Genomic DNA, 225,966 nt, shown 5'->3' with positions numbered 1-225,966 from the left:
ATTTATCGAACGATGTTCACCTGTTAACTGCTCCCTATGTAATCAGCAATCTTACAACAGATTGTTGCAAGTATATCGTCCTTAATGATCTCCTTCAAAAGCAAAAATCATTCAAATTATGATAGCCTTTCTCCTCTCGATAAACTGAATCTCTCGTTGGCCCGAGTGAAAAATGACTCTTGGAATATCTTCTCTTTACGATAAACTGAATCTCTCGTTGGCCTGAACAGTGACTCTTGGAATATAAGTAGGAAAATATGACTTACAATATTTTGCTGCTTCAGCTTCTGTCAGATACACTAACTCCACAAAAACTCACTAACATTCAACACTACTGCTTGCTACTTCTTTGGAACCACCAGAGAACAATCACTGTTCCTCTTACAGACTTGGAAAATCAACTGATTCTATCTTTTCTCTCTCCTCAATCTCGCTAAACTTTTTCCTACATATTTATCCAACCTTTTTCAATCTTCGCCAATCAAAACTCGTCACAATTCCCCCATTTTTTCATTTCGATAACAAACAAATTTTTACCTATAATTATAAAATTTCCTAAAACTTATTTACAAATAATATTTTCTATAATTCTTAAAACTAACAAAAACCACTTTCTAAAATCTCTTCTATTTGTCTCTAATCACTGCATTAATGTATTTTGGAAAACCCCGTTCAATTGTCTTTTTGTTTTCACTTAAAATTATGCGGGTCACTCAAGTATAACAAAGAAATAATTTATGCAAAGCTTATATTTTGTTTAGTACAGGTAATTCAAGAAATTAATAACTCTCCTTCTTCGAAATGTTTGTTGGATATTATCCTACTTATCTGAATTATTTTAATGTTATTGAATTTTGAAATATTTTTAAACAAACCAATATTTTTCTCGATTTTACATATCATAACAATATATATATATATATATATATATATATATATATATATATATATATATATATATATATATGTATATCATATATATATATATATATATATATATATATATATATGTTTATATATGTATATATATATATATATATATATATATATATATATTTATATGTATATCATATATATATATATATATATATATATATATATATGAATAAATGTCATTTCTGAATTACTAATAGAGTACTCATCAAAATTTACCAGAAAGTTGTTTGAAGGTAAAAACCAAAATTGTATACTAAATACTTTAAGATAAACTGAAAGTTGGAAAATTACAATAAATCAGTTGCTGAGGCATCATTGGAATAGAGAATGGTTATCTAAATATAATAGTTAGAAGTAAATAGTGCTTAATTGATTTATATCACATTTCTAAAAACAGTCTTTTAGTATAGTTAGACTCTGTAGCTAAAACTCTGACCGATTCATAATTCATTTTATGATGTTCTTTGTTGACATGTTCCGTAAGAGCAGATCTTTCAGGATATAATCTGCTATCACACCGGTGACTAATTAAACGATTACCTAAAGGTTTGGTTTGAAAGGGTGAGGTTTGTCCTACATATACTAAATTACAGTTGTTACATGGAATTTGGTAGACAACGTTGGAACAATCCTTAATGTCATTCTTATCTTTAACTTTAGAAAATATAGATCTTGAAGTTAATGAGATTTTAAAGGCTATTTTTAAGTTGGTGATATTTGTTGAAAGAAGGATCACTGATAGCTATAATTGTAGCCTTCATTTACTTCAGCTAATTGATTTTTATTGAATGACGATGATATGACCAATAGTTAAGAAAACGTCCAGAACTATGAGGTTTTCTATGATAGTCGATTATCAGGGAGTTGTTATGGGTTCTGATGAAATGGGTATCAAGAAAGGGGACTGAGCATAGATCATCCTCATATTCGATTGTGAACTGTAGTAGAGGGTCATAACTGTTAAATACCTGTAGAATAATAGTCAGGACTAAATAATTCTGTTTTTAGCAGCATTGCGAAGCATTTCATAGCTGTGGATTCCTGTCCATTGTCGAATATTGCCCAGCCATGACATTTTTTTACGTCCCAGACCTCTCCTACCCTCTATCTTCCCTTCGAGTATCAGTTGCTGAAAAGTATATCTTTCTCCTCGTAATATGTGTCCCAAGTATGCATTCTTTTTAGTTTTTACATAACTAAAAAGTTCCCTATCCTTTAAGTCCGCTCTTCTGAGTACTTCCTCATTTCTGGCCCTGTCCGTCCATGATATTCTAAGCATTCGACGCAGGCACCACATTTCAAACAATTCAAGTTTGTTAATGGAACTGGCCTTTAACGTCCATGCTTCCATTCCGTACAAGAGAACAGGCCACACGTAACACTTAAGCATCTTGTATCGGAGGTTGAGGTCAGAAGCCTTAAAAAAGCATTTCTGGCTTGTTCAACTATGCTCTTTATTTCATTCTCGGGGTCCCAACCCTCGTTCAGCAAACAACCCAAGTATTTAAATTGACTGACCTGATCATTGTTTTTGTCTTCTTAATATTTATTTTCAAACCCCGAGCTTCACTTGCAAGACTTAGATCATTTAAAAGGCATTGAAGATCTTCGATGTTATCTGTTTATCTGAATGTTTGCATACTAAAGATCGCTTCTCTCGTGTCAAGTCCATTTTTGAAACCAAACTGACGCCGAAGTGACTCTGAAGAAGAGGTTTGGGCAGAAAGAAGAAATCCTGGCTGAGAAACTTGAGAGAATGGTTTCAAATACCAGAAGCTGCGAACATAATACATGCGGCACAAAACAGAGAAACCTATCGTTTGATGGTCGCCAACCTTCGGTAGAAGATGGCACATAAAAAAGAAGAAACTGACTCCATCCACTGACCTCTTTACATTTTTTAAACAATCTAGTGTGCAGTATTCTCAGAAAAAGTTTCAAAAAGTGACTCATTGGGCTTATTAGTCGGTGGTCCTTGCAGAAGTTCGCACGTGGTGTTTTTGGTAGAGCGATAAATGTAGAGCGAAGCCAATCTTTTGGAATCCATCACATAACAGGCCAAAATGGGAGAAATAGTACCTTCCATAGGAGTTCCTTGTGTTTGTCTAAACAGTATTATTGAAAGTGAAATAGAATTGTTTTCAATAACTATTAAAGCTGCATCTAGATGTACATTAGTGAACAATGAGACTACATCTAGACTGACAATAACATAGCCTTCAGGTAACTGATAGTTATTAAAGTTGTTAAATCGAATGAATTTTTAACGTAGTATTCATTAGAGCCATATACATTGGTCAAAATCTCAGTCAAAAAAGATTCTATTAAATTAGTAGGAGCACCAATACATGCAACAATGGGACGCACTGACAGCTGTGGTTTATGAATCTTAGGTAAAGCGTAAAATTTGGATATAAGTCCTTTATAACAGGTTAATTTTTTCTTTGTAACATCATCTTTTGTCCTGAACTGCATAATTCCTTGATGAGGTTATTACATTTGGTTTGAATAGTATTTTTTGGATCTATGTGTAATCTCTCATATACATTATCAGAATTAAGCAATTCGAGACATCGTTCTAAATATCTTTGCTTTTCTAGAACTACAGTTACATTACATTTGTCTGAAGGCATGACAATAATGTTAGTGTTTTCACTAAGAAACTTACGAGTTTTATGTAACATAGTTCTGAAAAAATTAAAGTTATTTTTGTTGTTGTTTTATGTAAATAGTCAGTTATGATGTACGTAGATTTAGCTATGAGTATGTCTCTCTTCTGTGCATCAGAAGATAACTCCTATGGGAGGTACTATCCCTCCCATTTTGGCCTGTTATGTGATGGATCATTTACTGGATATGATGATCCTAGAATTGTCCTATATTCCTTTTGTAAAAAAGTATGTGGATCACTTAATCCTTGCTATTCCTAGTAATGTTTCCGCAGAAATTCTACAGGTATTTAACAGATATGACCCTCTACTACAGTTCACAATCGAACATGAGGATGATCTATGCTCAGTCTCCTTTCTTGATACCCGGTTCATCATTACCCATAACAACTTCCTGATAATCGACTGGCATAGAAAACCTCATAGTTCTGGACGTTTTCTTAACTATTGGTCATATCATCGTCATTCAATAAAAATCAATTTGCTGAAGCAAATGAAGGCTAGAATTATAGCTATCAGTGATCCTTCTTTCGATCAGAAGAACCTGAGAATCCTTTATAACCTTTTTATCGACAATTCGTACCCAACACCTAGTCACCAAGATATTATTCAGTTTGACCCCTAACATAGTACGCCAAAATGATGAGTTGCAAATTACTGTCACAAGCGGAGAACCAAATGCCAATTGCTTATATACTTCTTTAATATATGTTAAAGACATAACACCCAGACTGGCAAGATTGTTCAAAGATAAAATATCACCAACCTAAAAATAACCTTTAAAATCTTAATAAGTAACTTCAAGATCTATATTTTCTAAAGTTAAAGATATGAATGACATTAAGGATTGTTTCAACGTTGTCTACCAAATTCCATGTAACAACTGTAATTTAGTATATGTAGGACAAACCTCACGCAGTTTAGGTAATCGTTTAATTAGTCACCGGAGTGATAGATTATATCCTGAAAGATCTGCTCTTACGGAACATGTCAACAAAGAACATCATAAAATGAATTATGAATCGGTCAGAGTTTTAGCTACAGAGTCCAACTATACTAAAAGACTGTTCTTAGAAATGGCATTCATTTCTCAGAATTCCAATGCAATGAACAAAAGGAGTGATATAAATCAATTAAGCACTATTTACTCCTACCTAGTATATTTAGATAACCATTCTCTATTCCAATGATGCCTCAGCAACTGATTTATTGTAATTTTCCAACTTTCAGTCTATCTTAAAGTATTTAGTATAAAATTTTGGTTTTTTAACTTCAAACAACTTTCTGCTAAATTTTGATGTGTAGTCTATTAGTAACAGTACTTCATAAGAAAAAAAAAAATAAAAGAAGAAGTGGTGTCATTTGCAATGTTCAGAAATGACATTTACTCTTAACCTCGTAAGTCAAAAATCACAGTTGGCTGGGGACACTTGGCTTTTAAACTGTTTTTTATTTGTCTTTTTCTTATGTGTCAGTTTATAAAACAATTTGTGAATTGTTATATATATATATATATATATATATATATATATATATATATAAACTTTACGTTTGGTAAGTTTCTATATATTTAAGGGATCACAATTTCACTGGACAAACTATAAGAAATAGGGTGATGAAAACAAGTAAAATAAGCATGGTTTGATAAGATAATAAGCATAGAGTAGTTTTAGTTTTTACTAGAGGTTTTAGGTTTTCTACGTTTAATTCTTATAGTAAGACATTCCATATATGTAGCATATTAATGATTCTTATAATGACTTGAGAAAGTTCTCAATTTTTTGCATATTTTAGAAACCTATTATATTTGTGCCTTATTTTAACATATATGAACTTACCAACATCCTTCGAATCTACTAAAAAAAAAACAAAAGTATTTTGAGCAAATGCGTTTTTAATTCCATATTATTATTTCTCAAATCGCAAATATGTCAAAATTTAGTTAAAAGCATTGATGCAACGAGAAGATATCAAAGGGAAGAGAATATAGAATATTGTTACGCCAACCTTGCTTTGCCCCTGATCAAACCTTCGTGACGTCCGACGATTCAAGCTACAGCGACACCAAAAAAAATTCCATGGGGCTGGCTTCAGAACAATGAAACAGGAGAATTATATAAAAGAGAAATTAGAATCTAGATAAGTTAGTCGAAACTAAAAATTTTTATGATTAAGTAGATAAAAATTATAAATTAATTGTGTTTTAGTGTTAATGTTAGAAGACAATAAACAGAAAGAAAAATAAATAAAATTAAGGATTACATTGGTGTAAGAAGTGGGATATTTAAATAAATTGTGTAAAAAATGGCTATGAGATTTAGTTAGTTTAAAAGTAACCAATTTACGAGGTAAACTGGAAGATAAAGAATTAGATTATGTTGGGAAAAGGCTGCATTAATCCAACGGCTGAAGGACGCTCTGAAAGAAAGGAGTCTTCATTCCAAAACGGATATATTTGATGACAAAAATGCTGCTGTGATTTCGTCAATCACTTGGTAAAAAACAAAGTTTCTGGTGATATCACATCGTTAGAAAGCAAAGTTTCTTGTGATATTTCAAAAGTTTTCTTGCGTGGTTCAAAAGTTTCTTCTGATGTTTCTAAAGTTTCTGCTGATATTTTCCATATTTCTATTGACATTATTTCTTTAGAAAATATAGTTTCAACTATATTTCTTCTGGGGAAAACAAAGTTTCTATAAACATCTCTTTAGAAATCTCGAAAGCCACCTCTAAGTTTTCTTCTCTTGCCGATAAAATATCTTCTTTGAAAAACAAAGTTTCGTCTTTTGAAAAAAAGATAAAATAGATCGAAAAGAGTTCCTCTTTTGAACATAAACTGAAAGACACTAAAAAGAAAATGAAAAAAAAAACAGGGACAGCAGACTGAGGAATTCGATCAATTAGAGTAGGGACAACAGGCGACGAGACGAAATGTAAGTTGGAGCCAACATTTGAAGGGAGTGAAGCTTCTGTTCGTGTTATAGTTCTAACTTTCGACGGAAAATCGTCGTGGAATATCTACATGAATCAGCTGCAAGAGCTAATGGATGATCAGAAAAAGAAAAGGCTGTAAACCTGGCTATTAGTCATCAAGGAAATGCTTGGATGTGCTTCAAACCATAGCCGTAGAGGAAGCAGATGATTTTGAACAACTTAAGATGAAACTAAACATGCGATATGGTCACGAACAATTGGAGCATGTCTATCAGTCACAGCACGAAAATCGAAGACAAAAGTGAGATAAGGCTCTTCAAGAATATGTGGTAGATATTACAAGGTAAGTGCAGTATATTTATACAATAGCTCATACATGATGGAAAAGTTGGTTGTTCAAACAAGAAAAGTATATGTTCGCGTTATTACGTGGTATATCCGCGCAATAAAAATATTACAAAATATTGTCTATATAATTAAAATATTTTTTTAATTGCAATAAATAGATATTTTACTTACCCTCGGGATAATAAAGTAGACTTCCAATCTTAACATAACCTGTCTCAGGTATCCGAAGTTCACAATGTATTAATGATCCAATAATCAGGGACTTCCTATTAACAGTGGCTGTTATATAGGTAGAAAAACGACCAGAAGTGTGCCTATCAACATCCCAGTGCACAACGGGTAAATTCTTCCTACAAAATAATTACTACAATTTCTTTGTCATAATAAAAATGATAATCTCAATTAACCTGGAAACTTTTAATAACCTGGAAAGCTTTAAACAAGATTCGACAAAGTTCTTATATAAAATTAGAATAGCTCAGAAAATAAAAAATATAGAAACAAAGGACTTAGACCCTGAAAGTCTGTATGAGGTAATTAAAAAATATATTCATGAAGCGGCAAATGAAGCACTGGGAAAAGTTGAAAATCGGAAAAAAGGAAAACCTGAATGGTTGTCAACGGAACTAGAAGAGAAAGTTCTCAAGAAAAAACAAGCATATCACATATGGCTTCAATCCAAAGATACTCAAGATAGAGAAATATACGCTAAATGGAATAGAGAAGTTAAAAAAGACGTGGATAAGGCGAAAAATATAAACTGGGAGGCTAAGTGTGATGAACTGGACATATTTATGGGTGGAACAAAAGTGGCACAAGCTTGGAAAACATTAAAGCAGTTTAGGAAAAATGAAAAAAATGAAGACAACATTTCTCTCATAAAGTTAAATAAATGGGAAGAATATTATACGAAACTGCTGAAAGAGGATAGAGTAGAGTACAGATGGGAAAAGATAAGGGAATTAATAGACAACAGAGACGAAAGACGGGAAATCCCTATAATAACATTATCTGAATTGACGGAAACCTTAAAAGAGGTTAAAAACGGAAAAGCCGCAGGGCCTGGAGACATTCCCATAGAGCTGGTTAAATATGGGCCGACTGCACTTTTAGAATTAATAGTAGACCTTTTCAATAAATGTATGTGTGGAGACCAGGAAATTCCTAAAGATTGGAATAAATCTTATATAAGCTCCATATATAAGAGAGGGAATAAAAGAGACTGTTCCAATTATAGAGGTATTAGTGTGACGAGCTCTGTGGGCCGGTTGTACGGCAGAATATTAAAGAAGAGGGTTGAAAGACAGATACAAGATATTGAAGAACAAAGCGGCATTCGTACTGGGAGATCCTGCCTTGATAATATATTTATCCTACGACAAATAATTGAAAAGCGTGTCGAAAGAATTAGAGAGACCCATTTGGTATTTATAGACCTTGAGAAAGTATATGATAGTGTCCCGTTAAAGAAAATGTTTGAGGTCCTCGAAAGGTCCGGATTGGATTCGACGTATATCCGAGCGATATATAAATTGTACGACAATCCAGTTAGTTGTGTAAAAATTGGAACCAGAACCTCAAATGAATTTAAAGTCACTAAAGGCCTAAAACAAGGATGCTGTTTGTCACCGACACTCTTTAAAATATACGTCCAAGAAGCATTGAGGAATTGGAGAAATAAATGTAGATTTATGGGCATCGAAGTGGGACAAGAAACTCTGTATACATTTTTGTTTGCAGATGATCAGGTGGTGGTTGCAACCGATGAGGAAGATATAAATTATATGAATCGAAAATTATTTGAAGAATATGCCAAATGGGGGCTTACTGTAAACATAAGCAAAACAGAATATTTAAAAATTGGAGGAAATACCACAGATCTGAGGCTTGAAAACGCAGTCATAAAAGGCTGCAACCAGTATAAATATCTAGGAAGCATCATATCAGCAGATGGCAGAGTTAAGATAGATGTACAAAACCGAATAACCCAAGGGAAAAAATGCATCCGAATACTGAATTCATTACTGTGGTCTAATAAAATAAAGATGCATACCAAACTTCGCGTATACAGAGCAATTGTAGAACCAATTACCACATATGGTGCCGAATGTTGGACGATGACAAAGAATGAACGAGATAAAGTAGACGTTGTGGAAATGGATTATCTTAGAAGGTCATGTCGAGTATCGAGAATGGAAAGAATCAGGAATGAGAAAATACGAAACCGTACAGGAATTAGAGATACTCTTTCAGATAGAATACAAGGAAGACAATTACAATGGTATGGTCACGTGATGAGAATGGAGGAGGAGCGGTGGCTAAAGAAAGCCTTAATGTATGTTCCGCCAGAAAGAAGGAAAAGGGGAAGGCCACCAAATTCCTGGAGAAGAGAAATTACAAAAACAATGCAATCTAGAGGCTTAGAAGAGGGAGATTGGAGAGATAGGCAAAGATGGAGGCTGAAATGCGGGAAACGGCAATCACCGTAGGACCCCCGTTATATGATGATGATGATAATCTAAATTAGTTATCAATTATTCACAAACAGAGAACACAGTAAAATATTACTAATTAAGAGCCCATTCGATGCTAAAATATAGTAGTATACGGACGTATTTTTCGATACTCTGCAATACTTGTTTTTATAAGTCAGCTAACTATTTAACAACTTAAGTCCAGTCGTCAGAGAGTTGACCCCTAAAAATCATACGAACAAGCTGAATTTTGCAGAGAAAAAAATGTTTCAAATAAAAAATGTAGCTGAGATAATAGCATTTTTGCGTAGAATGAACCGTTCTCTTAGAAACAATGCTTGAAGCGACCATCGATTTTGCATGTCAGTTAAACACGCGAAATCAATGGTCAATAAAATTTGTATCAGCTGGACGGTAAAAATTCGATATATTTCGATCCAAATGTCCTATCGACAAAAATCGAGATGCGTTTTAAAGGCAAAGAGTGCATTTTTCGTATGCTGTATCTTGTCCATAATAAGCTCAGTTTTTATAAAGGTGTTAAATAAATTAACGTAGTGCGATTTTTGTTATTTTTTACGATTCTTGTTGATTAATTAAATTAATCACTTTAATTGACCAGTTGTAGTAAACTTCACATTTTTAGAGATCAATATTTAAAACCTATGACATGAAATTTCAATTTTGAGGTGTGGTAACAAATATTAGGCATTTAAAATATGAATAAAAAATGCAGAATTTAATGTTTTACATTACAAACGATCACACGTCAGTCTTCTTAAAATACATTTAAGAAGACTGTTTTGGATGTAGAATATTGCAGTAGTTGTGTTCTTTTGAAAATTGTACTAGTGTAAATAAAAAAAAGTTTTAAATGTTTTAGATCAATTGTTGTGTGAAAGTTTAAATCCAACGTTTTTAAGCATATTTCAAATGCCTCACATTTGTTGTTAAAACTCAAAACTAAAATTTCATGCTATAGCTTTAAAAGGTTAGGCTTTAGTAATCAAAACTTTGTAGTGGTCAGTCAATGAAAGGGATATATTGTATTAATCACGTGAGAATTATAAAAAATGACAAAAATCACGCCACGTTTATTTATTTAACACCTGTATAAAATCTGTTTTTTTTTATTCAATAAAATTTAATGTCTATTTGCGGCAAAATACAAAAACTGCATACAGAAGCTAAAGTCTTTACCTTTAATACGCATCTTGATATTTGTCGATAGGTCACTTGAATCAAAAGATAACGAATTTTTACCTGACACAAATTTTATTGAACATTGATTTCGCGCGCGTAACCAACATGCAAATTCGACGGTCGCGTCAAGCGTTGTTTCTAAGAGAACGGTTTGTTTTACACAAAAAATGCTTATAAACATTTTTGTTTAAAATTATCTCAGCTACATTTTTTATTTGAAACATTTTTTCTACGGTGTACAGATTCTGCGTAAATCGATTTTTTTGCGTTTTTACCCCCCTGCGAGGAGGGTTTTAGGGGGAAGCCTGGGAGTAAAAGTGGTAAACTTTTTTGCATCTTTTTTGGGGTCCCAAAATTAATATTCTCGACAAAATTTAGCTTGTTCGTATGATTTTTAGAGATTCAGTGTCATTTTCGTCTCTGACGACTGGAGTATTAAAATTAGATAAAAATTAAAAATGAAAATGTTTTAAAGTGAAATGGTCTAGGAGCAAGTGGTATCTATAATTTTGATTTGCAAATATATATAAATGCAGTAATTCTATAAAATATATCCTAATCAAGCAGTTATCCAATCAAACCAACTAATTAGTCACAATCTAACCATTTCTATGGCAATAATAAGTCCAGCAGTGCAGATATATCATAATCAAACGATAACAATCCAACTGCATTCAAATCATTCAGAACCAATTAATAATCATCAAATTCTATCAACTAAAAACAAACCCATAAGCAACAAATAATATTAAATATACTCTTCCAATACATACGCATCAACCAGTGATGATGACCTCATGGATAATGACATACCTACAATTTTATTAAAGAACATCCCTGACAAGCCATTATTAAAAAAGAGAAAACGTAGCAAAGAAACAACAAATAAAGATAAGGTCCAAACTTCAATCAATCTCTTCCAATAAAAATAAAAACTAAAGACCCTTAACCACCTCCAATTTTTATATATGAAGTCACTAACTTCGATTGATAATCTCGCCCAAATAATAGAAGAAGGAACCTACCATCCAAAGGCGCTATCTGAAAATACAGTTAAAATTAACCCTAGCTCACTAAAAGTACATAGAAAACTAGTTAGACATCTACGTGTTTCATCACCATACTTAACAATTAAAAAAAAGAGCATATTGTGTAACAACACGAAGTCTTTACCACTTTGTTCTAGTAGAGAGAATTAAAGTCGAATTTGAGAAAAAAGATCAAAAGGTGTAAAATATTATGAATAATAAACAGAGATTGTCTAAAGAACCTTTGGATCTATTTTAGTAGATATTAAACCAACTGAAAGCAACAAAAAATGAGTATTTGAGCTGAAACACCTAAACAAATAATATCATAATCCAGTGTACCCACTGTTAAGATTACTAACACTCCAAAAACTACTGTTATCAAGGTGCTCACGCTGGAACAGCAACCTATTGGCCACTTTGCAGTTGAACCTTATGCATGCTACAGATAAAATAAAATAAAACTAAGCCTTCGACCGGTAACAGTAGTGGTGATCTACTCTTCACCAAGAAATACAGAATATCTTCTTTCACTTGGGTCATAATTTATAGTTGTAGGTGATTGGTCTAAAAGGGAGCTTGGTGTTAAGACTTACCATCACTAAAGAGCGAAATTTTCTTAGAGTTGTGTAATTACCTGATTTGTTATGATAATATCCAGCATCTACTGTGAAATTGAATCAAATCTCGATTTGTCGCCAGATTACAGCCACGTCATAATTACATACATTAAGTTCCAGCCTTATATGGAACAACATTTATTTGGGAGTCAATCTGCACAATCATTACATATGTAATGCTATAGGTAAGACATAGCAGAAAGAGAAACAGAATTAATAACAACTTACTAACAATTAATAAACAACATTTGACCTGTAATAGGAGTATGGTAAATGAAGGATTGAATCAATATTTTGATGAAAATGTATATTTTTATTTTCATATATGTATGAAAGAAGTTGAATGCAAAAATTTTTTTACACATACTCTGCAGCAAAATTCATTGTTTATTTTGTTATTAATATAAAAATACAATACAATACAAATTAAAATGCAATATTCATAAGTATTTAAAAATGACAATAATATACATAACTTTTCTACTTACGCATGTGTTTAATTTACCATGTAATAATATTAATAAAGAAGTCCTCCCCGACTGGGAATCGAACCCCCGTCTCCCGCGTGACAGGCTGGGATACTGACTACTATACTACCGAGGACATGACACAAACTTATTTCAAAATTGACAGTTCTGGGCCATACAGTGATTTATTGAGATTATCATTTTGAAATACAAAAGACTAATATAATTATGAACATTTAATAAATAATACAAAACATATCACATAAATAATAATATTAATAAATATTTTATTATATATATAATATTATATGTATATATATATATATATATATATATATAATATATATATATATATATATATATATATATATATATATATATATATATATATATATATAATAATAATAAATATATATACAAAAGGAACATTTTTATATTCGAGAGAGGAAGAGAGAGAAAATATATCTTCTGTCTCTCTCTTACTCATTATCTTACATATGTAATGATTTCACAGATTCACTCCCATACAAATTTCCAAGGTGGAGCGCGCGTATAGAAGTATAACTTCAATAATTCAAAACGCAGCCTGGCAAGCTACTCCTAATATATTAAATGAACCAAGGTCCTAAAATGTACCACTATGAATAAAGGAACTTTTACAAGAAAATATAGGAGCCGCGTATAATGATAAAGAACTTATTAGATAAAACAGTATTAAACAGGTTAACTCACAAACTTCACACTACTGAAAAAGTAGAGAAATGAAACATTTAAATAATACATTAAAAATTTATCTCCAGGTGATCACTTAATCTGGAATTCCACCAACAACTTTAAAAGACCAGTAGTGGATGTCTCGCCACTAATAAACCCTGTCAATAGCTATACTCGGTCAGCTGATGAAAAAGGAAAAGTCTTTGCTAAACACTTAATAAATTAAATCGAAACGCAACCGTTTTTGTATATTTATCGTCCTTACTCGACGCAATGAGTACAAGAATAATGGTAATTTATATGGGTAAATTGTTGATGCATAGTGGAATATAAATATTCCCAGCATCGCTCTTAATGGCTTGATTAAGCGTGAGTATACAATTTACTTTAATTGCTATCGACACATTTAACTTCATCTTCCTATACTAGAGGTCGCTAGTAGCATACTCTGGTAATTATTTTTTCTATAATTGCCAGAGTAGTCGTTGGTGCGTTTTGATTTGGTTTGAGTCCTCTTACAAACTCTCTCTGATGACAAGTAGATCCAGAAACACGTGTTAGGGAGTGGTAAGAGACTCAAATTAAATCGAAATGCAACCGTCTTCGTATACTTAATAAATGCTAATAATAAAATCCAAATCATACACAATATAAGCTCATTCATGCACATAGTAATAATTTTTTAGTAAGAATCGAAACCCATCTAATGATAATAATTACCTCGTATATTTATCGCTGAAACTCTTAAACAATTGTAGACTTGGTTTTGGGTACACTTCCGATGCTAAGCAGGTAAAGTTTACAACATCATCATCACATCCACTTTTGAAAACATCCAAGTATTTCTCTGGAACTAGAATAAAAATTTAGAAAACGAATTTGTAATTGTGTCTTTTTTGCGAGATTTCAAAAATTAAATGAGCGTAACAATAGTGATTTTGGAGTGTAAAAATATCGTGACTTAAAATCACTGTAAACTCTGTAAAAAACCACATAGAAAACTTTTTAAAAACAAAAACGAAGGCCTTTTTTATACTTTTCAAATAATGCTTTTATTTTTACTTTTAAATTGCAGTCTACATGGTGAGTTTTAAGTATGGAACTCCTCAATTATCTCGTAACCGGCTTGCACGATTTTTATAGATTTTGGTGTGTAAGAAAGAGTCCTGTGATTACAACTGAAGAAAAAAATAAAGCCACTACCCGAAATTAGGGTAATTATGTATTTTTATAAATAAATGAAAAAATATCGGAACTTAAAAAAAGGACCTAAAAACCTTTTTAAAAAACCAAAAGGAAGGTCTTTTTGTACTTTTAAAATAACGCTTTTATTTTCTCTTCATTTTTATTCTACAGACGAATTTGAACCCTTTCCAGCCCAAATTAATTTTTTTTCAATACATTTTGTTGAAAAAAATGTATGCTATAGTAAACGATACAGGAAAAAATAATTGTTGATAACTTTTGTAAAAATTTTGCATCATAGAGTCTTCAAACTAAAAAAAAATGATCCCATTTGGAATTATCTGGCGTTGGTGGTACCTGAATTATCAATTTATAACACTTGATATAGTGGTCTGGTAAAAAATTGACTAAATAGGAAATACGTTTATTATTGCACTTATACTACTAACAGAAACTATAAAACAATTTTTATTATTTTTTAAACATAAAAAAACATTGCACTTTTTTTAAAACATTTTATTATAGAGTAAGACTTTATACATAATTTGCACCTTATGCGATTTTGATCATGTAGTGGCCAGTGCCCTACGCCATCAAATCGAACATCTTGCACTGGTGCAGGATGCATTGTCTCTTATTTGGTGTATTCTCTTGAAAAGGACGTCTTCGTTTTCACGTGTCAGACTTTCCAGCTTTCAGTAACTCATGTCCAACTTAAGATTTGAATTTGAGAAGGATGATGTGTTTCACTTGTTTTTGTTTGCAGTGTCTTCGGTACAGCAACCAGGAGTTGACAATACATGTATCAATAAGATTAAATATTATTCTCAAATAGAATCTTTTTGGTTTGATTTTGATTCTATATAGTTCCACAAGCGTGTCATTCAAATCTACACCCCACATCGAAATATTATATTCTTTGGCAATTGCTGGCCGTTCGATTTCTACATAGGTTTTGCTCTTGTTGCACCATGTCTTTACTTTATCAAGAGGATATTTTCCTATATAGTTCGATGCTAATATGACGGACTTATTGTCATACCATTTTAGAACAGTAATATTTTTTTTGCTGTCTATTTTTTCATCAGAGGATCCACGACTTTTGCCATTATAACTTTGTCTTCTGAAAAAAGACAGCCTGCCAGCCACCCACTTCTTACAGTTCCTGCAGCAAGGAAGCCCCGTTCTTTCAGACTAATAAGTAAATTATAAGATGTAAACCAATTATCCGTGAACATCTTGAAATTCATGTGGTTTGGCATATTTCTGACCAACTTCAGTACTATTTTCCCACTAATTTCAAGACCTGATTCATCTTGGACTGTTCCTTTTCCCACATATATCTCAAAATCGTATAGAATGCCGCTGCGTCCTGGTCTTGCAAAAACTTTTATGCGTCATTTATGAGGTTTAGTTTTTATATATTGCTTTAGATTACTATGCCCTTTGAACATTACTACTACTATGTCCAAAACGATTACGTGACATGATATCAGCTATCGTATTATGTCGCGTTTCTTCTGCCTAATACATTCTATACGAAGGAACACGAACAAGTCCACTCAATACATGTGTGCCTAAGAACTGCTTTATCTCTGCTGTATTTGTATCAATACTTTTACTGTCTTTTTGCATAGAATACAAGTTTGTGTGTTCAGCAAAATTTTGAATAATATAATTGTTTTTTACACAAAACATTTTAAAATATTGGAAAGGCGTATAAATATTTTCATCAACCGAAAAATCACCACTCTATTCGCTGTTTACATCAATTAAATTGTTGTCTGTCCAAGTTTGTTTTTCTATGTTTTTTTTTTCTTGGCATGACTTGTCCGTGGCTCTTCTGTAATTTCTTCAACAGTAACTTCCATACTCTCTGTAACTTGAGTATTCAAGCTATCTTCAATAATATTTTCCAATAATTCTTCTACCGCGGAGCGCGGTAACTTTGTGGATTGAGTAGCTCAGAAGCCGCGTTCATGCCCACAGCCGGTGTCAAGCCCGGATAAAAGAGGAGGGTTAAGGAGACAGGTTAGCATCCTAACCACTGTAAAAGAAAACAAGGCTCAGAGAACCGATATAATGCCTCGGAACCAGACGGAACCTCAGATGACGAACCACCAAAGAAAAGGAAAATGAGAAGGCAAAATAAGACAACAATCAGATTAGCAACATGGAACATTACTTATTTCAACAATAAAGACCAAAAGATAATAGAAGAACTGATAAATAAAAACATAGACATTTGTGCAATCCCAGAAACCAAGAAGAAAGGTAAAGGCCAAAGAGATTATAACCAATATTTTCTAGCTTACAGTGGAGTGAAGGAAGAAGAACGAGCACAAGCAGGCGTAGGTATACTTGTCCATAAAAAAACCAAAGACAACATAAATAACTGTCGTTATATTTTCGAAAGAATAATACATATGAACATCACAATGGACTCCCAAAAATTAAATGTCATATCTATCTATAGCTCCGAGGACTGCAAACCTAAGGAGGAACGAGAGGCATTCTACGAACAATTGCAAACCATCCTGGATAAAATACTTCAATGAACAGCCCTTAATTCTTATGGATGACTTTAATGCACGAATCGGAATGAAATAGTTCCAGAAGTAAAACAAAGATTTAATGAAAACCATGCCAACGCAAATGGAGAACTTATGGCTAATTTCTGTGCCTTTAACGAACTGAGAATCAATAATACATTTTTCGAACATAAGCTTCAGTATAAATAGACATTTGAAAACTCCATAAATCTATGATTATTTTTATAGTCACTAATAGAAAAATCCACCCAAAAGCAAATTCTAGATATCCGAAATTTAAACTCATCAGACGCAGGGAGCGAATACAAACTAGTACTAGCAAAGATAAGAATGAAAATAACACCAAAACATTTTCTGCAGGAAATCACCGAGGAAAAATTAAATGTAGAATCACTGTGGAACAACTCTAGAAGAGAAATGTACCAAAGGTGGCTAGCACAGAAGATACAGCTAAAACAAATAGACGACATCGAAGATATAAACGCGAGCTGGGAGAAAATTAAAAACAACATTGAAGAAGCAGCAACAGAAGCTCTATGAAAATGCAAAGTCATACTGAACAAAAGAAACAACAATAATACACCATGGTTCAGAAAAGAAATAAAAGAGAAATGTAAAGAAAAACGAGACGCCTACATGAAGTACAAAACATCAAATACCCCAGAATCCCGAGACACCTATAGAAGAATACGAAATGAAACAAAGCAGTTGGTAAAAAGAACAAAAAATAAACACTGGGAACAGTTTACAAAAAGGATGGAAAGCGACTTCTACGGTACACAAAAACAAATATGGAGATTCATAAGAAACCAACGGAAAGAAATGGCAGAATTAAAAGAATACAATAACATACATACATAATTAAGACACAAAATAGAAATCAGTTTTCAGGAAGTAGAGATAGCCATGGATTCACTCAAAAATAGAAAGTCACCATAATCAGAAGGAATAACCAACGAGCTTCTAAAACACGGAGGAGAAAGTATAACCCTAGAGATGACAAAACTTATAATAAAACTAATATTGCACTGCAAGATACCAGATGCATGGAGAAACAGCATAATGATACCAATGTTCAAAAAAGGAGATAAAGAAGACCCCAACAATTATAGAGGTATAAATCTACTGAACACCGCACTTAAGCTTACCACAAAAGTCCTAACCAACAAAATCAATAAACTAACAACTTTATCAAATGAACAAGAAGGCTTCAGATCCGGAAGATCCAGAATATCTATGTTTTATAGACCTGACAAAGGCTTTCGATCGCATCCAAGTCGAAGACGTCTTACACCTACTGTATAAAAGAAACATATAAATATACATATACAACAAAATATAAATATACAACATATACATATAAAAGAAACAACATACCAATCAATATTATACAAACCATCGAAAACATCTACTTCCATAATCGAATACAGGCAAAGGTAAATGGAAAACTAACACAGTGTATACCAGTACAAAGCGGAGTCAGGCATGGTGACTCGTTAAGCCCACTTCTCTTTAATAAAATAATGGACGAAATAATACACGAAGTACGTAAAGGTCATGGCTACAGAATGGGAAACAAAGAAATCCAAATATTATGTTATGCAGACGACGCCGCATTAATCGCCGAGACAGAAGACGAACTACAAAGATTAACAGACACCTTCAATACAACAGCCAAGAAATACAATATGATAATATCAGCAGAAAAAACCAAATGTATGACAACATCTAAATACCCACTACGTTGTAAAATCGAAATTGATGGGAAGATAATAAAGCAGGAGGCAAGGTTTAGATATCTGGGAATATATATAACTAGTTACGGAGATGTTAAAGAAGAATTAAGACAACAAAGCTTAAAAGCAAGTAAAGCGGCGGGATCTCTTAATGACACAATCTGGAAGAACAAACACCTAAGACAAGACACAAAAACAAGGATCTATAAAGCAGCAATTAAACCTATATTAACGTACACGGCAGAGACAAGACCTGACATATCTAAAGCGAGACGACTAGAAGAAACAACAGAGATGAAAATACTCCGATGAATATCAGGGAAAAGTCTATTGGATAGGGACAGAAGCGAAAACATAAAAAGAGCATGCAATATAGAAGACATACATGGATGGGTGAAAAAACGGAAACAGAAGTGGAACGAACACATTAGTAGAATGACAGAGGATAGGATAGTACGAATAGCACGAGGTAAGTCACGAAATGGACGAAGAAGTATTGGCAGACCAAGAAAAAGATGGTGCGACAATTTAAACAATTTAGGAGGCTAATATTGAAGAAGAAACAGGCTTTAAAGGAAGAAGGAGAAGCAGAAGAAAAAGAAGAAGAAGAAGAAGAAGAAGGAGCAAAACAATTGTTGGTTGCTATTTATTTAATAATTGAAATGTCTTTATTATAATATGTTTCTTAGGACCTAGTGATGTTAAGAAGTCTATAGATATAACATTGAATAGTTGCCATCTTATGTTAGAAAGGATAATTAGATCATTAAGGTATCATATAATTAGGTTACTAATGTTGTTTTCTAACCCTTAGGTAAACTTAATGTTATATGGTATAGACAACATGTTATATGGTTCTGACGATGGGTCTCCTATAAAAGCTAAAATATCATCCACATATATGTACCTTAAGATTATTATTTGTAGTTGGGAATGTACAAAAGTATTTTCGAGAGAATCGAGAACCATATCTACAAGTAGGAGAGATAGTGGATTTCTCATTGCTACACCTTCTGGTTATATATAAATTTTATTTTTAAAGATAAAGAATTCCATTGTTCCTTTTTTTTCATTCAAAGAAGGCCAGCACTGCGTTGCGTGAAAGTAAAATTTCAACAAAACTGAAAAGTAAATTCTATAAGACCACCATTATATCAGCAATGATGTACAGCATCAATCGTTAATCGTTAAAAAGAACAATTAATACTTGTTGCATAAATACTAATCTCTGGATAAATATAGTGGAAAAAAAGAATAGGCGCCCTCGAAAACGACAAATGAGCAAATTGCATCCCTCTCTCCCGAGTTCAGTGTGTATTACCAAAATTACCAAACAACACGGCCGGCTGGGTATAAGTCAGTATCATAGATATATAAATAACTGCTAGTCAGTATGCTAGTTGCCTCGAAACGAACGAATACCGGTTTTATCGTGCGTTTAGTCGTTGTGTTTCGAGTGAAAGGGCACATAACTTTGGCGTTAAGTTTATGTTATAACAACTTGTGTTTTAATTAAAACAGTTTTGCTGTCAGGATCGCGATTACGAAGCTACATTATGCTAAACCATGGTGTGGATAGGTAGATGTAGAAACGAACCGTGGCCTCCAAGGTCGTCAGACATTAAACCTATGGATTTTTCCATTTGGGGCATGCTAAAGAACAGAGTTTTGCGACAAGATCGAAAACGTCGAAGATCTCAAACATTTGTTAATAATCGAGTTGGATATCATTAATTAAAATCTTGCAGTGCTTTCGCGAATAATTAATTTGATCGAAAACGTTATTTAAATTTATTGAGATGAATGGTGAACATTTTGAACACTTATTGTAAATACATATTTTTTTTACAACTGTGTCAGCTGACTTATGCCCACTCCGTTATATCGTACCAGTTATGCAAAAAATGAAAGGGAATATGTTAAGATCAATAATAATCAATAACAATAACAAAAACACAGAGTTTCAAATTCGTGAAGAATCACTTAGTATCAAATTTGTTTTGAGTAAAATGAAAGAAAATAAAAGGGTCAAAGAAGACATGGGTACTTATGACAAGAAAAATATTTATGCAGAAATGTAATTATATCGATCTTTTATAGGAATAAAGGCAGAGAGAGAGAGAGAGTGATGTTGACATATGTATATTTACCCATAGTTTATATTTTTTACATGTTAACTCACCAAAGACACGCATAGTTTTGATGAAGAAATCTTCGTCAGTGAATGTTGAAACAAAACATTTATACTCTCCAGCAATGTCGTCTGTAGGATTAAAAATTTTCATCGCTCGATACACACTTTTGGGATCATCGGTTGCTGTATAATCCAAATCCACTCTGTCTTTTAATTTTCCAAAGCTTTGGGGTAATTGAGGAGGAATCCATTGGTAGACGAGATCATCGTTTAAGTACCATTTGACAACTAGTTCTGTATCGTCAGGTCTTAGAGAATAGTTGCAGTCCATGATGACAGAAACATTCGAATCATTCTTTACAGCTACAGGTACATTAACATAGTTAATTTGAACACAAAAGGTTATATCCAAACCTAAAACATAAGATAAAAATAAATTAGAAAGAAAATACGTAAATAAGTTGAAAATCTGACATTTTAAAGCTCACACACGCTTATCAGTATTACATTTAATCAAGTTTTCTTTTTTATAACGGTACTAGTCATATATTCTTTATGTAAATATCTTATATTAGAAAAAACAAAAAATCCCCAGGGATTGATGGCATACCAGCCGACTCTAAAAGCAATGGGAGAGATTAGCGTAGATGTAATACTGGATATGTGCAACATAATATGGATCACAGCTGAATGGCCTGATAAGTGGTGCGAATCAACCTTTTATTATTTATCCCTATCCATAAAAAAGGATCACTAACCATATGCAGCAATTACAGAACTATTGCTCGTATTGCTCATGCAACAGATAATCAATAAAGAACTTTCTACTCCCAGAGATCGCCGAAGAACAATGCGGAATCGTACCAGAAAAAAGAACGCAGGAGCAGATACTGACCACCAGACAGACAATAGAAAAAGCAAGAGAACACAACATACTAATGCTGCTCTCTTTCGTAGATTATGGAAAGGATTTCGATTCAGTAAAAAGGGATTCCCTGGAGTATAATGGAAAATAAGAGAGTACCTAACCACCTAGTCAACCTAATAAAAAAATGGTATGATAAAAACTTAGCTTAAGTTAAAATACTCGAAATATATTCAGATGTCTTCAAAATAAAGAAAGGAACTAGATAGAACTGCATACTATCACCATTATTGTACAACATATATTCTGAATATATAATGAGAAAAGTACTAGACGAATGGAATAGAGGAATCACTACAAGAGGCTGAAAAATTAGCAACCTGCGATATGCAGACGACACTTATAAGTCGAAGTAATTATCATCACTGAACGCCTTAACCGGATAAGCGAAGAATTCGGACTTCAGATCAACACCGGAAAATCAAAAATAATGATCGTAGACAGAGCAAATAATAATCTATCGCACATACACCAAGTAGCAAATTTCGAAGTGATAGACAAATTTATATACTTGGGCTCCCTGATAACCAACAATGTCGATTGCTCCTCAGAAATCAAGCTTAGACTAGTAAAGGCCCAAACTGAAACAGCTAAACTGATTAAACTATAGAAAGACCGAATAATAACAAGGAATACAATATAATACAATAACAAATTGGTTAATGCCCTCACTTTTCCGATTGCTGGATATGCAGATGAAACCTGGACTCTTCAAAAAATTGATAGTAATAAGATTATAACGTTCGAAGTATGGGTCTATAAAAGAATTCTATGCGTGTCCTGGACAAAACATAGGATCAACCTGTCAATTAGGGAAGAGCTTCATATAAAAGACAGGCTATTAAAAAAAGTAAAAGGAGTATACCTAATTTACTTCGGCCACATAGCTAGAAGAACGGGGACGGCGGAAGTATGGGTAGCAGAAGGAAAGGTAGAAGGCCGTAGACCAAAAGGAAGGTCTCCAACACCATGGGTAGACCAACTGAAGACTCTGGTGGGAAAATTCCTACATGAAGCCGTCCATATAACACAGGATCGCAGCCAATGGAGGCAGCAATCCAATAATATTTAAAGTGTCACCACGCCTTGACAAGGGATCTATGAATGAGGAGGAGAATAAGTAACGAATATAGTAAAATAATCAGTTTGTAGGTTTTGGTAGTTCTGCTTTAAACTATAGTGTAGCGGCTATTTTTTTCTGGTAAATAAATATGTAATTAAAAATGTTTATTTTTTACTTAGATATATACTGATAAAGCAGGACATATCTTATGTGTTAAAATGAATTTGAATCATTTTTTTTTTATTTACATTTATCTTTAATTTAATTTTAACGTAATTTTTAACACTCAGCCAAAAATTCAAGCAGGTCCCTGCTCTTTTTTTATTTAGTTCATAAATACAAAACCTCAAAATGTTTTTGAAAGCATAGCTTTCCTTCCCCGGGATACGGACGTAATGCATTTATGCACAGAGGTGTGAATAAATAAAAACAAAAGAAACGCCAAATAAAATAAAATAAAATAAAATAAAATAAAATAAAATAAAATAAAATAAAATAAAATAAAATAAAATAAAATAAAATAAAATAAAATAAAATAAAATAAAATAAAATAAAATAAAATAAAATAAAATAAAATAAAATAAAATAAAATAAAATAAAATAAAATAAAATAAAATAAAATAAAATAAAATAAAATAAAATAAAATAAAATAAAATAAAATAAAATAAAATAAAATAAAATAAAATAAAATAAAATAAAATAAAACAAAATAAAATAAAATAAAATAAAATAAAATAAAATAAAATAAAATAAAATAAAATAAAATAAAATAAAATAAAATAAAATAAAATAAAATAAAATAAAATAAAATAAAATAAAATAAAATAAAATAAAATAAAATAAAATAAAATAAAATAAAATAAAATAAAATAAAATAAAATAAAATAAAATAAAATAAAATAAAATAAAATAAAATAAAATAAAATAAAATAAAATAATATAAAAAAAATAATCAAATCAAAACGAATCGAATCGCATCATAACGAATCAAATCAAACCGAATCGAATCGATATCGAATCCAATGAAATTGAAGTCGAATCGAAACGATTGGAATCGAATTAGATCGAAACGAATCGATTAGAGTCAAATAGAATCAATTGGAATCAAATCAATTGAAATCGAATGGGATGAATCTAATCGAATCGATTGAAATCGAATCGATTGGAATCAAATCGAATCGATTAAAATTTAATAACAAAACACATAAACGCTTTCAATAATAGAAAAACAGATTCTACGTACGAACCTCACCTTCTAGACCATAATCATTCTTTTAATGACCAATTTTAAATTCTTCACATTCAAAATAAAGTCCTTAAGCTATCATTATTAGAATCTATGGAAATCAAAAAATTAAAAATACAGATATAATTCTGAATGGATAAACAATTCTCCTCTTCTCAACTTATTCAGTTGAAGAAAAGGTTAAGCGCATACCAAAAATAGATTAAGAAAAGCACTCTGCTGAAACAGCTAAATTATAATAAATTTTGTGGAAGTGTTGAAAATAAAAGTTTTCAGTGTTTTATTGTTATAAAAGTACCTTAAAAATGGTTTTGGATCGAATATCTAGCTGGAAAATCAAGTGATATATAGCCAAAAACGAAAAAAATTTTAAGGGAAAAATCAATCAACTACTATCAAGGAAATTGTGAACCATATAAACTAATTGTGGAAATTGCCATGCAAGATGAGTCGACTTTACAAAAAAATATAGTAGCAAAATATTGTATTAGTTATTTTGACTGCCAGAGCTAAAGCTGAGCAAGGAATTGTCCCCTCTTTGGTATATTCATCTTAAATCTTCGAAGTAGGCAATCCAAGAAGTGCAAAGTTTATGGTGTTTAATATTTTTTCACTGTGACACAACGTCGGCACTTTATAATATAGGTAAAAAGACATTTTTTTAATTTATAGAAGAAAGACCGGATTTAAGAAAACAGGCACATATATTTTACAGGAGTACCTCCGAAACAGAAAATTCTGGAAACCGGTAGGTATAGCTCAAGCATTTTATACCGGACTGGTAAGGATATACAAGTAAAAAGATGCTAAACATTTTAGACTTGCATTTATTTTTTAAACAAATGCGATGTGAGTTATTCATTAAGGCAAACACTAGATAAATGCCACCAAATTATTATCCCGTGTTTCTACCGTGATTGCTTTAAATGAGCATATTAAAAGATACTCAAAGATGATCAGATTCACATTTGGCCATAGTTGATGCAACCGTTGGGGCGAACAAAACCATTGATTCAACTGTTGTGGGTGGACTACACTTGAAAGATCGTTGCAGCCCATCACAGTGCTTAATGAGCTGAAATAAATCAAAAAGGGTTAACAAATTATAAATAGCATCTTACAGTATTCTATAACCTTAATTCAAACCCTATAAATATTTTTTAACTCAATAAATACTCTAAGTTATAATTTTTGCAATAGGGGTAGTTTTTACCTCTAAAGAATATGCACATATCGCATAGGGTAGATTTTGAAATTAAGGGTAAATTGTTAATGGAAATCGAAGGTTACACCATAGTTTTGCCGTAGTATACTGGACTATAAAAAGTACCGAAAAAAATGCCACTGCAACGTGACATTGTGACATATTAGGTAAGGGCAAACAAAATTGACAGTTAAAATTGTCAAATTGATATTTTATAGTGTCTTGTTATCAAAATTTTAATTTTTAAGAGAAATAAAAAAATGGAAGACGATACTTGTGAACATCACCCAAGGTATCTTAATCAAATAAAATCTAAGATCCAGCCAGGAGATGAAAAATTAACTACTAGTACTTTAATAAGAGATGAATTAGAGTATGCATCTAATTATAGAGCTGTCCAAAAGAAAATACCAAGGAAAGAGGTGTATCCAAAGAATCGTCCCTTTGAACTACCTTTTGAATTATGCCGTTTAAGACAATTGCAAAAAAGAAAGAAAAAGAAAAGTAAGTGAAAATTATAAAATTATTGTGATACTCTTTTATATTTAAATATGTAAATCATGTAATATATTGTAATACGTTCGTATACAATGTAATAGACATATTTGATGCAAGTAACCGTTAAAGAGACACAATTTTAAAGTTTGATGTCGATTGTAGTTTCGACAGATTATTTTATTCTACGTAACAGTACAGCTTCAGATCTGCCTTCTTACAAGTATATCCTAAAAGCGTCATAATCAGCTTTGGAGAGGCGATGTCTCCTTGCCGTACTTCTCGCTGTGTAATCAAAATACAAGCTTCATTTGTCAAATCCTTTTTTTTTATAAAGTAGCTCTCTGTTTACATGAAACAGTAAATAGACAAAACTGCAAGTATTGGATTCTCCCCCTAAGATCTGCAGATCTTACACCACTTGATTTTTTCCTATGGTACTAAAAATAAAAATTTAACATTGATCGACCACAAAATTTACAGGATTTAAAAACCATAATTAGACTGAAAATTCTCGAAAATTGGAAACTCCAGAAATGATCCATAACGTTCAAGAAGATTGTCCTCCTCAGTTCAATTACTGCTAAGAGACAGTTGGTAGGCATTTTGAACATTTAAGCCAAAAACAAATTTTAATTAGTCAAATAAACATTTTTTTCTGTTTTCTATTAGCAGTAAAATATATTTTATATCAAATAAATACATATATTATTCAAAAATTAAATATTTATTTTTTGAATAATATATGAATAATATATTTTGGACCAACCCCATGCAGCGATGGTTCGTGGAGAATTAAAATGAACCACGAGCTGGATGAACTAATGCAGAGCGCAGATATTGTCAGATTTGTAAAGTCACAAAGAATAAACTGATGATATTTTGCAACGAATCGCATAACTGACAGGTATCTTAAGATGGAGGTTTGAAGTGAAGATTAAAATTTGATGAGAAAACATGATAGTACATTTTTTCTTTGACTGGTTCTGAACTTTCCCGTTCGCATTTCTCTTGGTAAAGTTGATACATCATTCTAATATTTAAATCTCGATTTAAATATTTTCTATCTGGAGCATCACAAAGTGTACAATGGCTCTTATATTAAGAAAATGACTTGATATGTTTCTTGACTTTGGTGACATCAATTTTATTGTTTGGTTCTTTGTGATCTCGTTTGTCTATGCAAGAAGCTGGCCTCGTATTACATGACAGTTTATAGATACGTTCCTCACTCACTTAAAAGGTATCTTTAAAAAATTTCTTACACACCCGAATCGACATGACTACAGCAGTTAAGTAATACTTTATTGATTTTAATCTTGGTGCTCTTGATTCATTTCTGACGCGATGTTTTTGAACAGAGCTATTATAAATCAGTCCACGATGATAAATGTTCTGCTTTTTATTGTCAGCTAACTTATAAAATAAGTCAAAAATGAGTTGTTGTTCTTAGAGTGTTATATTGAAAAAACAAAGTCGTCTACATTTACAATCAACATTTTTAAACTATTTGCCAGGCATATTCTACCGGTTTCTGTTCACATAAGCTTTTCCACTATACCGTCGAACTGCGTTAACTGTCCGTGTCCATTCTGTTGGATTTCTTTTGCGCTTTCTCCCTTTTTTCGGTGATTCTACCATAACGCCCCCTTTATTTTCAATCACATTAATATCTACCTTAAGATCATCTGTAGGTAAATTGGAAACATCTGAAACAAATTTCAGTGGTCAAAGTGTGTAAGTCAAAAAAATTTTGTTTCTATGAATATGATGTAATTTCAGTCACAATAATATGTTTTGTGTTAACCTTTAGTTATAATGACCATAACATTTAATCTATTGTTAACAGAAAAACAGAAAAAGCATAAAACATATTTTCGTAAGAATTTCCGAGTTTTTAGGTTAAGAGTTACTTAAATCAGATGAATTTCCACTGTTAGGCACGTATTCTGATTCACTATCCGAGTAAGGATCATTTTCTTCTAGTTCTAATAGTAAATCAACTGTATTTTTATTCGTTATAACCGATAAAAGGGTGAAATAAAATTCAAATCACACTGTGACACGCCAAGATGACTTACACTAAATGACTTCCAAACATTTTTCAGTTTATTTCTGACGCTAAATAAAACACTGCCATCTGTTGGTTTTCCTGTTAAGTATTGCCTTAGGTGTTTTGTCTGTCTTCTTCTTCTGGTTCCTATCCTTCGGATGTTGGAAATCATATTGGCAATCATGACGTTGCTCGCTGCGGCTCGAAACAGCTCCGTTGAGGTTTTCTTAAACCATGTTCTTAAATTCCGCAGCCATGATATTCTCCTTCTACCGGGTTCTTGCTTACCTTTGACTTTACCTTGCAATATAGACTGCAGGGAGTAACGTTGCTGATTTCTCATAACGTGTTCCAGATATTGCAATTTTATGCGTTTGATCGTAAACACAATATCTGGTTCCTTCTTCATTTTTTCTAGAACTTCCTTGTTCGTGATCCTTGCTGTCCATGATATTCTCAGCATTCTTCTATAAAGCCACATCTCAAATGCTTCAAGTTTTTTAATAGTGGTGTCTGTAAGCGTCCATGCCTCCGCCCCGTACAACAACACAGAGAAAACATAGCATCTCAAATGTCTCATTTTTGTATCTAGGGATATGTTGTGACTTTTGAAGATGGCGCTCATTTTGTTAAAGACCGTTCTTGCCTTTCCTATGCGGCACTTTATTTCCTGTACATTGCTCCACTGTTCGTTTATAATAGTTCCCAGGTAGCAATACTGTTTTACTCGCTCTATCTGCGTCCCATTAATGTATAGATGAGTCCCATTTATATTCTCCTTGCTGATAATCATTTGTTTCGTTTTGTGGGTATTAATCTTTAGTCCGTACTGTTGACTGTACTCGTTTATTCTGTCCATTAGCCTCTGAAGTCCCTCTAAACTATCTGCTATAACCATGGTGTCGTCGGCATATCTAACATTGTTTACTCTTTCACCATTTAGAAGGATGCCTTCGTCTATTCCCTAAAGAGCCTCGTTAAAAATTTTCTCTGAGTACATATTAAATATCAACGGCGATAGGATACATCCCTGTCTAACTCCACGTAGTATTTTTATGTGATCTGTTTCTTCTCCGTTAATTTTCATGTATGCGGTCTGATTCCAGTAGAGTTCTAAAATTATTCTGAGGTTTTTGTCATCCAGGTCTGCTTCTTTTAAAATGTTTATCATCTTTTGATGTTGAACTCTGTCAAATGCCTTTTCATAGTCGATCAAGCACGCGTATACGTCGCAGTTAACGTCCCTGCATCTTTGAATCAGTACCTGTACTCCGAAAAGTGCCTCTTTGGTACCCACTGCGTTAATCAAGCAGAACTGTCTGTCGGATATTTGTTCCTGTGTTTTGTCTGTAGAAAGTTTTAACTGTTAGAATAACTGAATTTATATATATATATATATATATATATATATATATATATATATATATATATATATATATATATAGATATATATATATGTATATATATATATATATAGATATATATATATATATATATATATATATATATATATGTATATATATATATATATGTATATATATATATATTATATATTTATATATATATATATATATATATATATATATATATATATATATATATATATATATATATCTACTTATATACCCTACTATTATAACCCTACTTTTTATGTACAGGTGACCATGTGGAGATGCTTACTAAAAAACCTACAATGCTAGAAAGAAGTATAATGAGCCAGGATGAATATATGAGATGGTTGGCAATGCCGAATATTAGAAAAAAATTATCTGATACTAAACAAAAAAAAGTGAAAAGATGTCAAATGTCGCCTTGTCCACCACGATGTGTTCAGCTGTCTGCACCTCCGAAGCGAAGAGTTTTGTCTACTTGGATTGAATACCAAAATAAACTTCCAGCTGAAGTATTACTAAGGTTTCAGCAAATGTTGCACACTGATCAGAATCTGAAACTAAGGGATGCTGACTATTATTATAAAAAAATAGATAAAAGAAAAAGACGATTGGCTAAAAGAAAAAAACGTTTACGTCTCAAACGAAAACTAAATAAAGAGAGGGGCAAATATGCGTGGATTGATGAAAATATTTTCGAGACAACTAGAGCCATTCTGGAGTACCTTAGACAAGAACCGCTGTATTCATTAAATTATAAACAACTGTTATTATCAGATCAAATTTTAAATATATTAGACGAGAAAAATGTATTATCCAAACCATCAAGAACAAGCAAAAATACTTATCAGAAATCTTTTATTGAGGTTTGTATTATACTATAATATAGAGTTTTATGTGGTGTGATATGTAATTTTACATCCATGTGTACCAACATAACTTTTAATTTCTGAAATTTTTTTGCATTTGATTTATAGTGAAGTTAATTTTGCTGTGTTGTTAATACGAAATAGGCACTCTTTTGTTCTTTTTCTGTATTTACCCGAGATCTATATTTTATCTTTAAAGAAGCCACCACTGAAAATCCAAAGTCATAGTGGTAGGATGTTTAATATGGTAATAGAATGCGAAATGCCCTTGTTTTTTGTACAGAACACCATTATCTACTCCTGTCAAAAATTAAAAGAGTGATTTATTACTAAATTGTCTTTTGGTTTCACCACTTGTTGTAAAGTGTATGGAGGTTTCGTATCGGCAGTTGAGAGCCATCCGGAAATATTATGGAATGAATCTTTAACTCCTAACTTGTTTGGAGTTAAAGTTTGTCGGCAGCTAGAAAATACTTTTTAAAATTCTTTGCCAACATGGCTAAATAATTTTCAATGATTACAAAAACAATTTTATATTGTTTTTCAGCCTTGTAATTTCAGCACAATCATCCACATTTGCAAACATTGTTTTCTTTTGTTTTAAATTTTTGCTCCAAAATGCTATTATGTATAAAAAGCATTAACTTTATTACTCTCATCTTATATATAATACTCGACTTCAGCTAGGACATACTCGACTTACCCACGGGCAGATAATTGGTCACGTTAATACCACTTTATGTGACACCTGTAATGTTCCGTTCACTGTTAAGCATGTCCTTGTAGAGTGTCCAAGATAGCACTTGCAGAGACAGACTAATCTCATCGGATCAATAAATAAAATCTAAGGAGAAAAATGTAAAATTGAACATTTGGTAAAATTCCTTAAAGACATTAATATTCTTAACAAAATTTAATTTTTGTAAGTATAAGCATCTCCTGTATATGAATTATATGTCGCTAATAACCTCAGGGGTTGATGCTACTATATTTTCATCATAAATAAAGTATTTGATCTTTGGAGTTTAACTTTCAAGTTATCTAATTTCCCGAATATGTCAACCAAGTAGTTCAATTTCATCAAAAATAAACCATCGCAAAACTTTCGGCTTCCGGTCTGTTTTCGTCTTCTAGGCAAATGACGATTTCTTTTCTTATTTCATAAAAACCTTGTAAAAATTTCCCACGTGATAATCATTTTGTCTTGAAATAATGTTCATACTAATAATGTTGAATGTACTGCGCCCATGTTTTTACAACGAGCGGAAAAGATTCTTGATCTGAGGGGTCCCATTTTTGTATAATTACAACGGATATAACCGTAACTAATACATTATTCAGACCAGAATTCATTCCTTTGGAGGCCAGACCTTCTCTTTGGATTATGCAATGTGTCCAGAAGTACTGTGGCCTTTTTTCTTTTATAAATGCTTGTATATTTTAAAATCTTCTGGATATTGAACGAGCACTATTGGTGTTTATACCAACGCAATTTTTTCATACTCTCGTTCATAAAACCATTTAAGATAGCAAATAATACAACTGCTGTTCCTTTGAATTCTACAGGTTTGCAGAAAAATAAATGTTTATACTACTGACATATCATCACGAAATCGAACATAGGCAATGAACTCGACAGGCAACAGTGTCATTCGAAGGACAATTATTTTGCAAAAATATCTGCATAGTTTCTATAATTCTAATTGGTTCTGGTAAAATAAGCTCTTCACCAATGGTGTGAGGCTTTTTTTCCCTCGTTATTTTATATAAAACTGTATAAGAGACAATTAAAACTTTTTCATTCTTAAAAAGATTTTAAAACATGATTTTTGATTTTCATATGATTTTGATTTGATTCGAAAAATTGTCTGGATTTGTTGGCATACATACTCACTATGAAGCGTTTTCAAATATCGTTTAAGTTTATTGAGTTTCATGCTGTCTGCCGCCAATATTTCTGAGCAAATTATACACAGGGGCCTTCCTTCTTCATTTACTTCAGTACTGGTAAACTTAAAATTTAAATATTATTGAGAATATTTCGTGATTTTATTTTTAAAATCACGCTTATCTGTGAATTTATTTATGTTTTTATATCATAGAATGTTTAAGTGCACTTAAAAATGTATCCATAATTATATACAAATCTGTAAACGTAAATATTTAACACGATGAATTGTAATTAACACGGAAACATACATAATATACACATTTGCGATAGACTATACCAGACTAGTATTAGCCTGGCTGAAATTAAAAACTGGCGTTATCGCAAGCACGCAAGCAAGTTAGTTGAACCCAGCCTAAGTGACTTGCACATTCTTCTGAATGACATTTGAGTGTTACAATTCATTGTATAATATAGATATAGAACAGATAGTATCTCCACACTCTAATATATTGCAGTTTGCAGATGATGTTGTGTTGTATACCTCTCATACTATCCTTGACATTTGTAGACGTCAACTCAAATCTACACTAGATTGTGTAAAAAGTTATTACCATTCTCTAGGTTTATCAATATCAACTACAAAGACTGAAATTTGTTTTTTTTCCAAAAAACGCCAAACTCCCCAAGGTAACTTTAAATTAGGAAAAATAGAATTTCCAATCAAAAATTGTGTAAAATATCTAGGCACATATTTGGATCGTAAACTGTTATGGAAGGATCAAATTCATTCTATTATAAAAAAATCGGAAAACTCCATGAATATCCTTAGAGCATTTTGTAAAACCAATTGGGGAGCTGACCCGAATATTGCATTGCTATTTTATCGCTCAACGATTCGACCAATTTTCGATTATAGTTGTCATTTATATGGGTGTGCGCCAACAAAACATCTTAATAAAATTGAAACCCAGAAGAATAAATGTTTGAGGCTATGTCTTGGTTACTTAAAATCTACTCCTATTAGTATTATTGAAATTGAAGCTAAAGAGCCACCCCTTACACTACGCAGACAGTTTTGTACAGATAAGTTTTTAGCTAGAGCTATATCAAAAAACTCCCGCTATTTAAAAAATATTCGTTACTTGAATATATTAGACTTAAACCATAAATATTGGCGTAACAAAAAAACTCCCATATACGTTGAAAGTTATCGGAAACTAACAATATTTGAAGAACAATTGTATCAAAATAAAATACCACCAATTTATACACAACCTCCTAAGACTCTCTTCTCTAGGATAATAGAAACATATTATATGGATTCAAATCTTCCAGGAAGTATGATCAATAAAATAATTAAAGATAAGTGGCCTGCATTTCAATATATTTTTACTGACGGCTCTAAAATTCAAAATAAAACGGGTTGTGCAATATATCACTGGAATTCTGATTACAAAGAATCATGTCGATTGCCCAATGAAGCTTCAATATATACTGCCGAACTATCAGCTTTATTTCTTGCGTTAAAATATATAGCCTCTAATGGTATGAATAATTATATCATTCTGACTGATTGTAGAAGCATTATGGACAAACTCACTTCTATCAAAACCACAAAAAACCTAAACCATATTGAAATAGAAATAAAGAAGTTACATTATGATATTATTTCCGCAGGTAGCTCGATTATTATTTGTTGGGTAAAAGGACACTCTGGAATATTAGGAAATGAAGAAGTCGACAAATTAGCTAAATCTGCAGCTTTAACCAAACATAATATAAACAACATACTTCTTCCAGTAGCAGACATAGATAATATCAGTAGAAACAACTGCAAACAAAGATGGCAACGTTTATACAACCAAAGTACAACTGGAATAAACTTTAGAGCTTGCCAACCACTAATACCCAATGAGAGATGGTTCAAATATGAGACAAATAGGTTATTTATAAAAACAATAAACAGAATAAGATCAAACCACGCACTCACTCCTGCATACAATTACAGCATAGGTATTACTGATAACCCCTATTGCTCCTGTGGTAAAGTGGGAGATCTGCAGCACTTTATATTGGAGTGTGGACAGTACAAACAAAGTATCAAAATGATGTATGAAAAACTAATTGAGCTAAATTGTTCATTGCCTGTCAATTTAAATACAATTATTTTTTCAAATAATAAACAGATATTAAAATGTATCTACGAATACATACCATCCTGTAAATTTAAATTATAACTAGTTTTAGGTATTCAAATCAAAACTTGTAAATATGTCAAAAATTGAATGTGTATACCAACATGTTACTTCCTGTAAATTTATATTATAAATAGGCTTAGGTAATAAAATCAAAAATTGTAATTACCACAAATAGTCTGGCTAATTGGCTATGCCAAAGCCATTATACAATAAAAAAAAAAAAAAATTCATTGGGGCGAGGAGGATCGATTCATGTACACAGGAACCATTCCACCGCACCTCAGTGCTTCAGACCATCCCTTTCCTATAGCACTGGTCGTGGGGAAGTTCTAAGTACAAGAAATTTAGCACGATGTTTTCTCTAGTGACTCATCTTAGATCTGAAATTACTTGCTAAGGCATCCGGTTCAAGGTCCGAGTGACTCTGCGCCGAGTGTCTCGGCGAGTTACTTGGCGATCGAGGATGTGGGCTGTTCTTGCCCGGTTTTTGCGTTTTGTTAGTCTTTATTCTGCTTCTTTCTGATGTTCTTCTCGAACATCGGGAAAAACCAGAACTAATCTAACTTAACAATGCAAGTGTGACCTTGCCAAAAGTAGTCAAAACAATGGTTTTTCCAAAAACCAAAACTATTTAACGCGGAGTCAAACCCGGAAGACCACAGAAATTATATATAATGTATATATATATATATATATATATATATATATATATATATATATATACTCCAGTCGAAAACTCCTACTCTACTTCCTTAGTTAATAAATACCTTTTCTTGAGAAGTTTTGGTTCCACGATAAAGTGACCAATTAAGGTTAACTTCAAATAACACTGTTGATAATAAAGTTCTCTGCAGACTACAACACATGACCTCTTTGACTTGAATATCTCCATATTCCTCTTTACTATATGTCCTTCAAGTTACAGAGAAACTTACACCCTTAAGTACTAACGCCCCGTCTCCCAGACGGCATCGCCTGATAGTACTGATGCTTGAACTAGCTACTATTTAATGCTTATATATATATATATATATATATATATATATATATATATATATATATATATATATATATATATATATATATATATATATATATATTCTTTTTCTTCTTCTTCAAGTGTCCTCTCCGCTACGGAGTTTGGCAATCATCATTGCTATTCGTATCTTTGAAGCTGTTACTCTAAATAATTGGTTAGATATGCACTGGAACCAGTCTCTTAAATTGCGCAGCCAAGATATGCGTCGTCTCCCCACGCTTCGTTTGCCCTGAATCTTTCCTTGGATAATTAACTAGAGCAATCGGTACTTTTTCCCTCTCATCACATGACCAAAATATTCCAACTTTCTTCTCTTGATGGTGATCAACAAGGCAATCTGACGACCAGAAATAATATTTTCTGCAAGCTTGCTTGGTTTACTGAAGAAATAAACAACATTCGGCTGTAAGAATAGGTTCTTATATATATATATATATATATATATATATATATATATATATATATATATATATACATATATATATATATATATATATATATATATATATATATATATGTACATACATATACAGGAAAAAATTCTGACGGTACTGGACTTACAGAGGAACAGAAAAGATATAGTAAGCCGACACAGGCTGTTATGCGCTTAACCACTCCTCTCTATGGGACCAACAGATCTATAACCTTTGACAACTAGTTTACATCTATAGAGCTGATAGAGGTATTGAGAAGTAAAGATCTAACTTGCATTGGAACTCTCCGCAAGAATCGTAAAGAAATTCCTCCTATCTTCTTACCCACTAGACGACGAGAAGTGGGAACGGCAATTTACGGTTTTACAAAACACATTACTTTACTTTCAGACACAACACATAAAAATAAAGCCGTAATTTTTGGTTTGATCATCTCATCACGCAGCCACTGAGAATACAGACACTAAAAAACCACACATAATATGACTTCTATGAGAATGATTCTCTCTCCCGATGCCAATTATTATGTAGCTTCGCCGTTTTTTAAAAAAATTTTAAAAATTTTAAACTGTTTGTGGATAGGCCACAAATTTGACGAAATGCCCCTGAAGACGCTCTAGGAAGCGAAAATACTTAGGCAAGATTTAATTGATAAACTGTGCTCGATATCTGCCTTTCATTTGATCAAAGTTTAATTAATTTTTCGTTAACGCTAACTTCCGCTTTTATATTATTGAGCGTGTTTTTGAATATTTACATTTAATTTGAATCCTTATACATTTGCTTCAAACAATCAATTTGCATTACAGTAAAATCTTTTCCATTTCTCTATTTTTGGCGATATTGCAAGCTTTCATTGATTTGTATGTTTAATAATGTTATGTCATGTTTGGTAATGTCAAGGCAGTACGTAGTTTGTTTGCCTTCTAATAAAATTGCAGCTATTCATTCCAAATGAAGCCAATGCTAGGGCCACTTTGGCGGGTTAAAATTGCACTGACTGTTTAATCGCATAGAACGTAAAAAAATTTAAAAAAAATTGAATTCTCGGTGTGAGAACATTTTGTCTATCTTAACGGCGTTTACCCTTTCCTGGCTTGAAAATCAAACAACTGGGTTTAATATGACAGAAAGATTGTTATATACAGCAGTCAAGAAAATGCTAATTAATATAATGGTTGCCAACATATGAAACGGATAGGTACTCTGAGAAAAAGCTTTCTTATTCGTTATAACGATACATGATTTAAATTACAATATCCTTAAGATCTGCGACACAATCTGAAATTTGTATCTTAGAAAGAGACAAACTTCAGACTATTTTTTTTTGTATTTTAGTGAATATATGTTTTAGACTAGCGATAAATTAGCTGTATGGATGGACACTCTAACAAAATTCGTTGATGTGCAAGCAGTCGAAAGTGCCGAAGATATTCCACCTATTACAATATCTACTTTAATGCCAGAAGAGGAAGAAGAAGAAATAGAAGAAGAAGTAGAGGAGGCGGAAGAAGGAGAAGAAGAGTTTGTATCTGAAGAAGAGGAAGAATATGAAGAAAGTGTAAAAGTTGAATACGAAGATGGTAGGGAAATAGAAAAGGAATATGAACAGGAAGAAATAATGGAAGAAAGAGAACATATCAGTGAAATAGAACCAGAAGATGGAGCGGAAGGAATGATTTACGAGAAAGAGGAAGGATTTGAGGAAGGTAAGAAAAACAGGATAAAAGCTGTAGAACCGATTTTAGTCTTACTATTAAACTAATTATTATTTGTTTAATCTCCATCATGTATTTAGTTAGCGTGAACTATTTATATGGCCATACATATTTTTACATTCGCTGTATGTTATCTATTAAAAAAAATCATTTAAACTTATAAAGGTGAATTAACAATGCATCCTCTATCGATATTAAAAATCTTAATTGAAACGTTCTGCCTTCTTTTAGTTTGAAAAAATTTCAGACAACCTTGTTGTAATGTCTATGTTCACTGCTTTTCAATTATTATCAGTTTAAGTTTCATTCTCCCCAAAAAACTGCATGGGGTAATTGCGGGGTGGATTGAATAGCTCTGCGATTACCACAGCCAGTCCCAAGCCCGGATAAAACGTGGAGGATGATTGGCAAGATTAGTAACATATCAATAGTAGAAATAAATACAGCTCAAAGAAACAGTGTACAGCCTCGGAACCAGATTGATACTATGAAGATGACCACGTCAAGAAATAAGGACGAGCGAAAAATATCCAAAACCCAGATGAGAATTACTACATGGAATATCCTGTCGCTCAACTCAAGGGACCAAGAAATAACCCAAGTGCTGAAAGATAAACAAATAGACATTTGCGCTCTAAAGGAAACAAAAAAAAAAGAAAAAAGACAATCAAAATTAGGTGATTACATACTAATCTACAGTAGAGTAGCACAAGAAAACAGCGCCAAAGAAGGTGTAGCCTTGGAAGGAAGACCTGAACATTACCGGGGTATACGGCCCAGAAAATAACAAGTTTCAAATAACAAGGGAAACGTTTTATAACTAATTACAATAAGTAGTAGATCAAGTCATAGGGAAGATGATAATATCGGGGGATTTTTACGTTTGAATAGGCAATCAAGTAATACCCGGAATTAAGTAAAAATATAAGGGGAAATGTTAAAATCGAAAAAAAAATGGAGAACTGATGATAAACTTCTGCACGAATAATGAAATTAGAATAAACAACACATGTATATCCATAAAGAATAACACAAATATACATTAAATAACACCTGTGGACAAAGGCATATGATAGATTATGTTATAACCAACAGAGATATAAATCCATCAAAAATAATCGACCTAAAATGCCTCAACTTAGATGTAGGTAGCGACCATAATCTAGTATTATATAAAATAAGAATTATCATGAAATATATATAATATAATAACGGATTTATTACGGCTGTCGCCGCTTCTCCGCCCCCAATTTCCATCTTTTTCTGTCATATGCAGTTGCCTCTTCTAAGTCTCTTGCCGCCATTGCTTCATCAATATCGTTGCGCCAACTTCTCCGTGGTCGTCTTCTCTTTCTTCTTTCAGGAGGGATCCATTCCAGTACTCTCCTAGGCCATCTGTACTCTGGCATTCTTTTAACATGTCCGAACCAGATTAATTGTTTTCTTTCTATGTCATCATTGATATTTCTCTCCATTTTCATTTCGTTTCTTATTTGTTCGTTTCTAACTCTCTCCAGTTTCGATCTACCGCAGCTTCGTCTCAGATAATCCATTTCTGTCGTCAAAAGTTTGTTTCTATTAGCTTTGGTGACGTCCCATACTTCCGAACCGTAAAGTGTAATACTTTGGACTATACTACCGTAAATGTGTTTTTTGGTTTCTCGTCGAATTGTTTTTTACCAGAGAAGAGAGTTTAAGGCACGGGTCGCTGCTCTGCCCTTGTTTATTCTTTCCCTGATTTCGTCTGCGCTATTTCCCTTCTTGTTGAAAATGACCCCCAAATATTTGCAGGATTGCACGCCTTTGATTTTGTCGTCTTCCAAGACTAGGTCACATATTTCATCTGTTCCCACTGAGAGATATTCACATTTTGTCATATTCATGTTTAGACCTGCCACCTCATATTCTTCTTGCAGTTTTCTTACCATATAGCTAAGATCGTAGCTGTCTTCGGCAATTGTCATGAAATACTTTACACCCAAAAAAGCGGCGCCAACACAAACAAAAATCAGAATCAAAGGACTAAATACGGAATTCACGGAATATTTATACAGAAAAAGAATATCCGAGAAGATTGCTGGGAATGAAATATTAGAAAACAATAACATCGAAGAAAGCTGGGAAAATCTCAAAAATAACATAATTAACGCACCAACAGACTCACTTGGAGAGAAAAAAGTAGCGAACACTAACATACCAAAAAATTAAAGCCCATGGTATACATAGGAAGTAAAGACAAACTGTCAAGAAAAGAAGAAAGCCTTTTTACAATACAGAACACAACAAACACAACAGGTATACAACCACTATAAACGAATCAGAAATAAAACGAATACTTTAGTTCGACAAATAAAAAGGGAACACTGGTTGAGCTTCTCGAAACAGATGGAATCTAATTTCTAGGGAACACGAAAAAAAAAAAGATGGAGAATGATCAGAGGACAAAGGAATACTTTGCATCTCTGTTTGCTAAAGGTGACGATAGTGAATCACCAACACCAGAAGTGACGACAAACGAAGAAATAGATATTAAGGAGAAAGAGGTATATAAAAGAAAAGCAACAAGATTTTAACATGTTAATTTCCCCAAAAAAAGACAAAATACAAGGTTATAACTGCAAATTTACTTAAATATAAATTGGAGCTGGAAGGTCAGAATAAAACAAGTGATGGAGTTTAAATATTTAGCCATCACATTATCTACATAGCTACGAAAAGCTCGAAACAGAAGTGGAATATCAAGTAAATAGAGCAGACAGAGCCGCAGGTTGCCTGAATAAAGGAATATTGAGAAATAAAAATATCGGGAAAGAAATGAAAGACAGAATTTACAAAACAGTCATCAGATTATTAAAGGCATACGCGGCAGAAACACAACATGACACAGACAGGATAAAAAGGATGCTAGAAACAGCAGAGATAAAAACACTTGAAAAATTGATGGCAAAACAACACTTTGAGACAGAGCTAGAAATACATACAAATAAACGACGAATAAAAAATACAAATATACGACGTAGACGCAAAGTGAAGAACATCAAGAAATAGAAGAGTAGAATGAAACGATCATGTAAGCCGAATGACAAAAAATAGAGTTGTAAAGACAGCAAGAGACGGTTCCTGAATAGGAAGACGTTCAGTAGGAAGACCACGAAAACGATGCAATGACAAGTTACTAGAGGCACATTGAAAAACAAAGAAGATGAAGAAGAACAAGATTAAACTGCAGTTAATTTATTACTATTAGAAATTACACTTGTTTTTTAGTCCTACATTTCCCAAACTCTGTCACTCGCTGGAATATTGTATGAGGTTGAAAAATGAGGAGGTAGATCAAGCAACCTAACAGCTGAAAGGTCGCTAACTATACCTATGGACGGTGGCGTGAAGCCTGTTTGTTCCACTATTGTTTCTGTATAAGATGAATATACTAGTGATCAATATTCTGAGACTATAGTGTTTAAGTTAGTTATCGATCTTATTGAATTGACTTTTCAAATTCTATATAGCAGATTTGCTGCATATATTATTTACCTTTAAAAATTCTCATTAATTTGCTTATTTATATACTTTTAATAGTTTTGTACTTTTTAATTTGCACAGAAATTAAAAAGCTGCAATTATTTACACTACCTTTATTGTAGGAATGACTGAAGTGGATGAAAAAATAGATCTTCAAGAATTTGGCGAAGAGGGAGATGCTGATTTCGACGATAAAAAGGAAGGGGGAATCATCCCACCGACAGAAGAAGAAAAGCTATTAGAGGAAGAGGCACAATTAGGTCCGCTAGATACCGGCGAAGAATATGGCGAAGAATACATAGGCAAATTACCCGATGGGCAGGAAAAAGGTAAATATGAAAATAAATATAGTTTTTAGAGATAATAGTTGCGATTTTCGTTAGTAAGTGTACAAGACAAGCAATATGTAATATTCACAATGTTGCTCTTTCCCTATCATTTAATTGAGCTAAGTTAGTCTATTTTTAGAGCGAAGAAGAAAATTTGTATCGTAAATAATAATAACAAGCAAAATATTTTTATTCAGACTTAAGCCATAGGGATCTTATTCTCTATAAAGGAAAAATTTACTCATTCACCTACCTACAGTACCAAAAAGATTGAGCTCTGAGCGAACTATTTCTGTGATATCGAGTCTGAGCTAACCTGAACATTAGTAGTAGTGAGAATAAAAGCTATCATCTGAGTACTTTATATTCTACATTGTCTCTTTATTTGTATACCAAAATTTCTATATTCTCGAGCTTCTCGTTATTTATCACGAAGATTATTATTTTAGGTGTCGTCACATAAATCAGCATTATTTGTTCTATTAGTTTATTAACTGGTATGAAATCTAATCTATATTAATTTAAAAGGGAAATTTCCTGTGGTTTGCTGTATACCATAGTTTTAAAAAACTTATTATGGAGTAAATACTTTTGTAAAATGGTATAAACTTAATTAAAAATTTTAAAAATTATGCAAAATGTATTTATAAATTTTCAGAACGTTTATAATTCATGGATCATCATCAGTGAAAACACTAGAAATAAGTATTGTTTTAGTAGTGTTAGTAATATTTTTTCGCTAATTCATTTGAAAGTACGCGCCTTTCTTTTTCTGTTCTTTCAAGTAATCTGACTAAGAGAGCAGTCAGTAAGCCGTAACCTTTCTCCCTCTCCTTCTTTCGGACTCAGCGGAGGCGATAGCATATTTTGAAAGCAGCTCCCACCTGGTAGACAAACAAGGAAGTGCAATTACGTCACGCAAAACCGGCATAATAACAAGATGGGTCTTGAAGATTTTATGTTACTCATTTATCGCTCCGTTAAATAGTTTTAATTTAGTGTTATATTTTTGTGTAGTGTTTATAGTTAATAAAGATATTCTTAATACCGAAAACCAGCATCTAATTATAGCAAGAAGTGTGGTCGCCCAAACTTCGACAGCTCTCTTTGGAGAAAGGGGTCGAATATCTATAAAAGCCGAACACCAGCTACAACCGTTAAACACCCTGCTTTCCCAAGTAAAACTACTTAAAAATGAGTGTCGTGGAGTGGAGTGAATCCACTAAGTGGCAACAACCAACTGATGACAGAAGTAAGATAAATATTTGCCTTCAAGCGATGACGTCATTTAATCAACTGCAATATCGATTGAGGATAATATACTGTTGATAGTGTGCGAGTTTTGTAGAAATGACCGAAAGAATGGGGATTCTAATAGAATTCAAAAGAGTATTAATGGTTGTATATGTGTATGTAGACTATGGTACCTAGGTGAAGTAAAGTATGTGAAGTTTTGAAAAAGAGAAAAAGGTGTATCAATTTTATGAGAATGCAATTATTTAAATTGTCGTCTTGAAGTAAAAGGATGTAATATATGAAAAGGGGGAAGGAACATACGCATTAGTACCAAGAATGTTGGTTAAATATTACTTTAGGTACTTTAGATAAAATTCTCTTCAAACTAAATGCATGTAAAATAGTAAAGTTATGATCAGGAAGTAAAAGAGATGCAAGTTTACATGTGTGAGCAACATAATGGAGTCCACATAGATAAGCGTGGCTGTATGTTTCGAAAAAAGCAGTACCTAATTGTTTTACAGAATTTAGACATAGTTTAAAAACTATAAATTAAAATTGATTTAAGGATGAAGAACAAAATGAGATGTTATGTTGAAGAGTAAGTCTTGGCCTAATGGATACACTGTGTGTACACACATGTGATTTTCTCAACTTAATAAGTTGCTGTCAACAAGTCCTCAAAAACACTTCGTCTAAGGACTAGCAACCCCAGTGAAGTCTTACGTTACTATGTAGCTAATCCCGTTTATAATTTAAACACCCTAGTTTTTTAACATTAAAAATGTAATTTAAAATTAATTCAACTATATTTAAAGGGCTTTTACCCATTTATTTAGTAACTTCAAATATGTAAATCCAGATAGCACTGATGATGGAATAGTTATTTCGAAAACGTTCTGTGATGTAGTCCGATAGGGTTTTTATATTACCATACCTTTTATAAAGGATTTTTTTAATAAAAATTTTGTGATTTATGGTATACAACCAACTACAAAATTCAGTTTCCTTATGGATAACAAAATTAAAGTGACAGAAGAAGTCAAATTATTTTACTAGTGTCAAACAATTATAGCTATGTTGCTACTGTTATAGTGTTATTATTGACACAGAAATTAAAGTTATCCTTGATTCAGAATATTTGATTTTTCAACTGAAGAATATGCTAATATTCATTTAGTCATGCATTTACTAATTACAAAAAATGGTGACACCGATAGATACTCGGACCTTACCGACAAGTATAATGACAATATTTTTGACGATATTTGTCGAAATTAACTATAATCCTAAAATTAGCCTAAATAGGCTTGCTGCAATGTATATTAAAAATGTCCAATATTCAATTTACATTTTTTTTAAAAGCTCATGCGATTTTAGATCATGATTTCCCTGCCTGTATTGATTACGCAAACTGTAGCGGAAAAGAAAGAATCTGGATTCTAGTTTTTGTTTCATAGTTTATTTTGCGATAAAGCGATCTTTACAAAAGATTGAATTTTTAACTCGCGCAATGCTCATTATTATGCATATATTGGTGACAATCCTTGTAGAATAAAGGAGGCAAAACTTCAATAAACAATCATTATAAATCAAAAGATGGATAAAGGAAATTATTTTTGAAGTATGTAAACAATATTAATTCCTAGCTGAGCGCTTTCGGCTTACAAAGCCATCTTCAGAGCTATGGTCAAATATTTAAAGTATCACTACTAGGAGAGATCATTTGGTAACAAAATTACAGAAAAAGATGGTTCTATTTATTTTTTCTATTTCTAAAAATCACAAACAGGATTGTACACTGAACTCTAGAAAAAACACATTGAAAAATGTGTTATGGTACGGGTGTCAGAACCCCGCCATTTATTGGAGTTAAAGCAGCAGATTCTATCTGCTGGTCTAATAAATGGTCGGGTTTTGACACCCGTACCATAACCAAATTTTTTAATGTGTTTTCTGTGAAGTCTTTTCGTGTTTTTCAATAATAAAGAAGAAAATGATAAAGAAATGTAATTTTGTTACCAAATAATTTCTTCTAGTAATGATACTTAAATATTTGACCATAGCTCTGAAGGTGGCTTTGTAAGCCAAAAGCGCTCAGCTAGGAATTAAAATTGTTTACAGACTTCAAAAATACTTTCCTTTTTCCATCTTTTGATTTGTCATAAGTGTGGACAAAAACATATCAGTCTTTTCATTAACTATTATAAATGTCTGGATCGGTGTAATCGGTAATCAGTTACTAGTTCTGTTTAATTCTTCTTTTTCTTCTTTTGGCATCATAACCCTAGATAAATGTTTGTCAGTCTGGCTATGTCGTTTTATCCAGACCTCTCTTGTACCCTTCTACTCCATTGTCTTACATTTATAGTTTTCAGGTTTTCTTCCAATCATCCCACCATCTCGTTCTAAGTCTTCCTTTTTTAGCCTTCCTTTCGGCTTCCATTGAAACATTTTGTTTGTTGGTTTTATATCTTCTTGTCTCTGGACATATCCCAATCATGGATATCTCCAAAGACATGTCTTTAACTTTTTTACAAATCACTCAATATATCGTACTCTTCATTCAATTTATTAATCTCGTAGTTTCCTCTAATTCAGTGCTTTTTCTCATTATCTTTTTCTCGAATATCTTTAGTTGCTCTTCATATTTTTTATCATTACCAAAACTTTACATCCATATATTGTATACTGCGGTTCTAAGTAATGTTCTGTAAATAGTCATTTAGGTTATACTCGCAATACGTGCATTAATTTCCTGCTTACACAATTCTTTTGATTGATTTTTGTACCCAAATATGTAAAGGCCCATCCATAATTTCAAAGATAAAGTTGTCTATTGCCAGGTGCCTATTGATTTTTATTGTTCAATCACAAATTAACCCCTTAATTTGTAATCTCACATTATTCTTAACTTCTTAATCTATTATAGTTTCACTGTGTATAATTCAAACATTGTGAAAATGATATCGAGTAATATTTTAATAATTAAAGTCCATTCACCTGTTAATGAATTGTCGAATAACATATTTTTTCTAATTGAACTTCCTAAGTATTGCAATGATGGCCTAGATTAAATTGTAATGTAAGATAATAGTGCAAAGTTGGTATGGTATGATAGGAAGCAATAACCTCTGTGCTGAGGTATGAATTATTTGTGAGATTATTAATTGGGGATTTGAGCTCATGTAAGCGCAATCTGCTACAGTCAATCATAAGTAGTTACCTAACGAACATCATATTATGTAATTACCAGTGGCTGTCAATAAATCAACACTTTACTCCACAACTTCAACCTTTTATTATACCTATCATCGTCGTTAGACAAGAAGCGGACAAAGGGGCATTTAAAAACCGATTCGAACCTCAAATCTACGTTCGAAACTTTCCATTTATTTTCAAATGTCCTATAGACTGTCATAAACTTGGTTTATTGTTTCACTTTTTTTAAGCGCACTGAACATACATATTAGTCGTCGCTTGCTTCATCATCTGCATATCAAGTATCGATTTATCTGAGAGAGTACATTAGTTTTTCTGATGACCGCCTCAAGAACTAAGTTGAAGAGCATTGTTGATAGTGCGTCTACCTGTCCCACTCCCACGTTGATGTCAAATAGGGAAGTCAGTTACCTATCTCCTCTTACTACGGCTTTTGACCAATGCAACGTCAAATATTGTTTTATCTGATTTCCTGCATTGCCGATAATTTCCATGGCAATGCCGTCTCCATATTTTCCAAGGTATTCTGCCAAAATAATCATAGATCCTGAGTTTATGATGGTTCGCACATTCCAGGTTCCAAATATTAATACAATGACTATGTCCATTTTTCTTTGTTGAGTTCGTCGTTATGAAATCGGTCCGGTTATTTCGTTAGCCATTCTATTCATAACAATTGAGTTTTACAAAGGAGGATTGTTAGCCTTTCGCTCAACCCCCTATTTTCTATGTATGGTTTGGTTACTCAATCTTCAGAGGGGTTGCCCAGGTTACCGGTATGTACCAACTTTAAAGTGAAAATAAGAATTGAGTAGGAGAGGCTAAGTGGTGTCAACAGGATGCGGTAATATATATTGCGCTTCACTACCCCTTTACACATGTTGAATTACCTCGCTGTTTAAGGACAGGATTACCTTAATTTTCTAGAAAATGTTTAACATGATTTAATTGACTTTGCACGGTGGCTGTCTTTATGGAAATCTATGGATTGGAAGAGGTGGTCGAATCAATGGGCCAAATTTTAACCCTTGTTATTTTTGTATTTAGTGTTACTTAAAATAGTAAATTATGCTGTTCCACTAAAAACTCCAACTTTGGTAAAAATTAAAGCCGCATGTACGAAATCAGGAATAACCATGCATTTTTTGCAAGAATAAGACAGTTTTTACAGAAGGAAGTAGATTTATGCATGGAAACAGACTGTTCTGCAGTTGTTGTTAATTCCTTTTTTTTTCCTAAGTTTTCTTTTTATAAATCGTTAATAATAGACTGTTGTTTTGTTTTATAGGAAGTAAATATAATTTTATTAAGTTTATAATATTCAAAATCAGGTCAGATACGCTGATGATGCCGTCCCAACGCACAGTGAACTACTAAATATAATAATCGGACGTTTCTAAAACTAAAATTCTAGTATTTTTAAAAATATCAACAAAGATATATTTGTATGCCAAGGGACAAATAAAAGAACAGGTAACTTCCATAAAATATTTGGGAGCAGCCAGTGTAACCCAAACAAAAAAGAAATCTTATCAAGAATCGAATAAGCGATAACACTTATGAACATGAAAACATTCTTTACGAGAAGAGACCTTAGTTTAGAGCTCAGAATCCGAGTGATCAGATGTTACGTTTTCTGTGCTTTGCTGTATGGCTGTGAAAGTTGGGCAATTGGCTCTGAAACAGAAACAGCATATATGCCTTTGAGATGTATATATACAGACGGATACTGAGAATTCCATGGCTACACAAAGTAATTAATGGGGCATGAGTAAACAAAAATAATTATTAGACATAATCAAAGAGCAAAATACAATACTTGTCTCATGTGCTGAGAGGTGAAAGATATAAAATATAAAGCCATATATTTTTTATGTTTATATAATCGACATTAATACTAGTGTTGCCCAAATGCAAGAACAAGACGAGACTTAGACAGTCTTGGTCTTGGTCTTGGTCTTGGTATTGCACTCCCGGTCTTGGTCTTGGTCTTGGTCTTGCAGCAAGAGTCTTGCAAGTATTGCAGTTACCCTATTGCCTATTGCTATTTATTAAACGTTACTTTAGATCTTAGAACAACGTAACAGAGTAAGTACATTTTAAGCTTGAATTAACATGGCCATAATAAAGACTAACCAAATTCATAAATGTCTTAAACAACTGACACCTGGTGGGGTTTGAAGGCACGATCTAAGCTATCCGTGCCTATGTTCTAACTAACTCAGCTATCTACCAGGCCCCACGGAAGTCAATCTGTTTCTTAATAAATGTTTGCATTTACTAAGCTTACATGTGCTAAAACATGGTTGAAATACAACTAAAGTAAATAAATGACATAAACATGCCTGTATTTTAAAGAACATTATCTGCCTAGAAAGGGATTGATGGACATGATGGGCAAAAAATCCACATACATGTATTAAGGGCACAGATTTTTTAGGTGATAAGATAACAAACTATAATCCACTTATTAAAGCAAAATAAATGTTTTTACCAATCTTATCTCTACTTTTATATAAAAAAACTAACTTGAAAAAATTAAGAATAGTAAAAAAACAGTGGTAATCAAAAGAAATTATTTTAAATTAAGGAGATCCTACTCAACACGTTCAGCTCCGTCGCTTTTTTGAAGAGAAAACAGTGGGCCACTAAGATGTATTCATGTAAACTAAGTATTTTAAAGTACCCTTTAAAAAGTCATTTATAATAAATATGGGTACAAAAAAAAATTAATTTGGTCACAAGGGCAGAAAATGTCTTGGTTAAATTTAAAAAAAATAATAATCTGATTGAGAAAAAATATAATTATGAACCTAGATAACTAACATAAGTAATTATTAAATAGCAACAACATCAAGAAAACAAACTAATTACCTAATTTTCAATTTATTCATGAAAACGTCTAAAACAATAGTCTAAACAATCCTGGATGTTCAGGTCACTCCGCACAATAAAACAATCAGTCCTTTCTTTCGTTTTTAGTTTGCCAGCAATATTTTCCCCGTCGTTACATTATCTGCTATTAATTTGTCTCGTTGCTTTTAAATGTTAGCCGTAGCCGCGTTCTTTCAGCAAATTTTGTTTAACCCAATGATCTCATCGCACACTCAGCATACACAATTTATAGTCCTAGGCCGATAAGATTTGTTTATTTAGATTCCTCCAGACTAAATTATAATGAGAAAAAAATTGAATTATTATCAATACGATATTACTGTCGGCGGCGCAATGCAAGATTATTTTTATGATTAGAGGGCGGCTATTCTCAAAATATGGACAATTAATTTCAGAGCGAAGAAGTCGTCTGTTGGAAAAGAATGTACAAAATATTTTATTTTTACATTGTAATTATGATCTCTGAGCACGTGTCAAATGTGTTTTTTTAACGAATATTTTGATTCGGTAGGTATGTATGTTTATGGTATTGTTTGTAAGCGCATAAGTCCAGTTTTTCAAATTTTTATTACATATTTTTTTGCGTCTCATAGAGTCTTTAAGCATATACCCGAACTACTATACTCGCTAAAACCACACTCAGTACTAACTGCAAGACGCAAGAGTCTCGCAGGCTTAGTCTTGTTCTTGCTTAAGTCTTGCACGGTCAGTCTTGGTCTTGGTCTTGCTAAAATTAGGCAGTCTTGGTCTTGGTCTTGGTCTTGCAAAAACGCAAGAACAAGACCAAGACTGCAAGACCAAGACCGATTTTGGGCAACACTAATTAATACTAACTTTTTATTTATATTATTTCATGATAAACAGAGATGGATTTGGATTTGTTACGAGCGTTGATACAAATATACGAAGAACGAAGTCCTTCAGATTACTTGAGAAGCCAGGTAAACAATACAAATTTTCATAATTAATTTTACTCTTTGTTTGTACATACTATTATACTATTATATTTACTACTTGTGGTAACATAATAACAGTGAACGCATCGCGAAACCATACTGTTAATTATTTCCCAGGATATTGCTATGGCGAAGAGAACAAAAATCACGGTCTAGTCTTGTGCAGCACTTTGGTGGGTGCTAAGAATCTCACAGTGTTCAAAATAGCAAAACCCACCATTAAGATAGGCACAGGAGAGCTTTATACTACCGGTAAATTTAAAAATATTATCCGAACGCTTAAAATTATCAGTTAATGGTGTAAGCGAATTACGATAGCTTGGTTCAGAAACAACAGACACAAACATGGTACGTTGTATGTCGGACAATTTTCAATTAAAGGTGACTAATCTACAAATTGAACTAAACGATAGCGGCAACAATGTAAAATGTCAGTCAAATGTCAATGAATAAAACCATTCCGAAAGCTAGACAAAAAGTCATAAGAGTGTTTCATTAACATCCCGGCCAATTTTCTGACTGCAACCCTAATAAACTTTGTTGTTAGTATATATATATAGTATATATAATCTTAGAAAGAATGGGAATGAGAGAAATTTCATATTTTAGTTTATTCGTTATACATTAAATATGTGCATAGGCGTAGTGTGCTCTATTTCTTGGGAATATATTTATTAAATAGACTTTATTATTAACTTTAAAATAGTTTTGAGGTAAGTAAAGTAAATTTGAGGCAAATTTATTCTTTATATAGTATTAACCCATTAACGGCCGCTCAATATACAAAGAGAAATTTAACAATTAATTTATTAGACTGGAATAAAAACGCATAAGTTAAGATTAATTTATAACCAAAAAGATTTTTTCACATTTTCAAGGAAAACAGTACAATTTTTAGTAAAAGAACATATTATATCTTAAATGTAAATTAAATTTTAAGGTGAAAATTTTCGAAACATTCGGGGTGTAGTTACATTCTACACCTTTTACATAAATAAATAGTATTACTTTTGCGTATCCTACATTCTTGCACTATCTTCTCTTTTTGTAATGTGACCAATATTGTCGAATCTGTCTATTATCCTCATCCTTTTACCAATGCATATCAACTTGAAGCAGAGCGTGAACGAGATAATATACATACGCTAATAATTTTTTTTTAAATCTATGTTATTCATGTCAAAATCGTGACGGTTATTCTGCGATGTATAAATATTTGTAAAATATAGAATGCTCTCAATTACTTTGTTATTAAAAAAGAGTGAAAAAACTTCAATATATGACTTGCCTCCATGGTTGGCTTTTATATAGTCTAAATATCAATCAGACTGCTGTTGAATTACTACTGAGCACGAAGGAATATCTGTTGTTACAACTTGAGACAAATTTGGATTTACTATTTTTGCCTGGTTTTTTCTTTGCACGTTTTATCTGTGGTTTAGAGGAATATCATAATCAGAATCGTCAGAATTCCCAATCACTTGTATTTCATATGTACCTGCAATATCCGATTTTATTGATTCTTTACAAATTATATTATCATCAATGTCTTCTACATCAGAAACTTTCTAATCTAATCTCGGCGGCAAATAAACCACATTAATTAAGTCAGCATTTTTACAATCTCAGTCTTCTTCTAACAAAGCTATTAACTCTTTAGTAGTTAGTGCCATCTTCATTTCATATTTCGAGAATTTACTGAAATAAACAAATGCACTACTATATACACGTATTCACATAATAATAGTTTAGCTTACTTCATTTTAATTTATATAAACTTCATACTATATTTTTATATTTATATAAACAAATAAACACAAGGAAACTTTAAATTAAGAAAAACAAATACAACGTTTACAGCACACAGCAATTCTATAAATAGAGAATGATGTCTAATGACGAGATTGTATGTTAAAATTTCAGATTGTTTAGTCTAATGAAAAAAATAAGTATTTTCCAAAGTTTTCTGTTTTTTGAAGTTCTGTATTAGGTACTCTCTAATAAGAATAAAATTTTACTTTAATTTGTTAGACAACTATAAGATACCTGTCAAAAGACACATGATAATTTAATAATTATATTAGTCTTAGATTTATTTTTACGTAATTACTTATGTGTTTAAATAAATAATTAAATCAGTTCAAATCAAGTTAAAACGAAACAAATATAACGTTTATAGCAGACAGCAATTCTATAAATAGAAAATGAAGTGCAATGACGAGATCGTATGTTAAAATTTCAAATTGTTTCATCTAATGAAAAAATAAGTATTTTGCAAAGATTTTTGATTTTTGAAGTACTGCATTAGGTACTCTATAATAACAATAATATTTTACTTTATTTTGTTAGAGAACTATAAGATACCTCTTAAAAGACACATGATAATTTAATAATTATATCAGGCTTAGATTTAATTTTTAGGTAATTACTTATGTGTTTAAATAAATAATTAAAAAATTTTTTGGTACGCCTCTGCAAAATTGTTAAGTGCAATATGATTTCGTTGAAAAGTTATCGTTAAGGGCTTCGTTAAGTGCGATGTTGCCAAGTAATCACCTTCAATTAAAAATTGTTTTAGATAGTGGGAATGATAACGGCGACCCACAATATAGAACCTGAGTAGGAATTTTTCGTAACATCGGAATTAGATAAATATGTCTGCAAATCTGTAAATAAATGACAAAATAATGCACGTACAGCTGCGCACCACTTCATTTAATATTAACCTAATACAGGTATATGCCTCTATTGCAGAAATAAAATATGACAATTAAATAGAAATTCAGTATAATGCGCTTAGTGCAACATTAAAAAGTTTAAAATCCAACGAATTCACACATATAAATGAAGGAAATTGGTAAAGAGCGTAGAATAGATTTTGTAGAAAAATATGGCCTGAGAGACAACAATAAATGAGGGCTGAGACTCTTTAATTTTTACCAGGAACACAGTATGGCAGTAACAAACACATACTATATGCTACTTCCTTGCAAGCTGTATGCTTGGAAAACCACTGGAGATAATTCAATACGTATAAGAAATCAGAAAGATAATATACTTATCAACGAAAGATTTAGGAACTTCATCAGTAGAGTTATGACGTACCCTGGAGCAGATATTGGTTCTGATTACAACCCTTTCCTCGGCGATGCAAGAATCAGGCTAAAACGAATAGAGAAAAACATCAGCAAAAGAATTTTACTATTTCAGATGTCAACAAACGTGAAATCGAAAATGTTGAGAAAACATGGAAATTATTTCATGTAAACATATGACCAAGATACTAGAGGAACATAGTGTAAATAATAGATTCAAAAAACAACAATGAACGACAGAAGAAATACTAGAGGTTATGGAACAAAGAAAACAATACAAGCATAAGTAAGATGAATACAGAAGAAATCAAAGAGAAATAAAACAAAAAATACGAGCGGCTAAAGATAAGTGAAAAACGGATCGATGTTAAGAAATGAAATAACTAAAAAAAGAAACATGTTCAATACACACAAGTAAATCCTCAAAGTGGCTGGCATGTATAATAAGAAAATCACTAATACTCTGGTAGATAATGCAGAAAAATTTATTATTAATAAATGAGGAATACTTGAAAAATGAAGTAACTATATAACTGGATTGTTCAAAATCTTATTGTTGTCCTTCCTACACTTATCTTGCCCTGGATTTTCCCTTGTGTAATTAATTGAAGTATGTTGTATCTTTCATTACGCATAACATGCCCCAGGTATTGCAGCTTTCGTGTCTTGATGGTTTCCAATATTTTCATTCTTTTGTTGACTCTTCTCATGACTTCGTTGTTTGTTACATGCCCCGTCCATATCTTCAGGATTCTTCTATACACCCACAGTTTAAATGCTTCCAACTTTTAGTAGTCGACGCGTTAAGTGTCCATGCTTCTATCCAGTAAAGCAGAGTCGAAAAAATATAGCACCTTGCCAGACTAACTCCCAAGTCTAATTTCAGTTCTCTTGCACAAAGTGCCTTTCTTATTTTATTGAAGTTTGTTCGTACTTTCTCCATTCGAACTTTGATTTCGTTGGAGTAATCGTTTGTGTGATTAATTATTGTGCCAAGATAATTGTAGTTTTCAACTTGTTCTAAAGTTTTACCGTTAAATGTCAGGCTTTCATAATTATTTTGGGTTTTTGATATCCTCATAAATTTAGTTTTCTTGATGTTTATTAATAATCCATATTCTTCTCCATACTCAACTATCTTGTTCATTAGCTTTTGGAGGTCTTGGAGGTTGTCTACTATTATGATAGTATCGTCCGCATATCTAATGGTGTTAATTGGTGTTCCATTGACTTTTATTCCTACTGATTCTCTCTCAAGAGCTATTTTCATAATTTCTTCAGAGTATGCATTGTATAGTAGTGGTGACAATACACACCCCTGTCGCACTCCTCTTTTAATTTCGAACTCTTCTGATGTGTGTTCATTAATGCGTATGTGTGCCTTCTGTTTATAATATAGATTTGTTATAATTCGAAGGTCATTGCATTGTAATTGTTTTGCTTTGAGGACGTCCATTAGCTCTTTGTGGTAGACTTTATCGAAAGCTTTGTTGTAATCTATGAAACAGACGTACATATCTTGGTGCACATCCAAGCATCTCTGGATTAGAACGTTGAATGCAAAAAGAGCTTCACAGGTACCTATCCCTCTACAAATTGGGTTTCGTCAATATTCATATCAAGTATTTGTGTAAATGCGTTTATGGACTATCTTTAAAAACATTTTAAGTGTGTGAGACATCAGGGTTATGGTGCAGTGGTCGGTGTATTCTCTAGAATTTTTTTTTGGGAGACAAATAAATGTTGAGGTCAACCATTCATTGAATGGTTACTGATAAATTTCATTAAAGACCTTCAAGAGAACATCCATGTAGTAATTTTCTATTATTTTAAGGATATCAATAGGCAGTTGCTCTGGCCCCGTTTTTTTTTTTCGTTTCTGGTGTTATTTAGTGCATACAATATTTCTTTCTTTGTAATTTCTATACTTGTTTCTCTGTCCTCGGAAGATATGTCTTGTAGGTTTCCTCTTTCGACGTCGAAGAGCTCTTCCATATATTCTTTCCATCGTTTTAGCGTTTCGTCAGTCGTTATCATAGTATTTTCATTTTTATCTAAAAGAGTTGTGTTGTGGTTTCTTTTTGCAGCCCTACCATTTCTTTAACCTTTTTATGTAGGTTGAATAGGTCGTATTTGTTCTTAAGATCTTCTATCTCTTTGCATTGTTCCTCATAGTAAGTTTGTTTTGCCTCTCTTATCATTTTTCTGATTTCATTGTTAATGATTATGTAATTGTGACTGCCTTTGTTCTTAGCTTGTCTTCTTTGGTCCATCCTGGCGAGTATTTCGTCGGTCATCCAGTTGTCTCTTTTTCTTTCTCCAAACATATAAAGCAATTTAAATCAAGGACCCGAAATTTTAAAATCTGAAGTTCTTCAAAGAATATAATCAGCCGAAACCCAGAGAGCAACTGGACCAGACAACAGCAAAGCTAAACTCTTTAAAATGATACAAGAGTACCACATGAGTGCTCTAATTAAGCTTTTTAATGACTTGTATACTTTTATTGAAATACTTGAGTAATGGCTAAGTTTGTCTGTTTTTATAGCAAATTGCAAAGAAGCAGTAAAAGCGGCAAAAAAATGTGACGAATACAGGTTAATTAGTCCAATGAGTCACACATTGAACATTTTTCTTCTTTATTCTGTTGTCGCTGTTATTTTTTATTTGTTTTAAAATATAATCTGTTACATACAAAAAAGTAACACTAAGCATTTTTGTTAAACGAACGTTTAACTAAGCTTAACTAACTAAAACTAAGTCTAGACGCCTATTTTCTAATTGGTAAGTCAAGAGGAGTTCTAATGTTTAATCTATTTAGGTGTGTGTACTTGTCCAATAAATTTACTGCTAACTCGTTGGGGTATTTTTCCATTCGTTTAAAATATTTGTTGTCACTGCTATCACTATTTAAATATTTAACTCTCCCTCTGTCTCACCCCACCACTAACGCCTTGCTGCATTGCTTAATGCCAGCCTAGCAGCCTTCGAAGATGGATCTTTCAGTTTTAGACGAAATTGTCGAAAAAGTTGAACGAATATGGCTTAAAAATCAGAGGTTTACCAATAACAACCTTGCTTTGCATATTCCTGAGACTTACCACACCACAATTTATGTTCAGTGGTGTGAGGCTTCTCCATAATAACGTTCGACCTCACGTCTTACATCAAACTGAACAACTGCTAAGAGATTTTGGCTTTATTGTTGAACTCATCCCTCTGCAGTCCAGACCTAGCATCAAGTGATTATCATTTATTCCCACAATTAAAGGAACACTTGGGTGTCTTACGCTTCAGTACCGATGATAAAGTCAAGGAAGAGATTACTCGATTCCTCAATAAATTGGCGGTAGAATTTTATAACATGGGGATAGAACAGTTGGAGCATCGTCTGCAAAATAGTTTGGATAGAAACGGCAATTATGTAGAATAATAGAGTAAGTTTTAAGTTTTAAAATGATGTAAAACATTCGAAACAAAAATAAAGCTGTCTATTTTTAAAATTCTTGGGAACCTTATTTTGTATTATATAGATTAGATTATAATTATGTCTACTTGCGTTCTCGTCACTGAACGACTTCCCACTATGTTATTTTACAAAAATTTAACATTTAAACAAACCATAGAGTATATAAACTAGAAATTATATAATATTTTTCATTTAAATCGTACCTACTGTATTTTAGGTAGAACATTTCCCAGGTTATACTTACGCAGAAATTCTTAAAAAAATGAAAGCTATAACACTGGAAAAGGAAGGTCCGAAAAAATCAAAACTTGAAGAAGCTATGATTCAATGGCTTAGAGATGTTGCTCCGGATGAGGTCAATGAGCGGACTCTAAAAGCCATACATGAATATGCCTGTGCTCTATTAGACGAACTCAAAAAACGAGGATTTAGTGGTAAGTTTGTGCTTAGTTTTTGATAGTAAATATTAACCATGAAATAATTTAAGCAGTTTATAATTATATTAAATCTTTAGTTACGTGAGAACATGATATTATTAAGTACCAAATTCGGAGGGTAAAATGGCTATTGGAGAAAGGTTCTTCTTCTTAGGGTGCCTGTCCGTTCCGAACGTTGGCGATCATTCTGGTTAGGATGACTTTGTTGGTTGCTATACGAAATAGCTGTGTTGAGGTCTTTCTATACCAATGCTCTCAAGTTAGCAAGCCAGGATATTCTTCTTTGTCCTGAGCCCTTTTTCCTTCAATTTTACCTTGCAAAATGCATTGAAGTAGCTCGTATCTGTCTTGATTTCTCATTATATGTCCCAAGTAGTGCAGCTTACGGCCCTTCACGATGTTGACCAAATCCGCAGTTGTGTTTATCCTCCGAAGTACTTCTCAATTGGAAAAAGGTACAAGATTTATTTATTGCATCCAACAATATATAGTCAGACAAAACTAACATAAATTTAAAGCAAAGAATTGCAATTGGTCTAGGGGAACGTAATGAACGCGGAGACCGTTTGATTGAATTTGCAACTGAAGAACAGCTCGTAGTGACAAACACCTTTTATGATCTTCCTCCAAGACGACTATATACGTGGAAATCTCCCCAGGATACTCCAGATCACACAGTACGAAATCAAATAGACTATATTCTTATTAACAAACGATTTAGAAACTCTATAACATCTGTTAAAGCGTACCCGGGATCCGACATAAATTCGGACCACAATCCACTTATCGCCAAAATGAAACTTAGTTTAAAGAAAGTTCAAAGACCAAAAATTATGAAGTACGATATTAACCAACTGAAAAATAAAACAGTAAAGGAAAAGGTACAAAAACGCCTAAAAGAAAAAACGTGGGCTCGTACAGAAAAACCATGGGCCCGTACAGAAACAGATAACACAGATGTAGAACTAGAAAATTTGCACAAAGTAAGTCAAGAAATAACAGAAAAATACTTAAAACCTGAAAGAACAAATAAAAAGGAATGGATGACGGAGGAGATTCTATGTATGATGGAAGACAGAAGAAACGCTAAAGATAATAAGAATTACTACAACAACATAAATAACGAAATAAAAAGGGCTATTAAAATAGCAAAAGAAAATTGGTTTAGCTCGAAGTGTACAGAGATAGAGTCATTACAACAAAAACATGATTCATTTTAACCTCCATAAAAAGATTAAAGAAGCGGCAGGCTTATATAAACACAAGAACACTGGATTCCTGACAGATAATCAGGAAAACATAGTACTGGAAATAGAGCATAAAAGAGATATTTGGATCAAATACGTGGAAAAAACTTTTGAAGATATACGAAGTAACACTGGTATTACAACAAACACCAATTGCGAATCTGGACCACCATTTACAGCCGAAGAAGTAAAATATGCCATCAAAAGCACCAAAGATGGTAAAGCAGTAGGCCCTGATAATTTTCACTCAGAATTCTTAAAACTTATGGACTATGATGGCATAAAATGGTTGACAAATATATTTAACAGTATATATGATACGGGCGTGGTTCCCCAAGAGTGGTTAGTGTCAACTTTTATAAATCTTCCAAAAAAACCCAATGCGAGAAAGTGCGAAGACTATAGAATTATAAGCCTTATGAGCCATTTACTTAAAACATTTCTAAAGGTCATTCACAAAAGAATATATACAAAATGCGAGGAACAACTAACAAGAACACAATTCGGATTTCGTGATGCTCTGGGAACACGGGAGGCCCTTTTTGCTGTACAGGTGCTATTTCAGAGATGCAGGGATGTGAATTGTGACATATACGTATGCTTTATAGATTACCAGAAGGCATGTGACAGAGTAAAACATGACAAATTAATGACTCTAATGCAAGAAATTGGAATTGACAACAAAGATCTTAGAATTATCAGAAACATTTACTACAATCAAACGGCCAAAATCAAAATAGAAGACCAGTTAACTGATAAAATTGCAATAGAACGTGGAGTACGACAGGGCTGTATTTTGCCTCCATTGTTGTTCAACATTTATTCTGAATGGGTATTTAAGGAAGCTTTAGACGGTTGTGCGAAAGGAATACTAATAAACGGTGAATGGTTGAATAACATTAGATATGCAGATGACACTATAGTTTTTGCCGATAATTTGAATGACTTACAGATATTAACAAATCGCATAACAGAAGTCAGCAACAGATACGGACTAGCTCTTAACATAAAGAAAACCAAATTTATGACAATTAGTAAAAAACCAATACTAAACGCTCAACTTACAATCAACCAACAGAATATCGAAAGAGTCGAGCAATATACATATCTAGGCACCAATTTAAATAGCCAATGGGACCACTCAACAGAAATTAAACAGCGAATAATAAAAGCAAAAGCAGCATTCGTTAGAATGAGAACTATTTTCAACAGTCGAGACATATCATTAAAAACAAAATGCCGTCTATTGAACTGCTACATATTCACAGTTCTGCTCTACGGAATGGAAGCATGGACACTGACTGTTGCATCTATGAATCGGCTCGAAGCTTTCAAAATGTGGTGTTATAGGCGCATCTTACGTATATCCTGGGTTGACAGAGTTACTAATAGAGTTACTAATGTGGAGGTCCTGCGTAGAATGGGGAAAGAATGTGAAATTCTCATGACCGTCAAAACTAAAAAGTTGGAATATCTAGGTCATGTAATGAGAAATCAAGAACGTTACGGCCTTCTCCAGTTGATTCTCCAAGGGAAAGTAAATGGTAAGAGAGGACCGGGAAGAAGACGCATTTCCTGGCTTCAAAATTTGCGAAAGTGGTATAACACGACTACCACTGAACTGTTCCGCGCTGCAATAAGCAAAGTGAAGATAGCCGTGATGATCGCCAACGTCCGGAACGGATAGGCACTTTAAGAAGAAGAAGAAAGAATTGCACAGCACAACGGTCAGGAAAATTTGGAAACGAATACGGCGCAAAATAGGATTATGATTTTACAAAGAAATGTTAGAGGGACTTTAAAAGCAGGTCCGCTAAAAAACTTAATAGATACCTTGGACACATATGAAATAAGTATTTCAGCCATTCAGGAGACCAAACAAAAAGGAAAACTTTGCAAAGAAATAAGACACAGCTTAATTTTCAACAGCGAAGGCAGTTATTTCTGTTTGAATTTCTTATTAGGAAACGATTATTTGGGTTTGGATTTCTTATTAGGAAAACAATTTCCAGGTATGAATGAAAATAACACCAAAACATTTTCTACAGGAAATCACCGAGGAAAAATTCAATGTAGAATCACTGTGGAACAACTCTACAAGAAAAATGTACCAAAGGAGGCTAGCATAGAAGATACAGCTGAAACAAATAGACGACTTCGAAGACATAAACGCGAGCTGGGAGAAAATGAAAAACAACATTGAAGAAGCAGCAACCGAAGCTCTAGTAAAACGCAAAGTCATACTGAACAAAAGAGACAACAACAATACACCATGGTTCAAAAAAGAAATAAAAGAGAAATGTAAAAAGAAACGAGAGGCCTACACGAAGTACAAAACATCAAATACCCTAGAATCCCGAGACACCTATAGGAGAATACAAAATGAAACAAAGCAGTTGGTAAGAAGAACAAAAAATGAACACTGGGAACAGTTTACAAAAAGGATGGAAAGCGACTTCTACGGTACACAAAAACAAATACAGAGATTCATAAAAAACCAACGGAAAGAAATGGCAGAATTGAAGGAATACAATACATACCAGCAAACGAATGGGAAAGATACCTGACGAAACTGTTTAAAGCAAAGGAAAATTAGAATCAACACAATAACGTACCTGAATTAAGATACGAAATAGAAATCAGTTTTTAGGAAGTAGAAATACCCATAAATTTACTCAAAAATAGAAAGTCACCAGGACCAGACAGAATAACCAACGAGCTTCTAAAACACGGAGGAGAAAGTATAACCCTAGAGATAACAAAACTTATACAAAAACTAATATTGCACTGCAAGGTACCAGACGCATGGAGAAACAGCATAATGATACCAGTGTTCAAGAAAGGAGATAAAGATAACCCCAACAATTAGAGAGGTATAAATCTACTGAACACCGCACTTAAGCTTACCACAGAAGTCATAACCACCAAAATCAATAAACTAACAACTTTATCAAATGAACAACAAAGATTCAGATCCGGAAGATCCTGCGTAGACGCCGTATTTGTACTAAGACAAATTAGAGAAAAGGCCATCGAGTACAATAAACCAGCATATCTATGTTTTATAGATCTGGCAAAGGCTTTCGATGGCATCCAAGTCGAAGACGTCTTACACCTACTGTATAAAAGAAACATACCAATCAACTTCCATAATCGAGAGAAGCGAAAACATAAGAAGAGCATGCAATATAGAAGACATAAATGGATGGATGAAAAAATGGAAACAGGAGTGGAACGAATACATTAGTAGAATGGTAGAGGATAGAATAGTACGAATAGCACGAGATAAGTCACAAAATGGACGAAGAAGTATTGGCAGACCAAGAAAAAGATGGTGCGACAATTTAAACAATTTAGGAGGCTAATATTGAAGAAGAAACAGGCTTTAGAGCCTACATACAAGAAGGAAGAAGAAGAAAATAATTTTCGATTTGGTAATACATTCAGAAGCAGTCATATGCAGCTTATGTAAGATAAGAATAAGGGGAATGTAACATAAGGGAAACAAACGTTAACATAAGTTATTTAATAATTCATAATAGAGTTTTACATTTAAATATATTCTTGCGATTCGAATTGAAATTAGGTCAATACCAAGAACTTAATATTACTATAATAATTACCAAACATTTTATGTTTATTTCATGTTATTTCTACTGTAAAAAGACCTTGGAGAAGTATATTTAAAAGCGTTATGTGAGGCCGCAAGCCGCAACCTATTCCACTTGGACACACGTTATAAGTTTGCCTTAACAGTGAAAAGTCACATCTGTCTTTTTTGGTAAAAATTTTGATCACAGCCTGAGTTGGGCCAGAGCAATGAAAGCCCAACACCACAATAAAGTATAAAAAAATATAAACAGTTGCAGTTTAGCAACGACATATAAACATTTATATAATATTAACAGACTTTGTGGTAGTTTTGATTCCCTTAGTCTAGTCGTCTATTATTTTTCTATAGGAATATAGATACCCAATGCGAAAGGGAGAAACCAGCGAGTTCTTGATTGAACATAATTACTTCTCTTCCCTTTCTGATGACCTCACTTGTTATATAGAGGTCATCGTATGTGCAGAACGCAACACTACATATACAACAGAAAATAGGGCATGCAAGGAAAAATGGGGAAAAAGAATACAAATATTTTTGGAGAGAGTGTATCAACCTGTCTAACCCCTCTATGTTTCATTTGTTTTTATAAAGGTTGTTTGGCTTTACGTTTGATTTAAGTCAATTTCATTTTGATTTTATATTGCAAAAGTTAGTTTGAAATATAAATTAACAAATTGATATATCGTTGCTTTCGGAATATATAGACTTGACGAATATCTAAACTTTAACGTTTGAATCTGAATCGCACAATCTAAATCTTATTTTATTCAAAAGAATATTCTTCTTCTTAAGGTTGGCGATCCAAATGGCAATTGTAGCTTTGGAAACTGCCGCACGAAATGTTTCTGTGGATGAGCGGTCAAACCATCTCATCAAGTCTTTCAGCCAAGAATTCTGGCGTCTTCCAACTGATCTTTTGCCCTGCACTTTACCTTCCAATATGATTTGGAGTAATTCATATCTTTCACCTCTTAACACATGACCCAAGTATTGTATTCTTCTCTCTTTAATTATGCTGAGCAATTCTTTTTGTTTACTCATGCGCCGAAGTACCTCACCATTGGTAACTTTTTGTATCCATAGAATTCTCAGCATCCGTTTGTATATATACAATTCAAGGGCATCTATTCTTTTTTCTGTTTCTGAGTTCATTGTCCAACTTTTACAGCCATACAGAAAACAGAGAAAACGAAACATCTGATCATTCGAATTCTAAGCTCTAGACTAAGGTCTGATCTTGAAAAAATGTTTTCATGTCCATGATTGTTTTCCTTGCTTGTCCGATTTTTGACAGGATTTCTTTTTTTGGGTTACACTGGCTGTTGATATTTGCTCCCAAATATTTTATGGAAGTTACCTGTTCTATTATTTGGCGTACGAATGTACGTTTGTCGGTATCTTTGACAATACTAGAATTTTATTTCTGGAAACATTTCGATGTGAAACGAACATTTCACTATGACGAAGTACCGCATTTATTATATTTTGTAGTTCTTGTGCGTTGCTTGCTATTAGGACGGTATCATCAGCGTTTCTGATATGGTCTATGGTGGTTCTGTTAATCTTGATTCAACCTTGAACCTCGTCTAATGCTTTTCTGAATACAGATTAAATAGTAGTGCTGATAAGACGCAACCTTGTTGCACTCCTCGTCGGATTCGTATATATTCGGATGTTGTGTGCTCTATTTTAATTGTTGCCGTTTGGTGCCAATATAGTTCTGGGATAATTCGCAAGTCTTGTTCGTCAATTCCAGTTGTTCTCAGAATTTGGATCATCTTTTGATGGTTAACACAATCAAATGCTTTTCGATAATCAATAAAACATGCATATACATCTACATTCATGTCTGCATCATTGAGTTAACACCAAAAAGAGCTTCTCGCGTTTCCAATCAATTTCGAAATCCGCATTGAGTGTCACTCATCTGAAACTCACACTTCTTGTAAATTCGTGTATGAATGATTCTGAGAAAAGTTTTAAGGACATGAGACATCATGCTTAATATTCGATAGTCATCGCAGTGTGAGGCATTGTATTTTTTTGGTAATGTTACGAATGTTGATTTTAACCAATCTGGTGGTATTTTACCTGTGTCATCTTATTGAATTACCTATATCTTATTGAATAGTGCTGTTATTAAGTCAAGGCTTTTACTTCCGTTGTCTGCAATTAATTTAAGTATTTTGACATTGATATTGTCTGGACCGGTGACTTTTCCGTTCTGCTGAGCTTTTACTGCATAAATAACTTCTTCTTTTGTTATTTTTGGACCTTTTTAATTTATTCGATCATCCATGGATGGTGAAGAACAAGGTTTATCATCGTCAAAAAGTGCCTGAATGTATTCTTTCCATCTCTCCAGTTTGTCTTCTGTACCTATAATTATCTCATTATTATTATTTCTTAATACTGTTTCTTGTCTCTTTCTGTGTCTACCTGTCATTTCTTTCACTTTTTTATGGGCATTAAAGGTGTCGTATCTTTCCTGAAGTTGTTCAATTTCTAGGCATTTGATTGACATCCAGTTTTCTTTAGCTTATGTGCACTTTTTTCTAATGATTTTATTTACTCGGTTGTATTCTATTGGGTTTGTTTTATGTTTTCGTCTTTGGTCCATGAGGTCAATGATCTCTTGCGTTATCCATTCTTGTTTTCTCTTGTTTTTCGTAAACACAATGTCATCTTCTTATATCTTTGTTATTTTCGTTTTTAAGTTAAGAGCAGTCCATGTTACTTCAACGTCTGTCTGTACCAAGTTATCTAGCGTTTCTATTTCTTTCTCAACCTTGATACTTATTTCATTTCTCTTACATAAAGTCACCCATAATCATTGTTATCTCGCCTTTTTTTGTCAGTAGCATTATTTTAACGATATCGTTATTAAAGTTTTTATTTTAATTCTCTGATTTGTCACTTGTTGGAGTATAGACCTGAATAACATTTAGGTTTCTATGGTTTGTTCTTAATTTTAACATTGCTACTCTATCATTTAGAGGGATGAAGTCTATGACTGACTGCGCAATGTTGTCCGATACTAATATAGCCGTTCCATATTGATGTTCTGGGTAGGTTCCTCCTGCCCAATAGATGTATCCATCTTTTGTTTTTTGTTTCCTGAATCAGGCAATCTTACTACCCCAGACTGAGCGTCATTCTCTTGTTTCCGTCTGTCATTTAGATTTGTGGGAAATATAATGGGGTGGTTTTTCCGTTGCCTTTCCCATCGCAGTACCACAACCATTTAAACTGCTATAGTCATGCTCGTAATATTCCAGTTTCAAGCCGGTCCAGAATCATTTCCCCTGCGCCTTGAGCTGGTTTTGATGATCGCTGCTGTCCTTTACCAGGGGAGGATAGAAAATAGGTAACTAGATTTTGGAAGGACAAAGGAATGGGACATGATTTCTTTCAGTATGGAATTGAGAACAAAGCATGTCTCGCGTGGGCAGGGTCGCTTACCTGAAGTAAGCCTATTCTCTACCGAGATCGTAGAAAAGTGTCTACCCGCTAACTCAAGAATATAACGCTGCAATATTACAGTAAAAAGTGTTTTGATCATACTTTAAGCACTACAAGACCCAACATTATATGTAATATAAAGGTTATAAGTTTATTTTTAAAAAAGGTATTAACATTTATAAAAAATTGAAATTTGTGACTTATTTTGCAACTTTCTAAGCAGCAAATAGATATAGGGAGATGATTTTTATAGGTTTTTATATGACTTATAAGTTTCTTACTCTCAAATTTGTTTCAAATGCTTCAATTTTTGCTGATAGACGAAAAAAGCAAAAATTTACCGTTTTTTGACCTTTGTCAACATTTTTTAATAATTAATTAAGTCCAAAAATTAGACTGTAGGAAACATATAAGTTGTTGTTATAGAGGTCCATACTACTTAAAACAACTGTCGTTATATAGCTTATATTTCCCTGGGCTATGAGTGTAGTCGGTATTTTGATCATTCTGATTTTGACGGTATTCCTCTGTATTTTGATCATCAAATAGATGTTTCAAATATTGTACCTATATTTATTTCTGTTTTTCAAATTCCGTTTCGTTGTTTTGTATAAATTTTATACTTTTATGTGTGCAAGACCGCGTTTTTCAATATATTCCACATATCCGTAATGTTCTCGTTTGCTGTTTTTAAATCTAACTGAAAATCTACCTGTCCCTTGTAATTATGTCCTTTTGTTGTCTTTGATTAGCACCATAATACATATTTCTTCATCGGGTAATATTAATTTTATTGTTGTTTTTAAATTCAGTTACAAATTTACTATTTTTGTCTTACTTTGTAACTTTTAAAATTATTCAATCTTTTAACTAATATAACTTACATTCGGTTCTGTATTGACCCATCCAATTTTATTTTTATTTTACTTATTTTACTTATTTTAATTTTTAGAAGATGACATCGATAAACTGGGGACGCTCGTTGATGGAGAAGATGCAGGTACGTAGAAAATATTTGATATACATGTTACGGGTAAACCCCGGAATTGGATAAAACTAGTTTTACCCGGGTAATTTACGTGCTATAGAAATTGGCCAGATAAAAGACAAAGGAGATTTATCACTCCTTGATTTAGCAGGGTCATTTTAAATATATAAAATGTGAAATGGATAAAGCAGTACATTTTAAACTTGGGTATTAATAACACTACGTACGTTTAAATTTTATTCGCTTTCTTTTTTTTTTATTAAGAACCTGCTACAGAATTATTGTCCAAAAGATATAACTAAGCATTGAGAACTTGATGTAATTAAAATAGCGATAAAAATCATATTCATTTTTACTCCAAATTAGAAACGGTTTTTTAGGTGAACAGGAGATAATATAGTGTAGCGTTTTTTAATAAAACGAACAGTTCTAATTTATATAAATATATTTATTTATAAGTTTACAGCACGATAATATCTTATCAACTAACTTAGCTAATATCAGCGCTACTTATATATACAAGTTATTATGTACTAGAATATTCTGGAGTAGTCCACCTCTATTTTTCCCGTCTAAAGCGCATCGAGAACGCCAACGATTGAATATTCTAGATCCATACTTCCAAGAATTGTGACACATACCACGCATCGGAGGTGGGCTATTTCGTTACAATGCTCCCCTCTTAGATCTGAACGTCCCGATCAGCAACTTTACATGAAGGCCCAGTATGGCGGAATCTACAGGACTCTCCAGCTCTGCATAAACCCCTCAGAAAGAAATAACAGTCTACGGTCTTTGAAGAACACGATTTCTTCCGGTTTCTCGGAAGATCACTTCAAGCATGCTTCTGACAATCTTCCAATCCAGATTTTCTAGTGCATGGCCTATCTTGGGTAAAACCGAATTCTTGATGTCATAATTGTACATGATTTTCTTTAACTTAGTTAAAGCACGCCATATATCCTCGTAGCTTGCCCTGTATATATATATATATACGACTTCCTGGTCACCATATACAGCAAAGATCGAGGACCAACTTCTAATCTCAGTACTCTTCCAACCTTAGGCTGCTAATTTTTTAAATCGTCCAAACGACCGAACTTCTTATAAAATACGGATGAGATTCCTTTAGTCATCTCAAGATCTTAGCTAACACAGTGGGATAGAGATACGTTATGCGGAACACTAAAAAGATCCTGCTGAACTTCTGTGGTCACGCCGAATCTAGCACTCTTTCTCTCTACGTAATTTGACATAAATTCATTAAAGCTTGGTCGCCGGTCATCTTTGATCTCATGTTGACGGGTTCATGCTTCTTCTGTTTCATTTGAGCCGGCATAAGGTGCAAGACGATTTATGTGAACTACTTTTGGTTTACCTTTCGGCAACTTCTTAATTCGGTATATTACGTCATTTATTCTCTTTTTAATTACATACGGACCTTCCCAATGTCTTTGCAGTTTAGAGTCTCGACGACGTTGTGGATTATAAAGCCAAACAAGATCACCTACTTCATAGCTTTTAGTCTGGCATCGAGAATCATATTGATCTTTAATTCTGTCACTGGCTAACTGGATGTGTTGTCAGGCAAGTTCATGAATGTTGTTCATTGTTAACTTCAGGCGGTCGACATAATCTTCGCTTGCAACATGTTCTTCGGAAGGTCTGCAGCCAAATTCTAGGTCGCAGGGCAAACGAACTTCACGACCTAACATCAGGCCGGTTGGAGTCTGGCCTGTAGTTTTATTCACGGACGAGCGGTAGGCCATTAGGAATAAATGAATGTGCTGGTTTCCATCTCTTTGATGTTCTGATACAACTTTGGACAGGTGTTTACCCATCGTTCGGTTCATCCTCTCGACCATTCCATTTGATTGAGATGCAGAGGTGTCATTCTGGTCTTATTGACACTAATCGATTTACAAACATTTTGGAAAAGGGTTGACTCGAAGTTTCGCCCTTGGTCGGAGTGGATCTCCAAGGGAACACCAAATCGGTTAAAGAATTCTTTATATCCATCATTCTTCTCTGAAAGTGGACATGCAATGTCGATTGCTACTCTTTCCATAGGACTAATAACATTGTACTGTTTCATGGGTGCCCTCTTTTTACCAACTGAACCATTACTGGTTGCACACAGTTCACATTTCCGGCACCATCTTCTTACACAATCTTTACAATTCACCCAATAAAACCGTTCTCGAACCTTTTACAGAGTATTCGTAATACCAAAGTGTCCACCTGATGCACCGTCATGCAACTGACACAATACTTCTGACACTTTACTTTTAGGTAAAATCAACTGAAGCTTAGATTCTGTACCATCAGTGCTTATTGAAAATGGCAAATTTGCCGAAACGTTTAAGCAAAAGTTACATAGTTTTATTTACATCAGACCGACAAAGCCAGGAAATAAAAATACAGTCGAGATTAGGGAGTTTTTTAAAAACTATGTGTTTCCAAATACATAGTCCGTAATTATTCCCATATTTCCGTAATACCGTAAATAATATGGAACGATATATGAAGGAGTACGATTCTAACTAGGAATGATGCTATAAATAATATTAGAATTAGCGACATATTCAAAATAACTATTTTGAGAAATTTTTGTATTTTGTAAATCTAAAAGACAAAATACAAACAAACAATTCTTCTAAATATACTATTTAATAACAAAAAAATAAGATATTTGTGAGGACTGCAAGATAAGTGGGACTGTAAGTGTAAGTTAACAAATTAAGATGCTTTTGCTAGATATTTACGTAAGAAACAAAACTAAGCTAAAATATCCGAAACTACTACAAAAAATCAAAAGTTGGTTATTAAAAGACGAGAAAGAAGATCTACTCAGGACAAAATAATAAAAAAGAATTGGCTGCAGCATAAAAGAAAGTCCTAATACAATTTGGAGAAATATGGTAAGTATTATTAGAGATACTGCAAATGAAATACAGGGGGAAGATCTTAGGAAACACATTTGAGAACCAAGAGAACCGGTGGTGGTCAAACACTCGAATGATATTCGTTGATTTTTAGGAAGCAAAATTTAGAGTTTCTCGAGAGGTTCTGTGGAGGTCATTTAATAAGAAAGTAGTCCCCGTGAGTATGTAATGATTGTGAGACATAAGTATATAATATGGTTAATAACTAGTGTTAAGATAGCTGTGCGAGAGATTCATGGGAAACTAGGATTGTATTAAGGATCAGTCCTTATTCCTCATTTATTCCCATTAATGTGGAATCAAGTAACAGTATAATATTCCTGGGAGGTTGATGTATACTGGTGATGTAATGTTGATTGGAAATATTGAAAAGGATTAAGATAAAAGACTGCAACAGTGGAAACAAGCTTTTGAAGAGAATGTTTAAAACTTAACTGGACAAACGTCCAATTTTCACACTCATAAGTGATCAGTAAGTTGTCATGGTATTATATATATTTTTCTTTGTTTTCATGCTGATGTTCTTATCCCATAGTACCGGGTTCAATTTTAGTATGCAGTCTCTTGTTTGTCCTAGTCTATTTTTTATATCTTCCTCCGTTGTTCCTTTGTTTGATATTATGAAACCTAAATACTTATACTTGTCTGTTCCTTTGATTTGTTTACCTTCGTCTATTTCCAGCTGTTTTATTTCTGTATTCTCCGTTGTTAATTATTCAGTTTTCTTTAGGTTTATTTTCATCCCATTCTTTGTATATTCCTGCTCCAGTTTTCTCATCATAAAACTGAGGTCATCCTCATCTTGTGCGATCACTATTTGGACGTCGGCAAAACTTAGCGTATATAGATATTCGTTCCTTGCTGGTATACCCATTCCTTTGCACTTTTTTTTCCATGGTTTCAGGGTTTTTTCCAGGAATATTTTGAACAGGGTGGGGAATGTGGAGCAACCCTGTAGTAGTCCCTTTGTCGTCTTAAATGGACTGCATATTCTATTGCCCGTTTTGATAGCTACTTCGGTATTCTTGCAGAGTGCTTTTACCGCGTTTATTAATCTTTGTGGAACTTCGATGTCTTCCATTGCTTCCCATAGCTTGGTTCTAGGTATTGAGTCATATGCCTTCTTAAGATCAACAAAAGTCAGATGGACGGATCTATTTTTGGCCATTCTTTTTTCTATTAGTTGTTCGACCGTGTAAATGTGATCTAAGCATGCTTTCCCCGCTGTGAAACCTGCCTGGTCTTCTTCGATTTTATCTTGTATATATATTTCTAATTTTTCCTTTATGGTCTTTCCATACAGTCTGCCTACAGACGATATAATGCTGATTCCCCGATAGTTTTCGCAGTTTTTTCTATTTCCTTTCTTGTATATTGATGTCATATATGCTTGGGTCCATTCTGCCGGTAAGTCTTCTCCATTCAGTGCTCTCTCAAACATTTTATGTATCATACGGAATAACTTTTTCGATCCGTTTTTTATCAATTCATTTGGTATTCCGCCGGGACCTTCTGCTTTTTTGTTCTTTAGAGTTTTGATCGTTCTTTTTACCTCAGCTAGGCTTAATTCGAATTCATCATGTGTGTAGATTTCTATTCCGTCTATTTCTGTTTCTTTGAATTCGGGGCGGTCTTCGGTTAGCAATTTTTTATAGTATTCTTGCCATTCGTTTTCTTTGATTTGACCGATCTTGATTTTCTCTGTCTTATTTCTTTGGGGCGACTTTAAGATGCGCCATGACTCTGAATTTCTCGTTCCTCCTATGTGCTGTTCTATCTCTGTGCATGTTTTTTCCCATCTTTCATTTTTTTTAATTGCCACTTTTCTTTTCACTTCTTTATTTTTTTTCCTGTATAGTTCCAAGTCCTCATAGTTTTTTGTGTTCAGGTATTTTATATGGAGTTCTTTTTTCTCTTTTATGCATGTGTATATCTTTGTGTATATCTTTTCGAGCGAAGTATATGTTGGCAATAAGCATGTTAAGTGATCTTGTTAGGTTTATTAACATAATATTGCCATTGTCATGCATGCATGCATGACAACGGCAATATTATGTTGATATATGTATATAACTGCGGAAAGAAGAAAAAAATCCACCGAAGAAGTAATAGGGAAAATATAAACAAAGAACTATAAGAACTAAGTATTCCAACAGAGATAAAAAAGTTTTACCAAAAACTTAACAAAAGCGAAAAAGAATTCAAACCAAGAACAACGACTTATAGAAAAGAGGAGGATAATATATTGACAGAACAGCAAGAAATACTAAGAAGATGGACAGAATATTTTAAGGAAAGCCTGAGGGAGACAGGATTGGGGCAAACCCTGATATACCATCAGACGAAGCAGACATCAGAGAAAAGAGTCTACCAACAATAGCCTAGATTAGAACTTCTTCTTCTTCTTATCCTTAGCATCATACTCACAATTTGTTTCAGCTTTTCTCTTTATGTCGGCTACCCACATCATCTGTGATCTTCCTTGTGGTAGTCTACCTTTGTAAGGTCTCCATTGCTGTATTGCAATGTTTTAACGTGTCTCTTTGTCTAGTAGTATTACCTACGAAGATCCATTTGACTTTGGTAATTTTTGTTGTGATATCCTCAACTTTTGTTTTGTATCTTAACCAGTCGTTTATTTTTTTATCTAATAGTCGTATGTCTAACCGCTCTTTCCATTGCTCTTACCGTTGTGGTTATTGGTTTCAGATTATTAGCCACCTTTCAAAGAAAAATCCTGGAACAGACCAAGACCCAAAAAGGGTTGTCGAGCCAATGATGATGATATTGCTAAATAAAAAATATCTAGATAGTAAAACAATCGTTGAGTAAATGTAAATATTTTCTCTTAATGTGAGTGTCATTTGGATTGATACAAAAACAAAAATATTTGTTATAAAAATATTAAAATAATTTATCTTTATACTTATATTACAATCTCTTTCCGTTTAAGGTCTCGACATTGTTAAAGAGATGGAAGAAATTATCAAACACGGAGAAGCTGAGGGCCAAGAACAGATAGATACGTTGTATCCTCTAGAAGAAGAAGGTAAGCAGCGTATATATTTATTTGTTTTCTATATACAGACAGGGTTAGCCACTCAAAAGAGTCCACCCTGATATTTGACAACATTCATCAGATTTTGTAAAAATACTAAAACAAGTCGATTTTTATTTTAAACGGGTCATCTTTTAACGATATAGACATCTGTCAATTGTCAACCCCTCACTTCCAGTACCCCAACCCAATTTTAAATTGAGAATATACCATGCATCGAGTTAGACTCTATGGAGAGGGCATCACGTGACTAAAAACGACCTCACTTCGGCCATATTGTTATGATCTTTTTAACAGATCGTGTATGATTGTTTACGTTTGTTCTTTTTCGAATATTTTTAGTTTTATACTATTTTTATAATAACTGTAATATTATATTGTGATAGCACATAATAATGGTTTCTTGTTCTCAACATAGTTGCAGTCGCAGAAGCAATGTTAATAAAAAATCTTCAGGAATAACGTTCCACAGGTTAGTATACAAATATGTAAACAAAGTAATGGCCCATACTTCAGAAAATAAATTAAAATAGTATTCATAAAAAATCTTATAAGTAAGGTAGATCGTGCTATTCTTGAGAATACTCAAATATCTTCATCCTAAATATCTTAAAAATTCTTGTTAACTACTGCAACATAATTATTTTTGTTTCTACACAGTATTTCCATTATGATATTTGGCAGATATTCAATTTTGTTTTTTTAATAATAACTTGTCTAACTTTGTTAATTGAACTAAATTTTTAAGTGTCAGTTAATTTGTAGTTATCAAATATACATATAAGTTATAAAACAAACGTATTTCTTTTATTTTATACCGTATATTAATTTTACCCTTTAAAATATTATTTATATTATTATCTCTTTCAGATACAATTTGTTATTTGACTGTATTAATTTATCCTTATGTATAATATGTTGTGTTTTTAGTGTTTACCGCGGGATAAATGAATCATAGTTTATTAAAAATGTATTGCACTTTTTTTAGATTATGATTAAATCTTCTGAATAGTCATATTTGTATAGTAGTTTTAATATTATTAAGTCAGGTCCTGATCCCACCGCCATATTGGTATGATCGTTAGCCACACCTACTGACGCCGTTTTTAATACATACGTTAATATGCTCATGGCTTCTCCATAGATTCTATCTCGATGATACCATGTGAGGCACATTGGTAGACAGGTATTTCGCTGGAGAATTCAGACATCTATATTTTTTCGATAATAGCTCTATTTTTGTGAAAAATTATCAGTTTATTGAAAGTTTCATACCTCTGAAAAACGAAACGTAACGCCCATGTTTTGGTAGTGTCAATTTACGGTCATGTCAAAAATTACAATAAAACAAAATTTACAATATTAATAGAGAAGTTTATTAAAAGTAACGTAATTAATTAAATGAACTAAATTTTAAATTACTAAACCCATAATTCCAAACACTTTACTGGTCAACTATAACTATTTACTTAAATAGTCAAAATAATATTCAGGAACGTAAATATAGTTATAAAGTCTCCATTCGAAATTACGAAGAACATTTTGGAGCATTTAAGGGGCACTACATTCATGCACTATTCGTTATCTAAGTTGTTCCAATGAAGCTGGAATAGTATTATAAATCTTGCTTTTAAACAACCCCATATAAAGAATTAGAGGAGAGTTAAATCGGTGGCTTATTAAATGGAGAGCAAGATCACCGATATACCTCTCCTGGACTTCCTAATATGGGGTTATTTAAAAAGCAAGATTTATGATTCAATTCCAGCTTCATTGGAAGAACCAAGATACCGAATAATGCATGAATATAGTAACTCCTAAAATTTTCCAAAAAGTTCTTCGTTATTTCGAACAGCGACTTTTTATATGGACGTTGGTGGATACCATTTTGAACATTTAAGTAAATAGTTATAGCATGAGTAAACTGTTTGTAATTATGAATTTGATATTATATTAGGTTGGTATTATATGATATTAGTTCATTTTTAAACGTTACATTTGATAAAGTTTCCTATTGTTGCAAATTTCGTTTTAATGTAGTTTTTAACCTGACTGGAAATTGACGCTAGCAAAACATAGGCGTTACGTTTAGTTTTTAAGAGGTGTAACTGTAATAAACTGATACTTTTTCACAAGAATATAGTTAATATCAAAAAAAGTATGGATGAATTCTCCAGCGAAATACCTGTCTAACAAAAATACCTGTATATCTCTATTTAAAATTTAAAAGTTGGGGTACTGGATGGGAGGGGGTTGATAATTAATAAATATATATACATATATATATATATATAAATATATATATATTTTATATAAATATATATACATAAAAAAGATGGCCCATTTAGAATAAAATTTGATCTGTTTTAGAATTTTCACAAAATCCAATGAATATCGCCAAATTTCAGGGTGGGCTCTTTTGAGTGCCCAACCCTGTATAATGTTTTCTCACACAAGCATTTATGATAACAATTTAATCTTAAATATTTTCTGAATTCGAATTAATTTCATATCGTACTAAACATAGTCACAAACTACAAATGAAGTAGACAAACATTTAAATAAACAAACTTCTTCGTTATTCGTGACTCACAGTGTAAAGTGACCAACGTTGTTTAAAACATAATATACAGTACATTACATTTAAAACAAGCCACAATAATTAGGTTAGTTGATACTAGAAACATAAAAAAATCCTAAACAACTTTGATTTTAGGTGAGATATATTACAATCGAGTAGTCAAAAATTTGTAAATTATTCATCCCTTGTACCAACCTTGTCAAAAATTTTAAATGGAAATAATCATCGAGCAAGTCGTTATGTAAAAGGTTCTCAATTTTATTAAGTTCTTTGAATTTTTACAATACCTACAATAAGAAATGTCAGAAAAAATTCGTTTTTAAATTTCTGTTTAAGTTTTAAACTAAAAAGTAAAATTAAACTACAAAAATCACTCTATTAAATATTTAGATTAAGAACCCATATCTTATAGGTTTAACTAATTATGCGAGCGACCTTCTATTTACTATTTTATTGGGAATTATACTCTAGTCTTCAGAGACGAAAATGCCACTGAACCTCTAAAAAGCCTACGAACAAGCTGAAATTTGCTGAAAATGTCCATTTTAGGACCCTAAAAAATATGGAAAAAAATTTTACCACTCCTACCCCCGGCTTCCCCGTAAAACCCACCTCGTAGGGGGAAAACGGAAAAATCGATTTACCAATAATCTCTACACCGTAGAAAAAAATGTTTAAAATAAAAAATGTAGCTTAGATAATTTAAAACAAAAATGATTATAAGCATTTTTTGTGTAGAATGAACCGTTCTCTTAGAAACAGAGGTTGAAGCGACCGGCGTGTCATATCCACAAAAATCAAAATGCGTTTTAAAGGTCAAAAGGGTAGCTTTTTTATGCAATTTTTGTGTTTATGCAGTGTTTATAAAGGTATTACATAAATAAACGTTGCGCGATTTTTGTCATTTTTTATGATTCTTATATCAATAAAATCCCATTTAATTCTGATAATACAGTGGACCAAGTAAGCGAAGATATCCATTACAACATCTTTATGTATAAGATTTTACTGCTCTATTGTGTCAATAAGCGCTGCTCAACAAGTTTAATTAAAAAAAAAATTTGTTTAATTTCTTGTGATGTGTAATGTAGGTTTACCAAACAATCAAAGTTATGCCATTACAAGAACATATTATTATTAACAAAATAAGGTTTCATCCACAGATTCAAAGATGAATCATTAAAAATGATTCATGTTATCTAAAAACTGTTATCGACAAAGAAATATGTACTACGTAGGCGATATATGTGCGGATCGTATGACTATCAAATCATACTTGCCATCATATATTACATTTTTGTTGATGGTTAAACATTAAATGATCTGGTATTGTTTAATAACTTATAAATATAAGTTTAAGTTTGTGGGCTCGCCACCCTTGACCCCCACCGCCATCATGGAAAAAGGTGAGCAAATGGTTTTCGCGCTGTATCTTTTTCGCGCTATTTTCTACTTTATTGGTATTACTTTATTCGTAAAATGGTATAAACGGTATAAAAAAGGTAAATAAAAATGGTATAAACAAAAATAACTAAAAATTTTTGAAAAAATTTTCTTTTGGACCTTATAACGCTTTTTCTGTTCATTTTACAATACAAAGACATCAGAGCAATATTATAGAAGGTTTTTAACGAATAATTTTCACTACAAATGTGTTTAATTTCATTAATTTCTGTGGGTTTTACAGCACTCCTGAAGTTAACCGGGTTCTTGAATACCCGTAAGAATACGATAAAAACGAACCATTAGGCTTAGTTTTGTATTACCTATGTTTTTATTCGTATAATTTATTATTTTGATAACATTTCTACGGTATTATTATTTTATTATCCACCTTTTTTCCGGCCACTTATGAGGTATAGTCCGGAGGAGCGTTTTTTAAGCGGTATCCCCATTAGGCCCCATTCACTGACAATTTCGAGGCGAGATAATATTAAGCATAATTATATATTTAAAAAGTTGTTTTCCAGCTATTGTTTTTTCATTTTCTTTCAGTCTACGCTGCGGTTCAGGATCTATTTCAGTATCGAAAGTGAATGTTTGCGAAAGAAAGGAAGTTAGAATTGGCATCAAACATTTTCGAAGTCTTCGATTAATTTTAATATTTCCATAATGTCACTGCAGGTTTCACCTAAACAATTGAGGCCCACTGCAGAGCATTTGAGGCCTACCTGTCGGCAACCACACATTATTTTACAGTTTCACTTGCATCTGTAGAAAATTAATTTCAGAAGTTCGGGGTGTGCTGGAGTTTTAAAAGTTTTGATTGGTATCCAAAATTTTCCATGCTTTTTACAGCTCCCTCTCTTGCATCCTTCCTAATGCCGTGAGCAAGATAAGAATTTTATTGACCTTTGCTACGACAGTCACAAAATAGTAAGCTTGGAATGTAGCAAGAACAGAACGGATGATAACTGTATCTGTATCAGATTCAGCCTGATCGAGACGAAAACCCACTTCTGATACAGCAGTTTTGAGAAGGTCTATTAAGTTTGTTTTGTACTTTTCATTACCAAGAAATTTATCTTGAAATGATATTGGTACGGTGCTCTTAAAATGTATGTTCATTGGTGCTTTTTCATGCGACACAAGCATACGAAGTGGGGTAAGTTTTGTGGTGGCGAGAACCCGGCCAGCGGGAAGTTCGGAGCGCTGTGAAATTATTGAAATTAACAAGTTTGTATTGACAATTATTTTATCAAAAAGCCTCTATAATATAGTTCTGATGTCATTTTATTGTAAAATAACAAAAACAAGTTATAAAGCCCAAAAGAAAATGTGTTCCAAAATTTTTAGTTATTTTTTTTATAACTTAGAGAAATGGAACCTAGAAGCAAGCAAATACAACTTAAACGTAAACAAAGAGAAGACTCAAATAATGAAAATATCATGGAAACAAGGGACGGAAGATCAAATAGAAGTAATGATAGACCAACAAAAAATAATACAGACAAATTCATACAAATACTTAGGAACAGTAATCAACAACAAAGGAGACATCGAGGATGATCTTAACAACAGAATGGAAAACACAGGAAAACTATTCCAAGCACTAAATAGAGGATTCCTTAATAACAAAAAATATCAACAAAGACCAAGATGACAATATACAAAACAATATATAGACCTACAGTGACATATGGAGCAGAAAATTGGATATTAAACAAAAGACATCAGAGCAGAATTCAGGCAGCAGAGATGAAATACCTCAGAAGAACGATAGGAGTTAAAAGAACTGATAGAATCAGAAATGAAGAAATAAGAGAAAGACTCAAAATCAAACCGATACTCGAGTCAATCAAAGAGAAAAAATTGGCATGGTTCGGACATCTAACCCGGATGGACAATAATAGACAAGTTAAAAGAGTGTGGAACGCCAAACCAATAGGGAAGAACAGAAGAGGAAGGCCCATTAAAGAATGAAACAGTGACATCTCGCAGATACTACAGAGTAAGGGTAAGACTTGGCAGGAAGCAACACAGATGGCATCCAATAGGAAGGAATGGAGAAAGTTCGTTAAGAGCTAAGACACCTCAGAAGACTGTCAAATAGTGTAATGTAATGAATTGTATTTTAAACGGCCCAACACCGAAAGGTACAAATGGGTCTACTGATTAAGTAAAGTAAAGTTTTTTATAACTTTTATTTTCCATTTTACGGTTAAAAGTAATAAAAATCTTTTGCCATTACTCGCACTAGTACTCGAATAGCATTTGGTAGAATCATCTTGCCAGAATGATTTGGTATTATTTCCTTTCGCAAAAATCCATGTTTCGTCAAGAAATTGTCTGGCAAATTCGGAATTCTTGTTTTTTAAATAGTTTCTTATAAATTTCCACCTTTTTCCAACAACATTGGACAGCTCGCACAACACTTTACGAGTATTGTTTTTTTTTTGTATCTAAAACCAATAGCTTTTAATACTTTTGATAAACTGGTCAAACCCATATCACAAAGTTCTCTGTCCTTTATTTTTTGAATAAGTGTCTTTCTTGTAACATGTTCTTTTGCTTTGTACATGTCATAAATGATATTTCTGATTGAGATTTTAATACCTTGTGGCAAGTCGAGGGTTTTCGGATGCAAACGAATCCTTTTATTTTCCTTACTTAATTCCTCCTCACTCATTTTGCGAACTCTTTGCAAGGTCCGTTCTGAAATTCCACAAGCTGCACTTGTCCTTTTTTGAACTGCCAGTACTGATATAATTGGTCCCATGTTGATTTTTTCTAAAGTAAAATAATTTTCCACTTTCAACACAATTCGACGATCACTCGGGATAAAAACTTATATTTAGGTGTTCCATCGTTTTCTTGTACGTTATCCATTGTCACTATTGAAATCAGCGATCGTTGAATACTAATAGCCAGATTTTTCGGAGCTCTCTGAATATATACACGAGGGGGCGGGGCCTCGGTAGCAGGGCGCTTCGGTCATTGGCCGATGAGTCTAGTCAATGGAGAGCCTCGACTCCGCAGACTGTTTACTATTTTTGCAAATATAACAACTAAAATTATCCAGTTATGCGACCGCAAGGAATGGATGCACTCCTCGAGACAATTTTATTTGAAATAAAATTGTAAAAGTTTTTTCAATAAATTGTCATCACAAAGCATTCAATTTGCGTTTTTCACGATTTATAAAAAAATTGTTTTGGTAGCGCTGATTTATCCTCAAGTACTACAGCCGACCAGTAGGAGGTTCGGTACCACAAAGCAGGTAGAAAAGTGAAAGCATAACAGAGTGGCTGTAACTAGAGTCATAAATCATTTTTCGGGCGTTAATCCGAAATACGACAGGGTAAAACGACTTCACTATATTAATCAAGCCAACATTCTAGTGTTCCATAAAGTTTCGATTAATTCCATATTTTTTACAGACTTGTATATGTGTGATAGACAATTAAACGATTTTTCAAATAAAGTAAGTGACTGGAAGATAATTCCTGTCTAAAATTTTTGGCACAGGTCAGGTGGTGGTGTGAAGACGGGGTAATAATTGATATTTTCAAAATAATGTCATCACCTAAAAACCAACATTGAAGTTTTTTGCAGGTTTTTTACACTTCTAATATCAGCTAATCTATAAACGTCAGTTTATAAATAACATTATCATCTAGATTGTAAATAATTGAAATTTTTAATGTGTATGGTGAAAACTGACGGTTTAACATATATGAACATTGGTAAATTATTTTTCTCATAGTAAATCGAATATTAAATTAATTACAGGTTTTGAACAAATGGAAATATCTGAAGAAGAAGCCCAGATTGGAGTAGACACGCAGCTTATAGATGACAAAGAAAAGAAAATGGTAAATCAATTTTGTTAATTAATAAATTATTTTGCACAATTTAGGTGATGAATCATGAGTAAATGAAACACATTTTGTAAGAAAAGTTTGGCAATATAAACAAGTTACATCGTCAGTAAAATGCTCGTCAGTCAGGAATTTACTGAAGGTTGGTTTACTGGATTAAAACCAACTGGTTAAGGTTGTCGTTTGATCATTACTATTTTTTTGGGATATTTTTTTAAGGTTTTTTAGAAGTTGCTTCAAACTGTACAAAAGACATAAAGAAATTACTTCTAATATTCTCGAAGATTATTTTGATCAATATATATTTCCTTCGAATCAATTTTGTCGTAGTTACGGCAATGCCAGTTACTATTCGAGATTAAAGGAACCATTACCTTAAGGTAACTACAAAAAGAAATAACTCTTATATTAATTAATAAGCAAAGAAATAATGGTGAAAAAGGAAAACTCAAAAAAGAGCCTTTAAAATTATGTAATTTACATTTAAAAAAAATATCTTACAAGGAAATTATTAAACAATATCAAGAGATGGGATATTATACAGCAGCGTTTTAGGCTACAGCTACTAATATAGTCATAAATGAGTATATAGTTAGCATTTGTTGCTATATGACATGCACTAAAAGAGAAAAGCTATTAAACTTCTCGATGTATCAAGGCCCAACATTTATTTAAGAATACGGCTGTAACACGAAACATGTCAATTGGACATCCAGATTAACTACAAATAAAAGTAAAGAACTCCTGAAAGAAACAAAATGATTAAAATGCGATGTTGCATTAGCAGACACACCCACCTATTTGTCAACGGATCCAAACAAGATACCTACTTGACTTCTATATTAAAAACAGCATTAAGTCTAACTATATACACTTGAAATAAGCATGAGACGTGTATTCGAATCATTCCCTATTCTTGCCCTCAATGACTTTATTATATTTAAAGAAAACCCACCACGACTAACAAATAAATTGTAACGAATACTTTGCCTACCACATGGGTATTACTATGGGGGGTTAAAAATTGGGGCAGAGATCCGGCAAGCAAAGCAAATCGAAACTTATACGAACGGTACTTGGGGTTTATTTGGAGTAGCTGGGTCGTGGATAAGTTGAACGGCAAGAGGGTTGGATTGGGGCAACTACAAAAGTGAACAAAGTGGTACTTACATGAATCTCCTGCAACAAATGGACAAACAAAAAACAGGAAGGGCCTCTAGCTATTTAAAATAAGGACGCCGCTTCGAGATAACAAATTATAACGATTACAATAACTAGTTGTAACTATTGAAATAATTATTAGAAATGCAAAATACATCTTTTTGAATGAAACTCAAAAGTAGATAGATAGGGTTCCTTCTGGAGCGGAAGTGACGTCACACGTCGATCGTCAAGCGTACGTATCCTCATGGGTCAAGGCCACGCCCCCTTCGTGACGTAGGAACGTGCCTAGGGTCTCGAGGCCACGCCCCTCGACCAATGGTGACGTAGGAACGTACCTCGTGTCTCTAGACCACGCCCCTCGGCCAATGGTGGCGTAGGAACGTCCCCCCATGTCTTGCTGACCAATGGTGGACGTCCTCGTGACGTCGGAACGTGTCGTCGACCAATGGCAGCATAGCAGCGTCAGTGGTGGGAATAGCAACACCCCCAGCGACCAATGACAGCTCAGAATTTGAATAAACATCATAGAAATGGCGGTATAGCGATGAGGGACCAATGGTGACATAGTAACGCCCTCCTCGTGACATCGGAACGTGTCGTCGACCAATGACAGCATAGCAGCGTCAGTAGTGGGAATATCAGGCCAATGGTGGCATAGTAACGCCCTCCTCGTGACGTCGGAACGTGTCGTCGACCAATGACAGCATAGCAGCGTCAGTGGTGGGAATAGCAGGCCAATGGTGGCATAGTAACGCCCTCCTCGTGACGTCGGAACGTGTCGTCGACCAATGACAGCATAGCAGCGTCAGTGGTGGGAATAGCAGGCCAATGGTGGCATAGGAACGTCCCCCAATGTCTTGCTGACCAATGGAGGACGTCCTCGTGACGTCGGAACGTGTCGTTGACCAATGGCAGCATAGCAGCGTCAGTGGTGGGAATAGCAACACCCCCAGCGACCAATGACAGCTTAGAATTTGAATAAACAACATAGAAATGGCGGTATAGCGATGAGGGACCAATGGTGACATAGTAACACCCTCCTCGTGACGTTAGAACGTTTTCCTCGACCAATGATGCCACAGAAACGTGTCCTCGACCAATGGCGGACATCCTCGTGACGTTGGAGGCCAATGGTGTGCATCAACGGCCAATGAGAAAGACGTGCATCGACTAATGGTGGAGTCGTACCACAATATTAACGAAAAGACGCCCCCAGTCCCCCCCATTCCCCGAAAAGACGCCCCCAGTCCCCCCATTCCTCCCGAAAAGACGCCCCCCCAATAATAACGAAGCTACACGTCCAACGTAACCAATGAGAACGATGTTCAATCGCTGGTCGGTGACTGCGTTCTATGAATTGACAAAGAGAAGAAGACGAATAACAGACAAAGAGAGCAATTTTTCCTCGTATTTTTTTGTTATTAAAACCTACAACCATTAGCGTAAAACTTCTAAATTTTTTCAATTTATATTTTACGAGTTACCTCGTATATATTTTATCGATTACCATAATAACAAAAATTCGTTTATTTTTCAATTTATACTTTACATGATCAGTTGAAATCTTTATAAAATAGATCTTGCTACTGAGAATAATGACATCATCGGATACGCCGGCTATTAAAAATGTCTCACGCGATCACGATATATAGCCGGAAACACGTGCACATTCCAATTCCATTATTTAATGTGAGATAAAATATATTCGCATGGAGGCAGGAAGCAGGTGCACAATTCGGTCTAGTTAATAATTAAGCCCGGCATGTGATGCATAAATGAATAGTCTTACGAAATATTGCGCAACATAGTTTTAGCGTGGGAGAGGCAGTTAGATAAAGAGCAGATGCACTACATATCGTCAGTTCAATTCTGATCATCCTTCAGACAAGTTGTGTGTTTTGTGCAGCGTCAGCAATTATACAAAGTACCGTTCGGAGAAGTTCTGTGTTTGTGAAGTGCCGGCAATTATATATACAAAAGTAAGTTTTATAATACTTAACCTTTTTTATATCATTTAGAATTCATCATTATCTTTACTAATTTCCAATTCTTAATAATTTTTCTGATTTAAACATTTTATTCAAATTACTTGGTTATATTCTCCGTTCTAAAAAAAAATATTTGTAAATAGTGCGGTATTTGTAATTTTTTGTTTCTATGAAAGTTTTGTTAGTTAAAACTATTTCATTGTTAAATTAAAAAATATACATATTATAATAGATAGAATTTTTGTAAAATAATATTGCTAGTCAAAGATATTTCACTGTTAAATTAAGAAACTGCTAGTCAAAGATATGTTACTGTTAAATTAAGAAAATACATATTGTTGCAGATGGACCTAAAAAAGATTAATGCATCCTCTCTGCTTACAGAGAAGAAAATCAAGACAATTAGAAAGCTGAACAGCCTACCCGTAGGAGTACCCCAGAAGATAATTGCGGCAAGAGAAGTCGATACGAAATTTGGGAAATCCATCCTTATTGAATTAGAAAAGGAGGTGACGTTCTTGCCGCAAAGGGTGGTTGAACTCTACAGGCCGCATTTGGAACATTTCAGCGAGGGAAAGTACAGCTTGGTGTTCCGAGGAAACGTTGCCACTGGAAAGGTGCAGCCAGCCGCCTCGTTTGAAATAATAGAAAATTAGAGGATTAAGAAAATATTGGTGAGTTTTTCATTTATTCATTTATTGCTTTTTACTTAATCATGAGTAACATTGGTGATCTTAGTAGTGACATTGTACAAGATTTAACTCAAGCGCGTGATGTTTTGTTTCGAAATTATACACCGCGAGAAGCGAATATTTGGTTAAATCACATTAAAAGGTATTTGACTTTGTTTACTAAAGCGATTCGGTGTGGGGACTTGGAATTAGCTAAATTACGGCAACTACAAACAAACGCGGGGCATTTAAAGACAATTAAATCGGAAATTCAAAATTTCGGTCTTCGCGTGGGTGGTGGAATTACTAAACATCGTCGGGTTAAATGGGAAGATGTAAATTCCGCATTCAAGAGTAGAATCAGAACAGGTATAATTATTAATCTAGGACACAAAGATTTAATGCAATTTTTCGGGGATTGTTTTAAGTTATTTAGAATTCGAATTAAAAACATTTTAAAAAAATTAAATATGATAAAATGTAATATGACATTATGTGGAGAATTTATTAGAAAATCAAATCAAGGAGGTGATATTAACCAATTTAAATATTTTAATACCAAAAACGAAGCCATAGACGCAGGAACGGACTTGGTTTTATGGTTTCACACAAACATAGTCGATAAATTAATGTCTAAGCTATCGGAATTTGAAGAAACGGGATCAGGGTGGGCTTTGAAAAAAATAGTTTCTTTAGAAGTCAATATAAATAAATATGAAGTGGGAAATGGAGCTACGTCGTTCATTAGACTACCAGAACAAATCCAAAAGAAGCACGCATGTATTAATATCAAAAACGATGATGAAGCATGCTTTTTTGGAGCATAGTTTCAGCGATTTATCCAGCTAAATGCAGTTCAGATCGTACATCTTCATATCCACATTATGCGACTGTCTTAAATATCGATGGGCTAGAGACACCTATGACTATAAAGGGTATTTCAAAATTTGAAAAGTTAAATAATATTTCTGTAAACGTGTACGGGTTAGAAATGAATGTTGCTAAAGAGAGAACATTTTACGTAACAACGCCGGTAAGGCTATGCAAAACCAAATTAACTAAACATGTAAATTTATTGATTGTACAAGATAAATATTTTCCAAAATTGAATGACTACGAAGCACCTATGGCTCACGATGAATCTGTAGAAATTAAGTATCATTATTGTATGATTAAAGATATGTCTCGACTTATGTCCAGGCAGTTAAGTAAGAAACGTAATAAAAAATTTTTATGTGATAGGTGTTTGAATTATTTTAGTAGTTTTGACAGATTAAATGATCATGCAAAATACTGTGAGAGAATTAATAAATGTAAAGTTTCTTTTCCATCATATCAGAATGTTGAAATTAAAAATCATATTTATAAACAAACAACTCCTTTTGTAGTCTATGCCGATTTTGAGTCAATGTTGAACAAAGTTAAAAATAGTCCATTAAAATGCAAAACAATTAAGTATCAGCAGCATAAAGCCTTTAGTGCAGGTTATTACGTAAAATGCTCTTACGATGAATCTCTATCGTTTTACCGAAGTTACGCAGGTGAAAATTGCATGGAGTGGTTTGCCAAGGAAATGACGTTGTTGGCGGCATTTGTGCAAGGAAAAATTAAAGATATTATACCTATGAATGTCACACCCAGTTTTAATGCATCTAATTGTCACATTTGCGAAAAAACGTTTTCAGATAAGGATGTAATTGTTCGTGATCATGACCATTTTACCGGAGATTTTCGAGGATTCGCACACCAAGTGTGTAACTTAAATTTCAAAAAACTTTTCGTTGTCCCAATTTTTTTTCATAATCTTAGCGGTTACGATTCGCATATGATGATTAGAGATCTTGCGAAAAATGGTAGTATCAGCTTACTACCAATAAATAAGGAAAAGTATATTTCATTTACAATATACGATTCTGAGGTCAGTATTAAGTTGAGGTTCGTTGATTCACTGAGATTTTTAAATTCATCATTGGACAAGTTGGCTGCCACATTGCAACCTGAGGATTTAAGATATTTAGCTAGCGAATTTCCAAATACCACTCCCGAACAAATGGAATTATTGAAACGAAAAGGCATATTCCCGTACGAATATATTGAGTCTTTCAATAAATTGAATGAAACGCAACTACCATCAATTGATAAATTTTACAGCTCATTATCGGGTGAACACATCTCCAAAAATATGTATCATCATGCTCAGAATGTTTGGCAGTCATTCGGTATTAAAAATATTTTGGAATATAGTATGTTGTACATGAAAACTGATATTATGTTACTGACTTGCATTTTTGAAAATTTTCGACAAAAATGTCGAAGTACATACAGTCTTGATCCTGCATGGTACTATACCATGCCTGGATTTTCTTGGGATGCAATGCTTAAATATACTGGATGTAAACTTGAACTGCTGAATGATATCGATAAAATCATGTTTATTGAGAAAGCTATCCGAGGTGGTATAAGTCAAGTAAGTAATCGGTATTCTGAGGCAAATAACAAATACATGCATAATTATGATCCATCAAAGCCTAGTAAATATGTGCTATATTTAGATGTCAACAATTTGTATGGTTGGGCAATGTCTCAATTCTTACCATATGGGGGTTTCGAGTGGGTCGATACCAATATTGATGTCTTGTCTATTCCTGACGATGGAGATACAGGATACATACTACAAGTGGATTTGGAATACCCAGAACACTTGCATGACTTACATCGAGATTTACCGTTTTGTTGCGAACATCGTGTGCCACCAAGAAGTAAGCTTCCAAAACTTATGACCACCTTGTACCATAAAAAAGAGTACACTTTGCATTATCGCAATCTAAAACAAGCTCTGAATGCAGGACTCAAACTAACAAAAATCCATAAAGTGTTGAAATTCAAACAGAGCGCTTGGCTTAAGCCATATATCGATCTTAATACAAAATTGCGAACTGCAGCAACTACAGCATTTGAAAAAGACTTGTACAAGTTAGCCAACAACGCCATATTTGGTAAAACGATGGAAAACATTAGGAAACATCGCATTGTAAAACTTGTATCAAAATGGGATGGAAGATATGGAGCGAAAAATTTGATTGCTAGTCCAAGATTTCATAATAGAACTGTGTTTAATGAAAATTTAATGGCAATCGAACTTAACAAAACAGAGCTCATTTTCAACAAACCATTGTACATCGGCATGTCAATTTTAGATATATCCAAAGTGTGTATGTACGATTTTCATTATAACTTTATGCTGCCATATATGGGAGTTGAAAATTGTAAGCTAATGTATGGGGACACTGATAGTTTTATCTATGAATTAAAATGTGATGACGTTTACAGAGATGTTATTAAAGCAAATTTATCCAAATTCGATACATCAGACTATTCTGAGAATAATATTTATGGAATACCTCAAGTCAACAAAAAAGTTCTCGGAATGATGAAAGATGAGGCAAACGGTCGCATTATGACTCATTTTGTCGGACTTAAATCTAAAATGTATTCGTTTAAGATTAGTACGACGGATGAGGATCGAAATGCATTGTGGGATAAATACAAGAATAATATGGATGATGCAAATATTGAAAGACTTGCAAATAATTTAGGCGTCACAAAAAAATCTAAGGGTGTAAAATATTCAACGGTAAAAAATGACATTACTTTCGATGATTATGTTAAGTGTTTAAACGAATTTACAACTAAAAGTGTTTCCCAATCAACGTTTCGTTCCTACGCCCATGATCTTTTTACTATAACACAAGAAAAAATTGCATTAAGTCCGTATGACGATAAACGTTACTTGCAACAAAATTCTCATGACACTTTACCTTGGGGTCATTATGAAACCACAATGATTGAGTAAAAACAAAAATTAATAAATGAAAACATAACCAATTTTTTTATAGCTTTATCAATCTCCACACGAAAATGGATTGGCTATTTGTTGAATGAATATGTAGAATGATAATTGTAATTTAGTGAAAATCAACATTTGTAATTATTATAAGTAGAAAATAAAAACTCTAAAAAATATACATTGTTTTCCTGTAATTTTAAGTCTCAGCTTATCTTTTCCAGCGTTGTGAGACATTCAACGTGAAAATAAAAAAGACATGTTTGCATAAATAGCATTTATTTTGATTATTACATAAAATCATTTACAACTTTAATTTTATAATAATATAAATATTCTCTTAAAGCATTACTTAACAAAGTGTCTGTGGAAATTTCGCAAAACGCAGTTAAAGCTTCAAGTGGTCCATATAAACTGCTTCTGCTGCAAAAGTTTGATTGTATCAAATCGATAACATTTCTATAATAAGCATGAAAGTGTAAATTATCCAATAACGATACACGATGACACACCAGACTGCTGTTTACTTCTAGGATTTGGTTGACATCCCTTTCATCTAGATAGTATTCCAGACTATGCTTTTCAATAACAAGGAACTTGGTTGAATCATACACTATTTGTTTAATTTTACAATAGTCTCCACACTGAAACTCGATAGGATTGTAATCATCTTGAGAGCTGCTGTTAAAGAAATCGCTAATCTTCTGCTTAAAAACTCCGATTATATCATCCCACTCGAACGTGTTTAAACTAATTCTTGCATTCTTGTTGTGCTGACACAAAATAATGGCTGATGAGAAATGACGAGCTGGAGAAAGGCCAACTTTGATTATACAGTTGTCAAGCGGAAAGGATGCTTCTAGTAAATAATATGGTTCATTGTTGGCTGCTTCTTCGAATTTCGCCAAAACTCTATCTAATTCAGCATCATAATCGATATCATCTGATGGTGAATCAGCAGCTACCACCATATCGTCTGATGAACTATAACCACTATCTTGAGAACTCATATTGATGAACTGGCAGGAACAACTGGGCATGAGCTTGCAGCATTTATGAAATTTATACTTTTTGTCACCCCCCACTCATTTAGTGTATATCTACGCGGTGTATGTAAAAGTAGATCCTAAATGATATCTTTAACGTTAATCCAACTATTATGGCTACTATCGAATCCCAACCATTGAACATACATCTTATTTCCACGTCTGCGCAGTACTTTCTCTACTAAATATATGTCTTTATTTTTTGTTTTCTGTAATTCTTCTTCGTAGAATGCTCCTTTGATAGGCGCTCCAGTCATATCTTCAATCAAGTATGTTGTGGGATTCGTTATTTTAATTTCAGTAATTTTAAACAGTTCTGTTGTCCAATTCGGTTTATATCCCTTATCGAAAATGTGTTTATTTTTACTAATGCGAACCACGTCACCAACTTTCAATTTTCTTGGACCGGCAATTTTCAAGTGAGTATAATATTTTCGTAGAATTTCCTTTTCGTTAGATTTATTAACATCAATAGGTCTAAGTCGAATTTTGCTGTGTTTCGTGTTGTTGTACTCTTTTGTAATTTGAGGCAAGATATCAATCCATTTGTAAGTTCCATTAAGACTGAAATACTTGTAAAGTTTTTCCTTCAATGTTCGAATAACTCGTTCACATATGGCTGCTTTTTTAACACTAAAGGTATTATAGTGATTAATACTATGCTTTTTCATGAGATTTTGAAACTTGGAATTGAAAAATTCTGTGCCTTGGTCTGTTTGTAAATTTTTCGGACATCGTCGAGTATGAGCGAGAATATCCGAAAATGTTCGAGTAATTTCCTCCCCTGTTTTCGTCTTTAATGGTCGAGTCCACACAAACTTTGAAAAACAATCAATTACAACAAGAATGAGCTTGTAAGATTTATTTTGACTGGCATAAGGTCTCATCTCAGCAAGGTCCATTTGCCACAAATCGTCTAGTCCTTTAATGATTGTTCGTCGACGAGGATAATTTTTTCGTGCAGGCTTGTGTAGCTCGTTAACTAGTTGTATCTTCTCCTCGGTAAATGCCATGTCTAGCTTCCAACGATTCGATTCTTTGAACTAACGCTAATTCGTTGTTCCGTTGACTTTATTATGTAAGAGGTAATCTTCCATTACATTAAGACGCTCATCTAAATCATGTGAATTAAGATCAGCCGTTTTAATCTTCTTTTCTATTTCCAACGTTTTCATCATAATTTGTGCATTTTGGTTGGCGGCATCTGTAATATTCTTCGTCATTTCTTGTTTAAATATATCAAGATCATTTTTAAATTCATGCATTTGTTTTGATAAATCAGATATTTTCGAAGCAGTCATTTTATTCTCATCAGACAACTCGTTAACTTTTTTACTTAAATTAACTTCTATTTTACTAATGGAGTTTGAGATTTTTTGTTCGAGTTGAGTATCTTTTTGAATTCTATTTTTTTGTATCAAATTAATCTCTTTTCTTAGAAAAGTTTTCACACGAACAATGCTGTCATCTACATATTTCTTATTGGAAAGATGATTACCTGCTACAGGAGGATCTCGTGTAATGTCTTTATGTACTTCATGTATCTGGTTTTGTAAATCCAAAATGGATTGCTTTAAGCCTTCACGTAGCTTTTTAACAACTTGTTCATTAGAACGGTAATGATGACGACCAAACTTGTCAACACTCATGTTGGAAATGATGTTCCAATAATCCAAACATTAATATATAATATCTGCTTCACGTAATTCGTTGATAATGGCAACAATTTCGTTATTATGGGATGTGTTTCCTGCTTCTTGGGAAGCAACCAGCAATTTGAGTCTGTCGCATAGTTCGTTTGGATCATCCCAATATACATATTCAATAGGATTATCATTGTAGATCAAATGAGAATTATCGACGAGCCCTGACCCTTTGGAGCTAGATGGTGAAGATAACGATGTTCGAGGAGACGTTGTCATCGATGATGAACGAGTCGTTTTTGCTAAACGAACAAGACCTTCGAAAGGTTGTCTCTTTAATGCAGTAGATCGAGTTTTCGGTGGCGATTTCTTTGTTGTTTCATCGGTAGGTTTAAATAGCGGTTTAATAATATGATGATATTTTTTCCCAGTTGCACCTTTAAGACGACCTTTGGAATCCAGATGAACTTCTGTACTATTTAATAAACTTTTATAGTGCTTTAAATCTGTATCATTATAATCTTCAGGGTTATCATAGAAAATTAGTTGGTATAGACCTGGCGTTCCCGGCACCCATCCTCCTTCCCCACTACCATCACTGATAACTTGTATACTACCTTTGTTTTTGTTAAAGTTTATTCGTCGTTTACCCAACATCCAGCCAATTTCATCATTGTAAATGGGTCCGTAGTTTTTATCAATTTTATTATCTTTCATCCAAAATTCTTTTATATACTTATGGCTCATTGGAGGATATTGCTCGATATATTCATCAATAGCCTCTTTCGAAACATTATTAGGATCAAATATGTCATGTTCGTTAACTTGATCGATTGATACTGCATCGGAAAATACATCGTCATCTCTGGCTTCTTTTTTTATCTCTTCCTCCGTTTTCACCTCTTCTTTTTTAACGTGTCTAAGCTTGTTATTAATAGCATGATGCAACGTTTTTGACGATTGCGCAATATCTGTTAGAGGTTTAGCTATGGGCTTATAGAGTTTATTTAGCGACTCATCTTGTTCTGTTTTACCTAACTTTAATGCCAAATACTTTTTGCGAATGACACGAGCTAGTTCGGCAACTTTACGCGTGCGCGCAGCTACCTCTTTGTCTGACATATTGTTATACAATGCGTGTTTTTCGATCATACCTACAGTTTTATAAACTTGTCGAAACCTTTACGATATCGTCCGTTAGAAATATCGAAATCCTTAACAATGACGAATGTACCGTATTTGTCCTTCCAACATTCGGAACAAAATTGTTTAAATTGCTCAAATGTCATATCAGGTGATACGTGGTCATCAAAGACGTGTTTCAAATTGAGCTCATCTTGCTTAAACAATACAATAAGATTCGCATTATCACGTAAAAGTTGTTTGCCTGCTCGACTGTATGATTGACATAGGTATGCACAATCAATGTCTTTATGTCTACCCATACAGTAATATTCACGTATTGTTTGTTGTGGATCCGTTGATACGTCAACAAATATGAATATTGAGTTTGGTTTAGCTTTACTTGGGCTTATAACATCATCATTATCTTTAAATGGAAAATAACCTACTTCTTTCACAGACTCCAACACTTCCTTCAAAAATTGATACTTGGGCTGAAACAACGACTTTGAATAAACGTAAACATTTTTGAATTTAGCGCCATTCAGGTCAAAAAGTAATGCCAACATAACATTAGTTTTTCCACATCCGCTTGGACCACATATGATAGCACGAAATGAATGTGGTAGCAATGCACCATGTTTGCTGGTTCTTGTCACGTTGTCGACAAAATCCAAGTTTTCCACTGCTAGTGTCTTGTCTTGTTGAATGACCTTCATCTTGTGATTGAGATGTATTTTGTACACATGGTTATATAAAGACATTTTTCAAAAAGCGATTCATTTCAATGTTGATCGTTCAAGGTGAAGGAGTGTTGAATTCTCTGATCAATAGTCTACCGTTTGAATTGCATGCTCCTGGTTACCAATATCTAGGACCTGGAACTAAATTACAGAAACGTCTAGCTCGTGGAGATCCGGGGATAAATCCGTTAGATCGAGCTGCGAGAGATCACGATCTCGCATATTCCCAAAGTAATTCATTGAAAGATCGACATAAAGCAGATTGGGTGTTGGAAAATAAAGCGTGGGAACGAGTTAAAGCAAAAGACGCATCTTTGGGTGAAAAAACCGCTGCCTGGTTAACTACTACAGCAATGAAAGCTAAACGAAAACTGGGTATGGGTATGAAACGTGGTAAAGGTGTTGGTTCATTTAAGCGACATGTGTTACAGCCAATTATCAAAACATTGAAACGTGCTCCTCCGTCACCAAATCTGCGTAAATCCGCTCTACTTGCACTTGCAGCAGCTAGAACAGCCATTAAGAATGTAGGTGGGAAGAAAAATGTACGTGTTCCAAGAATTATTCCATTTGAACCAAAATCTGGTGGGATTTTACCTTTAATCCCAATCTTTGCAGGCCTATCAGCTCTCGGAAGCCTCGCTGGGGGCGCAAGCGCGATAACGAAAACTGTTATCGATTCAAAGAATGCTCAAAAGAAACTAGAAGAAGATAAACGTCACAACAATGCAATGGAACATCTAGGCAAAGGATTATACCTGCGAAAAAACGCTAAAGGTGGCTTTAAATTATATTTAAAAAAGGCAAAAAACTTCCGCTGAAGCTACCTAATAGGCCTTTAACCAATGTGGATTTAAATAGATTTGTTAAACTACTTAAAATTTCAAATTTCCGCGGCGTGTTCATGCGAGATAATTTACCACGTAGCCCTCGTAAACATGAATGTGCTATTATTAATCTCGACATTTCCACAAACCCCGGTACACATTGGGTAGCTTACAGAAAGATAAACAACGATATAGAGTACTTTGATTCATATGGTTGCTTGAAACCACCGCGAGAACTAGTATCCTACTTGAACGGTGGAAGAATTTTCTACAATAACGACCAATATCAAAGTTATAACCAAATTAACTGTGGACATCTTTGTTTAAAGTTTCTCTACAATGGAACCATCTAACGATATATTGAGAAGTGCCATTTGCATTTTTATGAAAAATATAACGAGCGTTGTTTGGTATGAACTACCTCAATATATTCGTCGCGCACTAGAAGATTATTTACCCTGCAAGAAAGACTATGATAGACATGAATGGAGTGATGTTTGCGGCATGTATATGGAAAGTAGATGTGTATTTTGTAATGTGTCATATTATGAGAAAAATTTGTAACAGTATAAGAATAAATAAAGGAATTTTTAACATATTTTGCTATTTAATTTCATACACCTATTCAAATGTATCAGTCATGTCTCGATTGTTGACCTTGACAAGTACTTCCAACGAGTTTTCGTTTACTCCTCAAGTACCTCTTGTGCTTGACCCTAACCGACAGTATTATGTAGCAGTGTTGGGATTTCATACATTTAATTCGATTCCAAACATCGATGGCGAAAAGTTTTACTACTACGAGAAAAATGATCGAAAAAAGTTGTGTAGCATCGATATTCCGTCTGGAACTTATGAAATTACCGATATCGAAACGTATATTTATAACGCATTAATCGATAAATATAATTCGATTCGAGATAATGAGTTCATCTTAAGACCCAACAACAATACGCTCAAGTGTGAAATCTTTAGTCAAGATCATGCTGTTACTTTCGAGAAAGATGACAGTCTCGGCAAAATATTGGGTTTCTCATCAAACAGAATATTGGTGCCAGGAAAAATGCATTCTTCGGACCAACCTGTAAACATTATAAAAGTATCGAGCCTACTTTTTGAATGCAACATTACCGAAGGAGCCTTTTACGAGGACAGACCTGCGCACACCGTTCTACATTTTCCGATAAGTGTTGATCCTGGTTTCTCTATTGACGAACGTCCTCATAATCCTATATACATACCAGTAAGCAATAGCATACGTGAAATTGCCAACATTACCGTTAGCGTACTCGATCAAGATTTAAGACCAGTCAACTTTAGAGGAGAGAAAAGTACACTTCATTTGGATTTTAAGGAAACGATATAGATGGGTTTAATTATAAAACAAAGCTCTACGCATCAATATCCATTAGTCTCACGCAAATCTTACAAGCGACGTGACTTGTCTGCTGTCAATAAAGCCTTTCTTGTTTCCATTGGATTACAGCTAAAAGATGTCAAAACGTCAATACATTCGACGACAGGTTCAGGAACCTCAACCACCTATTTTAGATCTGTACCAGAAACCTCAGTTCGATGATACTATTAGAAAAGAAGAATTTCGTACATATACACCTTACATCAAGTCATTTAATAATAGCGACGTTGTCGAGTTTATCATCAATCAATCAGATGCATTTTTTGCCATACACGAAACACTTTTGGAAATTAAAGGAAGTATAAAGAAAGTGGGTACTGGAACTGTTTCGCTGGCACCGAATGCTGGAGCCTTCTTGTTTGATACATGTACATACATCCAAAGTTCACACGACATGGAAATAGTTCGAGATCCTGGTGTAGTTAGCACTATTCGCAGTTTGTTGTGTTACACTCCTGACGATTCCAAGTATCTCAGTACTGCAGGATGGAACTATCCCAATAATCCACATTTATCGGGAGACAGCTTTAGTTTACTGATTCCGATAAAACATATTTTCAACATTTTCAACGATTACAATAAATTAACCTATGGTCGTCAAGTGTTTCGATTTGTTCGAGCACGTAATGATAGAGACAGTATTTTAGTGGAAGAACCTAATGCCACAACAACAACAACAGTGTCTTTAACTGTTACCAGCATGGAACTGAAGGTCAAACATGTCTTTCCGAATGACGATGTGAAAATTGACCTAATGACTCCGATTAAGAATAATACGCCGATAACCATACCTTTCCGTAAATGGGAACTTAATGAACTACCTTCACTTACGGCTGGATCCCGACGTGAGATATGGAGTGTAAAGACAACTTCAGCTGTTGAACGTCCACGCTATGTCATTGTAGCTTTTCAAACTTCTAAACGAGATGACATTCACGCCAATCCAACGTTATTCGATAACATTAAGGTGTCCAGCGTACGAGTGGTTATTAATGGTGAATATTGGCCTAACGAGAGAATGCAATTGGATTTTGCGAAAAATGATTATGCTATAGCTCACTACAACTATACCCAATTCTTTCCCAGTTATACTCATTCGTCAACAAAACATCCAATCTTGGATTATAATACTTTTAAAAAATATGCTTTGTTTACTTTCGACTGCTCCAAACAGGATGATACGTCCTTTAGATCGGGAACCGTTGATATTAAGTTGGAAATCGAAGCAGATGAAGGTTTTCCTGCAGGCACTCGAGCGTACTGTTTAATTGTCCACGACAGTCTACTCGAATACTTTCCTCTAACTGAAGTTATCAAAAATATCATTTAACTTGACTTATTCAATCATATCCAATTCAGTATACTATCAGCCATCATGAGGATCGCATTAGTTGACATTCAAGGATTCACCGTAGATGGGTGGTTTGTTCCCAAAGAACTCAGCATTGAAATTGGCTTTAAACATTGCCATTATATATTTAAACCTCCACAACCGTTTGCTACATTAAGTAATCAAGATAAGAAGACTGCTGTGTACTTGGAGAAAAACGTGCATGGTCTTCGGTATTCTAATGGAGATGTTAAATATTCAAAAATAAATAAAATACTGGAATCTAAGTTATTGTATGCAGCTGACTACATCTACGTTCGCGGAGAACAACAAGCAGAATTTTTAAGATACAAATGTTATATGCTTGACGTCTGTCCCATAATTATTGATGTTTGCAAGTTTGATGATTCTCCATACTCCACTGGAGGCTTTGCTCCACATGAATACAACTGCCACGCTACTGGACTATTTTCCTGCTCCTCGATAAATGTGGATCACCTCCGTCAATGGCTGTGTAACAAAATATTACCTATATAAATTGGATTTTTTTAAATAAAAGATTAAAAGTTTTATTTTAGTTTTATTTTAACAGTTTTACATATTTATTTTAATGCAAGATGATTCGCATTTACGATTTACAAGAAATTTTTTAATGATATTAATCGCTATAAAGGCATTTATTACGAATATAATACTTAAGAGTATAATCGATAAACCATATTGATAGATGTCATCATTATTAGTTTTGTACCATTTTGAATCACTTTCGGTGTTATTTGGGGATATTAGCTTGATCTTATAGAATGCTCCTCCTGATTTTGGTATCGCTTTGAAAAATACTGGAAACTGTCCATAATTCACCACTTCATGATCCATTAGAGTCCAGTTCGGTCGATTACAATCAGTTTTTTCATCATTAAAACATATCGCCTGGTTCTTAACGTTGTTTGGAACGTTTGTATAAAGGACATTGTTAACAATAGCTGTAAGGATGATGAATGAGGTTGTTAGTGGAGGCATCTTGTCGGTTGAATTCTTTTTAACGGGTATTGTGTTGTTTTTGGTAACTTTCTTTCTGACAAATTAAACTCTGCAAATCGTTTTTCAATTGCAGTTCTATCTTCGTACCACTGTATATCGGCTTTTAACTTTTGTATTTTTTCGTACAACTCTTCTAATCTACACCGTATGGAAGTCATCGATGAAATAAATGTCTTTCGCTCCAAAAGCCAATATAAATAATATTCTTAATCACCCCCACTACCCTGGTATAATAAATAGAAATAAATGTTTTAATTCTTTATTCAAAACTACTGTTATTTAATTCACTAATTGTATCTTCCTTATAATAATACAAATATTCCCTTAATGCTAAACTTACAATACTAGTATCACAAGAAGCCTCACAAAATGAATATAAAATGTCTATTGGTTGTAAATCGTTTTTGAATGAAGTAGCAATTTTTAACGCATTACAATAGTAATCTAAAAATCTCAGTCCTTCGAGAAAACGAATGCGTGGTAAAATTAACTTTTCATTTCCTTCAATAAGATTTTTAACATCTTTTTCAAATATCTGCAAAGTAACACCAAGTTTCTTAACATTGAGCCATTTAAGTTGATCTGTCGCTTGAGTTTCAATTGCTAACAATTCACAACATTCTGGAGGTTCATCTTCACAATAGCATTGCAGAGGCATCAGGAAAAACTGATTATATTTACGATTAAGTTCATCGATGAATTGGATCCAATCACATATACCGAACGATATCTCATTATTCTCGCTGCTTAATTTAACACCCGGCCCAAATGATCGAGCTGAACTTAATCCAACTAATACTTTTAAATGCTCAAAATTATACAAAGTATTAAGCAGCATCATTTCACTTTTGGCTCTTACTTCCACACTGTTCATGTTGTAATGACTACGTTTTACGAAATAACGCTGTGAACATGAACACGTTTAATTATATCTTCTTACCTCTCCCACGCTAAAACTATGTTGCGCAATATTTCGTAAGACTATTCATTTATGCATCACATGCCGGGCTTAATTATTAACTAGACCGGATTGTGCACCTGCTTCCTGCCTCCATGCGAATATATTTTATCTCACATTAAATAATGGAATTGGAATGTGCACGTGTTTCCGGCTATATATCGTGATCGCGTGAGACATTTTTAATAGCCGGCGTATCCGATGATGTCATTATTCTCAGTAGCAAGATCTATTTTTAGGTTTTAATTACAAAAAAATACGAGCAAAAATTGCTCTCTTTGTCTGTCATTCGTCTTCTTCTCTTTGTCAATTCATAGAACGCAGTTACCGACCAGCGATTGAACATCGTTCTCATTGGTTACGTTGGACGTGTAGCTTCGTTATTATTGGGGGGGCGTCTTTTCGGGAGGAATGGGGGGACTGGGGGCGTCTTTTCGGGGAATAGGGGGGACTGGGGGCGTCTTTTCGTTAATATTGTGGTACGACTCCACCATTCGTCGATGCACGTCTTTCTCATTGGCCGTTGATGCACACCATTGGCCTCCAACGTCACGAGGATGTCCGCCATTGGTCGAGGACACGTTTCTGTGGCATCATTGGTCGAGGAAAACGTTCTAACGTCACGAGGAGGGTGTTACTATGTCACCATTGGTCCCTCATCGCTATACCGCCATTTCTATGTTGTTTATTCAAATTCTAAGCTGTCATTGGTCGCTGGGGGTGTTGCTATTCCCACCACTGACGCTGCTATGCTGCCATTGGTCAACGACACGTTCCGACGTCACGAGGACGTCCACCATTGGTCAGCAAGACATTGGGGGACGTTCCTATGCCACCATTGGCCTGCTATTCCCACCACTGACGCTGCTATGCTGTCATTGGTTGACGACACGTTCCGACGTCACAAGGACGTCCTCCATTGGTCAGCAAGACATTGGGGGACGTTCCTATGCCACCATTGGCCTGCTATTCCCACCACTGACGCTGCTATGCTGTCATTGGTCGACGACACGTTCCGACGTCACGAGGAGGGCGTTACTATGCCACCATTGGCCTGCTATTCCCACCACTGACGCTGCTATGCTGTCATTGGTCGACGACACGTTCCGACGTCACGAGGAGGGCGTTACTATGCCACCATTGGCCTGATATTCCCACTACTGACGCTGCTATGCTGTCATTGGTCGACGACACGTTCCGACGTCACGAGGAGGGCGTTACTATGTCACCATTGGTCCCTCATCGCTATACCGCCATTTCTATGATGTTTATTCAAATTCTGAGCTGTCATTGGTCGCTGGGGGTGTTGCTATTCCCACCACTGACGCTGCTATGCTGCCATTGGTCGACGACACGTTCCGACGTCACGAGGACGTCCACCATTGGTCAGCAAGACATGGGGGGACGTTCCTACGCCACCATTGGCCGAGGGGCGTGGTCTAGAGACACGAGGTACGTTCCTACGTCACCATTGGTCGAGGGGCGTGGCCTCGAGACCCTAGGCACGTTCCTACGTCACGAGGGGGGCGTGGCCTTGACCCATGAGGATACGTACGCTTGACGATCGACGTGTGACGTCACTTCCGCTCCAGAAGGAACCCTATCTATCTACTCTCAAAAAAGGGGTTAGAGAGTTAGTTAAGAGAAATAAACAAAATGGTTTAGAAAAAAACTAAACATTTATTGTTGTCTCACCACAAACAGTTACAAAAATAGACAATACAAAAACTTACATATGTCCATATGTTACTTACATAAGTGAGAGATGCTACAAAACTTACAAAAAATTGTTACTGCATGGTGTTACCTTCAAAAAAAAAAACAAAGCAAACTAATGTCAAATATGATTAGATAGTACAATATTAATTATTACAAATTTTTTTTGTTATGAAAGCAAATTATTATTATTAAAAAAATGTCTATCTTTACTTTAAATTTTAACACAAAAAAGTTACCTGAATTCAACTGGGGTTTTACACAAAAAATTCTAAGGGTAGAAACTAGACTTCACTGGAACTCAAACCTTGTACCACTCGAACAAATTCATCTCCACAGTGATAGGACAAGACAAAATTGAGATTGAAAATTAGGCACTGGAACACAAACTTTGTAGCTCTGCTTCTTAAAAAGATTGGAACAATGTAGGTATATTTTAAATCCTCACTTTAGCTGTAACTATTACATAAACAATTAACTGCCAGTAAATTTATTTTCCATAACGTAAGACGAAGAACAAAAAGACATTACAAATTTGATGAAAAATTTGGACTCACACTGAAATCAAGTCTGCCTCTGGCAGCGACCTCAACGAGAATGAGCTAATTCTTATAACTGTATCTATTAACTGCTACAATACTACTAAACTTCATTATCTCCGATAACAAGAAAAACAATAAGGAAAAGCCATTACGAATTAGAAGGAAAATTCGGACTAAACGCTGAAGCCTACCGCTCTTGACCACGCCTCAGCGAGAGTGATGTGATTCTTAAAAATCATTTAGTTCCCAACTTAATATAAACAAAACATATACGGTTAAATTGCTATTTTTTTGACGCACAAAAATCCCAAGGCGGCTTTGATTAAAAGAAATGCCGAGGAAAAACGCATCTGTGAAATATAAACAAACTTTAAAATGGTTTACATTAACTACAACGACGCAAATAAAAGGATTGAAAACACTTTTGGGTATTTTAACTTGTACGATAGGAACTGACATATACTTAAAATATTCTTCGATGTTTTAAATATATACGAGGGGATTTCAATATATACCAAACAATTTGCAAATGCTACAAAATGAACAAATTAAGCAAGCTTCCGATTACAACTAGAAAGTACTACTGACCTCTCTGGCTTATTGAAAAATCCTGAAAAAATTGATGAAGCTATAGACACAAAGACCAATAACATCCAACAAGCAGCTCCAAATCTTACACCAACTATTTCCTTAAAATAATTTGCCTAAAGATTCAAGATAAGTTGTATAAACCTAACAGAATGATACTATCTACTATCTACATACCAAGCAGATGCATTAGAATCAAGTCCACAAGGAAGTGTCCTTGAAACAGTTCTGTAAATTTTATATGCCAGTGATACCCCTAAACTAAAACAAGTTACCATTGCCATATTCGATGATGAAATGAAAGTTATGTCAGTTGAAATCATACACTATTAATAACATTAAAAAACACAATAAAATACCGGAAGAATGAAGAACTAGTGAATTAATTCCACTATAAAGAAAAACAGCCAAAAAACTACAGAAGTATAAACTTGTTAAATACTACCCTATAACTGACAACTAAAATTTTACAAGAACTTATGAATCAGAGGATAAGTTTATCATATAAACAATAGAGTTTTCGTACTGGAAGATGGTGTACAAATATAATATTCGTCATAAAGAAAATTACTGAGAAATCACTAGAGTGTAATAGACCAGTACTTCTGTGTCTGATTGACTTAAAGAAAGCATCTGACAGATTCAGACTCAAAGATGTAATACATCTTATGTATAATAGAGAAGTTCTCCTAGATATCATAAAAAATATTGAAAACATGTGCCAAGACAACAAAATAGATGGAAAGTCAGAATAGATGGACAACTTACAGAACCTATAGACATAGGCAGCAGAATAAGATAGGTGGATCCATTGAGCCCTTTGCCCTTCAATGTAAGCGTATAAGAAATCATCAAAAGTGTCAATAAAGGAAGTGGATACAGAATGAGAAAAAGAAGTAAAAATACTCTGCTACGCTGACGACGCAATATTGATAGCCCAAGATGAAGATAGTCTGCAAAGACTGGTCCACAGATTTAAAATAAGAGCAAAAGAATTTAATATGACAATCTTAACTCAGAAAACTAAAACAATAGTAATCATCAAAGAACCAATCCGATGTAAAATAGAAATCCACAGGATCAGTATTAACAAATAATAGAAATAAAATACCTTGGAATTACACTATCCAGCTATTGAGACGTAAACAAATAAGTGAGAGGTCAAGTACAAAGAGCAAATAAACTGGCTTAAGTTTAAGGAGACTTAATAACATCGACATATTAATACTGACATGAAGTCAAGAATTTATAAAGCCAATGTAAGACCAATACTGATATATACATCAGAACCAAGTCTCGACAAAGCCACAATACAAGGTCTATTGAAAAAGGCAGAGATTAGAGTACCGGGAAGAATTACAGGAAATATGCTGAGAGAACGAAAGAGGAGTGAAGACATTAGAAGAAAATGTAATGCACAATGTACAATGTATTTAACAAATAAACACTAAACAGAAAAAAAGAATGGAATAACCACATAAGCAGAATGGGGGAGACCCACGTGGTCAAAATAGCAAGAGATAAAATACCGATAGGTAGAAAAAGACCGCGCAAAAGATGGAACGACAACCTTCCATAGAGAAATCCAGTAGCAGAAACAGAATTGCTTATAAAGAGGAAGAAGACGAAAAAATCATAAGCACGACATAACCTGCAGAATTTCTGTTACCAGATTAACAGTTGAACCAAAGGATGCAGAATCAAGCTGAACGAAACTAAATAGATTTATATTGATTTCAATAATAAAAGAAGACAATATATTCCAGTCAGCATAATCAAGGTCCAGGTTCCACATGGTAATACTGCAGAATATGTGGGCATTACTCTTGTTGCAAGACTCAGGTAGAGAGCAACACAAATTTTGTTTTTTATTACTCTGTGAAAAATTCTTCTAAATTTAATTTTATCTGACTCACTCATATTGACAATTCAGACATATATTATACATTTTAAAGTAGATGGCTTTAAAATGATATTGCCAATAATGCTGAGTTGCATTCCTGGTACGACTTTATTGTAAGAGAGTTCATTTGATTATATGAAATCAGTTTTAACTTGAAAATATTCGTCAGAAAAATCATAGCATGTAGATTCGTCTTTAAAAAGACAACCACATGCAACGATGACACTAAAATTCTTCCGTTGGTGATTCCATAGTAAATGATGAGATAAAAACCAGAAAAAACACACCATAATATTATCCCGACATGGTAAGTATTTGGTCTTATATACATTTAGTTTACTCTCAATAAATACCAAACTCTGATTTTACATGTATGTTATTTAAAAATATAAATTATGCATCCTCGATATGTTATGGACTTACTAATAGCGGTATTTTTCTTTTATTTACTTCCCCTTTTATAATGGGTAACCATATTAAAAGGATAAGTAACCATATTTAATAATGAATGCTATAAACAAAATTTTGTTCTAGCAATGGGCTCTAGTTTAACTCTATTATTAGCCGATATATTTGTGAAAGATTTTGAAACAAATATTATTTCTAAACAAATTTTAAAACTCACAGTATGGTGGAGATGTATAGATGATGTGTTCTACATTACTACATTAACACATTACCTTTCCTGGATATTTTAATTTCTAAGAACGATATTAAGATATGAGACTCAGGTGTATAGAAAACCAACACACACCAACAGATATCTAAATTATCAATCAAATCATAACATCAATATTAATATGAGAATTACCTACTAAATTCTTATACGATAGAGCCAAAATTACTTGTTATAGCAAAAATTCGTTCTTAGAAACATTTGTTAACATCAATTTTATTAAAAAATCATAATCTTTTATCGTTTATAAGTAAGGAATTTTCAACAATCGACCGAATGGAACAGAACAACTTAAAGCAAGCTCCTACAACATACACAAGGAATAATACGAAGAAAATAACAATACCATACATAAAAGGATTATCAGAAAAACTTAAAACTATAGAAAATAAATTGAATATTTTAATAACATTGAAAACAACAAACATATTGAGATCCCTTTTATTTAAAACCAAGCCTGGCAGTGACTAAAAAAACAAAGAATTGTATTTATAAAATACCTCGTGAATGTGCTCATTTTTATTTAGGTGAAACATCAAGACCATTAAATGTTAGAATAAGTGAACATCAATCTTATATTAAAAATAAAGAATATGATAGATCTGAAATATGTTAACATGCATGGCAAAATGAACATACGATTCAATGGAACGATTTAAATCTAGTCCTAAAAGAAACAGATGATAAAAAAAATCGAGAAGCGGCTCTAATTATACTAAATGAGATTAATTGCGTCCCAAATTCCTCGGCAGAATGCACTAAGATCTGGTTACCCACATTAAAAGGGGACGTCAATAAAAGTAAAATACCACTATTAGTAAGTCAGTAACATATCGAGGATACATCACGTAGGTTTTTAAATAACAAACATATAAAATCAGAGTTTGGTATTTATTAAGAGTAAACTAAATGTAAGACCAAATACTTTCCGTCAGGATACTGTTATGAGGTTTTTTTCCTAGTTTTTTTCTCATGATTTACTATAGAATCACTAAAGCAACAACTTTACTTTCATCATTGCATGTGGTTGTCTTTTGAAGACGAATCACATTCTATGATTTTTCTGACGGATATTCTCAAGTTAAAATTGATTTCGTATAATCGAATGAACTATCGTCCCAGGAAAGTGACTCAGCAATATTTAAAATGTATAATATATGCCTGGATTGTCAATATGAATGAGTCAGATAAAATTAAATTATTAAAAGAATTTTTCACCAAGTAACACAAAACAAAATTTGTTTATGAATGATTTCCGAAGTGGAAATTGAAACGTCAATGAAGTTCTTAGTACCATCAAAATGTGTTCAGTATTTTCATCTCGGATTGGAAACATAAGCAATGACGACCCGAGATGAAGAGATACTACGAATGTTTGAAAGAACAGTGTTAAGGACCATATATGATGGAGTTAACGAACAGGGGCTGTGGAAGGCGATATAATTTAGAACTCTATGGACTTTTTGGTGATTCAGATATCGGAAAAACCATCGTAATAAACCGCCTAAGATGGGTGGACCATGTTATGTGAATGTATGAAAGTGATTATTCTAAAATAACCATGCTAAATATGCCAATAGGAGGAAGAAGAAGGGGGCGATCTAAACTTAGGTATCAGGTCAATGTGCAAGACGGGAAGATTGGAATAAGGGGATGGAGAAGACAGACACTCAACAGGGAAGGATGGAAGAATGTTTTGAGGTAGGCCAGGGCTCACGAAGGGCTGTAGCGCCAATGATGGATGTATTTTGTGTCAATACACCACCAATGTAAATAAAATGCAGTGTACAGTCGTACCCTGCTACATTGTTTGTCCTGATAATGGAAGTGCATTGTTGATATATCGTGCCAGTAGAAGATTATGTACATTGGTAAAAAAATAGTGTAACGTTTGTTTACATGTAGACTGCAAATTTTCTGAATACATAATATAACGAACCATATAATTCAACGTATAAAGAAGGTTAAAGAGCCATTTGAAAGCATCAGAATTAGTGCAGCCAAAAATTTCAACTGAGTAGATAGCCTAAATAGTGTTTTGTAAACCGAAGTAATAAAAAAATAGACTTAAAATCAAATAAACTTTAGTTGAATGTGAGTAAATAATAACCGTTTTACTGCAAATAATGAAAATGATTAATCAATCCATATTACGTAGCTTTATGTTTAGCGAACAAATTGTTTCGCGTGTGTTTTCATTTTAGTTTTAATATTCTCTGGAATGAGAAATGTGTTACAAACTTTGTTTATGTAAAAATATTTGTCTTTAATGGTATGAATTGCAGGATTAGAGTAACTGTTGCATCTTTACATTCTTTTATAGGTGTGTGGATTTCAAAGAACATACTAATTAATTGAATAAATAACTAGTTTTATAAACAAATATTTATTTTACATATTATTTACTTATAGGGTGAATATATCTATGGACATAAACCCACCGTTATTAGAGAACATTGCCTAGATGCTATTTGTTGTCTCTCGCTAAAGATTTGGGCTGTATGGTTATTAGAAGTTATACACAACGCTCATACATGGACTAAATGGATGCATGAAATAATTGGAAATGTTAGAAGTTATGCCAGCATTGTTAGAGGTGACGTGAAAGATGCTAATGGGAAAAGGAAGGTTCTATTAAAGTCAGAATGGGAAAAGTTTGTGAAAGGGACAGAGAAAAAAGTTATTGCATGGAGGCAATACAGCGCCCATGTAAACGAATTATCAGATGAGATTATTGAAAACTTTAGGAACAAAGAAGTGTACTGTTGTCCAAAATGTTTACAGGTATTATATTATATTATTTTACATTATACAGGGCGCACCAAACCTCTGGCTAAACTATGGAGTACATAAAAAGTGTTTTAAATACGGGCGGGCATGTTTTCGACGCTGAAGTACCTGAGGGTCTTAAAAGTACCCTTGTTTTGGACGCTGCCGGAAGGATTATCGCAGGTACCAGATATTAGATATAATTCGGGTTTAATGATGGTCATTGAAATTTACTTAGTTACTAGTTATTAGTTTGTCAGAGAATAGTGAAAAGTGAACATGGAAATTTCAACGTTAGTAAGTAATCGTGGTAAAATTTTGCTCAAAGTGAACAGTTTTACTTTTTCTCAAGATAAAGTACTAAAATCGGGAGAAACGTATTGGAGGTGCGTAAAACGGTCGTGTAAATCGAAGATATTCACGAAAGGGCCAGAAAAGTTAGTGATCCGAAGTAATCTAGAACATAATCACGAGTGTGATATCAAGACGCTTAATAGACAGATTGTGACCGAAATTTGACCGAAAGGCCGTCCAAAATCATACATAGTGCGTTGAAAGAAAATGTAGATTGCTTGAGCCACATGTCTGTTAAAGACGTTAATTTAATATGACATCAAATATACAGTGAACGGCGAATGGCTCAACCGAAACTGCCCAAAAGTAAAGAAGAAACTATTTCTGCGGTAAATATTATGAATATCAAAACACTTAAAGACGAGAATTTTATATTTGCGGTTGAACTAAGTTCTAACATTATCATCTTCTCGTGTAACACTAACATGCGGTTTCTGTACGGCAGTGAAACGATTTATATGGACGGTACATTTAGTTACTGTGCTCAATATTTCAAGCAATTTTTTACCATACATGTATTTATCAATGGACATTATATACTATTGTGTTATTGTTTACTTCCCGACAAATCGGAACAAACCTATATAAAACTATTTAATGTTTTGAAACGCAAATGTGAAGTAATTGGTCTAAAATTCAATCCAAAAATCATTTTCTCCGATTTTGAAATTGCTATCCACAATGCTGCGCGTTTTGAATTTCCAAATGTGCACATTAAAGGGTGCCGTTTTCATCTTATGCAAGCTTGGTATCGTAATATCGGTGGTTGTGGCTTAATTAGGGAATATAAATTGGCAGACAGTGAAATATCTAAATGGCTGAAATATATTTTTGGGCTGCCATTTTTACCTCCCTCAGAAGTCGAAGAATCTTTCATGTATGATTTTATGGCTATTCAACCAAAGGATTCAAAAATTGAAAAGTTTTCCGACTACTTATTGGACAACTACATTGGCGACCACGCAACATTTCCGTCGGAGATGTCGGCTGCGATGAGTGAGAGTTTACAATTAACAACTAATGCTTGTGAATCGTTCCACTCGCGTTTTAATGATAATTTTTAACATGCTCATTCAAATATTTTCCATTTTATTGATGTTTTAAAAAATTTTCAAACTGAAACTTACATTAAAATTAGTAGTGTCTGTAATAGTGAAAGTAATAGACTTAAAGATCCAAAGAGTAGAAAAAAAAAAATTATGTTCGTTAGAAATAGGATACATGAGTATCAAACTAACTGTATCGATCGATTCCATTTCGTAAAATGTATGTCGTATTTATTTCAAAGTGACAAATAAACCTTATCAAGCTTAATCTCTGATTCGACTTCGAGCGTTCAACGAAGCAACACCTAATTACCTTAATCGCACCTAGTTTTTGTGGTTTTGTTTAAAAACATTGAAAGCTAAAAGTGTAGTAAAGTGTAAATTATTGACAATAATTATTTGTTGTTGATATTTTTGGTCATTAACTGTAAGTAATTTAATTTATTTAATTACATCGAGTTATTATCAATGATTTCGTATTGGTGCGAGGACCGTACTCGGGTTCCGTAGATCAACATGAACCAAGCTTCATCATCAAATGTTTTTTCACAACAAGAAATCCCCAAAAATGATACTACTGCACAAAAGTTATATTCAACAGTTTTAAATGAACCTACCAACATATTTCCTTCCAAAAAACAAGCAATTGTAGTAAATACAGTTCCAAATTCAAAAATCGAGGATTACCTGAATGCTGTAGCCAACTTAGTTGACCCCAAAAATATACTTGCAATATCCAGAATTGTTAATGATCGTATATGCATCTACTTCACTTCAGAAAATATTGTTCAAAAATTTTTGGAAACAGACAATGGGATAATAATAGTAAACCAACATCGTATCCAAGCTAGAAAACTAATTACTCCAAACGAAAAACTAATTATTTCTAATGTATCTCCTTCTATACCACATAACGTAATAGAAAATGAACTCAAAAAGATAGGAATCTATCAAATAACACCAATAGATTTTTTACGGATCGGAACATCAAATCCTAGTTTTAGACATATCATTAGTTTTCGACGTTTTACTTATATAGCCCCTAAAAATCTTGAAAATATCCCCGATTCAATACTAATTAACCATGATCAATCGAACTATCGAATATTTCTCTCACTAGAAAAACAAACGTGTTTTATTTGTAAACAAACGGATCATTTAGCATCTCGATGCCCAAATCATAATAATCAATCCACCGATGACAATACAACACACATTTCTCAATCACAATGTGACCAGACTGTTAGTTCACAACAAAATACAGCTCAAACTACAGTACATTCTCCCGTACTTACCAAACAAATCTGTAATCCACAACCTACTGAAACCATCACTTCACCTACACCAAAAAACTCTACCTCTTTCGATAACTCCAAAACAATGGAAACGGTACCGGGTAAAATAAATGAAACTAAAATAGAAACTCAAACAAAAGTACAAACACCTAAAAGTAATGCTTCTGAACCTGGTAAAATAAATAAAACTATAAATGAAACTCAAACAGAAGCTCAAACACCTAAAAGAAATGCTTCTGATATAACAAATTCTCCTGAACCGGAGGGTGGAAATCCTTTTAAAGAACCCAATAAAAAACACAAAAGAACAAAAACAGACGTCCAAACCCACCATAACTTAGCTGAAGATCTTATTAACTGTACAGTTGATTTTTTCCAAAATAAGTCAAACAGTAGCTGTTTAAGCCAAGAAGAGATAATCGATTTACTTGAAAATACCCATGGAGCTGCAGATCCGCTTAGTATTGCTAAAACATACACGGAAGATATCGAAGGATTATTAGATCTCCTAAAAAAAACTTCACCCAGTGCTATCACAAAGATACTTGAAAACACGATGTACAAGACTAAGGAAGAAACTTTGTAAACTACAGGATGACTATTCCTCTACAGATTGCAGTGATACACCTATTAATTAAAAATTCAAGTCCATAATTCAGTGGAATCTGAACGGGTTTTACACCCGTCTGGAAGAATTTAAATTACTAATGTCCAAATTCATACCGTCCATCATATGTCTACAAGAGACACACTTTAAACAGCAGAAATTTTATAAACTAAAAAACTACACACCATATATTAAAAATAGACTTAATGCAAACCAGGCTAGTGGAGGGACAGCTATTTATGTACATAACCAATATGATTCAGAAATAATTGATTTAAATACACAATTAGAGGCTACAGCAATAACTTTGAAAGGACCTCAAAAAATAAACATCTGCAATATATACATTCCTCCTGGTACTGATCCTTCAGCTCGCGAACTATTAGACCTTTTTAATCAAATTCCTCAACCACGAATTATTTTAGGTGACTTCAATTCACATCATGTTCTATGGGGATCAAATAAATCCGATAGTTTAGGGCGTAAAATCGAACAAATTATAACTAAACTTAATCTCAACTTACTTAATGATGGTAGTTTTACAAGATTTAATGTCTCTACAGGTGGTGGTTCAGCAATTGATTTAACTTTATGTGACCCAGTTTTACAACCTGGACTGTCTTGGCAAGTCACATCTCATCTACATGGAAGTGACCACTTCCCAATATTAATAACGAATAACAATACAGCTCCCTCTTCCGCTCCGTCTAATAAATGGCATCTAAAGAATGCCGACTGGTCTTTATATTCTTCTTTAATATCTCGATCCATATCAGAGCTAAGTCCTCCTAGTGATGACCGTGCAAATATTAATTCTATAGTTTCCAATTTTATTCAGCTTATAACAACAGCTGCAGAATTGTCCGTAGGTTTTATAAATTTTCCAAAAAAACATCCTCCAGTCCCTTGGTGGAACCAGGAATGTAAGATGGCAATCAGAGTGTCAAAAAGAACTTTTTACAAATTTAAAAAATTCCCCATACTCCAAAACCAACTCGAATTTAAGCAAAAGCGAGCCTACTGTAGATATATATTGAAGAAAAGCAGAAAAGAAGCATGGAAAACGTATGTCTCGTCCTTAAATTCATCTACTCCTATTTCCGAAGTTTGGCAAATGATTAATAAAATGAATGGAAAAAAATCCTTCAATACAATCCATTATCTAGAACATAACAATCTTACTTGCTCGACGAAAGAACAAATAACTGCTATACTTGCTGATACGTATCAAAGACACTCCAGCAATGACATTATCTCTACAAATTCCATAATACACAAACAAAATTTAGAGAACACTTATATAGATTTAGAAGATCATACTAATTCTCCTCTTAACGACGAACTCTCAATGGACGAGTTACTATATTCATTAAACTGTACAAAAGATACCAGTCCTGGACCTGATAATATTCCAGTTGCCTTTTTAAAATCATTACCCGAAGAAGGTAAACAATACCTTCTAAAAATTTACAATTTTATCTGGACAAAAAATGTGTTTCCTGATAGTTGGCACCAGTCAATTATTATTCCAGTCCTTAAGCAGGGAAGAAGAAAATCAGACCCGGAGTCTTATCGACCGATCTCGCTAACATGTTCGATATGTAAAATTCTGGAAAAAATAGTAAGCAATAGACTACTGTGGTATCTAGAAGACAAACAACTTCTTACCCCTATTCAAAGTGGTTTCAGGAAATCAAGGTCTACTTTAGATAATCTAGTTGATATAGAATCCGAAATTCACGAAGCATTTGGATGCAATCAAGAGTGTTTAGCACTTTTCTTTGACATAACCCATGCGTATGATACAATTTGGAGAGCCGATATATTACAAAACTTATCCAGATGGTCAATCAAAGGTAACATCCTTAAGTTTATAAAAAATTTTCTAATATTTCGTGAGTTTAAAGTTCGTGTAGATAATGTTTGTTCAGAGCCAACAACGCAAATTAATGGTATCCCACAAGGATCTACACTAAGCGTAGTATTGTTCCTTATTGCGATTAATGATATCTCTAAATCCTTTAGTTCATTAGTAAAAGCACGCTTATATGCTGATGATCTCGTCATATTTTCTCGAGGGAAAAATGTTCTAACACTTACCAGATATATACAAACCGCTATCAATCAACTAGAAAATTGGTCAGAGAGATGTGGTCTACAGATATCTCCAAACAAAACAAAAGCAATTTTCTTTAGCAAGAGCCCAAAAAACATTATACTACCACCTAATCTCACCTTATACTCGTTACCTATTAATTATGTTGAATCAACTACCTTCCTAGGAATGAAACTAGATCAGAGGTTAATCTGGAAAGATCATATTTTTCATCTTCGACAAACAACTCAAAATGGTCTAAATTTATTGAAAAGCATATCTCACAAGCAATGGGGAGCTGATTTCCAAACACTCATAACTGTCTACAGAACTCTAATTCGTTCTAAACTAGATTATGGCGCAGTTGCTTATAATTCAGCCAAAGCATCAATACTTAAATTACTAGACCCAATACACAACACAGGAATAAGAATAGCACTGGGAGCTCATCATACTAGCCCAATTGAAAGTTTATATTGTGAATCAGGTGAACCTTCCCTTCAACTAAGAAGAAACTACCTCAGCCTTGTGTATGCTGCTAAATTGTCAGCCAATCCACATATACCGACATTTAAAAACACGTTTGCTGACAGATTCACATCGACATTTAACACCTCACAAAGATTAAGTCCCCCGTTTTATATTCGGATCCAAAAATTACAAAATAGTTTAAACATACATTTTCCTGAGACATACAATGTAACTAACCTTAATCATCAACCTCCTTGGAGAATACAGCTGCCTATTTGTGATACAAGTCTTACTATCAATAACAAATATGACACACCACGTAGTATATTTAAAAAGAAAGTAGCAGAGAAATTAAACTGCTCTCATAACTCCCTCATTTTTACAGACGCGTCTAAATCCGACAATGGGGTAGGGGCTTCTTTTACAACTTTACACCAAGACTACTCCTTCTCACTTTCCCTACGATCAACCATATTTTCCGCAGAACTTCTTGCTATTTTGCAAGCAATAACATTTGTAAATAATAAAAATATACAAAACTCTTTGATAATAACTGACTCTTTAAGTGCTCTCAGCTCTATGAAACAGTTATACACAAACCATTCCATTCTATTGCTTATAAAGTCAGAACTAATGAGATGTCAAGAAAACGACCGATTTGTTAAATTCCTTTGGGTTCCGTCACACTGTGGTATAACTGGAAACGAAAAAGCTGATCAGTTGGCCAGGGAAGCAGCAGAAAATCCACAATCAACATTATTCACTAAATGCGTTTATAGCGACCTGAAGCAATATTTTAGAAACAAAATAAGCGAGGAATGGCAACTACACTGGAACAATTCTGAGACATCCATGAAAAACATTAAGCATGAGGTAGCTGTATACAAACTCCCATTAAAGCGACGAGACCAAGTATGCATCTCTAGATTACGTATAGGCCATACGAAGTTAACACACGATTACCTTCTAAGTAAAGAACAAATTCCCATGTGCTACAGTTGTGATTGTGTAACTACAGTGGACCATGTGCTAGTGGACTGCCCTTTGTACACCCTAGAACGACTTCAAGCTGGATTACCCACTTCATCCAAAGAGTGCTTAAACGGCTTCAATAATGACAAAACTATAAACTTTTTACAAAATGCAAGACTAGTTCACAAAATATAGTGTAACATTATTAACATTTATGTAATTTATTGTACCATGCTAATAACCCCTAGTGGTTGAAGCAATTTTGTAAATAAAAAAAAAAAAAAAAAAAAAAAGCTTAATCTCTAGAATTTTATTACCTGACTTTTCATTTACATTTCAATTACACCCAGCGTCCAAATCATGTATGCAGAAACAGGTAAATTTATTTTTCAGTGTCGAATTTTAAATTTAGCGTCCAAATCATGCACGCCCCTAAATACAACTGATATATATATATATATATATATATATATATATATATATATATATATATATATATATATATATATATATATATCAAAGACGTCTCTAATTTAAAATTATTTTTTATTATACAGGATCAGTCAGAAAAACGAAATTAACCAAAGTTGTATTTTTTTTATGGAGTTATCCTATATATTAAACCATTTTTTAGGTTTTATAGGCCTAAAGTTATTAATTTTTAAAATATTTAAACTTTTATTGAGAAAATTGATAATATTTATAGGGCTGTATAATAGGTTTCCAAGGTACTAACAATGTAAATGATGTGCCAAAGATTTTCTACTGTAGTTTTATTTTTAAATAATTTAATATCTTTGACATCCAGTGATACAATATACACAGTGATAACTGTTTTCAAATACAAAATTTTCTCTTTTTTTAAATGGATCACCCTGTATATTACTATTGAATTTTCTACAAATCATCACAACCTTTCTTTTAGTATAAGGTTTTTCATGCCTAATGTTTCGTTCTGTAGATATTTAGAGAACTATAGATTTTATGTTTTTGCAGATTTTTTATTAATACATTTTGTATACCTACTGAAATATAACAATTTTATAAATATAAATAAAAAATATCAAAGATTATAAAAAACGTCTGGTAGTAAAAACTATTTAAATTCATCACTCACAAAACTCACCATGTTACAAAATAATATTTACCATAATAATAAATGTAATTAAATATCCATAAGTTAATAAATAAATAAATAAATAAATACCCAATTTTAAAATCTACCTTAGTAATTTTGAGCAAATAAATTAATTTATAATCGCTTTGCTTTCCTAAATTATTATCCCAAGTTAAATTGTATTTTTAAAAAAGATCAGTTAAATAAATTTTTAATATCAGTACCTACATTCTAAGAACGTAGAAAAAATGCTTTGAAACAAAAAAAAACCTTAAGGCTATGGCTCCACGAGCGACAGATTGTCGCTAGCAGTAGCAGTAAAATGTAGCTTGATAAATGAAAACAACAGCAGTGATACTGAGTGGCTCCACGCGCTGTAGATTGTCGCTTCGTTTCGAGACCGAGACTCGTCATCAAGGTCGTGACGCGTTCGAATAGATCCGGACTTATTTTTTAGCAGTAATTTGCAGCGGGTTTGTGACTCCACTAGCAGTAATTTGTCGCTTGTAGCGGTAATTGCCATTTAATCGGATATTTTTGTTCTTGTTTGTTTATTTCTCTGTGTTTGTTAAGTTGTTTCTTTGTTTTTATAAATTACTTTAAAGTTTTTTCATACAATTTTGTGTCTCAAATCATAACAAAAAATTATAAGTTCTAAGAAAGAAATAAATCCAATATTTTCTCTATCGGTATTCTAGATAACAAAAATCAATGGATGTTTTTTTTTAATCCCAATTAACCGTATCAAACTGTACTTTATAATAGATGCCATTATTAAACAAGAAAAAGTTGAATAGAGAGAATAAACAGTTTTTATTGATTTCCCGAAAATCTGTTTTTTGAATTTCCTTCTTCGAACTGGTGATTCATTTCTATATAAGTGGTTGTCTAATCATGTCATATAAATAAAATTTTAATAATTACTGTTTATAGTAAAATTTTATTATCCTTCAGTACTAATGTTTCGTTTTCGCTTGACGTGATTCATAAATAAAAGAATGCAACAAAGCAGATTTTATGTCGTATCAGAATTTTTTAAATTATTGTAACATAAAAAAGCAAGTTAGATGTTGGAAAAGAAAGATTCATTACATCAACCCAATATGATAAATGAATATAATCGACATATGGGAGCCGTGCTCCCATATGTCGATTATTATGTGCTGAGAGGCGAAAGATATGAATTACTTCAAGTTATACTGGAAGGAAAAGTACAGGGCAAAAGATCAGTAGGAAGACGCCAGAACTCGTGGCTGAAAGACCCGAGAAGATGGTTCGACCGCTCATCCGCAGAGATCTTTCGCGCAGCAGTTTCCAAAACTACAATTGCCATTTGGATCGCCAACTTTCGAAAGGAGACGGCGCAATGAGAAGAAGAATGGGAGCCGTCGATCTACTTGATAATTCAGTAGCTAATTACAGAATACGCAGAGGTAAGAAGTGGTGGCGGCCCCTTTTTATTCTAATGAAAGTTAAATAGTTAAATATTTTGTTTTTTTTTTTTATTTTAGGTAGATACATGTATAGAATTATAAAATATGTAATTTGAAATCTTACTTAAAGGTAGGTAATTGCTAATTTTTCTTCTGGGCTTAGGCTATCACGCATTGATGTATCCTGTTTTCGTATGACATCTTCTATTTCACATAATAAAAAATTAAAAGAAGACACTGACATCCTGTAATATTCAAAAAACTTGTCAGGATATTCTTTTAATTTGTTGTGTAAAAGAAAAAAATTTCCCTCTGTCTGTCTAGGCACTAGAACAGAGTGAATCTACCATTTCCATTGTTTTTTAACCCTACGGCGACGGCACAATGCCAATATTAAAGCAACTTTTTGTTGAAATAATAGATTATCCATACACTATTATTGTATTATCGGTGTGAATTTATTTTACTTCTTTATTTATTTATTTTATCTGCTATATACACGGACATTATATAAACGGACAAGATACCACTGATTGTAGCTGCGTCATATTAACGTTCATGGAGCCACTACAAGACCAAAACGCGGCGATATGCGCGCTGTAAACTGTCGCTCGTGGAGCCATGATTTTACTGCTTTACTGCCGCCGTAATTTTACTGCTACTGCTAGCGACAATCTGTCGCTCGTGGAGCCATAGCCTTACTGCCGCCGTAATTTTACAGCTACTGCTAGCGACAATCTGTCGCTCGTGGAGCCATAGCCTAAAAGTACCTATCAAAATATTTATCAAAATAAACAGTATCTACTTATTCATAGTAATTACTGTTGTAGATGCATATTTGTATACCTATTTTAAATTTATTTTAAATATGAATTTTTATCTATCATCCTACAAAAAAGCTATCGATTTTTAAAGAAGAATGAATTTTTGTATGTGGGCGGAATAAATGTTAAGTCGAAACGTAAATTTTTTTAAAATATTTTATTTTCTGACGAATCGACATTTCATCGCAATAGGTTCGTTAACAGACATAATTATCATTACTACTCCTTTGAAAACCTTTACTTATGTCGAGTTACGTCCCAGAACAGGCAGTCGTTGAATATTTAGGGAGGTATTATTGGATCATATGTTATTGGACCTTATTTTTCCAAACGGTTACTGGAAATAAGTATCATAGATTTTAAACAAACGAGTTGTCTGGCTTGTTAGAGGATTGGAAATTATAGGAAACATGTGGTTTCAACATGACGAAGCATCACCGTATCGTACAATAAATGTTGGGCGTCTGCTAAATAATAACTACAGCGACAATTGGATCGGATTCGGTAGTATGGACTATTTTTTGGGCACATCAAGAACATAGTATACAATGACGAACCCATAACACTGGATAATATGAAAATTCGTATACAAAATGTCTTTGTCAGCATTGGAATTGAAATGCTATATGGCGTTATGTACTCCCTTATCAACCGTATACGTCTGTGTCTTGAACATATTGGACAACTTTTTAAACATTTATTAACAAAGTTAATACATATTAATACTAAAAGTATCAAGTATGAACAGAATTGAAGCAGTGGAAATGTGGATTCATAAACGGATACTGAAAATACCTTGGACAGCAAGAAAAACTAAAGAAGAAGTACTAGGAGGGTCAACGAAGATAGAAAATTGCTCAAGTCTGTTAAACACCATGAAATGTCTTATCTTAGACTTATGATGAGAGGAAATCGATATAGAATATTACAATTGATTATTAAAGGCAAAATAAAAGGCCGTAGAGGTGTAGGAAGAAAACAGGTTTCTTGGTTAAAAAATATTTGTGAATGGACTCGTGAATGAATTATTCCTTGTGGCAGATTATCAAAAAATCTTCTCAATGGTGATCGCCAACCTCGGATAACTCTGGTGTGGCACGTGAAGAAGAATCCATTTATGAATATACAGTCGGTTCACAATTTGTTGATAGCTCACTACAAGTTTAACCCTAATTAGAAAACTGAAATACAGAGAGGATAGGTAATACGATATAATAGTAAAAACCAACCTAAAACTGACGGTTTAAGACGTTTTCGACTAACCCACATTATATCTGAAGGAATACAATACCTTATAATCCTATTACGGGGGTATTTTGAATGGTTAGAGATGAACGACCAGTGTCGTAGAGTATATGATTGAAACATTTATTTGAACTAAATAAATATATTTTTTAAATTGTACTTATGTAAATTGTATTTTTTAGTAAAACTTATTTATTTTATTCAAAAATAAAAAGTTTCTTGCCATTTGTATGAGATACATTTATTTAATTAAGGAAAAAGGCGCCAAATGTCGCCTGGCAAAATTTCCAATGTGTTTTAAATGTATCCATTATTTTCGAATCCGGAGAAAACTAATAAATATTTTTGAAAAATTTAAACGCAGAATGAAAGATTACATTATTACTCAGGGCAGAAAGTCCCTGAAAACATCTACAATGTTTATTTTAATATGTTATGTAACAGGGGTGAAAATAAAAGAGAAAATATAGTATAATTTTTAATTGAAAATATTGCATGCAAAAGAAACTTTTTATTTATTCTAAAAAATATTTCATTCTGCCTTTAAATTTTTCAAAAATGCTGTTTACTTTTCTCAGGATTTGAAAAAAAAAAATGGATACATTTAAAACACATTGAACATTTTGACAGGCGACATTTTGCGCCTTTCCCCTTTAATACCTTACGATTACAACTATTATTACTTACCTTATATAATTACGATTAGAAAACTATTCAAATTCAAAATAAATAGGATCAACTTCGGAATCCGAGTCATCTTGAGGGTTAATAATTAGCGGTTGTGTCTCTACGGTCGCATCAATTATATTATAAAGATCCCACATTTTTTGTTCTTTTTCTATTACATGCCTTACTGCATCTTTCCAGTTTTGTTCTGTAATATGTTGTAAAGACTCGTATAACAATTCACGTACAGCTTGTATTTTATATAACGTATTTTTTCTAGCCACATAACTTTTCATTTGTGCCCAAATGAGTTCAATTGGATTTATTTCGCAGTGGTAGGGTGGAAGTCTAAGGACTGTAATGTTTCGCCTTTCCGCCATTTTGTCAACTACGTATTCCTTGAACTTATATTTGTGTTGCCGGGGAATTTTTAGAAGTTCTGCTTTTACCATTCCATCTTCGTAAGGCAGATACTTATTCCTCAGCCAGTCAAGAATATCCTGTTTCTTCCACGCAGTCGTTGGAAGTCTTTCTACTAGTCGTGAATGATAAGGTGCATTATCTAACACTATAATTTTATTTGGTGGTATGTGTTCAATCATCTGCTCAAAATACTCTTCGAAAACATCAGCTGTCATCTCCTCGTGATAGTCTTTTGTGCTTTTGGACTGAAATTCCAACAAACCATGCTTAACAAATCCTTTTTCATTGCCAATGTGAGAAATTATTAATCTACTGCCTTTACCATAAGGTGGGGAGATACCAGTAGACCAACCTTCCATAAAGGCTTGCCTGGAGCTTAATATATTTTTATCTGGCCAAATTTTTTTTAGACCTATGGGGACCTATGACCTGAGTTTACCCACGTTTCATCCTGGTAGAAGATGGGCCTTCCTTCAGCCCGGAATTTTCATATGGATCTTAGATAATTTCTTCTCCAACATATTATCTCCTCCCGGTCAATCAAAAGTGATTTTCGGTCTGATTTCTCCCACCGGAAATTTAATTCTTTTAAAACTTGCCACAATTTAGTTACTCCGATATGAGGCAAATCCGAGTCGTCTCTAACTTCTTGTAAAATTTTGTTTAGGTTTGGTATTTCTTTTTTGAAAAAAAATCCATGAATTTTCCTTCGAATACCATTTTTGGCAAATTCATAAATTTCAATAGGCTTTTTCCCTCTCTTTAAGTGTTCGTTTGTGTTTGGGTTAGCTATACCGTGTTTTTTTCTTTCTGATAGGAACCTATATATAGTTGACTCCTACGCCAGTCATGTTGGCACAACTTTCGACTATGTTGCGAACAGTGTTTGTGGGATTCTGAGAAACCAGAGCATCGTGAACATTCAGGACAATAGTCTTCTCTCTTGGTGAATAGACAGACTTACTGACTGTACGCAACAGTACCGGTGTAAAACTTTATGAAGTTGATGATGAAGCCATCACAAACAATCCAATAAAACGACCACGAGCGAAAGGTACGTATATGTTCGTAGGTATATGGAATAAAAAATCACTCACGCACTGCATATAATTCGCAAAAGAAATATTCGAGACGCTAATTACTGCCGTAGACGCGGACACACCGACGAGCCGTAAATTACATGCGATCAAAAACGTACTAAACAAAAAAATTATTTTCGTTCATAATAACTTCACCCTTTTCGAATATAAACTGAACAAACGAGGCACGTGGCCAAAGCATACCCATTATATTATTAAAAATCTGGGGAATTCCATCCTAATTATCTTGCAACGAATAGTACCTTCGGATATGAATTCCAGGTTTTCTAGTAAAGTGATTAAACGGGAAGATTAGTATTGAAATATCCAAAGAGATAAGGTATTCTTATTTACAAAATTGTTAATGGTTAAATTCTTATTTTTATTAATATAATATAATTACATAACATTAGCACATTACATTTCACATTAGTGAAAGTTTTAATTGTTTTTTTGCTAAATATATTAGTATTAAAATATTATTAATATTATATATAACAGTATTAAAAAATATTATATTATTATTTAATGAATAAACACCTCAGGAACGCCTATGGTTTACGACCGTTTTATGAGTTTGAGGCACATTTCGTGCTCTCAACAATTTATGAACGGAGAATAGGTTATAGATTAGGTAAATTCAACTAATTTTTAAGAGCATATATTTTTTTTATTTTTGATATTTTGATTTATGTTTATAAAACTAGATTATAATTTTTATATTTTTGTTTTTTATATCAGTAGGTACACACAATTTATTAATCATGAATCTGTAAAAACATAAAATCTATAGTTCTTCTCTATATATTTACACAAAAACCTTATACCAAAAGAAATGTGATTTTTTCTACAAAATACAATACTAATACATATACATGTTATACCATTTAAAAAAATTAAAAAATTTTTTATTTAAAAATAGTGATCACACTGTATATTGTAAGGCTGGATGTCAAAGATATTAACTTATTTAAAAATAGCACTACACTAAAAATACTTCTACATGCGATTTACATTTTCATTACTTTGGAAACCTATATACAAAAATTAATAACTTTAAACCGATAATACAAACTCTTTATATTTTAAAGAAGTATATTAAAAAATGGTTTATTATATAAGGTGTTCCTTTTAAAAAACACAAGTTTGATTCAATCCGTTGTTCTGACTAACCCTATATAATAAAAAAAAATAAATTAATAGACGTCTTTGATATACATCAGTTTTATTGTAAACATTTTTTATATACTACTTAGTTTAGCCATAATTAAAGAATCTGTATCAATCAAAGAACTCTGTATGTACAGTATGATGCAAATCTATGGAATAAATTGGTTATTTCAGAAACAGACGACTTTAAAAAAAGGTTCGAGGTCATCAGACACCTCATTTATTGAGTATTTGAATAATTATCTCTACAGAGTTAACCAAAACTGCCGGTTTATTAATACAATTAACTTAGATAAACTTAGGTAAACTTAGATAAACTTAGGTAAAATAGATAATATCAAATTATAAGAAGTGTTAAAATTGACGAACTTTAGCAGCAATGCAATTAGAAAGGGACAGTAAATTCTTTCCTAACGTTTTCGATGACTACAGGAGTTATTTGTGCAACTTCCGTTCTGATTCACTCCTTCAACTCTTCTACATTATTCGGTAGATTTTGATATACTTTGCACTTCAAATACCCCCACAAAAAAAGTGAAACAGGATCAAATCTGTAGACCTTGGTGGTCATTTCCTACGTTTCCACCTACCTGGAAAATCGTTATTTAAGTAATTTAAAACGAAAAGTCCAAAATTAAAGAAACCTATTATTTACTTCTTTTGTGTAGTTTGGGTTTATCTTTTTTATATCTTTTGGTTGGTGTTTCATTGGAAGATCCCCAAGTTGGAACTTCCCCTCTTAAGGTAAATGTCTATATCCACCACTGTGTTGTAACATGTTTAGTTTCGTAGGCTACTTTGCTAGAGTGCCTGCAGTTGGCCAGGTAAGGTCCATCCAATTTTTACACAGAAACGTATATTCTGTTGCTCTACGTTTGTCGGCACATTTTACACACTTTGTGGGGGCGCGACATGTGCTGCTTATCTGTTGAAAAGATTATCAATTATAGAACTGCATACATGCCGGTCTATTTAGGTTTTCGATTCTAATTTTTAAGTGCAATAGATTTTTCACTTTTCTCATTGCCTCTTTTTGCTATCTTGGTATAATTTATATGTATAATTATATTATACTTGTATTATGTGGATGGGGAGAGGCCTTTTACCGAATCTTGATTTTAGGATGTTTGTTGTCGTCCTTTGGATAAATTTTAGGTCTTAGAATGCTTCCTTTACATTTTCCGGATTTTAATCATTTTCCAGCGATAGTGCAATGTTCTTCTTCTCTTCGTTGTTGGTAATGTTTATTATGAATTTCACCTTAGCTCCTTTAAATGGTTAAACCAATTTTTAACGGTTGCTATCGAAGGAAAAGAGTCATCCAAGCGCTTTCAAATTTCGCTGTGCGCTTTTCCTTACAAAAACCAGAATCGAATCATCTACCGATACTGCCCTTTTTCCATGTTTCTAAAATCCGCGGATACGCCCGCTTTCACACGCAATCAAAACAAAACTACGTGTCCGATTCGGCTAAAATTTTGACATTTCTGTCTACGAGAATATATTACACGATAGTAGATTTCTCTTAAGATAGTGACGCCATCGGACGTTGAGGTTAGGTACTTATCGGACAGCCTACGTGTGCTGATAATATTTGTTATTTTTTCATGAATTTTAATTAATGATTATTTGTTCAGCTGCAGTTCCGTTTTCCATATCTGTGGGGGATGTGCCCGTGGAGCTTGTAGAGGTTAAATCCACTGTATTCAGTTGCTCTGAAGTTTGTGATGAGTTTGAAGGCACTTGTTAGTTTGTGAGTCTCTGCTAACAAGGCGTTGTAATGGTTTATATTTGTGGTGTATTTTTCATCTAGCTCCTTATATTTTGTTAAAGAGAGTTAGCTGATTTATCGTTTTATAGATATTAGAGCTGAGATTCTTATTATCTTCACGTAGTAAGTTCAAACGTCAGTTTCTCGTTTTATTTTTCAGCTGATTTTGTTCCTCATCTTTATTGCGTAAGTTTTTTATTAGGTTGCTATGAATTGCGATTTTTTAGCATTTTTTATTGGGGATGCTAAGTTGTGGTTAACCCTTTTTATCACTTCCTCTGTATGTATAGGCATTTGTTATGGTCATCGGTATTTTGACAGAAGTCGCTTAAGTTTGATCTGTCCCTGATTTTTCTTTTGATAGTTATTTCTTACATTGCATAGTATTCTTAAGTTATAAAGGGTGTTTGTAGTGTGGCATTTAGTTACTGAACAATGTGTTGCCTTTGGTTTGATGTCTAACTTTAACACATTCAGTGTGGGCCAATAATAATTATAACTCTTGAATCCATCCTTTGCGAGACGTAGGCATCGAATATAGATTATTCGTTGGTTCGTTGTCGTCTTTGTAATATTTTTTATTGTTTTAATTTTCTTTTTCCATGTTAACATTTAATTTTAACGTGTGAATAGAAGTGGAATACAATGCAGACGATAAAGTAACAGTACTGGAAGTCGAAGATGACTACGAAATCTAAAAAATCAAAAAGCTTGCGAACCACACCGGATACCGAACGAATTATTAAAACACAGCCCACAAGTATTGCGGGAACTGCTGGCGTATGTTTTTACCTTATTCTATAAAGGACATGACTTACCTCCGAAGTGGACAAAAGCACATATTAACAATATCTATTATATTTTTTTTTAATGTTAGGTAAATAAGGTTATCTTAATATAAACTTAAATGCTAATTTAAATTGTTTAAACAAGTCTTTTTAACTTAAACAAGGGCATGATCATTAACGAGTATTTCCTCCTCTAGCTCTTATTACTGTTTGCATCCTTCTCGGCACGCTTGCAAGTAAATTTTGGACATATCCTTGGGGAGTTGCATTCCATTCATCCTAGGCAGCAAGCCGAAGCTGCTCTATCGTATTTGGAACGGGATTTCTTTGTCGTATGCGGCGTTTTAGCTGATCCCACATGTACTCTATTGGATTTAAATCCGGGCTAAATGGTGGCCAATCCAATCTTCGAATTTGGACCTCATCAAGTTAATTATTCACTATGGCAGCAGCATGTGGTCGAGCATTATCGTGCATTACTATGGATCTGCCATATCCAATGTAAGCAACATATGGCAAAACATGATTTGGAGGATGTTTTGAACGTAAGAGTCATCAGTCATCCGTCCAATCACTTCCACAAGTGCGGTGCGTCCCTCCCAACTAATACCTCCCCAAAGCAATATGCCACCACCTCCAAAATTACCGGTCTGGACGAGATTGCAGGTGATGAATCGTTCTTCAACTCTTCTGTACACGTGATTTCGACCACTTGGTTTCCATAATACGATTCTGGTCTCATCAGTAAAAAGAACATTTTTCCAGTAGTCGATGTTTTACTGAATATGTGTTATTGTAAATACTAAGAGACTTTATAATTTTGGAGAATATGGGGAACTTTGGCAGGGCGTCTAGGCTTTAAGTTTGCTTCTTTTAATCTTTGTCTAACTGATTTTGAACTCACATTAACTTGTATCACCAATTGCGGTTGTGCGCCTTTAAGTATTCTAAACTATAGGTTGACTTCTGAGACGTCATATGATATCTTTTTGTGTATACCCTTCCTCGTAAAAAATTACAATCTGTGCTGCTTGTGCTTCTAGTATCACCATCAATAAGAACTGGTGACATACTTCTTTGAAACTTAGTTAAATCAAAACAATATTTAATTAAACTTAATAAACTAAACTAAAAATAAACGAATTACTATGGTTTTTTCTTTACGCGAAGAAGGGTTTTGTATTCGATATTTTTGTCCATGAGTGTATATTGCTCTGATTTTCAAATATTTATTTGCTATATATAAGATACACAAAAGCCAATTAATCAGATTTAAATCACGTAATAATTAACATATTAACATATTGTAAAGTGCGAAATATTCTTTTAGGACCACCTCATTAAAAATGTAGTTACCGCCCACAATACATTTGCAGCCTTAACAGAAGCTATGCAATGTGCACAATATTGGCGTCGGTGTTTGGATGACTTGGTAGAAACAACAGCTTCTATTACAGTTCCACAAGAAAAGGAAAAAGTCAGTAGCAGTAGTGAAGAATCATTAGGTACGTAGCTCTTTAAATTAATTAGTTATTAACGTGTTGGCAATGTATACAGTCATATAGCAATAGTCTCAATATAAAAAATTGCAGTTTTTGACTTTAATTTATATTTTAAAATTGCAAAGAAAACCATTTTTCTCTGAAATAATAATTTTACCAATAAATATTACTGTTGACAAAAAGTAAATCAACGAAATGTCACTTTTCCTATTTTCTATTTGGACAGCGACGATAAAGCTTTTGATTAATTATGTTTGTACTTCTTGAAAATAGACTTCTAAAAGATTTCTAATAACAAACTGGAATATAATAACAAAAATATTGATTTTTCTTACAGGTTAAAAAAACTGTTTGATCATTCATAATGTAGTATTTCATAGAACAGCAGCTATGAGGTGCCTGTAATATGTTATCATGTTAAAACGTGGCGAGAGTACAAAGAGGGCTGTTTTACCTGTAGAAATGTTGTCTTAGAAGTGTCAACTGCCATTTATAACATTTAGTTTTTAAAACATGTAAATTATCCTTTAAAAGAAAGTATATATAAGCATCTAGTTACAGAGAATGCTTTTCAAATTTAATCCCATGCTTTACCACAGAATAAATAATAATCAAAATGCCCACTCTCAGATGTCGCCTTTGAAGTGTGTCAGCACGCGATCGCCATATTTTAAACGGAAACATAGACTCGAATTGAGAAATTTGTGACAAGCAACGACAGAACTGTAATTTAATTTTTTAGAGATAATGAATTTAGTACATTTGAAATAATTTAATCTATTCTTCAACTAAAATAGTCGCCGTAAATAAATTAAACCTGGTTAATTTTTCTATGCATACAAGATAAAATGTCCCTGAACAGCACTGGTTCCTTCTGCGCGAACGAGATGCGTGTACTTATTTTTTCAAGCAGAGTGGGCATTCTGATTGTTTATTATTCTGTGACCTTACCAACCTTCATTGTAATTATGATAAATTAAAACAAAGAATACCTACTTGGTAAAGTTGTGACATAAAATGACATGTTAGGACGGAAGCCGGAACAAAGCAGTCAATGTAACTTGAAGTATGTGTCTGAATATGACAATAGCCAGAAATATTTAAAATTGAATATATTAAAATTTTATTAATAATAACAGTAGCAACCATCAATATGTTGTAGTTTGAATTATGATTTATCCTAAACTTACGTTGGGAAATTTGAAAAATTCTTAATAATGTACGTGAACTAAAGTTTGGTAAAAACTTGTGAGTACCGGTACGGCTATACAGATATCTGAATTCAGTGGTGACCAACAAAAGATTTTTATTAAAGGCTCTATATGCTTTTTTAACATTTGGTACCTGGAATATGAAAAGCAGATATGTGTAAGAAGTTAGGTTTTTTTAAATTTGATTATTGCAGAGTGAAATTTAATTAATGTATTTGAGAGTGCTATTGAGATGGAGTGTGAATAGAATAAATTTTATAATGTACTGTTCTTTTTTTTTATTTAAACAAATATACCCGCATCAACTACTAAGGGTTATTAGCGGGGGACATACACAAACAGTAAGATACATATTGTTACATAAAAAAATATTTTTTACAATCTGGTATATAGTTTAGTCCTTTTTAGATAACTTAATAAAGACTATAAATTTGACGTTAGTATACTTTTTAAATTATCACTAAGGGCACACGCGATTCTTTCGTTCTGGTACACTGGACACTCAACAATTATATGTTTCACTGACAACTGAGTGTTGCACTTGGTACACATCGGAGCAGCCTCCTGGTTGAAGATATGCTTGTGTGTAAGGAAAGTATGTCCTATTCGGAGTCGGTTGATGATGACTTGGTCTTTTGGTCTATTATTTGGTAAGATGAGTTTGGTTCCTACTTGACTTAGACATTCTTTGAGTTTGTTAGCAGTGTGATCCCAAGTAGTTTGCCACGCTCTGTACACGTGGGCTTTGATATTTACTTTGTGATCAGTCCAAGGCATTTGATTTATGATAGCAATACTTTGGTCGGTGGTTGCATTGCTTGCCAGAGAGTCCACTTCTAGTTTCCCAGTTTAAGTTACGTTCAAAAGAAAGTCCTAAGAAATTTATTTCTTCTGCTTGTTTCAGGACAACTCCATTTAGTGTTAATTGAACATTAGGATAATTTTTTCTTTTACTAAAACTTAAATAACGTGTCTTTTCACTAGAGAATAACCCGTGTTTTGCGACCAGCTTTCAATTGTGTGTAAGGTAGTTTGCAGTATAGGCTAGTAAATACAGGTAGTTTTATTTGATGTATAATACTATTTATTGCAACTAGAAAGAGAGTAGGACTTAGAGTAGATCCTTGTAGAGTGCCGTTTTGAAGTACTCGTCTGGAAGATGTAAATCCATTGGTTCTAACTCGAAAAGTTCGTGTTTCTAGAAAATTTTTAATAAAGGACAACATGTGCCCTTGAACATCCCATTCTTGAAGTGTTTTTAGTATAAGATGTCTCCATGTTGTGTCATACGCTGTTCTTATGTCAAAAAACACGGCAATAAGTTTTTGGTTGTGCAGAAAGGATTCATGTATACTTGATTCAAGTGTTATTGGATTGTCTGTTGTGAATCTACCCGTATGAAATCCACTTTGTCTGATACTTATTAGGTTATTGTTTTCAAGGTACCATTTAAGACGATAATTAAGGATTTTTTCTAAAAGTTTGCAGGTACAACACGTAAGTGATATTTGACGATAGGAATTTGGATCGTCTGTTGGTTTATTATATTTAAGGATTGGAATTATAGTTGCTTGCGACCATAGATCAGGAAAGTCATGATGAATAAAAATATTATTAAAAATATCAACTAATATTAGCTTTGCATTCAAGGGAACATTTCGTAAGAAAAGAGGGTGGATATCATCAGGTCCTGGACTCGAATTTTTAACACTTAAACAAAATTTTAATTGTTGAAGACTTACTGGTTTGTTTATTGGATTGCCGCTCTCTGTGATTTGTATATTTGAAGACTCCGTTAGTTTTTTGTGCTCTAGAAAGGATAGGCTGTAATTAGAATCACTAAAATTAAGTTCGTATGTATCTGCTAGTATTTCTAGACTATCTTCTTTGTTTGAATGCGTTTGGTTAATATATGATAGAGTATCTATACCTCGAAAGTATTTTGGACCTTTTATTCTGCGGACTTTGTTCCATATGTTGCCTAAGGGAGTGGAAGGATTTATTGAAGAAACGTACTTTTTCCAACTTTCTCGTTATGCTTTTTTGATTAATTGTCTGCTTTGAGCTCTGAGATTTTTAAACCTTAAAAGGTTTTCGATAGTTTTAAGTTTCTTGTAAACGTTAAAAGCGTGTTTAGACAAAGTGAGTGCTTGTGCAATTTTGTTATTCCACCAAGGAACTGGCTGCCTTTGACTCGATTTTGTTTTTCCCACTGCGATTGTTGCTGCAGAAATAATAATATTAAATATTTTAAGATTTTGGTTTGCGTTATTGGTTAAATTAGATTTGTTTGTTTGTTCTTCTATCAGTGTTCGATATAAATTCCAGTCAGCTGACTTTATTTTCCATGTCTGGTGAATTGGAAAAGTTGATCTATCATTAGTGTTTATGGTTATCGTGATAGGGAAATGACCACTATCATATAAATTACCCCAATGTGTCCCAGTAAAATAAAGGAGCTAGCGACGGACTGCATAAAGAGAGATCTATGGCAGAAAATGTACCATTGTATGAATTGAACCTCCTCCTATTCAGTCAAAAGGGACAGACTATACTATATATTGGCAGAATTAGCAATACCACATAAGCTGATTAGACTCATTAAAGCCACAATGGATGAAACTCAGGCATGTGTACGAATACAAAACAACCGGACAGACTTTTTCAAAATCTCGCAGGGACTAAAGCAGGGAGATGGGCTGGCACCAACATTGTTTAACCTGGCACTGGAGTATGCGGTTAGGCAAATGCAAACTGGACGAGAAAACCTACTGACCAATAAAACGGTTCAACTGGCTGCCTACGCCGATGATATTAATATTATGAGTAGAACATCAACAGGAGCACAGGAAGCATACGCAGAGTTAAAAACACAAACGAAAAGGCTAGGTCTGGAAATTAACACAGAAAAAACAAAAATAATGGTACAGACGAGAAGAAATATAATCCCACAAAACATTATGCATGAAGATGACATTGAAACGGTTGGAAAGTTTACATACCTGGGAGTAGAAATATATGCCGATGGAGCAGAGGATGGAGAAATACGAAAAAGGATAACGCAGGCAAACAAAGCTTATTTTGCCCTCTCCCATATATTTCGGTCTAAAAGTGTCCACCGAAATACAAAGATGAGAATCTATAAAACTTTAATTCGGCCAATAGCATGTTATGGCAGCGAAGCATGGGTCCTGAAGGAAACATCCAAAAACAAACTCGACACATTCGAAAGAAAAGTACTGAGGAGAATACTAGGACCTGTGAGGGAAAACGGAATCTTCAGAATTCGATATAACAACGAGCTCTATCAACTGTATAAGGAAACACCCCTGTCAGACTTCATTAGAATACAAAGATTGCAATGGGCCGGACATGTGATACGAATGGGAGAGGATAGGCTACCAAAACGAGCACTGAACGCCAGAATGCAGGGAAAGAGACCAGTTGGAAAGCCAAGAAAGCGCTGGGAAGACACAGTAAGCAGCGACGCACAATCACTTTTAGGAGTCCGTGTATGGAGAAGAGCAGCCACAGACAGAAAAGGGTGGAGGCAAAAAATAAAGGAGGCCAAGGCTCATTTTGGGCTGTAGTGCCGTAGAAGATAGAAGATGAATTGAACCTAGTAGATTTGCCTAAAACTAAATTTAAATTATCAATGAGATTATTTAGGGGATTGCCACATTTGTCGGTTTTGTTACTTCCCCAAGTACTGTTGTGACAGTGTAACAGTCGTTACTTTTATTACAATTTAAATTAAAATAATAAACAATTTATATTAAAAATAATTTCAGAGACGTAGTATGGGTTGCCTAACTTTAAGTGTTCATTTGCCCATTAAGTGTGTATTGTTAATAATTTAAGTTGTCACTCTGTTCTAATTTGGTACCATTGCGGACCAGAGAGATGACAGGAGATTAGGGGGGAAGTGGAAAAATGGCTCTTCTTGGTTAATTAACTGTGAATTAAAATTCACTTTTGATCTAGAGTTTGAAGTGGTACACACAGGTGGCAGTTAGCGAAAGAAAATCCAATTATTGCATAGAATTTCCTTCACTTCAAGAAGTTAAATATTCCAAGTATAACTATAACAATTTAATTGACGGTGTTTTCGCAAACTCGGGAAGTTGAAGTGAGATTTCTAGCACGGAATTGATTAGCTATCTGGTAAATAATAATTTTTTATATTATAAACATTAGAGTATTTTATCTATATCCTATTATTCAGATTCACTATTTCAAATTTTAATATAGTATTTTGTCCAAGGCCATTATATTTTTACTCTATGTGAAGCAAGGTCACGCTACATCCGATTGGATGGGTTTTTTTACCTACCATGGAATTATAAATTTCCCTCAGAACATCCGAGGGAGAGTACCACTTCAACTCTATTAGAATCAGGGTCATTGGGACAAGCCACAGGGAGTATTATCTACTCCACCCTCATTTTTTCTCCAGCCTGCACCTAGAGGTAGGGCAGGACAGTCATCATCGGAACTGAGCCAATTAGCACCAGCTCCGTGCTAATTTCGGACCTCAAGGAGGACTTCGCTGGGACACCGAAACCATTCGGGAGTATCCTTCCAGACAGCTGTAGGAGGACAGTTGGTTTTTGATTCAGAACTATATATATATATATATATATATATATATATATATCTTGTTTCACCAGTTCTAGTTTTTTTTTTATAACATATATATATATATATATATATATATTAATTAATATAACTCCCCTTGGTGTAAGGTATCGGTAAGTTTGAGCTCAAATTCTACCCAGAGATTATCTTCCATTGTTTTTTTGTATTAACCATTTATTTCATTATTAACTTTAATTATTTTATTATTTGTTTATTTAACTAATTTTTTATATTTCATCTTGCGTTATTAACTCCGGTTATTATCCCTTCAGGATAATATACCGTTTCAATTGTTTAACTTGGCTTGTTCCCATTTATATATTACTTATTTATTATATTTGAATATAGAGGTGTTTAACAATATTGTTGGTCATATTGTAGGTTAGTATGATATAGTTACTTGGCTATACGTTATTCCAACGTTAGCATTATTTTGTTTAAGGTTGTTTTTTAACCTAGATGTAGGTTGTACACTCTATATCAGAGTTATTCTGTCTAGTTTTCAACTTTTTATTATAGTTGTTTTCAACATTTCTCTTTTAAAATATTATATTGTGAAATTTTCATATACTTTTTGGTAACTTAGAGATTGTCAGAATCTAAGAAGTTATATTTAATAAACTTGAATTTGTTTTGCATATAATTTTTTTTATTAATATTTCCTTACCTTTTTACATTTACAGCATTTTTGTTTATTAAATCAACTTTAATTAATTTTAGCAGTATACGATACCTGGAAGAGTGACCGTTACTCTTTTTAGAGTAGTGTCCCTCTTCTGGCGCCCTCAATTTGTTTTCTTTGTTAATTTTCATTATATCTATTCATTTTTCTTATCTTCTTTTCTATCTATCATACATATTTTCCTGATTTACTGTCTTTAAAAGGCATGCAAATTGGCCGTATCCATCCTTGAGTTTCTAGTGGTCATTCTCTTGCCTACATTGCTAGCCTAGCCACATTCCGTTCAATATTTTTTTTTCATACTTCTTTACTTAATTGTTATCTATTTTATCCCATATATATAGACCACTCTTCTTATACCTCTCTCCTCCTACACACCCCTGTATTTTGCCACATCGGCGTCCCAACGCGGTGCCTTTTCCAAGTTTTTGGTTTTAAGACAGTAGCTTTTAGCTGATTTCTTTTTTTTTTCTTACTTGAGTTTTTGTATTTTTGCTTTTTTTTTACTCATATTATTGCTGATTTATTCTATCTTTAAATTTTTTATTAATACTAAACAGGTATACTTATACTGCTGTATTGATTTATTAGTTTTATTTATTAGATTTATTAGTTATTAATATTTTGAGGCCTCAGTGATAGGTTATAGTAGTACAACTTACATTCTAGGTTGAATTTTGTATTTTTATTGAGAACTTATATTTACTTACTTACCTACACATACTTATATCGTATATTATATAAACTTTTATTCCTACAGCCAACAGTATTATACTTATAGGTACTATTAATTGTTGCATATATATTAATATTTGGTTTAGAATAGTTATAATTTACATATAACTAGAAATTATTTTGAGTATTTTAGTAAGATAACTAAGGTATTTATTTGATTATATATATATTATTTTGCTGGCTATTTTGATCTTGGTGGTGTGTTGCTAATAACTTGGCCACATTTTTTTTTCACAAATCAGTCCCGAAATTAACTACTAATCATGAAACGTTGAATCCGCCTGTTTTAAGTGATCACAGATGGTCAACTACCAATTCTTCTTTACCCAGTAGCGTTAAACACAATTCTAATGATTACAGTAGTGAAATAGTTCCATTATCAGTATCAACTTTTAGGATTGTTGATGATGATGATATGTCTATGGTTGTACCATATAATATTTATAACCAATCAAATACTTTAGATTTGCGATTCTTTGTTGGCGATAGAGTTTTAAAGAGAAACTTTGTAAAATCAAGTAAAGGTGATGCTATTTCGGCAAAATTTTGCCAGAAATACATTCCGTGTACGGTTGTAAGGGTAATATCTCCTTTGGTATATGAATTAAGGGACAATTCGTCCAACAAACGAATTGGTCAATTTCATGTAAAGGATTTACTGCCTGATAACACCATCGACGAGGTTAGTTCTTCATCCTCAGAAGAAGACTAACTTAACACTTTCGTTTAAGCTAATCTCTTTCTCTGTTTGTCTTTAGCTTATTTTGATTATATTTTGCATTTTAGTCTAAGATTTTCTTAATCAACAGATAACGTAGGTACACCGCTATTTTTTGTATCTTTTGGCATTGGTTAATGACTTCTATAACTTATTAGATAATTAGTATGTATGATCCATTTTTTTTTGTATTATAAATGATGCACTTTATAATGAATTAATATTCTTAAGTACTAATCTTCCCAGGAGAATTACTCCTTTTAACCTCTTATGATACGAGGGTTGTTTAGTATATATTTACATATTTAGATTTATACTTATAGTTAATCCTATTACTGATAAGGAACTATGGAACTATGTTGTTACACTACTGGATCATATATTGTGTGTTATATCTTTGATATTTGATTCCTTAGTATTTGTTTTGATATATTTGTTCAATATTTGCCAATTTGGAAAGATGTTGTGATTTTTTTTTATCTTTGGTCTGCTTTATTCTCACTTGTCACAAAAATCTTAAATACTCTACAATAATTTATGTCCTGATTCCATAAACAGGATGGTTCTGGAATTAGTTTGGAATTTTGAAGTAGGTAAGGATGACCGGCGCGGCGTCCTTCTTATTTCTTCTTATTTATTCTTCTGAATTTTCTGTCAATGAATCTGTCAATACTCAGCTTTAGTGAATACGTGGGTTCGAGATTGTTGCTCAGCAACTGATCACTGCTGCTCAATTAGGTTCGTACTATATGTGTTTATTGCAGAGTAGGCAGATGTTTATGCCTCATAATATTTCTGGTCAGGAAATGCTCGCGACATGTCCTAACCATTCTTGTATGATTGTCCAAATATTCCAGTTACCTTTTCACAACTTGATAGGGAAGTTTAATTAGTTCATATTAGTTATCTTACTTCAGGTTATGTTTTTCTTTAACTATCCCTACACATGTCAAGTTAGTCATTTTCATTATTTAAGAGTTTAGACAAATGAGTTGTCCTCTTAGTGTAATCCCACTTCTTTCCTTAGGCATAAATTGCTGTTTAGATGTAGGACTATTCCCGGATAATTCCATGCTGCGAGAACTTGTTATAAATCTACAGTTTTGTTCAAAATTGATTGCTTGTTCTCGACATATTTTTTTCTATCGTTAGTAATGGTATTATAGGAAAAGTCCACCACTTATATTTTCTTAGGATTTCTATTGGGATTCTATCGGTGTCTGGTTATTCTCATACATCTGTTGTAGCCCCATGCTATAGTTAGCGAATACCAGCACCCTCAAAATTTATTTAGCCTCTGAATTCCTTTAGTCCATTTTAGACTTTAGACTTTAGGTATTTATCTTTATCTTTGGTTTAGTTCAGTTACATATTACATTACTTAGTCTGAATAAGTGTGACAATGCTGCTTCACACTTTAGGAAATTTTGCTTTATTGTAATTACTTAGTTGGTATTGGCTCATATTACCGGATGAGGGTAAGAGCTAATTTAGTTATTAGCATTAGTGAGAATTGGCCCTTTCCTGATCGTTCTTCTTTGGATATGCTCTATTTATAAATCTGGTGTCCATCGATAGTCCGATTTTGGATTCAGTGTCTGATTCCTCACTTATTTGGTTTATTTGGTTATGTAGGTTCGTATCACCAGATGTGGGTGTACGTAGACCTCATTTAGTTTTGAGATTTAGTATTGGTGTGAATAGGTCCATAAATCTTCCTGGTCGTTCTTCTTTGGATATGCTTTTATGAATCTGGTGTCCATTGATAGTCTGACTTTGGATTAAGCGTCCTATTTCACATTTATTTTCGTTATTACGTCTTTGATATACTTTGGTATGTTTACGATTTAGATTACTATTTGTGTTATTTGGTTTGGTGAGAATTGCTCCATAAATCTTCCTGATTGTTCTTCTCTGGATATATTACTATGAATCTGGTGTCCATTGTTAGTTCAATTTTGGATTAAGTGTTCAGTTCTTAACCTATTTAGTTTGATTTCTTTGATCTTAGTTTAGTATATCTCCGGGTGAGATATTGTTTGAATTGGCTCATACATTTGCCTGGTTGTTCGTCCTTGGATATACTTAGTCTTATAAATCTGATGTCCATGGATAGTTCAATTTTGGATTTAGTGCCCAATTCGACATTTATTTGTCAGCAAGAATTTAGTTGGTATATTTAGTTAATATTTGGCTTTTAAGCATATTGTCGATTGAGACTTTGATTTTTACTTTGAGTCATCTGAGTTTGTGGTGTCTGGCGCCATGACCATTCTTTTTCCCGTGATCTTTAGTTCGTGGTTATTTTTTTTTTGTGTAAACTTACGGATCAACGTGGAATGTTAGGCCAGTACACTTAGTTATTGATACTTTAATTTTATGAAAAAATTTTGATTAAAATTTTTTTTCCCGACTAGTAGGGGAATGTAACAGTCGTTACTTTTATTACAATTTAAATTAAAATAATAAACAATTTATATTAAAAATAATTTCAGAGACGTAGTATGGGTTGCCTAACTTTAAGTGTTCATTTGCCCATTAAGTGTGTATTGTTAATAATTTAAGTTGTCACTCTGTTCTAATTTGGTACCATTGCGGACCAGAGAGATGACAGGAGATTAGGGGGGAAGTGGAAAAATGGCTCTTCTTGGTTAATTAACTGTGAATTAAAATTCACTTTTGATCTAGAGTTTGAAGTGGTACACACAGGTGGCAGTTAGCGAAAGAAAATCCAATTATTGCATAGAATTTCCTTCACTTCAAGAAGTTAAATATTCCAAGTATAACTATAACAATTTAATTGACGGTGTTTTCGCAAACTCAGGAAGTTGAAGTGAGATTTCTAGCACGGAATTGATTAGCTATCTGGTAAATAATAATTTTTTATATTATAAACATTAGAGTATTTTATCTATATCCTATTATTCAGATTCACTATTTCAAATTTTAATATAGTATTTTGTCCAAGGCCATTATATTTTTACTCTATGTGAAGCAAGGTCACGCTACATCCGATTGGATGGGTTTTTTTACCTACCATGGAATTATAAATTTCCCTCAGAACATCCGAGGGAGAGTACCACTTCAACTCTATTAGAATCAGGGTCATTGGGACAAGCCACAGGGAGTATTATCTACTCCACCCTCATTTTTTCTCCAGCCTGCACCTAGAGGTAGGGCAGGACAGTCATCATCGGAACTGAGCCAATTAGCACCAGCTCCGTGCTAATTTCGGACCTCAAGGAGGACTTCGCTGGGACACCGAAACCATTCGGGAGTATCCTTCCAGACAGCTGTAGGAGGACAGTTGGTTTTTGATTCAGAACTATATATATATATATATATATATATATATATATATATATATATATATATATATATCTTGTTTCACCAGTTCTAGTTTTTTTTTTATAACATATATATATATTAATTAATATAACTCCCCTTGGTGTAAGGTATCGGTAAGTTTGAGCTCAAATTCTACCCAGAGATTATCTTCCATTGTTTTTTTGTATTAACCATTTATTTCATTATTAACTTTAATTATTTTATTATTTGTTTATTTAACTAATTTTTTATATTTCATCTTGCGTTATTAACTCCGGTTATTATCCCTTCAGGATAATATACCGTTTCAATTGTTTAACTTGGCTTGTTCCCATTTATATATTACTTATTTATTATATTTGAATATAGAGGTGTTTAACAATATTGTTGGTCATATTGTAGGTTAGTATGATATAGTTACTTGGCTATACGTTATTCCAACGTTAGCATTATTTTGTTTAAGGTTGTTTTTTAACCTAGATGTAGGTTGTACACTCTATATCAGAGTTATTCTGTCTAGTTTTCAACTTTTTATTATAGTTGTTTTCAACATTTCTCTTTTAAAATATTATATTGTGAAATTTTCATATACTTTTTGGTAACTTAGAGATTGTCAGAATCTAAGAAGTTATATTTAATAAACTTGAATTTGTTTTGCATATAATTTTTTTTATTAATATTTCCTTACCTTTTTACATTTACAGCATTTTTGTTTATTAAATCAACTTTAATTAATTTTAGCAGTATACGATACCTGGAAGAGTGACCGTTACTCTTTTTAGAGTAGTGTCCCTCTTCTGGCGCCCTCAATTTGTTTTCTTTGTTAATTTTCATTATATCTATTCATTTTTCTTATCTTCTTTTCTATCTATCATACATATTTTCCTGATTTACTGTCTTTAAAAGGCATGCAAATTGGCCGTATCCATCCTTGAGTTTCTAGTGGTCATTCTCTTGCCTACATTGCTAGCCTAGCCACATTCCGTTCAATATTTTTTTTTCATACTTCTTTACTTAATTGTTATCTATTTTATCCCATATATATAGACCACTCTTCTTATACCTCTCTCCTCCTACACACCCCTGTATTTTGCTACAACAGTTAAAATCGCCTAATATTATTTTTGGGTGTGGAATTTGGTTTAAAACATTGCTTAGTTCAGTTATGTCTAAATCAGTAGGATGAGGTAAGTATACATATTGATTTTCATTTTGTGGGTGTCTGACACTGCAATTATTTCGAGATTTGTTTGCAGTTGTATTTCAGTTGACTCTATGTCATCCCTTACAAAAATTGCTGTTCCGCCGCTTGAGTGATCTGCAACTCGGTCACATTTTGGTGCCTGAAATGGGTCTCTTCTAGGCATATGACTAAAGGAAGATATTCGTGTATAAGAAGCTTAATGGATTCTATATGTGTAAAATAACCGTTGGGGTTCCACTGTAATATGAATGTGCTGGCCATTAACTCTTTATGTGTTAACTATTTATTGTTGAGAACTTGATTCTTAACCAGTTTCGTCAGTAGAAGCAGGACTGTTGAGAAGCAGTTTCTTCTTCAATCTGGTGATATTGTTTTTTAAAGTTTTATTTTGTATTTGAGAATATATAAAGTTTAAAATTTCTTTTATTTCTTGGCTTTCATTTGAATAATTTTTAACAATGCGTTCAGGATGTTTTGAGTGAAGGGAATTTGCCAGAAAATCACATATTTCATGAAAAGTAAGTGTAAAGGAAGGGTTTCTATTTTCAATTTTTTCTTTAATTTGATTTACAATAATTGGAATATCTTCTTGGGTTTTAGGCTTTTTCTTAGGTTTTTGAGTATCGGGAGGAGGTAGGTCATTTTCAAGAATTTCAGGAGAGGATATTTGTCTTTTAGTTGCAGGAGTAATTTCAGTGGTTTTTCTATCGCTTTCAATTACTAAGGAATTATCTTGGAATATTTTTGGTTGATTCAAAATTTGTAATTCATTGTTTATTTGTGAGGAAGTGGTTTGGTCCTTTGTAGCTGATGCGTAATTTTGTATGGTATTGGGTTCTGGTTCCATTAATGTTTCGGTATCTTCTTGGTTTCGTGGTTGATCTTGTAGCTGATTATATTTTTCATTGGTAGAGTTATGTATATTCACGTGGTGGTCAGTTTCCATTTGATTAATTGAGTTGCTTGATGATGATAAAGAAGGACAGTCAGAATCGTGATGTCCGACAATCTTGCATCTGGAGCAGTTTAAAACATCTATGGTAATGTATAGTCGATATGATGTATTGTCGAATAAGATTATAAATGAGTCAGGAATTGATGCATTTTCTAAAGGACTTATGAACATTTGCCTCCTAAAGCTGAGTACGTGGCTGTATTCTGAGTCTTGCATGCCTACTCGTAGAAACGTCATGTTGGAGGCGGATTTTATACCCATAGTTTTTAAGTGCTCTTCAATTATGCTATTAGGTATAGTAGGACATACATTAGATATGATGAGTCTCTGGGCAGGGGTTATAAGTTTTCTTACTTCAATCTGGTTACCATCAATATTTATATATTTGTGGGAGCTAAGCAATTGATCAACTACATATTTAGAGGAGAGGTAGATGCAGATGCGGTTGTTTGCTATTTTGAATGCCCAAACAATATTTTTGGGCTGTACTATTGATCCAACAGCTTTTACATATTCGAAAACTTTTATTCCTTGTATGGCTGAAAGTATAATACCTTGGTCTTTTGAAGGATATTTGAAACTGTTTAATGCATTGGAGTAAGATATATGTGACGTAGTTGGTGTATTTCGTGAGGTAGTAGCTGATTCCGGTTCATCCATCTTCCCGCTGAGATTTTACGTACATTGGCACAGAGGATCTGAAGCCGGACCTGGCCACTTAATAAAATTGAACAGCAGCCTAGCCTAATTACTTGTTAGAAGCAAGAACCAGCAAAAAGTTGTTGTCGATAATCGATAAGTTGAATTGAAATCGATAAAATATTTTGCCTTTTAAACTTCTGATTTTAAGGTTATTAATAATGCAGTTTTGTATTCACAGAATTCTACGATATTCAGTGCACAACTGTCACATTTAACTTTAAGTTGCAAACAGTATAAAAATTAGATTATATTTTTAATTTCAACTACCTACTAGTAATTAATAATAATTTGTCACAACCGATATAAAGCTGTATGATCTGCTAGATATCGGGGCCGGACTCCTGTACTGTTCTTATATTACTTAAGTTATAACTTAAGTAGAAAAGGCCCTATATATGTTAAAAAGCAACATTTGGTACCTAAGAAATGTAAGAAGTATAAGTTATAAGTTCATGAACATAAATAAATAATTAGATGTTAAAGGATAAGTTAATTAAATGTTCTTGTGTGTTGACATAATATGTAAAACCAACAAAAATTGATGGGCTAAAGGTGGCTCTGTTTGGCTAAAGTTATAATATGTGATGTTTTAATGTTGATGTTAGAAGAGAAAAGACTCTGCAAGAGAAAATAAAGTACAATGTGATAAAGAAAAATAAAAGGGTGATGATCTAAGTTAAGCAGATGTGTTAAAAGTGTGAGGATCACTGTAATATTGTGAATTATATGTATTCTTACCGAGTGAAATATTGATTCATGTGTGTAATTGTGTGATTGATATAGAAGTTGGTCAGAGTGACTGGTTAATTTAAATACTTCTAGTATATATTACTTAACTTATAACTTAAGTAAAAAGGTCCTGGATTTTAAAAAATTACATTTGAAACCTGAAAATTTTTTATGGGTGTAAGTTATAAGTAATATGTGGAAATGGCAAGAGTTCAATAAAAATTTGTTAAATGTGTGTTGACAGATTATTGAAGATTGGCAAAACTGACGGGTACAGGGTTAATCTATTTGGTTAGAGTTATGATTTGTAGTGTTTTATTGTTGTTGTGATAGGGAAAAATTGACTGAACAAGACGTTACTAAAGTGTTATGATTGATGAGAGGAGATTTAGGTATGTGGCTTCGCTTTAGATGGACCATGAAATTATCTGGGTATGTGAATGTGAGGGGATGTATATGAGTGAGGGATTGAATTATTGTGTGATTGTCAATGGTTTATAGAGGTTGAATAAAATGGTCTGATCTGCATTTTATTATGTAGCAATGGAGGATGAAAAACATTAGGCATAAGGGTCAGAGGTGAAGTTTAGAATACTAGAAAGAAGTGGGGAATGATGGAAAAGTTAGATGCATTGAAATAATGATTTGGAGTGGGCTGAGAAAGATGAATAAATGACAAAAGGAGAGAGCCTAGTGTAAATTTTGATATAACAGTAGATGTTGAGGATGTAGGACATGAGAATAGTTGGCGATGGAGAGAAAGGAAGCCGATTGAATGAGATATGGCGATTAACACAATTTGGACTTCTCTGCTTTTCTTTGATAATTTTCAAACACATTCACATACCCAGATAATTTCATGATCCATATAAAGTCAAGTCACACATCCGAATCTTCTCTTATCAATCATAACACTTTAGTAACGTCTTGGGCTGCCGTTAGCAAACTTAGAATTGTCCTTAAGAACAATAATATTCCCAATCAAGGGTATTTAAAAGAAGAAGAAAAAGTAGAGATGCACTTTTTTGACGGTGTAATAGTGTTCGTTGATGCTATGGGAGAATGCACATAATCGCATGGACCGATAGAATAACAAATAGAGATATTATAGTGACATACGGGCGGTAGCCCAGAAGGCAGCGAAGAGTGCGGCTGCGATGGGGAGAGTGATGTCTAACATTGGAGGACCCAAATCAGAAAGGAGGAGAGTCTTACACGGGGTTATGCAATTAATCATCCTTTACGCGGCACCAGTCTGGAGTGAGGAGATAGAGATACCGACCTATAAAGGGGTCATGATACGAGTAGACAGAACAAATCTGTTGCGAGTAGCATGCGCCTTCAGGACTGTATCTGCGATGGCCTTGTGGGATATTACGGGTTTTGTTTCTCTGCATGTGTTAGCAGTAGAAAGGAGACATCTCTATGAGAGAAAAGAATATTTGACAGCAGCTATAAAAAAGGAAGAAAGAAAAAGATCAATATAAAGATGGCAAGAAGAGTGGAACAACAGGGAAGATGTTGCTCAATGGACCAACATGCTGATCCCGAGCCTAAAGGACGGGGTGGACTATGGTCACAGGCGACTGGATTACTTCCTGACGCAAGTGCTCACAGGTCATGTTACTCTCATAATGCTGGAGTTTAACAGATGGACAGTGGAGAGAAACAGCATATGTAGAGAAATAGGTATGAACCCTATGACTGTGAGGGAGATGATCGTGAAGATGACGGGAATTAAGGAGAGATGGAACATTGTACATAATTACATTCGAACAGTAATGAAAAAGAAAGAAGAAGAAGAGAAACACCAGCCGAACCAACGACAGAGATAAGATATAGATAAGAGAAGGTAGTGCTCCAAAAGTGTCGTCAGCCTTACAGCGGCCATCCCACTTTCGAAGTACGGTAAGTGCGATAGTAAACTGCAAACAAGTAGAAGAGGGTGGTTTTAGTTGATAGGCAGAATAACAGGAAGGCATCTAGGCTATGCCTAGAGATGGGTTAACCTGGTACGGTTTTTAAAAATTTCCACCCTCAGAGAAAAAAAAAGATCACATATTGAGAAGAAAGAAGTATGCATTACTTAAATTGATTCTGCAAAGAAAAATACTAGGATGGAGAAATCCAAATAGACGCATAATGTCCTGGATAAGACGCTAAGAAATCTAAGACGGTGAGGCTAAGTTCACAAGATCTCCTTAGAAATTCTGCTAATAAGGTTAAGATAACAATGATGATTTCCAACTTCCGTTAGTAGAAGGAACCTAAAGCAGAAAGAATAGTCGCAAAAATTCAAACCTGACAAGAATAGCTCCTTAAAATGAGCCATCTATATTTCAGTAGACATCAATATAGTGTTAATTAATCCAAATAACTATGTGATCACTTTTTGCTTACATTTTAAATACGTTATTACCAGATTAATTTTCTATAGTAAGATTTTCCGCATATATCTGTTTCAAAATACTTATTTTTTTCATAAAGCCTCAATCGCAGGTGGTTAGGACTTCCGCCGATAATTATTTATACCATGGCATATTATTGAAAATTATTTTTATACGATCATCTTAATTTACTAGCTATAACACATTAGAAATGTTTTTAAATATATAAATACATATAATAGTTCATTAACATTTAACCAAAAATTCACACAAAAAATATTGTACGTTATCTAGTGTCCTCATAGTTGAAGAAATTATACACGGTGATTTTTGTTACATTCGAAACTCATTGAGATAACATCAAACAGTTATATTATGAAAACTATTAAATTTTAACAAGGAAACTGAATTCCTGTAGTTGGCTGTATACCATGTATCACAAAAATGTTTATTAAAAAATTCCTTTATAAAAGGTATAATAATATAAAAGATCACAGAACGTTTTCGGAATCAGTGGTACCTAGATTTACATGTTAGAAGCCACTAAATATGTGCGTAAAAATCCTTTAAATGTACACTGAACTGCAAAAAAAGTGGCCACCCTATAAATTGCCGAAAATAAAAATTCATTGGAAGTTTTATGCACTGTTTCATATTGCGTCTCAATTTAAATATTTATTGCGATCATGTATGCTTCTTTTTGATAGTTTTGAGGTTGTTGTTTTCTATAGTCGCTGTTTATCTTCTAAGTTCAAAACACTTAACTAAACAGTAATTTAGCTTTTCCAACGTGGATTTCGACTAAATGAATAATTAAAGACATGGTGTTATCTACAATACATGATGTTCGAATTATTACATTGCTACAAGACGGAAAAAGTCAAGTTTCCATCTGTGGAATGTGAGAGAACGGTTGGAAGACGACTCAATGAAAGAGAACTAATGGCAAAAAGCCGGCTATTGTTCTCGAATTACAACCCAGACATTGTAGGAATCGATTAATTTTGTTCAACAACATCAAAACTGGGATATACAGGATTGGAGCTGAATTCTCTTTATTGATGAATGGCGGTTCTGTTTAAAGTCTGGCGATAGCCGAGAGAGGGTTTGGAGTCGGAGAAATAAAAAGTATGTCTAAGCTTGTATGTCCCATAGAAAAAAGTTTGGCGGTGGTGATGTCATCAAGAATGTTTTGGTAGAAGCAGTAGTTCGATTGAGTCCATTAATTGGATACAATTTCGTCTTTATGCATGATAATGTACGGCCGAATACTATAGGAATCGTGACAAATTACTTGGGGGAAGTAGGTATTAATACTCTAGAATGGCCAGCCTGCTGCCCTGATCTGAATATTATCGAACATCTTTTGGATGAACTTCATCGTAGGGTTGGAAGTCAACGAGGCCTGTCAGAAAGTCTTGCAGAACTTCAAAACATGCTTCGTGAAAAATATAAATGTATTTCTCAAATTTTTATTCAAAATTTGTTTTTTCCCTTCTAAATCGTATGCAAATGGTTATTAATGTTGTAGGGCATTATACTCGATGTTATACAATTTTGTTTCAAGTTCACTCATAATTTTTATTGTTTGTAATTTGTTGCGATATTACACGATTTTCTTTTGTATCCTTCTAATTAAATAAATTATGCTCAGGAATCAAGCAGTAATGGTCATTTTTTGTTTTAAAAATGAAAGATTTAAAAAATGTTGAGTATACAATATGAAACAGTGCATAAAACTTCCAATAAATTTTTATTTTCGGAAATTTATAGGGTGGCCACTTTTTTTGCCGGTCAGTGTAATTAGATTAACTTTGAATTGCGTCCTTGATAATTAAAAACTGTGATGTTTAAGTTATAAAAGGAATTGATCACATGGTACCGTAGGACTTCACTGGGGTTGATAGTCCTTGGACGAAGTATCTGTGAGGACAGTTGCTATCAACAACTAAGCACTAGCAACCCTAGTGGAGTCCTACGTTACCATGTGATCAATTCCTTTTATAACTTAAACATCATAGTTTTTAAATATCAAAGATGTATTTCAAAGTTACTACATTTACAGGGTTTTTACCCATATATTTAGTGGCTTCACATATGTAAATCCAGGTAGCACTGATGGAATATTTATTCAGAAAGCGTTCTTTGATGTAGCCCCACAGGGTTTTTATAATAATATACCTTAAGGATTTTTTTAAATAAAAAATTTTATTCAATTTTGAATTAAAATTAATTTCAAAACGAAAATAATTGGCCTGATTTTGCAGACGCAGCGATGATATTAAAATAGTATAGTAACCATCAATTTGAACGATCCCATACCTATTTAAATGTAAAATCAATTTTTTAAAACAACAATTTATTATTTTCATTTTATTTTTCAGAAGCAGATGAAATTGAAGAATTAAGTATTGAGAGTTCTTCTGACTCCGACGACGACGACGAATCTATTTATGAATTGGAAGAAATTCGGAGATGAAGTCAAGCCAGATATGATAAATATTTATTTTCAAGAATATTAAAAATATTTTTTGGAAACCGTTTAAATCTTTAAATAAAAATACGGTAACCGTCGAAATAAATAATACGAATAACAGAATCTTAGAATAAGGAATTACTCATCACAGTAGATGCGTCTATCATATTGGGCTAAAATGAATAGAGTCTAAGGATTCTGTTTATTGTAAGAAATGTTATATTCATATACTCATTTTTGAAGTACTCTGTATATATCTAACTGTATACTATAAAAGCTACTTACTATCACGAATAGATAAGTTTATGCCGTTTATCACGAGTAGAAAATTGTCTAGAAAAATAATAATTTCGTTAAATTGAAGGAATTTATGTCAATACCTTTTGTACAACGTTTTCAAATATTTCAGATATATTCTCACACGTCTATAAATACCTTTTGATTCGACTACCCAGTAAAGAGGGCACGTTTAAAGGTTTTCCATGTGTAAATAATTTATAATCAACAAGTGTGTGCGTTCATATAAAAACGAATCAATAATCTTTAAATATTAAAATAGATGTTGGATGTTAATACTCGAAGATATTATTTAAAAAATTCTCAAATTTATTTATTTTTATTAAAATATTACATCTGTAAATGAATAAGACGAACAATCAGTAGAAACTGATATAAATAAATAACTGTACATAGTTATTTATAGAGCTATTTAAGTATATTTCTTTCATTCTATGGTGACATTTAATTAATTTTAAAAATATTTTTTATACTTACCTATATACACTAAAAATAATAACACTATGAAAGATTTTCTTGTAAACATTTCGCAGATCACTTTCAATAGATTTGTATTTTTGAAACAGTGAATTTGCGTTGCGCAAAGCTTAACAAATATTATTCGAGAGTACAGCTACCAACCTAACAAGTATGATATTCCCTAACCAGTAAATTTCATCTCATAAGAAATAACATAGTAAATGATTACTAGTTTGTGTACATTCACTAAAATATAACATTTTGTATCGTATATTGCAAATAAAAATAATATATTCCTTGACATAAGGACAAAACACAGAATTAAATAACCTAAGAGGTCCAAACGCCCTATGATTTTATTAGGACAGAATTGAAGCCGGCTAGAGGGCGCTATATTTCGGCGGAAAAAATAAGGGGGCAAGAACTTTAAAACTAAACTGAATTGAATAAAAAAAATGAAAGATCTCGCTTATGTTAGCTTTATTTGTGATTTTTTGCATGGAATAATGAAGTTTGAGACTTGATTTATTAAACTGAACTTGTAAGCATGCAAAACGATTGTTTTATGCCAAAACACAAAACAATTACAAAAAAGATTTCTATCCCGTGCGTTTAAGATTACACTTAGGTCTAGATGGGTTGAATGCCTTTTAGGAACTTTTCCTCTCCATTTTCTCACACGACTGAAAGTTTTTATTTAATTAATTACTGCACATACACATATGTGCATATATTACATTAACAAGCACTGACTATTTTAGGCTTTGTATGGCCAGCGTTCAACCTGTCTCATCTAGATAATATATTTTCCGCTTCTCCTCTCTATAAGCTTTTATCTTTTGAAGATATTAACATATGTTCACCTTCTTTAAAACCTTATCAACGGTGGGTATTTCGTTGCTCATAAAAAATTATGAACCAGTCTTCTAATGGCATTTTTGTCAAAATCATCAATTTTGTCAAACTTCTTTTTCCGGGTCAGACATACTTTTGGTTTAGCGAATTGATGATTTGTTTTGTATTCCTTGATCACTGTAAACACACTTCTATTACAAACTCCAACTTTATTGGCCACTTTTTTCACAATATCTTAACCACTAACCCGTGATTTTCTTGTTTTTCACATTTAAAATGATTTCTTTAACTTCAACGCTAAGAGGGCTTCCTTTACTTCATTTTCGAGGAGGATTCCATGCATTTTCAACCAATTCATCAGCAGAATCAGTGGATGACATTTTTGGTTTCAATATCTGTTATTGAAATACGTGGTTACTGTTACAGTAATCACAATCACGTATAGATAGGGTCGTTATGCAAATAAAAATATATACTTAAATAGTTTTAAATCGCGCAACAAATAATTGCTAATTCAACAGTAACAGCATAAATATAATTTATTGTCCTTTAACCATCAAGATGGCTAGAAATTACTTACAAATCGATTCAAATTACAAAATTGCAATACCTAATATATAATATATAATACCTAAACTACATTCATTTTACATATTCCCAAACGCACGTGAAAGCCAAACAGAGTCGTACTGAGGTGTATCATATTATGATTTTTAAAAATATTTACTTTTGAAACTATTTGTGTAAGAATTTCTTGAAATTTAATCATTAAATCACACTTAAACTTAATTCTAAAAAATAACACGACCAGTGTAAATAGTAATAGTAGATCAAGTAAATAACTTAACAATAACTATAACATATAACACACAATATATTAACTTAAAAACCAACACGCTACAATTTGAATTTAAACAGACTGGCAAGTTTGTATCTGTAACATGAGAATACGTCTGGCTTAGTGCAATAAATTATATTTAATAGCCTTTTGACGAATGAGATGGCGAATATCAACAGGTGCGTTTGTTTACAGATGGGAATTTGCTAAACGAATGTACTTTACTTAAATCGTGTCCGAACCTGTATGAGTTCCGATGACGTCGGCAGTAACGACATAAAGATTGACATTTCGGTTAGTTTTTAAATATTCTTTAAGAACTGTTACTTGCATGTATGCATAAAACATTCATTAATTTTATAAATCGGATTATTTTTTCACTTACTATGTATTCAGTGATAACAATAATTTATTTACTATGCAATAAATACTAATAGTCGAGAAAAGAAAAAAATTAATAAAGTGTCATAATTATACTGTTACTTATCGGAACGAGTAGACTCATTTGGAACATCTTTAACAATTATCTGTTAAATTTATAGTTGTTTATATGCCCTGCATCGCTTATGGAATTAAACTTTAGTAAATATATCCATTTATGTATTTATACACTAATGTTTGTATTTTGAGAACGATTTCCGAAGTGGAAATTGAAACGTCAATAAACATATTTTAACCTTTAATTGTGGCTTATTCCCATTTAAATATAAATTAAGTTAAAATGCCACAAGAAAATAGCTTCAGAACATTATTCGTTCATTTTTCACACACACACATTATTGAGACCTGAATTCAAAACTCAGCAATGACAATAAATTTCTCATTGGACAGTGTGACCACGGCAGCTTTTTTAAAACTCATGTTACAACACAATTTAGTAAATACATTTTAAGAAAACAAAACGAATTGGTCATTGTTGATTTTTAATTATTATTACAACAATGTAGGTATATTAGCAAAAAAATTATGTTTTTTATACAAAATCTGAGAATTATCAAATAAAATAATATAACTAGTTAGCTTAATGAGCTCGATACGGTGACAACGGAAATCTACTACTTCAGTACATAAATAGAAAACATTGCCCGAAAAAAGATTATTTACTAAAGACAGAATAATGCCATTGACTATCTTAGCATTCACATACGAAACATTTTTAAAGTCAGCAGTAGCCAAGACCAAGGCTTTTTCTGTATTTTCCACAACCTGAAAAGTATCTTTTGTGGTAATATACCAACCCACCATTATTCTTTAAACTGCTAAATTCCCCAACAAAAGAATAAGAATGATCAGATTTGGGGTTTAAATAAACATTGAATACAATATAAACACTTCAGCTTGGGAAAATTTTTCCCAATAATAAATCCACGTATATAAAAAATCGATACAATCCTTTAATTTAGATTTCTTATTTCCTACCAACACAATGTTTAACTCTTTTGGAAGCAAATCTATATCAGTTTCTATTTCATTATCTTCAAAGAATATTATTTTACTTCTTTATGCTCTAGCTTGTTAGGTCAGTAATATAGCCACTGCGCTACGGCCATCACTGTTAGATGGTGATAGGATGTCATTTCAATTCATAATATTGAAGATGGTAGGCAGAGTTTAAATTAATAGACTTTGATACTTACCAAAATACATGTTCCGTCTTAGAAATTGTTGTGGTAGGTATAAGCCAATACACTTACTCAGATTTTTTTGCCCACTTACTAGTTTCACCGAGCGGACCACACGCGCACTAAACTTCAAAAAATCAGCTTCAATTATTTTCCCTGAGTTCTATACCTAGTTCGTTATTACTACATCTATGGGACAAAGTCAAATTTAAATGAGTGTTTAATTAAAAATTGGGAATTCTGTAAAGAATTATTGTTCAATGTTGTCAAGTTTTCTGTTTTAATCATTTATTTTGCTTAATAGAAGTGTGATACCGAAACTTTGGAGTTGGAAGTTGTGTTCAAGTAGCAGCACGTACATTAAAATAACGAGGGTAAGTATTGATGCGGATTTCACTTACAAGTATTTTGTGAAAACTGAAAACTCTAGATTCTTCTTCCCTTGATACTTAAATATCTATAAATTCGGACACGAGGAAGTCTCACCTGACCAATATGTAGACATTGATATTCATAACGATATGGGAAGAAATAACAATTTTCCGACAACGAATAAGAAAATGAATGACATAGAAAATGATAGTTCAGTAAACACTACATTAACACAATTTAAAATATAACGGATATATTGATCATATAACATCACCTGGTATATCCTACCTCTCCTACTACTTCCAGGAATTTTTAAATCAGGTATTCTTCATATTGGGTGATTAGCATATCTCGAGCATGAACATGTCCTAACCGTCTTAACCTATGCTCTCTCATTTTGGCATTAATTGGTGCCACCCCTGGACTTCCCCTATTATATGTTTTTATTATTTTGTGGTCTTATGGCAGTTTCATAGTTTTCTTTCTGTTTCATTCAACTCTACTGCATGCATCTATCCACTTCCACATTGCCCAACATATTCCTTCTTTTTCTCAATTATTGATCATAGATACTTAAACTTATTACTTTTCGCAACCAATTCACCATCCAAAGTTATTATCTTATTTGTAGTAGTAACGTTATCTTTAAATGAACATTCAAAATACTCTGTTTTTGACCTACTACTAAGTTTTAAACCTTTTTCTTTGGGAGCTTCTCTCGACGGTTTCAGCTTTTTTTCTTGATCTATTTTAGAATTTCTTACCAACACTACATCATTAGCATACATTAAGCACCAGCGAATACTGTTGGTAATATCACCCTGTTATGCAATCTAAGACAAATAAATAAGAACTAAGCATTAAGCTCTGATGCAATCCAGCTTTCACGTGAAATTTATCAGAGTCACTCATACTCTCACACCTACCCTAGTTGTTACTCCCTCATATATGTCTCTTGTAATCCTCATATACTTACCGGGAACTCCTTACTTATATGCCGGACAGAAAATACTTATATTACAATGGCAAGTGTGACCTTGCCGAAACGTCGTCAAAACAATGGTTTTTCTAAAAACCAAAAATATTTAACGCGGAGTCAAACCCGGAAAACAACTGAAACCACATATAGCTCCCGCGGAAATTTCAAATTCAATATAATTAACCTCTACGGGGAGGAAATTCTACGAGACCTTAGACGATATGAAAAACTACGGTCAAAGCGAGGTAAGTTACTTTGTAACCTAACCTTTTTAGAACGCTGCCGCGATGAAGCCATAATACCCACTTGTATGAAGTTAAGTTTCCACAAAAACAACCATAAAACTAAGAATATTTTAAAAAGGGCAAGTCTAGAACTTACTAGAGAAGCAATTCAAGACTCCAGACGAGACATCGATAAAGTAAATTCAGAGTTGCTAAAGCTATATCTCACACTAAGTAACAAAGTACATCCGATTATGTGGAACATCTTCGACAAACTCACAAACTTTCGATCGGAGACAGATGCTGATCTTACCAAGAAAAAACAAATCAAAAAGTTTGAGAAATTGATACTACAACAACGACCAAAGAATAAGGAACTACCAACAAAAGAATCCAGTAATTTAGTCTACAATTTCTCAAATCTTACTTTGGATGAAGCTACAAATAGTGTCCTTTCCAAAGGGTTTAATTTTGCTATTGCACCGACAAGGATTCCCATCGAAAACATGATTAGCGAAGTGGAAACGACTATCACTAAATTACCATCAGAAACAGCTGAGATTATTAGACAAGACGTATCACAAATATTAAGAACAGCCAAGCCTCCGAAAAAGAATCTAACTTACGAAGAAAAGAAAGCCTTGAAGAATATACAACAAAACAAAGACATTATCGTTCTTCCAGCTGACAAGGGCAACGCTACTGTCATAATGAACATTGAAGACTACGACACAAAAATAAAAAACATTCTAAACGATAGTGCATATCAAAAAATCGCAACAGACCCAACAACGTATCTGGAGAAAACAACGAAAGCCAAAATACAAGCGTCAAACATCAAGAAAGAACAACCATTCCAGCTTATTCCACGAGAAAAGTCGTCAAGATGTCCAAAACTGTACGGTTTACCTAAAGTACATAAGGCAGAGCTACCATTACGACCAATAGTCAGCTCTATTGGATCACCGTTACAATCACTGGCAAAATTTTTGGCTTTCTCACAACCATATGCGGAGGAAGCAGATTCTTACGTCAAGAACGCAAGCCACTTTATCGACCGTATCAAGGACGTTATTCTGGAACCTGAACACTTATTAGTGAGCTTTGATGTAATCTCATTATTCACCAAGGTCCCAGTAGAAGAAACATTAGAAATTATACGTAAAAAATATCCAATACCACAGGATACACTAAACTTAAGGAGGCATTGCTTAAACAACACCTACTTCATCTACAAGGACCAGAGGTACAAACAAGTCGAAGGAGCACCGATGGGTTCACCACTGTCACCCGTAATAGCCAACCTTTTTATGCAAGATATGGAATCAATAGCAATAGAAACAGCAGAGCATAAACCCAAACTGTGGCTTAGGTATGTTGACGACACACTCATTATCTGGACGCATGGAGAAGAGAAACTTAATAAATTCCTACAACACATTAACAATATCCATCCAAAAATACAGTTTGCCATGGAACGGGAGAATAACCAACAACTTCCATTCCTAGATGTGTTAGTTATTAAGAAAGAAGATGGAAGCATAGGACATACAGTATACCGAAAACCAACCCCTACTGACAGGTACTTACACGCAGACTCACACCATCATCCTGCACAATTAAATTCGGTAATAAAAACCTTAATAACAAGATCTGAGAAACTGGCAGATGAGGACCATAAGAATGAAGAAATGCACAAAGTCAAAACAGCTCTAAGAAAAAATGGTTTCTCCATGTTCACGATTGAAAAAGCACAGAAATCCCGAAACAACAGCAAAGATCCAGAAAAAGAAGAAAAACCAGTCGGTAAAACTATCCTGCCCTATATAAAGGGTACGACAGACAAAATCAGCAAAGTTCTAAGAAAAAACAAAATAGAAACTATTTTTAACACCGACAGAAAAATTGCAACCATATTACCATCAGCCAAAACAAAAGTTGCATTGGAAAATCAAGGCGTATACAGGATCCCGTGTGAAGACTGCGATAAATCGTACATCGGACAAACAAATCGAAGGATACAGGTTAGACGCGAAGAACATCGAAACGCCATCGAAAGAAAAGAGAAAACTTCATCCCTAGCATAACATGTCATAAACACAGGACACAAAATAGACTTAAATGGAACAACAATGCTAGCCAACATCGAAAATAAGGCCAAACATGTAATCAGGGAAGCCATAGAGATCGAAAAACATCCGAAAAATTTAAACACCAGAGATAATGCCCAAAGACTCTCAAATACGTGGAAAACAATTCTGCAGAAAAACGTAGAAATTAAAATAGCGAAGAAGACCACGCCCACTCTGCGCACAGGACCAACCACAAGAAGCGCAACAAGATATTTAAACTCAGCGTGCAGTGACCGAGAAATCAGTTCGCTGAAAAACCTTTTGGTTTTTCATTATACTTCCTAAAACTTAAACACTTACTGTTTGAAATAGGTAAAAGAAATAACGATAAGACTTACTCATTACTCACAATCAATTTATTCTACCAGCAACGACCGGTTTCGCATACTATAATTTGCTATGAATCTTCAGGTCAACGGTAACTGGTAAACTAAATGCTGGAAATATAATAACCCGTATTAGGGTGCTGTTTGGTACAAATATATAGCAATTATGCCAATATTATAATGTGTGCTCGTGACAGGTAATCATCGGTTTTACTGCAACTACTGTTTACTTTTAAAAGTAACCTTGTTTTATTTTGTATTCTTAATAACAGTTATAAAATATAATTTATTGTAATGTATGCACAGTACATGTAGTTTGTAGCTTATTATTATTTGTAGCTTATTGACTTTATACTTACTTTTTTTGTTTTTTTGGTGTTGGTTTGGAACCTTTAGCCAATTAATTATATATAAATAATACTATTCATTCATACAAAATTATAAAGGGAATGTTTATGATACCACTTAAGGCCTATTAATTAAGCAATTATATTCACAAAAATAAACTATACTTTATTTGACTTTAAATAATACAAAATGACAAACTTAAAACTATATGTGTTGAACGGCGAAGAGCCTGTATGCGTATGTTTTTTCACTGCACTGGTAACCAATCACCCTTATTCTCAAGTGGGAAGATTAAAATATATTCGGCATTGTAAGGTCTCATTTAAAATGAAAATATTCAAGATTTAACAGAGAGCAGACTAGTTATAAATTTTTCAATGATAAATTTTTCCTTCACACATTTAATTTAATTTTTGCTGAAATATCATACCTAATTAGTTTAAAAAATGTTGTGCCATCTTCACTTAAGCATTTAAACCTGCTTTCAGCAATTCTTGTAGCAGCCACGTACTTCTATTGAAATGTAAGCGAGTTAAAAAGAATGTGATTTAGATCAGCTATGCTAGTTCCACACTCACATCTACATGTTGGGAGAACTCCGATTTTGTGTAGATGCTTCGGAAAACATCCTTGATCTACTATTAATCTTAGTAGGTATGATTTCTGTATAATCTTAGGATGATAGTGCAACAACTTTGTAAAATTGGTTCACAGCAACTGTGGGTTGTAATTTAAACAAATTAGTGCCTAAACTTTCATCGAACGTCTATCCAATTTAAATTTAATATGCAAGGAGATCAGATGTGTTAACTTCTTCAATCAATATATTTGGGTGCTTTGGAGGATTTTTAGCTATTGAATTCTCAATACTATTACCGAATATGTCACAAAAACACCTAAATGATGCATCCTCGATATGTTATTGACCTACTAATAGTGATATTTTCTGTTTAATGATCTTTTTTTCTTTCAATCAATTTCAATATATAACCAGATCCTACTGGATCTGGTTATATACTACTACTACTATAATATACTTATATACTACTACGCTATGTACAATAAAATATCTTCGCTTATAATGGATAGGACATATACAGAGATGCCCACACTCAGATATGCTGAGAAGGATAACTAATTGGAGACCACTATGGCCCAGGTGTAGAGGAATCACTAGAAGAAGATGGCTGGATGACGTAGAAGATCATATCAGAACAATGAATGTTAAAGACTGGAAAGTTCAGTGCAAGGACAGGAAGAAATGGAAAACAGTCACGACTGCAGCAAAGGCCCAAAGCATAAATGACAGAGGAATAACCACCTCAACCAAGAATAGGATTTTACACGCCATGGCGTTAGCTATAATCCCTAGAGATTGTAACGAGTAATGAATTAATGAATCAGTTAACAAACATCTTCGAAAGGGTTTCTTAGAAAATCTATTAGACTAATCCTAGGTGTAGGTCGTTCACAAAAAATCTTTCAGTTCGCTGTGTGTAACGATCTAGGCCGCGAAACGACCTCTTTGAAATCGAGAATCTACAAGGTTTCTATGTTCATAGACAATAAATGGATTCTCTGCTTGATTCATCTTTTCTCCTTCGTAAGGATTTAGCTTGATTCAATTTGGATGAGCTTGGTTAATACTCTTCTTCTATTTTACAAAAAAGCATTACAAAAAAAGTTTTTATTTAATCTTACATATAAAAATATAAAATACAATGATCGATATAATGATACACTATTACATTAAATGCTGATGCCCTTAAAACCAAAGAATGTTTATACTATAAATTGGCTATAATAATTACGAATATACATAAAAATGTGTAAACCGTTATATTATTCAATTAAGTATTATAAAATATATCTATTTTTGAGATGTGTTTTTTAACAAAGTTTTATTTTAAATGATTATCTAAAATATAGAATACCGCAATGTTTACAGTTGTCCAGGGGCCAATTTACTTCTTATTAATTTACCAAATAAATCTGCTCCCTTTTGATTTGCTTCTTCATAATCTGGAATAGCCAAGGCACATCTTGCTAACCAATTGGCAACGTTAGAGTAAGCACTAACATCCCATCCTATAGCCTGAAAATAAAACGAAAGTAAGTTGATGTATGTGGATTAAAATTGTGTGTTCACGAGTGCAATAAAGAACCAGTCTTTCACTAAAATTAGTTTAATAAAGTTGTGTTTTTTGGACGAACGTACAAAAAAATTTGTAAAATCTAAAACATTTACACCAAAATTTAAACAAAACGTTAAATAATAGATTGGTACCTACCACTATACTGGATACTGAAGCTACTAGGGAACAATCAGCAATTGTTAGATGTTTCCCTGTTACAAAGTCATTGCCCTCGAGAAACACATCCAAAAATCCTAAAGCTTCTTCTAAAGGACCTTTATGTTCATCATAAATTTGGTCTTCACCTTCACGTAAAATTGGATACTGCAATAAATATATTTTATGTTTTAATAGAAGTTTAGCTAAATAATTTCATAAATATGAATTTCAGAGTATATTATTTCTTATATCTGATATATTTACGTAAGACTTTTACACAGGTAAGTCATGAGGAACTGTACATTATCCTACCTCGTATGGAGATCACTATAAGGAATAACAAATGACCATTAAATAGTATTTAATAATATACAGGACGAATTGCGAATTTTGACTGAAATTTCTATTCGCCATAACTTTTGAACGGTAAGTTCGATGTGTTTCACATGTTAATCAAACTTTACGGTACTACCACTAATCAAGTGATTTATTAAAACTTGAGAAATATCAGGTTCGGTTTTAAAAAATAAGTTCGTTTTATTCATAGAAAATAATTTACTCTGTATACGGTTTATAAAAACTCTAATAGGATTTTACAATTTAGATAAATAGGCAATTACAGTGGCATATTTATTTTTTTCCACACGATTACTTAATTTTTAATTAAAAATTTTTATTATGAATTAAAAGTTTCGCAAAGTGAACCTTAGATTTAAAAAAAATGTAACTTTTCTTGTAAAAATTCAAATTTTTTTAACAAATATTTAATTTATAGGTATTAATACTATCACAGATAGTGCTATACATTTTAAATAATACAATCCTTTTAACCAATTTCCAGAATTTCAAAAGGTACAAGTTATTTTGAATAATACTAAAACATTGCCCTATATAATATTTATGTAGGGATTCATCGGTAGTGTCGTTTTATTGAATTTTCATAATTTTATTTTACTTTTGCTCAAAAGAAAAGGCTACAGTAATAATCAGTTTTATTTTTGACGTAATTAAAAATAAAATTAACGAAAACAATATCCTGAATTCTGTATTTAATTTGTTTTTAAATGTGTGAAAAACAATATAAATAAAACTAAATTAAACAAGAAAAATTGTTGCCGTAATTTGTACCATTACCTTCTCATCATTTATTAATGTGAAAATTGAAGTGAATCCTAGTATACTATGACAATTTGACATTTTTGTTGTTTGTGTACATAATTTGAATTTTCGTTCGATTAGGTGGTAGTAGTGTAACATCTGGCCAAAAAATGAGACACATCAACATAGTTCAAAACTTAACGAACAGAAATTTCAGTCAAAATTTACAACTCGTCCTGTATATTATTAAACAATGGAAGCAGACATTTTTAATGGTCATTTGTTATTCCCTATAGGGGCCTCGATACGAGGTAGGAGTCTGTACAGTTCCTCATGACTTGTATATACATAAGTTATATAGAGTCGGACAGATTTCAATTAAAGGTGACTCATTTACAAATTTAACTGAGAGCTAACGGCAACAATTCTAAATATCAGGAGTAAAATCTTACCGGGGTCGTTTTTATTGTGTATGCTTCGACAATGTAAATAAGTAAAATATACGAAATAATTTCATAACATTTGCCCACAACAATATAAATTGTGCATACCGGTTCGGTTTTCGAGCGTATAGTCGGACCAGTTCAGTTAAATATTTTAAAACATCGGTAAACTTATCAACATTTCGCTTGGCTATATATTTACGTCCTTGGAAAAAATAGTAATGAGATGACATATTTGATTCGTTTCACATTCTTATATGTCCATAGGCGGGGTGTGTTCTGTTTCTTGTGCATGTGACTTTCTTTTATATATTTTTTACTTTACTTTACTTAATCAGTAGAACCCATTTGTACCTTTCGGTGTTGGGCCGTTTACAATACAATTCATTAAATTACAATATTTGACAGTCTTCTGAGGTGTCCTAGCTCTTAACGAACTTTCTCCATTCCTTCCTATTGGATGCCATCTGTGTTGCTTCCTGCCAAGTCTTACCCTTACTCTGCAGTATCTGCGAGATGTCACTGTTCCATTCTTTAATGGGTCTTCCTCTTCTGTTCTTCCCTATTGGTTTGGCGTCCCACACTCTTTTTACTTGTCTATTATTGTCCATCCGGGTTAGATGTCCGTACCAAGCCAATTTTTTCTCTTTGATTGACTCGAGTATCGGTTTGATTTTGAGTCTTTCTCTTATTTCTTCATTTCTGATTCTATCAGTTCTTTTTACTCCTATCGTTCTTCTGAGGTATTTCATCTCTGCTGCCTGAATTCTGCTCTGATGTCTTTTGTTTAATATCCAATTTTCTGCTCCATATGTCACTGTAGGTCTATATATTGTTTTGTATATTGTCATCTTGGTCTTTGTTGATATTTCTTTGTTATTAAGGAATCCTCTATTTAGTTCTTGGAATAGTTTTCCTGTGTTTTCCATTCTGTTGTTAAGATCATCCTCGACGTCTCCTTTGTTGTTGATTACTGTTCCTAAGTATTTGTATGAATTTGTCTGTATTATTTTTTGTTGGTCTATCATTACTTCTATTTGATCTTCCGTCCCTTGTTTCCTTGATATTTTCATTATTTGAGTTTTCTCTTTGTTTACGTTTAAGTTGTATTTGCTTGCTTCTAGGTTCCATTTCTCTAAGTTGTATTTCAGTTTTTCTGCAGTTTCCGCAAGTAATACTATGTCGTCTGCAAATATACACATCTCAGCATTTATCATCTGCATTTTGTTCCAACCGATGCAGTATTTCTTGAATGTTTTCTTACATTCTTTCACTATCTCATCTATTACGTTTATGAATAGTACTGGGCTGAGACTTCTCCCTTGTCTAACTCCTTGGGTTGTTTCAAATGGTTCTGACTGTATATTTAACATTCTTACTGTATTTGTTGTTTTCATGTATATACTCTTTGTTGCTTCTATCAGTTCTTCACTTACTTGTTTCTTCTTTAGGCTTTTCCATATATCTTTTCTTTTGACTGAGTCGAATGCTTTTTCCATGTCTATAAAGCTCAGATGTATTTCTTTATTTTTCTTTAAGGCTTTTTCTATTACTTGTTGCATGGTGAATATATGGTCTTGTCTGTTATGTCCTTTCCTGAATCCACTTTGTACATCCTCTAATTATGTTCTATTTCTTTTCTAATTTTCCTTTTATGGTTATATATGGTTTCGTATATTATGGTTTCGTATACTTTTGCTGCTACACATAGTAGTGATATACCTCTATAGTTCCTACAGTCTCTTGTGTTTCCTTTCTTGTATATAGGTATAATTACTGCATTTGTCCATTCTCTGGGTATTACTTTTCTCTTCCATATTAGGTTATATATGTATAACAATTTTTCTTTTGCTTTTACTCCTATATATTTCATCATTTCTGGTGCTACTTCATCGCTTCCTGGTGCTTTTCCAATCTTTATCTTTCTTATTGCTTCATCCAGTTCTTCTTTTTCTATAGTTTCATTAATTTTCCGTGTTTCTCATGGATACTCTCCTGTTGTGGCTTTCCTTCTCCATTGTATTCGCTTGATTTCCATTCAGTATCAGCTGAAAATGTTCCCTCCATCTTTCCATTATTGTCTTATCGTCGTTTATTATTGTTCCTTCCTTGTTCATTATTTGTTTCAGTTTCGTTTCTTTGTTGCTTCTTAGGTTTTTCAGTGTTCTGTAAAATAATTTTACGTTTTCTTTGCTGTTTTCTTCCATTTTTTCCCCGAATTTTTCCCAACTTTTCTTTTTCTCTTTCTTAACTATCTCTTTAATTTTTGTTCTTTGTCTCTTATAATTTTCATATTTTTGTTGTGTTTTGTCTTGGATGTATTCTTTCCATAATTTCTTCTTTTCTTTTATTTCTCTTTTCACTTCATCGTTCCACCAAGATGTTCGTTTCCCTTTGTTGTTATTTCTTGTGGTTCCACATATTGATTTAGCTGTTTTTATCATCGCATTTTTAAATTTTCCCCATTCTTCTTCTATTGTTTCTGTTATTTCATGTTTATTGTCCATCTCTTTTTCTAGTCCTTCTGAGTATCTTATTCTCGTTGTTTCTTCCCTTAGTTTATAAATTTTTATTATTTCTTTCTGTTTTCTGTTTATGTTCTCATTTCTTTTTATTTCTTTTCTTTTGCTTTTGAATGTGGTTTCTAGTAGATAGTGGTCACTACCAATTTCATAACTCCTTTTTACCCTTACGTCTCTTATCCAGTTCTTCTCTGTTTTTTGCACTATAGTATAGTCTATAATTGATTGTTCGTCTCTTGATTTGACTTCTCTTGTGATCTTGTGTATCCTTTTATGTTGGAAGTGTGTGTTCATAATCACCAGGTTATTGTCTAGACAGAATTCGAGTAGTAATTTTCCATTTTTGTTTAGTTTGTCCTCCCCATAAGATCCGATGACATTGTTCCATTTTTCTGTTTCTTTCCCCACTCTGCTGTTCATGTCTCCTGTGATAACAATTTTCTCTGTACAATCATTTATCACTTCTTGTAATTTGTCCCAGAATTCATTCTTTTCGTTTTTTGTTGCGTCTTCATCTGGTCCATAACATATGATTAGGTTTGTATTGGTTTCCTCTGTATCCACATCTATGTCTACTCTTAGTATACGTTCGTTGTAATATATCCAATTTTTTATTTTGTTGATACTCTCCTTCTTTATCATGCACGCTACTCCTGCCTGAGCTCTCTTCGTTTCTTCCACTCCACTGTATATTAGTAACATTCCGTTTTCTAATATTATTGATCCTTTTCCTTTTTTCTTTGTCTCTGTTATAGCTACTATTTCAATGTTCTTATCTCTAATTTCTTCCCCCAGGTCTATTTCCTTCCCATTTATACCTCTCACATTCCATGATGCCATTTTCCAAATTGTTTTGTTCTTTTCTGTGTTTAAGTTGTACTTCAATTTGTTTTTACTTCCGTTTGTGTTATTATCTTTAGATCTGCTCATGTCCCTGTTCTGTGCCTGTTTTGTTTCTCGGTCCGTCATTGTGTTTTCTTCAGCTAGTTTTTTGAACCAGTTGGTTCTGTATTGTATGTTATTTTTTCTATCCGGCTTGTTTTTTGATTCTATTTCCACTTAATGCCTTCTATAATTATGAAACCATATCCAATTTTTGTCCTTTTCCCATTAGTCTTTTCATCTGCTGCTATCTTCCTAAGATTCTTTGTATCTCCATCTCTTTTAATGTTAGGTCACATTCTATATATACTCTATGTTGCTTATAGTTTATTAGTTTACCCTTGGCTTTCAGTATTTTCATTTTATCTTCGAATTTTTTACATTCGATAACACACATTGTTTCATTTATCTTTTGTACCCTATTTATTTCTGATTTTACTCCCATTTTTGTTTCTATGAAGTTCTCCAGTTGCTCTACTTCTATTGTGTCTATTGGTAAGCCTCTCATTATTAGGTTATTTTTCTTCTTTTCTTTCTGACATGCTTCCAAGGCTATTTCTATTTTATCTATTTTTTGTTTCATCGTTGTCATTTCTTTCTTTAGATTTTCATTTTCTCTTATTATTTCTTCCATTTGCAATTTGTATTCACTATTTTCCTTCCTAATTTCTTTTAGTTCCTCAATCATATTACCCATTGTATTTTTTATCTCTTCCAGATCCCTGTTTTTCTTTTTATTATCGCTTGCTATATATATTTTTTAAATAGACTTTATTATTATTTATTAATTTTAAAATAGTTTTTGTGGTAAGTAAACAACAAATACATAGCAGATTATTATGATTGATGTTTATTTTTTTTAGAGCATTAAGATGGATGACGTAGCGGGTCCAAGTAATGTACAAAGAAAACGGAAGTTTATGTCGGTAGAAAGCAGAATGTCTGTAGAGTGTATGAAAATTTAAAAAATACACTTCATACAGTAGAAGCTGTAGCTCAGTGTTCATTTTTAACGGGAGTATCCGTGTCGACAATAGAACGCATTGTACGTGAAAAAAAGGTGACTGGGATTATGCAAGCTCCAAAAGTGCATTGTCGTGGTAGAAAAAAAATTAAATTGGACGAGTACCAGAAAAATTTTGTACGCTCTACTATTCATTCTTTCTTTTTTGAGAATAAAGCGCCAACCCTCGAATCCCTTGTTTTTTTTATGTAGCTTAATATATCTTTCAAAGAAAATTTATGACGCACTATTAATATTTCACAGTTAATAAATGTTATTCATTTCCTTTGTAACGTTATCAAAGAGAACAACAGTTTAATAATGAAGCATTTGTTGAAATATGTCAAAATAAATATAAATTTTCTACAATTGAATCAACAAGAAAGATTGCGTACGATTCTTTCATAGAAGCTGTGAACTTTGGATCTGTTGGAATTTACTTCTTTGGTGCTTGGGATGCACAGAGCAAACTTTACTAATTTTATTTTTATTTGCAATCAGATGGTAGTAGCCCTAGCGTTGGCTTCATCTGGAATATCTGCAACCTTATTGGAAGGCGAACGAATTGCAAATTTTGCCTTGAAATTACCATAAACATACAAATTGATGAAAGACCAGATTGCGACATCGCCAAAAATATCTACTATAAATATCTATCTAAAATAGTCAGACTGTTCCCTATTTAATAAGTATTCCCCAATTAACCTCTGCGGACGAACTAAACGCACGCTTAACATCATACAATTTGTGGCGGCATGTAAAGACGCTCCAATTGACAAATAATCAAAGTTTTGCAACAAGATCAACGAGCAATTGTGTTTTTGAAGCAGTTTTAGATATTGGAAATGGTAAAGTCGCTATTGACACCTCGACCGGATTCATTTCATTACCCAGAGATTTTTCTGTTACTTAACAGACTCGAAAGAGGAGCTTATTAAACTTTGATACATTATTTAATTTTAAGGCGGTCATCTAGTACACACACACACACATATATATATATATATATATATATATATATATATATATATATATATATATATATATATATATATATCGTCGGTATACTGCGAAAACCAGGTAAATGACAAACTTTAAAATATTGAGTTAAGTATACCAAAATTCTCAGCTTTTTCCGCTCTACATACAGGTAAAACCAAATAAATGACACGACTTACCATTCAGCAGATAATTTGTGTAATAAACAAATAAGTTACACCTAATCAACTTTTCGTTTTCAAATAAAACAATATATCGCTACTTACTTCCATAAAATTAAAGTTCTGTTGCATGTAAAACAAAGTAAGCCCACATATATTATTATGTCGGACAACAATATATTTCTACTACTGCAAACCATATTCAGTAAAAAGGTGATAAGTGTCTTTAATACATTTTACGTGTATGATTTATTAAAATTTCTCTTTCATATCGACTAGTAAAAACCTTTAAGTACACTTACTTAGACAAAGACTATGTCGTGATTATTGAAAGTTAGAATATATAGGCCAGAAACATTTTCTTATTGCACGTATTAAAACGGAGCCACCAAAGAGAGTCGTTGCAGTCCGTTGAAGTTTAAAAAACCACGTGCATTTTCCAAAAAGTGTTACTTTTCTTTGAATGGTCAAGACATACAGGTATGTGAGAAATTTCTTTGTAAGACACTTTGTATATCAGAGTCGTTAATACAAGATGTTGTAAGAAAACTGATATTCTAGGCTGTTACGGATACGGATAAAAGAGGCAAGCATACACCGCCAAATAAAACAAGCAGTAAAACCCGAAAAATCGTGAAGGCTCATATTGAGTCTTTTCCAACCATGGGCCCACATTATATTCGCCAAAGTTCAAAGCGTAGATATTTGGACAAAAATTTAAGTATAAGAAAAATGTACCAACTTTTTATAAATGACTATGTGCAGAAGAAACTGGAAGGTGTTAGCGAAATTACATATCGAAGAATATTTTCTAACGACTATAATTTAAGCGTTTTTGTTGCTAAAAAAAGATCATGTTTAGTTTGTAATAAATATGATAGGGCTAATCCAACTGACAAATCGGATTTAGAAGACAGTTACAGAGAACATTAGAAAAGAAAAGAAGTATGTAATCTTAAAAAACAAAATGATAAGAAAAGATCTAATGAACAAAGGGATTTTGTTTCAGTTACTTTCGATCTACAGGCCGTACTACAGATTCCAAGTGGATTGACTGGAAAACTATATTATTCCCGAAAATTATGTGTCTACAATTTGTGTGTATACGAAGCCGCATTACCAAATGCAGCTTACTGTTTTGACTGGTCAGAAATTAACGGTAGACAAGGAAGTTCTGAAATAGAAAGCATTATACTCCACTACTTATCAAAATGTGTTCCAGAATATGTAAGTGAAATAAGTTTATTTTCTGATACCTGCAGAGGACAGAATCCGTTTAAATATTATTGAACACAAATTTTTAGATTCTGGACATTCCTATAATGAAGTTGACTCTATGCAGAGTAGTAACGAAACCGCTAAAAAACACAGATCTATCTATGGGATGCCAGATTACTTGTCTGTTTTTCAAAATGCAAGAGGAAATAGAAATATCAAGGTTGATGATAAAAAAGTATGTATAGAACCATACAAATGTAAAGAATTTAAATACTACGACTTTTATGATTTAAAAAATGTGTCACACACTTTAATTAAAAACCGGACAAAAGACCAAAACGGCGAAAAAATAATGTGGTTGAAGATAAAAAGAATGAGATTCGTGAAAGGAGAGACAAACAGAATTATTTTAATTGTGACATGTCAACAAGCTTCAATTATTTCCTTACTGATACTGCACGGCAGTCAACAAGAAAAAAGCACGCCAAGTTATCAGCTAATTCAAGCAATCTTGAAGAACTTAAGCGACTTTATGATGCACATTTGAAAATTAGCATAGCAAAAAAGAGAGATTTGGTACAGCTATAAGCTAGTAAGGGAGTGATACCGGAGGAATACCACGGGTGGTATCGTAATTTGAAAACGGGAAATGATGTAACAAACATCTTGCCAGAGCCTGCTTTCAGTGACGAATCGAACGAGGAAACCTCATAATAATAATATTGTTATTATTATATTCGAAATAAATTTGATTTTTTCTATAAAACTGCCTGTCATTCATATAAACAATAACTATAACTACACACAGCTGTTAATAAAATTTTCAGGGAAAACCAGTTAAATGTCATAAATATCGACTAATACCTTAAAACATTGCTATTACCTAGTAAAAGCCTCATATCTCGATCACAAAACTGGACAATATTATACTTGGTTTATTATATTTGTGTTAAATATGTTATTTGAAGAGTAATTGATTTATCTAGATTTACAGGTAAAACCAGTTAAGTGATAGCATTTCCAACTTAAATTTAGGATTAGTCAGATAGGTGTCTCAACTTTTTCAAACTAATGATAGAATATCATTTCAGATATATGCATCTTTCACTAGAATACCTAATATTAAAAACAAGCTGACTGCTTAATTCACAATATGAAACTAAACTTTAAAAATGTTTTTTCTCGATTTCGGTATTCCGACATTTACCTGGTTTTCGCAGTATACCGACGATATATATATATATATATATATATATATATATATATATATATATATATATATATATATATATATATATATGAGGCGTGTATATGCAAAGCAGTTAAGTAGTTTAGAGACACAGTTATAATTGGTTTCAAATGAGTGTAGAGTAATAAATCATGAAGTGTCATAAAATTTGCCTGAATTTCGGTGTCGTCATGGGCGTAGGCAAATGGACGGATGTCAACTTCGTCGTCAAAAATTGATGTACCTCAAAATATCATATTTTGGATATTTTGTGATAACCAATTTTATTTAATTTTTCGATTAACTTATTCTTCAAACTCGTATTCCATTATATGGTCATTAAAGCTAATTACATTTTTATTTATAAAAACAAATTCACTTCCTTACTGAACGAATAAAAGCATTAGAAGAAACTGATAAGGGTATGACGCACCTCCTAATATTACTAAGAACTAAAATAAATCAACATGAAGACTAATAACGCGTAATGAGGTTTTACTTACACTTTCATTATAATCCCTCTTTTATTTTATTATTATCATTCGACATTCGACATTCGAGTTAGTAATTGTTACTACACCAATTAAACGTACAGTAATATTGTGATATAGAAATAGTGAAAAAGTTATAAAATGGCGACATTTACTCCAAAGAAAAGAGGTGTAAAAAATTCTCCGCTATCTGTTAGTGAAAAAGTTATAATTTTAAATGTATATGATTGCATAAAACACGATCACCCTAGTTTGTCTGTGCAAGAAAGTGTTGAGCGATGTGCCCGAATGACTGGAATTGGACAGTCCACGATTTTTAAATTATTGCGAGAAAGAAAGATATCAGGCCAGTTAAGTCCATGCAAGAGAAAATCAGGAAGACCAATAAAAATCTTAGGTGAAGACACCAAACGTGACATTCGAAGAAAAGTTCATTCGTTTTATTTTAAAAAGGAAATACCCACCCTTGACAAAATACTAATGGAGATAAGCCAAGATAACGATATTCCTTTGATATCCAGAAAACTTTTATGGAAAACTTTAAAAAGTATGAATTTTTCCTGGGAAAAGCACAATCGAAAGGCACTATTACTGGAAAATGATGAAATCATTTGCTGGAGACGAAAATATTTGAGAACTATAAAACAGTACCGCAGAGAGCACAAGAAAATTTTTTATCTTGATGAGACGTGGATAAACGAAGGTTATATAGTCCAAAAAATGTGGCAAGATAAAAATGTAACAAGTGCTCGCCAAGCTTTCATAGAAGGCCTTTCGACGGGTATTAAAGTGCCTTCGGGAAAAGGGAAGAGGCTTATAATTGCTCACATTGGAAGCGAAGAAGGATTTTTAAAAGAAGGTTTGTTAAGCTTTGAGTCGTGTCGGACGGGAGATTATCATGAGGACATGAATTCGGATGTCTTCGAAGACTACTTCGGGGAAATGTTAAAATTTCTTCCAGCTGATTCGGTCGTGGTTATGGATAATGCAAGCTACCATTCAAGGCACATAGAGAAGGTACCAACTTCATCTTGGAGAAAGCAAGAAATTATTAACTGGCTGTCAAATAAAGGTATTCAGTTTGAGACGAATTCAATAAAGAAGGAACTACTAGCCGTAGTAAAACAACATAAATCTCGCTTCATAAAATATGCCGTAGAAGATGTAGCAGAAAAGTATAAAGTAACTGTGCTACGCCTACCGCCATATCATTGCGAATTAAATCCCATAGAACTTATATGGGCACAAGTTAAAGGATATGTTGCAAGGCACAATACCACATTTAAAATGAAAGATGTCAAGGTATTGTTTGATCAAGCCATTATGGAAATCACATCAGAAAACTGGCAAAAAGCCATCCAGCATGTTTTAAAAGAGGAAGATAAAATGTGGGAACTGGACAACTTGGTCGATCAGGTGGTTGACCCTATAATTATAACACCAGGGGATGATGACAGTTCTTCGGATGAAGACTATAGTGATGTAGAATTGTAATAACGTATCCAGTAAAGTTTTTGTAGTTTTTGTGAATAAATTGATTTAAACTCCCCACAAGTGTTTCAATATGTAAAGTTCATTCGTGTGTGTTTGTGAGTATTTCCCGATTTCGGTTCGTATATATTTTATTGTTACATTTTATATTTTTTTAATAACACTGTTCTGCTGTATTACATTTTTATTTCCTTTAATATGATTTTTAAGAATGCATATTCTTTTGTCAATTAACCCACTAGCGCGCCTCTGGCTCAGTGTTTATCTGTCGATAACAATGGACTAATCCCTTAAAACAGGGTGATACCTACCTGCTCTTTATGAAACGACAGAATTTTGCAATGCGGACGGAATTTATTGACGGATTATTGACGGATTACCCTGTAGCGCTTTTGAATACTTCATGAGATTTTATTACTCTACACTCATTAGAAATAGAATATAGTAGTTTAGAGAAAAACGCAAAAAACTGTAGAACAAAACTTGTTGGGTATTTTTAACGTTTTTTTTACTATGAGGAGGTTGCACAAAAATCTTTATAACTGAAAAGAAGAATTAGTCTATCGTGATTAATATCCTGATTAATAATCTACACGGTTATTAAGGTTACTTGCGTCCGAGTTTGCAATAAAAATTTGGATGTCCTGCTTTGAAACTTATATGACAAAGCGATGGGAAAATTAATAATGAGATTTTTTTTACTTGAGAGTTTATTCTATTAAAAAGATAAAATGAACAAGATGTTTTTTTTTTGTTAAAAAGAACAATTTTTATATTAAACATGGAATATTTTTCTTCTAAATATTCGCATGGTGGATTGTTATCATCATTATCGTTATGTTCAGTGGTGTGTTGGTCTTGACCACTATCGAGAATGTTTTTGTAAAAATCACATTCAGGCATAGATGACCAATCATTACCAAAATGACAGCATAATAATGTCTCCATATCCTTCTTCTTTTTAAAATTCAGTGGAACACCGATTTGCAGTTTTGCTGGAGTAATTTGGGATATTTTTTTACCTTTTTTAGTAATAGGCAATGCATTTGACGCAGAAGAATAATAATTTATTTCTCCCATTGCAAGGATATTGTTTTTGGATGTACGGTTTAATATAAGTCGTTTTATTTGGGAAATCTTGAAATGTAATGAACTGGGTGCTTTAATGAATACGTCAGCTTATTTTTTCCAATCCTGGACAATCCAGTATTTTTTTAATAAAAACAATGTTGCCTGCTCCTCAAAAACTGCATAATATGTATCACGAGTTATTATGGTGTCTATCTGTCTCAATTTTTTCTCACTGACACCAAATACTCGATCAGGAGGTATATAGGAATCACCTGTTACCGGAAATATGACCTGAAGTTCAGTTACGTGCTTGGGAGCTTCCTGGAGCCATTTTGCACACATAGTTAATATTGTACAGTTTTTGTTTTGTCCAGGACATCCATCGGATACTAGACGTACAGTATGAATGTCAGTCATAGTAGGCTCATTCCTTTTCAGACAATTATATACTGCTGACGCAATTTCATTTGATCCTTTGTATCGTTCATGTTCCATCAAAGAGTAGGCATATAGATTATTTTTGTTTAAGTTTCCCTTTGAAGAACCTTTAACAACGGTGAAATTATATAGATAAAGTTGACGACTATAGTAAACCCTTTGGTCAGGTACTTTGGGCAGCACCAAATTCTCTTCACAATCTTATGAAAAAATCATTAATCCGTCAGTCTTCTCTTTTAAATGGCCAAAAAAAGCTTTGGCGCGAGTAGATGATCAACACGGCCATGACTACCAGCATAGGGAAAACAATGTGTTAGAGAGAGACGTCGCATTTCGTGGCGGCCATGACTACCAGCATAGAGAAAACAATGTCCGAGCGCGGTACGCGATCCTATTTTTAGGTGGGTCGTACGGTGCGCGAACCAATGTTCGGTCGGTACCTTAATTTTTTCACGCGTTGCATCGGGATCCCTTAGATAAGAAGGGCGAGGCTGTTTAACAGGCGTCAAATGAAAGCGTTGGTGGCACAGAGAAGCCAACTGTTAATTCTTCTGTCAAAGTTTAATAGTAACTTGCAATTCGTCGTCTTCTTTTCCGTATAGTGCCTAACAGAACATGACATTCGACGAAGGACGTGGCAGTCGACGCAGAAAGTGACATTCGGCGTAAAATGTCACGTGAAATGACGTGACATTCGACGTGAAATAACGTGAATGACCTGACATTCGACGTGAAATGTCAAATTCGACGCAGGACATGGCAACGCAAGGCGTCGCTTGACATAAAACGTAATATTCGACATAGGACATATTCAGTAGTAATATGAATCCCTTCGAGTACATACATAGAGTAATGGAATTTCAAAGAAGACTTAATCAATTAAAGAAAGACATTAAATCGTATGAGGATTTTAAACAAATTACAAGACAATTAGATAGCCTGCATATTGACAACAAAACGTGGAAACTGGAAGAGGTGAATCTACAGCAGCATCAAGATACCTGGATTTACGCATGTAGAAAACTACCACCAGCTACATATCCATTAAGACGTATTCAACCAACACCATGGGTGTCAACAACACCAGCGAGTATATGAAAAGTGAAATAGACAATGTCTATGCAATGTCTTGTGTAATATTAGCATCTGTATTTATCTTAATTTTAAAAATTATTTTTAAAATTGTAAGGAGAAAATTAGAATCTTCATGTAATATAAGACTCGATCAATAAAGTGTTTTAAATAAAAAGCGTAATTTCTAATATATTTATTTATACATATAAAAAATTACAATGGTATTATGTTATTGGCAAACCAGTGACGTAGACGATCCACATTTCTTTCGGTGCATGAAAATAATCCAGTGGCATGACATGGGTTTGCAGTAGGACCAACGTTTCCAGTAGCACGAGACGTACCATCAAACTTGCAAACATCAATAATAGGAGAAAAAACTCCAAAAACGTGACGTTTCTTATCCAAATATTCTGCTTTTTGTTCTCCTCTAACGTAGATGTAATCTGCTGAATACAACAACTTGGTTTCTAGTATTTCATTGATTTTGTACAATTCTACTTGTCCATCAGAGTATAGAATTCCAAGCAGTTTTTTCTCCACATATGATGCAGTCTTTTTATCCTCATTACTTAGCGCATTAAATGGTTTCTGAGGCAAAAAGATGTAATGGCTTCGTTTAAAACCTATTTCAATGGTAAGTTCTTTGGGAACAAACCATCCGTCCACATTGAATCCCTGAATGTCTACGAATGCTGTAACCGTTTCAAAAGATTTAAAAGAAAATCATTATAAATTTCAATAATTTTTAACCGACCGTCCAACCGTTAAGACGTGTTTCCAAAGTGGGCCTCAATTTCAGAGACCCTTATTGGAGAGGCTATAATGCTGATATTATATTTCTAATACTCGTCGCAAGATAGTATTGCTATGGAGTTATTCCAGATCATGGCCCAGTAGCAGTATCTTTTTATGGAATACCTAACCCCTCTTATCTAGGATGGTGGTGATTTGATATAGTACGTAGCTGAATCAATGGTTTATTTGGTGACTGATTAAATAAGAAGAGAAACAGAGCAGATTAAGGTTGTACCAATTTTTATTATACCTATTTTCAAGACAACAGAAATGATTATGAACTCAAAAAAATGAAAATATAGTGAAGTGTTCTAATTTAATTTAAAGGTTTATTTTCTTCATTATTCCTAGTTGATAAATAACTATAATATTATTTTCAATGTAAACAAATTTCGAAATTTGGGGTTAATATATATATATATATATATATATATATATATATATATATATATATATATATATATATATATATATATATATATATATATATATGTATACATTCATTTTCTTTATAACCAATTCTTAATTTAATACGATACAAAGATTTTTTGTTTATGATAATGTTAACATAAAATAATATTTTGGAATCCCTTTGGGATGACGTAACTTTTAATGTTTTCTTTTTGTTAATTACTAAGAAATAATAAAGAATAGTTTTCTTGTAAACTTTCAATAAATCTTAATTTTTTTTTTGCTCTTCCCCTTCGAGGATAAACCAGGGGTGGCGTCCAATAATAAATTATAATTTCATATTATCTAATTGTGCTTGAATTTAAGATACGATATAGTTTCTATATGTTTAAGAAAACCCCGCCCAATTCTCTTCGACAGTGAGCGATTCTGGCTTGTATATATCATTGTAGCACGGCAGTGTTACAATGCTACTCTCATGATGACTGCTCGTGTACTACTGACACTTTATGCATCTAATTTAGACTTTTTACAATTTCGCTGAGAGGGAAGTACTCCATTACGCAATCGTGAATTATAATGCAGTAGACTTTGGTATTTTCAGGAAAACCATTATTCGCTTCAATATCGAGTTTTACATCAACAGTGGATGCTTTCATGCTTTCTTCTTGTTTTGAACAATCGATGACGAACAATGCGTGATTCTTGAAAGCTGAGAAATCGAGCAGAGGACGCTTTTGTTGGGAATGTATGTAGCTAGGATAGAATTCAGTATAATTGAAATAGGCCTCATTGTAGGCAGTTTTGCTAAAATCCAACTGTATTCTCTCGTTCGGCCAATATTCTCCATTTAAGGATAATCTGATACTTTGAATATCAACATTGTCAAATAAGGTGGGATCGGCTGAATTCTTGTCACGTTTGTTGGTTTGAAACAAAACAATGACATAACGAGGTCTTTCAACTGATGTGCTAGTTTTAACGGCCCAAACTTCACGTCTAGCGCCTTTGGTAATGGCAGGTAATTCATGTAATTCCCACTTTCTAAATGGAATAACTATAGGTTGATCTTGTTGAATGGATTTCATAAGTTCCAATTTAATATCATCATTGGGAAATATGTGCTTGACTCTAAGCTCAATGTTAGTGATGTTAATCTTAACAGTTGTAACTTGGCCTTGAGTTTTTTCTTTGACAACTATGCAATCGTTGTCGTTTCGAGCTCGAACTAGTCTTATTGTTTGACGGCCGCACGTAATCATTGGGTAATCATTGAAAATGTTGAATATATGTTTAAGAGGTATCTGTATGTTGAATGAATGATCTGCAGCGTGTAGAATGGGATCTTTAGGGTAATTCCAGCCTGCCATAACCATATAATTGGAATCTTCTTGAGTGTAACATGTCATGGCACGTACAGCACTTATGATACCAGGATCCCGCACTGTTTCCATCTCCCTTGCGCTTTCGCTGTACGTACACGAATCGAAAAGAAAAGCACCCACATTATTTGCTAGTTTGACGTCGCCAGTTCCGTTTATTGCGAGTGATCCTTTAATGCATAACAAGGTTTCGCTCATTGCAAAGAACGAGTCAACTTGATTGATGCTAAATTCTACAATGTCATTGCAGTTGAATGATTTGATGAATGGTGCATATGTTCGGTATTCAGCCTTTCGAATCGACTCGTCAAACATTGGCTTACGATAAATATCAAATATTGGAGGCATTATGCTGTTTGAACGTGATCGTTTTCCATACATAGTTGTCATGTTTTCAGTTTAAAACCAGGTGATTGTAAAAACAATTTGTTTGCAAACGTAAGATGTTGCCGCTTAGACGAGGACGTAAGATGTTGCCGCTTAGACGGCTGCACAACTAATGGTGTACTATGGGCAGTAGATTGCCTTATTAATAATCCCATTTCCCTCTTGATCTAAGCTCCAACACCAATGTGCTCTGTTCTCCTCTAAAGTTTACTGGTCGTCCTTCTTGATCGACAGCCAACACTGTGATATTGGTAATTTCTCGTTGCGGTACAAAAGGTAAATACAACAAATTGTGTGGAGTTTCGTCAATTGCGTACCTAGGATTTGATTGTATGACAAATTCGTAGATCGTGTGACCAGGTCTGTTACCATCGAAGGCTCCGGTACTAATGTTGCATTCAAAGCGTATGCTAGATACTTTAATAATCCTAACAGGTCGATCTGAAGAATGTGTCTGTCCAGGATTTAGTATTGCAGGAGAAAATCCCAATACTGCACCAAGACCGTCAGGTTGCTTAAACGAAATCTTATATTTGCTGAAAATTTGACACTGCAACGTGTTATGGTTAGGTTTTAGACTAAATATCGTTTCTGGTTTAAGCACATTATCAGCACCCAATTTCTGTTGTATGTATTCTTCAATATCAGCAATTTCATAACATCCATCGGGGAAATCAAATTGTTGCAATTTGTTTTTGTCATTGTAGTAATAAAACTTGGTATTTTCAATCTTTGGTATACTATTGTAGGAATGGAAAAATCGAAGAGCTATCTCATAATCTTTATTCGGATCCAACACGATTGGTGTGGGAGGTTGAAATGAGAATATGTAATTGGTGCTGTCTACTCTCAACAACTGCGACATGATGACTGACTCACGTCAATATATTAATAGGTTATTATATTAGAAAAACAACAACAATTACTTTAATAGTTTTATTTGGTCCAAAGCAAGTTTACATAAATGAGATGAAGCTTGAGAATCAGGTGGGCCATCCCAGTGAGTCCTCCAATCCGGTCTGTTATAATGTACGAAGCAGGGAAGTAGTATCTTCAGGTTAAATTCTCCTCGATATTTTTTAGGCAATTTATGCCATATTTTTAACAATTCTGTAGTTCGTACAGTTCGTATAATATAATCTAGCGGTATGTATTTTAGTTCCTCTTCACCAAATTCTGTAAAGCATTTTTTGTGAAACATATGGTCCATAAGCAGTTCTGTACTTTTAGTAGGCTCCATTATATAAAAACTTTAAGCATAAATGTCCACAAATAATTTGATTGTATGTTTGATACTGATGGTTATTATAGGAAATGTTGGCACGTGCACCACCCAGATACTTAACAAGTTCTTTGGTCGCCTTCAAATGACCAAATGAATCGAAATACTCTACGTTGTTGTTTATCTTTCTGTATGCTACCCAATGTGTTCCGTTATGTGTGGACACATCAAAGTTTACTATTGCACATTCTCGTTGTCGAGGACCGTCTCTAGGCAGAGCGTCATTCATGAAAACACCTCGAAAATGTGGTATTTTAAGGATCTTCGCATAATGTGCAATCTCCACATCATATAGCGGACTATTGGGTAGCTTTATTGGAAGTTTTTTTTCAAATACAAGCCGAATCCACCTCTCGGTTTCTTACGTAGGTACAGACCCGAACCGATGTGTTCCATTGCCCTGTTATGGCGAATATCCTCCTCCAATTTCTTTTGAGCATTCTTAGCGTCGACTACTGTCTTCGCCACCCCAGCTGCACCCCCCGCTAAAGCCCCCAAAGCGGAAAGGCCTGCAAATAGAGGTATGAGAGGTAGGAAACCTCCAGATTTTAGTGGTAGTACTCGAGGAACATCAACTTCTTTACGACCACCAAGTCTTTTGATTATGGATTTTGCTATTCGTACAGCCGTCAAAGCAGTATCTGTTAACGATGCTCCTCTTTTCATGGACTTTGCAATTTTTGAGACAACATCTCGATTGAAAGAGTAACGTCCTCGTCTTCCACGACGAGAGCATCCCATCTCCAACTTTCTTTTCGTTTTCATTCCGCCAGTTACAATTAAAGCAGCACTTTTTTCACCAATGCTAGCGTCTTTCGACTTGAAGCGCTCCTAAGCTCTATCTTCCAATTCTTTATCGGCCTTGTGGCGTTCTTCAAGAGATGAATGCTGCGAATAAGCGATATCGTGTCGTTTGCAAGCTGCGTCTAATGGATTAATTCCTGGATCTCCACGTGCAAGACGTTTTTTTAGTTTTGTTCCAGGCCCACAATACTGATAACCAGGAATATGTAGTTCAACTGGAAGTTTATTAATTAGAGAGTTCACGAGACCTCCTCCTTCAACGACCAACATTGGACTGATGTCATGCAAGTGGTGACATCTATAATATATATTACCGTATTTATGTACTACACTTGTCACATGATGAAGGTCGTTCAGCAAGAGCAGGCGCTACCAATTGATAATTTGGACATTGTCCAGAAAACAACCAACAGTAAACATGGTAAAGTGCTGCCGAATTCATTCAGAGCAATTATTTGCGGTCCAAGTGGGTGCGGCAAAACGAATATAATGCTATCTCTTCTATTCAATCCGAATGGCGCCAAGTTTAAAAATGTCTATGTTTATTCCAAATCCCTCTTTCAACCGAAATACCAACTACTGCAAGATGTAATAGCGCAAGTTAAAGGTGTAGGATATTACCCATTTAAAGACAACGAAGAAATTATTAGTCCCAGCGAAGTTAAACCCCACTCTGTGTTTTTATTTGACGATGTTGCATGTGATGGACAGCAAAAGATTCGCGAGTATTATTCCATGGATAGGCATAAAGATATCGATGCCGCTTATTTATGCCAAACATATTCAAAAATACCGAAGCAGTTAATTAGAGACAACTGTAACATGATTGTACTATTCAAGCAAGACGAGATAAATTTAAAGCATGTATTTGATGAGCACGTATCGCCAGACATGTCATTTGATGAATTTAAAAAAAATTGTTCTGAATGTTGGCGACATAGGTATGGTACTCTGGTAATTATAAAAGATTTTGCTCTCAATAATGGCCGATATCGCAAAGGATTTGATAAATATATAAAATTGTAAGGTAATTATTTAGTCGTTGACACAATGTCAGATGATACGGTTGCCATTGCCCTTCGCAAGAAGAAAGTCTCCGAATTGGCTAGATCAATTCGCAAAAAATATTTGGCATTAAAATTAGGCCGAAACAGAACAAGATGAGTCCCTAAATAAACTGTTTAAACCACTCTCGAAACCTCTCAAAGATATTGCACAATCATCAAAAACGTTACATCATACTATCACTAACAAGTTTGATCAAGTTAAGAAAGAAGAAGTGAAAAAGGAGGAGGAGGAGGAGGAGAATGGTGGTGATGATGATGATGTATTTCTTGATGCACCCGATCTAGCGATACCTGATGAAAACATCATTCAAGAACCAATCGATATTCCGATGGATGCCACAGACGAATATATCGATCAATATCCTCCAATAAGTCACAAGTACATAAAAGAATATTTGATAAAGACGATAAAATTGATAAAAACTATGGTCCATTTTACGATTCTATTAGTGGTTGGATATTGGGAAAACGTCGAATAAACTTTGACAAACGCAATGGAGACATAATAATAATTCGGGAACGTGATTTAGAAGAACGTAGGTTAGGTGGTACGTCAACTTTTATTTTATGCCAACCCTGAACAGTATAATGATGAGGATTTACAAAAGTATAAAACACTGTTGAAAAACACAGAGATTCATCTGGATACTTTAGGACGTCTTAAAGGTTCCAGCGGAGAAAAATATCATTCTATTATTAAACCTCTATTTAAACCATCTGATGCAGCAATGAAAAAGCATGCAACTCGATTAAAAAAAGAACTCGAACACAGAACGAAAACATCAACACGATCATCATCATCTACGGTCAAAGGAACGGGATTGGATGACTCTCGTTTAACATACAACACTGCACCCATGGAGTATATTTATTGGGATGATCCAAATGAGCTAGTTGAACGTCTTAAACTATTGGTGGCTTCGAAAGACGCCGGCAACACATCTATCGACAACGAAATCGTAGCCATTATCAATGAACTAAAAGAAGCTAATATAATAGAGTAACTGGACATGACGACATCATTTCCACTATGAGTGTCGACAAATTCGGTCATCACTCTCGTAACAGTAGTAATGCTCAAAAGGTGGCACGAGTTACATTTCCACATACGTCTGACGGAAATATTAATGCCGAAAATTTAAAAATTTGCAATGTCAAGGATCCATCAGACAATGACGATGCTGCAACGAAAAAATACGTTGATGGACAAATCAATGAGTTACGTAATATGCACCAAACACATAGTGTGTTGTTGCAGCAAAAAACAAATGACCTAAAAGATTTAACCATCGGTCTAAACGATGTGAGAAAGGAGCTTCATATAACTACAGTCCCACTTCTCGGGCAACAGTTACAAAAAATAATCAAAGATGGTCTGGAAACACTAAGATGGCAAATATCTACAGGACTAAAGCATGCACAGGAAGATCTAGATAACATTAAAGCTACATTAAGAGAAGAACTTCGTAAAACTATAGTTCCACTTCTCGAGCAAAAGATGCAAAACATAATCAAAGATGATCTGAATATACTAAAAAAGGATACGGAAAACAGTATAAATAAGTTGAAAGAAATAATCAAAGATGATTTAAATACACAGAAAAAGGATATGGAGAACAATCTAAAATCTGCTGCAGAAACAGTTGCAAGGCATACGATGTACGATATAAAGATGGAACAGAGGATAAAACAAGTAGAACAATCATTAAAAAGCATAGTAGATAGCATTCATTCATGGGATATAGACAAACGCCTTAAAGTAGTAGAAGGTGCGATAAAATAATGTCTAAAGAAAAGAAAGAGGTGGTGTATGAGTTGCATAAACCAGCACGAAAAAACTATCCTCGTCGTCGAACAATAATCAAAGGAATCGATGACTTGTGGCAAATGGATTTGGCTGAAATGCGTCCTTATGCACACCAAAATAAAAATTACAAACTAATACTAGTTGTAATTGATTGTTTTTCAAAATTTGTGTGGACACGTCCTCTAAAAACGAAGACTGGCGAGGAAATTACTCGGGCATTTTCGGATATTCTCGCTCATACTCGACGAGTCCCAAAAAACTTACAATCCGATCAGGGAACTGAATTTTACAACAGAAAATTTCAAAATTTAATGAACAAACACGAAATTAATCATTATAGCACCTACACGATTAAAAGCTGCCATTTGCGAAAGAGTTATTAGAACGTTGAAAACAAAGTTGTACAAGTATTTCAGTTTACATGGATCATACAAATGGTTAGATGCTCTACCCATAATTACCGAGGAATATAACAACACAAAACACAGTAAAACAGGATACAAACCGTCTCAGGTTAACAAATCCAACGAAAAAACCATTTTAAACAAAAGTTATACTCATTTAAAGATTGCCGGTCCACGAAAGCTTAAAGTTGGCGACATTGTACGTGTATCAAAGACAAAACATTTCTTCGAAAAGGCCTACACACCCAATTGGACTACTGAATTATTTAGAATTGCACAAGTTAAGATAACAAATCCTATAACGTATTTGCTCGAAGACATGCAAGGTGCACCGATTAGCGGCGGGTTTTACGAAGAAGAATTGCAGAAAACATCAAACCCTGACATATACCTGGTCGAAAAAGTACTTAGACGAAAAGGCAATAAGATGTATGTGAAATGGTTAGGAATGGATAGCAAACACAACAGCTGGATAAATAAATCGAATATAGTTTAAGGATCTATATTTTAATACGCCGCGTAGACATACACTTTTCCAAAAAGGCTTACAATTAACCACAAGGAGTGGGGGAATGGCAAAAGTATAAATTTAAGAGAAACTACGATGAATAGTTTACATTCACTTCATCAACGGTGTTCGAAAAACAGTAGTGATATGAGTTCTCAAGATAGTGGGTATTTTTCAGACGATATGCATATCAACGAAGGCTATAATCAAGAATTAGAAAGAATTTTGAAAAATTATGAGGCTGCTGCCAAATCAGAATTTTTCTACCTGCTTACAACGACATACACGTTATCGGGATATGAAATACAATGTGGTATAAGCCCTACAAGATCATTTACGCCTGCAGTGATTTTATCACAACAATATAAACCTAGCAGAATATCATTCAGCGTATACGAATGGTATTCCTTTATTTCAATCATCACACAACAACTAATTGATTTTTTTCAATCAACTGATGACAACGAGCACCAAACGTTTCCATGCGAAGAATACTGCACTGTTACCTCGATAGTTTACGATGATTGTAAATTCATTATTGTCAAGAAGCATGGTGTGAAGTACTATATGGATGAAGAAGAAGTGAAGCAAATTGTTAAACTTAGCACTATCGTGATATCGCCTCGTATACAGTTGTTAGAAAATTTGAACTTTTATGAATATTATTATGTTTTAGATTTTTGTAAAAATAGTGTAGTAGATAGTTTAAGCCCCCTGCAAATATTGTATGCCTTTTGTTCTATAACGCCAAATGATATGAAAAATAATGCTCTTAGGGAATTCGTTTATTTTTATAAAATTAAGGTAATTAATGATTTAAATAAATGATAAAATTATAAATTTAGAGTTTTTATTTCACATACATATACCTTTACATATCTTTACAATTACTATATTTACAATATTTTTTATTTAAATATACAGAAAAAGAGATAATTGCTTATGGATTAGACGTTGTCATTCATCTCAAAAGAATCAATATTACTGTCTACCTCAGAGTCATCAAACCTGTTATTTCTAGGTATTTCATGTAATGCATTAACGCAAGACTCGTAATCTTTTAAATCGAATAAAACTTGTGCAAAACAACTATGATCGTAACTCACAAGTAAAAATTTATTTAATAACTCATGGGCTTTTTTAAATGTAAAAAAACATGATTTGCATACGTTTAGGCGATGCTGCTGAAGCCAATATCCACTAACCCATACACAATAACTGGAGTGTTCATCTTCAAATATATTCCCCCAATCTGACTTTCCTAATACAGCATTTCTTAAATGTGGCGGTATTTGTTTAGAACAAGCAGTGAATTCTATTCCTTTATATGAAGGAATAGGATCATTTTTAGCACTGTTTATCATCGCTTCCCATTCATATGAAGGAAATTTTTTTAAAATTATTTTTGTTAATTTCCACGGCAAGGGGGACTGCTCGATGAAATTTGATGCTGATACTATTGTTTCGCAAATTTTTTTGATTCACAACTCGGTCAATGATGGAGCATTCATCTATAACAAAAAAAATCTATTCTAAAATACTGTAATGTCCCCATGGTAGCGTTCTAAAACTATTTGAAATTAAATATCTTTTATCGTCATAAGGACTTAGCGCAATTTTTGTTTGTTCTATACTATAAACGTTATGGCTATATGACCGAATGGAACGTTGAGTAGCAGTTTGTTCCTTAAAATGATTTAAACAGTTTACATAATCATTGAATTTTATCACATTTTTTACTACATTATGTTTAGTTCCTTTTGCTTTTTTAGTAACTCGGCCTGATTGAACTTTAAAAGTATACATTTTTGAACGTAATCCCACAAACTTTGTCATAATTTCCCCTTTATTTTCATCTTTCATTACTCCCAAAACTTTTTTATTTACGCGAGGAATATTATAAATATTATCTGCAGCGTAATCAGATGTATCAAATTTTGATATATCTGATTTTATTACTTCCTCATATGCATCATCACAGTATAGTTCATAAATAAAACTATCAGTATCCATATACATTAAATTACATTTATCAGCGCCCAATTTTGGGAGCATATAGTCGTAATGAAATTGGTACATATATAACTTTGATATATCTAAAACAGTCATGCCAATGTATAAAGGTTTATTAAAAACTAGATCTGATTAAATCAGTTCTATAGCTACTAAATTTTCATTAAATATTTTTCTGCTGTGAAACCGTACACTAGAAATTAAATTTTTAGCACCATACCGTCCATTCCATGATCTGACTAATTTTACTATTCGATGTTTCCGGATGTCTCCATAGTCTTACCAAATATGCTATTATTGGCCAACTTATACAGGTTTTTTTCAAAATCGTTCGTAGCTGTAGCTCGTAGTTGTGTATTTAATTCGATGTAGGGCCGCAGCCAGGCAGACTGTTTAAATTTTAAAATTTTATGAATCTTTTTTAAAACTAATCCATTAGCCAACATTTGTTTTAAATTTCTATAATGAACGATATATTCTTTTTTATTATAAAGTGTTGTCATTAGTTTCGAATGATTTGAACCCGCAGCTTTACGGTGTTCGGCAGCGAATGGAAAATCTGAGTGCAGATCATGTAATTTGCGAGGATATTCCAAGTCAACTTGTAACATGTACCCTACGGGAGAGTCATCTGGTACAGACATAACATCAAAGTCTTTGTCATCCATCCATTCGAACCCTTCGTAGGGCAATGGCTCTCCCATTGCCCACCCATATAAATTATTGAAATTAAAATACATTAAGTACTTTGAGGGCTTTGTAGGATCATATTTAGGCATGTACTTATTATTAGCTTTTGACATTCTACCGCTACATACTGAAATTCCTCCACGAATTGCTTTCTCAATAAACATTATCATGTCAACGTCACGCAATAACTCTAGTTTACACCTTACGTATTTCAACATACAATCCCAAGAATAACCTGGCATTGTGTAGTACCACGCTGGATCTAAACCATAAGTTATTGTGCATTTTTTTCGAAAATTTTCAAAAACATCTGCCAACAGCAAAATATCAGTCTTTAAGTACAAATCTGAATATTGACCTAAATTAGCAATGCTAAATTCATCACAAACTGTTTTAGCATGAGCATACTGTTCATCTGCAAGACCCTTATCGTTTAGTTTATTATAAAATGCCTCTATCGGAGGTAAATCGGTAATGTTTAATTTTTCCCAACAATCAATAAAATCATAACAAAAAACCCCTTTTTTAGTTATTAATTTAAATTTTTCGTCACTTAAATTGCCAAATTCTCGTTTGCAAATTATAAAGCCATTTTTATCTAATGTTGATGCTAACTCATCTAAAGAGGTCCCTAAAAATCTTAATGAATCAATAAATCGAAATTTTATGTTAGTAACTGCATCGTTAAGTGTAAATGAAATGTATTTTTCTTTATTGACTGGTAGTAGACTAATATCTCCTTTTTTACTTAATTCTGAAATTATAAAATGGCTATCATAGCCACTCAGATTGTGAAAAATCAGGGGGACGACAAAGATTTTTTTAAAATTTAAATTACATGCCTGGTGGGCAAAATTTCTGAACGCTCCTGTAAAATGATCGTGATCTCTGACAACGATATCTGTAGGAGAAAAACATTTTTCGCATATGTGACACACTGTAGCCCCACAAGTACTTGGTTTTTCCTCCATTGGTATAATTGTCTTCATTTTTGAATAAGTACTTTGAGCTAAATTTGGCATTTCATTAGCAAACCAATCCATGCAGTCAATGCCTCTATAGCTCTTATAAAAAGACAACTTTTCATCATAACTACATTTTACATAGTATCCGGCACTATACGGAATATGTTTTTGATATTTTTTAGTAGAATGAGATGTTTGGTGATCTGTAACTTTTTCTAGCATGCACTCAAAATCTGCATATATAAAACAAATGGCGTTGTTTGTTTATAAGTATAATTTTTAAAACTAACAGCTTCATATTTAGGAAATGACATTTTACAATTATTAATATCTGCACACATTTTTTCATGTTCAGACAATTTCCCTTCAGTTGAAAAATAATTTAAGCATCTATTACAAAGAAATAATTTGGTCTTTCTTTTATTTACTTGTCTAGAAATTAATCTAGACAAGTTCGTAATGTGGCAGTAGTGGTACTTAATTTCAGAATTATCATTATCTACTGGAGGTGCTTCATAATCGTTTAATTTCGGAAAATACTGATTTTGAATTAAAAGAAGATTTACGTGTTTGGCAACTACTGTTTTAGTTAATCTTGCTGGATATACTGCGAAAAATAACTTTTCATTATTTTCTATCAATTCTAAAGCATATATATTGACGGAAACATTATTTAATTTTTCAAATTTTGAAATTTGATGTAACGGCATTGGTGCCTCCAAGTCTTCTGTTTTTAATACTGTACTGTACCATGGGTATGAGGATGTACGTTCTTTATGTAGTTTAGCCGAATAAAGGGCACTAACTATTGCCCAATAAAAACATGCCTGATCTGAATTTTTTACATTAATACAAGCACGCTTTTTTTGAATAGACTCTGGGAGTTTAATATAAGATGAACCATTTCCAATTTCATATCGATTAATATTTACTTCTAAAGATACAATTTTATTTAATGCAAAACCCGAGTCCTTTTCCTGAAATTCTGATAACTTATTATTTATTTTATCTTTAACATTCTCAAAAAACCATCGCTCTGTATCAGTAGATATGTCTAGTATAGCATTTTTTGTATTAAAATAATTAAAAGTTAAAATTTCCTCCTCCCCAGATTTTTCAATAAATTCTCCGCAAAAACAAACATTAACTTTAACAACTTTATCTGCTTTTAAAATTTTTCTGATTTTACTTTTAAAAATAATATAACAATCATTTAGGAAATGTGCTAGGTCCTTATGATATAAATTAACTATAAATCCAGTTCTAATTCGACTATTAAACGCGGAAACAACATTTTCCCATTTAACTCTATGTTTTAGTTTGTTGTCTAGCCCCATACCTGCATGTCTATTGAAAATAATCATGAATTTTATCAAGATCATTTTCGACTTTTATTCGCTTTAGTTCAATACATGTTGAGCATACATCTGTTTTAGGACTTCCAAAGCCCACGTTAAAGAATTGGCTAAATACGTTGTGAAAATAGCTGAACTTGACTTGGGTAGCATCATCAGCTTGTTATTTATACATTTTGTATAACTTTGTATTATTTAGTTCTGCAGGAAGGTACTGTCTAATAGCTGATTTACCTCTGCAATAATGAGATTCATCAGATTTTAATGTCTTAATAATAAACGTTTTTACTGCTTCCAATTTATCCTTATAAAGGTCTGTTCTTCTGTCTCCACCTCTTTTCTCTTTTAAATTACCATCGACTTGGAAACGTGTTAAAACACCATTGACGCGGTGCTTGGTTATACCCGGCAATCCAAGAAAAGCATCTTGGCACACTTGGACTTCTTCTAAATTTCATTTTCGAACAAAATAAACTGTTTTTTCCTTCGGTTTTGTTGCATCTCTAGATCGCTGACGTTTTGGTTTATGAATTATACAGAAGCGAGAAATGAACTGATCTTGTGTGAGTTTATCTGCAGTTTTATAAAAATCTTCATTAAACTTTTTGACATCCTGCATCGAGAGTGTTGAACATTTCTATTTTGCTGCTGAATGCTAACACTTTGGAAATGTTGGTAAACTTTTAGGCAAATAACTACAACAAAACAAAAATGGCTTAGGTACCGTTAAAAAAGATAATTAAAACATGTCATTGTATTTTGCCAATCGTATTTAGGTAAAGCTTTCCGAAATACGTTTCGTGTACGTTTTTTTAAGTTTTGACTCATTGATACAGACATAATGTAATTGTTGAGGTTAGTTTTTGCATTCTCGAAAAACTAATTCACACACCACGCACTTCATCGTTATAATATTTACCTGTTAACTTTAGCTTTAGATCTTCCCGATTCTACTTTCTTCTTCCTTCCAGAACCATATTCATCTCTAAAATATTATAACACTGTAACGTATTATGATTTCACGCTGCCGGGAATAACAAACCAGACACGTGCTTCGCAACGTCATGTGATTGCAGTCCATTGGTCAAACATCGATGTCCGATTTTGTAACCAAGACGCTTGGGCTTTGTCCGCTTTTGAAACTACAATCAATATTTGATTGTAATATTTTACGGTAAAAGGCCTGTTTTGCAACGAACTTTCATTGAGGACTGATACAATAGGTTATAATTAACAGAATCCTGGTGTTAGTTTTCTTACTACTACTACTACTATCAGTAGTATTTCAATTCCCTCTCTCCAGCTTCTTCTCGGCCTTCCTCTGTTCTTTTTTCCTTGTGGTGTCCACGTCAAAATCTGTTTCGGAATCCTGTCATCTGGCATTCTCCGTACATGGCCGTACCATATTAGCTGTTTTGTTTTTATGTCATCAACTATTGTATGCTTGACACCCATCATTTCTTTGATTTGCCTGCTGCTCTTCTCCAGAAGTCCATTTCTGTTGCTAGTAACAGTTTCTCTGTTCTTTGTTTCATTGGCCAAACTTCACTGCCATATGTGATTACACTTTTAAGTATGGTGTTGTATATGAGTTGTTTGTTCGCTTTAGATATTGTTTGGTCCCACAGAATGCCGTTCATCATGGATATGGCTTTTCTACCCTGTATGTTTCTGTCTTTTATAGCAGCATCGAGTGTTCCATCTTGAGTTATCTTCATACCCAGGTACTTGTATTCATCACAGTGTCTAATTTCTACCCCATCGTCTAATATAATGGACTGCTTTGTCCCTCCAATACACATGGTTTCAGTTTTCTTAATGTTGACCTCGAGACCCCATTTGTTATATTCTTCTATTAGCTTCCGAGTCATGTAACTCAAGTCGTCATGATCCTGAGCAATCAGTATTTGGTCATCAGCGAAACATAAGGTGTACAGTGTAGTCTCGTCATTGAGAGGGATTCCCATGCGACTACATTTTCTTTTCCACAGCTTGAGTGCTTGTTTCAGATAAATTTTGAAAAGGTTAGGCGAAATACAGCAACCCTGCTTTAGTCCTTTCGTGACCTTAAATCCCTCAGATATCCTTGATCCAGTTTTAATTTTTACAGTCGTTCCATTATACAGACTTTGGACTGCTTTGATAAGACCATGCTTAATGTTGGTTTGCTGTAGGGTTGACCATACTTTACTGAGGGGTACACTGTCATATGCTTTTTGTAAGTCTACAAACAGCAGGTGAACTTCTTTATTGATGGCTGTTTTTTTCTCAATAACTTGCGTAATAGAGTACAAGTGGTCTACTGTGCATCGCCCAACTCTAAAACCAGCTTGCTCCTCTGCTTCGTATTCTCTATAGTCATTGTCTATTTTGTTCTTAATAAGTTTCCCATACATCCTACTTATTGTGCTGTTTACCGCAATAGTAGAATGTCTATGCCGGTTGACCCCACCATAGGGAAATCAATGTGTTAGAGAGAGCGTTCTATCAATGTGTTGGAGAGAGACAGATGATGTCACATGCCCCGACGCGCCGTGGAAGGAGTCTATTGACTTATAGTTCAACTTTTATCCGCTGGATGTCACTAGTAGTCACATGTCATCCGCCATTTTTCAACAATAATTAATAAATTATTTAGCTGCCAAATCTTGTCAACTAGTTTCAACTTTTATCCGCTAGACGTCGCTAGTAGTCACTTGTCATCCACCATTTTTCAACAATAATTTATAAATTATTTAGCTATCAAATCTTGTCAACTATCAAATTATGATGCTTTTTTACAACAAATTCCAATTAAGATGTACATACTATTTAACACATAACTATTTTATTATTAGACACAGGTCAGGACTAAGGAAAATTTTAAAACAAATAAAATTAATATATATTTATTCTTTACGTTAAACGTGCTTCAATTCATCAATGTTTTCCATACGGTGTGGATCAGAAGAGTTTTACGAAAAAATACAAAAGTTAAAAGCCGATATACAGTGGTACGAAGATAGAACTGCAATTGAAAAACTATTTGCAGACTTTCATTTGTCAGAAAGAAAATTACCAAAAACAACACAATACCCGTTAAAAAAAATTCAGCCAACAAGATGTCTCAACTGACAACCTCGTTCATCATTCCCACAGCTATTGTTAATAATGTCCTTTATACAAACGTTCCAAATAATGTTAAGAACATACCGATATGTTTTAACGAGGTAAAAACTGATTGTAATCGAACTGAATGGGCTCTAATGGATCATGATGTGGTGAATTATGGACAGCTTCCAGTATTTTTCAAAAGGATACCAAAGTCAGGATGAGCATTCTACAAGATCATACTAATATCCTAAAATAACACCGAAAGTGATTCAAAATCGTACAAAACTAATAATGATGTCATCGGACATTATTGTTCATCGATTATACTTTTAACTATCGTATTAGTAATAAATGTATTTTTAACGATTAATATTATTATAAAATTTTTTGTAAAACGCAAATGTGAATCATCTTGCATTAAAGTAAATATGTAAAAAAGGAAGACTGTGTTTTTTTTTTATAAAACTAAAATAATATGTTTAATCTTTTATTTAAATAAGTCTATTTTACATAGGTAATATCTTTTCACAAAACCATTGGCGGAGGTGATCCACATTTCTCTCGGTGCAGGAAAATAATCCAGTGGTGTGACATGGGTTGGCATTATGAATAAAGTTTCCAGTAGCACAAGGTGTAACACAGTAACTTGCAAGCATCAATAATGACGGGAAAAACTCCAAAAATATGACATTTCTTTTGTAAAAATTCTGCTTTTTGTTCTCCGCGAACGTAAATGTAGTCAGCTGCGTACAACTTAGATTCTAGTATTTCATTTATTTTGGAATATTCAACATCCTCATTAGAATACCGAAGACCATGAATGTTTTTCTCCAAGTACGCAGCAGTCTTCTTATCTTGATTACTTAATGTAGCAAACGGTTGCGGAGACGTAAATATATAATGACATCGCTTATTTCCAATTTCAATGCTAAGCTCTTTGGGTACAAACCACCCATCTACGGTGAATCCCTGAATGTCTACGAACGCTATTCTCATGATGATTGCTTGTCTGCTACTAACACTTCATTTAACTTATTTAATCTTTTTAAATGATATTTTTGACAACTTCAGTTAGAGGAAAGTATTCGAGTAGGCTGTCGTGAACAATTAAACAGTACGCTCGAGTGCCTGCCGGAAAACCTTCATCTGCTTCGATTTCCAACTTAACATCAACAGTTCCTGATCTGAATGAAGTATCATCCTGTTTGGAGCAGTCGAACGCAAACAAGGTATATTTTTTAAAAGCCTGATAATCCAAGATGGGATGTTTTCTTGACGAATGAGCATAACTGGGAAAGAATTCGGTATAGTTGTAGTGAGCTATAGTGTCCTCCGGAGGCGTGTCAGCCGGGAGCTGACAGCCGTGCCGGACGCATCAAGGAATTTGGATATCGGTCAAAATACTTGGGAATTCCAAGTTTGGCCAAATCCAAATTTCTAATTGATTCGATGCAGGGAAATTCCACTTTTGCTACGTAAAACAAAGAATTTGTTTTACATAAAAGCAGGTAGATTTTCTCTCATCGATCAGTCGAGCTTGCCTCTTCTACTGTAGACCTAGTCGGTGCTATTATTGTCCCTACTAAGTTATTGTTTTATTTCTGATTTCTTATATACCATTTTTATTTTAGCATTATTGTATATTCAGACCTTTTCAGGTTAGAATATTACATTGATCTATATTTGTCCATGTACTGATTATTTGATATTTTGATTGTTTATTTTTCTTGTATTTTGTGTCTAAGTTGTTCTTCCGTAAGTTAAGAACACTTAGAAATATTTATCTTGCTTTTTCTATTTTATATTTTGATTTGTACTTTGTCTAAGTAGTTCTTTCCGGTAAGTCAAAGAACTCTTAGAAATATTTCTCTGAATATTTGACTTGTTATTTTAATTGTTTGTCTAAGCCGTTCTTTTCCGGTGAGTCAAAAGAACACTTAGAAATATCTTCATAATCATTGTTGCATTAGTATTTCCGATATTTTATCTAAGATATTTTCTTCCTTAAGTTAAGAAAATACTTAATACATTTGTCTCTTTCATTTTCTATTTTATGCTAAGTTGTTTCTTCCGTAAGTCAAGAAACACTTAGCAATATTTCCACATCTTTTCTATATTTGATTTTTCTTATTTTCTATTATAAGTCGTTCTTCCGTAAGTCAAGAAACACTTATTTGTGCATTTATTTTACTATATTTGATTCTCTTGTTTATTTTCTGTTCTAAGTTGTTTCTTCCGTAAGTCAAGAAACACTTAGACATATTTCTATAATCTGTTTCATTTTTGCATTTCTCGTTTTATATTTTGAGTATTTTATTTTTCCACTCTAAGTCGTTTCTTCCGTAAGTCAAGAAACACTTAAAAATATTTCCATATTTTACTCTCACATTTACATATTTCATTTATCTATATTTCTGTCCTAAGTTGTTTCTTCCGTAAGTCAAGAAACACTTAGAAACATTTTTCCTTTGCATTATAGTTTTATACCATTTAATTTAATTGTTTACTAAGTTATTCCTTCCGTAAGTCAAGGAATACTTAGATCATTTTTACCTATCTGTTTTCCATTTTTGCTCTGATACTTTGTAACTGTTCCTTGGAACCGTTACCTATAACAGATATTTGTCACTGGAACTGTTATTTATAACAGCGGTAGTATTTAACCTTTCTACCAGCGACAAACCAAAAATGGTGAATACCCGATCCAATTCCGGGGATAGGAAAAAGCCCGAAGAGCCGGCGATGGGTCCTACAAGCCCAAATGCCCCCTCTCGGCAGCAATAGCATAGTCATTTTTATCAAAATCTAATTGCATTCTCTCGTTAGGCCAATATTCTCCATTAATAACCACTCGTATGCTTGACATTCTAATGTGATCGAATGACGTTGGATTGGCGTGAATGTCATCTCGTTTAGAAGTTTGAAAAGCTACAATGACCTAGCGTGGACGTTCAACAGCTGAAGTTGTCTTTACACTCCATATCTCACGTGGAGATCCTGCCGTAAGTGAAGGTAGTTCATTAAGCTCCCATTTACGGAAAGGTATAGTTATCGGCGTATTATTCTTAATCGGAGTCATTTTTTCAATTTTCACATCATCATTGGGAAAGACATGTTTGATCTTGAGTTCCATGCTAGTAACAGTTAAAGATACTGTTGTTGTCGTTGTGGTATTAGGTTCTTCCACTAAAATACAATATCTATCATTACGTGCCCGAACAAATCGAAACACTTGACGACCATAAGTTAATTTATTGTAATCGTTGAAAATGTTAAAAAAAATTTTTATCGGAATCAGTAAACTAAAGCTGTCTCCTGATAAATGTGGATTATTCGGATAGTTCCATCCTGCGGTACTGAGAAACTGTGAATTTTCAGGAGTGTAACACAACAAACTGCGAATAGTGCTATTGGATCTCGAACTATTTCCATATCGTGTGAACTTTGGGTATATGTACATGTATCAAACAAGAAGGCTCCAGCATTCGTTGCAAGAGAAACAGTTCCATTACCCACTTTTTTTATACTTCCTTTAATTTCCAAAATTGTTTCGTGTATAGCAAAAAATGCATCTGATTTATTTATGATAAATTCAACAACATCGCTATTGTTAAATGACTTGATGTAAGGTGTGTACGTACGATATTCTTCTTTTCTAATAGTATCGTCGAACAGAGGTTTTTGGTAAATGTCGAAAATAGGTGGCTGAGGTTCTTGAACCTGTCGTCGAATATATTGACGTTTTGACATCCTTCAACTTTAATCCAATGGAAACAAGAAAAGCTTTATTGACAGCAGACACGTCACGTCGCTTGCAGGATTGGCGTGAGACTAATGGATTTTGGTGTGTAGAGTTTTGTTTTATAATTAACCATCTATATCGTTTCCTTAAAATCCAAATGCAGCGTACTTTTCTCTCCTCTAAAGTTAACAGGTCTTAATTCTTGATCAACTACACTAACGGTAATTTTGGTAATTTCGCGTATGCTGTTGCTTACTGGTATGTATATAGGATTATGAGGACGTTCGTCTATAGAAAAACCAGGATTAACACTTATCGGAAAATAAAGAATCGTGTGCGCAGGTCTGTCCTCGTAGAAGGCTCCTTCGGTAATGTTGCATTCAAAGAGTAGACTCGATACTTTTATAATGTTGACAGGTTCATCTGAAGAATGCATTTTTCCTGGGGCCAAAATTCTATTTGAGGAGAATCCCAGTAATTTCCCAAGACTATCGTCTTTATCGAAAGTAATGGTGTGATCCTGACAGAAAATTTCACATTTAAGCGTATTGTTGTTCGGTCTTAAAGTAAACTCCCGAACCGAATTGTATTTATGCATTAATTAATTTCGAATGTACGCTTCGATATCAGTAATTTCATAGCATCCGGATGGAATTTCAATATTACGCAGCTTTGTACGATCATTTTGCTCATAGAAATAAAACTTTTCACCATCGATGTTTGGAATTGAATTAAATGTATGAAATCCCAACACTGCTACATAATACTGACGAAACGGATCAAGCATAAGAGGCACTTGAGGAGTAAACGAAAACTCGTTTGTAGTACTCGTCAGTATATCAATATGTTAAAAAATTCTTTTCATTTTTCTTATACTGTTACATGTTTTTTGTTTTATTTTTCTCATAATATGGCACTTCACAAAATACACATTTACTTTCCATATACATGCCACAAATATCACTCCATTCATGTATCATAATCTTTCTTGCAAGGTAAATATTCTTCTAGTGCGTGACGAATATCTTAGAGGTAGTTCATACCAAATACCGCTCGTTATATTTTCCATAAAAATGTGAATGGCACGTCTCAAGATTTCCTTAGATGGTTGCATTGTAGAGAAACTTTAAGCACAAATGTCCACAGTTTATTTGGTTATAACTTTGATATTGATCGTTATTGTAGAAAATTCTTCCGCCGTTCAAATATGATACTAGTTCTCGCGGTGGCTTCAAGCAACCATATGAATCAAAGTACTCTATGTTGTTGTTTATCTTCTTGTAAGCTACCCAATGTGTACCGGGGTTCGTTGAAATGTCGAGATTAATTATAGCACATTCATGTTTACGAGGGTTACGCGGTAAATTATCTCTAATAAACACACCACGAAAATTTGGAATTTTAGCGGTAGTTTTTTGACTTCTTTAAATATAATCCAAAGCCATCTTAAGCGTTTTTTCGAAGGTATAATCCTTTACCTAGATGTTCCATAGCTTTATTGTGACGTTTATCCTCTTCTAGTTTCTTTTGGGCATTCTTTGAATCAATTACAGTCTTAGTGATTGCGCTGGCGCCCCGCGCCAAACTACCAAGAGCTGATAATCCTGCAAAGATGGGGATTAAAGGCAAAATACCACCAGATTTTGATTCGAATGGAATGATTCGTGGAACTCGTACATTATTTTTCCCACCTACATTCTTAACGGCTTTTCTAGCTGCTGCAAGTGCAACTAAGGCTCATTTACGTAGATTTGGTGACTGAGGAGTACGTTTCAACGTTTTAATAATTGGTTGTAGTATATGTCGCTTAAATGAACCGACACCTTTACCACGTTTCATACCCATACTCAGTTTTCGTTTAGCTTTCATTGTTGTAGTAGTAAACCAGGCAGTAGCTTTTTCACCTAAAGATGCGTCTTTTGCTTTAACTCGTTCCCACGCTTTGTTTTCCAACACCCAATCTGCTTTATGTCGATCTTTCAATGAATTACTTTGGGAATATGCGATATCGTGATCCCTCGCAGCTCGATCTAATGGATTTATCCCAAGATCTCCACGAACTAGACGTTTCTGTAATTTTGTTCCAGGTCCTAGATATTGGTAACCAGAAGCATGTAATTCAAACAGTAGATTATTGATCAGAGAATTTAAAACTCCTTCACCTTGAACGACCAACATTGAAATGAATTGTTTCTTACAAAAAATTCCTTTATATAACCAAGTGTATAAAATACATCTCAATCACAAGATGAATGTCGTTCAACAAGACAAGACACTAGCAGTGGAAAACTTGGATTTTGTCGATAACGTGACAAGAACCAGTAAACATGGCGCATTGATACCACATTCTTTTCGTGCTATCATATGTGGTCCAAGTGGATGTGGAAAAACTAATGTTATGTTGGCATTACTGTTGACGATATCGTAAAGGCTTCGACAAATTTATAAAAATGTAGGTATGATCGAAACACACGCATTGTATAACAATATGTCAGACAAAGAGGTAGTTGCACGCAAACGTAAAGTTGACGAATTAGCTCGGGTCATTCGCAAAAAGTATTTGCCGCTAAAGTTAGGTAGAACAGAACAAGATGAGTCACTAAATAAAATATTTAAGAAGATAGCTAAACCTCTAAAAGATATTGCGCAATCTTCAAAAACGTTGCATCATGATATTAATAATAAGCTTAGACACGTCAAAAAGGAAGAGATCAAAACGGAAGAGGGGGTAAAAAAAGAAGATAACGATGACGATGTTTTTACTGCTGCAGTATCAACCAGTCAAGTTAAAGAACATGAAATGTTTGATCCTAATAATGTTTCGAAAGAGGTTATTAATGAATATATAGAGCAATATCCTCCAATGAGCCATAAATATATAAAAGAGTTTTGGATGAAAGATAATAAAATTGATAAAAACTATGGACCTATTTACAATGATGTAATTGGTTGGATGTTAGGCAAACGGCTAATAAACTTTAACAAAAACAAAGGTAGTATACAAGTCATCAGTGATGGTAGTGGGGAAGGAGGATGGGTGCTGGGAACGCCAGGTCTATACCAACTAATTTTCTATGATAACTCTGAAGATTATAATGATAAAGATTTAAAGCACTATAAAAGTTTATTAAATAGTACAGAAGTTCATCTGGATTCCAAAGGTCGTCTTAAAGGTGCAACTGGGAAAAAATATCATCATATTATCAAACCGCTATTTAAACCTACCGACGAAACAACAAAGAAATCGCCACCGAAAACTCGATCTACTGCATTAAAGAGACAACCTTTCGAGGGTCTTCGTTTAGCAAAAACGACTCGTTCATCATCGTCAACAACGTCTCCTCGAACATCGTTATCTTCACCATCTAGCTCCAAAGGGTCAGGGCTCGTCGATGATTCTCATTTGATCTACAATGATAATCCTATTGAATATGTGTATTGGGATGATCCAAACGAACTATGCGGCAGACTCAAACTGTTGATTGCTTCCCAAGAAGCAGAAAACACATTTCACAAGAACGAAATTGTTGCCATTATCAACGAATTACGTGAAGCAGATATTATATTATTAATGTTAAGTTAGATTATTGGAACATCATTCCCAATATGAGTGTTGACATGTTTGGTCGTCATCATTATCGTTCTAATGAACAAGTTGTTAAAAAGCTACGTGATGGTTTAAAGCAATCCATTTTGGATTTACAAAACCAGATACATGCAGTCAATAAGGATATTAAACGAGATTCTCCTGTAGCAGGTATACATCTTTCCAACAAGAAATACGTAGATGAGCGCATTGTTCATGTCAAAAATTTTGTAAGAAAAGAGTTTAATTTGACACGCAAAGAATATAATGCAAACGATACTCAACTTGAACAAAAAATCTCAAACTCCATCAGCAAGATTGAAAGCAACTTTATTAAAAAAATTAATGAGTTATCTGATGACAATAAAATGGTTGGTTTGAAAATATCTGATTTAAGAAAACAAGTACATGACTTTAAAAATGATTTAGATAATATAAACGTAAAATGAAGAAGAACATTACAGATGCTGCCTACCAAAGTTCACAAAATATGCTGAAAACGTTGGAAATAGAAAAAAAGATTAAAACAATGGATCTTAATTCACATGATTTAGACAATCGTCTTAAGGTAATAGAAGAGTACATCGAAAATAATAAAATCATATAAAGACTAGGAAACAATGACTTAAAGCGTTAGAAGATAAAAAGGTTTGGAAGAGTGAAGAAGTCCGATGTAAAAAAGATGAAAAGTAAAAAAACACAGTTAAATATGCAAACAATAAATGCCAATAGGATTCATGATATTGAGCAATGGCAAAAAAGTATTCGAGATGAATCAGATATGAGATCTTTATTAGATGGTAGAGTATCAGATCTGTCAAAGACTTTGTTCGAGCTGGAAGAACGTTTATCTGAAGCAGTAAAAGAAATACAAGACTCACTTGCTATATTTAACACATATTTACACCCTTTAGTCCAAAGAGTTAAAGCGTTTGAAGGTAGACATGGCGTATTGCATGGCGAATAATCTGAAGTATCTAATTTACTAGAGTCAGCTTTAATTACCTCCTCATATACATCCCCACACTGTAACTCGTAGACAAAACTATCGGTGTCCATGTACATAAGCTTACACTTATCTACTCCCATTTTTGGTATCATATAGTTGTAATGAAAATCATACATGACTGTCTTCGAGAGGTCTAGAATTGCCTACCCTACATACAGGTTTATTTAACGTTATTTCAAGCTTTTTTAATTCGATAACTACCAGATTTTCCTCTAAAATTGTGCAACTATGGAATCGAAAATTTGAAATTAAGTTTGCGGCGCCATAGCGACCACCCCAAGATTTGGCAATTTTGCAAATACGGTGTTTTTTTATAATTTCCATGGTTTTCCCGAACACAGCGTTGTTCATTAATTTATATAGATTTTTTTCGAAATATGTCCGAGCTATAGCCCTATTTCGAGTATTTAGCTCGATGTAGGGCTTCAACAGGCTTCCTGTTTAAATTGTAAAATTTTATGAATTTTCGTTAACTTTAATCCATTAGCAAGCGTTTGTTTTAAATTTTTTATAGTGAACAGTATATTCTTTTTTATCGTTAAGTGTTAAGTTGTCATTAATTTCGACAATTTTACCCCACCGCTGGGCGGTACGCTGCGTTCGGCTACAAACGGAAAATCTTTATGTTTATCATGCAATTCTTGTGGGTATAATAGATCAACTTATAGCACGTACCCTATATCAGAGTTGTCGGGTATTGGTGTCACATCAAACGATGTTACATCATCCACCCATTTGAATCCTCCGTAGGGTAAGAGCTGCTCCATTGCAAAACCATACAAATTGTTTACATCCAGGTACATAAGGTACTTGAAAGGCTTTTTACGATCGTATTCAGACATATATTTATTGTTGGCCTCCGAAAATCGGTTACTACACACGGATATTCCACCTCTTATGGCATTTTCGTAAAACAACACCATGTCTTGATCCTTTAGTAGTTCTAGCCTACACCCAGTATACTTGAGCATACAGTCTCACGTATATCCGGGCATTGTCTAGTACCACGCAGGATCCAAACCATAGGTAGAGAAACATTTTTTACGTAATTATTCGAAAACGTCAGCAAGAAGCAGAATATCTGTTTTTAAATAAATATCGGAATATTCCGCTATAGTTTGAATATTAAAATGCTGCCAAACAGATTGTGCATGAGCATACTTCTCATCACTTATAGTTTCATCGTTTAATTTATTGTAAAATTTTTCAATTCAGGGCAAATCTTTTTCATTTAATTTTTCCAAAGAATCAATGTAATCGTAACAGAAAACTCCTTTACGCGTTAGTAGTTTAAATTTATTTTCATCTAAAATTTGAAATTCCCTCTGTAAAATTTTCTTCTCTGAATCAGATAAAATTGAAACTAATTCATCAAGAGAAGCCCCCATAAATCGAAAAGAGTCTATAAATCGTAATTTAATGTTATTTTCATCTGAGTGCAGCGTAAAGGAGATATATTTATCTGTGTTGATGGGAAGTACACTCAAGTGACCTTTTTTACATAAATTTTAAATCATAAAATGTCATATCCAGAGAGGTTATGAAATATAATAGGCACTACAAACAATTTTCGAAAGTTCAGATTACATGCTTGGTGTGCGAAACCTCTGAATTTCCCACTGAAATGGTCATGGTATTTAACGATTATGTCTTTGATTGAAAAACTTTTACTGCAAATATGACACGATGTTGCTGTACTTGCATTTGGTTTTTCAATCATAGGCGTAATTGTTTTTATTTTTGAGTTTACAAATTTCGGAACATCAGCCATACGATTCGCAAACTAATCCATACAATCTGCACCTCGGTAGTTATCGAAATACGAAAGGTTGTCGTCAAAGTTGCATTTTACATAAAAACCGGCACTATACGGAACATGTTTTTGATATTTTACGGTTTTAGTTAAATTTACGTTGCTTTGGTTATAATTTTCTAATTGACACTCAAAATCTGCATAAACTACAAAAGGAGTAGTTTGCTGATATGTAAAGTTTTTAAATTCGACGTGGCTCTCTTTTGGAAGGTTAATTTTAAATTTATTAAATTTAGAACACACTTTTTCATGCTCAACTAATTTATTTTGTTGATGAAAATAATTCATACGTCTATCGCAAATAAATTTTTTGTGATTGTTCTTATTTAACTGACTACTAACCAGACGCGAAAGATTTTTAATCCAACAATATTGGTATTTAATATCTTCGTTACAATCATCATCAGCTCGTGGAGCATCATAATCAGTTAAGCGCGGATAATATTTATTTTGAACTAAAAGTAAATTAACGTGTGTGTCCCGTTTATTTTCTGTTAATCTAGCGGGTAATACTATGTAAAATAATGTTTTTTCTGTTTGAACTAATTCTAAAGCGTAAACATTAACTGAAATATTATTTAATTTCTCAAATTTTGAAATTTTTGTTAGCGGCATAGGACTATCTAAATTCTCTGTTTGTAAAACTTCTGTAAAGTATGGATATGAAGAGGTTTTTCTGCATGCTTTTTATCCCTAGGAGCCCGAAGAGCGCTTACGATGGCCCAGTAAAAACAATTTTGATCTGTATTTTTAATGTTTATACAAGCTTTTTTTTAAAATTGGTTCTGGGAGTCTAATGTAAGACGAAACGTTTCCAAGTTGAAATTTATTTATATTAACAGCTAAAGAAATAATTTTATTTAATGTAAATCCCGAATCTTTTTCGGCAAATTCCAATAATTCGTTTAAAAGTTTATCTACTATATTTCCCTTGAACCATTCGTCTATTTGAGTTGATATATCAATAACATAATTTTTAGTATTAAAACATTTAATTTCCAAAATCTCATTATCTCCTGATTTTCTAATAAACTCCCCACAAAATGCTGTATTTACTTTAAGTGCAGAGTGGGTTTTTAAAATTTTACCGATTTTATTTTTAAAAACAACTTCACAATCTCCTAAAAATTGATTCAAATCCTTATGACGTAAATAAGCTATAATTCTGGTTTTGATTCTACTTTGTAAGCTTGATTGTACATTTTCCCATTTAATCCTCTGACCCAACTTTAAATGAAGACCCGACCCTATATGCCTATTTAAAATTAGTTTTCTAAAATGTTTAAAATGACCCAAATTTGTTTCTATTTTTCTACAAGTGCCTACAGATAATTTGTTTTGTTTCCTACTACGAGTTACCTTCTTACATAATTTAATTTGTTTTTGTAATCGTTTTAGCCATACTTCCGCATCTCTGATTGTAAAATGATCAAATAAAATTTTTCGTAATTTTTTAATTGCTAGTACAACACCGTCCGTTTGTTTGATGATATTATCAATAGTAATACCACTAGTGATTCAATTTTCGCGATAAGTCTGTCGATTTACTTCCAAACGAAACTGAGTTGCCTGAAAACGCCACGAGTCCGTAGGACGAGTGGTGTTTTCTTTAAGAAACTCAGTTGAGTTTAGAAATAAAAGACAAATTTATAAGCTAAATTAAATCACGAGTGGTATTTTATTAGACTATTTCATGAACAAAGTGATAGGTCAAAAATTCAGTAGAATGAGAGGAAGGAATTTAATAATAATACATTTGATCTAGGTAACCCAAATCTACCCATTTTTTGAATAATTCACAATTAGTCATAATCATGAAATATTTATTATAACTATAAATAATTTGTTATAATTATTTTTTACCTATAACAATAAATCATTTGTACACGAAAAAAATACATTATTCTCGACTATAATTATTATAAACGGTTCATAAATTGTCTCCATATATAAGATTTAGATTTTCTTGTGTTACTTGGTATATTTTCTTCAATGTTTTGGTTTATAACTTAGTTTGAAGTACCACCGAAACGACTCATTATGACGTATACAGCTACAATAATTTTTTTGGCAAACGTCAAACTTTGCTTTGCGATCGGTATCCATGGTTACGTCGTTGAAAACACGAAGCTGATAGACCAATCAGAATTGAAAGACAGTTGGTGTTTTTGCGATAACACAAGCTGTCTTTGGTTTGTGATTGGTCAGATTATGTGAAAATTTTAAGATGAGTGAAATAGTCAATATTATTCGAAGACTTTTATTTTATAAAAGAACACTTTACGACAAACAAATAAGAAAAAAATTTAAAAATTGCTCACCCCTATCCTTTTTTCTAAACGTTAATGTTCAGTTATCCTAAACGATGATAGGAGTCTTTGCTTGCCAAGGTCCACTTCCCCTTGGTCCCCTTGGTTGGTACACTTCGGTCACCCGCTGAGGCAGAAAAACTATTTCGGTCCCCAAATCTACCAAAACTGCTGGTTCAAATTTGCCGTTCACCACTTTTGCGGACTGTATTGGAAATGGCTGTCCAACTGGTAGTTCTTTTAGTTTTTTTTAATGGGTTTCCTTTCTGCAATCGAAGACGCACAGTTAATTTTTGCTAGATCCATCTGAAAATATTAGCTTCCTATATAAATCTATATATTTAGAAAATTCAAACTAAGACTAAGGAAATAATAGCAAAACGGAAAATCAAAGAAATATTAAAAAAGAAATAATATGTATATTGTTACGAACAAAACGAGCTACGAAAATAGAATAAAACATTATAAAAGAAAGAATATGTATACTGTACGAATAATATCGAAAGATGCCAAAATAACATTTTTATCGAAATCATATGTGTACTGCATAAAAATAGAAATAATATGTATACTGTACGAATTGTCGGCCCTTGAATTTTTTTATTGGTTTGCATACACAACGCATATATTTAGAAATTCAAACTAAAAAACTATTGGCATGAGATAATAGCAAAACGAAAAATCAAAATATATATATTGTTACGAATATACATACTAGAACGAGATATTAAAAAAGAAAGAATATGTATAGTGTGAAAATAAAATTGAAATTTCTATTGAAGAACACTAAAATAACAATTTCGTCAAAATAGGGTCTTGACTACATAAAAATATAGATAAAATAAAACAAATAAGACGAAGATAAAAATAATCGAAACTTTCTATCGAACATTACTAAAATAACATTTTTATCGAAATATGTATACTGTATAAAAATAGAGAAATAGAAATAATATATATATATATATATATATATATATATATATATTATATATGTATATATATATATATATATATATATATATATATATATATATATATATATATGTATATATATATATATACTGTACGAATGGCTTGTCTTTCAATTTTTTAGTGATTTACATACACAACTATATATATTTAGAAATTCAAACTAAAAACTATTGGCATGAGATAATATCAAAATACATATGAAAAAAGAAATAGTATATATTGTTACAAATATACATACCAGAACGAGATATTAAAAAAAGAAAGAATATGTCTAGTGTCGAAATAAAATTGAAATTTCTATCGAAGAACACTTAAATAACATTTTTTATCGAAATAGTGTGTGTACTACATGAAAATAGAGAAATAATATGTATACTGTACGAATAAAACTAAAATTGAGAAATAAAACAAATAAATGGAAGATCGAGAAAGATAATTGAAATTTCTATCTAAGATTACTAAAAAAAACATTTTTGTTGAAAAAATATGTATACTGTATAAAAATAGAAATAATATGTATACTGTGCGAATGGCTGGTCTTTCAATTTTTTATTGGTTTGCATACACAACTGTATATATTTAGAAATTCGAACTTAAACTATTGGCATGAGATAATAGCAAAAACGAAAATCAAAATACATGTAAAAATAGAAATAATATGTATATTGTTATGAATATAAACGAAAATAGAACAAGATATTAGAAAATAAAGAATACGTATGGTGAATAAACTTGAAATTTCTATCAAAGAACACTAAAATAACATTTTTATCGAAATAGTGTATACTGCATGAAAATAGAGAAATATTATGTATACTGTACGAATAAAACAAATAAGACGAATATCGAGAAAAATATGTGTACAGTTACAAAGAATTCAAAAATATGTGAATATACAAGTTAAAAAACAAAATCATAAAAAAGAGAAAACTTACCTCGGTATATTAGTCACGACACAACTTTTAGGCACAAACAAATTTTTCTTATTGCTAAACAAAGCACGATAAATGAAAAACCGTCGTGCATCCTATTTTATATTGTAGCTTAATTGAAGTCACATGCATCTAATAGTAAACATTTTCCAGTTTATTCTTGAAAGTCGTGTTGGTTCATAATTAATTATTCAATAGCAAATACTTAGTAACACAACACATGCAGCATCCGGAAATGACAATTGTATGTAAAATGCATGTGTGTGTCTAATTCTCGACATCAATATTATAGATAAAAATGGGACTCCCTTGGACAATACCATTATGCAGTAAACTATTTTAAATGTCCAGAAAATACAATTGCATGTAAAATGCATATATTATATTCTCAGTACCAATATTATAGATAAAAACGGGACTCCTTGTGAAATAACATTTTCCAATGAAGTATTTATAGATATATAATTAAATTGTATTCCAAAGGATATGTTTTTTTTATTTACTAATATATTACAATTTTGTAATAAAATTCTATAAATTATGTATTTGAATTAAATATTTTTTACTTGACCAAAAAACTTAGTCGCTTCATCAAATATATTCTATATACGCGAGAGCGAAATAGCTAAATTGATATAGCGTCTGCCGCTGGAACAGACAATTGTTGGTTCGAGTCCCCATATTAGTAGCTTTATTTATTTATTTAATAATTGTAATTTGGATTTTAAAAAATGGGCGTTAATACAAGATTTGGCAGCTAAATAATTTATAAATTATTGTTGAAAAATGGTGGATGACAAGTGACTACTAGTGACGTCTAGCGGAAAAAAGTTGCAACTAGTTGACAAGATTTGGCAGCTAAATAATTTATAAATTATTGTTGAAAAAGGCAGATGACAAGTGACTACTAGTGACATCTAGCGAATAAAAGTTGAACTATAAGTCAGTAGACTCGTTCCACGGTGCGTCGGAGCATATGACATCATCTGTCTCTCTCCAACACATTGATAGAACGCTCTCTCTCTAACACATTGATTTCCTTATGGTGGGGTCAACCGGCATGAACACTCTACTCGCAATTCCTCCTCTGTAATTTTCACACTGATCCTTGCTGCCCTTTTTGTGGATAGTTGACATGATAGGTAATATCCATTCTTTTGATAATTCGGCCAAATTCAAGAAGTCCTGAAAGAGTTTTCTTAACTGTTCCTGGTGTTAGTTTTCTTTCGACCAAAATGAGACATGTCCGGTTTTGCATCTACACGCCTCATATATATATATATATATATATATATATATATATATATATATATATATATATATATATATATATATATATATATATATATATATATCAATAAAATATGATATTCCTACATATCAGCAAAATCTAGAAATATTTAATAATATATAAAAATTGCGGTTGAGAAGACAAAATCCACATAGGGTTGTAAAACCAGAATATGATATTCCTACATATCGGAAAAGTCTAGAGATATTATTTAATATCAATAAAACTAACAAAAATAAGTGGTTATGTAAATTATATTTTTTAGTATACCTTCCCACTCTCTACAATTTTGATAGCTAACCCACATAAAAAAAAACAATGAATTATTTTATCAAATAATTAAAAGGGAGTAAAAAACTAGAACTTTGGCATTTAGATATTATTAATGCTATTTGATTTCATTGATGCTATTGTTTAGTGGGTGTATTAAAAGTACTGTATCTCAAATGAAACGCCACATGCCATCTTGAAGCATCTTCAAGATGGAATGAGGAAAACTGAACTAACTGAGAGCATGGAAGTCCCCTAAAGTGCCAGAAGGCGATTATTGCCGCGATTTCATAATTCTAGAAGTCCTGACAAGCAACAGCTTTAACCTAGACTGTACCATTAATGTTTCTAACCCCTATTAACCTAGGTAAAAACAATATAATAAAACGCAATAAACCAATAAAAATGGGTAACAAAAATAACATTTTTAGATATAGAATTTGTTGAAAGATAGTTACTTTAATTTAAAATTATTATGCTTCTGAGGTAGGTGGCAGACGCGGCCCTCGGATCAGAAGAAACCGGGGTTGTAATAATTTCGAGAACCGTCAGTGTAAAGATCAGGACCTTTAACTCGGTCAGTCGTGAATAACCCATTAGAAACTGCAAGTACAAATACTACATGGAAGATTATTTTCTATAAAACCTGGCTTCAGTGTTAATTTTTTTTGCAAACTAAAAGGGTTTTTACAAAAAAAAAATTCTACTTATGGGCATTTTACACCTGCATGTTACAGATTTCCAAATTTAAATTCAATTAAAAATCGTAATTACTTTTGAATAATTTTGCAACTACACTGACTTTATATTTTCTTAATAATTTCTTAATATTTTCTGCAATTGTACATTTTCAACACGTTCACGAAGTTACCAAATACACTCGCGATCATAAAATCCGGGTCACCTTGAAAATCACTGATATTTCATTTTTAACGAGCTTTATCGTAAATAATAATAACACAAATACAAACTAATGCATGTTTCTGAGAATTGTTGTAGTCTTAGCGGTTTCCTTTGCAACAAAGAATTTCAATAGTGCCGATTTCGCGGGAAAGCGCACACTTCCCAAAATGAACGGTACCTGTAACTGCCGCTTGTTCTAAATGTCTCATTTGTGCTTCGACTTTCTGTTCAAACGCAACGAACAAACGTTTATTATTGCCACCATTAGTGTTTATTAGTGCCATTATTAGTGTTTATTATTGTTTATTTTTTGCCAAAAATACCCTTGACTGTTGTTGAAACGGCACAAATTGTTGCTCTTGTGAAAGACGGTCACACTCAACAGCAAGTCGCAAGAACTGTTGGCGTAAGCCTTTCTACGGTTCAACGAGTGCTTCAACGCTTTCAGGAGAAGGGTTTGCTATCAAGACGACCTGGCTCTGGACGAAGAAGAATGACCACGGTACGAGATGACCGTTTTCTTGTGTTTCAAGCTTTACGAAACCGGACCTCAACTGCGATTATGCATCGAAATCGTCTACAGGAAGTACGAAATGGCAATGTCAGCGTTGCAACAGTCAGGAGAAGACTTTGTTCTTTTGGACTATCTTCTTGGGTAATGGCTACAGGACCGCCACTTCGCCTGGCGCATCGAGTTGCACGACTAGCTTTTGCTCGACAATACGCGCATTGGGGAATTAACGATTGGAACAAAGAGTTATTCTCAGATGAATTCCGTTTCTGCCTAACTGGATCCGATGGACGTGTAAGAGTTTGGAGGAGAACCGGTGAATGATTTTCACAAGCTTGCATTGCTCCAAGAATGCCATTTGGTGGAGGCTCGGTCATGGCTTGGGGAGGTATATCTTCCGACATCCGCACAGAATTACCCTTCATCGAAAATGGGTCCTTAACTGCACGAAGGGACATTACGGAGATTCTGGAAGAACATGTTATGCATACCATGGTAAGGCTTGGAGAAAACGTCGTTTTTATGCAGAACAACGCACGAAAGCACGTTGCCACGATCAGTATGCAATACTTGGACGAGGTTGGAATTACGATGTTACCCTATCCAGCTAGGTCTCCGGACCTGAATCCCATCGAACATATCTGGGACGATTTGAAAAAACGTATTCAACCCCTAACATCTCCTCCTAACAACGGACAGGAGCTTAAGGATCTGTTAGTGAGAGAGTGGAATAACATACCACAACATGTAATCCGGAGAAAAATTGAGAGTATGCCCCGTCGTCTGCAAGAGGTCATTAGAGCAAGTGGAGGCAATACACGATATGAGCCATTGAAATTTCACTGACATTTTACCACGTTCTGTATTTTCCATTTTTTTCGTATGCCTGTTTTATCAACAATTTGGTTTGTTTTCAGCTTTTTCAATAAAAACAATAAAAAACCGTTTTGTTTTTCTTTCAAAACAAACATTGATGACAAATAAAAAATACGTTAACCTAAAAAAAAGGTTATTACTCCACCAGATGCAAAAATATTCCAGAAACTTAAAATTTTCCAGGTGACCTGGATTTTATGATTGCGAGTGTACATGGGTCTGGTATGAACTTTACATTCAACCGGTACTGAAATTTGGAGACCTTGCTGGTCTGGTATGAACTAAATATTATGATATAGGTACCTACGGAATCGTCGTGATATGCTTTATATTTTAGTTATGTTTTAAGTTACCAGATGCCAGCACCTGGTAACGTCCCACAAAGAAATTTTTTACGCTATGGGATTTACCGGACCTCCGTAACTGGTTATTAGTTTTATAGTAAACATTGTACACATGTTGTTTTTTTATTAAAATCTATAAAATGTCGTCTGGGGGAAAAATGGTTAAATCGGTGCTGAACAAGTATCAAAGTGCTTGGATACAAGCTGAAAGTGAATCTGATAGATGAATGGATGATCCATTGGAAAACTTCTGATGGAGATCCTGATGGAGACCTCCAACCAGGTCTGATGGAGATCCTGAATACACACTCCTAGTGAAGATAGCGACAATTCTGATAGGGACGAATCCATAAATTTGAATGAAGAATTATCCAGTGATATAGAAACTGATAATTATGAATCGAAAAAAGAAATTTGTAAGAATAAAAGTGACTCTTATAATTTGATTTTCATTATCTTTTTTTATAGGTGATGCTGAGGAAGATGTATGGATTGACATTCAGGAAACAGATGGTGATAAGTGGGTTCCGACTAATAAAGAAGAAATTAAAAAATTCTTTAGTATCGTGACCTACATGGGATTCTTGAAGGTCCCTAATATTCGATTATATTGGTCCAAAAATGGCCTTTATAATAATAAGTTTATCTCCTCAGTTATGACTACATTATTAATTCTACGATATCTACATTTTCAAAATACCGACGGTGTACTAGAAAGAAACGATAAATTATACAAAATCAGACATGTTTTAGACTTACTTAATGAGAGATTCGTGAAAATCATGACGCGAGGAAGGGATGTAGTCATAGATGAAAGTATGGTAAGACCATGGCGTGGTCATTTGAGTATACGGCAAAATATAAAAAACAAACGCCATAAATATGTATATTAAATTATATAAACTATGTACCCTCAGCGGATATACCTATAAAGTAATGGTTTACTGTGGAAAAGAAACCAATATGATAAACAAAAGCTTTATATGCTCATAACTTTTATTCGGGCATTCCTCTTGCAAAAGATATATTAGATCACCAAATTTTTTATTGTGGGACTCTTAAAAGCAATCGGAAAGGTATTCCAAAGGGAACAGTTCCAAAGAAACTAAGTAAAGAAAAATGAAATAATTGGCATCAAAAATAAGGACAATATAAAGGTAATCCATTGGCAAGAAAAGACACCAGTATTAATGTTATCCAGTAAACTTGAGTAAACCCTAAACTTCTGCAATACAGGCAAGAAAAAGAGAACAAAAACAAGGGAGGAACCAGTGGAATATATTTTACTACAACAAAGCTAAAAAAAGGTGTACATTACAGTGACCAAATGGCAGCTTATTATTCTTTCTTACAAAAGGGTCGTAACTGGTATCGTAAGGTAGTGTTTGAACTAATTTTTGGTGCTACAATAATCAACAACTGGATTGTCTATAATAAAACAAACATCGAAAAAAAAGATACCAATGCTACCGTTTCATAAACAGTTAGCATTACAACTTGTGCTTGGCTTTGTGCTTAACTTGTTTTTATGATAGACATATCTAATTATTAATTACTATTTTAATTATTATATATTTTTGTACACTTAAATATTACTTCAAATAAAAATTGATAATTTTATTTATTTTTTAAAAGTAAAATATTCCAAATTGCCGCATTAGTATCAGTATATTTTTTTATATACTGTAAATACTTTACCAGACATCGGAATCTGGGGCTATTGCTGCCAGAAGTGTATTGAAATGTTTACTATGAGATGGCAGTGTTAGATTCAAAGTAATTTCAAATATAAAGTCACATAAACCATTTATTTATAGATATGTTTACCAGATCCATAGGTATGGTATCGTCCTGAACAGTAGACAGTGTTATAAGATACAGGGATCTGGTAAAGTCAGTAAATGTTACTGACAAATTGCACTGCACACTATCCATTATCTATTCATTAACTGATAATTCCCTATATTGGCTTCATAATTTTTGGAACTTTGATAAGAGTACTTCCCACAAAAATATTAAAGTCTTCCTAAATAAAGATGTAATTATTTTATTATATATTATTATTATATAATTACTACTTTTTCAATAAATATGTGGGTTTGTTAGATGTTACTTATATGTTTACAATATACTATTTTTAAGAAATCATTCAGAATATTCTGTTTTCTATTTCCACAAAGTATTTTTGTTTCAATATTTCACCATTTTTCTGCAGAAGATATAAAGAAAAATAAACAACTTTCTTTTAATTTTTATATATTGTTCTGGTTAAACAGTATTCCATTTAAAGGTTTTGTGTTAAGAGTGGTTATAAAATAAAATTTAATATTTTAACTACTTACACATATAGCTCGGATTCTTGGATATAATGTTCCACAATCAAAAAATAATCTCTGATCTACAAGAGCTCTCTTTTTTGGATCTTTGGGATATAAATTATCATCCTTTGAGTATACTGTTGCCAGATATCCTGCAATAGCATGACTGTCCCACACAGCAAAATCTCCATCAACCAAAGTAGGTACAGTATGTTGAGGGTTGATCTGAAAGTTTAATAAAACAATTTACTACAATGTGATATAACAATAACAGAAGATATTACAGCTAACGAGTAAGTTCTGGGAAGGAAGACACTTAATGAATTGATTTGTGATACTACTGCTGAAATATCATGCAAATATATGCCTTCACAATAAAAAGTTGAGTTCACTAGGACAGAAGTTAGCTAGTAAAGCATAGAATTCTTTATTGGTGCAGTACTTGAAAATTAACTACAAATATGCTGTTAGTGACTTGTTCTTACCATTCATAGTTCACAGTTAGGAACAAATGGCTGAATTAACAACAGATTTTCTATGATTTTGTCATCAGATCTTAATAACAAATAAGATACACAATACAGAAAGATACAAAGATTGATAATTTTCTAATGGGAAAACTTCACTAAACTAAAAATAGCAGTTGGAAGCTTAAATACAGGTAGGTATTTTGTTTTAGACCATATGGACTTTTCTGCATAGTCAGAAAGAGAGAATGAGAAAGTAAAAAAGCGAAAAATTGTTCTTCTTCTTCTTCAAGTGCCATCTCCGCGGCGGAGGTCGGCAATCATCATAGCTATTCGAACTTTTGAGACGGCTGCTCTGAAAAATTGTTAGGGTGGTAAAATTAAAGAGGAAAGAAACAAACAGCAAAAAAAATTATAATTAGGTATTATGGATGCTTGTAAGATACCACAAATTTTCAAAAAAGTAAAGAAAATTAGACCTCATGAAATATTATTGGCAGTGATCAATGTACATAGTAAAGTTTGTCTATTATAGTACAATAATAGGTACACTGCCTACCTTTAAAAATTCTTCAGTGAATTGTTCTCTTTTTGATACATCTATAATCTGTATATCTACATCAACACCCGCCGCTTTAGCCGCTAAATATGCTCCTCTGGAAGGTCCACTTAGAGATAAATGGTACAAGATGGGCTTCATTTCGCTTTATGTTAAGATTTTTATTAAATTAATTAGGTTAAAGTTAAAACTAAACAAGCTAAAAGAATTTGTAAACACTTAAAACTTAAAACACTGCAATGTGCAATGACTGCAAGCAACCTTACAACCAAACAATATAGATTTACAACTTAGAACTTATAACAAACTGCAAACACAACGTTCGGTGACACAATGCTTAAACCACAGAACACAGCTCACAGCTGAGCTGGTATTTAATTCAAATAATTATAAATCATATTCTGTTTTAAAAAACTGGTTTTAAATCTTTTCAGCACAGAGCACAGCTTTTGAGTTGCTGTCAGGAGTAGTCCATAGTCCATGCAAAGCAAACAACGCCAATTATCATAGGCGGAGAGTGGAGAGAAATTGCGAAATCAACGGGTTTCTAATCCGAAAATTGTTTTTTCTGCAGCCGTCCCGAAAATAAAACTTTCGGTATGATTTATTAAATCGAAAGTACCATTTTACACAACTCGTGGCGAAAGGACGAGTTGTGTAAAAAGTAGCTACTTTGGGGACTATTTTTTTCAATTTCGGGACAATTTTGGGTAGCTAGGTAACGGCTTTGACAATAACATCAACTTTGTATTTTATTATGACAACGTATTGTATGTATTTTATTATGAATTATTGCCGGTAAAGGCAAGAAAGAGGTATGAATTAGTCTACGATTTATTTCAAAAATGGAGCAACGATAAAAATGTTCATACTATAAATGAAGAAGTCATTCTTGCATATCTAATGGAAAAATCTAATATCTTGAAGCCATCAAGCCTGTGGAGCAATTACTCGAAGTCCACACTTAACATTAAAAATAATATAGATGTAAGCCGCTATCCAAAAGTTCCATCCGCTACAAACCAAAAAAATCGGTTGCCTGTAAAGTCGGTTTTACGAGCGAAGATTTTACGTGACAACGTCTTTTTCTCGGTAGAATATTTATTGATATGAATATTATTAAATTGCACAATAGTTGTTTGCAGTTGAAACGCGCTGTTTCTTCTCAATCGACTGAATTACGATTGATTGCAGAGTGGTTTAAACTAATAATTTACTTAACACTATCAACATTTGTCAATAGTATGACATAACCTATAAACTCAGTTTCTCAACTTTTGTGTCAATCTAACAATTAATCAATCAATCATAGTTTACGATAATGAAATATTAGTGTACAATTATTTACCTTTATTGTTGTAGTTGTTGTAAATGACGAATCTAAGCACTCCACATTTTCACTACAGACACAGCTGACGATACTTTAACCACACGTGTGAACTTGTATTATGACGCTTTCTCGGTTTTCCAACGCCAAGAACGCTCGAGAAAGACAGAGACACAAGCACGCACCGATTCAACGCGCCTAATTCTCTAGTGCTGCGCGCGCAGCGGACCGATCATGTTTGAGTGGGAGAGAGACGCAAGGCATTCGCCGGTCCGGCGTACCTCTCTCTCGTTCGGTGACTCATCGTAACAGACGTGAGCGGGCGTTACACTTTTTCATGAGTGACTCCGAACCACAACCTAATTTAAGACGTTGTCACGTCAAAAAAATCGAAAGTATTGAATAAAAAATAAGGAATAGATAAATTTTAGCTCAACATAAGATTTACTGAATGACAAAGGTTAAATAATTAAATCAAATTTCTCTTTTTTTATTTATTTTTTTTTTGTATTGTTTTATTTTGCAAAATGAGTTTAGATGATATAGAAGATAAGATAACCATGTTAGTGATTAAAATTCCTAATTCTAAAACGAACATGGAAAGAACCTTAGTGGTTATTGAAGAAAATAACATTTCTTTGTATTTGTCTTTAAATAATATTTGTTTTACGTCAAGCAAACACACCGCATCGTAGATTATTTGTACATTACAAAAATGGAAGGTGTAGGTACTATACAACCTATCAGTATTCACACTTTTGGAAAAATCGCCTGCACTATTGCTGATTTTCTTAAATTACCGCATCCCAAAGAATACACCGGGCACTGTCTACGAAGGAGCTCATCCACTTTACTGGCTGATAGTGGTGGTACTATAACCAACTTGAAAAGACACGGAGGATGGCAATCAACTAATGTAGCAGAGGGATGCCTAGAAAATTCTTTAAGAAATAAAATTTACATAGCTTCACAGATTCAAAATGGCCGCAACCAAGTTAATATCTCAAAAATAGTAAAACTACTGACACGTCTAACACTAGTTTCAATACTGCCACTTCTGTTAATATTCTTAACAATAGCACTGTAAATAATTGTTATAATTGTGTTATTAATATTCATAAGTAGATTTTTCTAATGTTGAATTCACAAGAGTAACTTTAAAGTGTTTAATAAAAGTTCAAAATTAAAGTTAATCCATATATTCCTTGTAACATACAAAACGGCTGCAGAAAAAATATTGTACGAAACACGATCCAAAAGTAATTTTACGAGACTCGCAGGATTCCAGGACTCGCCTATGGTTCGCCCTGGAAACTTCCTACTTGTTTCGTAAAATATCACTTTCGGAACTTGTTACGTAAATTACTATTCTCGTCAGAGATTTGAGCTATAAATCATGTATGTCGTACGAACAAGCTACACTTTGCTACGAATGGTAATTTTGGGACCGCAATAAATATGTAAAAAATGTTAACACTCCTACCCTCCGTGGTAGGTGTAATATAATAATTATAATAATAAATAAAAAAAAGCTATTAACAGTTTTTGTGTAGAATGAACCATTCTCTGAGAAACAACGCTTGAAGCGACCGGCGATAGTAAATGTCAGTTACGTGCGACATCAATTTTCAATAAAATTCGTGTCAACTTGACAGTAAAAATTCGATATCTTTTGATCAGAGTGTCCTATCGACAAAAATCAATGCATTTTAAAGAACAAGTATGCAGCTTTTGTATGCAATTTTTGTATTGTGTCACATATGAAGTCAGTTTCTATAAATCTGTTCAATGAGTGAACGTTGGAGACGCACTACAAAAAACACATGAATTGATAACAAAGATATGGTCGAATAAACAGCTACCAGCGGAGTGGAATAGCGGTATTATTGTACCATTACATAAAAAAGGAAATCAGTTAGAATGTGGAAACTACCGTGGAATCACGCTGCTGGATGCAGCATACAAAATAATGTCAACCGTCATTTATGAAAGACTTAGACCACGCTGAAAAAATAGTTGGCAAATACCAAAGTGACTTCTGTAGACAGAAGTCAACAATAGACCAGATATTTGTTCTGCGACAGATCCTCGAAAAAAACCAGTGAATATAACATCGACAAACATCATCTCTTCATAGACTTTGAAAGCGCATATGACAATATAAACCGAGAATTCTTAATAAAAGCAATGAAAGAATTTAATATACCAACACAACTAATAGAACTGATAAAAGAATCTCTAAAACTATAAAGTAGAATCCGGATACAAAATGAATTAACGGAAACAATAGATGCGAAAAAGGGACTACGCCAGGGAGACGCTATATCATGCATCTTGTTCAACATCGTACTCGAGAAAATACGGAGGGACACAACAGTCAATACACGAGGAACAATCATTAATAAAAGTGTGCAAATACTAGCATTTGCAGATGATGTTGACATAATCGCAAGATCAAGAAGAGAAATGATAGAGGCATACAACCAAATAGAACGAGCTGCACAAAATAGTGGTCTTAAAATCAATCAGACCAAAACAAAATATATACAGGTAAGTAAAAACGCAGAAGTAAGGCAGCCACAAAATATAACAATAGGAGAATACAACACAGACGGGGTAAAAAACTTTATATACTTGGGATCCCTAGTCACGTCTGATAATAACGGTACGGAGGAAGTGAAGAGGCGAATATTTATTGCAAATAAATGTCCATGACTTAATTAGGCAACTAAGATCAGATAACGTCGCAAGAAAAACAAAATGCCTAATATATAAAACCCTAATAAGACCGGTACTCACATACGGCTCAGAAACCTGGACACTCACTAAAAGAGAGGAAACGTTGTTAGCCACCTTCGAAAGAAAAATCTTGCGACACATATATAAGGGAACAAAAGAAAACGGAATATGGCGAAGAAGATACAACTCTGAACTATACAAAATATTCCAGGATCCGGATATTATAACATTCATTAAAATAGGACGGCTGCGTTGGATAGGACATGTAGAAAGAATGGAAGAAGGCGAAATACCAAACAAAATATTCAAACAGATGCCAGTAGGAAAAAGAACAAGAGGAAGACCGAAGCTGAGATATTTAGAACAAATAGAAAATGATATAACAACCTTAAAAATAAAAAACTGGAGAAAAAAAGCACGAAACAGATCAGAATGGAGAAGAATCCTGGAACAGGCCAAGACCCAAAAAGGGTTGTCGAGCCAGTGATGATGATGATGATAATGATGATGAATGAACGTTGCGCGATTTTTGCCATTTTTTACTATTCTCAGTGTAACTGAGTAGTGGTCGTAGTGGAATTTCCATTATTAGATCCTAATCTTCCTGTAGATCCAGATTTCCTGAGGAATTTCGATTTGTAGGGGAAGTGTGTGTATGTTGGACTCCTGCCTATGATGGACACCCTGCTGTAATTTCAAATATGGCGCGGTTATATGCACATCAGATATAGACCAAAGCAAAGAAATTAGGACACGCATTGAAATAGCACGTGCATCATTCATTAAACTTAAAAAGTTTCTTTGTTGTCGGGATATAAGGTTAGAACTATGCCTGAGAATGCTTCGATGTTACGTGTTCTCTGCTCTTCTTTGTGGCTTGGAAGCCTGGACACTAAAACAAGTACATCTGAATTTGTTGGCCGCCTTTCAATTTTGGTGTTACAGAAGAATCCTACGAATATCATGGATTCAAAAAATGTCAAACGTGGAAGTAACTAGAAGGATAGGAAATGAGGCGGAAATAATATTAACTATCAAAAGATGAAATCTTGAGTACTTAGGATATGTGATGAGAAGGCAAAAATACGCATTATTAAAACTTATTATGCAAGGCAAAATCCGAGGAAAGCGAAATGTGGGAAGACGAAGAAGAACAAGGTAATGGTTTGAATGTAGTAGGCAGAACTTTTTAGAGCGGCAGTCAACAGAGTCCGCATAGCCATGATGATTTCCAACCTTCGATAGAAGATGGAACTTAAAGAAGAAGACGTGCACATCGCCGGTTGCCGCTTGCGCACGAAGTTTGTAGTTTAGTATTTGCAAAGTTTCAGACCCGTGGCGGTTATAACAGTAAATTTGTGAAATACAATTAAACTTTGGCGTTGCTGATCTAATAAATTTTTTTGGTAAGTAATATTTAACTGGTAACATACGTTAAGCTAAGTGTTGCTTTTGTTTTGTATAAAATGACTACACTTTCTTTGTCAAATACTATACTTTGTTGTAGGTTAGAATAGTCAAAACAAAAGTAACAGAACTAAATTTACTGTCTTGTCTATTTACCTATGATGGACCACTTTGTCGTTACCTATCCTATGACGGACTAGGGGTCTCAATAGGGAAAAGGAAATAAGTTGCTACTTAACGATTAACATAATACATTTTACAGGGATGGATCCTCGCAACAGTGGAATGAGAGTAATATGTAGCAAGCTTTAAAAAGCATACAAGAAAACACTGCGGGGTTTAAGCTGGCAACAAAAACATTTAACGTTCCAAAAACGACTTTGAAAAGGCGCTTTAATAAGCAACAAGGAAGTACCAAAGGTGGTTTGGAAGGACGAATACCAATATTTTCCACTGCTATTGAAAAGGAAATTGCTGACCATATTATCACTATGGAAGCATGTTTTTTTTTGACCTGAGCAGTAAAGATTTACGTAAACTTATATACGAAGTAGCTGAAAGAAACAATATTAGCCACAGTTTTAATAAGAAAACCAAGGTAGCAGGCTGAAAATGGGTCAGAGGCTTTTTAAAGCGAAATCCTCGAATATCATTACGAACTCCAGAAAATACTTCTTTGGCAAGGGCTCAAGCTTTTAATAAACCAAATATATGTACCTATTTTAAAGCATTAGCACATATATTAGACGAGTTTCAATTTCCACCGGAAAACATTTATAACATGGACGAGTCCAGTTTGACAACTGTGCAAAAGAGATCGCAGAAGATTTATGCTAGTAAATGTCACAAACAAATTGATGCTTTAAGTAGTGCAGGTCTACATGTTACGGTCGTATGTGCAATGAATGCAAATGGAACATATGTTCCTCCTGTTTTGATTTTTCCTCGACAGAGAAGAAAGACGAACTTATGATCGATGCACCTACTGCAAGTGTAGCTACTCGCTCAAGAAAAAGGATGGATGACTTCCGACATTTTCTGTCTCTGGCTGCAACATTTTTTAAGGTATTCCAAGGCTTCTAAAACCAACCAAGTTTTGTTGTTACTCGATGGTCATGGTAGTCATAAAAGTTTTAAAGCTCTCCAGTTTGCAAATGAAAATTATGTAAGTTAAGTTATTATTATGTTTTTTTCCTGCTCACTGCTCTCATCACGTTCAACCCTTGGACGTAGGATTTTTTAGACCACTTTAAACTTACTACGGCCAAGAAATTCAATTATGGCTGCGGCAGAATCCAGGTAAAACAGTTACCCAATTTAAAGTAGCCAGTATCTTTAATAGAGCATATTTAAAAAGTGTTCTTTCATCAAATGCAATAAATGCATTTAAAAACACGGAAATAGAACCGTTCAATCCAGATTTCTTCGAGGATTGGCAATTTTTGCCGTCTATAACAATAGAAGGAGAAAATTATGAACAAAACCCACTACAAAGATGTTCTGACGGGAACTCACTACCGGAACATAGGAACCAAAATGTTTCTTCTATTGAAGGTTTATCAAAAATCACTGATCAGAAATAAACTTATATAATTAAAAAATTAATAAATTAATTATAGATTATAAAATGAAATTTTATAATCTATAGACAAACGTTCTTGTGTAATCGAAAATAAGCAGTTTTAAACGTTTTAGATCGTTTGTAACGTGAAAGTTTAAATTCAGCGTTTTAGGCATATTACTAATATGCCTAAGAACCTTTCATCCTCGCATGTATTGCCAAATCTTAAAACCGAAATTTCATGCTATAGGTTTTAAAGATTAGGCTCTAAGATGATAATTGATGAGAATCGTAAAAAATGGTGAAAAACGCGCGACGTTTATTTATTTAACACCTCTATAAAAACTGACTTTATTTTGCTTCATTTGATTTTTGTCGATAGGACCATCTGAAATTTTATTTAAAATTAATTTCGCGTGAGTAACTGATACTCAACATCTCCGGTCGCTTCAAGCGTTGTTTCTGCGAGAACGGTTAATTCTACACAAAAAGTGCTAATAAACATTTTTGGTAAAAATTATCTCAGCTACATTTTTTATTTAAAACATTTTTTCTACGGCCAGCGTACATATTCTTAGTGAATCAATTCCCCCCCCCCCTACAAGGGGGCTTTTAGGGAGATTTTCGGAGGTAGGAGTAGAAACCTTTTTTGCATCTTTTTTTGGGTCCTTAAATTGACATTCTTAGTCAAATTCAGCTTGTTCGTATAAGTTCAAAGGCATTTTTTCATCTCTGACGACTGGAGTTAGTATTCAAAAAAATATAAATGAACGGTATTAGATCAATTAAAATCAAGTTATTATATCAAAATCTAATTTCCTAATTCAAATTATTTGTTTAAATCTATTTCCGGATTGAAAATCGAAACGTCAAAACAAATATAAAATTATCATTATAATCAATTGTGGTTTAATTCTATACAAAATAATATTTAACGTAAAATTGTGACAAGAAAACAGTTTCAGAATTTCTTCATAATAGGTACGTTCCTAACTATTATTCACTTATGATCAAAAGTAAATTTATATTATAAAAATAGAAGAAAGTTTTGATCCATAGAAAAGATATCGCAGACTGTAAATTAATTTCCTTTTTTGACGATGACGCACAAATTAAAAATTATTTTCATAACCTAATTTACAAAACCAGGAAACAATAAGATTTTATCCAAGAAAAAAATTAGCAGATGATTTTATAATTATGGGCGAACTAATGAACAATCAAATTACCTAATATTGAGTCCTAAACTTTTTTATATTTGCTTTAAACGATATCTGTAAAACAAATTGTGCTGCCAGTCAAGTTTGCACTCTACGTAGATGATTGAACAATTTTCTGTCGAGGCAAAGACACTGTAGCCACGTGCAAACTGGTTCAGAATGCTACTGGCTAACTGCTTGAATGGCATAAGTCCGGATGATGAGCGGATTTAACTTTTCTGTTTAGAAGGCAAAAATCATTAAGTTTTCTTGCAGACAGTCAGTACTATAAATCCTAAAATAACCATAAATGGAACTTGTCTACCTGTAGTGAAGAGTATACGGTTTTTAGGACTCACATTGGACAGTAAACTTACTTGAAAATGTTATTTAAAAGATCTCAAAACTAAGTGCATGACAAACCGTAACATATTAAAAACTCTGTCCACTCATCATTGGGGTGCAAACGAAGACTACCTGCTTCAGATTTATAGATACCTTATTCGTTTTAAAACAGTTTCATTTATATGTTAGCTAACCCATCAGATTTAAAACTTCTCAATTCTGTACTCAATACTGCATTTCGAATTTGCCTTAAAGCCTTCAGGTCGAGACCTGCGGAGTTCATATTGCCAAGCTAATAAACTTCCTCTCTAGCTAACTCGCCGGCAACTCCTTTTGAAATATTCGTCTCGAATCTCAGCTAATACCTAAAATTCAGCCTATAAATTACTAAGTAATGACCTTTTAAACTCTCCTTCTCCTATTCAACCTCAATCTATGCTACAGTATCTCCAACCACATCTGAATAATATCGATCTTTCAGCCACAACTGCAATATTAATATCACCTAAACCTCCCTGGAATAAATTGATAGCAAATTTTAATCTTTCGTTAACTAATTATGGTAAGTATCAGACAAATCCACAATTTCTAAGGCAAATCATTAAAGAATTAATTTCTAACAACAGATTTGATCAAATTATATACATAGATGCTTTTAAGAGCCCTATAACTGTTGAATGTGCTGTAACTTCAAATACAGCCCACTCACTAGCACCAGTATACAAAAAATAGCAATATGTCCCGACTCTTTATAGAGTCTATCTATTCTCTCAAAAGTATGTATACGGTACAACTTTTGGTTCAAGCTATTCAAAACTCTTTCGATAGTTTAATCTCACTGGGAGTATCCCTAACCATCATCTGGATTCCTTCTCATGTGAGAATCCCTGGTAACGAACTCACCGACCTCTTTGCAAAACAAGCCACGTCTTCTAATATTGAGACTAAAAACATACAACTACATACAGATTTACAGTTGTATTTTAAAAATATCATCCTAATGTCTTGGCAAAATTACTGGAATAAAATCATTCCAAGTTATTATACTCAGCTTTGAATTTAGCCTGTAATAAACATAACTATAGTATTTTTCATATTATAAAAATGCGTGCACGTTCTTCTGCGTTATGCTGATAAAAACGTGTAAAAGTACATATCTCTTTAATTATAGAATATAAGCGCATTAATCAAAAAACCAAAATGTTAAGAAAGCCTAATGCTACAATTAAGTTTGATTTTTAATCTTTTATAAATGCTAGAATATTCCACAGGGTGTTGCGAACTTTGAGAAAAAAATACAGTATGATAGTTACACGCGGTGTGTAATGACATTTACCTGTCTAGCAACAATATTATTACAACAGTATATATATATATATAAATATATATATATATATATATATATATATATATATATATATATATATAAATATATATATATATATATATATATATATATATATATATATATATATATATATATAGGTATATAGTATTTTTCATATAAAAATGTGTGCACGTCATTCAAGATTTACGACGTCAGAACCCCACAGCGTTGCCAAAACCTCAGAATAGTTAGTAAGTGAGGAATTTTTAAAATGTCAACTATTTGTCAAACTATTATATAACAGTATATATACTTAGTTTTAAGACTACTGCAACACACTAAAATGCATAAGAAAAGATTTTAATACAAAATTATATATTTATTCTAAATTTTAAACTTACCTCTATTTAGAGCATTAATAGTAAAAACGTCCCGCCATTATTTCTTGTTCAAAATAATCTATCTTATATGAAAGCTTATCAGCTTTCTTCAGACTATTTAGTTGTTTTGGCATAGCACAATCACAATACACAACAATAATAAATTTTTAAAGCTATTAATCTAAATTTAAATGTATTTATAAATACAATTTATTAATATATAATATATTATGATCAAATTGTGTAAGAAATCAAAACATCAACAAAATTCTTACTCTAAAAAAGCGGCAACACTTTAAACAATTTTGCCACACGCTGAACTGTCAAAAAATTTAAAGTATTCCCGTATCAGTTGCGTACAATTGTCTAATATATTTAATTAAAATTATTATTTTGTGGAATATTAGACTTTCAGTTTCATTAGAGTTATTTCATAAAATTTATATTATTAATAATAACAAATTTTTTTGGTTATTTAATCAATATAATTCCAAAATTACCAATATAATGAGGATTCCATTTTTCTTATTATTATACCACGTTGACGCCTATGAAAGATCGAGCATTTCCGTATGGGTTTCGTATTATTAGCTGTGTTAGGAAAATTTGAACTCTAAGGTTGACGTTCTGGAAATGTTAAATATAAGTGACGTCACTTTATATAAATTGTGACGTGCACGCATTTTTATATGAAAAATACTATAGTAGGTAACCACTGTTTTTTTTTATTTTCTTACTATCTTACTTTCTCTTGGACACTAAATTAATAATTCTAATAAGTTTAAAAAAAGAGCTTATGAGGTAAGTGTGATTCTTTCTTCTTATTTGATTATATAATACTTAGTTTGGAAAAAGATTTAACGTATTTGTTATATTTTTTTATAGTTTTTATTTTTTTTTTATACGAATTCTGTAACACCTAGGATCCTGAGTTTTCCTTGTCTCTTAGTTTTTTATTGGAAAGATAAGGTAGCGCTCTTTCCATTTAGTTTGATCTTTTTATAATTTAATTTGTTTTCAGTTAGTTTAATCCTTTTTTAATTTACTTTCTTACTGACTTAATTTTAAATAAACCGTTTAAGGATTTCTAGTCTACATATTTTATGCCCAAATACAGAACATCCCACTGGGTTTATTTTTACGTTACCCAAAATAGCTTGTAACTTCGGGCTCCCTTGTTTACCCATTCCAGGTTTATTGTACGTTACAATATGATAAGCCACATTTTCCAAGAAAATATATATATTTTTAAACAACTAATTTTATTAATCTATTCCCTTTATTTTAAAGTCAAATAACTTAATTTTGGTTAGTTGTGGAATATCAAGTGTCAGGTACAATAAGCTCGTTAATTGGTCAAATTCTCAGTTGAAATCTTTTCGGCTCGGAGTGCTCATTAAAATTTTTTTTATCACAAGTTTTATATCTAATAAAATTTCTTATAATTAGATAGGTATATAGTAACAATATTATTATTCACTGATAGATTAATTAATTTTTATAGTTAATTTCAGTCTTTTTATTATTGTGACATTGAATAAATTTAAGATATTTTATTAATGGTATTATAAGATCATTAGTTTTAGGTGTTGGGTAATTCTATATTGTTGGGTATTTTGCTTTTAGGTGATATTTCTTCATGAGAGAGGTCGTGTCCTAGATATGTGACTTCTCTTCTGAAAAAATTAACATTTTGCTGGATTTAGTTTCAAGTTAAATTTCCGATATATCTCAAATTTCTATTTTAAATTATCTAAGTGATGTTTTTCTGATATTCCTATCACCAATATGTCGTTCATATAAAGAAATGCTTTGTTCGGTGTTAGACCTGAGAATGCTATTGACATTATTCTTGAAAAGCTATTTGGACTTATGTACAATCCAAACGGTAATCTGGTGAATTGAAATGCTTATTTTTCCGTACTTAAAGATGTGTATTTTCTTAAAGATTGTTATAACGGTATCTGATGAAATCCTGACATTAAGTCTAAAATTGTCTATAACTCTTTTTACTACATAGAAAAAAAAGTTGGGAAAAACACATAAGGTTTATCAACCTTGAAAGGTAATACAAAAATTTTGCCAAGCAAACGTAGATGGGAACAAAAGCGTTAATTGTTTTGTAAAATGTGATCTTCAAATGGTTTGACAATGTTTGATGATATATGGATAGATTAAAAAGGTAGATTTTAAATAGACAAGACAAAAAGCTCGGGTTCGCTCGGAAAAATATCCCCATGAGATTTTTTTGTATAGTCACTTTCATGAGATACCCCAAAATAAGGTTAAAGTGCGAAATTTTTTTTAAAAAAATTTTAATCATTCTTGTCGGCCCGAATTTTTTTTTATTTAAAAATAAAAAATTAAAATTTCCACTTCGGAAGGAAATTGAAACGTCAATAAACTTATTTTAACCTTTAATTGTGGCTTATTCTCATTTAAATAGTAATTACCAAACCGAAATATCCCAAAAAAGATCAAGCCATATTAATACATACTGAACCAAACTTATTACTACTCGACTACGTCAAACCCATAGGTAACATTGTTAGCCCCAAAAACATATGCTTCGCTTCAAGAATTTCCAATAATCGGATATGCATCTACTTAACAAATCCTGAACTTGTCGAACTTGTCCTGAACATATTTTAACAGAATATCCTACGATTACAATCAACTCTGTAGAACTACCCGTAAGAATATTCTTAACCCCAGTCAAAAGACTAATAATCTCCAACGTCTGTTCATCAATACCTCATGAAATTATAGAAAAACACCGTCAAGATCTAGGTCTTCAACTTGCTTTACCAGTGTCATATATTAAAGCTGGAATCCTCGGTGATGAATTGACGCATATTATGAGCTTCAGAAGACATATATACGTTACTCCAACCACAGATAGCCTCGAAATTCAAACTTCAATAATAATTCCATTCGACAATAATTTGTACAGAATATTTCTCTCCACTGACAAAATGGCATGTTTTCTATGCAAAAAACATGGACATACAGCAAATAACTGTCCCGCTAAAAATCCCCCTAGCAATCCTCTCCCAAATGAACAAACGTCCCCAGCTGAACCCATCCCTGCTACTCCAATATCAAACAATATACCACCACCAAACACAACACAAAATATAGTTCACAGTCAACAGATAAAAACTGTCGATATATCCACCTACTAACTTACCCATCAAAGACATACACACGCCTTCACCCGATGCAAACGTGCCTAAAAAGCATAAAAGTAAAAAATCCAAGAAAGTCGCATTCGATCAATCTAAATTAATCGCCTCCTCTGTTCTCACAATAAATAATTTTTATCAAGAAAACCCAAACTTATTCGTCTTACCGGTTGAAAATTTTCTTGCCTTTCTGGAAAACTCATTCGGCGGTAATAACTCTCTACAAGAAGCACATCAGTTTACTCAAAATGTTCGATCACTACTCGACGACATGTTTAGAATATACCCTTCACTGGAAGATAGAACAATCAAGAATAAATCTACAAGAGTTTCTAAGAAAATTAAACAGCAACTTAATATAGACAATTTAGAAATTGGAAGCACAACATCGCAATCTACAAATAATGATGAAGATTATCTAACCGACCCTTCTCTGACCTCTCAACGTTCTCAATGTTTTATATAAAAAATTTTATGTAAAATATTTTACTTTCACGTTAGTGCAGTGGAACTGCGATGGATTCTATCCTCGCTTAGAACGCTTACAACAATTAATCAATAATACAAAAGCAGATATCATCTGCCTTCAAGAAACCAATTTCAACCAGTTTCAAGGAAACGCATAGACGTGAACTTAAAAATTTTGTAGGTTACCATTTCCTTCAGACTACGTTTACAAGAACAAGTGGGGGAACATCTATCTCCGTGTCTAATGATTTATTTTCTATACAATATATCCTAACTACCAATTTGGAGGCCAACTGTCTGGTATCCCGACCAAATAACCATATGCAGTACATATATTCCACCTAATTACAACTTAACAGAAACCGAGTAAGATGACTTAATTCGCCAACTTCCCAACCCTTTTATACTGGTTGGAGACTTTAACGCCGATAATACTATGTGAGGCTTAAAGAAAACAATTGGTAGAGGAAAAACTGTAGAGACCCTATTGAGTTGCAATAATACTTGTCTGATGAATAGTGGAGCCAGTACATATTTTAACATCGCCACAGGAACTTACTTTTCCATCGATCTAAGCATATGTGATCCCAAGTCTGCTGATTCACTCTCATGGTATACTTTAGATAGCTTATATGATAGTAACCGTTTCCCGATAGTCATAACAAATAGCAATAAAAATTTTTGCATCATTACTAAATGGAATATCGCTAAATAAATATTTTATTACTTCAACAATCTGAAGATATAGACGAGGCAATAACTCTCTTTAATAACTGCATTATTATGTCTGCAGAAAATCATGTAAAAAAATAACAATATGCCCCTCTAAAAAAGCAGTACCATGGTGGAATTCAGAATGTGAACTAACTGTACGTCAACGCAAAACGGCCCTCAACAGATATCGAAAAAAGAACTCAAGAAAACCTGATCTATTTCAAAAAGCTAGGAGCAAAAGCGAAATATGTCCTTAAAAAAAGCAAAAAAGATTTCTGGCAAAATTTTGTTTCTACACTTAGTAGTGATACTCCACCATCTCAAGTTTGGACAAAAATAAGACAAATGAAAGGTCATAAAACTCCTCCAAAAATTCAAGCAATATCACTGAATGGAAAAGTTATAACAGATAACTAAACAATTGCTCAAATCATGGCTGAAAGTTTTGCATGGAAATTCAGGTCTGAAGTCGAACACATTGAAAGTCCAAATGACCAGAATACACAAATTCCTATTGCTCTATATCCCAATTATATTCATCAAAAATGTATCTCATTCTAGCCTTGCAACACTGCTGAATCTTTATAACAAGATATGGCATACTCAGCAACTACCCAGACTGTGGCGTGAATCAATTATCAAACCAATAAAAAAATCTGATCTACCCTCAAACCTAACAAATGCATATAGACCTATCCCTCTAACCTGTTCATAAATAAAATATTTGAGAAAAATGTAAAATGTTTGAGAAAATGATTAATCAAGATTAACATGGCTTCTCGAAAAATATGCAATAATTGACGCAGCGCAATCCTGTTTCAAACGTTCAACCCTTGACAATTTAGTGCTATTACAAACACAAATAACTTCCGCTATTTCAAATAAACAATTTCAAAGAAAAAGTACAATTGCCACATGCAACGTACTCCAGACCGCTGTAAATCAACTTAGCGAATGGTCCAAAAAAACCGGATTAGCTCTTTCAACCACTAAATCGAAATTCATACGGTTTAGCAGAAGACCCTGAAGCCAAAGTCCAATTATCACCCTTAATGGAACACCATTGCAACTAGTTACTCATCACAAAATACTTGGTTTAACGTTTGACAGTAGGCTAACTTGAAAACAGCATATTAGTGTAGTAAAGGGCAATTCAATGAAGATACTCAATATTGTCAAGGCACTATTAAAGTACACATGGGACGAAACCATCTTACTTAATATATATAGAGCTTAAATCCGCTTAAAACTGGACTACAGCAGCTTCATATACATGTCTGCATTAAAATCTGACTTAAAGCTACTGAACTCTGTGTATAACACTTTTATTCGTCTTTGATCCAATGATCCATGATCCAATCAATAATAGACATCCAGAAATTAACTTTAAGAAAAACCATCGACCTTACCAAAACACATTCCTTCCCAATCCCGGATACTCCGCCTTGGAATAGACCAATCCCACATTCAATCACTTCTCTATTAGAATACTACAATAATACATAAGGCAAAACTTAAGCAAAAAAGAAGAAATCATAAGCAAGAACTAATTCCAAAAAATTCTGTATACAGATGCCTCCAAAAGCGAAGCAGGAGTTGAATGTCCCGTTACCACATATGATGAAATAATAAAATCATCTTTTTTACCGAATTTATGCAGCGTATACACGCAAACTTTATGCGATACTAGAAGCTTTTAAAAAACTAAAAACAGATGATAAAAACCAAGCAATATGCACAGACTCCCTGTCGTCACTACACTCGATAAAAAGTCTATACTCTCAGCTTCCCTTAGTTCAAGAAATCCATAGGACTTACAGGGCACTCGCTTTTCAAGGTGTAAATGTCACGATCATCTGGCTACCATCCCATATCGGTATCCCCGGTAATGAAAAAGCAGACCAAGCAGCCAAGCAAGTTTCTTGTGTAAACAGTCAATCCTCACAAGCTCAACATATTCAAATCCGTAATGGCCTAAAGCAACCTGATGCAGTATCATACCTGGCAAACCCACTGGAACACAATCAAGAATGCATTACATGAGATCCGGCAGACTGTTGAAAAATTTGAACTTCCAACAATCTCCAGAAAAGAAAAAACTGTCGTCCGAAGATTGAGAATAGGACATACCCGATTCACACATGAATACTTAATGAAGTACGAGCTGAAGCCCAATTGCCAAATCTGCTCAAGTTTTACCTAATTGGTTTCTTGAAAGAAATTCAGTTGTTCAACAGAATATGACCCCTTGTTTTCCATGTACTTTACCTTTAACTTATAACTTAGTGATAAAACTGTTGTATTATTTAGAAATAGGTTCTAAGCTTATAGATTAACATGTGCATATTTTAATTATTGTACACAATATTCTTTGTGTCAATGGTCATTGCAGCCGAGACACATTAATTTAAATAAAAAAAAAGATCGTCAATCCATATCAACACAGTCTCCTCTCCTTGAGGACAACCTTTTACTGTTTTTGTAGTGGTCAGCTGTAACAGTGAGTTTGGGTTGAATTCACTTGTAATGGAAGGTGTTATACTTCTTTCTGTTGTGGTATCATTAGCAGACTCCAATGAGATGTTATCAAATACTGCGTCTATATCTATGAATGTACATTCCCTGTCTATGAATTTGAACGCAAATAATGCCACTTCTTTTGATGAGATGGTTTTTTGAGATCTTTAATAAGACAATGCAAGTCGTCTATAATGGATCTATCTGGTTAATAGGAAATTGTGCTTCTTGTAGGTTGTGTACGTATTGAGTATTTTTCTAAATGTTATTCTAATAGGTTCAATATGGCTTTAATGGCTCTGGAAGAAGTTGGTCATACTTAGGAATCAAGCAGACCAACTTGTCATTTTTGTAAAGTGTAATTAAAATAAAACTCTTGAATATTTGTGCTAAGTGAGGCTGTGGGATATAAAACCATACTGTAGCAGAGCTAAAAAGATATACTGCCAGAAGATTTATAAGGCTTAAAACTATCGATACCAATATATCCCATTTTTATTAAAATTTTGTTAGATAGACTTTTTGATGCTTTTGATGATCTGTATGTA

The 225,966-nt window shown here is 33.2% G+C and overlaps 3 protein-coding genes across 3 annotated transcripts; 1 reads left to right on the top strand and 2 right to left on the bottom strand.

Annotated features, from left to right (window-relative positions):
- Positions 1-3,368: 3,368 nt before the first annotated feature.
- Positions 3,369-145,397, bottom strand: LOC140442209 (uncharacterized). The gene is made up of 6 exons (XM_072533286.1): positions 145,288-145,397; positions 21,049-21,414; positions 14,114-14,246; positions 7,059-7,237; positions 5,444-5,461; positions 3,369-3,559 (listed from the first exon to the last, which is right to left on the bottom strand). The coding sequence occupies exons 1-6, from the start codon at positions 145,334-145,336 to the stop codon at positions 3,369-3,371; spliced, it is 936 nt and encodes a 311-aa protein (XP_072389387.1). The 5' UTR covers positions 145,337-145,397.
- On the top strand, positions 25,611-144,696 carry LOC140440637 (uncharacterized). Its single transcript, XM_072531008.1, has 12 exons — positions 25,611-25,943; positions 29,646-30,244; positions 37,164-37,518; positions 41,172-41,378; positions 49,596-49,672; positions 56,469-56,685; positions 65,963-66,010; positions 71,897-71,992; positions 79,815-79,897; positions 105,535-105,906; positions 124,578-124,752; positions 144,422-144,696. Exons 1-12 carry the CDS (start codon positions 25,700-25,702, stop codon positions 144,514-144,516), a joined length of 2,568 nt encoding a protein of 855 aa, XP_072387109.1. The 5' UTR covers positions 25,611-25,699; the 3' UTR covers positions 144,517-144,696.
- Positions 145,398-154,637: 9,240 nt separating the features above from the next.
- Positions 154,638-208,707, bottom strand: LOC140441333 (glutathione S-transferase 1-like). Its single transcript, XM_072531985.1, has 5 exons — positions 208,537-208,707; positions 208,250-208,394; positions 207,248-207,448; positions 155,257-155,424; positions 154,638-155,060 (listed from the first exon to the last, which is right to left on the bottom strand). Exons 2-5 carry the CDS (start codon positions 208,388-208,390, stop codon positions 154,908-154,910), a joined length of 663 nt encoding a protein of 220 aa, XP_072388086.1. The 5' UTR covers positions 208,391-208,394; positions 208,537-208,707; the 3' UTR covers positions 154,638-154,907.
- Positions 208,708-225,966: the final 17,259 nt, after the last annotated feature.

This window comes from Diabrotica undecimpunctata, chromosome 5, assembly GCF_040954645.1.
Source record: "Diabrotica undecimpunctata isolate CICGRU chromosome 5, icDiaUnde3, whole genome shotgun sequence".
In the NCBI taxonomy this organism is placed as follows: Eukaryota; Metazoa; Arthropoda; class Insecta; order Coleoptera; family Chrysomelidae; genus Diabrotica; species Diabrotica undecimpunctata.
This window is presented reverse-complemented; position numbering and strand designations above follow the sequence as displayed.

What these genes read in the sequence shown, in the direction of transcription:
- LOC140441333 (XM_072531985.1), bottom strand. Translation starts at nt 208,390, where the DNA reads ATGAAGCCCATCTTGTACCATTTATCTCTAAGTGGACCTTCCAGAGGA. An exon ending in CAAGAATCCGAGCTATATGT is followed by an intron (nt 155,425 to 207,247) that starts GTAAGTAGTTAA and finishes TATTTATTGCAG; the next exon opens with TATCCAATTTTACGTGAAGG. An exon ending in CTTCAGTATCCAGTATAGTG is followed by an intron (nt 155,061 to 155,256) that starts GTAGGTACCAAT and finishes TTTTATTTTCAG; the next exon opens with GCTATAGGATGGGATGTTAG.
- LOC140442209 (XM_072533286.1), bottom strand. Translation starts at nt 145,336, where the DNA reads ATGTTTACAAGAAAATCTTTCATAGTGTTATTATTTTTAGTGTATATA. An exon ending in ATTATTTTTAGTGTATATAG is followed by an intron (nt 21,415 to 145,287) that starts GTAAGTATAAAA and finishes CTTATGTTTTAG; the next exon opens with GTTTGGATATAACCTTTTGT. An exon ending in CAAAACTATGCGTGTCTTTG is followed by an intron (nt 14,247 to 21,048) that starts GTGAGTTAACAT and finishes TTTTTATTCTAG; the next exon opens with TTCCAGAGAAATACTTGGAT.
- LOC140440637 (XM_072531008.1), top strand. Translation starts at nt 25,700, where the DNA reads ATGGAAGACGATACTTGTGAACATCACCCAAGGTATCTTAATCAAATA. An exon ending in ACCCGATGGGCAGGAAAAAG is followed by an intron (nt 41,379 to 49,595) that starts GTAAATATGAAA and finishes CATGATAAACAG; the next exon opens with AGATGGATTTGGATTTGTTA. An exon ending in CAGATTACTTGAGAAGCCAG is followed by an intron (nt 49,673 to 56,468) that starts GTAAACAATACA and finishes ACTGTATTTTAG; the next exon opens with GTAGAACATTTCCCAGGTTA.